Source organism: Delphinus delphis, chromosome 15 (genome assembly GCF_949987515.2).
Source record: "Delphinus delphis chromosome 15, mDelDel1.2, whole genome shotgun sequence".
Taxonomy (NCBI): domain Eukaryota; kingdom Metazoa; phylum Chordata; class Mammalia; order Artiodactyla; family Delphinidae; genus Delphinus; species Delphinus delphis.
The window spans coordinates 36,353,715-36,642,072 of NC_082697.1; the positions used below are offsets into that span (position 1 = coordinate 36,353,715).

The 288,358-nt window shown below is 40.5% G+C and overlaps 2 protein-coding genes across 4 annotated transcripts; one reads left to right on the forward strand and one right to left on the reverse strand.

Annotated features, from left to right (window-relative positions):
* Nucleotides 1-13,972: 13,972 nt before the first annotated feature.
* On the forward strand, nucleotides 13,973-32,304 carry LAMP5 (lysosomal associated membrane protein family member 5). Of its 3 annotated transcripts, none has more exons than XM_060032890.2 (7): nucleotides 13,973-14,130; nucleotides 19,359-19,496; nucleotides 20,029-20,201; nucleotides 20,572-20,703; nucleotides 20,827-20,932; nucleotides 22,302-22,490; nucleotides 31,294-32,304. In XM_060032890.2, exons 2-7 carry the CDS (start codon nucleotides 19,433-19,435, stop codon nucleotides 31,470-31,472), a joined length of 843 nt encoding a protein of 280 aa, XP_059888873.1. In that variant the 5' UTR covers nucleotides 13,973-14,130; nucleotides 19,359-19,432; the 3' UTR covers nucleotides 31,473-32,304. The 3 variants fall into 3 exon arrangements, with proteins under 3 accessions (XP_059888873.1, XP_059888872.1, XP_059888874.1); XM_060032889.1 differs by having other exon boundaries at nucleotides 14,012-14,130; nucleotides 19,348-19,496; XM_060032891.1 differs by having other exon boundaries at nucleotides 14,023-14,130; nucleotides 19,399-19,496.
* A 5,994-nt stretch (nucleotides 32,305-38,298) lies between these two features.
* PAK5 (p21 (RAC1) activated kinase 5) lies at nucleotides 38,299-137,126 on the reverse strand. The gene is made up of 8 exons (XM_060032892.1): nucleotides 136,923-137,126; nucleotides 84,465-85,250; nucleotides 63,748-64,239; nucleotides 62,411-62,544; nucleotides 57,661-57,787; nucleotides 45,335-45,460; nucleotides 42,678-42,812; nucleotides 38,299-40,584 (listed from the first exon to the last, which is right to left on the reverse strand). The coding sequence occupies exons 1-8, from the start codon at nucleotides 137,124-137,126 to the stop codon at nucleotides 40,429-40,431; spliced, it is 2,160 nt and encodes a 719-aa protein (XP_059888875.1). The 3' UTR covers nucleotides 38,299-40,428.
* Nucleotides 137,127-288,358: the final 151,232 nt, after the last annotated feature.

Sequence of the window (288,358 nt, forward strand, 5' to 3'; positions counted from 1 at the left end):
AGGCTTCATGGAAAAGAAAGCAGATTGACAAGATAGGGAAACCCATCGGGAAGTACCATATTTCATCAAATCCAAGACATCATTGATTAGAACATGCCCATTACTATTTTATATTCCACAAAGAATGAAAGCATGCTGCCAGTTAAACTATGACACACCATCCAGGGATTATAAGACACATCTCAATTTCAGGGATGTTAAAATGTAGAAAATATGTGAAGCTTGGAATCCATGAAATATATAGTATTTCAAAAAATACTATGCAAGCTACTCAAATCCCAAGTCTTAATGGGGGTGGGGGGGACTTAGTTTTAAAGATAGAGCACAAGAGAAACCTTATATCAGAAAACCTAAACTAAAGGACACTTACACGATTGGGTTTGAAATTTAGCAGTGAGCTTCCTGGAAAGCATTTCAAAAGCAGAAAGAAATCTATTTCTCACCATCAATTCAAAGAATGTTCTTTATGTGTATTTTCCTTAGCTGTTTCATTCAGTCACATGCCTTCAATTTCTACTTCTCTGAACATAATTCTTACTTCTCCTAAGCTCTGGTTCTTCCTCTTAGCTTTTCGGTTAAACAAGTGGCCCACATGCACATTGTATGTAATTAATCAAAAAAAGAGACCCTCCCTCCATCTGTCCTCCCTGTCTAACAGTCCATAACAGGCGCTAAACCTTGTGTGCTTCCACACTCAATCTGTTTATAAAACCCATGAATTCTACCCTGTCTTGGAAGTTGCCTTCTCCCTTACAACTTTTCTCATTCTTCAACACCCAAAATTGAATTTCTTTGCCCCTCAAATCTCTTCTACACCTAGGTTAATTTTCCCAAACAGCAGCTCTGATCATATTACTATCTGGCTGGTAAAGCCTGAGTTCCAATCCACTACCTAAAGAATAGTGTTGAGATTACTGATATCAGCATTCAGCTTGGGCCCCAGACTGCACCCTCACTTAGCCAATCTGGATTATCACTATTCTCTGTTCACACATGTAGCACACATCTTTCCTAGCCATGTCACATGATGATGTTCTATCAATTCTTAAAAGCAACCTCCCAAAATGCCACCTCCAAAACTTCCCTCATTCCCCCAAGCAAGAAATCATCTGCCCTTCTGAATGTATCCATTTATACTTTAAAAGTTGTTTAAGCATAGACTTTTCCACCAGCCCAGACTAATTTCTTTTCAGGCTTTGTTTATTTGCTTTGCAAAGAACAGGTAGTCAGTAACTACCCAATGACCATTTGTTTTCTATGAATGAAGGGTTTGTAACTATCTGTTTGGCCCCTTGTGCAATGTCCTTCAATGAAAGACTAACGTAAGTTTCCTTCCCAATTTCAAGAAAAAAATTTTCCTCAGTTCATATTGTTAGCATCCTTTCAAAGCAGTAGGACTCTTACAATAGTTAACAGGCAATGTGGCTCCACCAACACTAAGTGTGATTATGGAGAGTGAAGAGGGAACACCCTGCATTATTTCAGTGCTGAGGTTGTCTTAGAGATGCCTCATTCCAAGCCCTCAACAGCTTCTCTTTATCATCACATGTGAAAGTTTAGCAGAAGACCACTCTTCTCTACAACTTTCCCTTGATGCTTGCCATTTCACAGAATCCCAAGCACAACTTTAATGTCATAATAAATCCTGGCTAGTGCCTCTGGGATGAATGTTTATGAGCCATCTTCTTTAATAATATATCATGAAAAGCGTTCTGCTCCATAGGTTAGAATAATGCAAAAATATTAGGAAGGGAGCAGGGAGATGATTCAAAATAGCAGTGTCATTGCTTTTACATTAAAAGAAAAAAATAGGTGGCAGCACTTTACTCGATTAATGAAGCAATGCCTCTTCCTCTCCTGTCCTCATGATACTTCCTTGGAAATTTGGGGCAAGGGACAGTCCCCAAGCTACTTCATCCTGGACATTTTTGAGACCCCTTAAAGTCTCCACCAAGATAAAATTTGGAAAACTTTTCCAAAGGAGGCCAGTTTAATATTGTATACCTAATCACCCACACCATGACCCAATAGCTTTAGGTGAGTCGAATGTATTTAAAACATAACAAGAGAGATAAAAGAATTTGACCCTTGATTGTTTCTAAACTTATATAACTTGAATGCGGAAATGTTATACTTGTCGCTCAAAATACTTATTGCTTACCCTTTTCAAGCAATATATTTGCTTAATTTTCTCACACACAGCTTTGTTTTTTTTTTTTTTTTTTTTTTTGCGGTACGTGGGCCTCTCACTGTTGTGGCCTTTCCCGTTGCGGAGCACAGGCTCTGGACGCGCAGGCTCAGCGGCCATGGCTCACGGGCCCGGCCACTCCACGGCATGTGGGATCTTCCCGAACCGGGACACGAACCCGTGTCCCCTGCATCGGCAGGTGGACTCTCAACCACTGTGCCACCAGGGAAGCCCTCACACACAGCTTTTAAACTTTATCTCTTTCTTCTCTGTAGAAAGTACTTGGTGTTTGTGTTAGAGAGTGGTGCTCATAATGCAGCATGTTGAACCCTATAGACTATAAGACTGAATTATGAATTCATATATACCTTGACTGACACACGAATGGTTGTAGTGAACACATTCTCAGCATTGAACTAACTTTATTCATCGATCAAATATTTATTAGGAGCCCACTGTAGTCCTCTATACGTTCAAATATTGGATTGGCCAAAAAGTTCGTTCAGGTTTTCCGTAAGATGTTGCAGAAAACCCTGAATGATATTTTTGGCCAATCCAATAGTTTTTAACTAGTAATATACTACTTTTTAAATTATCTGTCATTATAGTTTTAGGCCATGCCAGTATGACAGATGGGTTGCATTAATGGCCCCAATTTGTCATGCCTTCCTCTATCCCTGCCCTTTGGTAACACCCTGCTGCACTGACTTTGGGCTTGGTCATGTAATTTGCTTCCACCACTGGGATGGCAGCAAACTTGTCCAAGCAGAGGTGCAGTTTTGTTTCTTCCCTTGGATCTCTGCCACTGCCATGAGAATGCGTGCAGGCTGGCCTGCTGGTAGTGGGGGAGACTCACAGAGAGTTGAGTCATCTTGTCCACCGTACTAGCTGACAGCTGATGCGTGAGCTTGCATCTAAGACCAGCCAAGCTTTTCCCAAACCAGTAGAACCACCCAGCCAGCCTACAAACTCATGAGAAACAGTAAACAGATGTTATTTGGGGTTGGTCTGTTATGTGGCAATAGTTAATACATCCAAGTCTTGGGAATATGAAGATGATTAACGTGTCATCTCAGAATTCCAGAAACTGCGCATAAATAAAGCCACTGGAATCACTGATGTGAGTGGGACATAGTTTTCTCTTCCACTGAACCATGCCAACTACTAAGCTGCCATGTTTGGTGTCTCTTGCATCTCATTGTGTCTGGATCTATTTCCTTTTGGAACCTTCTGAGGGTCTGTTGTTCACTTCTTCTAACTTGGACTGCTGATGCTTTCAACCTTGTCATTTGACATACACCTCTTTCTTCTTCTTTTAATTCCCCCTCCTTCTTTTCTTATTTTTTGTTGTTTGTTCTTAAACTTCTTTTTCCTTCCTTTGGGCTCCTCAGTCAATAAAATTATATCATGTGAACAACCCTAGCTACTAATATTCATTAGTTGTTTTTAGATATTTTGTCTGAGTTATGAATCCTTAAGTTTCCAGAAAAATGGAAGACATTCAGGTAAATAGGTAAATGGGGGATTACTTTACTACATAACCTTGTCCAATCACATAAAATGAAACAGTTTTTTCTTTTTATTTAATAGTCTAGCAATGGAATTGTATAGTATTGGGAAATAACATAGATTTTTAAAGCAACATTTTAAAAGAAAGATATATATTATATATTAATAGGAAAATTATGAAATAATTTATGTTAAATGATATATACTGAAATAAAATTCAACAAATAAAAATATTTTCTGTGGCTTGGAAATCTATTAAGCTAAACATCCATCGGCTCATCTTATGTTTCAGCAATTCTGCTCCAAGAGAAATGAGTGCATGTGTTCACCAAAAAATATGTTCTTCACTCATAATAGTAAAAAACTAGAAACAATTCAAATGTGCACCAATAGGAGAATGGATCAATAAAATCTGGTATATCTGATGCACGGTGAAATGCACAAAAGTGCTTACATTGTGATTCCATGTATATGAAACTCGAGGTAATCCCAATCCTGAAGGCCAGGATAGTGGTTCCTGTGGGAACCTTCTGCAATGATGGGAATAGTCTCTAGAACTAGTTCTTAAAGTGTGCATCAGGGACCTCTTTGTGGACCAGTGTGTCCCCAAGAGCCCTTCAGAGGGTCTGCCAGGTCATCTTGTATCAAACCCATCTCTGTGGGAAACCAAATTTTCTTCATATACTTCAATGAAAACAGCAAATCACAACAGACTAAGTGAAGAAAAAGACACAAGAACTCAGATTACTTCTGTGAAGCCCGACATTAAAGAGATTTGCAACAGCGTAAAACAATGTCACCCTTCCCACCAATATTTAGAAAACATAGTTGTTTTTATTGAAATATGCTATTTTAATAATACATTGGTTATATCTTAACATATGATGGGTTTATTATTTTGACTTTTCTCTGTTTCCCTTTCTAACATAGTAATATTGACTTTTTTTTTTTTTTTTGCGTTACGCGGGCCTCTCACTGTTGTGGCCTCTCCTGTTGTGAAGCACAGGCTCCGGACGCGCAGGCTTAGCGGCCATGGCTCACGGGCCCAGCCACTCCACGGCATGTGGGATCTTCCCAGACCAGGATACGAACCCGTGTCCCCTGCATCGGTAGGCGGACTCTCAACCACTGCGCCACCAGAGAAGCCCAGTACTATTGACATTTAATTCACATAAATAAAAATCCTTTGAGTTTCTTAAAAATTTAAAGGGGTCTGAGACCAAATGGTAACTTTAAATCTTACATGTTTATAGCATTTAACAATCTTTCTCATTTAATCACCATGTTACAGGCAAATCAAGAACATTATCATCGTTGCACAGATGGAGAAATTATTGAATCCAAGGTCATAAAGCCACATAATGGGAAATTAAGGAATAAAATACATTTATTCTCCAGCTTCTAAATTCCTCTTGCCTACAGAATCACCACCCTGAAACAGAGATCATCATATCTTATACCTGAAAAGCATGATCACAATACCACCTGACATTTTACAATTACAATTAACAAAGTGTTGCCACAGACACAATGTCATTTAATTGTCATGGCAACCTATTAGTGTGGGTTTTATCATCTTTTCTTCAAATGAGAAAATGATTGAGTGAGTCCCACAGCACAGTGTATAGCACAATAAAGAACAAATAATAAGCTCTCTGCTCTGATGCTATTGTAAATTAATTTATGTATACAACCACAAGGAGTGCTCTGGGGAAAATGCAAAGGATATTTCCCTGACCTAGAAGGGTTTATTTGTTGATCATACATCAAAACTTGATAAATCCAATGCATTCCTAACCTTAATTAGATTCAAATAATACCAATCAAAAAGGAGCTTAGCTGCATAAAAAAAATCTAAACAGGATTTTTCTTTGAAAGTCTAGCCTACAAGTCAGCAAACTATGTCCCACTGGCCAAATCCAGTCTGCTACCTGATTTTGGATGATCTATGAGCTAAGAATGCTTTTACATTTCTAAGTGGTTGGGGGAAAAAATTAAAGAAAACTATTTTTGACTTGCAAAAATTATATGAAATGAAAATTTCTGGGTCCATAACTAAAGTTGTATTGGAATACAGCCACACTTGTCAACTTATGTATGACTTATGGCTGCTCTCATGCTACATACAACAGCAGGGTTAAACAGAGACTGCATAGTCCACAAAGTCTACAATAGTTACCATCTTCTCCTTTACAGAGAAAATTTGCCAGCCCTTGATCTAGCCCACTGGAGCTGAGTAAACAAGAGGGAAGGGGATTGAAGTACCCCAGAGTTGAGGAGCAGAGTGGTGAAAACACAGCTCTCTAGCTTTTGGAGAAGAGAAGCAATAAAGGGGCCTTGGAGCGCCCAAAGAATAGGCTTTTTGAAACCCAGGGTCTGGGCAGTGGCAGAACCTCAGATGGGAAGGCTACCTGACTGCTTTGCCAGCCTTTATAGAAGAAAGTGAGATAACAAGAAAGATGGCTGCATTGGACATGTAGCCCAGTCCATGTTGGCTGGGACAAGGAACAATGGCAGCAGTGCCCTCTGGGACTGAGGAGTGGGTGCCTCCCCCACTCCTCAGGACTTCCCAGTGTCATTGTATTGTCCAAAAGAAGGGGAAGAAGGCAATTAGGTGATGCTGGATGTCTCAACTTGTGATCTCCAAAAAGCAGGCCCTCAGACAAGAATTTGGGTACAAGTATTCTATTTTGGAGGTCATCTCAGGAAACATAATAAGAGGGTGGAGTGGGGGGGGATAGAACACTAGCGGCATAATAATGGTCACTGTTACTGCTGTGGGCAACTGGGGCTCCATCCCGCTGGGGACTCTGTGATGGAGAGAGTGTAGCACTCCCTCAGGATTGTCCCACCAGGGGTGAAGACAAGGCTATTCGTCCTCTAACTTTCTCATCTTGTTGGGTGAGAGTTGTTCTTGAGGGTAGTAACTCCTCACACTTCCAGGCTGCCCCTTGTGGGCTGAGCAAGTTCCAGGGGCCAGAGAGAGCCCTCAGGAAAAAGCCACGGGTTCTTGAGGCAGGAGGCACAAACACCACCATGTCCTTAAGCTGCCAGGGGCCACAGGGAAATAAATGGGCACCAAGAGTATCTGCTGCACTGGACTTCCCCTCAACCTTGGAAAGTTTATGGGATTGGGGGAGGACATTCAGATTAGAATTGTTTTGATTTAAAAAAATAAAGAAATGGTACTTTCAGCTGCCAGAGTGTGCCAGATGTCCATGTATGTGTCTTAACTTTACTATGAGGCAGCAAAGTCCTCAACGTCATGCAAAAGATGAGTCTTGACCTTTGCTTAATGGATTAGTCAATCAAGAAAAAATATTAAGAAGGTTTTGCTTTGACTTTTCTCTTTCACTGCCTGTATTCTGGTATGGAGGTGACTGTTGAGAAATGTAAACAACAATAATAACAATGAAAGTCATGAATAGCCTGCAATATGTTATTCTTAAATGATCAACGTTGATCACCAAAACTGGTGAGAACTAATCAGCACTGGATCTAATCTCGAATGTTTTAACAAATAAGACAAAAAACATGACAGGTACACAGATGCTATCATATGCACTATATTTTAGTAGCAACAAATCTCTAGAGATATGAGTGGGTGGGTCGTGAGGGGTATTTTTTGTTTTGTTTTGTTTCATCTTATGATTTAAAAATAAATACAAAAGATGACAGTGTGTCCAGTTGGAATGGAATCCAGCCAGCCTTCCAGATTTCAAAGGGTTTATAATGGAAGCAATAGCCCATAAGTGGGTCACGAACAGTCTCGTCCATTAATCATCCCAGGTCCGCGGCATGTGCATGCCAGGTGCCAAGGAAACCACGAGACTGTCTCAAAGACAATGTGCTTTTCTAAATTTACTTTTCAGTGTGAAAGACTACTATTTGGGTTCACTAATATTTTGAATTTGTACGAGAAGGAGGACCCTGCACAAAAGGGCGGGGCAAAGCAACACAGCCCTCTCTTGAAGTAACAAAAATGATCCCTAGTAATCAGACTCACAAGTTTATATGTCCGGCAGTTCCTCCTCATTGATCCCCACATAAACCTGCCATTGGGTATATAATAGGCATTTCAAAGTTAGCTCATTCAAAACAGAATTCCTGTTGTTGTTGTTGTTTTTAACTGAAAACCCACTTTTCAATTACTAATGATATTTCCACCTTCCCGGGCTCAGGTTAAAATTCTAAGAATAATTTTTGATTATCTATTTTTTCATTCCCCTGGTCTAATCAATAAGTATTATTGGCTCTTTCTCCAAGCTATTTCTGGAATGGAACTACTTCTCAACACTACTGGGAAAACCACCCTGGTTTTAGCCTCCGTCACCCCTCACTTTGACAACTGTCACAGCCTCCTGGTTTCATTTCCATTCACTCTTGAGCCCCTACAGCCCTTTCTCCACACATGAGCAGAGTGAGCCTCTTGAAGTGTAAATCAGATCGTGTAACTCATCTGCTTAAAATCCTCTAATTCTTCCCTCTGCATTAAAAATAAAAGCCATGATTCTTTCCTGAGCCTATATACCTTCCCATGATCTGACCCCTGCTACTTCATTTATCTATGGTTGCATAACAAACCATCCCAAAACAATGCTTGAAGCAACAACTGTGTACTATTCCTTATGATGTTCAGCAGAACAGCTGGCCAGTTCTGCTCCATTTGGTATTGGCTGGGGTCACTTGTATGGCTGCGTTTGGTTGGGAACCCAGCTGAGACTGAAATGTCTAATATGCTTTACTCACATGTCTGGTGCCTCAGCCAGGATGGCTACCTGGGACTCTCCCTCTCCCCATGGTCTCTCAGCATTTAGTGGTCAAGTTCAATTCTTCTTTTCCTGGAAGCTGAATCTCCAGAGGACATCAGAGGAAGTTGCCAGTATTCTTAAAGCCTAAGCCAAAACACACAACATCACTTTCAGCACATTCTATTGATCAAAGCAAGTCACAAGGATAGTCCAGACTCAAGGGAGAAGAAGATAGACCTGCCTCTTGATCAGAGGGATATAAATGTTCAACAATGAGAGGAATTTGAGGCAACCATCTTTAGAAATAATCTTCCACACCTTCCTATCTCTCCAGACTACCACTCTGCACTTTTTTCAGTCTACCCAAGCCACACTGGACATCTTTGTCTTTGGAATAGATGCTGAGATAGAGACTGTTTGCATTCTTTCTGCCCATCTTCTTCAGAAATAGAACTTATGAATTTGAGCAAGGTGCATGACTTCCCAGAATAAATATTGCATTTCCCAGGTTCCTTTGAAGCAAGGTAGGGCCACGTGATTACATCCTGGGCAATGGAATGTCAGGAGCCCAGGGGAAGCTTTAGTGCATCTTCTTAAAAGACAACAGTTGTCTCTCCTTTGACCTTGACCCATTTTCTTCCTGTGTCTTTTGCTCCTTACTGGTTGGACTATGAGGAGTCATTGAGAATGAAGACCTTTGCAGGTTGGAGAAGTCTGAATCTCTGAGACCATGAAACAGCCTACCAACCCTGGAGCAATGGCTCCTGGACTTTTCTTTGAGAAAAATATACTGCTATCTTGTTTAAGTCACTGTTATTTTGGGTTTTCCATTCTTCACAGCCAAATGTAATCCTTAATTAGCTCCCAGCAGAGGGATCAGCTAGAGCAAATGGCCTGAGGCAGCAGCATGTCCAGAATGTCGGCAGAGTGAAGCGGGTAAGAGATTGTAGAAGATGTAACAGTCGCCACAACATAGACAGACTTCCAGGCTTGGTTTTTTCATCTGAATGAAAGAGGAAACCACTGTAGAGTTTGGAGGAAGGAGTGACTGACATGGTTTTATCTACACTGTGGAATCACTCTTTTTTTTTGCGGTACGCGGGCCTCTCACTGTTGTGGCCTCTCCCGTTGCGGAGCACAGGTTCCGGACGCACAGGCTTAGCAGTCATGGCTCACAGGCCCAGCTGCTCCGTGGCATGTGGGATCTTCCCGGACCGGGGCACGAACCCGTGTCCCCTGCATAGGCAGGCGGACTCTCAACCACTTCGCCACCAGGGAAGCCTGGAATCACTCTTGACTGCATGTGAAGAAAAGGCCACAAGAGGGCCAAGGAAGAAACAGAAGACTAACTAGGAAGTTTTTTAACTAGATAAGAGGAGCAAAAACCAGGGTGAGATCAATAAGGATGATGAGAAGTTGTCAGATCATGGATCTGGTTTAAAGGGAAAGATGGCAGGATTTTCTGATGAGTTAGATGTGGGGCGTGAGGGAATGGGAGAAGTCAGTGGTGGTTTAGAAGCTCTTGGTCTGAACAACTGGAATTTCTGCTAACTGTAACAGCTGAAAAGAAGCAGGGTTTTGGGAGGTGGAGGCAAGGGATAAATGAGAAGTTTGGTTTTGGACATTGTATTAATCAAGGTTATCCAGAGAAACAGAACCAATAGAATGTGTGCAGAGAGAAATTTATTTTAAGGAACTGGTTCATGTGATTATGGATGCTGGCAAGTCTGCATTCTGCAGAGCAGCCTGGCAGGTGGGACATCCAAGAAAGAGTTGATTTTGCTGCTCAAGTCTGAAGGCAGTCTGAAGGCAGACTCCTTCCTTCCTTGGAGGACCTCAGTCTTTTCTCTTAAGGGCCTCAACTGATTGGATGAGGATCACCCACATTATGAAGGGTAACCTATTTATTCAAAGTCTACTGATTTAAAAGTTGATCACATTTTGTTTGTTTGTTTCTTTTTGCGGTACACGGGCCTCTTACTGTTGTGGCCTCTCCCGTTGCGGAGCACAGGCTCCGGACATTCAGGCTCAGCGGCCGTGGCTTACGGGCCCAGCCGCTCCGCGGCATGTGGGATCTTCCCAGACCGGGGCACAAACCCGTGTCCCCTGCATCGGCAGGCGGACTCTCAACCACTGCGCCACCAGGGAAACCCAGTTGATCACATTTTAAAAATACCTCCACAGCAACATCTAACCTGGTTTTGACCAAACATCTGGGCGCCACAGCCTAGCCAAATTGATGCATAAAATTAACAATCATGGACTTGTTAAGTTGGAAATATCTTTATATATCCCAGTGGAGATACTAAGCAGTTGATTTATTTGAGGTGAGAATTTGGGATAATCAACATATGCAGTTCATTTAAAGAAACAAGACTGAATGATTTAATCAAGTGCAGGAAGAGAAGGGAAGAGGTTTGAGAACTGGGCACTCTAACTTGAAGTGGGCAGTGGCTAAACTGAGGTTCTATAATTTAGGCTTCTCCAGCTTAGATGTTCATAAGTCCCCTAGACTCCCTTTTTCAATGGAGCTTCTGATGCAGGAGGCCTGGGTGGGGCCTGAGATTCTGCAGTAGCCAGGTGAGGGTGATGCTACTGGCCCATGGACCACACTTCAATCTCTGGGCAGTGCACTGTCTAGATGCCCTGACCCTTGTGATGCTTTCCTGGCTCCCTAGAGAGTGGCCACTTTCCCAGAAGGCAGTTGGGGAGTGGGTGGGCTACTTTGCCCAGGTGCACACCCGGCTGGGGACTCCTTGAGATCACAGGCCTGATCCTCTCAGGCCTCTCCAAGGCCCAGCCTAGGATGAATGCTTCCAAGTAGAGTCAGAGTTCAAGTTCCCAGAGACCTGGAGGAAGATTCTGGATTCCTGGAAGCTGAAAAAGAAAACCCCACACTTATGGCCTAGAAACAGGAACCCCAGTGTCTGACCCTTCTTTGGTTCAGCTGTCCTCTCATCTGAGCTCAGCCTCTGGCTCCCTCCTGGGTTTCTCTCCTTCCTTCCAGCTCCTTCCTGAGTTGAGGGTGAGGTGCTGAGACAGGGACCAGCAACCTTGCCCTCCCCAGGGGCACACACGGCTTTGTTGTGCTCGCTGGAGTGTCCAACGGCCCCGGAAGCGAGCGTTCCAATGTGCATTTTCCCACCCACCTTTCTACAACATTCCTCACCGCCGCCTGACTCTCAAGGCCAGTCCCCTGTCTCCCTCCAAGTTTCCCAGAGAGGTGGACCTTAGATGGACCCAGAATGGAGGCTTCCCCACCCCCTCCACACTGTGGCTTTCATGACCTGTTCCCCCACCCACAGCCCTTTTGGGGGACTGGACTGGAGGCCAAGTCCTGCTCTCCTCAGCCTCCCGCGGAAAATGATGCCGCCAGCACGGTGTGAGCGGATGCCTGGAGCTCTGACAACCACCACTGCACTCACAACCGGGGACAAGGCGCTTGTGTCCAGAACAGAAAACCGGAGGAGGGATAACTTCGCGTTGGGAGAGGGAGGGTATTGGGGGTCTTTCTCTAAGATACATATCACACACACACACACACACACACACACACACACACACAGAGGTCTATGCACCCGTGCGGCTGGCTGGGTCCCTACGCCACCCCGCTCCCCCCGGCCACCGGCCAGCCCAGGTTCCGGCCCATCAAGTCAGGAAATGAGACGATCCATCAGCTGGCCCTGAGTGCCGGCCCGAGGCGTTCCCCATCTGTGCGCCTCTCCACAAATTCACCGGCAATGATGCGGTAGCAGCTGCGGTACCCAGGCTCCTGACCTCCGGGTGACAGGGGTTGGGGCGCGTTGCTCGTGGTGGCTTCAGTGCCCTAAGCTCGAACGCTCTCGAACGCCCGTTTGACTTGGGTTGTGACTCCAGAGACTGGGCGGGGCGGGGACAACCACCTCTACAGACCCTGCTGTTTTGCTGACAAGAAAAAAAAAGGGGGGTGTGGGGGGAGAATTAGAAACACAAAGAACCTCCTGGGGCGGGGATGGGGGCTGGGCCTAGACTGCACGTGCAGGTGCCACCGGGGCTGCTGAGCCGGGGACATCTCTGGCAGACAGACCTGGGGCAGCAGAGGCCTGCACCCACAAATTTGCTTTTGAGTTAAAAAGTAACCATGGAGCCGCCATGGATTAAAATCCCGAGCGTTAGTGGGGTTTTTTTAGTGTTAGAATGCGAGATTTAGTGTTATTTGAATCTTGGATTTAATGTTATTTTTATTTCAAAGGGAATATCGGGAGGGTCCCCACAGTGTTTCTCAGGGGTGGGGCCTCCCAGAGTCCTTATCTGGTCTTGTCACCGGAGAAGAGCAGAGCCGCAGGTCCGGGCTCCGCGTCCTGCCAGCTGCGTGGCACCGCACCCCCGGGGGCGCGGGATCAGTCTCGGGAACTGGGACTTTCCGCAGAGAGGCGGCCCCTGCTTTGTCCCTGGACTCTTTCTCTCATTTGCGACCTAGAGTACAGAATAACCTCCGCTCCCGCCCCCAGCCCCAGATTGGAAAACAAAAACAAACACAACTCTAACCCTAACCTCACAGGCCTGGGCCTCCAGCAGCCCGGGGCGCCCCGAGGGGGTAGAAGACTCGTGCGTGGGAGGAGGAGAGTGTTTCGGTCCCACTTCTCCACCAGGTCAGAAGCCTCACTTAGCGATCAGGGACCCTAGCAGAAGGCCCCAGTGAGTCAGTCCACCCTGTCACCGTCCTGTCCCCGGGCCGGGACCCGCCCGGTTCCCAGGCCGCCAGCCCCGCAGGCAGAGCCGTTTCCCTCTGAGGGCGCGCCCTCTGAGCCTCTTCGGGCACCTCAGCCTCGATCTCCTCTCGGCAGAGTCTCAAAACCTTGCCCACGTCTCAGAGTGGTCCAAGGACCGCGCGCCGCGAGGATGCCTGAGCGCTCCTGGCCCTGCGGCGCAGCATCCTCCCGACTTCTGCCCTGGAAGCTGGATCTCTGGGGCCCATCGGGGTCATTTCCCTCCGATGCGGATGCCACCCTGGCGGGTTAGAAAGGAAAAGAAAAAAGAAGAGAAAAGAAGAGACGCGAAGCCTCTGCAACCTGGCCCCTTCCCCCTCCTCTGTGTAACACCCCACCCCGCTCAAGCCTCCCCGGCTTTCCTCTGGGCGGGGGAGGGACCCGAGAGGCGCGAGGCAGGCAGAGAGCCTGGGTCTCACCGCCCACCCTCCCCGCCCCAGCGTGGGGTTTGCCAACGCTTCCCGGCCTTGGAAGCGCCAAAGAAAGTCGTGGGGAGCCAGAGAACACTCTGCCAGGAACTTACTTCCTCCCTTTCTAGTCCTAATTCCCCTCGACACCAGAACACAAAAGAGCCCGGAGCTTCTGTACAGCAGACAAGGCCCGAACTCGCCCAACTCCAGCAACCTCGGAATTGATTCTTCTTACCCGGCTTTGGAGCCGGCTTGGACCACACCTCTGCAAGGTTCCTCTTTCACCTCCACACCGGGAGCAGCTTCGCGAACGTGCGGTGAAGTCCAACCCGGGTGCCTGGCGCCGACGTCTTTCCCCTGCTGAGGTCGCCGCGAACTCGGCGTTCGGGCCGCTGGGCGCACCGCCGCAACGCGCATCTCTTGTCTCTCGGGCAGAAGCAGACAGGTCTGGAGTCCGCGGCCCCAGCCCCACCAAGCTCCAGACCTCGAGCAACCGGGCCCATGTGACTCGGTGTCACCCAAAGGTAACGCCGAGGGCCGCAATCCGTGAGTCTAGATCTGTGCAGGCTTCTTGCGCGTTGGGGTAGAAAGCTTTAGTAATGGAAATCCTCAGCGGGTTTTTTTTTTGTTTGTTTGTTTTGGTTTTTCGATTTTGCTTTTCTCTTTCCCCTAGAAAGAATTGCTCAGATCACTTCCTAACTAAGGTCACCCATAGAAGCGGGGCATGCAGTCCTGGAAGGATCCTGTAGGAAAGGCATGTTGAAGACCAGAGAGGTGAAACCATTCCTCCCAGAAGTTTTTGTTAGTGGAGTAATAAAGCTAACATATTGCTTCCTAGATTCCCATGCCAGTCGTCTTTCCAATACACTGAAGACTCTTTCCTCTTTCCCTTTCTTGGTTACCAGAGCAAACGTCTTGCAATGGTTTCAAATAAACAGCCATAGAAACATCCCAAACTTACAACATCAGAACACCCCAGGGCAACTCTGGGGCTCCAGGTCCGCACCAGCAAAGCTTCCTTCCAAGCTCAGCTGACTGGCCGCCCCACTCTCACCCTCCCCACCCCATAGCAATTAATACAAATTTTCCTTAGTTCCAACACATCTTCAGGTGAATATGCAGAAATAGAGAACTTAAAGAGTAGGTAACTGGGAATAAGGAACCCCTGTGATACACGATAAAAGAAATTTTAAAGAAGTGCATTATCTCAGAACGCAGATAGCAAGCTGCTGTAAATGAGCCACAGCTTGTCTAACCTTAAGCCTACTGGGATGACTGTTAGTATTTCTTGGAGAAAAAAACTTCTTAAAGGACTTTTTAAAATTCTCAGTTGACTCTTGTCTTTTACAGAAAAGTCCCGGGTCCCCCCCGTGTTAAGATTTTCCTCACTGCCAGGAAAGCCAAGAGGACTGATTGTACTCAGTAGCCTAAAATTTTACACATTGAAGCTAGCGGTAGCTATCATAAACTGTTTTAAAAACAGTTAACTAATTACTGGCTCAAGAGATAAAAATAATTCCTGTGCTCTTGAACCTTTCAGGAATGATCACCTGGCCTCACCATCTGCTTATTCAGGTAGTTTTTTTAGAGACACTTTGTCCCCTGCATTCCCTCCTATGTGAAGGCATTTATCCTAAATGAGTTCATAAAAGGACATTTTCTAAGAACTTAGCATGAAGATACATTGCCAATGAAAGGGCTATTATTCTGGTGCCTTGTCTTCTCCGCTGGTTACCCTCATTGCAGAAATAGCTTGGTTTCTTTAAACTAGCTGCAGGAGAGACCAATGACAGGAAGGATGAGGGAAATTTCATCAAGGTCATGCAAGCTGAGTGCATCAGAGGGCCAAACTTAATTTTCTGATTCTTTCCACACATTCTAGGGTTTGCCAATATATGCACAAAATATTTTTATGTATACTTATTTTTCAATTCCTATCCCAAAAGGATTTCAAAGGTTTTCAAAGGCAGTGATTAAGTTAAATGAAATAATTGTCCAGTGATTAAGTTGAGCACAGAAAATGTTTTGGTAACTAGTAATTTGGGTGTAAGGGCTGTGTGCATCTTGTCCAGTTCAGTTATCCCTCCTTCCTTTATCCATGTGTGCTTCCTTATCTGTGTGTGTGTGTGTGTGTGTGTGTGTGCTGGGTCAGGGGAGAGCATTAGTGGTGGTGGGAACAGCAGCACCAGAGTACATTTTTACATTTCACTGTAAAGTGGATTCAAACATCAACAAGCCAAATTTCAGCTGCAACAAAGCTTAGCTTTCCACTTTTGATTCTACAGGTACAAGTCAGTTGCTTGTGCAACCAAGTATAAAGAGATACACCTAATAAGTTGAATATTTAATTTTATTTAGAATGTTTTGCATACGCCATTCTTTTGCATATACCATATATGGGTAAATTACCAAATAAAGAAGTTAAATAAAGGTTATGTATAAGACACTGTGGATTTGGGAGTCTAATTTCTTCTTTATTGCAAATTGATAAATATGGAGCAATGAAGAATTACATCTTTGCACTGACTCTCCTACTTAATATATTTTTCTTCCATCTGCATTGCCCTTCTTTATCCTTTACCTTAGATCAATTTGTCCACTTCTTTAAGATCTCCTTCTCCAAGAGGCCTCCTTGGTCAATTCCACCCCACCCCGGGGTGGCTATCTTACTTTTTCTTTCCTTAAACATCTGTGCACACATTGTGCCAGGCAACCATACATCTTCATGATTCTTCTCATTTTCTTTCATCCAAACTAAAAGTTCTATACATACAGTGGGTCTTTTCTTCCACATCCATGAAACAGTAACCACTCAATGACATGCATGAGATTCATAAAGACTAATTCAATAAGTAAATACCAGAATTGAAGAGAATCCTTTGAAGGACTTAGAGGATTGAGAAGAGATTCAAAAGCCAGTGCACTTGGGTGACATTTGTATTGACTGCCGGCAGCATTGATGAAAATTGACACAGCTATCATCCACATGAGTGTACATGCTTATGGCATTTTTTCTCCTACTTTCTCTCCCACTTAAGAAATGAAGAATGGAATGGATCCTGGAAAACTTTGTTACTATGATTTAATGGTACATTTTTCTCCTTTATTATCTCTTTAGTAATTTTAAAGAACTGAAGTTTTTTTAAGGATGATTAGAAAGTATTTAATTAATGTTCGTGAAAGTTGTAGGTATAATGACCTGACTCCTATTGGCAATGTAAGAATCATTACAGATAGACAAATAAGTTAATGGGTGTTTGTAAAGCTATGTTTAAGATTAAATACCCAAAGGGATTTTAAATTAATTATGCTTTGAAGATGATTCTCTGAAGAAAAGGAGTTAAAATTGCTTCCTTTTTTTTTCTTTTGACTCATTCAATTGCTGGTCAACAAGGAGATCATTTATGTCAGGTATGGAAAGAAACCATTTTCCAAAGGAACCACTATTTGATTTGTAAATCAACTACAACAACTTAAGATTCATGACCAATGCTATGTCCCATCTAATATTTTATTATTAAAGCAGCTAATCATCAATTAATTCAGTTGCTTTTTTAACAACTTATAATTTAAGATATCTGCAATAATGTGTCACAAGAGAAAGTGTCCTAACTGTTACAGATATCTCTTCTACTTTATAATGGTATTTGTTTATCTTTGGGTTTCCAGATTACCAAACATAGTGCAAGTAGTGGGTACTCAGTTAATGCTTATGGTCTAAATTAATTTGTCTTTTTTTTTTAATGCTTTTATAATCATTGGCTCACTTGGCCTAACCAGATATCCCCTGAGCTATTATCCCAGTTTCTTAGGTGAGGAACACTAAAATCTGTACAAGGTCATAAAAAATAAATAGTGACTCCTGGACTGAAATCCATTCATTTCTTTCCTCATTTACTAAAGGGAGAGAGGGAAAGAGAATATATAAATGTTCCATTACCTATATCTCATTGCTTTCTAATTTTTACAGTGCTACAGGAAAATAAGTGTTTACCAACAATTGCTAACATGACAAATCATTAGGCATATATAATTTTTACAAATTCCACTGTCAACTGATAATAATTGCCTTTGTATCAATCACAATTTTGCCTCAGTGCTTCTATATATATTCAGTTATATAAAGTTATTGAGAAATGTTTGGATGAAATATCAAAATACAGAGATAAAAATAAAGATGTAAAAATATAGTATTGATTTAAACATTACTTCATAATTTGAACTGCTATTAATCTCATTATTGATATAGGAACAGGTTTGAAAAAATAATTGTATAAACACTTTGTGGCAAGCATAATGTCAGAATATTATTATACTTAAAACAGCACTCTATACATTTCAGGAATGTGAGCTAGAGATCTTAGGTGTTAGCTTGTTATTTGGTCACTGAATAAAGATTTTTTAATGGAAATCAACGTATGGTATATTTTAGAGTCAAAGTATTATATAAGGAAAAATGAAAATGATCCCTATGAAGTTAAATAATGTGATTTTTCTATTTTAATTTTACTGACCATGTGACATTGAGGAAGGTCATTTAATTTCTCTGAGCCTCAATTTTGGGGTATGTACAACCACAATAAGGTATATCTTCCCTTGCCTACCTTCTAAGGTTGTAGGGAGGATCAAATTTGACAATGAACATGAAAATACTTTGCAATTTGCCCCTTATTATGACATTGTTTTATGACATTATATTGTTGATTTTTCATATAATGAAATCACCACTAAGAAGTAAAATATTTGGACATCACTACAATTGATTAGGACAGTATGCCTATTGCTGAAAGTGCTGTATTCTGATTTATGGAGCAAAATATTTAAAAATCAAGCAAGCTACTAAAAAGTGTAAATATAGGAATTAGCCCCGTAGTATTTGTTTTTTCTGTCCCACTAGATGCTGTAGAGTATTATATGTGTGCATGCGTGTGTGTGTGTGTGTGTGTGTGTATATAACTAGGGCTGTCCTAAAAGATGCTACATAACCCTCACAAACTTTGGGTTCACTTACATTCCTCTTAGCAGAGTAGTCACAATATAATGAGCGAGGGTAGGTGACCCCAGAGTTCAAAGTCCTCGTGCAATCAGAGAACAGAACTCACAAAAAACAAGCCCAAATAGACATACTGCATTGACTAACGGCCTCACTTGATGAGGCATCAGTTTAACTTTAAACCCTGAGCTCGTGAGAGCAGGGGAGAGAAGGCGATGTCTCCAAATGCAGGAAGCTGTTGCCATAGCATTTTCCTTCCCTATTCCTGCCTACGCCTCCTCCCCCAAAGCAGCAACAATTTGTGCTCCACCGTTTTCCTTCAGGAGCTAGAAGCATTTTCAGAAGCCAGGACTCCAGTGGTGTGATGTCTTCACCACCTAATCACTGTACTGGTAGGGATATTGAATAAGTCGGAGGGTGCTATTAAGTTTCTCAGGATAGAATCATCTTTGCGGATGCAATTGCAGCGCAGGAAACAGACTCAGGGAGAATTTTAGCCTTCCCAAATTTCATTGGAGCTCTGCACAAGCCCAGCCACAATCACTCCAGCAATACAACCGAATCCTTTCAGCCCTCGCAGCCGTGGACAGCCCCCTCGCCACGCGGTCCTTTCCTCTGCAGTGAGCACATTAGCGTTCACCCTGCCCGGGTCGGTGCGGTACTCCATCCACACCAAGTCCGCCAGTGCGTACGGAACGCGTGCTCCCTCCCTCCTCCCTCTCGGTGCCCCCGCCCCTCGCTCACTCAGGCTCACTCCAGCGGCGACTTTGAGGGATTCCCTCTCGGGCGGCCTCTGCAGCAGCACCACTGGCCTTATTCGCTGCTCCGCGAGGATGGATCTCCGAGGAAGAGCCGTTCTCGGCATGAATAGACTTCGAGTTCTTCTGATGCTCTTCCGTGAGTAGCGTTTCGGCAACCGCCAGAGCAGGGTGCACTCTTTGCAGAGAATAGAACTGGCACAGTAAAGCCATTAGCTTAAGGTCAAAACGTGGCCCTAATGTTTGGCGGGTTTGTTCTTTTTTGGGGGGAGGAGGGGAGGACCTTCCCATCAGTGGCAGGGAATTCCCCAGAGAGCCACACACTTGTACGCCAATCCCAGACACGATGCTGCACAGGCCTGCTTCGTGGGCTCAGAGCACTGGCGAGAAAGCTTTGGTTTAAAAGCCTAAGATGAAGAAAAAGGCCAGTCGGATTACAAATTAATAAGGCTTTAAATGTTTTTTAATTTTATTTTTATTATAAATTAACAGCAACGAAGTCGAATTTGTTGGCGCTAGGTCAGCGAAACAGCTCTCAGAGCGCCCTGCAGCCGGCAAGGAACTTGGGCAGCCCAAAGCCCGCAGACCTCCTTGTCTCTCCACCCCTGTGCCCGAGACGCGTGGGCTCGCTGAGCCCCTAACCGATAGGATGTTTTGTTTGTTTTCTGCAGATACAATGGCTCGAATCATGGCAGAACAAGAAGTGGAGAATCTCTCAGGCCTCTCCACTAACCCTGAAAAAGATATATTTGTGGTGCGGGAAAATGGGACGACGTGTCTCATGGCAGAGTTTGCAGCCAAATTTATTGTCCCTTATGATGTGTGGGCCAGCAATTATGTAGATGTAAGGCACTTTTTCCCTCGCAGCTTGCTCCTAGGGCTCCAGGGACGAAGGGCACCTTCCCTCAAGACCCTGTGAAGACCTGGGTCACCCGCCTTCCCCCCTACACCCTGCAGGCTGCTCCCAAATGCTGCATGGGGGTTCCGGCTTGTAATGCCTTCTGCTCGCCCCGCCTGCTTTGAAAGTAAATCCCTCTCTCTGCTTCCTTAACGGCCGGGTCTGCACGCAAAGCATCTAACCGCATGTTCCTGGACCTGGGAGTGCGCGCGCAAAGGAGTGCCCAGGCGTGCGACCCGGAGTTTGGACGCGCTGCCCTTTACAGCCCCCACTGGGGCTCGCGCGCTGAGGGGGTGCGGGGCGTCTGTGTTCCCAGCTAATCACGGAACAGGCTGATATCTCACTGACCCGGGGAGCTGAGGTGAAGGGCCACTGTGGCCACAACGAGTCGGAGCTGCAGGTGTTCTGGGTGGATCGCGCATACGCGCTCAAAATGTTGTTTGTAAAGGTAAGTGCTAGTGGGGCGCTCAGAGGGGTTGCAGACTCCGGGTGGGTGTGGGTAGGGGCCGCCCCTCCGTTTCCCCACCCAGATCTGCTCGGGCGGTTAATGCGCGCCTGCCCCGCTCGGCAGGAAAGTCACAACACATCCAAGGGACCCGAGGCGACATGGAGGCTGAGCAAGGTCCAGTTTGTCTATGACTCCTCGGAGAAGACCCATTTTAAAGACGCGGTCAGTGGTGAGTAGAGACCAGCAGGGCTGGGAAAGGAGCCCGGGCAAGCGCAGACACTGCAGGGATCTCAGGCTTGGAGGTCGAATTCCTCAGGGTCAGGGCCTTGCGCTCCCAGGCCAAGGTAGCCCTGGACTTGCTCTCCAAGGTGGAGGAAGCAAGCGGGAGCGCTGGTGGGTCCTCTGGCCTTCAGGCCCTGTAGATGCGCAAGAAACCCAGGGCCTGAGGCCCAGCCTGTCACCCATCACCTGATCCTGGATGAGATGTCTCTTGAGGAACTGTCTTCCTGTGGCTGCTTCAGGATGGCTTTCTTATGATTTGTCCTTTAAAGAAGCATGGAGAAGGACAAAGCTGTATTTTTATTTTCTTCTGCACCCTGGTTTTTATTCTTATGCGCTAAAACTTCAAGGGGGACAGTATGACTTTCATTCTGGGTCAGAATCTGATGTCCTTCAGATCTTTTGGCGCATTGCTCAGGCCTCACCGCAATCTTCAGTCATCCACTGCGGCCACCCCAGAGTGGACTCTAAACCATCCTTATTTATTAGCTTTTCATGCCCATCACTACAACAACTACCCAGATCCTCCAAAAATATTGTGGCAAGGGATAGCTAGGCTCCAAATAACAATGCTGGGATCTGCAGGCACCATCAAAGACCACATTTAAATTTATGTATTTTTTTATTTTGTAAATTATCTGATCTACTCATAATGAAGCCTTTCATCACCCGGGCACCTGAGTTGGGAAAAGATTTTTACTGAACATGTATAAGAATACATATGTCATCTTTTCCGTTTCACCCCTTATCATCGCAGTAAAAAGGGCAATTTTGTCTCTTCATCAAAATTCATATTCAAACGTTTCACACAGTTAAATTAGACCAAAAAAAAGGAAAAAAAAAAAAAAAAAAAAACCTTAATCCAGAAAAGGAGGAAAAGGGGTGAGGCAGGCTTCCAAAGAATATGTATGCGTACAAGGGCATCTGCTCAGAGTACTAGCAGCAGCCATGCTTTGCTGAGGAAGATATTTTATTTTCTGCAGGCCAGTGCAAGATGTAGGATACCAAGTCACTGTTTATTGTGGATCTTTGGAATCTCTGTTGTGAGGTCTTATATAGTAGAAAGGGTTGGGGTTTTAGGTATCACTTTATTCTTCCAAAAGGAAATTCCAAATTAATATTTAAGAAATCCATGCTCATGAAAGAATGGATGCATTCACATTTGCATAGCCCCAGCCGGGCAAGGCAACAGGGCATGTCAGCAGAGGATCAGAGGTGGGGTCTGGGCTAAGAGGCAAAGGTCAACTATCTGGATCACCATAATGAGAGTTCTGCCAGCCCTCTAGGGGCCTAACCATTGCTCTGGGCCTTCCCTGCAGCCGGGAAGCACACAGCCAACTCGCATCATCTATCTGCCTTGGTCACCCCAGCTGGAAAGTCCTATGAATGTCAAGCTCAGCAGACCATTTCACTAGCCTCCAGTGATCCGCAGAAGACAGTCACCATGATCCTGTCTGCGGTCCACATCCAGCCCTTTGACATCATCTCTGATTTTGTCTTCAGTGAAGGTAGGTCGGTGGGGAGGCAGAAGGAGAGGGAGAGGAAGGAAGCAAAGGCTGACCTCAAGATGGATGTGGAAGGCAACCTGCCAGGGTACCAGGCTGTTACCACGTGGACTTTCTCTAGGATATCATGGCACTGCCTCCCTCTATAATATTTTTCAAAGACTAAAGGCAACAAACTGAATTGTATCAACTACAATGACTTTCTCTTTCATCTTCCCTCTCTCTCTTCCTCCTTCACTTCCTTCTTTTCTTCTCTCTTTCTCTCCCTTCTTTTTCTCTGTTTTCTTCCTTCCTCCCTCCCTTCCTTTTTTCCCTTATTTTTTCATCTTTCCTTTCCTCCCCTCCTTTGCCAAAAAAGGAAAGTGGATAGGAAGAAAGATAAGAAAGTCAGCTGAAAAAAATATATAATTTTGATGCAAGTTTCCCAAGGAAAAGGCAGCTAAAAATCCCAAGCATCTATTGAGAGAGCCATGGATTGGAGAAGGGCTTTTGCTTATGTGGGCCTCAGTTTCACCATGGCCTCTAGACACTTCCAGCCCTAGGTTCTACCACTGTGAGTCTAAGTTTTTGTGTGACCAGAATGCAATAGGTGTGTGTGTGTGTGTGTGTGTGTGTGTGTGTGTGTGTGTGTACAGGTTACAGAGAGAGACTCATGGAGACCTGCCTCTGTACAGCTCTCACCTTTGTGTGGAGGGACACCCATGAGGTTCCAAGGAGGCAAGGCCCCTGATCTGCTCCCTCTGGGGCATGCAAGAAGGCTTCTTCGCAGTCTATGCAAGCCCTGGAAGGGGGTCAGGCAGGATCCAGCTGGAGCAGGTTCAGGGCGTCCATATCTTCCTGGTTCTCTGCATCCCAGAAGAAGGGCAGGAGAGAAGCTCACATTCTGCAATTTGTCCAAATCTAGCAACAATTTACTCTGGGCAAGTGGAGTAAGTGAATTCTCCCATTCATTTTTTTTCTCTCTCTCTCTGTTGTCTGGAGGAGGTTGTTAAAGGCAGTTTGATATTCTCATTTATTCCTTGTGGTTAAGAAATGGGGAGAGATTCTGACTGCTTTATTGATGCCTACCTTTGGGCTGGCATTCCCCAGGTGAATACAACCATTCGAATGTGTAGGATATTAGGGAATGCCCACCTGGGTCACACACAAATCATTAAATCAGTCCCAAGGAGTCCAGCTTTCATTAAATGCCCCGCCCATTCAAAGTATACGGAATAGAATCCCTCCCCCCATGATTTATTCAGAAGGCATTAAGGAATTCCTAAGTTAAACTGTCCTAAAGAGAAAGGCCTCCTTCTTATTCATCTTTATATTTTTAGCAACAAGTACAGTGCTTGGCACATTGCAGATGCCCTGTTAACTTTGGCTGAATTGATATTCCGAAGCTGTGGGCTCAATTAATAGAGACTTGCAAATGCTTCAAAGCCAGGCAAATCAGAATTTAATACATTTAGTACAGCAGTGCCATGCCTACCTGTTATGGCTCTTACCTGTATGGGCTATTCCATCTTAATGTGTTTTCTACAAAATTGAAACTAAACTAAACGCCAAGATCTTAATACTAAAAAATACTGTGGATTATGAAAGTATTTATAAAATGTAAGTGTCTTTCTTAAACTGAAAATATTAAATGTAATTAAAAGTAAGTGGACTTATGATTATGGATGGCCCAGAATTCATTTTGAAAATATTGGATCACATACTTCTGAGTTCGTATAGGTACTTTCAGTAGTCTCTAGTTACTCTTTGTGTTTCTCTGGTCAATGGTTTTTAGACACTTCTTCATTTCTTGGTACTACTGGTGCTATAATTGCTGCTTTTACTAGTTCCTTATCACAATCTCACCCTAACCCTCTCTGGGTTATTTCTAAGTTGCTGCTTATAGTCATTTATGAATGGAGAAATCAGATCTCATAGATGTCAGAATTGTGTACAAAATAAGAGTAAATGAGTACTGAATAAGGACCAGAGCTGTTTTCCTAAAAATCAGTGATATTCTTGGCATAGATTTAATGACGTTTTTGTATAAAAAGCAGTTCTTATCCACTTCCAGGGCTTAAATAGATAGATTTAAACAGTTTGTAAGCATGTATAACTTCCTAAATGCAGATATATTAAGCACAAGCAAATTGCACTTGTCTCACCCAGGCTTTTCTGGGGAATAATTAGGGTGTTGCCTCCTGTATGGTGCCCTGGGGCTCAAGCCTGGGAGGAGGCAAGCCTTATTCAGGATCTCTCACTGAATCAATGTGCCTTTGTGTGGCAGGGCTCCTTTTGTTCCTGGTTTCTCCTGTCTGTGCCTCTCAGCACCTGTCCCCAGTGTGTTTCGTAAGAGATCATTTTATTTGATTTGGTGGAATCTGAACTATTCCTTTTGGAGTGCCTTTTCGGAACCTGGCACTTGGACCCCACTCCCCAGAATAGAAGGAGGCTCTGATGTGTTGCTAATGCCTGTGTGGGTGAGTGAAGCCTGCCTGCGTGGCGGTGGGGAGGGCACCTGGTCATATGTCTGACGCCCACTGCAGGACTGTGTGCATGCGTTCTGTCGTGTGCAAGCAGGACATGCAGCATAAGGGCTTCCAATGAAGAGCCTATTCCCTGTGTAAGGGGGTCATGCCTGGCAGTCTGCAGTCTCCCACCTGCCTCCTTCATAGATTCTGAGAAAAGCAAGGAAGGGTCAGTGAAATGAGTTAGTGGACACTCATAGAGGCTGAGAGCAGCCCAGATGGGGATGACATCTTTATCACACAAATCCCTTTAGACCGTTGAGCTTGGCTACTATGCTGATCCCCAATGAAAGGAGCTCAGAGGCTCCAGATCACTGAGCACAGCTCTGGTGATCTTGTTAACATGCCAAGTCAAGTCTGGTTCCGTAGTTCTGGGGGTGGGGCCCAAGAGACTCCATTCCTAGCAAGCTCCTTGCTGATACTGCTGGCCATGGCAAACTGTCGGTAGGGGGATTTGAGGGATTTTGAGCTGATCAAGGAATATGATATGACCATGAGAGGCAGAAACACACAAGCTTCATTGGGTGGCACTTGGGCAGGTTGTGTAAGGAAAGCCCCTCACAGCATGGGACCGTCCAGAAGAAGGCTTACAGCACCCTGGGGACCACTATCCCAAAGGAAAGGAGGATAAGGGATGTCCTGGCAGGGAGAGGGGTGTCAGGAGGGGGCTATGGATCTAGGTGATGTCACTTAGCAGCACGGGGAGGAGTCTTTGGGTCAGAGAGCTCGGGGGGCAGCAGAAGCTTAGGGCCTTATCTATCCTATCAGTGGGTAACAGCTGTTGGGTGAGATTTGTATGCAAAGCAGACAGGCCCTAAATGGCTAAATGTGTCTGTTTGGGCTTTTTTTTTTTTTAAATAATTGGATGTGGGTCTCAGCCTGCAGTGAAAATATAAACCACCGAGGGGCCAATCCACGGAGGCCAGCTTATTTCTATAACAGGTACACTTGGTGTGGCAACTCTCAGCCTGCAGTTCAAGGCAGCCCATGTGTCTCAGCTGGTGTTGGGTAACTTGTCCTTCCACAATTCATTCCTGGTAGTGAGTCCCTTTGAGGCCCCAGGAGAACTCTGACTGTGCTAGCATGGAGGATGAATCACTGGGAGGGAACAGATCAGCCTGAGTATTTTAATGGCTTGAATTAAAGGCGACTCTCACGCATAAAGACAGAAGAAACGTAATAGAACACGAAGGTGCTTCTGTGCCCCTTTGTTAAACACTCAGGTTTAATGGGCATTTAAGTCGCCACATATAGACTGGGCCCGTCTTAATTCTCAAGGGGGGAAACAAACAAATAAAGAGACCTGTGAAGAAGGTACTGAGATCCCTGTTTACAGTGGAGAAACTGAGGCTTAGGGGTAAAGTTACTGGCCAAGACTGCGCTCCTTGTGGCTGCCAGGGCTGGGACAGGAACCTGTCTTTGGGTATCAGATCCTGTGCTCTTAGCCTCTCCAAGCCTCAGCTGCTGCAGCTGAGCAACTGTACCAGACATGTGAATGCGAGGGGCCATCTTCAGAAAGGTTGTCGGGTGCTCTGAATTCATGAGCTTATCATTGTTTCTAACAGTGTGTTTGGGAGATACCACCTGATCTGTATTTTACCCAGATCTATAGACAAATGACTGTGCTTTAGTGGAAATGAATGTACATCACCCCCAACTGAGCGCCCCAAGACTGGCTGCCATGCTGCAAACCAGGGCATGGTGTGCCGATGCTGATCCAGAGTGCTGTGTGCACCTGTGGTTTGCGTGGCACCTCTCAGCGAAGAAACATGCCACCTGAGCAGGTGCTCCTTCTCAGAGCCTCCTGGGGAAGCATCCAGAGGGAGACAATCCTGTTATTAACACCACAGAGAACTGTGTCGAGGGCTGGAACACAGAGGCCTAGCGCGGGGCCACATAGCCAGCCAGTCGTAGCGTTCTGTGTTCTTGCTACTGCTCTGGAGCCTAGTGTTTTAGGTTGGGTTCCCCAAGAAGCACATCCTCTATAAGTATGTAAGGGCAAGTAATTTATTTAGGTGGTTCTAGAAGGCACTGCTAGTGGAGTGGGGAAGTGAGGTGGGAAGGCAAGGAAGCTAGTACAGGTGCATAAGTGAGCAGGTTACCACTGTGGGCACTGGGGCTCACACTGCTGGAACTTCTGGGAAAGAGTATGGTACCCACCTGAGTTACCCTCCAACTCCCATCTGCCACTGATGGCTGCTGGGGTGGGGAAGGGGGGCGTTGGCTCTCCAGGATGTCTAACCTGCCTTGTAGTCAAAGCCTATTGGAATGGGTGGGAATGGTGTATACCAAGGTCATAGGACCCTGTTGGTGTCTGTACACCTGTACACCCAGTACTGGGATATAGAAACTTTCCCTGCCCTGGTGGAGCTTACAGGCTAGTGGGAAAGAGTTTATACAGCTCTTCCTTGTGCACAGGGATGTTTCTGGCACACACTGGCATCAATCAGTAATTGTTTTCTTATTTACTGTTGTGCTTACATCTTGGTGAGAGTATCTGCTTGTCTCCAGCCAAAGATCTCCAAAGCTCACTCATCTTAACATCTTCTCAGTACACAAAATACATTTTGCTGAGGTTACAGGAGTCCCAAGCCAGTCCAGAGAAGATATGGAAAGAGGGGCAAACCCCTCCCTCCAGTTGCCCTATCAGACAGCAGAGGGAAGCACGGCCAGCAAAAGGCTTGCCCACCTTCTCCAACAAGAAAAGTCTGTGGCGCTAGCAGAGCTGGAGAAAGCAATCAGCTTGCCTCCTGGTCCGTGGCCCATCTCAATGCTGTTCATCTGGAGCTGCTTTTCATTAAGAGCTTTTACAGTTTGTTTGCCTCAGGGAGTAAATACAACTTTAAAATGCTGTGGTCATCAAACAAAACAAAATAAAACACACGTCTAGAAAACAGAACCTAAGATGATTCAGGATTGAATTGGGCACACCAGGTTTATGGTTGAGGGGACTTGAACTGGCAGCTGGCAGTTACACAATTTTGTCTGATCTGTCTTCATCTGGTTCTTTGCAATGACTGGGATGGTTGTTGCTTTTTCCAATCATGGGCCATCCACCCTGGGCCTCTGTTTTGTGTTCTCTAGAACTGTAAGTCCAGCCAGGGCAGAGGTGTGAGGAACCCCAAGACCTGTGGAGATGAACAGGGAGTCAGGGATCTCCGAGCACGCAAAGCCAGACTCTGAGCTGGGCTCAAGGGATGCTCTTCTCCCAGACAGAAATCGAGGCCAACTGTCCTTGCTCTATAATCTGTGGGCTGTATAATCAGTTCATTGCACAGGATCATAATCCTGGAGTGCATAGTGTTTGTGTATAGAATTCAAGGGGTCTGTACATTTCAATAGGAAACATCTACATCTTTATTTTCTTTAATTTCTAATTAATGTTTAACATTTCCTTCAATTATAAAGGTAACAACCCACAGTAGTATTAATCATACCTATGACTTTGTCACCAATATAAATTATAGTCTTGTTCTTCCCACATGTTTGTGCAGATCTTGCAAAGTAACGGTTATGCTTCTCCCTACTTTGCAATCACAGCCAGTATACCTGTGTACTAATAAAAATATATATAACTGTCCCTCATATTATTTTAAAATATTTTAATATATGAACTTCAGTGTAGTTTGTTTTCTTTGTAATCTTATGTGTTTTATTTTTATGCAATCATAAGTATTCTGAGAAGGGGTATAGTTTCATCACACTGACACTAAAAAGATTATAACCTCTGCTTTAGTGGGTCATGACCAGCACTGTTTTAAATGAAAGAGAATAGTACAGAGGATAAATTATTAGCGGCACAAAGTAAGGAAAACCATTGTTTTATAACACTTTGGTTTTAGTTATGTATGTATACATATGTTCTGGGTTGTGATGTAAAATACTGTTTTTCCTGGGGGTCAAAGGCAGAGTTTGAAGACAGTGGCTTAAGCCTGAGAGGGGAATGCGTGGCTTTTTTTTATGGGTTCACAATCTCTCACCTAAAACCCTTGGGGCTAGATGTTTTTCAGAATTCAGAATAATTTTGGACTTTAGGAAGATAATACAGTGCATTGTCCATATATTATATAAGACCCAGAAGACTCAGGGAAGCTCCTGTAATCAAACAGATTAATGAATCTGTTTCCTGCAGTGAAACACATGAATCTTCATGCTAAGGAGGAGAAATGAGAATCAGAGCAGCCAGCTTTTGCTGCCACATGAATGATACAAAGTACTTGTGGTTTCTAGAGCTTTGTGGATTTTGGAATGGTGGGTAAGGGAAAGAGAACTCAGGAATTCCCCTTTCTTTGACCACTTAATGAATGGGGATGGGTGGGGAAGGGGATTCAGTATTTTTCATGATAATTTTTGACATCCCCTTATTTTCCCATAATTACTTTTGACTTCTCGTCCATAGTTTAATACTCCCTTTATATTCTTCTCCGGTGATGTGTTTAATTCAGGTTTTCTCCTAAGGCAACAAAACAATTTTTAAAGAAATAAACTCCACAATGGGAGAGGCCACAACAGTGAGAGGCCCATGTACCACAAAATTAAAAAAAAAAAAGAAATAAACTATAATAATATTGTGACCATAATTTTTTTGCCAAAATACACCATGCTTTTCTCCTCTATCTTCTTTAAAGGATGGTGTATTAGATGATTTTCCCCATAACTATACCAAAGTTATTATCCATTTAAAGCTAATACTTTTGGCACCACAATTCTGATACCAGTTCTGATGTGTGTGGTGTAAATCCATCAAACTCTACACTTTCTTTTTTTTTTTTTTTTTTTTTTTTTTTTTTTTTTTTTGCGGTACGCGGGCCTCTCACCGCTGCGGCCTCTCCCGTTACGAAGCACAGGCTCCAGACCCGCAGGCCCAGCGGCCCTGGCCCACGGGCCCAGCCGCTCCGCGGCATGTGGGATCTTCCCGGACCGGGGCACGAATCCGTGTCCCCTGCATCAGCAGGCGGACTCTCAACCACTGCACCACCAGGGAAGCCCTAGATTTTTAACTTATTTTAGAACATGGATTTTGTTTTTTGTTTTTTGTTTTTTTTTTGTACGCGGGCCTCTCACTGTTGTGGCCTCTCCCGTTGCGAAGCACAGGCTCCGGACGCGCAGGCTCAGCGGCCATGGCTCACGGGCCCAGCCGCTCCGCGGCATGTGGGATCTTCCCGGACCGGGGCACGAACCTGTGTCCCCTGCATTGGCAGGCGGACTCTCAACCACTGCACCACCAGGGAAGCCCTACACTTTCTTTTTTAAATGGTGGTATAATTTACATATATCAAAATGCACAAATCTGAAGTGTTAACTCAGTGTGTTTTCACCTATACTTGCAGTCACATAACCCTCACCTAAATCAACATTCAGAACATTTCCAACACACCTGAAGTCCTCTTGTGTCCTGTTCTGCAAGACACACTGTTCCCTACTTCTCTGACTTCAATCACCATAGACTTAGTTTTGCCTGCCCTTGAACTTCATGTAAATGGAGTCATACAACATGTACTCTTCTGTGTCTGACAGTTTTCACTCAACATAATATTTCTGAGATGCATCCATTTTGTTACGTGGAGCCATAGTTCATTCCTTTGTATTGTTGATTAATAGTCCATTGTATGAATATACCCCAGTTTATTTATCCATTCTACTCTGATGGACATTTTGGTTGTTTCTGGTTTTAAGCTATTATGAATAAAGCTCCTATGAACATTTATGTTCAAGTCTTTTTGTGTCCATATGTTTTCATTGTTCTTGGGTAAATTCCTAGGAGTGGAATGCTGGGTTATAAGGTAGGTGTATATTTATCCTTACCTTACTACAGAGTGATTGTACCATTTCCCACCAATGGTGGACAAGAGCTCCAGTTGTTCTGTATCATTGACAACAACTGGTAATTTCAGATTTTCTAAAAGGTGTATTTTGTCTGCGATTCTATGTACATTATACACAAGTAAAAAGTTTAAAAAATTAAATAAACAATAAAAATGATGGTGGTTGTGCCTAATGCCCAAACTCTGAAAATTTACATAAATCATTTGGAAGCTTTATTGACATTGGCCTGGAATCCAATAACCTGAATATTGCCCTATTTAACTGATGTATTTTTATTTTACACTATGCAGAAATTTTAAGGAATTGGGCCTTAAGTTTGGTTGGGAAGTATTATTTCTGAAAAAGAAAATATCTCTGAAGTTTCCTTGAGAAACCTTCTCACCTCTATCTGCCTTTTAGTTTTCTTCAGCAGACTTATGATTCAGAATATTTTGGCAGGAGCTCATCGCTTTTCTTCTTCTTTCCCATTTCAGAGCATAAATGCCCAGTGGATGAGCGGGAGCAGTTGGAGGAAACCTTGCCCCTGATTTTGGGGCTCATCTTGGGCCTCGTCATTGTGGTAACGCTGGTGATTTACCATCTCCACCACAAAATGACTGCCAACCAGGTCCAGATCCCTAGGGACCGATCCCAATATAAGCACATGGGCTAGAAACTATTAGGCAGACAGACCCCAGCCCTCCTCCACTGGCTGGATCAGGTAGAAAAACAAAAGCACTTTCCACCTGTACATGGGATATACCAACATAGCTTCAATCAAACAGACGTGGGTGTTCAAGGCTTGCTTGGCCTGCATCCATGCTTAAATCGCAGGATGGGGGGATTCTTTCGGATTCATGGGGTGAAGGACAGTTGCTGGGGAGTGGAAGGAAGGGGTCAGCCAGCTTTTACACTCATCGTGGCTTGGCCTTGACTCTCCAAGCAGCAACTCATAAAACTCGGAAAGGTATCTGACTCTGAAGTTTAGGGATTGAAACCACACTTCATTTGGAAAGACACCCCTTAAAGTTCAAGAGGAATATTGGAGGCTTTGCTCCCTTGAACACAGATGGCTTACCCTATACCGTTGTCAACGTACACCAAATACAGCCTCATGCTTCCTGCAGCAAGACCCCTGAAAGTGACCCATTGCTTCTGGCTGGCGTTCTGCATGTCTAGTGATTGTCTTGGGAATGTTTCACTGCTACCTGCACCCAGTGAATTCACAGCACAAGAACCTGTTTAATGTAACTATGCAGAGTTGTTTGGACTTCATAGTGTGTCAGGTCCAAGTAAGGGGACCTGAAGAATCAATCCATGTGAGTTTGTTTTTCAAAATGAATTAAAACACACTACTGTCTAACATTTGAATGCTTTCTTGAAACAAGAAAACAGACTAAAATGGTTTCTGGGGCACCCAGAGGAGAGAGGGGAATGATGAAGACGGGATTTCATTTCTGCAAGAGGAAAAGCAAAGAAAGAGCAAGGAAATAATGGGGGAGAGGGAGGGAGTTGGCTTTTCCAGGTGAAAACACGTGGATTTATTTTGGCAAATATAAGTAGCTTTAATAATGGCGCCTCTTGAACGAATATAGCTTCTGGTGCTTCTTGGTCTTGAGTCTGGCATTTCTCTTTGAATTAAAAAGCTGGACTGAACATAGTAGCTTAGGTTGGGTTTTATTTGTGATAAAATGTAATTTACTGAAATTCCCTAGAGAAATGTACATAGTTTGGATTTCACTCACTTTCTGCATAATCATTTTTCAGAAGATCTGAGCAAGGGTAGGGGAAATCCTTTTCTTTGGTGTTAGGGTGGGAATCCCCCTACCCCTGTAAAATCATCACCACATGAGAGCAAGCGCATGAGTTATCTCCCCAGGTCTTCAATTGTTGGCAGTAGCACATCCTTAGAAGTTCATTATACCAGCAAATCTTGATAACTATCAGCCAGTTGCTCTCCTATTATCCATTTGTTTGCTGCTCCAGCAACCTCAGTCTTTCCCTGCATGACTTCTTCTCAGTGCCTGCCTGGCCAGTGAGGAACAAGCCCTGATTCCTCATGAAAGTTGCCTGTTGCACAAGAAAAAAGAGACGTTTTTCTTGTTTGTTTGTTTTTTTAGCGGTACGCAGGCCTCTCACTGCTGTGGCCTCTCCCGTTGCGGGTCACAGGCTCCGGACGCGCAGGCTCAGCGGCCATGGCTCACGGGCCCAGCCGCTCCGCGGCATGTGGGATCTTCCCAGACCGGGGCATGAACCCGTGGCCCTTGCATCGGCAGGCGGACCCTCAACCACTGCGCCACCAGGGAAGCCCAAGAGACACCTTTGGTGCCAGCGGAGGCAAACAACCCCCACCCCACCCACGTGTCCTCCACCCTTCGTCATCTGTGATCATCTCACCCCCACGACCCAAACATGACAAGCCCTTTCCCTTTTAGCATCTCATGTATTTTTAGGAAACTTCCTACTTATCTGGAACCATCCAAGGATCTGGGGAGAAACAGACACTTAGGTGTATCCACTTTAGAAAACATTTTTAGGCTTTCTGAGTCGTACTTCTGAAAACTCCATCTTTACTTAATTTAATCTACTTTTACAAAAGTAAATTTGTATTTTTTAAAAATTTTGCTTTCACAAGACAGGGCTCATTACTATTTTTGGAATTGTCATTCATTCATTCAACAGTTTTTGAGCACCTACTGCGTGCAGGCTCAGTGCTGGGTGTACAGTAGTAAACGACAACTGGGAGTCTATAGGGGGAGAACAGATAAGAAAACACACACGCATACATGCGTCTACACACACACACACACACACACACACACACACACACACACACGTCATTCTAAACAGAACAAAGTGCCCTAGCGCTTTACAAAGTGTTGCCATATGGCTACGTCCCTGTGTCTAAGCTAATTAAATCTTTCTAGAATCCAAATTTCTTAATTCTCAAAATTAAGAGTGATTTTTTTTCCACCTGTGATAGGCAGTACATATAAAACGCCTTATTACTATGTCTGTTATTGTTACTATTAATCACGGCATCTTTATTTAGCAGTCCTAAAATTAGGTCTCAAGTTCAGCCTAATTTCTATGAACCTCGCCTTATTTTTCTTAGCCCTTTTTAATCTTCATCATCAACTAAGCAGAATAAAAGAGGGCCTCCTGGTGAGGGCAGGGCCAGTGGTCTATGGGTGGACAAAGCAAGGTGTCCAGAGGGATGACTCATGTTCATTGCCATTGTCCTGCATTTCAGAGGCTCCTGCAGCAGGAACAAGCTGTGGGGTGGCTCGTCTATTTGCATTGTTTCCTGAGCTCAGAGACGGGAAAGAAAACAAACAGATAATCCACAGATGCTCAATTACCCCTTTAACTGTCATTTTTCTTTTTTACTGGAGTTTTAAACACAAACGCCTCTGGGCACAAAAGAATGTTGTGTCTGGTTGCTGCTCTGCTGGCCTGGAAAAGCCAGGCTGGAAGAACCATGTGCATGTTTCTTTCGGGGAAGGAGGAGTTTGATTTCAATTCTGAGAGTGGTTCTTTGCAGGGTTCCCCCATTTTCGGCAAATAGCTCCCAGTGAAGCTGCCTCAGAGAACAGGGAAGACTGTTCTCCACCCCAAGAAAGCCCTCTAAACTATAACCACTCTTTTCTCACCAATTCTGTTTCCATTAACAAAGACTTGTCAAAGCCGCATGGATGGGGGAGACAACAGAGATATGAGAATGGAGAAGTGGGAGGAAGATGGAAGGAATGACCTGCAGCATCTGGTGGAGGTAGCAGGCAGTGCGTGCACTGGGGTTGTTTACAGGGGAGGGTAGTCCAAACCAGCACTGGGCACAAACACCTCCCTGGAACAAACACCCAAGCAACCTGAACCAGACAGACACAACTTTCAATGTGTGTCTCAAAGTGCAGTTTGCAAGCAGCCTGTATCAGAATCATCTCAGGGGGGTCGTTGAAAAATGTCAGTTCTAGGGCATCAACCCAGTGATTGAGAATCTCTATGGTGAGACCCTAGAATTGGTATTCTGACTACTTGCTCTCTTCAGATAATTCTGATTTAGAAGTATGACAACTTCTGGTTAAAAAAGCCTTTGCTATCAGCCTACCTGCAACATTAGCCAAATTACTGGGCTTCTCTGTGCTCATTTTCTCATCTGAAAATGGAGTTCACTGTCCTCTCCTTGCAAAGTTATTTGAGGATGCATGACAGTACATTTAAGTCCCTAGCACAGCACCTGGCACACTGGAAATGCTCCATAAGAGGTATTACTAGTGATATTTTTCTAGCATCCTTATTAAAATGTGTGTTCAAATTTTACCTGCCATACATGTACATGAAAGACCCCAAAAGACTAATGCAGGTTTTTTTTTTTTTTTCAATCTGGCATCCAGTTTTCTGTGTCAGTTTATTTTGAATTCAGAGTATGTTTCTATGCAAGGATTCTCTCCATCCCCAGCCCAGTGAACTGCTCAGGAGGTTGTCAGTTTGGGGGTGTCGGGGAGACGGTTGGAGTCCATGAATTTGGATGAGAAAAAACTACACCTTCAGGTTTACTAACCTCAAATGAAAGGTAGCAGTTCCTTCAATTATGAACATAGGCACCAAACCACTGTAGTATAAGCAGGACCTAGGTATAGGTCATCGGCAGAAATGACCACATTATACTTGTTGCAGATACCTCCAAAAATCATTTATATTCCTTATTGGAAATTACGGCAGTTATTAGACCCATCACAGATCTTGTTATTTAATGCATTATAACCATAACATTAAAATATATATTTTGATAACTATGCTTTAATTGGTTTCCTTTGTAAGCCTATGTATTTTACTTTATGCATTTTAAAACATTTTTCTGAGGACTCCATAGGCGTCAGACAGCCAAGAGGGTCCAGGGTGCAAAATTAGGCTAAGAACTCCAGGGCCGATGGCTACTTCAGTTGTCATTTAAACTGACGGAACCTGTCAGGTTGTCTTCTGGGGAAGGTCACAAAGGCTTATGTGACAAATGAGATAAGTATTTGTTAGCACCGATCTTGTGTTTTATAGACCCTGGTCTCGTGCTGGGGACACATCAGTGAATGAAATAGGTAAGAATCCCTGCCCTCATGAAACAGAACTTTCTCTCTCTCTCTCTCTCTCTCTCTCTCTCTCTCTCTCTCTCTCTCTGTGTGTGTGTGTGTGTGTGTGTGTGTGTGTGTGTGTGTGTGGTGTATTCAGGTATCATGATTCATGTGCTGTTATTGAACAAGTTGTTGGGGACTTGGTTAGGCTCAGTTAAGGTGGACCATATGTGACCTTGAAGTCCTTTCTAGCTTTAATGTTTTTTCAAAATGCTGCCAGTGATGATGAGGCATAATTATCAAAGCAGTTGCTATGTGGGCAAACCTTTCAGGATAAGGAATCCCTTTGCTTTTAAAACAGTATATTTTGAATCAGAAATCAGGAACCCTCAGACTTTGTCAAGTCCCCTTTTTATCCTTCATCAGATCTATTTATGTAGGAGACATTGCTGGGGTCCCACCCATGTTCCCTCGGTCTTTCCTGGAGCTCGTTTGCTGACAGTTTCTGTACCTGCCCACAGCTCCCCATGTCTCCCTCCCTCTTAGTTGGAGGGAACAAACTTTGCCCACCTACAGGGCAAGATGGACGTTCTGCGGGATGATGCCCTAGATGGAGCAACTCTCAACAAACCAGGGATAGGAGATGGTGGATAAATACCCCAGCCAGTTCACTGCTAGAAGGACAATTCTGGAGCATCTCTCCCAGAAGGTCTGCAGTGGGACTGAGCCCCAGGCACCCATAGTGGTGACCCATTCATTAATACACACCTTTTTTTCAAATTTCTGTCCCTCTTGGTCTCATGTATCTACTCTGCCATGTTGAATGAGCTTCCTGGGATCATCTTCCAGGAAGGACTTGTGTGTCTGTCTTAGGTTCTCCTTTTGGCAGAACCCACACTAAGGTCATCTATTCACTTAACTCAAAATACACACATTTCAAGACTTACATTGATGGGTTTGCTGCACAATTTGGATTTGTACTATATCATGTGACTTTCACAGAACTGCTCCTGCCTGTACATTTTGTAGCTGCTTCAGACCAAATCAGTCGTTTCTCTGCCTCGAATCTCATTACCGTTTCTTTGATGACACGGGGACATTCACTCGATCGGTTTGCCCAACGAGTCTGAACTCATTGAGTTGATAACTTCATGGAATGATTTTATTTTTCTAGTAATTGCTACTGAGTGTGTTCGTCCCAGTGGGTAATGGGGACACAACCATAACTCAGACTGATTCCATCTGTCTAATCCATTAAAAAAAAATCAATCTCATTCAAAATCAAAATAACTCCCCTCCCCTTTGCTTGAGCTAAACTTGTATCAGAGAGAAAGAAGTAGAGTGGATAGGCAGTGGCAGGGGACAAGGTGTGCTTTCTTATCCTCCCTTTCTTTCTTCTGAGTCCCTCCTTCAAATCATGGAGTTTCAGACTAACTCATGGCTCAAACCTATGGGGAGCTGTGGGGAAGGGAGATTCCAGTAACCCAGCTGGCTGCAGTCAGCTGCCTTGGATATTCTGTTGAAGAAGAGGAGATGTCTGAGTTTCATTTGTGTCCACCTGAAGACTACAGCCTCTGCTTTTAGAGTGGTCGTGGTGTAGATGATATATGTGGTTTTTAGAGTAAGGTTCAGCTCCTCCCCGACCCTGTCCACTGTAGAAAAGCAGCCATATTTCCCTTTGTTTCCCCCCATGGTGCATACCTCCAATGTACTCTTCAAGTTGGGTATCACCCCATTACTTAGTTAAGTGGTTGCCGTGTTCCCTGCTCTCTCTCTATGCACCATCATAAGCAGAAGAAATTGGTGTATTCTTCTGTGCCTTCCAGTGGCTTCAGGGACCTGCCTGGGGAAGGTTGCCTTCATCTTTCTCTTCCCTGGTACACAATATACTACTATTAGGAGGTCTCATCCTGCTATCTCAGGTTATTTCCTGAGGGTTTTCACTTTCTGAAATTTCCAGGTGAGAAATGAACTCTTTATTTACCAGTATCACTCTCAACTTCATGGGATAAATGTTAATGTCTTCCTTGTCACCCAAACAGGAGGAGGGGGCCCAACACTTTCTTCCAGTCTACCAGAGAGCTTCTCTAATCCAGAACATCTCCTTTTTTACATCTTTCGTGGGTAAAAGCAATCAGATCAATTCACCATCTTTGGAACAGCAGAGTAGGAACCTTCAGCCATGAATCTGGCTTTCCTTGAATTTGGCCTTCCAGAATTTAATTTTTTTTTCAATAGTGGTATCTACATCATAGTGTTACACTGCTTATAACCTGTGGGGATGGGAATATTTATCTTTGCTTCGTGTCAACATGATATTACATATAACTTTATAGCAACTTATTTGCATTCCTCAAGATCATAAAGACACCATTCTTGTTATTTAAGAAGCAAATTCAGGAAATTACCAGAGTTTCCAATAACACGATGGGAAAAAGGCAAACATTTATTTTTATTTGCAAGTGCAGTTTCTGCCAATAGTTAGTGCTCACACAACCTTTTAAGCTACAGTAACTTTTGGTAAATTCAATGAAGACTTTAAAAAAGAGGCAGTGATAAGAAAATTACAGAAAAATTTCTATTACACTGTCGAAAATGTTTGGAATCCAAAATCCACTATTTTCTGCAATGGTTTTTAATATTTTCTCTGGTTAAGATAAGATTTTTTTCTTTCCTTTCTATTTCTACATAGTCCTGGTTAAATGAATACAGTCTGTTCCATGAACTTTTAGGACTTCCATTTTCTGGATTTAGATTATTTTAATTCGTACATACTTATATTAATATTTTACATAAAACATTGATTTGTTGTGTTTTATGAAACAAAATTATAGATCCTATTTATAATGAGGCATTTCCAGTTTAGGGAAAAACTGAAAATCTAATCAGTAGAAGGTCATTTTATGTCTTTTTTTTCCTTTTTAACTTTAATAAGTAATTAGCAACCTATTAATTACAAACATTCTTAATTAGGCTTAGAGCAACCAGAGCATTTTCACAATTTTAAATTCATATTTGTTACAGTATGTGAAATTAAGAAAAGCCTCTGGTTTTCCAGTTTGGTAAAAAATGGCTTTCATTGGATGCAGAAGTAATAGAAACTAATGATGACTATGTAGCTTTTCCAGAGTCTTAAAGGCAAATCTATATTGGCCTACAGTTAACATGCAAATTCATCCAACAAGCAACACAAAATGTATTGTAGTAGTCATTCGTGTTTATCAACATTCAAGAAGATCTAGTCAGCAGCACAACTCTCCTATGTCGGAAACACAGAACATGGTCACAACTGAATTCGAGTCACACCCGGGAAAATCCCCGCTCCCTAATTCATTCTCTAGAATCCAGACTTCCAGTATGATACAGAAACAATAGCGACGAAGGTAAATTACAGACAAGAGTTTGGTGTGCTAGCACACAGAGTTTTAAAAACAGTAACAAACAAAACCAAACATCTTGCCCACTTCTCTCTTTTTTCCCTTTGTGAGACTGGAATTCTCACAGCCTTCTTGAAACATTCAGTTTGGGGAATGGAGTCCAAATGATCCTAGCACTGGGTTGTTGGATCAAGATGGCGGAGGGGTAGGACGTGGAGCTCACAGCCTCCTACAAGTACATCAAATGATCCTAGCACTAAAATTGTTCCTTGGAGGGGAAATTTGGCCCCAAGGGGACATCATACCCCTTTAAGAGAGGGTACTAGGGGAAACATCCTGCTGTGCAAAAGATGGTTTGCTACTAACAGGCTTGAAGGAAAATGTGATTTTTCAGAATATTTAGCTTTCTCCCAAGGAGTACTTTTGGTGGTATACTGTGGCTCACATTTTATTGTACTGTATTATTTTGGGCTGGATAAATGGAATGTGCACCCCCATCACCATCACTCTTAAGTCTTCTTCCATTACATAAGACACTTGTTAAGATAAGAAAGATATTCTACTAAAGCTGACGGTGATTGAGAGTCATTCAGTATTCAAAGTTCCTAAAGAATTGTTGGTTTTCTGAAAGGGATAAAAAAGTAGGAAAGACTTTGTTCAAACTCTTGCTAGTAAACAAGTATTACTTCAACCGATACAATGGCTACGTGACATCAAAGTACTATAAATTATCAAAACTATTGTACAGAAAAATTACAAATTCATTGCAAAATACATTACACTGCTACCATTAAGAAAAAGTGCTTTTTGTTATCCTTTCTATTTTTTGCCAGAAAAGTATTCTTTCAATATAGAAAATCCTGTGCGTTACCCTGCATGTGGCTAGGATATATCATAACGGAGTTTGTACTGAGTCATTCTGATTTGCTGGATGAAAGGCTGAAAAATATAATAATGACTTATTAAAGCCGTGTTCCAAATGACCACACCAGCTGTTAGTGGAGAGATGCCTGTTTAAGACACAAGAAGATGCCCTGGTCTGCCAAACCCTGCCAGTCAACACACTGTCTCATCAATCAGCTGGTCTGGAATATACAGGTCTGTTACATGTTCTCTGGTTTCCTTGTGTTCTCCTGAATTATTCTCATGTTCTCATCTAGCTTTGTCACCTCTATGAATCCTCTGCTCAGTGATGCCTGTATTGTCTCATGAGGGGAACAATGCAAGATGGCGGACCTGCCAATTTCAAGAATGGATGTCCGAGGAGTTCCTGGGCTGTGGCTCTTTGAGAGGGTTCCCTCACCAACATCAGGTCTAGGAATCCCCGAAGCACTGAAGAAACCTGTGAAAACGCAAGATATCATCTTGAGGACTAACACAGACACCCAACCCACTTCCCCTAAAATGGGTTCCCAGAGAATTCCCAGGAAAGTCATTCTATCAACAACTTCAAATTCCAGAATGTCAGGTTGAGGAGAAAGAGGTTATGGAAGCAAAAGCAGGAATTGCCTTTCTTAACATATTCTGTTTTCCTTACCTTCTTCAAGTCTGAAATAATAGGAGTAAATGATGGTATGACAAAGAATATTTACTAAATAAAATAATAGTGGTATAATAGCGACAGTAGCAGCTATTATGAAGTGCCTACTGTGTATAGGTGCTGGCCACACATGTTTGATGAACAGTGGTGTAAACATGGAATGAGTTTTCTGTGTAACCACTGAAACCATCTAGGCTTTGTGGAATCCCTTTCTTGAAGAGAAACAAACTTCTGTTAAGGATATCTGACACAGACAGCATTTTTCCTTTAATTTCGTGTAATTTACTTTTTGAGGTATAGCTTACATACATTCGAGCGTATAAAAAGTTTATATTCTACAGTAGTTTTTTTTAAACACATATTTACACCTATATATTCCCCACCCCTATCAAAATATGGAACATCTCTCCCTTCAGCCCCCTTCCAATAAATATCTGTCTCCCTGCAAAGGGTCACCACTATGCTGACTTCTGATAAGATAAATTTTTACCTGATTTTGTCCTTTATAGAAATGGAGTCATTGGCTGTCAACCCTTCTCTCTCTAGCTGCTTTCACTCGACATCGTGTCTGTGAGATGTATCCGTGATGTGGGTGGCAAAAGCTGTATCCTTTGCATTGCTGTGTAGTATTCACTGCTGAATCACCCCACATATCACTTATCCCTTTGGGAAACAACCTTGGAAGGTTTCCAGTGTTTAACCATTAGGATGAAAGCTGCTCTTGTCTGTGACTTTGAAGAACATCACACTCCTTCGTACTGGGTGTGGGATTATTTGATACCATACTATTTTAGCCACTGTTTATTATTTAAACCCAGTCCAATGCAGTACAAATTTCAATCTCCTGTTCAATTCAAGCAGTCTCCCATCTTTTTGGCAGATCCACACAACCTCTATGAGTGATTCTATTGGGGCTCTTCCATAAGGTTTAGGGGTGAGGGAAGAGGAGAAGCAACCATTACAAACTATCCCCTCACCTAAGGCAGCCTCACTCCCTCTCTTATTGTCAGGAGGCGGATGGGAGGGGTCAGCATTTATAGAGTTGATCTGTGGAGACAGCACCTCTCAGCAAGCTCTGCCCCCACTGGTGGCCCCCACAGTGGCAGTTCTTTGACTTAGTATCATATGTTCTGAGCTTGGCCCTACTTGACAATCTTGGGAAAACAGGAAAGGCCCTACTTGGTCCCTTAAACATGTTGCTCTTTGCCCTGCACAATCTAGCCCCTGCCTACCCTCTGACATGCCTCACCCTTTCCCCATGCCCACTTTGCTCTGGCTGAGGGTCTTCACACTGCTCCTCCCTCTGCCTGGGACATTTTTCTCCCAGATCTTTTTGCATAACTTACTCCTTCTTTCCAATCAGGCTCTAGTCCCCTGAAAGGGCCTCACCCCTCAGCCAGAACTAGCTTCCAGCCCCCTCTCCGACCCCTTCCATCACATCACAGTGTTCTATTCACTTCATAGCAGGTACCACTCTCTGAAATTATTTTATTCATCCATCTGTGTGTGGTTATTAACTGCTTCCCCAACTAGAATGCAACCTCTATGAGAGTCAGGAAATGTGGGGTTTTGAGCTGCTATATCCCGGCCATTAGAACAGTCCCCAGCATGCAATAGATTCTCAAGGAGGGAGTGCAGAGTAGAGCCAACCCCATGAAAGAGGAGCAGCTGTACCCCATTTTACAGATGAGCTTCAGAGATGGAGTGGCTGACTCACTTGCCCAAGCGAGTGAACAAGAATAGCAGAGCTCTGAATGCAAACAACTCGAATTCCAAAGTCCATGCCCATAAACCAGGATCTACTCCTGGATGCGATATGCCAGTCTTTAAAACTACAGAGAGACGGAAAAATCGAAGAATGATGTTGAACTTCAGCAACGGTTGCTGCTTCTCACCTTGTGCAGGTCCTTCACTCTTGGAGGTAAACTGTCCCGGATCCGCCGCATGGCCTGGAGGGGAGGCTCATTGAAGTAGGGGGGCTCGCCGTCAATCATCTCTATCACCATGATCCCGAGAGACCAGATGTCCACCTGTTAGGCACAGCACACTGATTATCTCAGGCAAAGAGAACCTTTTGAAAGGTTGGATGTGTCAGGGACCCCAATAGATTCATACTCATTCATAAATTAACATGGGATTTGTAACCTCTCAAAATATACAATTCATATATATAGGCTGAATTGTTGAGTGACCAAGTGTTTGCTAATGGTCTTTGTCTGCTTTTAAAATACAACTTCAATGAAGATTCTGACAATTAGATACACGTGAATGTCTTAACACTGAAGTTTAGAACTTTCTTCTAATCCTTTTAACTTGGGTGGTTCATGGTCTACAGGGCAGATGTGAAAACCATCCAAAGTTTTATGTTATGAACAGAGAGGAAAGTTGCATTTAAACCATAAGAAAATAAGAAAAGTTTTTGGCATATTCATAACAAACTCCAAAGAGCTACATTGCACAGCACAATATATACTGATTCTTCTATTAATTTGATTTTTAAAAATAGTGTTTTGCCGCCGTATTATTTTTCTTTGTTTTCTTTTTAATTTTTATTTTTTTAGCGGTACGCGGGCCTCTCACTGCTGTGGCCTCTCCCGCTCCGGAGCACAGGCTCCGGACGCGCAGGCTCAGAGGCCATGGCTCACGGGCCCAGCCGCTCCACAGCATGTGGGATCCTCCTGGACCGGGGCACGAACCTGTGTCCCCTGCATCAGCAGGCGGACTCTCAACCACTGCGCCACCAGGGAAACCCATTCCTTTGTGTTTTATCACTTTGAAGCAGTGTGCACAAAACCATGATCTATAAAACCATGTTCAGGGAATGGAGGGAAAGAAAGGGAGAGACAGCAGCAATCCTTTCTGGGTAAAGAATGGGAAGTCAGGATAAGGAGGAGCCACAGCCGTGCTATAAATTCCCAGGCACTGTCGCCTCCCCCTCCCAGCCTCATTACACCTCTTATCAGTTATTCATACTCCTGCTCTCACCCGCACAGTGACCTTCACTGAGAATTGATGCTCTTGGGACCAGAGTTATTCATCCAAGGGCAAGTAAACTGGGGAAGGAGAGCAGAGTCCGCCTGAACTTCTGCCACTCTCCTTTGCTCACTGGTCTGTGCCACCACCTGCAGGCTTCTCCTCTCTTAGGATCACCGTCTGCACCATGATGTGTGGAAACACTGTGTGCCCAGGCGAAACGAGCTCCTTGCCTCTGTGTGTATGTGTGTGTAGTGTGTGTGTGTCTCAGAGCTTCTACTCACACTATCATCCCCCTAGAAGGTCCTCCTCCACTTCTGGCCCCTCGTTTTATGTATCCAAACCTTGTCCCTTAATAGATTATGAGCAGGTATGGAAGCAATCTAAGTGTCCATCAACAGATGAATGGATAAAGAAGATGTGGTATATATACAATGGAATACTACTCAGCCGTAAAAAAGAATGAAATTTTGCCATTTGCAGCAACATGGATGGACTTGGAGGGCATTATGCTAAGGGAAACAAATCAGACAGAGAAAGACAAATACTGTATGATATCACTTATCTGTGGAATCTAAAAACTACAACAAACTAGTGAATAAAGCAAAAAGGAAGCAGACTCATGGAGACAGAGAACAAACTAGCGGTTACCAGTGGAGAGAGGGAAAGGAGGAAGGGCAGTACAGGGATAGAGAATTTTTTAAAAAAGCGAAGTTTATTATAGAATTATATGAAATCATGTGTGTGAATTTTTTTTTTTTTTTTTTTTTTTTTTTTTTTTTTTTTTTTTTTTGCGGTACGCGGGCCTCTCACTGTTGTGGCCTCTCCCGTTGTGGAGCACAGGCTCTGGACACGCAGGCTCAGCGGCACGTGGGATCTTCCCAGACTGGGGCACGAACCCGTGTCCCCTGCATCGGCAGGCGGATTCTCAACCACTGCTCCACCAGGGAAGCCCATGTGTGTGAAACTTTAAAAAATTATAAAGCACTGTAGAATTTAAAGAATCTTTCATTCAATAAAAAAAGATCAAACATTTTTTTGATTAAAAAAACAAAAACCAATTAAAAGATAGATTATGAGTGATTATTTCCTTTTCCGAGGAAACAAACATTTTGCCATATTTTAAAATATGTTGCAATATTCGTATATGATTTTTCCTATAGCAAAACATTATTTCTTTTCCAAATATTAACCCCAATCCTGTGGAGCTTTCTCTGACGTTCTATCCTTTGAATCATCACACCTACTCATCTGTGTGTCTCCGGCCACTTTTCAGGTTGCATTTTCTCGCTTTGTGCACTCTTGGCCCTGAGGGTAAGATATTAGTTTGAGTGACTCTCTCCCACTGTCAACTTGGGACCTAAATATGCTCCTGGATCAATGTTGTGGCAATATCCCAGGGATGGCCAGTCTCCCTTCTTCTACAACCTACTTTGTGACAAGCCTAGTGAATGGGGATCAAATGTGGAGTTAAAAGTCATTATCCTGATCTCCTGTGGTCATTAACGATCTCAGAACCCCTACATCCAGAGCCTAACCAGACCCTGCCACTCCCCAACAATGACCATCACTCCCTTACCTCTGTCCCATAAGGCAGCCTAGAAATCACCTCAGGTGCCATCCAGTAGGGTGTGCCAACCAGTGATTTCCTCTTTGGCACCTCTTTGGAAACTTGAGCACAGAAACCAAAGTCAGACAACTTTATCTGAAAAGGAAAGGAATGCAACAAACTAACAATATAAAAATACTGGCTCTGACATTTGCAGCAACATGGACAGACCTACAGATTATCATACTAAGTGAAGAAAGTCAGAAAGAGAAGGACAGATACCATACAATATCACTTATGCGTGGAATCTAAACTATGACACAAATGAACTTATCTTCGAAACAGAAACAGACTCACAGACATAGGAAACAGACTCACAGACATAGGGAACAGACTGGTGGTTGCCAAGTGGGAGTGGAGGGGGGGTGGGAGAGAGATGGACTGGGAGTTTGGGATTAGCAGATGCAAACTCTTATATATATGTATAACTGAATCACTTTGCTGTACACCAGAAACTAACACAACATTGCAAATCAACTATGTTTCAATAAATTTAAAAAAATACTGGCTTCGAGATATAGAAATATAGAAAGAGTTTCAAATTCAAAACAAAACCACCATCTCTTGTTAACAGGCCCTGAAAATACCAGAGAAGGGGCTATCAGACCCTTTTATTGGAAATGTACAATCCATTTTAGTGAAAAAACCTCTTATGGCTCCAGCAGGATTGATTTGCAAATGTTTAACTCCTGCTGCTGCTATCTTTTATAAAATTATGAAACCCCAAAATTTATAATACACCCGAAACAAATTCATTAAAATTCAAACCTACTACTTTCATTTAATGTAAGAGATGATGCTTTAGTGTAAGTAAACTGCTATTCTCAACACGAGTTTTGTACAAACTACTGCAATTTAGGGGTTTTTTTTACACCGAAGACATTTAGATTTCTAAGTACCATGAGATGATTCAAATAACCAACCTCATTTCTATGTTTGAATTATTGCAAGACCCCATTTATAAAGGATGCTGAGATATCACTTTAAGTACTGGCTCCCCTTTTCTTTTGGTTTTCCTCCTTTTCTCAGGACAATTGAAGTTGCCAATGTGAATATCAATGCAAGTGGAAATGAGGGCATAGAAACTGGGTGTGAACAATTAGTTACCAGGGGTACAAGGTGGTCATCTTAATTACCCAATATACATATATGTTATTTATGTTAGAGGTCATCAAAAAGAAAAACACGCTGAAATTTCTTGCCCGAAGCCTTTAAGAATACTCTTGAGAACATACTGCACCCTCAGGCACCCTGCCAGTTTATATATTCTAGGTGACCAGGATTCAGTTTATTTCTGGGAGGCTTGATTCTGTTCATGGTGACCTGGTCTGAACTTCAGATAGCCTCATTGAAAAGGATTGCCACTTAGGATTATTGGTGATGACAGAATACATTAAATGAAAACAAAACAAAACAAAACAAAACAAAATCAATGATTCAGGCATTGTTTGGCAATGGTTCAGAATGGTCATTTGAAGTTAAAATTTCCATAGATCAAAGGTATAGTCTCTAAGGCACAAATTCTCCCTTGATTCTCTTGATACCTCTCTGAACTTTTTTCAACCTTTTTTTCTGGCTCTATCTCTGCTGCCCACAACTTAAATACTGGGGCTTCCAGGAGTTTGGGTCCCAACTCTCACCTCTTCTCTTTTTAGGCGCTCTTGCTAGATACTCTTTTTAACTCCACATGGAGTTAATTTTTGTGAAGGGTATACAGTCTGTGTCTAGATTCATTTTTTTGGCATGTGGATGTCCAGTTATTCCAATACCACTTGTTGAAAAGACCATCTTTCCTCCATTTTACTGCCTTTTCTCCCTTGTCAAAGATCGGTTGACTCTATTTATGTGGGTCTACTTCTGGGCTCTCTATTCTGTTTCATTGGTCTATTTGTCAAATCTTTGCTAATACCACACTGTCTCAAAAAGTCCCAAAGTTAGGTAGTGTCAGTCTTGCACTTTGTTCTTCTTCTTCTTCAATATGTGTTGACGATTATGTTTGTCTTTTGCCTCTCCATATAAACTTTAGAATCAATTTGTCAATATCTACAAAATAACTCACTGAGATTTTGACTGAGATTGCATTAAATCTATAGATCAAGTTGGGAAGAAGTAACATCTTGACAATACTGAGTTCTTCCTATCCAATGTAATACCTCTCCATTTATTTAGGTTTTTTTAATTTTATTCATCTGAGTTTCGTAGTTTTTCTCATATAGATGTAGTACATATTTTGCTTGATTTATACCTAAGTATCTAGTTTTGGAGGGTGATAATGTAAATGGCATTGTGTTTTTAATTTCAAATTCCACTTGTATTGCTGGTACATAGAAAAGTGATTGACTTTTGTATATTAACTAGATATCCTACAACCGTGTTATAATCACTTATTAGCTCTAGATTTTCTTGTTCATTCTTTCAGATTTTCTGAATAGATGATCATGTCACCTGTAACCAAAGATAGTTTTATTTCTTATTTCCCAGTATGTATACCTTTTATTCCTTCTCTTGTTTTATTGCATTAGCTAGTACTTCTAGTATGATGTTGCAAAGGAGTCGTAAGAGGGGATATCTTTGCCTTTTTCCTAATCTTAGTTGGGAAGCATATTCAATTCTTAAGGATAGTTCAAGGCCCTGATCACTTCTCACTTCCTCCAGAATTTTTCTCAGGAGGCTATACTGATCTCTCCCCTCACCAAATTTGAGAGAATTTAGCATTCATTTAATCTTGAACTGTTTTCTGATGCTGAGTTTTTCCCTCAGCTAGAAATGACATTGCTCAGGGGCAATAGCTCTGCCTTTTAATTATGAAGCCTCGCTGTGCTCCTTAAAAGCTGAGAAAACAGCAGATAATCAAAAAACTCATGCTACTAGATTGATATTATCTGATATTGACATATATATACATACATACATGGGACAACAGATCACGTGATAGAAAACACATTGGTGCTCCTTCTGAAGCCATCATTGACTTACTGAAGACAACTGTTTCTAGAATCAAAGTTGTAACACAGATGAAATGGAGGTAATGTTTTGGAAATTATTATTTTTTCTTTTTCCATTTCCTTGTTCATGATCTGCTCTCTAATCAGGCCAAGACTAGTGGGGTGTGGTTTGGGATGGGACTCCTTCAATTTGGCTTGCACCAGATGGAATGCTAGAGAAAGATGGTTTAACAGAGATATGATTTTTCTCAATTGCTTTGGCATAGCAAGAATCAAGCCCAGATGTGTCAGATCACAGAATTTCCATGTGGTATAAAGAAGACTGCCCTGGGAATTCCCTGGCAGTCCAGTGGTTAGGATTTGGCTCCTTCACTCCTCGGGCCCGGGTTCAATCCCTGGCTGGGGAACTAAGATCCCACAAGCTGCAAGACACAGCCAAAAAAAGAAAAGAATAATCCATTAAAAAAGAAAGAAGAGTGCCCTATGGCCATGGTAGCTGGTCCATAATCCTTGCTGCCCTATTGCAAAAGGCTTCTACAATTCTGAGAAGTGAAAGCCCTACAGTCCATCACTTTTAGCCAAGGATTATTTGCAGAAGAGGACAAAGAGCAGTAACTTATGTCAGGCCCCAACTCTTTATTATACACCATTTCCTACCACCCCGAGCAGATGGTGGTGTGCTTCAGAAATATCTGAGTAGCATACATCCCCACACAAACAAGGGAGAGGAGCCACATGCATCTGTGTTCAGAGGTAATATTAAAAATATTTAATAACCAGATTCATCTAGACCAGTCAGAATCTAGACATAAAGTTGAGCTTTGTTCTGGAGTTATCCTGTGGGCAGTACCATCCTTAATGAGGCAAGGGGCATCCTGGTAAAGGGCTGGGGTCATGGGGGATAATACTCCAATGACTGGAAACAGTGGCTATTAACCAACAAGCATGAGAATATTGCAACATTTTAACAATGGGTGCAGATACACTGGTGAATATCAGCTGCACATCAGCTTTGGCTATGCCCAACATGGCCTCCATGGAGAGATGGCACGACAGAGTGGGTGGAAATGAACTTGAGGCAATGCTACTGGCTTCCATGGCCTTTGTGTGGTATGCAGGGCTCCCAAAGCTCCTCCAAATCTCAGTGAAGGAACAGGGCCAGGCACAAGCCTATGGTTGACATGAGAGGCAGTCTCAAGGATAGCTTTCAAGACTTGAGGAAAGAGGCTGGAGTAAAATACTGCAGAGAAGCCTCTTCCTGAAAAGACCAGCAGCTGATGGGACCAGCTAATGCTCACTGGTCACGAGTCCAGGTAGCAGAAGAGGCTGTCACGCCAAGGCAGGGACCAGCGAGGAACAAGAAGATGGATCATATCTCCTTCACCCAGAGGTCCCATAACCCACATTTGTCTGCATCCTGAGGAAGATGGGGGTAGGAGGTGGAAAGAAAGAGCAGGTGGCAGCCAAACCTGAAAGACTGAGGGTTTAAAGGTATCAGTTTAACCTTACAATAATGTGACTGAATTCTGATAGACAATGTTTAAATTATTTAAGCAGACTAAATTTAATAGACTGAATTAAAATAGAGTTTAAAAAAAATTCTAGTCAGTGGGGCTTTGTGAAGAAGTTGAGGTTATGTGTGTGTGTGTGTGTGTGTGTGTGTGTGTGTGTGTGTGTGTGTGTGGTTATTTCCAAAGTTCAAGCCTGAGTAAGTTTGCAACCCTATGACACAGATAGTAAAGGAGGAACAATTTTGCCAATATATTTTGTTTACCTGTAAAATGAAGAAACCTGAATGATTCAGGAGGTGACTGTATCAGCATTTTGGTATTGGCAGTTTTAATTTCAACTGGCTTTAATTTTAAAGCCTCTAGTGTGGCTCTCTTTTTCCAGACATTAAAAAAAAGATACCAAACCTGACAGACTAATAATTATCTCCCTGACAAAATATAAGATGAGAAATTGAAACTCAACACTTGGAAGCCAGGCCTGTTCTTCTGTTGTAGGAGTATAAGTGCTTCTGCATGATTTTTTTACTCATTCAAGTACATAAAAGAGACAATTTTCTAAAAGAACATAATTGCACACAACATTCGTCCAAATATATCTGCAAGTAAATAATAAGAACTCAGGTAATGAGTATAATAAAGCATTGTAGGCAGTTATTAAAAGCAAATCACACACACACACACACACACACACACACACACACACAAAAGCAAGTCACATAGACTTTAAGCTGAGCCTTATTTTAGATAGGATTGTACAACGTGGGTACTTAGGAAACCATCTTTGTCTCACTAATGCAGTTAGGCTAAGAGAACTGAAGCAAGCACGTTGCCCACCCCCTAAGAGGAGATGTAGCTGGTCCACAGGGGCCAGACAAGGAACTAGAGCTCAGAGGTCAGACAAAGCTGCTACTTAAACCTGAGATCTTACCCATCTCAATGCATCCTGGCTAGGAGTAAGGGGCCCCACAAAAATTTGCAAGAGGAGGAGCAAAAGAGAATCTACCCACAAGATAGCTACAGGTTTAAAATAAAATATAAAACCCTCGTTTTGTAAATTGCGTATGCTCTAAAGAATTCTTGCATCTGCTCCAGATTTTTGCTAAGGCAGAAAGATGGCTGCTTTTGTGCCTGGTTCCTGGGTTCTTCCTATAAGGCAATGGTACTCAAGTGTGTATCATCAGCTGGGAATTGCTCAGAGATACATCCAGCCTGACTGAATCAGAATCTCTGAGAGAACGGCCCAGGAATCTGTTTTTTGCCAAGGTCTCCAGGGGTTGTGATGCTCACTAAAATCTGAGAACTTGTTTTAAGAAGAGCAATGACCCAGGGACAAAGGAACCGAGGTAATAGAAGGGGTCAGAATGATGATGGTGCCTCCAGCTGAAGACCCACTTCTTCAGCAGCCAAACCCGAGAGGAGAGGGAAGACATCATAGTGGCTGAGCTGGAATGGCTTAGAGGCCTCAGCCAGCCCCTCTGCCACTTGGCACAGCACGGAGAGTGGTAGGAACTTGCCCAAGACTATGTGACAGTTTTAGCAGTGAACTCAACCCTGGGGTCTCCTGACTTTTCATGCTGTGTTCCCTGCATTAGAAAATAACTTCTGTGGAGGGAGTGTTTGGGTGTATCTCAGAGACTACTGGAAAGGAATGAATTTAAGCAAGCTATTTAATATGCCCAAGTCTCTATTTAAGAAGAGCTTCTGGGAGATAATCTTCAGGTCTTCCTCTAATTGTAAAATTCTAGCAATTTGAGAGACAACAAAATTCAAATGGCTAAAGGAGCCAGGAAAATATTGGGTTGGCCAAAATTCTGCTCAGGTTTTCCCGTAACATCTAATGGAAAAACCCGAATGAACTTTTTGGCCAGCCCAACAATACCAATGAATGAGCCAGTGGAGACAATGGAAAACTAGGGACACACGCCCCTGATAAGGAGACACTAACTTCCAGCTGATTGTTAGGGGCCCAGTAGAGAAGGTGTGGAACAGTCATAGGCTCTGGTTGCCCGTCTATGGCCCCTTATTTGTCCTTTAACCCTCCCTTCAAATCCTGTGGGAGAAAGGGCACAAATATATTTCTTATTTCTGGGTGCTATGTTAGTTTGGGCCCCCCTCTCCCAGAAGAAAATGCTGAGACAAGGATTCAGTGTAAGTCATTTATTGGGGAGATACAGGAAACACTAGCAGTGAAATGGGCAGTATAACAGGGAAGGGAAGGCAGTCAGTCAAGGGTTAATCAGCAAGGAAGTTACCACCATGGGAACTAGAGCTTAATCCTGCTGAGGACATCTGGGAGACTGTGTAGAATATGTGCCTCAGAGCTATTCCATCCAAGGGCGAGAGAGCTGGGGTATTTATATACCAACTCCCATCATTTTTTCAGGGCTGCTCCTGGGAAGCATGAATGTTAATTTCCTGGAATTTCTAGGCTGCTTTGTTCTGCAAAAGCAGACTACAGTAGCCAGAGAAGTCCCCAGGCAAAGAGATGCAGGTGGTGGCATTTGGAGGTGGAGTTAGCGAGCACTGAAATGGGAAGATAAGGGTGGGGCACCAGCAACATTTGCACCCTCATCACACCACCTCCATTACTGCCATGTGTGAAGTCAGGCACAGTGTTGCCAGACACTTTGATTTTTTTCAAGGGAGACAGGAATCTGAAATTTTATGTGAAATCTCCTAATTCTTAAAATGTGGCAACCAATTTATAGTAAAAAGAAAAACCATAAAGATTACTTGTAAATGCCTCTTTTTAATAGATGCATTGGGCTTAAGAGGTCATGGGTTTGAATTCTATTTCAGCCAATGAATTTGATAAAAGTTAGTCACTCACTGCCTAGTGGCCCCTAAGTATCATCTCCTAAATGCAAGCCCCAGGCCAAGGAAAAATCGTGGAGGAATTTACTCAACCCTTAATTGCAAGGGCAGGGGGATTGCCTTCATTCTGAGCATCTACCGTGTACCTGGTTTACCTCTTATGGTTTTATACTAATTACTTCATGTAATTCTTGAAACCACTCTATGACATGTTATTTATTTTCCCTTTCAAACCCCAAACACCACTCCTTAAACACCTCTGCTTAATACAAATTAGTGACTCACTAGATATTATTTCTATCATGGACAAAGAGTGAACGATTTCTTTTCAGTTGATATCAAAAAAATTCCCTTGTAGTCTTTGAAGAGGCCAGAAAGGACTTATCCTTTTAAACCTGAGCAATTCACTGTTTTAAAAAATATATATTTTATTTTGAAATACTATATATAGGCTCATAGGAGGTTACAAAGAAATGTGCACCCAGTCCTCCCGATACGTTAGCATCTTATGCACTGTAGCTCAATGTCAACACCAAGAAATTGATGTTGGTACAGTCCATAGAGCTCACTCAGATTTCAGCAGTTATACATGAACTCATTTGTGTATGTAGTGTGTATGTGTGTATATGTGTGTGTACTCTACAATTTTATCACATTGTAGTCTTGCACAACCACTGTCACAAATAAAGATACGCGACTGTACCATCACCATAAGGTGATGGTGCTACCCCTTTATAGCCACACAATTCCAATCCCTAACCCCTGGCAACCACTAATATGCTGTACATCTCTATAATTATGTTATTTCATAAATGTTACATAAATGGAATTATGCAGTGTGTATCCTTTTGAGGTTGACTTTTTTTTTCACTCAGCATAATTTCCTTGATGTTCATCCAAGCTCTTGCATGTGTCACTCATTCTTTTTTTTTTTTTTTGTCTGGGTAGTATTCCCTGGTATATATACACCATAGTTTATTTAATCATTTACCCTCTGGAGGACATTTAGGTATTTTCTAGTTTGGGGCTATGATGAATAAAACTGCCATAAACATTTGTGTGCAAGTTTATGTGTGGAAATAAGTTTCCATTGCTCTGGAATATATGCCTAAGAGTGAGAATGCTCGTCACATGGTAAGTCCATTTTCAGTTTTGAAAGGAAGTGCCTAACCATTTTTCAAGAGTGGCTCTACATTTTACATTCACACCAGCATTGGATGAATTAGTGGTGTTATTACTATTTTTCATTTTAGCCATTCTTATAGGTGTGTAACGATATCTCATAGTTTCAATTTGCATTTCTCTAAGGGCTGATGATGTTGAACGTCTCCCAACAGCACACCTTGTGTGACAGACAATATTTCCAAAAATGCCAACAACAATACTGTCCAGCCCCTGAGATCTTCTTGACATATGGTTCAATTCTCCTCCCACTCAGGAGAGTTTCGTGTTCCTTCCCACTGGATCTGGAAGGTCTGTGATCATGGTAAAAGTGACACTATGTGACTTTGAGGTCATAAAAATGCCATACTTCTACCCTGTTTTCTTGAGACACTCACTCATGGAATCCAGCCTCCATGCTGTAAGGAAGGCCACATGGTAGGTGTTCTGGTGGAAAGTCCCAGCTCAACATCCAGCCGACAGTCAGCACTACATTCCTGACATATGCCTGAGGAAGATTTCTAGATGCACCATCTAGCGAGTCAGAGCAGCACTGACTGGCTGAGCCCAGCCACCTCTCAGTCATGTGAGAATGCGAAAATAACTTTTGACTTAAGACCTAAGGGGATTTGTTATGATAATAAATGAATATGTCTTCTGCACTATAGAATGCTATAAAAGCTCCAATAGATTAGTATAAATTGTACTCTCAGCCTTTTCCTGGAGTAGTCACACTCCACCTCTGTTCTCTTTTTAAGGAAAAAAGTTTCCTTTCTCTATAGAAACTGGAGTCAATATGGCACCTTGTTCTTAAACCTGGATGAGCTCACCCTGGCCAACGTGGCTGAGAGTCAGGCTCCTCTCCACATGCTGTGTTCCTTCTTCCTGGAACACTGTCATCCCTGAAGGCCACAGGCCCCGCCCCTCACGTGTCTCTGCTGTCACCACCCCACTGCGGAGGGGCCTTCTCTGACCGGTCTCTACAGACCCTCTACTCTCCACCCTCCACCTTCTTTAGTCTACTTAAGTTAATTAATCATACAAAATTTAGAATGTATCACCCTGCAATCTGGTGGTGATTTTATTTGTATGTTTATCAATTTGTTGATTATCACACTCCCATTCTCCAAATAAACTGAATGAAATTAGTGATTTTGCTTTATTCATCCTTAGGACCTAGCACTGACCTGGCACAGAATGACGTTAAGCTCATATTTATTGAATGAGTGAGTGAACAAACCATTCAGACTGAAAGCACTGAGGATGTGCCAGTCCCTGTGAGCTCTGCTGGATGCGTGGAAACTAAAGAAATGTTTGAAACGGAGATTCTGCCCTCAGGAGTGACACTGAATGATCTAGCCTTTCATATATTGTGGGGAGGGGAGATCTTTAAGTAAGCTAATTAAATAATAAACTGTCTTTGTCTCACATCTGATTTTGACATCTGACAGGTACTCAACAACAAGGGTGAGCCTACACCCTCAATCTCTAAAAACAAGGAAAGAAAGCCTGGCAGGAACTGTCCTGATTTTTTTGTCCTGTAAGCTCCAGTCCCCAGAGCCAATGTGTGGACCAGTTCAATGCTCAGCAATGCTCAGTTCTGAGGCCATGGGACCTTGCCCTGGTGCTTTTCTGAGTCAGGCCAGGAGAGAGTTCTAGCCCTTTTCCTATAGCTCCCCTGCTCTATGGGAGATGCTGCAAAATGGCCACATGGTCTTCCCCTCTCTGTATCCACATGCCTTTGGATGCAACTTTGCATCTTCTCCCATCAAAAGGCAGTGGTGCTTATGGTGTTATTTCCCCACCCCTTGCATCTAGGCCCAGCTACCTCCACTACCACTGCTGAGATCCGGCCAACCACCAGGCTAATTAGTAAGGCTGTCAACCCCAAACTGACCACAAATGCAAGAGTGAGCTCAGCTGATGTCACGTGGAGCACAGGTAAGCTGTCCCAGCTGAGGTCAGTGCAAAAGTCGACTCACAGAATTGTGAGCAAATAAATGGTTCTGGGTTTAAGCCACTAAGTATTGAGTGGTTTGTTGTGTAGCAAAAACTGACTGATACATACTCCTGTACGCTCTTAAAAAAAGTTCAGCCAGAGTAATGCAGAAAGCAGGACTTAAAACTGCCCATTAATCATAATACTAAGTTGGTAAATTATGTGTGTGTGTATGTTCATATATATATATATATATATATATATATATATATTATATATATATATATTTAGGAAATGAGATTATGGGTGATTTTTTTTTAAGGGCTTCAAATGCTTGGCTTATTTATTTATTTATTTATTTATTTATTTATGGCCGTGTTGGATCTTTGTTTCTGTGCGAGGGCTTTCTCTAGTTGTGGCGAGCGGGGGCCACTCCTCATCGCGGTGCACGGGCCTCTCACTCTCGCGGCTTCTCTTGTTGTTGCGGAGCACAGGCTCCAGACACGCATGCTTAGTAGTTGTGGCTCATGGGCCTAGTTGCTCCGCACCATGTGGGATCCTCCCAGACCAGGGCTCGAACCTGTGTCCCCTGAATTAGCAGGCAGACTCTCAACCACTGTGCCACCAGGGAAGCCCCATGGGTGATTTTTATTTTATTCTTTATACTTTTCTGAATTTGCTGAAGTTTCCACAATAAAATTGACAATCTTTTTAAAATAAAAGAAGAAAAGCCAAAGTTCTTGGGTAGTTTCTTCTGGTTGCCCTCTGATCATTCCTGGGCAAATTCTGATGTGACGTGAACGTTTTCCACGTGACTGAGGATGCTAGGTGGTAAAAGACAGGTGCATTAAAGGGACAGCTGGCTCCACTCATCACAAGGCTATTACATCTGCTGGGAGTTTCAGGAAGATTAAAAGCGTCTAAATAGGCGGGAAAAAAATCTATGCTTCAAAACTCTTCCATCTAACTAAGCCTTCCTGGCAATGTCAACTCATGCATTCCTTGGCTGTTGTATTCTATCTGGTGTGGCTGATGAGTTTCAAGTGAATCCCCTGAGCAGGCTGCAATGATGGGAAATGCAGATATCTGGGCCTGGGGATACACTAGTGTGATGGATATCTTCTGTTTGTCCTTTCAGATCTGGGAGCCCTGAGCCCTGGGAGGCCAACCTGTATTGACCATTGATGGCTTCTGATTGGACTCAGTCAATGGGGAGCACCAGTAGGAGACTGGAAGGAAGGAGCAGAGTGAGGTTCGGGTACTTAATTGGCCCAGTTCCCATCCAGCAGGTTCACTATGGTCTGGTTTCCACTAAAGATCAGAGCTCCTGCCAGGTAGCCCTCTTCACACAACAATCTCTATTTCAAGATTCCAGTAACTAGTTCTGCACCTCACCTCTTCAGTCATGGGGTAATAAGAGGAGTGGTGTTCCATTCTAGACACCTATGCTGGTCCTCATGACAGTTCCTTTTGGCTTTTCTACATCTCATCTGCCCACACCTTTATTAAACTCTCCTCAAAGCACTGGAATTTGTCATCTGTTTCCTGCAGGGACTCTGAGAGATACTGCAGACATGCGTAGTCACACGAACAGAGTGGACACAGTCCTAGAAAAGTCATTTTCTCTCCACCAATGAAAATAAGAATGTGGCAGAAAAATAAAAGAAATTTCTATAGTTTCTATTACTTCCTGCACTTACTGTTAAGGCAGAAAATTATCTGTCAAATTCAGCTCACAGATAGTTCTAAATGACAGGATGACACAGAGGATGGTAATTTCTTCTTCAAAAGCCTCCTGGGAAGGGGAGTGGGTGACTTGCGACTAAGGAAAATTAGAATTCCGAGAAAGTGTTCTTAGGAATATAATATCTGTGACAGGTGAAATGACAAGGTAAACCAGGGAGGGACCCAACATGAAAATCTTACCCGGCCATCACTTGTCAGCAGGATGGAGTCACTCTTTATGTCCCTGTGAATCACTCCTTGGTTGTGCAGGTAGGAAAGAGCCCTTAGAACCGACAGACAGACGGTAGCTATTTGTTCTTCATTCATTCTAGAAAGGAAATCACATTGAAGGAGAAAGGTCAGGCTTAAGACCATCTTTGAAATGATCAAGAGAGGTGGCTCCCTTGTGTTCTAGAGAACCAGTCCATGCTCTCCAGCCCATGTCTCAAAAATCTATGGGAAAGGAAAAGGAAGTCTTTGGGACCTGATTCCCAGAACCTAAGGCCTGGCATTGAGGATGATAGCGGCTCAGTATAAGCTAAAGTAAAGAGACCCCCATTGGCTGGCTTTTGGGTCATCAGTGCAAATGCACTTCCTTGGACTCTTATAGGTAATTCCCCAGGTACTGACAAACCTCCAGGGTCCTACAGAGAGTGCACACTGAATGACGCCAAAGTTCCAGGAGGGGCTGCTAGATGACCTTGAGGAAGTCCTTTAACTTCCTCGGGTTTCTTTTTCCTCATCTTGGAAGTGGGCAAGGCCATGGTTCTCTTCAAGGTTGGACTCAGGCAAAGTGATCTTTAGATCTCTAAGATCCCCCTCTGGGACTTGCCCTGCCTCTCACCAGCCCTTCCTCTCCCTCCTCCAGGAGCTGGAAGCTTCTGTTACTCCAGGTCCCTCTGCCAAGAAGGAAATTGGGCCTAGTTAGTTACTAATAACCAACTGTGAATGCGTGATACCCTAATAAATAGACCATGGGAATGAGAAAGGCAAGCACAACACTAGATATGCTTCCCCATTTCATGGCTGCACCCTCCGAAGAAGGTATTTCTGGTTTCAGAGGAGACTGAGGTCAGGTTACCTGCCCAAGGTTATATAGCTCAGAAGGTAACCAGATCATGATTCAAACCCCACCTTCTATGAGTTCAAAACCCATGCTTTTCCACTTTCCCCACTGTATCATGCAGCAATTGTAACCCAAAAGAATGGATTTTCAGCCACTGAAGAACCCAGGTGGGAAGAATGATGTGGAGAATGGAGTCCCTCAGTGCCCTCAAAATGACCCATTTAGGCATCTGCCTAACTCATCTAGGCATGAAACTTCCTCCCTCTCACGGAGATATTGAGAGGCCCAAATTAACAAAGGTAGAGGTAGCAAATGTGAAAGACCTCCTAAAACAAACTATCAGGCAAACAGAGGAGGCTATCAGGAGACACACTTCGTAACTGACCAGAGTCCAAATTTAAGAATTGACTTGGGAAATAATCCCAGGTAACTTTTAGCTCAGCAGGACAAGTAAATAGATGGCCTTGAATCTGCGTTTCAGTCTTGTTGATGCCAACAAACCCCAGCTGAGTAAAACTAGGGTTCAAAATAAAATCCAAGGAGATAACCAATCAGGAGAATGTCAAAGGTACAAAGTGGATGAGTATGAAGAAACATGCCCTTCTCTTTGAAGAGGATTCCTACCACCGCAATGAATTGGCCTCATAGGAAGGCAGGTGTCTGAAACAGAGTGGAAACCTACAACTTCTGTGTTCTTGGTTTTGTGGTAAGTGGGCTGGTCATTATGCTGGATTGTTTTCAGATGACAATTTTCACATCTGCCCAAAGCACACTCCTGAGAAGTTTAGAGCATCAGCCACAGGGACAAGTCCAACTACATCTTAAAATTAATTCAGGACCAAGAATTATCATCTTTAATAAAATAAAATCTATTTTTCTTGGATTCAATGAGATTTGAGTTATTTGGAGCAGGCATAAAGATTTTTCACAGGTCAAAGGTAACAAAAATTAATTGACTCTGAGCCCCCAATCACAAACTGAAAAATCTCCTGGAGTTTATAACAAATGCTACTGACTCTTAATTCAATGACTTTGAAATGGACATGGCCCACTGTAGAAAGCCTGGTGCTTTCCTACTTCAACAGGGAGGAAGTCAGGTGGGGATAAAAACACCTCAGTTTTGGAGTCAACTCCAAATTCAAATCCTGGCTCTGCCAATTATTAAATACGTGATCTTGAGAAAGATACTTTTTGCCTCTATGAGTCATAGCCTCATCCTCTAACAGACAGGCACATCAACACCTACCTTATAGAGATGTGTGAAGGTTACATGAGTTAATCAAGAACCTGACAGAGCTTGGTACTTTCCTTTCCCTTCTAGAACTGTTTCCTTGATATAAGTAGGATATGATTTAACAAGATGCTAGATAGGGCTAAAACTTTAGTATGTATAAGAAACTCCTGAGGGGACTTCCCTGGTAGTGCAGTGGTTAAGAATCCACCTGCCAATGCAGGGGACATACGTTCGCTCCCTGGTCCGGGAAGATCCCACATGCCGTGGAGCAACTAAGCCCATGCACCACAACTACTGAGCCTGTGCTCTAGAGCCCATGTGCCACAACTACTGAGGCTACCTGCCACAACTACTGAAGCCCGTGTGCCTAGAGCCCATGCTCTGCAACAAGGGAAGCCACCACAATGAGAAGCATGGGCACCGCAATGAAGAGTAGCCCCCGCTCGCCACAACTAGAGAAAGCCCGTGCACAGCAACAAAAACTCAACACAGCAAAAAATAAATAAATAAAATAAATAAATTTAAAAAAAAAAGAAACTCCTGAGCATCTGGCTAGATCATGGATTCTTTTAGTCCATCTGGGTAGAGCCTGAGATGCTGTATTTCTAACAAGCTCTTAGGGGATGTTGATGCTGCTGGTCCCCAGACCACACTTTGAGTGGCAAGCAGTTAAATGTTTTATCAACCAATCAATCAATCATTCAATGAAGTACTTATTGAATAGCTACTATAGGAAACTCTCTGAACTACCAGCTTAAGGGTTTCAAATTCTAAATATCCATGGTATTCCTTGACACACTATTGCTTCTTGCTCTCTGGAGCTACTCTGCCTTCAAGGGGAAATCCATCGACAAAACTAGATGGAGAGAATTAGAAAACACAATGGATTCTAGAGAGGCTGGCTCTTCAGTGAATCCCACGGATACAAAATAAGAACTTGACAAAGTGAGAGCTGTAGTTTTCTGATGCTCTCTGAGGCAAGAAAAAAGCCCCTCCCTTGGACATATTTTTATTAATTGTTTTATATGTAAGTCACATTTGTCTTATTCGTAGTATAAGTATACTTATAAGTATACTTGTTGCTACAATTTAAGCTACAATACAATAAGTACAATACAATAAGTATAATAAGTATTGCTACAATACAATAAGTATACTTGTTGCTACAATTTAAGATGATTAGATAGATAGATAGATAGACAGATAGATAGATAGATAGATATGGTGGTTGTATGGCTATACCAATAGGAATCTGCCAGCTGAAATGTTGGTGATAAACATTTGGTGTCTTCCCTTATGTCCTTTTGTTTTTAGATGGTCTACCGCAGACTCAGAGCTATACGGAGTCATGATTGAAACACTGCCTCATTTTAGTGGAGAAAAAGCAGCACCTTTGATCTCTTACGGGTTTCTGAACACTTTCTTGCTACCTTGCTTTCCACCTATTGTCGCTCAACTGGATTCACTTATGATTTGGATGCCATTTCAGTGACATCAGCTAATACCCAATGTAGCTCCTTCATGACAATCTTCTCAAATCTTTGGTATTTTATTTACCAGCAGAGCAAACTTAAAGTTTCCCAAATGTAACATGATTTTTTTACACGTCTGTTCCTTTGAACCTTGCTTTTCCAGCGTGGTCCATGAACTAACAGCATTAACATCGCCTGGGGGTTCCTTAGAATGCAGAGTATTATGCCTCCCCCCCATTGAATCAGGATCTGCATTTTAATAAGAACCACAGGTAATTTGTATGCATATTAAAATTTTAGAAGCACTGTCTTAGCACATACTCTTTCATTTGCCTTCAATGCCCTTTTCTTCCCACTTGCCTTCTTAGTAAACTCTGATGCATCTCTCAAAACCCATCCTGGACACCACCATATATTGGAAATCCTTCTTGACTCTCTTATAGAGATATTCAGGTATTCTTCTATGCTACTTATATAATTCTAATTCTGCACAGGTGTTATAATGTATTTATGTCTAATCTGAGACTTCCTTGGAAGGGTGTATCTGAGCCTTATTCATTTGTATCTTTTGTAGCCCCAGCACTTAGGAAAGAGCCTGGCGCATAAAAAGTGATTAATAAATACTTGATGAAATGACCACAACTGACACATCAGAGAAGCAAGTAGCTGAGGCAACAGTGGCAAGCAACCATTGTTACTTGCAAGATGATTTAAAAACAGATTTGAAGAATCTCTCTCTCTCTTATGTAGTTTGTTATTATGACATAAAATTTTGATCTTTCACCTGCCCCTGCCTTCCCCAGGTACCCTTGGTGGTATCAACACATAGCAATGGTATAGCAACTTAGGAGAATGAAACTCAGTTTTAGAAATCTATGTAGGGATGGGAAATTCTATTATTTGTCACCGAAACTCCATTCTCAGCAGCTTGCTGATTTAAAATCAGTGAGTACGAATGAATTTCTGGAGGGCAGGGAGAATGTGAATTGAGTGAATGAACTATACATACATGATATTGTGATAGGCACCTGGGAATACAGAGAAAAAGGGCAGTCGTTTCTCTACCTTCAAAGTGCTTAACTACTTATGAAGAGTTCATAAATATAGTTACTGAGGCCTTACCCTGGAAAAGAATAATAAGCACCTTGAACTACTTGCCTGGATAGTAAAGAAACTTACCTGGTATGAGTAACGATGTCTGTCAAGGCACCACCTTCTAGAAATTCCATGACAACCCAGAGCTCATCATTGACAAGGTAGCTGTTGTACATGTCAACCACGTTGTCATGGTGATAATCCCGCATTATCACAACCTGGGCAAAATGGAAAGACACTGTTTGACTTCGGACTGTGAAATTTGACTTTTTGTTTTCTCATGACTACATTTGGGCTGTGAGTTCAACTGATGGGGAGTACTGATTGTGTGTGTGTGGGGGGGTATTCAGAAGTCTATTACAGACAAAGGGACAGCACTGAGAGCAGCTGGGAGGAATAGAGGGGATCAAGTTAGCAAATTCAGAGAAAATGGCAGGTCAACAAGACACTGGGTTGGGGGAGAATACGGGGTAAAAACAGGCAGAACCATGGCAGAGTTTGCATTCACAAGAGGGAATTTAGTTGAATGTTTGGGGGGATGTGATCAGATATCCCATAGGTTACTTTTAAAACACATTGTCCACACTCTGCTATTGGGCAAAAGGGTCACCAACTCAAGGTAAGTGAGTCTCAGAAGTGACTGAAGTAAACAGTTATTAGGGCTGGGGCCACATGACACCAATCTAACTTCTTGGGAGGTCTAGGCCGAGCCTGAAAGAGTTTGTGCTGAATACAAAGGATAAGTCTTTAAGGTAAAAACATTATGACTTAGGCATTAAAAGGCCAACTTGTGTCTGCTTGCTGGAGAGAGCATCCAGGAATTGCCATCCTGTGGCCGCTTCTGGTGATATTTTCAGTGAGTGCTAAATAATAAATTATACAGTTGTTTAAGTTATATTTTCCCTGTCTGTTCTGGCATTGTGGTTTGGAAATAAGTTCCAGAAATCAGGAGCTGTGGACTGGGAAGAAACTGAATCCCACTCACCCCATGCTCTCTGTGAGGTTTGGAGCGTGGAAAAGAAACGAACACCTATGGGAGTTGGAGCTGGGTGGAGCCTTCACATAAGCCATCACGGAAGAGGGTCCAAAGTCACAGCTGATTGCATTGTTACAGCTGTATGAACCTACTGACCCCGGTTAGTAACATAATCTGATGCTAGGTTTCCTTATTGCTAAATGGAGATAACATTTTTCTGTCTATGCCTATTGTGAGAATCAAACCAGACCAATGCTTAGCACAGTGGCTGATCCACAGGAAGTACTTCATAAAGAGGCAGCCATACAGGCATAGAAAAAGGGATGCTATTTTTGTATTTATATTTTCTGTGTTTTCTAATGTCCTAAAATGTATATGTGTTATTTCTGAAATGGGAAAGAAATGTTACATAGGACAGAAAGGATGATCCGAACACACCACCTACCTCATTAAAAAGCAGCTCTCGTCTCTGTTGTTTTCGGAGGTCCATTTTCTTCACGGCAACTTGCTTCCCCGTGTGTTTCTCAGTGGCGATGCACACAATGCCGGTTGACCCTTCCCCGATTTTGATAAAGTTGTCCAAATATTCTCTGGGGTCTCCTGGGCTGACCACCAGCTGCAGGGCTGCCCGGAACTGTTCGTGGGACACCCTGGAGGGCTGCTGGTCTGAGGAGGAGCCCCAGCTGGGTGGGGGGTAGGTGCTAGATGAGATGCTGAGAGAGCTCAGGTAAGAAGCTGTGGAGATGTACTGCGAACTGGTCTGGAGGGAGGGGTGGTGGTACAGGGTGGCTGTGTGGTACCCAGATGGGTATTGGTGGCTGCTTGAGGAATAGTTTGCTTTGCTTTGACTTTGAGGTAGTTTGGCAGGGCCCCTGGGGTAGGTGTCGGACCCTGACAGTGGAGGGCTGAGGACCACCTGTGCTCGATCATAATCCACCTGGGAAGACAGACACAGATGGAGAAATTCACATGCTACATCTGAATACCATAGCCATCACACAGCTGGTCCAAATGATGAGCACTACTACACAACCCACTCGTGGGTGAGGCTTACCTCGTGGGGTCCCAGGATGCATCGCTTCCACCCTTTATCTGCCCTCCGACCTCTCCATCCTGCCTATTTCTTCCTCCTTCCCTAATAAAATCCCCAGAAGTAGACTCTGAGACCTGGATGCAAGTAGTAGGAGGTGATCCCAGGAGTTATGAAGGGGAAAACGCCAATACAGTAAGTCCCCTACATACGAATGAGTTCCATTCCGAGATCGTGTTCATAAGTCCAATTTGTTTGTAAGTCCAACAAAGTTAGCCTAGGTACTCAACTAACACAATCGGCTATATAGTACTGTACTGTAATAGGTTTATAATACTTTTTACACAAATAATACATAAAAACAAACAAAAAATAAACATTTTTAATCTTACAGTACAGTACCTTGAAATGTACAATAGTACAGTACAATAGCTTGCACACAGGGGCTGATCAAGTGAACAGGCAAGAAGAGTTACTGACTGGAGGAGGGAGAGGAGGTGGGAGATGGTAGAGCTGAAGGATCGTCAGCAATAGGAGATGGAGGGCAAGCTGCAATTTCACTCACGCCTGATGTGGATGACACGGGTTCTGGTTCCTTGCTGGATTCAATTCTACCTACCGTCTTGAAAAAAAAACGATCCAGTGATGTCTGGGTAGTAGCTCTTTTTTCTCATCTTAGATGATGCGGTAGCACTGGATTGCATTCTGAGCGGCTGCTGCAACTTTGATGTACCATTCTATGTTCGGGTCCTGTGTCTCAAAAACTAACAGTGCCTCCTCAGATTAAGAAAATCCCCTTGCCATTTCCTGCAGCATGAAACTCTTCGGTTCTTCAGTTACTTCTTCCTCTTGTCTCTCTTTGTCCTTTCTCTGGGCCTCCAATTCCATAAGATCTTCATTAGTAAGCCCCTCATGTTGCACAGCAAGAAGTTCAATGAAGTTGTCCTCTTGCAGATCTAGCTCCAGCTTCTCACTGAGGGTCACTAAGTTGCTGAAAACCTCTTTGGACTCCTCATCCACATTCTCAAATCCATGAAAATCGTGAACAAACTGTGGGCAAAGGCTCTTCCAAACTCCATTCATGGTGACGGCTGTAACCTCACGCCAAGCAAAGTTAATGTTTTTTATGGCCTTGTAGATGTTAAAGCCCTTCCAAAATTGTTGCAAGGTTGTTCCTGATTCATCACTCGCCTTAACTGCCTGACAAAAAGTGTGACATACATATTTCTTGAAAATCACAATAACTCCCTGGTCCATGGGTTGGATGAGCGACATAGAATTTGGTGGCAGATGCACTACTTTGATGTTGGGGTGAAAGCCGTCCATGAATGGGGGGCAGCCTGGAGCACTGTTGAGAAGCAAAAGAATGTTGAATGGGACATCTTGCTCCAAGCAAGATTTCTCTACCTCCGGGATAAAGTGGTGGAAAAATCAGTCCTGGAAAATGGCGTGTGTAACCCAGGATTTGGGGTTACTCCTCCACACAACAGGAAGGGAGCCCTGGGCTATGTTTTTAAGGGCTCTTGGGTTCTCTGAATGATAAACTAAGACAGGCTTCAGCTTCATATTGCCGAAAGCATTGCCACCAAACAACAGAGTTAGCCAGTCCTTTGCTGCCTTATAGCCTGGCATCAACTTTTCTTTCTTATTGATGTAACTTTGGTCTGGCGTCCTTCTCCAGTACAGTACTGTCTCATCCACATTAAAAATCTGCTAGGGGAAATACGCTCCTTCATCAATAATTTCTCAAAGTGTTTTGGGAAATTCCCAGGCAGCTACCATATCTGCACTTGCTGCCTCGCCACTTGCCTTTACGTTGTGAAGGTTGGCTCTAGCCTTGAACCAATGAAACCAGACATGGCTGGCATTAAAAGATGCGCCCTCTGATTCTTCACTGTGTTTCTTCTTCAAGTCTTCATAAAGGCTTTTGGCTTTCTCTTGAAACAGCACTAAGCTGAGCAGGACTCGACACTGATGTGATCCTGCATCCGCACACTGAGAAGTTTCTCCATCTCCTCCGCCACTTTTCCACACTTCTTCGATATTACTGGCGACATCATCAACACAGCAGACTTCACATGTTCCATGACCTTGTCCTCGTTCTTCAGAATCATGCCAATGGTTAAACAATTCATGTTATAAGAACTAGCGGTGTCTACCATCTTATTTTGCCTCGCTTCACTCTCTCAATTATTTTCACTTTTGTTTCCATCGTCATTGCTTGGTGCTTCTTAGCAGTACCAGCTATATCACTGCTGCTTTTACACTTGCTTCTGGACATCCTGGGCTTGAAATAAAGATACTGTACAGTACAGTACACAAAAGTACAACCACTTGTAGAGGATGTATGCATGTGACAATGTACACCAGACATGTGAACTAACTTACGTGACTGGACATACGGATGCACGTTCAAGTTTGAAAGTTCACAACTTGAAGGTTCATATGTAGGGGACTCACCGAATACATAAAAGGAACAACCTAACTCCCTGTGCAAAGCAGCTTTTTGGACAATAAGATAAACACATACAAATCAGTATAAATGTATAATGTTCGAGAAAATCCAAAATCTGCAGGGCTGTGTGTATGAAAGAGAAATCTGCTCAGCCCTCAAAAGGATTCAAGGCAAGAACATTCTACTCTGATTGTGAAGAGTGGATTGAGGGAACTTAGTGGATAGGATGGGGAGGACACACAGGGCAGGGGTGGGGGAAGCCAGTGAGGGGCTGCCATGACACTAGGTGTAAGTTCCAGCAATCACTCTCTGGAAAAGTCAAGAAGGAGTTCTGGTCACCCCTGGAATGACTGAAGTCAGGGATGGTGAATATACCACATCATACCATCCTTGCCTCCTTGCCCAAAGCAGAAAGTGCTAATAGATGAATACACTCTTTTGTGTAAGATCCTGATGATAACGAGAGTGTTGGATACATAGAAGGTGTTTGAAAAAGATTCGTTGATTGGACCTCCAGCTCCTTCTTAACACAGAGTCCCAGGAAGTCTCTTCCACTCTACCAGGATGTACATGGAATGACATTTACATGCCCACTCCAAGGATCCAGATTTGCTCTAAAATGATGGTTGCTGGCTACATGTGGCTATTTAATTAAAATCAATAGAAATTAAAAGTTAAAATAAAAAATTCCATTCCTCACTCATATTAGTCACATGTTAGGCATTTAAGAGTCACCACATTGGAAAAGATATAGGATATTTATAGAACATATAGAATATTTCCACCATTGCAGAATGTTCTATCAGGTGGCACTGTTCTAGTTGAATTCATTGCTCCCACGTGGTCCATTCATTCATTTGTTTAGTGCACAGATTAATATCTAAGCAACTATTATGTGCTAGGCACCATTTCAGGTGCTGTGGGAAGGTCCAGCAATAATCATAATGGATGGTATTTCTGTTGTCCTGGAGTTGACATTCTAGAGAAGGAGACGGATGATAAACAAGAAAATTAATAAATATACAGTATGTGGTCCAGTAGTAATAGGTGATATGAAGAAAAATAAAGCAGAACAAGGGGATTGAGAATAACAAGGTGCCACCTTGCATGGGATGGCCAAGGAAGGCCTTTCTGAGAGGTGTAACATGAGCAGAAACCTGGCTGAAGTGAGGGAGCAAGCCCTGTGACTGCGGGGGGCAGGGGTAGTCCAGGCAGAGGGCACAGCACACGCAGGATTCTGAGGCACACACAGGCTTGAGGAACAGCCTGGAGGCTCTCCTGGTGCAGAGAGGAGGCAGTTTGGAAAGACAGAGAGAGAAGTGGTGAGGGGGCAGATCATACAGACCATGGCAAGGATGCTGGCTGCTGCTGAGGGAAGTGGGAGCCACTGGAGGTTGATAAGCAGAGGACAGTGACATGAACTTGACTCTCTGGATGCTGGAGAAGAGGCTTTGGTGGCAAGGGTGGAAACAGGGTTGCCAGTTAGCTTACTGCAGTCAACATGGGCAGAGATGAGGGTGGGTGCTGTAGATGGGGTGAGAAATGGGATCCAGAGTAGAGTCTGAAGATGGAGCTGATCCAATTTTCTGATGGATTGAATATGAAGGAGAAGAATCAAAGATGACTCCCAGGATATTATCCTGAGGAGCAAGCCACTTAATAATATGAGGAGCATAGGGGCAGGAACAGGCTTCTCAGCTGTGAATCAGCCTCCAGGATGGCTCCCAGTGATTCCTGCCTCCTGACATGATTGTGTAGTCTCCTCCCCCTTTGTATCAGGTTGATCTGTGAGCAAAAGAATATGGCGGAAGTAATAGTAAGTGTCCTCTGAGGCCAAAAAAAGATATTGTGGCTTCTCTGTCTTCTCTCTTGGATTGCTTGCTCTGGTTTTCTCCAGTTGCCATGTCACGAGGACACCCCAAACCCTATAGAGAGGTCCTCCTGCCAAGAGCCAGCTAGAAACTGAAGCCTGCCACCAACAGCCATGTGCGCCATCTTGGATGTGATCCTCTGGCCCCAGTCAAGCCTTCAGATGATTGCAGCCCTGCTGACCTCTTGACTGCAACCTCATGACAGACTCAATGTCAGAATCACCTAGTTAAGCTAGCCATGGAAACCCACAGAAACTGTTTGAGGTAATAAATGTTCATTGTTGTTTTAAGCCATTAAGTTTGGGGATGATTTGTTACACAGCAATAGATAACTAAAACATGGGGTGAAACCCAGAGTTCCATCATGGCCACATTAAGTTTGAGAGAGCTATTAAGCATCCAAGCAGAGATGCCACTTAGGTGACTTAGACATGACTCCAGTCCACGGGAAAGTTGACATTAAAGACATGAATCTGAGAGTCATCAGTATTTAGCTGGTGTTAAAAGCCATGGTGTTGAATGTGTAAGAGAAAATCCAAGGACTACAACATCTAGAGACTAAAAAGAGGAGAAGGAACTTGCAAAAAGGAGCAGAGAAGGAGTGGCCTGTGATGTAGGAAAGAAACTAAGGGACTAGGATGTCCTGGAGCCCAGGAAGGAAAGTATTTCAAGAAGGAAGGAGTGATGAACCACATCAAATGCCACGGAGAAGTGAAGTTGGATGTGGCATGTTGCTCGTTGCATCTGGCAACATGGTGGTCATCTGGCAGAAGGAAGGTGTCTGAACCTCTGGTCCCTTGCACAGCATGGACAGATGCCTCTTCAACAAGTCAGGGAGCAAGATCTGCACACAGCAGCCTCCTGAAAATTGCCATGGTACCATTCTCAGTTATGCACTGTCCATTGGCTCCCAGATCACACTGCTGGCCTCCTGTACTGCTGCACTCAGCAGTCTAGCATCAGCCAGCAGGGGCCCGGGTCCTGCTAAGCCAGGGCCCTGGCCTGATTGCAGAGCAGAGAGAACATATTTGAAGGACATATTGAGGGCTGAATATTGATTCTAATGACTTGAGTAAAATCATTTAGCCTCTCTCAACCTCAGTTTTGTCATCTGTACAATGAGGGTCATCACACCTCCCTCATGGGGTTTTTATGAGGCTTACCTGGGGGAATCCTAGAGCAGCCTGGTGTTTAAGAAAAGACTTTGGACTGGAAAACTTCTTCTGCCATTTACAAGTTGTACGACATTGGGCAAGTTATTTCAACTCCTGTGCTTCAGTTTTCTCACTGGTAAAATGAGAGCAATAATAATAATACCTACCAAATGATAATAATACCTATCTCCTTAGGTCACTGTGAACTCTAAAGAATTGAATACAAATCAAAGGGTTTGAACAGTGACTGTTCCATACAGTCTGCTAATTCATTCTGGGTAGTGTTGTTATTATATAAAGTGCTTAGCACAGTAGCAGGAATATAAAAGAAAATAATAAATAGTAACTACAGTGGTAATAAGACTAGTGAGCATTTACTGAATATGTACAATGTACTGGTAGCATATATACTCCCATACATTAACCTTCTAAAACAATCAAAGTGTCCCTAATTATAATATATACAGCACTGTATTATAATTAAAATGCTATATTTGACATCCAGCTGATTTTTGTCTAAGGCCCTGGATTTGTGCCATACACAAGGAAAACTGGCACGTGTATGTGCTGGGTTGGTGGGGAGACGAATGTCAGTGTAAATTAAATAATTCAATTCTTCCTTTAAATTAAGCCAGATTAGCCAAGCCCAGTCTAGTCACAAGGCCAGTGTGTGAGGGCAAGCGGGGTCTGTGACTTTTACTTTTGAAAGTGTGTCCTGGGAGCCGCCACATGCCATCATCTCCTAGTGTCCTCCTGGGAGGATCTCCTCCTGTAGTTTAAGTGAAACTGAATTCATTCCCCACAAGCATGTATAATTGGTCTCTGAAGAAATGTCAGAAATAAAAGGCTGTTTCCTGTAGGAATCACATCCGGACACTGCTCTTCCTTATCAGAGTCTACTCTTCACGGCTGGCATGATGCATCAAGAAAAGGATGCTGGGGCTTCCCTGCTGGCGCAGTGGTTGAGAGTCTGCCTGCCGATGCAGGGGACGCGGGTTCGTGCTCTGGTCTGGGAAGATCCCACATGCCGCAGAGGGGCTGGGTCCGTGAGCCATGGCCGCTGAGCCTGCGCGTCCGGAGCCTGTGCTCCGCAATGGGAGAGGCCACAACAGTGAGAGGCCCGCGTACCGCCAAAAAAAAAAGAAAAAAAGAAAAGGATGCTTGTACCCGGCCTTACATTTAGGTCTTTAATCCATTTGGAGTTTATCTTTGTGTATGGTGTTAGAGAATGTTCTAATTTCACTCTTTTACATGTAGCTGTCCAGTTTTCCCAGCACCACTTATTGAAGAGACCGTCTTTTCTCCATTGTCTATTCTTTTGCCTCCTTTGTCTTGCAAATCAACCATACTCCAATATAAAATAAAATAAAAATTAAATTAAAATATAATTAATTTAAAAAAAAAAAGAAAAAGAAAGCAAAGGACGCTTGTCTGCACAAATGGGACAATTTCCAGTCAGACAGAATGCAGAGATGTTCAGTGCTAGCTAAACGTCTTTGAAACTAGGTCTTGGAGATAAAACGGTGCCATTGTCTTTCATGGCTGCTGGGAAGAGGTGCAGACTCTTAAAAAAGCAATGGGTGAGGAGCAAACACTATCACAGGAGACAGTTTTTGGAACCAGACTCAAGGGATACCAGTCAAAGGACAATGGACTTTTGGCTCCAGTGAGAGAATGCATGGTCCTCCTTCCAGACTCCATCCCCTCAAAGAGATGATGGTGGACAAACAGCTGGCTTTGGGAAGGAGAAATTCATAGGTGACTTTGTTCTGGCCACCATCTTGCAGAACCATGGCTCTCAGTTGGGTTTTGATGACCCAAGGGTTCCATGATGGTGACTATCGCTGGCCCACACGTTGGTGGCTGGCCTCATGATTTTTCACTCTAAGAGTCAAGCAGAAGGCAGTTAATCCCACTGTATTGATAAAGCTGAGGCTCTGGGAGGTGAAACTGTTCCCAAGCAATCCAAGGCCAACTGCCCCAAACCTCCAAGAAGATTACACAACCCGATTCTTCGGCTCCGGTCAGGCCTTCACCTCCAGTGGGAGGGTATCCATATCCCAGCTGCTGGACACACTGGCACCACAGGCCTGCTTTCTTGCCTGCCTTGGCATTTCTTCCACTAGTTGTCACCTCCCTGGACCTCCCTGCCTCCCTGGACATTCTCTCTGATAAAAAGTAGGGGTGTTTTACTGGGAGCAAAGTCGGGGCCCCTTCCATTAACCAACTGCTCTGTTAGAAGCTTGCCTCACAGGAGTAACTCACACTGATGTTAATAATGATACTTGACATTTGCTGAGTGCTTCCCACGTGCCAGGGACTGTTCCAAGCATTTCATGTACATGGCTACATTTAAATCCCAAGTTACACAGTGAGATAAAGTCCTGTAATTGTTCCATTTTACAGAAAAGGAAACTGAGGCACCGCGGGTTTAAGTAGTCATGCAAAGGTCTCAAAGCTCCTCAGAAGTCGAGCTGGGGTTCAAATCCAGACAGTGTCACTTTAGAACATGGGCCCATGATATCTTCTCAGAGCTATCTTTCAATGATGAAAAGGTAGACAGGGTCAGGACAGAGGTGGGCACAGTGTAGAGTGACTGCTACGGAGCTAAAGCCTGATTAGGGTGTTTCACTGGGGCCCCAGATGTCTGAGCAGCCTGAGGCCAAATGCAAGAACTGGGCCAGAAAATGATGGATGATAATGCCTGGGGGAGGGGGGTGAAAAGAAAAATTAAGTGTGTGTGTGTGTGTGGGCTTGGCTTGGCTTATAGAAATCAGCTCAAAATGCACAAAAAAAAGGAATAATCATCACAGCAAAATGAGTTGCTCATATATACATAATTCACTGCTTTCATTTTTACTTTGGCCAGAGCAGAATTTTGTGTTCAGCTGCAATGTCCAAACTTTCTTCTGTGTGTTTGTTCAAGAAAGAAAGCCCAAGCTTTCTTCTATAACAGGGACTCCTGGCCCTTTTCCATGGCTCTTAAACTCTTATAATTATTTAATTGTTCTACTCTAAATCATCTTTCCCATGATATCTTATAATTATAAATGGGTGAAACAAAAATGATGAATTTGTCCATACATACTGTTTTGTACATATATACATGTTTGTGTCTGTAAGAGAGACTTGCAGAAGAGTGAAGCTTGAACTGGGCTACCTTTTCTACAACCTGATTTACAAATATATTCTAGAACAAAAGGAGTACATTTGGAGTCCACGTGGGCAGGACTGTAGCATCTCAAGAGGGATGTAGGATTTTATAATCTAGTGAAACCACAATGTGGTGAAATCAGACCAGGGAAAGGTATAGATATTTAGTAAGTGAGTCCGATGTGCCTCCCACCATCCGTGCCCCAAACCATTTCCAAAAGATCTATGCATATAGTTTACCTTCTAAGACCTTATTGTAAGGGCATAGGGAGCAGGGGTGGAAAGCCACAAGGCAGGCGAGAAAACAATAAAGAGACACCAGAAAGCCTTCCCCCACTCCTCTAAAGAGAACAGTCCTGTGATTTTGTGGAAAAGTATCAATAGTTTCATACAAGTGAGACCATGGCCTGCATACTTTTAAGGGTGATCTCCATATGGCAAGATGTAATAAGAGTAGAACAGATTTATTTGTAAATTATTACCCAGGCTGATAACACCAGACTGCCAAACTGCTTAGTTGATGTCACAGGACCACTAACTGTCATTGGAAATCAGATACATTCTCAGGAGGAATTCTAGCTACAGGAATCTTTAAAAATACTGAAAAGACATAGAAACAGTCTTAGTTTCCTTCCTCTAAAATGGTTAATAACATATATTCATTTTTTAGTTTCCCAATGCCTTTTAGAATTCAATATAAATTAAATCTTAAAGAAATGGGCTTTTTCATGTCTCTATTCAAACCCAATAAAAAAATAAGAAGGACCAAAAAAAAAAAAAAGCAGTATTATATGGGAATAAATAATCCTCAGTTAACAACTCAGCCAGATTCCCCTTCCACAATGAGCACATCTCCAAGGATAGGACCAGTCACAGGCTTGTGATGTATCAAAATTATAAATAATTATAGCAATGAATTCATTTAATCAATCAATTTCACCAGTGGTGTGCTGGGGTGGACAGGGCATAAAACTCCACACAGCTATCAATTACTCTGATTAAAGCTGGCTGTCAGCCAGAATTCCCCTGATCCATGTTAGTTAAATGCACATTAATCTGAATTTGGCAGTGTAATCAAGGACCTAACTGAACTGTGAAATTGAATTCTGCAGTAGAACATCATTTGACCATTTTATGCCAAGGCTAGAAAAAAAGGCTTGGTGGGGGGAGGGAGAGAGAAAGAAAAGAAGGAAAAAAACCCTGCGGCAGCATCTATTTGTCACCGTGGCCTTCCATGCTGGTGACAGGGAGGCTGCGGCTGGATTGTGCTGGATGTGTGTGTGTGCACGGGCAGGCGTGTGGTAAGTCTGCGTCCACAGAATGGGGACTGCAGAGGTTTCCATGAAGGATGGTGTCTCTCTATCCACTCCTTGCAGTTATAGGGGATGGGAAGGCAGCTGGTTCCAGTGCCTGAGTGTGATGCTCCAATACACCTTTCAAAACACAATGAAGCAGACACTGCTCATCCCCAAAGTGAAAAAAAGCCAGACTGCAGGCTGCTTGCTCTCCACAAATCAAATGCAGGATAAAAGTGAATCATAAGGCTCTGAGCAAGAAAAGGACATCTTAAATTGTCCTTAGTTGACCCAGAGGGAAAGGTAACAAGACCAGGCTTGGCTTGGGGAAAGAAAAACGTCTGCTTGTAAGGATTCGGGAGAGAATCAGTACCTAGCTTTCTCTGTAGGGACATTTTAGAGATTGATAAGTAGGGGAAGGGGATTCATTAAACCCTGTGACCTGCATCCCTCCTGTTATGCTCTGCAATCCCACAGCAGGGACGCCACTGATGGCGGCCAGTCCCCACCTGCCTGGCCTGTGGCGGATGGGCTCCTGTGTCTCCATCCATGACTTTCCAGCCTCCACTTCTTCCGCTGAAGTGACTGCTGACACAAGAGCTCCAATTACAGGATGGTAGGGAGTTGTTCCACCTCCAATGGCATCTTAATAAACAATAGCTACTGTCCCCACTTGAGGCAAAACCATGCTCATTTTCCTCCGAATTACTTATGTTCATTTACAAAATGCAGTGGCCCTGTTTCAGAGCCTATTATATTGGCCGGATGACAAAGAGACACAGCACACACTTTGAGCTGGCACTCAATTTCAGTGAATGAGGCACACATATCTCAGCAGGCAGCAGCAGTCAAGAGCAGGGCCCAGTAGAACCTCAGGGATCAAGGTGTCTCCTTAAGGTGCTGGTGCAAGGAACTTGGGAAGGAGGTTCAGTTCTGGATGATCAGACACTTGCTGGGTTTCCAAACTGCATGTAGCAGAAAGCCATTCACCATATTTAGCATTTTTGCAGGAAAATCTCCCACACCGTGAGGCTGGATTCCTATTTAGGCATGTAGGAATTTATACCTTATGACACGAAGTTTGAAGAGTCGTGTACTTCCCTGCCTTACATAACGGATGGCAAATGCACACGGAGAGCTCTGACAAGTGGCTCATGACCCCTACAAAGAGGCAAACCCTAGTTATTTGAAGAAATGAATCAATCTCCCATCAGCAGGCTCAAGGGGACAGGGTATTTCGGGCTCTTCCTCCACCTCCGAATCAGTATATCCAATTAACCCCCCACCATTGCTACTCCAAACTAAGGATGCATCCTCTGTTCAAGAGCAGATTACTCTGCACCGAGCTGATCTCCCTGTGCTATGCGGCTGCTTCCCACTAGCTATCTATTTTACGTTTGGTAGTATATATATGTCCATGCCGCTTTGTGACCACCTAGAGAGGTGGGACAGGGAGTGGGGGAGGGAGGGAAACGCAAGAGGGAAGAGATATGGGAACATATGTATATGTATAACTGATTCCCTTTGTTATAAAGCAGAAACTAACACACCATTGTAAAGCAATTACACTCCAATAAAGATGTTAAAAAAAAAAAAGGTAATATGGAATGGAGTGAAACAGGTGGGGGTATACAAAAAACATGACAGCCATCAGTTGGTAAACATTAAAGCTGGATGAGTTCATGGGTATACAAGGAACACTCACAGCATTTTGTATACTTTTGTATATGTTTAAAATTTGTGATAATTGTTTAAAAACAAGACGACACTGTAGAAAACGGTTTGGCAGTTTCTCAAAGGTAAAACGTAGAGCTACCTTATGATCCAACAACTCTGCTACTACCTACACTGCACATCTAAAAGAACTGAAAGCAGGGATTTGAGCAAATATTTGTACACCAATGATCACAGCAGCATGATTCACAATACCTACAAGGTGGAAACAACCCAAGTGTCAATCAACCGATGAATAACAAAATATGGTCTATACACACAGTGGGATTCATTAAGCCAAAAAAGGAATGGCATTTTGTTGCATGCTATAACACGGATGAACCTTGAAAACACTAGGTTTAGTGAAATAAGCCAGACATAGAAGGATAAATATTGTAGATTCCACTTACACGAGGTACCTAGAATAGGCAAATTCATAGAGACACAAAACAGAATAGAGGTTACTAAGGGCTGGTGGGAGGGAAAATGGGGTTGTTACTGTTTGATGGTTACAGAGTTTTTGTTGAGGATGATGAAAAAGTTCTGGTTATTGACAGTGATGATGGTTACACAACAATGTGACTGTATTTAATGCCACTGAACTGCATATTTATAAATGGTTAAAATAAATATGATTTATGTATATTTTACCACAATAAAAAAAAAAAAGAGCAGATTACTCTGACCCGTGATCTGTCACCGCCTGCAGGGACATGGTGGGGGGAAGGGGGCTGCACCTTTAGGGATTAGTTCACTGCTGTAGAATATGGTTCAAATGTGTCAGGGCCTCTAAGAGCACTGGGACAGACAATGCCAGGTTAGATTCATTTCGTTTTTAATTTGGTAATGGGAAAACCCGCTTATAATGACCAAAATACAATTTACTTTGAAACACAAGAACGTTCATGGGAAGAGGAGCTCATTCATAGGAAAATGATGCCTCAAGTCTCCATGAGAAGGGACAGATGTTAGAGATGTTGCTCTGAATCACCTCTTTGATGTTTTATGAGCCTTAATGAACATCTTGCAGGAGCCCATGTGTAAAGGAAGAAAAATCTATAGGCGATACTATCCATTGTTATATTAAGCACTTTTCTCTCTACCCCTACCCCCCTCTCAGATTTTGGACGCAGCCCATCAGATTTCAACAGCCTCATCATTTCACTGCCCATCAGGCCCTGAAGTGTCTCTGAAAAGTGTTCTGCTGGGATCCTTAGTAGATTAGGAGCTACAGTTTTGTTCCTGGAGCCTTGGTTGAATCTGGGTGTGACAAGTACCACAAAGAATGGTGAGACATTAAACTATTGATTCAGGAAGGCTGAGCACACTGGTTCAATTGCTTTTTCCTTCTAGGGAAAACAAAGTGAAGCTAAGCGGTGAAAAAATCAATCCACTGGTGACTCCAGAAGGAAAGTCTAGGGAACCATGCCACTGTTTTTCTTGCACCCTCTCTCTTCACTCAGAACCCCTTAATATGCTAGCAATTTGGGATGACCTGGGCCCAGCTTTGGTCACTTTGCTGCTCTGTGCAGTGGAGATGAAGAGGGTAAGGTAGAGGGATTGGTTGGCAGGAACCATCACAACTATGCATATATAGAGATGATGGCTCTTCCCTTAATGCTGCTAAATTTCTGTTCTCTCTTAGCAGCTGTCTTTCATAAGAAGTCTGAGAAGGTCATTTCCATTCTGGAGAGTAGAAAAAGCACTGGGGTGGCAGGATTGGGGTCCTCAGGCCAGTTCAGTCACTAAGGCTCTGCATGACCTTGAGGAAGTCACACGGCTACCCTGGCCTTCCGTGACCCATATCTCTAAAGAGACGACAGTAGTAATTATGAGCGGCCGTGAGGGCAGAGTCAGATAGAACCTGTCCCCATATTTTGAAAATATGTAAAAGATTATACCGACAGGATGCTCCTGTGACTGGCGAGAGCAGATATGGTGACATGTTTTCCAACCAGAAATATTCCTGAGACTAAGGGCTGACACTGAGGGCTTGCCATGTGCTAACTCCTTTACATTTATTAACCTTTTTTTTATCCTCAGGACAAGTTCGAAGTAGGTATTGAGACACACTATTTACAGATGAATGAACTGAGGCACAGACAAGATCACACAGATAGAAAGTGCTGGAATCTTGGGGATCTGCTTCTAGAACTTGTGCTCTTCAATGCCTTCTGTGAGAAGGTGAGAAAATCTGGTCTGTCTTTTATAAAATCAAATGAGACCATCACTCAAGGTACAGTGAGTGCATAGGAGAGACTCAGGGATCACTACTCTTAATGCTTCCTTTGCAGCCCATGGTCCCAGCTTTACCCACAAATCACAGTCCGCTGATGTTAAGGAGCTTCTTAGAGGATTCCAGCCTACAAAGAACAGAAAATAAAGTGCATTCCCATGCACCTCAAATCCACCTGTGAATCAGTACCCATTCTTTGTCAGCAAGGTGAGGGCTGCCTGCAGTGTGTGCATCTGGGCCCCAAGGCCTCATATCCATCTCTCTGCTCCTTGGTTTTCTTGGTGGAAATGGGAATGTTCTGGAATAGGTAGGCTTTAGAGTGAGACGGACCTAATTTTGGATCCTGGCTCAGCTGTTTGTCTTCATATCCTCGGGACGTCCGGAAAGATATAGTCTCTTTGAGTCTCAGCTTCTTCACTGTAAAAGGGAGATGATCTTGAATTCTTCCAGAGTTGTTGCGAGGACAAAATTGGGTCATGCTTGTAAAATGCCTAGCACAGTGCCTGGCACACAGTAACCTCCAGAGTCACATCACAGCTGTCATCCATCTACACACTATACACACAGACTGATGTATACAGAGGATGCATATTAATAATTAGGCTACTGTAATTACCAACTTATTTAACCTCACTCAACATCATAAGGCAGGGGCAGTCTTTATTCCCATTTCATAAAGAAGTAAGGGCACAGTTAAGCAGTTTATTCACCCAACTTTAGTGGCAATATCAAGAATCAAACCCAGGGAGTTTATCTGCAGAACCTATAGCCTTGACTGCCAGAAAGCATTTGGGAAATGACAGCTAGAGAACAGTGCTTCTCAGCTGGAGTTGCTTCTGCTCCCCCTGCCCCATATGACATTGGGCGGTGTCTAGAGATATTCTGTTTGTTACAAGTGAGGGAGGGGTGCTACTGGCATTTGGTGAGTAGAGGTCAGGGATGCTGTTAAATATCCTACAGTGCATGGGATGCCCCACAACAATTACCAGGCCCAAAATGTCAATAGTGTCAAGGTTGAGAAATCCAGCTCTAGAATGGAACAGGATGACACAAACCAAGGGGACTTTATTGCTGCAGGTGTTAGAAGGGGCTTGTAAGGAGCCAGGTTAAGGCGTGGCACCGCAGAAGCTATTCCTGTGCCATTGGGGATGTAGCCAATGTCCGGCTGAAGGGGTTGAGCCCAGAAAGCTGGGTCCCAGCTCTGCTCTGAGCAGACTGACTGGGCTGTTTCCTGAGCCTCTCAAAGCTCCGGTGTCCTCATCTGTTCAAAGGGGGCAAGAATTTACAGGACTGTGAGGCTCAACAAGGCAACACACGGATCCGGCAACCAGCCAGTGTTTAGTGAACTGGCAGATCTGGGATGACGCTGGGGGCTTCTTGGCAGCTGGAGCCAGAGCAAGGGATGGATGTGCCGGGCCAGCACCAGACACCCAAGCCAACAGCCGCCTCATCCCTGGAAAGCATTGGCATGAGCAAAAGCAAATGCACTGGAACAGGGTCTCCAGCCAGCTTCCCTCCCTATAAGGCAGCCTTGTCTGCAGAGGAGAGTGGAAGCAGTCTCTCTCCATATCCGTTTTGGTAGTTCTGTGATCTGAATGGTGCTATATGGATATGGTTTGGGCTTTATCTTTCCCCCAAGGTTTCATCTGCTCAGCCCCAGCAAAACAACATTTAAAAGTAGAGATGGATGCCAATATCTACAGATTTCATAACATCCTTTATTCCTGTCACACTAATGGGAAAGGTAGGTAGATAACATTGGAGGAGTTTTTTACTGTGGCTTAACATTTGTGAATTTTTTTTTTAATTTAAGCCAAAATGTAAAGCTGGTGTCACACACACACACACACACACACACCTCCTCATTTTTGCTCTATCTGGAAACTTACTCAAGTTTCATGCTTTCTCTTATTATTGGAGATGTGAACATTACCCACCAGTTTGTAGAATTTTCCATGAGCCAAAGCCAAATTATCTGAGTCATGATTGCTATTTCTTCTCTCAGCAGGAAATCCATATGTGATTGGTAGATTTTTAAGAGTCTAGTTCTAAGGACACAGGCACCTAAGTCTTTTTAGAGAGATGTTATATTTTTAATCAAGTAAATGTTTTAATTACTAACAGGCCTCCTACCTCCTACTCTCCCACAAGACCTGCTCAGGAATTTCTCACGGGTCTCCTATGAAACATGGAGCAGCAGCTTACTCCTTTGGAGTTCTGATTATAAGGACTGAAAAACACTTGGTAGGAACTGTTATATATATATATATTTTCTGAGCCACAATAGTAGCCAAATAGCCAAATATAAAGCAGATCTGCTTTGCCTTATAGTTGGAAGTCTGCAAGAAGAGGGAATCAGTGAAGAATTAAGCAATCTATCCCCTCCCTCCCTCATTCCTCCCATCCTCTTCCTATTCCTCCACTTAACCTAAAGTTTTGGTGGCCACTGGGACCTCTCATGGGTTTTATTGGCAAATGCAGTTGAACCCCTAAAACTACATATGCCAATATAGGGAAAAATACTGAACTGGGAGAAACTGCAGACCTAGATTCTTGTTCTTCTTTTGCAACCAACCAGCTGTGAAACCTTAAGTGTGACATATGACTTTCTGGACCTCACTTTCCCCTTCTGTGAAATGAGTAGGCAAGGGATGCTGGTGGTTATATTAAATCTCAAATGCCTCTAGGGATTAGGCTAATGGGAAAAAATAATGAAGTGGGCTGGGCAGAGCCTGTCCCTTGTAATGGGGCAGCTTTTACCTCTAGCCAATTCTATTTCCAATGCTATGTGAAAATGTGGGCCCAGGGATAACAGGTTGTCCCGTTTTTCATAAGAGAAATCTGAGACCCAAAAGCTGAGAATTCTAAGTGAAATATCTTGATTTTTCGGATGTTGAAAATGACTATTGGGTGACTAAACATGTCAATGGGCCAAATACAGCTCCATGACTGAAAGGTTAAAGCCTCTGGACACAATTTTCTCGACGACCATGATCTAAAACAGCTCCCAACAATAAGCATTCAAATATGCCATACACACAAAAGCATATTGACCCTGAATAGCCAAAGCAATCCTGAGAAAAAAAGAACAAAACTGGAGGCATCTCATTTCCTGATTGCAAACTATATTACAAAGTTATAGTAATCAAAACAGTATAGTTTTGGCACAAAAACACACTTAGATCAGTGGAACAGAATAGAAAGCCCAGAAATAAACCACACATATATGGTCAATTAATTTTTGACAGAGGAGACAAGAATATACAATGGGGAAAGGATAGTCTCTTCAATAAATAGTTCTGGGAAAACTGAATAGCCATGTGTAAAAGAATGAAACTGGACCCCTATCTTAAACCATACACAAAAATCAACTCAAATGGATTAAAGACTTGAATATAAGACCTGAAACCATAAAGTTCCTAGAAGAAAACATAGGAGTAAGCTGTTTGACATTGCTCTTGGCAATGGTCTGTTTTTTAGACTTGGCATTAAAAGCAAAGGTAAAAAAAAGCAAAAATAAACAAATAGGATTAAATTAAACTAAAAAAACTTCTGCTCAGCAAAGAAAACCACCAACAAAATGAAAAGGCAACTTACAGAACAGGAGAAAATACTTGCAAATCACACATTTGACAAGGAGTTAATATCCAAAGTATACTGGGAAATAATAGTGAGGAATTCAGTAGTAAAAAAAATGTCATATTATCTAATTTAAAAATGAGCAAAGGACCTGAATAGACATTTTTCTGAAGAAAACATACAAATGGCCAACAGGTAGATAAAAAGGTACTCAACATCACTAATCATCAGGAAAATGCAAACCAAAACCACAGTGAGATACCACCTCACACCTGTTAGGATAGCTATTATTAAATAAGTAAGAGATAACAAATTCTGGTAAAGATGTGGAGAAAAGAGAACCCTTGTACACTGTTGATGGGAATGTACACTGGTACAGCCACAATGGAAAACAGTAAGGAAGTTTCTCAAGAAGTTAAAAATAGAATTACTACATGATCTGGCAATCCCAATTCTGGGTATATATCCAAAGGAAACAAAATCATTATCTGAAAGAGATATCTGTACTCCCATGCCCATTGCAGCATTATTAGCATAGATATGGTATGGAAACAGCCTATGTGTCCATCAATGAATGAATGGATAAGAAAATGTGAATCAAAGAAAAAAATATATATATATATACACAAAGGAATATTACTCAGCCTTAAAAGAGAATGAAATCCTGTCATTTGCAATAACATGGAAGAAGCTGAAGGGCTTCATGCTAAGTGAAATAAGCTAGATAGAGAATGACAAATACTATAAATGGCATCATTTGTATGTGGAATCTTAAAAAAACAAAGGAAGAAGTCAAACTCATAGAAACAGAGTAGAAAAGTGGTTGCCAGGGTCTAGGAGATGGGGAAAAGGAAGAAGTTGGTTAAAGGTTACAAACTTTCAGCTATAAGGTCTGAGGATCGAATGTATAACATGGTGACTATAGTTGATAACACTATATTGTAGAAATCTGCTGAGCAAGTAGAACCTAAATGTTCTCACACATAAACAAAAAAGGTAAACATGTGAGGTGATGAATGTCTTAACTCAGCGAGGGAAATCCTTTCACAATGTATATCAGTTCATCATCTTGTACACTTTAAATATCTTATAATTTTGTCAATTATACCTCAGTTAAGCTGAAAAAAATCACATTCTTTATTCCTAAAGTAACCACTGATATTCAAAAACCAGAGAATATAACTAGATTCAGCTACAGAATGTATTAATTTGCTTAGCTCACTCTAGAACTATTAAGAGGTTCCTTTGGTTGAGTGATGTGCACAGTAAATTGAATAAATGATCTCATGCATCATGACACATGCATATGGCTTCTTATAACTTTGTCTTTTGGTTAGTTAGACAGACTTATTTCCAACCATTGCCCCAGCAAGAACATAGGGAGAAAAGGCAGCCATGATACCCTGATCATGGGGATTCAAATAAATAACACAGTGAGATGGAAAACATTCTCAATATTTAAATTTTAACTGGCAGTACATATTTCAGGTCTTTATTTCCTCAAGATTTATTTTTAAGTTTATATATTGGGAACTAAAGTGATAACCTTTTGCTTTTTCTAAAGTATGGCTTAGTATGACTAAGTATGGCTTAGTCACTCCCAGCATGTACCTAAAAGACTTCAACATCTTAGATTGGGTTTATGAGAAATAATGAGCAAAGGAAAAATACTGGGTGTTGACAATCAATCAAACAGATGATGCAGGCAGGCTTGCCTTCCAGGGTTTGCTATGCAGCCCATCAAGCAGTTGAAGGGACAGTATTCGGTGAAAGGTCCACGATCACGCTTCAAGAAGTCAAGTCTCCCTCAACTGGTCTGAGACCTCTGAAATCTAGAGCCCACTGCCAGACATCCCATTTTCACTTTGCTGTACAGGGGAGGCAGCAAAAACATTTCTAATTTACTCCGAGAAAATAACCCCCTGGCACAGTTTCCAAGGCATTTTTGCAAAGTCAGTAACTCCTCCAACAGCCGTTCCCAAACCCTGGGATATCACGGACCAGCCACGTTTCAAAGCAAATTTGCTGCAGCTAACATTAGAAAGAAAAATTATCAAGAGAGGAATTACAATAAGACAAAAAAAAAAAAATAGAAAGCACACCAAAGAAGGCCCAGCAACCAGATTCCATCTATTATCCCAAAGTTTCATACGAATAAACAATGACATTTGAATACTAAACTAGTAGAAAGAACATACTCTCAAAATGCAGGACCATCTCTTGAGTTGAACACAATTAACTTTATTAAAAACTTACCACGTTATCCTGACCTTTTTCCCCCTGTCCACAGTTCCACATAACCATTACCGGAATGCACGAACCACTGTTATTCTACCTAATGGTCTACAACAGTATACTCCTTAACACAGGACTTAGTGCCATGTGAGCACATAATATTTAACATTAGTATATCAGAATATCTTTCAAATACATAATTTTTTTGGCTTTTAACCAGAAACCTTGTAGGAGCTCCTAAAAGGCTTTGATTTTAATGAATAAATGTACCTTGCCCTAAATTCTCTGCCCTTGGGGCTCGTGAGTGGAAATCAGGTAGAATTTTGATAGAGATTCTCAGTTATAGACAAATCAGCACTCTAGAATCTGTATAAGAAGGTCATGGGAGCACACCTTTGTGGAGACCCCACACACCAGAAGGAAGGAGGTGGTGGACGTTACCTTTGGAATGCACATTGTGGGCTCGGACAAGCGAGGGTAGGTGTAGGAGCTGTAGGAGTGTCCTTGAGGGTGGGATTTAAATGCACTTGCTCCGAAGGGCATCATGGGTTCCTGGAGCCCGGAGCCTGACCGTGACCTCTGCCGCATGGCGGGCTGAGGGCTTGTCTGACTCACGTATGATGACTTTGGTCTCCTGTCATAGTCATCCAGGCTGGGTCCCCACTCACTTTCGCTGTACGCCAGGCTCTCCTTGGAGCACCCACTGGTCCCTGCAGTTCTAGAAGGCGTGAATTGGAATGGATAATCCAGAGGGGAGCTGCTTGAGGCTCGCTGGTACCCCCACTTGAGGTCACTGTACTCACTGGGTTTGCTCAGTGAGTCCAAGTGTGTGTGATAATCAACAGGAAACCTGGCTCTGTTGGATTGCAAAGGCTTCATCTCAGAGTAGTAGGCTTCCCCATGTTGCATTTTCATTACGTGCCCATTTTGCTTGGCCGAGTGGCTGCCTTTATAAAACGGATCCAAATCATCTCCATAGAGACTCTTTTCTTTGTACTTTTCCGTCGCATAGTCAGCAGTGGTATCAGATTCGCTGGAATACTGTGAGAAGGTGAGGAATCCATTTTCTTCCCGATGGCCTTGACCATGGCTGGAGGCTCCCTGGTCTGGGGTGGGCGGGCTTTCCTTCCTTAGGGAGTTGGAGCGGGTCACAGAGATGTTGTCGAAATCCTCCAGAAGGCCATTGATGGAGGTTTCCTTGCAGGGTTTGTTTCCTCTAACGATTGTCTGGGAATAAGAAAGGGAACACTGTTTAAAGAAAACATTTAATGCTTTCAAATTGATGGAAGAATCCCACCCCGAATCCATCCAATTTAAACCACAGAGGAAAATAGGCCCCAGGAACATTTCATTAAAAAAGATAAAAGAAAAAAAAGTCTGTTGGTTGATTTGACTGGTGAAATAAATCAAATATAAACAATAATCTCAAACTGCAAATTCTTCCTTACCTATCTCAATAGAGAGATCAAACATCAAAAAACCATTTAGAAGACTATATATAGGACATCATTGTCTTATTTGCCAGTTCATTGTTCCTCCACTTAATAATAAACCCTAGCTATCCAACAATAAACCGATGACTATAATTTTAAGTCTATGACTCTTTTGTTATAAAAGGTATATTTTTTTAATTTATATTTTACATTCGTCTTCCAGATTATTTGCAAAATCAAAAACCTTGGTACTCGAATAGTAACATACTCAGAAGGAGGTGCACATTTTTATACCTTTTTATGGAAGACACATAGTAATTGAAGTTATCAGATTTTATAGAAGAGGAAGAAACTTTCTGAGCTGTAAATAGGGAACCGCATGAAGATTACTTGCATGATTTAATTTGTGATCAAATGTGATGTTCTTATTAAGTATATAAATATAATGCTTTCTTGGCCACACGTCTGCGTATCATCAGTATCATCACTGCCGAATTTTGGATAGCTTGGTAATGATGTGATTGTACCCGAATCTTAGTGACAAATTGCCAAGCCCAAATGTTCCCTTTAATGAGCCTAAATAACACTGGAATGAATAACAGGAACAGAAAGAAATCAGAAACTACTTACAAAACCAGTCAGCTGCACCTTGACAATAACAAGGTTTGCAATAAAATATGACGGGGGGGGGGGTGGATAAAAGAACAAAGTGTGACTGCAGACTTTGGGATTTCAAGAGAAAAACACCTTTGAGAAAGTAGCAAGGAGTTCAAAGCTATCTCAGTTAGAACAATAGATTTCAAACTGGAAGAAAAAGTCAAAGTTGTCCTAGAGCATATGTTTTTACAGATCAGTGCTTCTCCAACTATCTATAGTGAAAGACAGGTTTGGTCTTTCTTCCCCCAATCAGTCCTGGACTAAAGCCTTTGGTCTCCACCCTTTTCTTGTAAATAAACGTTTAAGTATGGAGTACTTTCAGATTAACAGAGAATCTGCAAAGAGAGTTTTCATATATCCCTCACCTAGTTCCCTGATTGTTAACATCTTGCATTACTATTAACTAAACTCCACAGTTTTGTAGATTTCATTAGTTTTTTTCCTAGTGTTCCAGGGTCCCATCCAGGATACCTCATACCTCATTACCTTTATTTGTCATGTCTCCTTAGACCTGAGACAGTTTCTCAGACTTTCCTTGTTTTTGATGACCTTGACAATTTTACCGGTCAGGCATTCTGCAGAATGTCCCTCAACTGGGTGTGTCTGAAGTTTTTCTTATGGTTAAATTGGGGTTATTGGTTTGTGAGGAGGAAGATCACAGAGTAATATACCAATTTCATTACATCATATCCAGGGTACACATGGCTCATCACTGATGATGTTGCCCTTGATCACCTGGCCAAGGTAATGGTTGCCTGGTTTCCACACTGTAAAGTTACATTCCCCTCCCTTCCCTCCCGCTTTCCACATTTCACTCTTTGGAAGCAAGTCACTAAGTGCAGCCCATACTCAAGGGGTGTCAAGTCAATATCTACCTTTCTGAGAGGGTATATCTACATAAAGTACTTGGAATTCTTCTCCACAGGAGACTAGGCAAGTCTCCCTATTTATTTATTCAATCATTTATTTGAATCAGTAGGGATGGAATCATGGATATTTACTTGTTTTATACTCTGGGTTATAATTCAATACAGGCATACTTCATTTTATTGTGCTTCACTTTATTGCTCTTTAAAGATAATCTTTTGTCTTTTGCTTTTTTTTTTTTTTTTAACAAATTGAAGGTCTGTGACAACCCTGCCTCAAGAAAATCTATTGGCACCGTTTTTCTAACAGCATTTGCTCATTTCTTGCCTTTGTGTAACATCCTGGTAATTCTCAAAATATTTCAAACCCTCCACCAGTAAAAAAAAGTTTACAACTCGCTGAAGCCTCAGATGATGGCTATCATTTTTCAGCAATAAAGTGTTTTAAAATTAAGGTATGTACATTTTTTTAGACATAATGCTACTGTACACTTAACAGACTACAGTATAGCATAAACATAATTTTATATGTACTGGGAAACCAACAAATGTGTGTGTGTCTCAATTTATTGGGGTATTTGCTTTACTGCAGTGATCTGAAGTTGAACTCGCAATATATCTGAGGTTTGCCTGTACTATGTTGTTTTGTTGCTCAAACTGTTCCAGCTTTGGTTATTAAGAGTTCTTTCAGATTGGTTGCTGTGTCCCTATGACAAGACTCCACTCTTATTTTTTGAGCATTTGCTTACTTTCTGGCACTATAAGGTGCTCCAGGCTCATCTTGTATTTTCACTGTCCTTGCCCTAAAATCGGCCATTTCTCCAAGGAGCCTTGGTTCCATTTACTGGAGAATGATATTAGAAACCAATATCTGGGTGCTGGGTATGCACATTGCTACTGGGGTGTCATTGTTCCCAAGCCTCTCTCAGTAAACAGAGCTATGAAATATGCATATGTAAAGTCACCCATGTACACACACATCTATAATTCTATAAATCCAGCTCGATCTATATTAAACTAAACCTGAATTCAGACGGATATCTCTGAATCTAATCTAGTACCACATGGTTCATTCTAGCTTTCCCCCTTACTTGTCTGTAATCCCCACTCTCCCAACAGTGAAAAACCTGGATTCCATCATCTGCTGTTCATTTACCTATTCAATCCCCATAGATATGCATAGCAGTTTCAGAATTATGAACCCACACCACTATGGGAAACAACTTTGCCAACTAGAGTATAGTGTTTATGTGCAGGGTTTTGTTTTTTTTTTACTTTAGTCTTACAGTTTCCATTCAAATCACTGTTTTTAAAAGTTACTTAGGTTGGTGTCTTTTTTCCTCACACCCCCTTCAAGGAGGTTATGTCATACACGTGTAATAATAGATTCTTTTGTCACACTCTGCATTCCGTCTTGGGATGCTCTGATCTCCTGGTTGACATTTTTTTTTAATTGCATATATTAGTTCACTTTTGGTGCTGGAAAGTTCAATGGGAATTGACAAATGCAAAGCATCATGTATTCACCACTGGCAGTACCATACAGACTAGTTCTACCCTCTCTCTCCTCAAATCTCCTGACCTTCTCCTAGTCAGACACTACCCCTCCCCAAACCCTGTTTTTCATCCTTACAGTTTTGCCTTTTCCAGGATATCACGTGAACAGAGCCACACATTCTGAAGTGTGGTGAAGACTTTAACAGATCTCACCATTTTGGAACATCTTCTATAGCATCGTGATCTTACCATGAAACTCCAAGGCTTGGAGTTATTGATGAATAAAAGCTGAGTACCATGGAAATTAAGGTATGGTTGCAGACATTTGAAAAGAAGAAAATTTTATCTATAGTGAAAACAAACAAACAAAACTCCAAGAACCGAAAGCACAGTCTTTTAGCATTTTCAAATGCTAAAAAGGAGCTCCAAAAAAAATGCATTTGAAAATGTTTACTGAAGGTGTACATGAATCCCTCTTCAAGGAAACTTTTCTCTCTTTCAATGAAAACTATTAAATCAGTGTTAACAAGAAGGGGCTTACAAAATGTCAACCTTAAAAATAAATTGTTGACCCACCCTCCAAAAAGTTTTTAAAAAGAAGGGTATAATAACTTTATGTAATCAGAAAAAACAGTTAAACTAGAATCGAGGCAATATGTGTTTCCGTGACACAGGTTTCACTTTAAGGAATCCTAAGAGGCAAAGTGATGATAATGAAATCCAAACATACAGAATTCTAAAACACGGTTTAATCAGGCTTCAAAAGGTAAGAACCGCTATTTATTACTGTCAGGATGTGATGTTTATTAAAGCAAGATTGTGCAGTTTTGTAGAGATCAATAATATAATAATTGCAAGAGTACCAGTAAATTTCACACAGAAGAACAGCCGGGCATTAAAAATCAATGCAACCCAATCTACTTGAGTTTAGTGCTGTGGTTCTCATTGTCTCTGCTCTGTGCCTCGACCAGCTCAGCACTGGCCCTGGCTCCTGGTGACAGAGGCCATATTTCATGGTGCTCCTTCCTCAGGCTGCTGGCCGGTGATAAGCTATAATGGATATGTGCCTAAGAACAGCTGTCTCCCCTTGTTCCCGGGAAGAGATGAAAAAGTGCCTCTGCTCTCACAAACTGTATTAACCTTGACGATAATAAAGTGTGTAATTAACAGCTTTGCCCTAATAAAACCTTGCATTTCTTTTCCAAAACAATGTCTTCTATCCTCCTCAAGAATGTGTTTCATTTTGTCTTTCTGGTAAACACTTCTCTGGAGGTCAATAAGCCAAAGAGTCCCCTGACTCAAGAATAAGCCAGGACCTCTCAGAAAATAATCGACTTTTAAGCACTCCATCTAAATTCTTACCCTCTTTGTAGAGAACCAATTCCCTGTTTTTATTAAGGAATGTGGCTAGAAACACCTGAGTACATAATCACAACAAAAAGACCTGATACGCTTGGATTTATATGGGAAGAAATGTTGCTTTTTTTAACATCAAAAGAACTCAGACCTTCTATTTTCTTTCAGTTTTCTACATACACTTTTTTGTTGTTGTTGTCTTTTTCTTTTTTCATTTTTTTAAATCTCTTAAAAAAAATTTTTAACATCTTTATTGGAGTATAATTGCTCCTTTGGTAACCACAGGGGGTGGGGCTAATTGAGTGAGTAGTTGAGAATCACATATTCCTGCAAAACATGAGAATTATGGGCAGGGTATCTCAGGGCAGAGGGGGTGGTGAGGGTTTCTAACCATGAAAACCCTTTAAAATAAATTATGCAATAATCTTAATCACGTGTGGAATCCAAATAAGCCAATTCCTTTGCTAAAAATATTATTATGTTCTGCACAAATTATTAAAAAAAGTAGAATGCATCTAAGGAAGGTTCTGTGAATTTTGTGGAGATCAAGATTTCCTCATTAAGGTAATTGGAAAATGTTCTATTGTTGGCCATTTTCTCTGCCTTTGAAAGCACAATGAATCTGACACATTTACTCATCAGTTCCATACAAGGATAACCCCTGAAGGTGACTATTTATTGTTAACTTGGATAAGCAAATGTGTTGTTTATAGCTCTGGTTCTTGCTGCTTGCAATGTGGGGTAGCTGGGCTGTAGTCAACTGAAGTCAGTTTGCCCAGAGTTAATAGTCAGAAGGGCTTTATGTTTGTATTTAAAGTCAATCTGAGACTATGAGTACCATAATTGGGAATTTAACTGTTACCTGCTTGCCGTTTTTTGCTTCTGGTGTCTAGGTAGCAATGAAGTTTATGGAGGTATCTCTGCTCAGTAATTTATCCATTTAATTAAACCAAAAATCGTTTCTAGGTGCAGGGAGCACTCTGAGATGAATGAGACAATATTCCGCTCTCCATGTGCTATATTCGTATCTTAGCCTGGCTTCCTCAAAAGCAGAGCTGAGACAATGGCTTGCATGTGAATAGTTTATTTTGGAAAGTGAGGTCAAGGAACAGCGGGAAACAGGGAAGGGGGGAAGGAAATTCGGGGGCACATTATCAAGCTGGTTGTCTGTGGACAATTAGGGGTCAATTCTCAGTCTCAGAACTGAAGATTCAAGGGAATGAAGATGCAAATATTCATCTGGTGCGACCGAGGTGACAGCAGGCTGCCTCAGCAACGGCTGGAGGAAAAAAGCTTGACCTAAAAGATGTGCAATGGGACACAAGAAGTATCCAGTACACCTGTTTTAGACATATATTTCACAATAAAAAATTTAAAATGAAGTAAGGCAGGGTCCCCTGCTCACAAACCAATGGGTGTGAATATTGGTATTCTCAGTTAATGTGGTAGATATGCACCAAAGATGTGCGCTCCCTTTCCATAGGGCAACCTTATTGCTGTCAAGCTGTTCTCAGCCAGGGACCATGTTTCCCAGCACCCTTTTCATCTAAATGGACCATCAGACCAACTCTCACCCAAGGACCATGAGTAGGTTGTGATGTGTGTCCTTCCAGGCCAGTTACAAAGAAATGTCTTTTCTTCTCTTTATTCTCTTGTCTACCAGCTGGATGGAGAAGATCTAGCAGGATACTCTCAGAAATTGCTAGGAGCTGCTGGAGCCATGTGATGGAATCTGCATTGCTCGATGACCATGTGCAATGCCGTGCTCTGGACAGGAACATCCACATTGGATACTGAGTAAGAAATAAACTATTTTGTTGAGCTTATTTACTGAGGTGCATGGGTTAATACGTTATAGCAGCTGGAAGGAATTACCTTAACTCACGAATCATACTGATGACTATAGTGAGTCTGGAATTATAAAGCATTCCTGGAATAAAAGAGAGTACGGAGAGACAGAATTTCACTGGTTTCTCTATCAAGTGTGTCCAGGCTACATAGAGAATAGACTTGGGGGTGCCAGGCGGACGGGGTGGGGAGGTGGAGGGAAGGATGTATTGGGAGTTTAGGGTTAACAGATGCAACTTATTATATGTAGAATAGATAAACAAAAGGTCCTACTGCATGGCACAGGGAACTATATTCAACGTCCTGTGATAAAAAATAATGGAAAAGAATATAAAAAAGAATGTATATTTATGTATAACTGAATCACTTTGCTGTACAGCAGACATTAACACAACACTGCAAATCAACTATACTTCAGAAAAAAAAAAATGTGTCCAGGCTAATCCTCCATCAATGGCCATGGAGCCAAGGTCACCCACACCAGCTCCAGGGATGCCAACTCTGAGTTATGAACCAGACATGCACTGATAATGAACTGCAGCACCTGGAGCCCAAGATGGAGCACTGAGAGCTGTGACTGGAACTACTTATCTTAGCTTGTTGCTTGGGTACCAAGAAGAGCTGACCACACATGAAGAAGTGTTTCATTTTTCAGTATTTCAGGATGAGATACAAACTCACACGGATAGCGAAAGAAGGCATCTTCATTAGAGTGTATCACACAAGGGTCAATCGTATAGTTTGATATTAGTCCCTGTGATAGATTGCTTGCAAAATGGGCACCACAATCCCCTCCCGATGCGATGTGACATTGTAGTTCTTCACATTGGGAGGTGGTGAAGTCTACGTCCCCACCCTTGAATTTGGGATGGCCATATGGCTTGCTGAGACAAAAGAGGGTGGCAGAAGTGACATGATACTAATTCTTAGTCTGGGCTGCAGGAAGCCCTGCTCTCTCTGTTCCCTGCCTTTCCCAGATGAACCAGCTTGGACTGGCCGTCTAGAGGATCAGAGATGAGCCATCCCTGCTGAGGCCATCCTAGACCAGCCAGCCCCAATTCATCGATGTGCCCCTTTCCTCCACACTGGCCAGAGTAGGGAGATGCAGAAGAAAGGAGGCACAAAAGCTGGGAGCTGGGCCCATTTATGCTAGGGCAGGTGGACCAGACTGCAGAAGGGGGAAAGGCCTGCGTGCCTGTGGGTAGGGAATGCTAACCCTTGATGTGGCTACAGAAAGGGGCATTTATATGAGTGGAAACTCACTAGAGATGAGTCTGGGAAAACTGGTTTCTCTTAAATGGTGCTACTCATGAAGCCCCCATCGTCTGCTTTTGCCCACAAAGGATGAGTTGGCATGGAGTCCAAACAGGGGTGTGGTCAAAGCTTATCTTTGAGTGGGTTTTAGGTTTTTTTTATGGCAAAATTATTTGAAATTGACATAACCTTATGGTTATAATTTTGGTTCCATTTATATGGACTCTAAAAAAACAGGCAAAATGGGCCTTTTAATATTTATGCAGAGTTTCCTATTATCACTTAAGATTTCTTAAGGAAGTCATTAGATATCAGGTTGCTTCAACAAATTTAGGGTACTTGTGAGGTAAGGCATCTATCCCTTTCTACTCTAAGATTTTTTTTTATTCCATATTTTAAAAGTCCTGAAAGATTGAGATGTTTAAATATATCAAGAAATTTTCAAATGCGGTGACTGGGAAATGTAAAATTAAGTATGTGTTTTGCATTATATTTTGATTGGACAGCATTGAGGTAAAACGGGGGTTGGCACACAATGACCCACGGGCTAAATCTAGCCTGTCTTTGTAAACAACATCTTACTGGCACACAGCCACAGCCATCTGTGTAGCTACAGTATGTGGCTGCTTTTGCACCACAACTGGCAGAGTTAAGTAGTTGCAACAGAGACCACATGGCCCTCAAAATGTAAAATATTTACTAACAAGCCCTTTACATAAAATGTTTGCATAAAATCTACAGTATCACTAGTTGGACGGGAACATTTTGGGGGGAAAACTGTTCTAGTATTTGATTCATGTGCCACAACAAAAAAGAAGAAAGACTCCCAGTAAGTTGGGTGTGTGGTTTCAGAGGGATGTGGTCACTTGGCACCAAAGGACCACTCTCAGCTTATGGACAATCTGTGGTTCTGTGGCAGAAGGGACAGGAAGCACAGGTCTCCCCACTCCTGAAGCAATTCAGTTTGTGGGCCAAGTCAATCCACTAGAATAAGAAACCACACCCTGTTCTCGAAGGAATTTTCAAGCGACAGTAGAGAAGCAAGTTGGCTGAGTTTTGCTGGGTGTTGAGCTCAACCTTAGGCATCGCAGATGAGATGGGCATATGCAAGAGTTGAGCACTCCACTCCCCCATATAGGATGTGAGCTTTAAATAATTTGTGAAATGATTGAAATGCCTGCCATCATTCCATGCACTTGTTTAAAAGAGCTTCCAGTCACTAACATTGACTTAAACAGTCACTGTGTGCCAAGACAATTAGAAGTGTTTTTCCCATATTTAATCCTTACAACAAGACTCTGAGATAGGGGCTTTATTACCCCTTTGTACAAGGGAAGGAAATAAGACTCAGAGAGGCCAAGTCACTTGCCCGATGTCACTCAGCTGGTAGGTGCAGGGTTTGAAAGGAAGGCCCACTCTTAACTATTACAAATACTGCTTCTCAATATATATGGAAATCACAGCACCTCTGTCAGCACAGGCAACTCTACCCTCTGAAGGGGTAGAAAAGACAGCAAAAGCAGCAGGACAAGCTGTATCACTTTGTGATACAATGAAGGGAATGTAAGCAAACACCATGGCAGCAAAAATAAAATATTTCCAGAAACAAAACTTTCCTAAGAAAGGATGTTTAAAACTCAGAATTATGGGAACTGGGGAAAAACAAGTTGATTGCTCTTTGGAGTAATTAGCCCTTGCAGCAACTTCAAAATTCTGTCACTGTAACAAAAGAAGTATCTTGTTACATCGCATTTGCTCAAGATTCTGACATTTAAAAATTTAATAACTAACGAAATGTGTAGTATATGCATTGATTACCACTCTCCCCCTGTAAAGACAAACCAACTGAGTCTTGAAATATTGCTAATATGCAATGCTAAATGTCAACATTTTTTGCTTTCTCTGATAGGCTATATAAGGAAGCACAAGGTATGTTTATTTTAAATTTGGTCAACAGAATTTTACCTTTGAGTGTCCAAAATTTTGTTATTTTTTTAACCCGACATTTTAAGCAATCTTAACAAACATAAAAATGATTTCTTCAAGGCATAATAAATGTTAAGAAACTTGTTAATCTGTAAATAAAACTGCTAGGTGGTTAAATGACATTTAAAGTATAAAGTTAGTATTAAAATAATGTACTTAATATTTCAGAAATGGACTGGTCTTAGATGCCAAACAAAAAATATGCCCCTGTGGGGAAAAAGTGGAGAAAGCTGGGCTCCACGTTTTCCAAATATTTCAGAAATATACAAAGTATTCCTAGTTATTAGGAATAATTAATTATTTATTAAATAATAATATTGTTATTAATAGTTATTAACCCATTTCTTTTTGGTGATCAAAGTCAGAATAATCATTACCTCCAGGGGAAGGATGTTCATTGGCAAGAAGCCCAAGGGAACAAGGGAACTTTCTGGGTGATGAAAAGTTTCTATATTTTGATCTGGGTTGTGGTCACACTAGTATATATATGTAAATATTCAGGGCTTCCCTGGTGGTGCAGTGGTTGAGAGTCTGCCTGCCAATGCAGGGGATACGGGTTCGTGCCCCGGTCCGGGAAGATCCCACATGCCGCGGAGCGGCTGGGCCCACGAGCCATGGCCACTGAGCCTGAGCGTCCGGAGCCTGTGCTCCGCAACGGGATAGGCCACAACAGTGAGAGGCCCGTGTACCACAAAAAAGAAACAGCCATCCAAAGCAGAAAAGGGAAAATGATTGATTCATAGCACAAAGGGAAGCTCTGGGGTATTATGTTCCTAGAACATGTTCTGTGACTTAATGCTGGAGCACGTTTATCCTATTATGACTGTTCAAACATCCCAGAGGGCAAGTTTATGGCTGGAATGAAGGAGTCCAAAAAGAGTTTACTGGATAATCTTGTTCACACACTCAGGGATACTAACAGAACAGCAAGAGCCCTTGCACCAGCACCGAGAGAAAACCCACTACTCTCCCTTTAGGCAGATGGCAGCTTCCTGGCCAAATTTAAAGAGGGGGTGATTTTACAACTCCCCTTCCCTAAGTTATATCTTAGATTAAGCTGGATACACACAACACCCACACATGAACCCCAGAAGAGACTCAAACAATATTTTCTTTCCTTTTTCCAAAGCCATATTCCATCAATTGTGTTTCATGTGATGACAACAGATTTAACAAAAAGACACTACAAGAAACAGATGAAATCCAGTCCTGCTTTTGCCTTAGGAACTTTCTCCAAGACATGGTTCATAATGTCATTGTGTCCTCACTGAAAGACCTCATGAAACACTTATTTACAAACTGGAGTTAGCAAGCTTGGCTTTCCTGTAGGAAAGACTGTTTCTCTCATTTCCTGTCTCTGTTGCAAAAAAACAATTTTGCAACTCTTTTAACTCGACTCCCAGGAGGCTGGGGAAAAAAATCAAATTTATACACTATTGATTACGTTCATGTGTGAGGTTTTCACATTTGTGTCTTTTATTATTCTTTTTTCTCTTCCATGATTTATATTTTTCAGTCCTCAATCTTGTATTTATAATTTGACAAACATTTCTTATGGGGGATTTCATTGTACATAAGTGCCAATCCTTTTGGGGAACAAAATAGGTTTAAAAAATTCCCTTCAATACCAGTTCCAGTATTTAAACTTCTTCCCTTGTAAGGACATTTAAATAATTCTCAGCAATTTATAAATCCCTTAATCCTACATCCAACACAGGACACTGGAGTAAAGTCATCAGTTAGGGTCTTTTGAAGGTTGGGTGTACTTATTAAGAAAATACTAGCTCATTGCATGGAGGGAAAACCTAATCAAAAACTGCTAACAGCTTTAGCACATTAGAGACAGACTACAGATATAATAGGGAAGAACAAATCTGACTTCATATTGGATCTGTTTCTCTAACTTTAACCTTTGTATCCTGTCTCTTTTGCTACAAATTAAGAATGTTGTCAATAGCCTGAAATACACAGGATAGCCCATTCTCAAGGCTCTGACCTTTAAAGATATAACACTTTTCCAGTCACATAGAGATAAAAATGTTGCGGAACAGAGAATATCATTTGTCTTGTTGGGGGTTTACAGGAATATTATGACCTGACCTACCTTGACAGCTGCAAGAACAAAGGATTCAGACACCAAGAAGTTTGCACCAACCAATCATACCCCGTTCTGCTTTAATATAAAAGAAACCTGAATTCTAACTTGGATAAAATGGTGCTTTGGGACACTAGTCCACTATCTTCTCAGTCTACTGCCTTTCCGAATAAAGTCACTATTCCTTGCTCTGACCACTTGTCTCTCGATTAGCCTGTGTGCAGTGCAGCAGTATGAGGTTGGACTCAATAACAGAGAAGTGGTGGCTTGAGAAGCTTTTAAAAATCCTTATTCCCAGATTGCACCCAAGAACAAAGAAATAAGGATCTCTGGGGTAGAGCCCTGGCATCAGTATTTCTAAACTTCTCCCAGTGATTCCAGTGAGTAGCCAAGGTTGAAAACCAGTGTCCCAATGCAATACATCTCAAGCTCTACCCTATACACAAATGCCCAGGGCATCCTGTAAGTTTGCAGGCTCTAGTTCAGCAGGTCTGATGTGGGGCATGAATTTCTGAGTTTCTAACAAGCTCTTGGGTGAGGCTGATGGTCTGAAGGACAACTTTAAGTTGCAAAGCCCTAAAGAACAGATCAAGTTCCTTGAATAACTGAGCTGGGGTCTGTATAGTCTAAGGAAAATGAGATCGCCACTGTGTCCTAGAGAGAGCACAGGATTATGAGTTCAGCAATCTGGGTTCTAGTCCAAGTTTGGTCATTGGTAACTACGAAGCCTTTGTCAAACTGCTTTAACTTACTGGGTCTGTGGTTCCCGTTTGTGCTGAGATCTGCCTGGCTCCCTTCCAGCTCCAAAATTCTGTTGTTTTGAAGACTCTCCACATTCCAGCTGCTCCAAGGAGTTACAGCTCCTACAAAGTGCCAAGTTTGCAAAGGAGCTGGCTTGACTGAAAAATAATCTGACAGGTGCTTAATGCCTGGGAGAGAAAATTATGTGCGCTAACTGGAGTTTGTATATACTTTCCTACACTTTTAAATTCCTAGAACAGACACTGACCTTCTATTGTAAACAGCTCCTAAGTTAGATACATGAGCCCATCCTGCCTCAAACCATTTGGTGTCTCGACATGTTCTGTATTAACAATATCAAACTGTGGTAGGTTGATGCAAAAATGGTGCCAATTTTCCTCTCCTGTCTGTATCCAGGTCCATTCCAATGTGACTCTGCAGCTCCTCCTATCAGAAGATGGTGTCTGTTTCTCTTCCCCTTTGGCCACATGACTTTCTCTGGTCAATAGAATGCAGTCAAAGTGATGTCATACCTATCCAAGCCTACATCTCTAGAGGCTGTGCAGCTTTGGACCCTGCCCACTTGCCATGAGAAAAAGCCTAAGTTAGCCTGATGAACAATGAGGGACTCATAGAGCAAAGATGGGTGAGCCCAGCTGAGGCCATCCTAGACCAGCCAGCCTCCAACCCACTCAGCAGCTGACTCTAGATGCCTGACTGAGCCCAGATGAGACCAGAAGTCCTGCCAGCTGAGCATACCTCAAACTGCCAACTTGCAGAATTGTGAAGAACAACAAATGCTTATTGTTTTCAGCTCTTAAAGTCATAGTAAAATACAAAATTTACCATTTTAACCATATTTAAGTGTATAATTCAGTGGCATTAGTTACATTCATGTTGTTGGGCAACCATCGCCACTATGCATTTCCAGAACTTTTTCATCATCCCAAATAGAAACTGTGCCCATTAAAAAAATAACTCCCCATCTGCCTCCCCTGAGGCTCTGGTAACCTCAAATCTACTTTCTTTCTCCACAAATTTTGCCTATTCTTTGTGTCTCACATGAGTGGAATCATACAGTATTTGTGTCTGGCTTATTTCACTTGGCATAATGATTTCAAGGCTCATGTTGCAGCATGTATTTGAATTTCATTCCTTTTTAAGGCTGAATAATATCCTATTATATGTATATACCACATTTTGTTTATCCATCTATCTATTGATGGATCAATTTTTGGCTTTTGACTAATGCTGTTATGAACATCAGTGTACAAATATCTGAGCCCCTACTTTGAATTCTTTGGGGCTATGTAACAATAAGAATTGCCGTTTCATATGGTAAGTCTATGTTTAACTATTGGGGAACCACCAAACTGTTTTCCACAGCAGCTACATCATTTTACATTCTCACTAGCAATGCATGAGGGTTCCAATTTCTCCACATCCTTGGAACTTTTTACTTTCCATTTTTATTTATTAGAAAAAAAATTATAATAACCATCCTAATGAATGTGAAGTGGTATTTCATTGTGGTTTTGATTTGCATTTTCCCCAGTGATGACCAGTGATGTTGAACATTTTTTCATGCACCATTTGTATATCTTCTTTGTAGAATGCCTATTCAAGTCCTTTGCCCATTTTTAAATGGTTTTGTTGTTGTTGAGTTGGAGCTCTTTTTATATTCTGGATATTAATTCCTTAGTAGGCAAATGCTTTGAAAATATTTTCTCACATTTGTGTCTTGTGTTTTCACTCTCTTGATAGTGTCTTTTGACGTACAGGGTTTTGAAGAAATCCAGTTTATTGACTTTTTGCTTTTGGTGCCTGTGCTTTTGGTGTCATATCCAAGGAATCACTGCCAAACACAAAGTCATAAAGCTTTTCCACTATGCTTTCTCCTAAGTGTTTTATAGTTTTAGCTCTTATGTTTATGTCATTGATTCATTTTGAGTTAATTTCTGTATATGGTATAAGGTAAGCCTCCAACTTCATTCTTTTGCATGTGGATACCCAGTTTTCTCAGTACCATTTGTTAAAAAGATTGCTCTTTCCCCATCCAATGGTCTTGACACCCTTATCAAAAATCATTTGACCAAAAATGTGAGGGTTGTTTCTGGGTTCTATATTCTCTTCCACTGGTTTAGATGTGTATTCTCATGCCAGCACCATACTTTGGTTTTTATTATCGTAATAGTTTTCTTATTGTTTTGTAAGTTTTGAAATCACTAAGTGTGAGTTCCCCAACTTTGTTCTTTAAGAATGTTTGGTTATTTGGGGGTCCCTTGAGATTCCATATGAGTTTCAGGATGGGTTTTTCTATTTCTGCAAGAAACGCTGCTGAGGTTTATATAGGGATTGCACTGATCTGTAGATCACTTTGTGTAGTACTGTCATCTTAACAATATTAAGTCTTCTAATCCATTAACACAGGATGTCTTTCCATTTATTTATGTCTTCTTTAATTTCTTTCAGGAATACTTTGTAGTTTTCAGCGTGTTTTAAGCTCTTTGGTTTTGGAGTGCTTTGTTACACAACCTTATTTGTGATAATAGATGACTTTATTGAGAAAGCTCCCAGCAAGAGATTAGCCTTACTCATTTGTAAAACAGGTTGTCAGGGAAACTGCATATCCCCTGTCCTCATGTTTCCATGACAGGTCTTCCACTGAAATAATGCTTTTATTCTCTTGCCTCAGCTACTCACTTGTCTGCATGTGACAGGGAGTGTGGCTTATCTGATGGAGGGGAAAGGAGAAGGGTTAGGGCATGTGCATGGCTTGAGGACCCTTCTCTTTATTTTTCTGGACAGTCTTCCTGTCTGCATGGCTTGGGTATTCTTCTACTTCCATGTGTCAAGGACCCAGAACTTCTTGTCCAGAGGTCAGCAATCCCATTCTGATGCCATAATGGTAGGTGATGAGTGTATGTTGAAGTGATCTTCCCTCACCTGGGTCAATATCAGCTTTGCAGAGCGCTTTCTTATACTTAAACTGGAGGGTGTGGTAGAGGTGTGTATTATATGAGGCCTCATTAGTAAGTGGGGCTTCACAATCATAAAGCTGATATCTGGATTTCAATCTCTTTCCCACAGCATAAACACCAAGATGTCCCCATTGCCCTAACCTCATGTGCAATTATAATTATTTGAATTGGTCCTGGAAATGAGAAGAGGCCACAAAGGAGAATTCAGGAATTGAAGGAGGAAAGTGCTGCTGGTGGGATGGTGGAGAGAAGAGATCAGGAGAGAAAAAGAGTCCAAAGGGAAAGGGCAGATCTGTTACAATCAAGGTACCCTTTATTAATCACTCACTATGTGCTATCCTCCATCTATTGTTTTTAATCTTCCCAGCAGCTCTAGGAGGCAAGTATTACTATGCCTCATGTTACAAATGACCAAAGAGAAGTTATCAAGGTTTGAAGCTTGTTAATGGTTGTAATAGATGAAATATTGTTTTAATTCTTCACCCCCCTCCCCATAATGATTATAAATTCAACCCTTTGTACATGACTTTTTAGTGCCTCTCAGCAGAGTATGTGGAATATATATATCCCCGACCCATTGACTTTGAGCTTAGCCATGGGTCTTGCTTTGGCCATTGAAGTGTTAGTGAATAGACACAAGCAGAGGCTTTCATGTGCTTCCATGGTTTGGCTTGGTTCCTTGAGTTCTTGACATCTTCCCTGAAAAGAACCTGACTTGGGCACTTGCTCATCCAAGAATATACCAAGAGGCATCCAAAACAGACTTGAACCTGACCTAAACCCTGAAGCCAACTTCAGCTGTCCTGAAGCAGAGTGACCCTACCAACCTGCAGACCCAAGAGTAAGAAAAATAAGTGTCTGTACTTATAAGCCATTACATTTTGGGGGTTGTTTGTTAGGCAGCATTTTTGAAACCATAGTTGACTAATACAGTGGTGAAGTCACGATTAAATTCCAGGACTGTCTGAATTCAAAGCCTTTGCTCCGAACCTCCCTAATATACAACCTAGCGAATCACGTTGCCCATGGCTAGCCCCATTATATGCAGGTGGAGCAGAGCCCCTTGGTGTCTGGGATGTGCTTAGTACAGATGCTCACATGCCAAGGATTAACCATCCTTATAGATAAAGCTTCAGGCTGATTTGTCAGTCAGTTCCTCAGAATCTAAAGATTTCTTTTGCACTTCTTTAATCATTTTGCCCTGCAGGACTTTTCCATGCTACACTGTAAGCTAGTAAAAAGCTTGGTTTACACGCAACATTTGACAGAGCTGAGATTTCAGAGCTGCTCCAGATCAAACATGACCACAGCATCTGAGCAAAATTACCGAAAGGACCCACTTTATCCACCAAAGTTTGTTTTCCTCTCAGGGAATAATTTGAACTTAATCCAAGGAATTCCTCACCTTGCATGAATTGATACGTAATACAGCTTTTGCAGGCAAAAATAGCCATGTACTTAATCTAGTCTTTAACCAGAAAACAATACACCAAAATAAAAAACAAAAAGCAAGCAAGCAAATGAACAAAAGAAAAATAACATGTACAATCAGTCATGCACTTTAGTTCCTATTCCTCTAAATCACAGATGGTTGAGACAGAGGAGTCTTTAATGGGAAAGCCAAGTTGATTTATTTTAACCCATTTGGTCTTGGCACAGAACCCAGGAAGCTGGATGGGACCACTTTCAACATAGAAGCATCACAAAACATAGCAGGCTGGTAGGTATAGTTGCCTGGAGAGGAAAGATCACAGTTGCCTCTAGATACAAAAATAGCCAAAATCCCTACTAGCTACCTGGCCAATGACATGACGGCTTTCTGGGTAGATGGAACACTTAGGGAGGGATGCCCTCTGGCCTCTCCCAGAAGTGCCTCTAGGTGGGGAGGGAGGACAGGTAAGCAGCAGCCTGCTTTATGTGGTGGTGAGAGGCGGCCATCCATTTCTCCATTTCTATCCACTCCTTCTCCTCTGTTCTTCCTCCCGTTTCTGCAAATCCCTTCCCCTTATGCCACTTCATTCCCCAAAGGCTTCAAGTTCTGCCCTACTTTAATCAGAGAATCAGTACCTCCTGGTACTTGAGGGTTTCTGTCTCCCCCTAGCTGGTCTCCAATTCACACAGGGCTTCTGCCCCAGAGGAAAATTCAGGAGTGTCTTTCCACATTGTTCACTGTGAGTAGCCAATGTCTCTTCTGCATATTAGTCGGCTCACACCCTCTGGAGCCACAGGCCATGACCGTCCTCCAAGACCCTGTCTCTAAACAGCTTCTGGATTCCAGTTTTTCTAGATTTTCTAGTGATTTTAATGTGTTACACACTGTTTAAAGTTTTCTCTCTCTCTCCCTCCCTCCACCTCTCTCTGTTCCTCTCCCTATTTAATCTTCATAACAACTCTATGAGTTCTGTACTACTATTATCGCCACTTTACAGATGACAGAACTGAGGCCTGACCCAGTAAGTAGGAAAGCTGTGTACTTGAACCCAGGCCTTCCAGCCAGCACATCCACATGGCTAAAAAAAAATGATTATCTTTTGGGATTTATGTTAAGGGCTTTACATATATTTTCAAATTTAATCCACTCAACAACCCTGTAAGATTGGCAGAATTATTATCATCCTATGACATGAGAAAAGAGGGGTATGGAGGTTAGCTGACTCAGTCATGGTCACACAGCCTGTTTAAGTGGAGGAATCAAGGTTTGAAGCTAGGTTGCTTTAGATCCAAAAGCTTTTGCTCTTAAAGAGTTTTAAATGCCTATTCAAAATGGTTGCCTCCAAACTTGGGAAACTGCCCCTTTGTCACCCACACACCAACACCAGCCTTTCTCCTCTCTCCTTATACTCCGGAGGGAAGAGAAAGATACCTGATTGTCTTGACACTATTTTCTTCCCTCAGTGGGGCCACTGAATGCTGAAACCAAGCATCCTGTGGGAGGGAGGGAAAAACCCAGGGCTTGTATAAGCAACCATGGGTGTTACCTGGGATGTTACCCTATTCAGAGGCATTTGGTACCCCATCAGGGAACTGCAGAGAGAACAGGTATCTTAATCTGGGTTCTTCTGAAAGCAGACCCTAACAAAGGTCTTTAGTTCTTTATATGGGAGAAGATTCCAGGAATCCATGGAGAGACTGAGGAAAGCGCAAAGGAAATGAGAGAAATCCGAAATGGGTGCATGAACGAGCTGCTTACCGCTGTGGGTGACGGGCTCAGTCCTGTAGTGGCCCCTGTAGGGATGCGTGCAGAATGCATGTCAGAATGATCCCCCTAAGTGACAGGGCAGCAAAGTGTGTCTACCAGGGCCAGTCTCTACCTAATGTTCTGGATGTTCTCTAGGTGTTTGGGGGAACAAATGAAGGAATAAGAGACCCCCAATCTGGACGGTGACCTGGGGGGGACAGTAATGACAACTGTATAGGATGGCACAGATGAGAGTAAATCTCATAATGTTGAGTGAAGGAAGTTAGGCACGTTATCAAATGTCTACAAATAATAAATGCTGGAGAGGGTGTGGAGAAGAGGGAACCCTCCTACACTGTTGGTGGGAATGTAAGCTGGTGCAGCCACTGTGGAGAACAGTATGGAGGTTCCTTAAACAACTAAAAACAGAGCTACCATACGATCCAGCAATCCCACGCCTGGGCATATTTCCACTGACAGATGAATGGATAAAGAAGATGTGGTATATATATACACATACACACACATATATATAATGGACCACTACTCAGCCATAAAAAGAGTGAAACCATGCCATTTACAGCAACATGGATGGACCTAAGATTATCACACTAAGTGAAATAAATAAGACAGAGAAAAATGAAGATCATATGCTATCATTTATATGTGGAATCTAAAAATATGATACAAATGAACTTATTTACAAAACAGAAATAGACTCACATAGTAAACAAACTTACGGTTACCAAAGGCGAAAGGCGGGGGCCGGGCGGATAAATTGGAAATTTGGGATTAACAGATACACACTACTATATATAAAACAGATAAATAACAAGGGCCTACTGTATAGCACAGGGAACCATATTCTATATCTTGTAATAACCTATAATGGAAAAAAACCTGAAAAAGAATATATATATATATATATATATATATATACACGCACACCTATATATAAAACCGAATCACTTTGCTGTACACCTGAAACACCATACTTCAATTTAAAAATAAGTCCAAAAAAATTAGGCACAAGAGAGAAGATCCTGTACAATTCCATTAAAGTCAAGTCCCCAAACTGGCAAAATCTTTGGTGGTCAGTGGTTACCTTTGGGTGAGACTGAGAATGGAAGGGGGCACAGGGTTGGCATCTGTTGGGGTAGGGGGTAGGTGCTAGAATATGGTGATTCTAGTGTGTCCCTTTGTTAAAATGTGTTGGGCTGTTCATTTGTAATTTGTGCACTTTTCTGAATAAATGTTAAACATCAAGACTTTTTTTTAAAAAGTGGAAGTGGGCGAGTGTAGGCTTGGCTTTTAAGCATTTCTAGGGCTTGCGTCCTCACCAAATGAGAAATACAGAGACACCCAGAGTTAATTTCCCTCTATGTGTATTGCAAAAAATACTTAAGAAAGCCAAGCATTTTTAGAAAAGCAACTAACATTTAGGATCAAAAAACCTTTTGATGATGGCTGTTTTAAAAATGAAGGACCATATTTCATCTTCCCAAATGACCTCTCCCTCCAATACTTACTACTAATTACAAAGGAGAAAAGAGTAACCTTACAGTGGAGAACCCTGGCACACCCCACCTTCGTCTAGTGAGTCCCACCAGCAACGGGACACATTGAAATTGACCAGATGCAACAGGAAGACCCAGGATCACTTCTCTGATAGGGTTGCAAAGGTATATCACCTGAATCCCATTACGAGGAAGTGGCAGACAAAACCAAATCAAGGGACATTCTATAAAATTAGTTGCCTAGGTCACGAAGAAGTGTCAAGGTCAAGAAAGATAAAGTAAGGTTGAGGACCTAGTCTAGACTCAATGAGACTAAAGAGATGTGACAACTAAATGCAACATTTCATCATGTCATTTTCTCTTTTTTTTTTTTTTTTTTGTTTGGCCACAATGTGGGGCTTGTGGAATCTTAGCTCCCCTGACCAGGGATTGAACCCGGGCCTCGGCAGTGAAAGTGTTAAGTCCTAACCACTGGACGGCCAGGGAATTCCCCACAACAGGTGATTTTCAACTAGATCCTTTTGCTATAAAGGCTGTTGCTGGGACACTGGAGAACCTTAGTGGGGCCTGAGGATTAAATGGCTGTAAAGTCTCGGTGTTAATGTCCTGATGTAGATGGCGGCATGTGGCTATTTAGAAGATGCTCTTTTTCAGTAGCAAAAACACACTATGGGATTTGGAGGTGGCGGAGCACTGGGTTGACAACTTACTCTCAACAGATTCGGGACAGAGTTCTTTACATGGTGCTTACGACCTCTGTATAAATTTGAGACTATTTGAAATGAAAGTGAAAAGTAAAGGAATTTCCATGAATGCTTTAGCCAAGAGGATTCCCGATCTCAGAGGACAGCCACGCAGTCCAAGAACACGAGGTGCAAGCGCTCCTTCCTGGAGTGGATTTAAGGTGATCAGCGAGCCTCAGTTCTTTCTATGCCAGACAAGGTGATCAGACACCCTTGATCCCGTGTAATGTCTTCTTATTTGATTTTCAATCTTGTTTTCAAAACCAGAGGGAAATATTTTAAATATCAAATATCTTCTCTGCAAAATCTGACAGGGTATTTTTTTTAAAGAAAAATTCCTGTGTAATGTGCACATATTCTCATATTTAAATAAAATTAATAGGAAGACTCTAAAATGAATTAATTTAAAATGAATTAATTTATAGGAAGCTGCTGAAACACGATTTGAATCATTTAGATTAAATCTGCTTTTCTGGACGGGTCCACTTCCACCTTGTTCTATTATCAGTGTAGATTGGCCTTGACAACCCTAATAAATTAAACTGTCCAGCTGCTGCTCCATCATCGGATGCCACTGGTAACAGAAGAGTAAAGCAAAGCATCTCCCAAATGAGCAAATTAATGATGCCTCTTCACCAAGTGATGGTCTTTATCTGGAAGGTATGAATTCAACCCCCCTCCCAGGACCAGAGAAGGGCTTCCCTTTATAGCCAGACACCGGGCTTCGGGTAACAGGGAACTGATGACCTGCTGATGTGTGTGTGTGTGTGTGTGTGTGTGTGTGTGTGTGTGTGTGTATGTGTGTGTAGAGCATTCTCAACGTGGTCTCTTTTTTTTAAAACAGAGAACAGGAGTATTTATTTATTATAAAATTTATTTATTTATTAATTTATTTTGGGCTGTGTTGGGTCTTCGTTTCTGTGCAAGGGCTTTCTCTAGTTGCAGCAAGCGGGGTCCGCTCTTCATCGCGGTGCGCGGGCCTCTTACTGTCTCGGCCTCCCTTGTTGCGGAGCACAGGCTCCACACGCGCAGGTTCAGTAGTTGTGGCTCACGGGCCTAGTTGCTCTGTGGCATGTGGGATCCTCCCAGACCAGGGCTCGAACCCGTGTCCCCTGCATTAGCAGGCAGATTCAACGTGGTCTCTTTAGCAAGAAAGACAGTCTTGCCTTCCTTTCCCCAGGCCCAGGCCAGCAGCTCTCACCTGCCAGCTGACTAGGTGGTCATCAGGCAGAGTCTGAGCCATAGCGTGAGTCACACGAGGAGGTCACCTGCCGTTGGAGCCCATATGTGCTGCCCTAAGCAACCGAGCGAGTGCCACCACCTTCCAGACTGACGAGAATCAGACGCATCACAGCTTTACCCTGCACAGCTGCCCACATATCCCAGCTGAGGGCAAAGACACAAAAAGGGGCTAAGCAGGCACAGATGCAACCCTTCCTTTCCCTCTGCGAGGCTGACGTTTATGATGAGGGAATCACACCAGGCAAATGAGCCCATGGCCCTGGAGCTCGGAAGCCAACCCTCTGCGACCAGCCGTCAAGGCCATCAGAGGCACGGACGTCAGGGCCTGTCTGCATTTGGCCACTGGGCATGCTCTACTGAAAGATTTTACACTAGCAAAGCAAGAACACACTAAAAAATGATTAACTTTGGCAAACTTTCTATTCTAGGAATTTGGAAATTGTGGCCCTATATTAGCTGGTCGGTCTTCAACACTGATAACATACTCTTCCATTTAAAACAAGAGGATTCTCAAAAATTGTCCCAAATGGAGTAGCAAAAACAGACAAGACAGATGGATTGCAACACTTCTAAATCTAGTCCACAGAAGGCTTGTAACCAGCCCATGAAACTAAAAGAAGTAAAATGTCGGATGGTAATTTCCTTGGAGGTAGCCAAGCGTAGTGGGTTTTGTTTTTTGTTTTATTTTCTTTTAAAATTACACTCAGCTATTGTTTTCTAAGGACATACATCAGATTTCAGAGTCAAGTCTGCCCCCTGGTGTTGAAAATGGTAAAAGCAACTGCGGCTACTTAAGGTGCTCAAAAGGCATCTAAGTACCTTGCGGATAAGGCTGAAATCACCCTACTATACACAAACCCAACGGTGTACGGTGGGCTAATAAAGTCCACGATAGTTTTTACATTGAATGTATTCAAAACCAGATTAGCCACTAAGGAGGATGTCAAAGGTATGCGCTGTGTCCTCCAGACTATCATTAAACACCTCCCATTTTGCTTCCCCAAGTAGAGTCTGAATGTGGCTTCACACACAGGGCCGGTGCTATCAGTTAACTCTGCTGGACTTTATGACTTTCTGAAACAACATTGCTGGGTGTGGGCTGGCATCCCCCAACTGGAGAACCAGCCTGCACAGTGTGCTTGCCCCATCCTTACCCAGAATCATATAGTTAGTAGAGTTAACTGAATCGAATATAGGAGATGTGCCTGATATTTGAATTACAAATGGGCAAATATAAGGTGCAGACATATTTACAAGATCCTAAGGTATTTCCTCTTTCTTCTTCTAATTTCTCCTCCAGTCTTCGTGGCAGACACTGCTGATAACCTGCTTGGATCTGCTGGGTCTCTCTTACTGTACCTGTGTGTCCCTCCCCTGGACTCCGTGTGCTTTGCTTCTAATGACTTGCTCTTGTAACTCATCTTCCAAGGACTGCCCTTGGGGTCACTCTGCCTGCATAGACAGATAGCAGTAGTGCTTGGGAATCTACGGTTCCCCGGACCTGGAGGGGCCCTCAGCCAGCCTGCCTGTGGTGGGAATGTGAGAGTAGCTCCTTGCCTCAACAGGGAATAAACTCAGAGGAGTCATATATGCTCCAGGGCTCCCCAGGGCTCAGGCTGAGACTGGGAATTCGCCTGAAACTGCCCTACTGCTGAGCTTCTTTCTTCCTTCTCTCTGCCTGTTTCCCTTGCTCTCTGACCAGTTTTTCCTGGGATCACGACCTTCATAAATCCTTTGCACATGAATCTTTGCCTTAAGGTCTCCTCCAGGGAACCCATCCTGAGACAGCTCTGTTCTCTTCTTAAAAAAAATTTTAAACAGGTATGAACAATGTTATTCAGCTCCGTTATGGAAACCCAAGGTGCCTGGTCCATTGTGGAAAACACCTCAGTGGTTCATGTTAATCAAACTCTGAAGCAGAATGGATGGTGAACGTCCAAATCCAAAGTTCTCACTGAGGTCTGACCTCAGGGGCCCGAGGTCCCCCTGCCCTCCAGGCTGCTGTTCCTCCCAGCTTACTTCACCTTGACACTGGTTGTCATCCTGTCTTCTCTGCCTGGAGAGCACATTTCCCAGACTTGCTCCCTCACCCCATTCCCACCGTTCTGAAATACCACCAGCTCTTCCCATACCACCCTGTCTATTCCCTTCCCTCTCGCGTTTTGTCCCCTTTATTTTTCCTCCTGGCACTTATCATCACCTGATATTTATTAGCTTTTATTTTATCTCTCCCTCATTAGAATATAAACTCCACAAAAAACAGAAACTTTATTTTACATATCATTAGACCCCTATCACCTAGAACAGGGAATAACACAATTTTTCTGTAAATGCCCAAATAGTAAGTCTTTTTGGCTTTGTGGGCCAAATGGTCTCTGTGGCAATGACTCAACTCTGCCACTGTAGCACTAAAGCAGCCAGAAACAATATGAAAATGAATGAGTGTGGTTATGTTCCAATAAAACTTTATTTACAAAAACCAGACTTCCGGTTTCTGGTCCAGCATGTAAGGAGCTTAGAAGTTGCCACTCCATCCTAACAACAAGTAACATGCTGAACAAACTGAAAAAATCAATCGTTCTTCTTAGCTCCATCAGAGCAGTGAGGTCACAGGGCAAATTTTGCCTCCCCAAATTGGAGAGATGGGTGAATACAGAGAATCACAACTTCACAGAGCAGAAACCTCCATGGGAACTAGTGCCACAATAGGAAATCTTGGACTCTAACTGACAAATTGCTGGAGGCTCAGTGCGGACAAGTCTGAGAGTTAAAAACTTCAGGGGGATCCAGTCATGGTGTGGGGGGGAGGGTTCCCACACTTTTGTGAGTTTTACCTCTAGGAGCTCAACCAAGTTCTCACAGTAAATATCAGAGAAAAATCCACCCCTGATTCCCACAGCAGGAGGAGAAAAGAAACCATATTGAAAAATGCCCGAGCATTCTGTTCTTAACAAGGCCTGCCCTCAAGAGAAACTATTTTACCAGAGCTAAAGTACTGTTTTTTTTTTTTTCCAGAGCCTAATAATTAAGGAAGAAATCATACCAATTCTCTATAATCTTTTCCAGAAAATAGAAGCAGAGGGAATATTTTCTAACTCATTCTCTGAGGCCAGCATTACTCTCATACCAAAACTAGACAAAGATATCACAAGAAAAGAAAACCACAGATCAATCTCTCTCATGAACAGAGATGCAAAAATCCTCAATAAAAAACATTAACAAATTGAATCCAGCAATGCATAAAAAGAATTATACATCATGACCACAGATTTATCCCAGGTCTGCAAGGCTGGTTCAACATTCAAAAATCAATTAATGTAATCTACCACATCAACAGAAGAAGAATCACATGATCATATCAATAGATGCAGAAAAAGCATTTGACAAAATCCATCACTAACTCATGATTAAAAACTCTCAGAAAACTAGGATTAGGAGAAACTTCCTCAACTTGATAAAGAACATCTACAGGAAAGCTATAACCAACACCATACTTAACGGTGAGAAACCAGAAGCTTTACTGCTAAGATCAGAAACAATGCAAGGATGTCCCTTCTTACCACTCCTTTTTTAATATTGTACTGGAAGTTCCAGCTAATGCAATAAGATAAATAAAGGAAATGAAAGGTATCCTGATTGGTAAGGAAGGAATTAAACTGTTTGTTTGCATATGACATGATTGTCTATGCAGAAAATCTGAAAGAACTGACAGAAAACCTCCTGGAACTAAAAAGCAATTATAGCCAGGTTATAGGATAAAAGGTTAATATAAAAAGTCAATCACTTTCCCATATACCAGTAATGAACAAGAGAAATCTGATATTAAAAACATAATACCATTTACATTTGTGTGCTTTAAAATGAAATACTTAGGTAGAAATCTAACAAAATATGTACTAGATCTATATGAGGAAAATTACAAAGCTCTGATGAAAGAAACCAAAGATGAACAAACACATGGAGAGATAGTCTATGTTCATAGATAGGAAGACTCAATATTGTCAAGATGTCAGTTCTTTCCAACTTGATCTATAAATTCAATGCAATCCCAATCAAAATCCCGGCAAGTTATTTTGTGGATACTGACAAAATGATCCTCAAGTTTATATGAGAGGCAAAGATCCAGAATAGCCAACACAAACTTGAAGGAGAAGAACCAAGTCAGAGGACTGACGCTACCTGACTTCATGACTTATTAGAGAGCTATAGTAATCAAGACAGTGTGATATTGGTGAAAGAACAGAGAAATAGACCAATGGGACAGAATAGAGTGTATAAAAACAGACCTGTATAAATATAGTCATCTGATCTTTGACAAAAGAGTAAATATAATACAATGGAGCAAAGATAATCTCTTAAGAAATGGTGATGGAAAAACTGGACATCCACATGCAAAAAAAAAAAAAAAATTAATCTAGACACAGATTTTATACCCTTCACAAAAATTAACTCAAAGTGGATCATAGACATAAATGTAAAATGCAAAACTATAAAATTCCAGAAGATAATTTAGATAGATGACGTTGGGCGTGGCAATGACTTTTTATTTATTTATTTTTTTGGCGGTACGCGGGCCTCTCACTGCTGTGGCCTCTCCCGTTGCGGAGCACAGGCTCCGGACGTGCAGGCCCAGCGGCCATGGCTCACGGGCACAGCCGCTCCGCGGTATGTGGGACCCTCCCGGACCGGGGCACGAACCCATGTCCCCTGCATCAGCAGGCGGACTCTCAACCTCTGCGCCACCAGGGAAGCCCGGCAATGACTTTTTAGATACAACACCAAAGGCATGACCCATTAAAGAAAGACTCAATAAATTGGACTTTATTAAAAACTTCTGCTCTGTGAAAGACACTGTCAAGAGAAGACAAGACACAGACTTGGAGAAAATATTTGCAAAACACACATCTGACAAAAGATGGTTATCCAAAACATACCAAAAACTGTTGAACTCAACAATAAGAAAATGAACAATCTAATTTAAAAATGGGCAAAAGACCTGACAGAAACTTCACCAAAGATGGCAATTAACTGTATGAAAAGATGCTCAACAACCTATGTCACTAGAGAATTGCAAAATAAAACAATGGGATACTACTACACACCTTTAGAATGACTTAAAGTCAAAACACTGACAACACCAAATGCTGGTGAGGATGTGGAGAAACAGGAACACTCATTCATTGCTGGTAGGAATGCAAAATGGTACAGCTACTTTGGAAGACACTTTGGTATTTTCTTACAAAACTATGCAGATTCCTACTATATGATCCAGCAATTGTGCTCCTTGGTATTTATGGAAATGATTTGAAAATTTGTGTCTACACAAAAACCTGCACACAAATATTAATAGTGGCTTTATTTATAATTGCCAAAACTTGGAAACAACTAAGATGTCCTTCAGTAGGTGAATGGATAAATAAACTGTGGTCCATCCAGACAGTGGAATATTATTCAGCACTAAAAACAAGTCAGCTATCAAGACATGAAAAGACATGGAGGAACCTCAAGTGCACATTACTAAGTGAAAGAGCCAATCTGAAAAGGCTACACACTATATGATTCCAACTATGCGGCATTCTGGAAAAAGCAAAACTATGGAGACAGTGAAAGGATCAGTGGTTGCCAAGGGGTTAGGGAAGAGGGAGGAATGAATAGGCAGAGCACGAGGATTTGTAGGGCAGTGAAACTATTCTGTGGGATATAATAATAATGGATACATGTGAAAATCCATAGAATGTACAACGCCAAGGGTGAACTGTGACATAAACTATGGATTTTGGGTGGTAATGATGTGTCAGTGCAGGTTCATCCATTGTAACTGATGTACCACTTTGATGTGAGATGTTGATAGTGGGGGAGACTGCGTATGTGGGGCAATGGGGTGTAGGAGAAGTCTCCCTACTTTCTGCTCAGTTGTGCTGTGAACCTAAAACTGCTCTAAAAAATAATGTCTGTTAACAACAACAACTCCAAATCAGATGGCAGGCTAGGTTTGGCCAGTAGGTTTAGTTTGTTGACTCCTGACTTAGGTCTCTTGTTGAAGAAATAAATGAAAGAATCCCAAAGCCACATAATGAATGATCCCCAAACAACTGGTATTTTGCTCATAATTGTGTGGGTCAGGCACTTGGGAAGGGCGTCGGCTGGGCAGTTGTCTGTAACTGCAGTCAGGTGCTGTCTGGGGTGGCAGGCACAGGGACTGGACGTCCAAGATGCTCACTCACATGGCAGCTGGTGGCAACTCCTTCCTGGGAGCTCAGACAGGCTGTCCGAGCAGCTACATGATGCCTGTCCAGGGTGGCAGTTTCTTACACCGTGCCGGGCTCCTCCCAGAGCTTGCATCACGGGAGAACCAGGTGGAAGCTGCAGGGCCTATCCTCATCCAGCCCCGAGTGTCCTGCGGTAGCACTTCCCACACATTCTCCTGGGTACCAGGGAGTCAGAGCCCAGCCTGATTCAAGGGGAGGGAAAGTAGACACCACCTCTGCTAGGAAAAGTATCAAAGAACAAAACCATGTTGCAACTATACTCAACTACATTTTCACCTGGAGTGGGGGTGGGTGGGTAGAGAAGGAACAGATACTCATAAAGGGTAGACTATGAGGCAGGCATTAGGCCAGGTGCTTTATATACGTTAGCCTGCAACTCCCCGAAGTAGGTATCACAGCCCCCGTATTACAGCCAGGAATTGGAGGCAGAGAGCGATGAAGGAGCTGCCCAGACCACAGCGGTGGTCAGGGGCAGATTCTGATGCCAGAGCCAGATCTGCCTGATACGCATCCTTTTAGACTAGTCGATGCTCCTGGGGATGCAGCAAAAGGAAGCAGCACATTGGGAGGCAAATCAGAGTTCTCTGGCTAAAACCTCTGTGTTCTCTATGACGGTGCTTCTTAAACTTTACCATGCACGTGCATCACCTGGGCATCTGGTTGAGATGCAGATTCTGATTCAGCAGGTCTGGGGTGAGCCTGAGGTTCTGCATCTAAGAAGCTCCCAGGGGTTGCTGAAGCTGGCCTGTGGCCTGCACCTTGGGAAGCGAGGCTCTGTGGTACAAAAGGGGTTTGTTGCCCAGACAGGGCCCGTGACCCAAGAAAAGCATGTCTCCTTCCCGAGGGGCCTGATAAACTTAGCTCTCTGTGGGCAGTTAGACCCTAAGGATAGAAGTCTGGGGTGGGTGGCAGGGGGTGGAGGAAAGCTGTTGGATTCCTTGGCAGTCTGCCGCTTCCCACCAGTAGGAATGGGGAGGAGTGAGAAATTGCCATTTTCCTCTGCAAGTCTTTCATTCCATCACTTTGGTCTTCCTGGAGTTGTGTGTAAAAATATAGATAATTGCAAAACGCTGGACCACTGCAATTGTGTGTGATTCTGGCACAATAAGGCTGAGAGGCATAACTGAGTTCAGAAAAAAGACTAAGTCATAAATCGAAAGGGAAAGCAAACCAATTATTCCAAGTGACTCAATGGGATAACACTGACTTATCTCACAACAGCCTCGGCTTAACTAATTAACTGCAAATACTATTGCATTTATAACTGGAAAAGCTGACAAATTAAAGCTTCAGTATGTCCTTATTGGATGTAGCAACATGAAATTGCAGGTGCCGCCACTGCTACATCCATTCAGCTAATTCTCAGCGTGAGGCTGTACAAGTTGTTCAGGACCTCTAGGCGGCGCTGCAGCATCTTTATTTACAAAACCAGAATTTAAAACTGGAATCAACCGAAAGAAACCTGTTAGTTCAGTGGTTCTCAAAGACACTGAATCGAATTCCGGAGGCTGGACCCTGGGAATTAGTATTTTAAGTAACTCTTCCCAGATGATTTTTCTACACTGCCCGTTGATGTGCTGGCATGAGCTGGCATTAAAAACAGCAAACGATTTAAACCCATTACTGAAAAATAAGGAAACTGAGGCTGAGATTTATTCAGTTTGCAGGGACCAGACAAGGAGCCAGGAATCCCGCCGCTTGTTTCAACGGCTTTGCTACCAAATCACGGAAAACAAAAAGTGAGAGAATTTTAAACACGTTTAATTGTCAAAGCATCAAAGGATTGTTAAACCTCTAAAGTGTGTCCCGAAATCGAAGATACACCATGGAAGAAAAGGTAAGGGCTATCAAAAGAAATTATGCAACTTTTAACCTTCAATTGAGCTAATATTAATATAATGGAAAATAAGCCTTTTGTTAAGTATACAAAAATGGGTAGGCTTGTAATGTGGCCCCAGCACCAGTAGATGGCAGCATACCCTTAGGAATGCACAATGCTTGGACCCATCTAGAGTAAAGCTGTATGTAATACAGTAAATACAACTTTTAACAGATGAGCTAAATGCCTAACGTGTAAAGTTTAAAGTTACGTTATGTATACGGATAAAAAAAATCAGGAACTTCCCAAATTTTATTAGTCTACTACATTATAATCTGAAGAAACAGCTCTACCCCATGTGGCTGCAGTACTTTCTATGTTAAGATCTCCTGCCAGGTGTTATTGCTGGGGCATATGTTAATACATATGACAAACTATTATGAGCTGGAACGTATTAATTCAATCATCAAATATTTATTGAGCACCTGCCCGGTGACAGGCACAGTTCTATAAGTAGAATGTACAAGCAAATTAAAGAAAGCCTAGATGAATATTTCATAACATAGCATATGTTTCAGGACTAAGGTTTTGAGAGGAGGTAAGGAAGGTACACTCTATTCTTAATTGTTTTACTCTTGGTGGACCAGAAAGGAAAAGAAAAGAAAAAAAATTGGAAAAAAAAAAAAAAGCATGGCTATATCCAATCTTAGGGAACTTAGATGTCCTCCAGGATTTGTAAAGATATAATTGAAAAGCAATTCCATTCTTTCCTGACTTCTCCTTGAACAAAGGGCACACTTCTCAAACCTCCTACCCACTCCCTTTCCACTCCTCCCAATACCCTTCCCCCTCCTGGGTGTCCTCAGCCTCTCGGACACCAAGTTTCCCAACAAATGTCTCTATTCCAGTCCTTCCTGGCCTTTACTGCTGCCCCATCTGCTGTGTCCAGCTCCCTCCTATGTGTGTAGTTGGGCCAATACTTTCCAAGGTAGCCCCATCCACTGCCAGAGAACACACACTGCTTCCAAAACCTGCTCTACTCAGGGTGCAGCTCTGAGGCCTCTCTGTGCTCGCTCTACTTTGCTCTGCCTGTGTTTCCTTCCAGGGGATTCCTAGAGGATCCTGAATTCCCCTCCTGTGGGGCAGCCACTCAGTGATTGAAGAGAGCCATCCTGCACCTTCCTCCCCAGAGTCTTTGACCAGGGATTACCAGTGTTCTCAACCATCTGCCAAACTGCCTCTGTCCTAGACTCCCCATCATCTTGGCCACCTTTGTTTGTATGCACTGGTTAAACACTGTCCAAAGATGAAATGGAATGAATAGGACACCTTTAGAGTGAACCTAACAGGGCAGGAGGTTTGTCGTGACAACTAGGTGGGCATGGAGAGCAGAAGTGTGAGAAGGACACACTGCCGTTCCATCACAGCCCTCCAGAGTTCTATCTCTGGACCACATCTGTCATTATTTACCCTCTGGAGTAAACATTCCTGGAAGGACTCTTGCCTGAGTTATCCACTGCTGCATTCCCAGCATGCAGCATGGGGCAGGCATTTGCTGAAACAAAGTAACCTGAAATGGAAGAATGGAGATTTGCATTCAGGTCTCTTTGGAAGGAACACAGAAGGCAGAAAGGAGGAGGATTCTGGAACCACAATGACCCAAACATCGCTCCCTCCCTCTCCATGTTCAATTCCAGTCTGTCTACTTCTCTCCACCAAATGGCTTCCGAGGCCAATGGGCAGCTGGACATTAGCAAGGCCTGGGTACTGAGGAGGTCTCAACAGAGGAACTGGTAGGCTGGATAGAAATGTAAAATAATTTCATCAAAATTTAAAAGTTTGGGAGGTGTTTGAGAAATAAATGCATCCGTATTGAGTGGATAATGGGAAGGAGGGGAGCAGAAGAAAGTTTTCTAAACATCTTATGAGAACACAGGGTAGGGAGGAAATATAGTATCTTTTGAGGGGACACAGTGCATCTCATTGAGGGCATTAGTTGGGGTTTTGTTTACAAAATATAGTAAGGAAGGAGGAATCTGATCCCAAGAGCAGAGAAAGGGGAGAGATATCCATTGATGGAATGGAAAAGTGGAGCCTCCAAGTTAATGAATGAAAAGCAATGAAGAAAATTAGCAAAAAAATAAGGAAAAGAATAAAATAATAATATACATTAAATGAAACACTAATATGGCAGAAATAAAATCAAGCATATGGGTCATGATACTGAAATATAAATGTACTGAATTCTTCTAATAAATGACAGACGGAGTGAAGATAAAATGTCATAAAACCAAATACCTAAATGCTATGTGCAAAAAAATGTTAACACACACAAAAATACAGTATTAGTTAAGGATATATCAGATAAGCATAAACAAAAGGAAATCAGGTTTGGAAATGTACATATCAGACAGGGGGGCATTTAAAATTAAATGCACTGAACTAACTTACTAATGAAAAAGGTTTTGCAACACAACTGAGAAGACTGGAAAACCAGTAGGAAAATTGGCAAACGATCTGAAAGAAGGCAGTTCACAGAATGAGTGGTCCAACAGTTAACAGTGATATGAAGAGATAATCAAACATATTAGCAATTAGAGAGAGGAAATGAAAACCACAATGACACTTTCCTTAGAGCTGAAAATATTAGAAAGGTTTATCACTGTCATGCTAAGGCATGGTGAGGGTGTAAGGAGATGAGCACTCCTGTGCTTTACTGGCTGGGGTGCAGTGGTGTCACTGTTCTGGATCGCCATCTGGTGGTGCCACTAAATTTAAGTGTACATATGCCCATGACCAGCAATCCCACTCCAGAGTGACAGTATGCCCCGTAGTCAAGAAAAAGTTTAACTCAACGCTGCATCTGAAGTCTAGCATCAGAGAATAAAATGTTACAAGAAAAGTATATTAAAAGTCACAATCCTAGAGAGAGACTTAAATATACCTCTCTCGGAATTTGGCAGAAATAGAGAATTTTGCTATAAAAAGAAATAAGGCAAAGGAGAATTGTGTCGGGAAATTCAAATCTGGTCCGATTCTATGAACATTTTAGCCTCTGCTAGTTATCTCACATCTCAGCAAGCACTGCACCATGCCCAGCTTGATGAACAAACGAAATGCTGAAAACCTACCAAAGGTATCTATGCAGTGAACAAATCAGAAATCAAGAGATCCTGAATGCTTGGAAGGTGCTTACAGGAAGGTTTTTCATGCAATGCCCAGGATTGGGCTAAACTTCATCATTGCTTTTCATTCATTAACTTGGAGGTCCCACTTTTCCATTCCAACAATGGATTCTCTCTCCCCTTTCTCTGCTCTTGGGATCAGATTTCTCCTTCCTTACTATATTTTGAAAACAAAATCCCAACTAATTCCCCCAATGAGATGCAGTGTGTCCCCCCAAAAGTTGCTATATTTCCCCCCTACCCTGTGCTCTCATAAGACATGTAGAAAACTTTCATCTTTTCCCCTTCTTCCCCTTATCCGCTTACAGAGATAATGCAAGCAGAGTTTCTTCCAACTCATCTGTGCTCGTGATAATTGAGGTTTCTGGTTTCTCTGCACAGCCCCACCTTGTAATATGCTATTAATGCCGCTATACCCTCAGCAACTACCATCTGTCTTAAACACAGTTTTCGAGTTCCAGCTCTACCATGTGATGGTTGTGTGGCCTGTGCGAAGCGCCTGTGTGCTCTGAGCCCAGATTTCCCATCTGTAAAATAAGGTTGACATACCGACCCTCACTTAGTAGGGCTCAGATGAGGTCATATCTATCTATTCAAATGTGTTAGTACAATTAACCCCAGCCCTGCTCCCCAGAGGGAGTTCACATCCCTCCCAGAGAAAACCACGTTGAGAATCTGTTACCAGCAGATTTGGAAGCAAGAAACACAAGTACCCAATATTCACACTGGTTTGCAGACACTGAACTTTATATAACTGGGCACAAAAGAGCTGTGCACTTTTTCCATCTACAGGAAGCCTTTCATGAAGGTTTAAAAAAGTATTATTACTACTGTCCCCACGCCCATCCCCACCTCCATCAACCACCTCCATTATTATGCCCACCATCACCACCTTTATTCTTTTTCTTTCTTTCTTCTTCGACTTGACTCACATAATAACCTTAAAAGGCAGGAAGATGTAGTTTGGAGCTGAGGGAATGTTAACCGAGCACAGGGCAGGGATCCATCCTTAACTGAAGACGTAACTCCCACCCTGAACTGTTGTCTATAAAACTGTGCCAAGGAGAGAAGCGAAAAGCTGAGTAGCAAATCGATGTCTTTCCTTGTTGAGCCAAGCACACCAACGGGGTAGGAATAGTGCTGAGCCCAAGTTTTTGGTGTAAAGCTACCAAAAATCAGAGTTTTGGGAATTTGACCATTTTTTTTAAACTTGCCTACACTGTTTTCTGTGTTCTAGGTTAATTTCTCTCCAGCTGTTGCTAATTTACAAAGTCTTGTCAACTCCTTGGCTTTATTTTTAGTCATTAACTTGGAAATGTGAAGCATGGCCCATGGGTTACAAAATCGCTTCCTGTTTTAGGCTTATTGCTCCTAAAGCCAAATCACTGACAAAACCACGAGGATCATAGGATCTAGAAGACGGAAAATCATAGCATTCACGATTGCAGGTGCTACCAGCTAATTAGGCTAACTGGGCTCTGAAACTGCAAGGTGAGAATGTAAACAAGCCAAATAACTATAGTAGGTAGTAACTGTGCCCTCAAATATTCCACTTTTTTATCAAAGAACAGAACTTCTTACCTTTTTGAAGATAATGAACTTATCAATAAAAAATAAACTAGTAATCAACATAAATTTTCAACAATACAAGGGTTTTCAAATCTTGACACATTTGTCCTAATGTGGCCACTAAAAATAATATTGCAGAAAATATAACAATACGTTAGGTTCATGGTTCCCAAACTGTATATGCAAGTGCCCCAGAGGACTACTGTGAACTCTCATGAGTGTGGTAGGATATTTTAAATTTTTGAAGGAGACAGCAATGTCTAACCTTTTTAAAAAACAATTCTGAAGTTGACAAGAATTTTTATTATAATATTTCTTATTTGTGCATGATTCTATCAACAAATATATTTTTCACCCTTCATCTAAATACTGTATATATGACATGACACCTTGTAAATTACCAGCTCAAGGTAGTTCAAGGTTCTACACTCAATTGCACTACATGCCTGTTGATGACATCACTGAATGTAAAGATGTGCGTTTGGCAGTTGTCACGATAAAAAAAAAGCAGGCTTTGTGAAAATCAGTGGAACAGGAAACGAGTGTGAGGTATTGAGGGATCCAACCTGCTTCCAAGGCTGAAGAAGAAGTGCAGTGCTCGGCAGATGTGCACATTTTCATCAGTGTTTCTTTCAGAATGACATAAAATATCTTAATTTTGTGTACTATTTGTTAGGACATAAATACTTAAGTTGTTTGGATTGAACTATGTATTTATCAATAATAAATAAAATGATTAACTATTTCTTTTTGCCTAGGGGGTGCTGTGAAAAAATTACTGAGACACCAGATTCACTGGCGCTGTGAACTGAGAAAGTCTGGGAATTGCTGCATTAGGTAAAAAAGATGAAATAAAAACTGCATCAACATTGTAATCAATCTTGCTTTTCCCGAGTGTGTGTGTTTGTGTGTGTGTGTGTGTGTGTGTGTGTGTTTTCAACCAATGGAAGAAAATACATCAAAATTCAACAGTGGAGATGCGGCAGGTCTTTCTTCTCCATAGTTTTCTATATTTACTAACCTGCTTGTGATGAATAAGTGTTATATGCTAAAAACAATGAAAGGTTATTAAAAGTGACTCCCTATGGGAGCATATTTGCTCCTCTGAATAAAAATAGCTGCTAAACATAACAGAGAGTTTCATTTTTGAAGAAGATTTTATTGCACTCTGCTAACTTCTCCAGCTTCCTGCTCCAAAAATGCGGGATCTGGCTTTAGGACACTGAGGTTTTGAAGAAACCTGTTTCTATGTGTACCTCTTCTTTTGTGCTTTTTTTGTTTGTTTGTTTAAAAAAAAAAACACCCATTTCCCACCCCTGCAGCCCTCAGATAGTGAACATGGCTTGGAGTTTCCAGTGGTTGGGGCTTCTCACCCCAACGGCTGGCAGATCTAAGAAGATGCTGCAACTGACAGGGCAGAGAGGCGGGGCCTGCTGATGTCACAGATGCTCTGTGGGGACCGTCATTTCTCTGGCTCCTGCTTCATGGTGGAAGGAATGGCCTGCAGCATCCTGCAGGTCTGAGGTGGAAGATGTCACTGGGAGTCTGCCCTGAGGAAATTCACATGTGAAAGTACTCCTGAGTGAAAGAGGTCTAGGGTGTTTTGCTGTTAAAATTGATGAACTCCTGAGAACTCACATTTTATAAAACTACGGGGTTATCTATACCACAGAGACATATGCATGTGGTCTTTGATTTATTGATTGTGGGAGGAAACAAAGTCAAAATATTTTTCTCCTACAAACTTATGGTTACCAAAGAGGAAAGGTAGGGGTGAGGGATAAATTAGGAGTTTGAGGTTAACATATACACACTACTATATATAAAATAGATCATCAACAAGGACCTACTGTATAGCACAGGGAACTCTACTCAGTATTCTGTAATAACCTACATGGGAAAAGAATCTGAAAAAGAATGGATATATGTATATACCTGAATCACTTTGCTGTACACCTGAAACTAACACAACTTTGTAAATCAATTATAGTCCAATGTAAAATAAAAGTTAAAAATTAAAGAAAATACAAATTTTCTCTTAAAAAGGCAATTTCCATTACACTTTGTACTTGAGATATTTGGGTTTGTTTCCTTTTTAAATTTATTGACCACTAATATTTTAAATGTATTTGACTGTTCAGCCCTTACACCAGACCTATGAGGCAGTACTGCTATATCTGCTTTTAACAGATTAGGAAACTGAGGCACACAGAGGGCGAGTAACTTGCACAAGATCAAACATCTAGAATGAGCAGGACCAAGATTTGGGGCTTATCTTGGATAGTCTGGCTCTAGAGGGCTCTTAAGCAAGATGTTACTGCCTCTTTGTAAATTTATGTTCTTATCTAAGGGGTATCCTTTCATTAGGAATGAGTAGAAGACTACACTCTTTCAAAATCCAAAGATCACACCTTCCCTGCATTTTCTAGGAATTCATTCCACTCTCAAAGTTTTCATAACAAAGTGTTTGTATAATCGATTGTTATATATTCTATTAAGTGTTAGATATTCTATTTTGTCTTTATATTGATAAATCTATCTCCCCCACTAGACTGTGTGCCTGTAGAGGGGGGACCACGCATTGTCTTACTCCAGAGCTTCACTGCTGAGAACACAGTAGGTCCACAAAACACATTTGCTGAAGATGTGAAAGCCGGTGTTATACTGATAGCAGCTGCACCGGTGCTGTGCCTTTAAGTCCTCAGCCCACTTAGGAGGCCACCTGCAGCCATTTCCTGTCCCTGCTGCGGGCTACCCAAGTCTCTTTACCTGAAGGCGTCCTCTGGCGCATGCTTGGCCAAATATGGGGAGGCTGGATTTTGCCAGGAATTAGCTCCCAGGAGCAGTCTACAACCAGGGAGGGACTGGAGTTGGTGGACAGATGGCCCAGTTTCCTCGCTTCGTGCAGGGACAGTTCTGAGCTGTGTCCTGCAAAGTCACATCCTCAGCGGGACTGAGACCCAGTTGCACAGCAGCGACCTGCTCACTAACACACCTCCTCTTGGCTTCTCTTCCTTTCTGGTCTCAGTACTCTCTTCCCTCAAAGCCACAAGGCAATGGATTCTGCCAACAGCCTAGATGGACTCTGAAGCGATTCTTCCTGACTTGAGCCCCTGGATAGGAAAGCAGTTGGGAGGGCCGCTCACTGCGCACCCTGATCTCTGCCTTGTGAGATCCTGAGCAGAGGATCCAGGTAATAAGCTGTGCCCAACTCCTGACCAACAGTGAGGATAGTAATATATATGAACTGTTGGAAGCTATTAAGTTTATGATAACGTACTACAATAGAAAGTACAATACAGTAGTAGCAATAGAAAACTAATACAGATTTTGGTGCCTGGAAGTGGGGTGCTGCTGTAACAAATACCTACAAACCTGAGTATTTAGTTTGCTAGGGCTGTCATAACAAAGTACCACAGACTGGTACTGGTACATTTCTTAGCCAACAGAAATTCATTTCCCACAGTTCTGGATGCTGGAAGTCTGAGGTCAAGGTATCTGCAGGGATGCTTCTCCTAAGGCTGCTTTCCTTGGCTTGCAGACAGCCTTGTCTCTGTGTTCCTGTGCATCCCTGGCACCTCTTCCCTCTTCTTATAAGGACACCAGTTGTACTGGATTAGGGCCCCATCCTTATGACCTCATTCAACCTTAATTACCTCCCTTATAGACCCTATTACCACGTAAAATCACATGTGGCTTTTGGTGGGGATTCAATACATAACAACACAGGGGTTCTGCAACCAGAACTGGGTGGAGGCTAGAGGGATGTTGAGGAACAAGGTAGAGAGAGTCTAACTTGCCATGAACAGCCTCTTACTAGAAATCTGGACTTTGAGGATGCAGATGGTGAGGGCACAAAAACAAATGAGGAACATGTTACTGGAAACCGGAGGAAGGGGGATCCTTGCTATGTACCAGCAGAAAGTTTAGAAAAATTGCCTTCTGGAGTTATGTGGAAAGCAGATGCTGTAAGTGATAAATTTCGTGACATATCTACAGAGGTTTCCAAGAAAAGCGTGGTCACTGCTTCCTGGTTTCTTCTTTCTGTTTGCAGTAAAATGTAAGAGGAAAGAGATTCATTGAAGGAAGAACTTTTTTTAAAAAAAGGGAACCAGAATCTCATGACTTAAAAAATTCTGAGTCTCTCTACATGGCAAAGGTGAGAAAATGAAGAGATGCACTCAGGAAAGCTTGCTTGAGAATAAAGGCTGAGGGTGTGACAGTACAAGCAACTCTCAGTTAAAAATTCAAGAAAGGGACTTCCCTCGTGGTCCAGTGGTTAAGACTTCATCTTCCAATGCAGGGGATGCAGTTTCGATCCCTGGTTGGGGAGCTAAGATCCCACATGCCTCGTGGCCAAAAAACCAAAAACAGAAGCAATATTGTAACAAATTCAATAAAGACTTTAAAAATGGTCCACATCAAAAAAACAAAAACAAAAACCCCAAGAAAGACCCAAGGTCAGGGTATGCAGTCACATAAAAGACCTTTTGAAGAAATTAAGGGTGTGCCCCACAGACCTTCTCAATCAAACCAGAAAACTAGGAAGCTTAAAGGCACTGCCCCTCAGCCATCTCAGGTGAGGCCGAGGTTCGGAAGGGTTCATCTTAACAACGTCTGTGGATATTGAGCCGTTGCCTCATGGAGGGGACCACAGTGATAACCACACAATGTCTACGAAGTTCTTGAGAAATTGTTTCAATACAAGTACTGCCAACTTGGACAGCGAGGGACCAAGATATTACGTCAGGAGGCTTTCAGAGCCCCCCTTCCCCAATTCCACCGGCAATTGGAAAGCAGGCTGATAAAACTACTTGGCTGCAAGCACAGGCTACTTTTCATGGGAAAGAAGGGCAGAAACAGTACCCTGAGAGCAGGGCCTGAGCCACAGAGGATCGTCCTCAAGTTTGAAACCTAACCAGTGAACTCCCAACATTTCCCAGGCTGGATTTCACAGCAGCTTTGGACTGGTGACTCCTTTTTACCTTCCGTTTCTCCTGTTTTGAACCAGAATGTCTACAGTGATTATCCGATGCCTGCCCCACCATCGTGTGTTGGGAGGGCTGGGGGTTCACAGTTCCACAGATGGAGGGCAATGGTGCCCCAGCAGTTCTGTCCACACCTGACCCCCACTGAACTTGAGGTGATGCTCTAACAAGATGAGATGGGAAACTTGGGCTGGCATAAATACATTTTGCATGTGGGAGGGACAGTGAGAACCAGAGTGGACAGGCCCTAGGGTGGCTCCTCAATGATTCCGGTCTCCTGGTGCTCGTGTCTTTGTGTGATCCCCTCTCCATGAGCCTGGGTAGGACCTGTGCCTTGCTTCTAACCAATAGAACATGGCAGAGGTGGTAAGATGCCACATCCACACTTGTGGGCTATGTTATATGGCAAAGGTCATGGGATGTCACCTGCCCCATGGTTATGTTACATGATATGACAACAGTGATGGGACATCACTTCATGATTATTTTATGACATATACGTAAAACTCCAAGCAGGTAGCTCTTGCTCTCCTGCTGGCTGTGAAGAAGCAAAGTGCCATCAGTTCTCCAAAGCAAGGAGGCGAGTTCTGCCAACATCCTAAATGAGCTTGGAAGTGGATTCTTCCCCAGTCAAGCCTCCGGATGGCAATGAAGTCCAGCTGACCCCTGACCGCAGCCTTGCGAGAGCTTGAGCAGAGAACCCAGACTCCACACTCACAGAAACTGAGATAATAAATGTGTGCTCCTGTAAGCCATGTCGTGCGTGGTCATTTATTATGCAGCAATAGAAAATGAATACAAAGATTCTCAACAGGCAATGGATTGTGTGAGTACAGCAAACTCTTAGATGACTGCCATCTTGGGTACAGCTTTTGCATTGCAATTTTCACCTTATAGGTAATAATAGTAGCATCCAGTCAGTTGGATGGTGATGTGCAGCTTGGAAATGATCAAAGCATTGATGAAGTTCTTTATTACTAGTTTAGAGTCGATGATTTAATGCTTATATTTAAAATTATATGACAAAACGATTAAAAACTATAGGATTTGACAGTGCCCCCCAAGAAGCCTACAGCTGCCATCTTAGTGCCCCAATTTCTTTGAGATGCTAAATAAAAGATAAAATTAAACCTTTCAAGTTTCAAGCATGTATGGGAGCCACAGGGAGCCACATTCTTTTGCCTTTGGATTTAGAAGGACTATTTTCAGTTAGGTCACCCCTGCCAGGAGAGAACAGCTGGGGCAAATAATGCATCCCTGAGAACATCATCTCTGTATATAGAATTTCCCAGTTATCAAAGCACAATCATCCTCACTGGAGGAGTTCAGCTGTCAGAAGTTCAGAGCAGGCCACTCAACGGGAAACCAACACGAGTCTGGAGCAATGCCTGTGATCTGAGGTTCGTGTTTGACCTCAGATATGATCGGCTCAGGGAGTAGCGAGGCCACCATGGACAGAAAGGGAGCAGCAGGCATGTGAATGCTTACTCGTTTGCATCTTGGTGCCTGTATTCTGTCGCTGTGTGGGATCTGTCCATCTCCTCCCTGGAGCTACAGTCAGAGACCACAGTCACCGCAGGAATGCTGGGCCAGGGATTTTAGGCTGAGAGGAGGCACTCGGAAACAGACCTAACCATCAATTAGTCATAAATTACTTTCCAATACAACTGATGATTGACAATTGCTTTAAAATGGTACATTCTATTTATGTTTACCTTTAGGGCTAGGCAGATACCAAACTCTTGAGAGGAGGTGGCTAAGAGCATTTGTTCATGGGGCCTTAGTGGTCCACTTTTCATTGAAAACCTAGGATCTTCCACATTGTAGGATCATGGAACATGAAAGTCTAGCTGTTTTCTACTTGTCCCATGAGCTGCAGGTGTGAGATACAGTCATTTGTGAGTATAGAAATGTCACATGGGTGCCGGGATGAGCCAGCTGAGAGCCCAGATGAGGTGTGTGGTTAGTATCCTGCTCTCTTCAAAATGGAAGAAGGGGTGAGTACCTGCAGGGGTCACTCTCCTGTGATGATTCCTTCTGCCCTGAAAACATCAGCCTTTGTTTTTTGGAGTAACAACTAGGCTATATGAGCTTAAGGCTGCTCCAACTGAAAGGAAGTAGCTTAAGTGAAACACTGCAGCAAAAGAAGAAAGATGGTACATATAAGCTGTGGATGTCAATTTTTACTTTCTTTTTTTTTTTTAATTTTGGAGGTGGCTGTGTGTGGGAGGGTGGAGTGGAGGTGGGGGGCATGGTGGGCATGGGGCACACCAAATACTAACCCCATTTATACAATGGAAAATGGTTTTCAGAAGTTTCCAGATTTGGTTGGATCATAGAAATGAAGATAGATAATAAATCTAGCTTTGGGTTTGGCCTTATCCACTCCTTTGGGACAAAGCTTACCTTGTCCAAATCTTCTGAATTTAGGCAAATGAGAGAATATTTGGGGTCAGTGTAATGTTTTTCTTCCACAGTCTCTGTGGCAGTGGGAAGGTTGAGAAGGCATATTGAAAACAGAAGAAGAGGTTTCAGAAAGTAATGGGCACCAAGAGAGTGTGAGAGGCCAAGTCTGTTGTCCTCACTGGTTTAATAGTGCAGAAATATTAGAACTTTAGCAAAGGTTAATCACCTGTCCTCTCAGTGAGCACTTTGGTTCCAGTCAACTTAACAGACACTGCTGTAGGTGTTTCCAAGTGGTGTTTTTGTTGAGAGGTTTTAGAATAGAGGTAACCTGCCCCCAAAGTTTCATTTCATAATTACCTTTTCTTTTTTAAAAAAATTAACAATCTTTGCAACACGTATTATTTCTTCTGTAAAAGGTCTGTGTTTTTCTTAAATGTCTTTTGACAGTCATAGAGTCGGAAGGACTCCCCAAGTCTCAACTATTCATACCCATTTAATTAATATGCCCCTAAAACCTGCAGGATTGCATATCAAATCAGTATCACTGGCACACTTAAAAATTGGATCTGACCTTTAAATGAATCGATTTATTTTGTAATAGAACAATTTCTTGATCTGAGACCTGTGTCCTTCACGGATGAGGGTTTAACCAATAGCACCCCCGACCATGGTTTACAAAGCCCCACACCATCCAGTCCCTTTCCCTTGTGTCTGAACACATCCCCCACCTCCTCTCCCCGCCCACTCTGCTACAGCCACAAAGGCTAACTCGCCACGCTTGTTCCCACCCTAAGGTCTTTAAATTAGTTCTTCCTTCCTTCCACCTGTGAATTTCTACCCTTCCTGGGCCTTCTCCTTCTTGGTTCCCTCATCCCCTTCATGGAAGGACAATCCTTAAGGACTACAAATGGCTGCACCCTTAGTTACTTTATAGTATGATGATATTTTCTTTTCTTCGTCACATTTATTGCTACTGTAGCTGTGTTGTTTGCTTATTTAAATGATCACTGTCCGTCTTCCCATGAGAATTCCAGCTCCCCAGGACAGAGACCTGGCATTTCCTGTTCACATGGACAACCCCTTCACCTAGCACAATGCCTGGCATGGAGTGAGCCTCCAATAAATATTAGTTGAATGCATGAGTGAAATTAATGTAAAATTTTCTGCATTCTGGGAGTTTTAAAGATACAGATCTCAGAAGTGGCTCTGAGTTAACAAGTTTTGGCAACCCTGGGTACATAGGAGGACATAAACTCTGAGAAAATAACAGTAACAATACCATCACTACCATCATTCCCAACAATGACAACAAAAACAACATTAGGTTCTATTTACTGAGTACCTAAAAGCTTGTCTGAGGTGGTATCTTTTATCTTTTAGGTTTGGTCAGACTTTTGTAAGCATAGGAAGGTTTAAAAATAAGTATTGCTGTATAACCTGAGAAATTACAAAATATATATTAAAATAATGAGGAAAGGAAGCAAAACCGCAATACCAATATTTTTGTAAGAGGTTAAGTGTTGGTATAACAACATATTTTACAGCCATTATGATGATGATTATGATATTTCATGTGTCTTTACTGTTTTTGTTTGCATGCATTTACTTTTTTGCATTTATGGTTGAAGCAGCCAAGAAAACTTGATATATTCCACCTATGATGTTCTTGAAATATTTAGGAGATTTTGACTAATGTTTAAATGGATAATTTGATCAATGGAATTAAGTTAATAGTAGGTACTGGTATTTTTCTGAAATATTACTTAATAGATCCATAATTTTATCACGTTATTAAACTAAGTACAAATAGTAGAACGTATTCTCCACACACCAAACCTCCTTATACAGTTAGGATCTGGCCATTCAAGCTTGCAAGAGAAATACCAGCACCCTCATTTTAGAGACAAGGAAACTTCTATTCAAAGTAGCAGGTAGATGACTCATCTAAAGCTACACAGTTTGTAACTGGCATCTTGGACTTAGATGTCAGTGTGCCGACTCCTTGGGCCTCCTCTTCCCATTTCTAAATGCTTAGATGGGTGAACATCAGGGCATTGAATTTAGTGCTGTAAGACGTTTCCACACTCAACATTATATTTTAGTGGAAACAGATCTAAAAGAAGGGGTAGATCAAACCACATGGACTTAAGAGGGTAAGAAGATCACTGGGGATCCATGAGCTTTAAGAGGGGACCCAGTGGACAATATCAGGATGAAAATAAGACAGAAGCCACTCAGCCCAGCTGAAGGTCAATGCGAGGCTCCTGTGTTACAAGTCACGAAACAGGGATGGGTGCCAGAAAAGTCATGATGAGGCAGCTCTCGGAATTGCTGGAAGTTTCATTCAGTTAAGAGCCTGACAACCATCTGATACACAGTTTGAACTCCTTGATGACAACTCTCAGAAGGTGGAGGTGGCCCTAAAAGAAATAGTCCCTCTAGACTGGATGCTGACCAACAAGGAGAAGCACATCAGTGATGTGGAAATGAGAAGGAACCTTGTGAGAAATTGTTACCTTGGGTCAAAGGGAGATCATGCCAGAAAATGTCAGAGAGTTGTCCTGTGTTTTAGGAAGGCAATTTTCAAAAAACATTCTAGGAGAGTGTGAATCCCATGGAGATAGGGCTAAGAAGGATGATGTGGCTCTGGAAACCTAAATCCTGAATGCAAAGTTGTGAATCATAAAAAGGAAGAAAAGATAGAGAATTACAGAGTAATTAAGATGGGTTCATTCTTCAATAAGACACTTCAACATAAACTATGACATGGGAGAAAACAAAACAATGGTACAAGTCTTCAAGAATGGGGAGGCTGGACCTGAGGATTTACCTCTCCTGATTTTACTTGTTTGTGTGAGTAGAGTGGTTTTTAATGCAATGGTCAGGAGCAGATGAGGATGAGGGAAGCTCAGCTTCAGAAGATTATGAACTACCAGAGACCACGGAGAGGACATAGACCCAGACAGAGCCAGTGTGCTTTGCTAGACTCTGTGACTCTTCAAACTTGAAAGGATAAAAAGAAGATTGTTAGAAAGGATTTGAAGGCTACATTAGAAAAGGGGATGGTAAGGATGGGGGCATTTTACTTTATTATTTTTAAAATAATTTAATTAATTTATTTTTTAATAAACAAAAAAGTTTATTTTTTACATATTTCAAGATTAAATCTGAACTTCATAAATTATCAATAAAAAATCTTAAAACTTCAGCTATTATTTTTAATCCAAAGAGTTTTTAAAAATTGGATCTGACCTTTAAATGAATCCACTTAGGTTTTTTTTTATTGGAGTATAGGTTGAAGTTATTTTTAAATCAGCTCCCAAACCTTTGGTACAGATACAGAATGTCTATTTCTAGGAAGAGTTCTTTGTTTTTTTTAAACATCTTTATTGGAGTATAGTTGCTTTACAATGTTGTGTTAGTTTCAAGTGTGCAGCAAAGTGATTCAGTTATACATACAGATATTCTTTTTCAGATTCTTTTCGCTTTATAGGTTATTACAAAATATTGAGTATAGTTGCCTGTGCTATACAGTAGGTCCTTGTTGTTTATTTTATAAACAGTAGTGTGTATATGTTAATCCCAAACTCTTAATTTATCCCTAACCCCCCTTTCCCCTTTGGTAACCACAAGTTTCTTTTCTAGGTCTATGGGTCTATTTCTGTTTTGTAAATAAGTTCACTTCTATCATTTTTTTTAGATTCCATATATGTGATGTCATATGATATTTGCCTTTCTCTGTATGACTTACTTCATTTAGTATGATAATCTCTAGGTCCATCTGTGTTGCTGAAAATGGCATTATTTCATTCTTTTTATGGCTGAGTAGTATTCCATTATATCTATGTACCATATCTTCTTTACCCATTAATCTGTCGATGAACATTTAGGTTGCTTCCATGTCTTGGCTATTGTAAATAGTGCTGCAATGAACACTGGGGTTCATGTATCTTTTTGAATTATGGTTTTCTCTGGATATATGCCCAGAAGTAGGATTATTATGGTAGCTCTATTTTTAGTTTTTTAAGGAATCTACATATTGGCTGTATTAATTTACATTCCCACCAACAGTATAGGACAGTTCGTTTTTCTAGGACGGAGGCATTTTAAATGACTTCAAAACCAGAGAAGTCATGTTCTTGGAGAAATTATATTCTATGACACTAAAAGGGATGAAATATTGCATTCAATAATCTGTGAGACGGCTGTTTATCCCAGAAGATCACTAGCCAGCTGGAGAAAACTACTCTCTATTTTCAATTAAAACAACAACAACAAAAAGAATAAGAAGAAAAGAAAACACCAAAAAACCCTGGGTAGTATGTGAGGAGCGAGTTGTAGAAGCCACAGATAATCAAATTTGACGTCAGCGCTAAGACAATGGTTCTCCAACTTTCTGGTCTCAAGAACCTCTTATAATTATTGAGGACCACAAAAGACTTTGGTTTATGTTTTATCTATCAATATTTACTGCATTTGAAACAAACTGAGAAACACAAGAATACAAAGCACAAGATCCATTAGGTACCAGACCAATGACATTAACACACGCCATGTAGATTTTAGGAAACTCTACTGTACACCTGGGAGAGAATGAGAATGAAAATGGCAAATGATGCTTTAGTATTATAATGAAAATAGTTTTTATCTTCCACTCCCTGAGATAGTCTGAGGGACCCTCAGGGGTTCTGGACCAAACTTTGAGAACTGCTGCAAAAAAATGTTTCACCATGTGCCCAAGGGGACAAGAACAAAGATATTCATGACAACATTATTTATAAACAGCACATATTTGGCAATATCCATTTACTGAGAAACGGAGAAGCTGTAAACAGCTATAATTTTTAAATAAATTCATATTGATTTGCAGAAAATGAGTTTATCTTAAAACAATGTTAAGTAAAAAGCAAGTTAGAGCATATTATATACACTATGGCATCATTTAATAAAATTGAAATATGCCAAATAATACTATTATTTCTATGGTTTTACTTGAAAATGAAAAACAAATCTGAAGCAATATTAAGATATGCTATTTGTTCACTTTAAAGAGAAGCTATAAAGACTTTTTTAAATGGCCATTTATTCTTTCTTTAATTTATTTTTTAAAATTAATTAATCAATTTACTTTTGGCAGGGGCTACTCTTCGTTGTGGTGCATGGGCTTCTCACTGCAGTGGCTTCTCTTGTTGCGGAGCACGGGCTCTAGGCGTGTGGGCTTCAGTAGTTATGGCACACAGGCTCAGTAGCTGTGGCTCGAAGGCTCTAGAGCACAGGCTCAGCAGTTGTGGCTCACGGGCTCTAGAGCACAGGCTCAGTAGTTGTGGCACATGGGCTTAGTTGCTCTACGGCATGTGGGATCTTCTCAGACCAGGGCTCAAACCCGTGTCCCCTGCATTGGCAGGCAGATTCTTAACCACTGTGCCAGGGTTAGTCCTGGCAGTACTTCACCAGGGAAGTCCCCGTTTATTCTTTTTATTTATTTTTTATTGGAGTATAGTTGATTTACAATGCTGTGATATAAAGGCTTTTTAACATTATCCTCGTTATAATTTTTTAGCATTTTTAAATGATTTCTAGGCTGTTACAAAGGGTGATCACTAAGCTCAAGCTTCAGTCCACCTAAAACAGTGGTTCTTAAAGTTGTCCTCCACCCATTAGTAGCGTCAGCACCATCTGAGAGCGTGTTAGACGTGTAAACCATGGGGCACACCCAGAACTACTGAAGCAGAATCTCTAGGGTGGGGCCCAGGAATCTTGGTTTTAATAAGCTCCTCAGGAGATTCTGCTGAAAGCCCAAGTTTGAGAACCACTGGGCAAGAACAAACATGACCATTCATCCTGTCCTTTACGTAAATGTATCTAATTCAGCAGGAATTTTGGTATTATTGCTTACGACATTCTTGTGGACAAAATGATGCTACATATAGAAAGGAGTTTCTCAAAGATATTTGCCAAACGTTTTATGTTTTAAAAAGCACTCCCCACCCCACCCTCACCTTGCCTACACACCTTTGGCTTGGGTACCTGAAGTTTAACTTTTGACACAAATTGGAGCTAACCTGTGGCTCCTGGTTTCTGAGATTATGGAAATGTTGGCCAGTGTAAACTGTATTGATACATTATGTGGATAAATTCTTTTGTAATTAGCTAAATCAAGGTTTTCAAAGCATGGTCCCCAGACCAGCAGCAACAGCATCACCTGGAAACTTATTAGAAGTGCAAATTCTTAGGCTCCATCCCAGCCCTGTTCAATCAGAGACTCTGGAAATGGGCCCAGCAATCTGTGTTTATCAAGCCTTCCAGGTGATTCTGTTGGACTATAGTTTGAGAGACACTGACTTAAATGAATCTACATAGAAGAGTATGTCCTGGTGATTGTGACATGTACTTTAAAGAAGGTTTGAACAGGAACAGCTCTTTAACCAATCAGAGAAGAGAGTACTGGTTGCAATGGTGAATTTCCATTCAGAACCAGCTAGCCTGACGCTTACTGACCAACCCTGAAGGACCAGCACTTTGCCACCACCTAAGGCACTGTACACCTCTTCCAATACTGCTTTTATGTCATGATCTGTTTTCTCGTTTTCCTTTGTCTGCTTCAAGGACAAACTGACCAAATTAGAATTGTCAATTCTACTTAACTTAAAAAAACTTTGCCAAAATGGCTTTAAATCTGCACAACTCTACCTATTCATTCCTTTCTATCAATTCATTCATGGCTTCGTATTTCAAAGACTGTTCCAACTTCTGCAATATATACTGCATGGTTTATAATTTGCCCTTCTCAAGTCACTTGCAAGATTTCTACAGAGAAGTCATTTCCAAAGAGTGAGATCATCCAAACCTCATGGCATACTTTGGCCCCTGCAACCTTTTATTTTCCTCATTCCAAGAGGCTGGTAGAGTCAGTAGGATTCTCTTGGACCCCGATTCAATATGTGCTGACAGCACCAACTGCATTCATGGGATTTGGAGAAAGAGAGTCTCCATCTAAAGGAGTTTGGTGAGAGTATGAAATATGGATTTCTTGCGGGTCCTTCAGTTAGAAAGTATTTAATTAGCTCCGCTCTTTCTGGGGAAAATTCAACCTAGCTGACTCTTGTTTTGTCACTCCTTGCCTGTTTTTATTTTTTCTTGCAGGTAAAACTGTGCCTGAAATTTTCGGAAATCCAGGACTGGATGCATACTCGAGATGTATTTTCCAGACATCTTTCTGTTAGCATTTAAGTGTCCAAAACAAACATTCACGTTTCATGCAGACTGGATACTCACACATTTGGCATCAGGGCTAGGAAGCCCATGACGTGAGTAAGAGAATCACTGGGCTCAGGAGCTCAGCAGTTAGGAAATCTTGCTCCAATCAGTGAGGCTCATAAATTAAGCCTGAGAAGATCATGAGCCAGCCCATCCAGGAGATGGAAGAAATGAGCTAGAAGGTTCTCTTAAGTCCTACATCCACTGACCATGGTGGATTATCACTGAGATGGGAGATTCCTACTTCACTGCCAGCCAGGACCTGCTAGGACCTGGACAAGTGAAAATCCATGGTGAAATAAATGGTACTCTGTCCTGACCCTGTAATAACCACACTCCCTGATATGAAAGCACATCGTGGGCCTTTAACTACTTTCTTCCAGAATGTTCCTCATCAAATGATTATACTCAAGGGTAAAAAAAATAGCCCTTGTTTCATTTGGGCAGTTTTCCTTTGTCATGTTGATCAATAGCCGATAACTTTTCTGGGCACACTGTGTCTTCTGTTTTCTGGGTTTTATAAAAACTTGGAATATGAGAAAAATAATGAAACTAAAAAGTAAATTCTTTCCAATCTCAGCTTCTTTTTAGATAAGGCTCAGCCTATTATTTAGTCATTAGTGAGGCATTAGTCTTTATTTTGGAAGAAAATCATGTTCAGTAGTAAGATACTGCCTAATATTAACCAGTTGAGTTGGTTAATTGGTCAGTTTCTATTAAATATCAATCAATACCTGCTTAGAATAAGAGGTTCCTTTTTGTCCCTAAAGTTTTATCTTCTCAAATATCTATCTCCTTAGTATTTTACATTTTAGCTGGCTTGAAAACTTTCAAAATCTTATCAGAACATCAAATTCACAAGATGCAGGATTAGAACACTCTGTATAGATCTTTGGGCAGAAGAGACCCACATGTTCAATACTAGAATAGAATGACCAAGACCACGCATAAATGATGGAATCACAATTCCAACTTACTTAACTCAGGTGGTCTCTTATAAAAATTTCTTGTAATTTACCAGATAGGTTCCTTCTTTACTCCCTTTAAAAATGCATCCACTGTTGTTTTACGTATCATTTAAACTCAGTGTATTCAATGTGCGTGTTAATACAGAATAAGGTGTTTATGCAGCTCAGATGCCTACTAATATAAATCTAATCTATTGGATAACATGATGATAAGCTTCAATGATGTTTAACTCCCATAGGGAGCTTTTGGTAAATGACCCAGGGAATTCTTATCATTCTGAGGTGCAGAAGGAAACTGCAAAGGCTGGACTTTCTTTGTAGTCTCTTGACATATCTGAAATGTACTGGGTCTGAGTTTGACTTTAATGCAATTATTTTGATGAACATTCCTTTTAAAAATCTACTAGCCATTTTTTAAGGTAAATTATAGCCTATTCTAGGACTCAAATGCTTCATCTTTTATTTGAAATAGCTCTTAGACTATGAAGACTATACACATATAATTTATATATATATACTTATAAATATATATTTGATTTTATATATAAAGTATATACACATATGCATGTATGTGTGTACATATATATAAATCATTTATTATTGTTAAAAACTGTTATTACTATTTATATAAAAGTTTAGACATTCTGAGGGCAAATGTAAAACAACACAAAGTTGCCTAACATAATGTCTACTCAGAGATTATTGCCAATATTTACCAGAGTGGGTGGATAATATTCTTTAGTAAAAAGAACAAACACCATTAAAATTAGAAATGAAAATTTCCTATTTTGTGACTGTATTGTATGAGTCTGATTAAAAAAAAACTCACATCTGAAAGCTGAGGTTCCTTTTTATGTGTTGCAATTTACATGAAAATTAAGTGGTGAACATTATACTCATTGAAGATGATTGTGGATAATCTGTGGATATTTAAAAACAAATACATGATTTACACATTTGATAGCTCGCCCGTAAAGATGGCTCACTGCATCAATGAGAGAGCATGCTTCTTAAGCCAACTTAAAGACAGAATCCTCGCCATACCTTCATGGGAGCCAGCTGGATGGGAGTGATGCACGAAGGGTCTACCATGGGCTTCGGCCTGTTGGCCGTGTCTGCTAACAGGCTGTGCCACTGCTGGGGAAGGCCGGTAAATTTCTGTTCTTGTGGATCAAACCCAGTATGAACCCTGTGTTCAAAGTTGGATGGGCCAGATATTTCAATCTTTTTCTTTTTCTTTCCAAACATGATGGAAAACCTGAGAAATGCAAACAGAAACAGGGAGCTGTTTATATGTCGCCAGCAAAAGACCATAGGAAAATTAGTAATTCATTCAGAGTTCTATCTTTTCAATTCTTCCTCTATATATCAGTAGCAAAAGATAGAATTTGTATTTTTAGGGTGTGTAGATTAGATAACTTCATTCAAAAGTTTGTGTTCTCTTCTTGCACTTGCCATATATAGTTTCCTGACCCACAGAGTTTGGATTTGGCCATGTGATTCTCTTTGACTAATGGACTGTGCGTGGAGGAGAACATCCTTCTCTTCAGGGTGGAGGTTTCTGAAGGTATTGTATGTTTCCACTTCCCTCTTATGCTCCTGCTATTTGGCATGAAGATCTCTCTAGTGGGCAATACACCCTCAGCCAAGATTCTGGAAGGAGAGATGCATGAAGCAGACACAAATCTGACCTCCAGTTTGGAGCCAAGCCCAACTGAGCCACAGCTGAGTTATAAGTATGATATAAATGTTTGTCATGAAGCCACTAAGATTTTGTACTTGTTTGTTACATGATATTACCAAAGCAAAAGCTGACTAGTACACAGGGAGAAGCATCTCAAAGTGTGGTGTGCACTTAAAATCTAAAACATTTGTGTGGAAAAATATGCATAAACATGAAAAATGGAGTTAATAATTCTATTTGCCACATAAAATTATTATCAGGATTAAACAAGTAAACATTTGTAAAACACTTTGAAAAGTACCTGGCACAAAGTCAGTGCTGCAAGTATTAAAAATACCTCTGGATTAATACACGAGAAACTTTACTGGCTTTGCCTGCAGAGAAGGGAGCCAGGGGGACAAGGCAGGGAAGAAGAGCCACTTTTCACGGAATATTTAGAATTTTGTACAATGTATTTTACTTATTTGAAACAATGTAGTTTACCTAGTTAAAACACCCTATGACAGGGATACCTCTAGAAAATAATGTAAAATGGTTACTTTATGCTTTACGTTTATTGAAAACATGTAAGGTAACCTGGGTTTGAATCCCACCTCTTCACCGTGATCTTGGGTAACTGATTTTCTCATTCCGAATTTTCTGTGAACATGACAATCATGATCATTTGGGGAATCCTGACACCCCTGCTGCAGGTTTTATAAAAGATGGTGCTTTGGCTTCAAGGTTGCTTTGTTGGGAAAGCCTTATCTCAGCCCTCAGACTTGAGTAGGTGGGTTATATATATACTTGTAAAGCTCTGTACATATTTTTCACTGCACTTATCCACTTGCTATCAATTAATTGGGTGTAATGGTATGCCCAGTGTCTGTCTTCCCTTCTAGAATATAAGATCCATGAGAGTAGGGATGCTGCCTCCTTGTTTATTACAGTTTGCCAATGCCTGGCATATGGTAGGACTCAAGAAATATTTGCTGACAGACTAAAATCACCCAGAACAAAACATTCAAGGAAGAGCACCTGGGGTCAGAACTCCATAGATGTTAACATCTTCCTTTCCTCTTTCCCTCCTTTCTCTCTCCCTCCCTCCCCTTCATCCTCAGTTAAAACTTCTGTTTTCTCTTTTAACCATTTATCCCTGCTTGGCCAGCAGGTGCTTCCTCCTTTCCTTCTAGTTTTCTAAAGCTCCTACTCCATCCTCTACTGATGCAAGTCTGAGCTGCTATAACAAAACACCAGAGACCAAGAGGTTTATAAACAACATAAGTTTATTTCTCACAGTTCTGGAGGCTGGAAGTCCAAGATCAAGGTGCTGGCATATTACCTGCCTGCTGAGAACCTGCTTTCTGGGTGGCTGCCTTTTTGCTGTAACTTCACAGGTTGGAAGGGACAAGGGAGCTCTTTCTGGTCTCTTCTTATGAGGGCACTAATCCCATTCACAGGATGGGATAAACTGATCATCTCCCAAAGGCCCCACTTTCTATTGCCATCACCTTGGGGATTAGTATTTCAACATATGAATTTTGGAGGGACACATTCAGACCACAGCACTGCAGATATATTCTCCTGACAGGGATGAGACTCTTCATAGCATTAACTTCTCAGAATTTATTAAAACCCATTTTCCCATCCATCCTGGTTGTTATTTCACACTAATTTAGAAAACTAACGTAGGGTGATAATGAAAAACTAATGAAGGATGATAAGGGCTCAAAAATACCTTGATGTGTGTTATCCCTCTTGGAAAAACTCTATGCCAATAAAATGGACAACCTGGAAGAAATGGACAAATTCTTAGAAATTCACAACCTGCCAAGACTGAGCCAGGAAGAAATAGAAAATATGAACAAACCAATCACAAGCACTTAAATTGAAACTGTGATTAAAAATCTTCCAACAAACAAAAACCCAGGACCAGATGGCTTCACAGGTGAAATCTATCAAACATTTAGAGAAGAGCTAACACCTATCCTTCTCAAACTCTTCCAAAATATAGCAGAGGGAGGAACACTCCCAAACTCATTCTACGTGGCCACCATCACCCTGATACCAAAACCAGACAAAGATGTCACAAAGAAAGAAAACTACAGGCCAATATCACTGGTGAACATAGATGCAAAAATCCTCAACAAAATACTAGCAAACAGAATCCAACAGCACATTAAAAGGATCATACACCATGATCAAGTGGGGTTTATTCCAGGAATGCAAGGATTTTTCAATATATACAAATCAATCAACGTGATACACCATATTAACAAATTGAAGAAGAAAAAACATATGATCACCTCAATGGATGCAGAGAAAGCTTTTGACAAAATTCAACACCCATTTATAATAAAAACCCTGCAGAAAGTAGGCATAGAGGGAACTTTCCTCAACATAATAAAGGCCATATATGACAAACCCACAGAAAACATCATCCTCAATGGTGAAAAATTGAAAGCATTTCCACTAAGATCAGGAACAAGACAAGGTTGCCCACTCTCACCACTATTATTCAACATAGTTTTGGAAGTTTTAGCCACAGCAATCAGAGAAGAAAAAGAAATAAAAGGAATCCAAATCAGAAAAGAAGAAGGAAAGCTGTCACTGTTTGCAGATGACATGATACTACACGTAGAGAATCCTAAAGATGCTACCAGAAAACTACTATAGCTAATCAATGAATTTGGTAAAGTAGCAGGATACAAAATTAATGCACAGAAATCTCTGGCATTCCTATACACTAATAATGAAAAATCTGAAAGTGAAATTAAGAAAACACTCTCATTTACCATTGCAACAAAAATAATAAAATACCTAGGAATAAACCTACCTAAGGAGACAAAAGACCTGTATACAGAAAATTATGACACACTGATGAAAGAAATTAAAGATGATACAAATAGATGGAGAGATATACCATGTTATTGGATTGGAAGAATCAACACTGTGAAAATGACTCTACTACCCAAAGCAATCTACAGATTCAATGCAATCCCTATCAAACTACTAATGGCATTTTTCACAGAACTAGAACAAAAATTTTCACAATTTGTATGGAAACACAAAAGACCTAGAATAGCCAAAGCAATCTTGAGAACGAAAAATGGAGCTGGAGGAATCAGGCTCCCTGACTTCAGACTATACTACAAAGCTACAGTAATCAAGACAGTATGGTACTGGCACAAAAACAGAAAGATAGATCAATGGAACAGGATAGAAAGCCCAGAGATAAACCCATGCACATATGGTCACCTTATCTTTGATAAAGGAGGCAAGAATATACAGTGGAGAAAAGACAGCCTCTTCAATAAGTGGTGCTGGGAAAACTGGACAGGTACATGTAAAAGTATGAGATTAGAACACTCCCTAACACCATACACAAAAATAAGGTCAAAATGGGTTAAAGACCTAAATGTAAGGCCAGAAGCTATCAAACTCTTAGAGGAAAATATAGGCAGAACACTCTATGACATAAATCACAGCAAGATTCTTTTTGACCCACCTCCTAGAGAAATGGAAATAAAAACAAAACTAAACAAATGGGACCTAATGAAACTTCAAAGTTTTTGCACAGCAAAGGAAACCATAAACAAGACCAAAAGACAACGCTCAGAATGGGAGAAAATATTTGCAAGTGAAGCAACTGACAAAGGATTAATCTCCAAAATTTACAAGCAGCTCATGCAGCTCAATAACAAAAAAACAAACAACCCAATCCAAAAATGGGCAGAAGACCTAAATAGACATCTGTCCAAAGAAGATATACAGATTGCCAACAAACACATGAAACAATGCTCAACATCACTAATCATAAGAGAAATGCAAATCAAAACTACAATGAGGGGCTTCCCTAGTGGTGCAGTGGTTGAGAGTCTGCCTGCCGATGCAGGGGACATGGTTTTGTGCCCCGGTCTGGGAAGATCCCACATGCCGTGGAGCAGCTGGGCCCGTGAGCCATTGCTGCTGAGCCTGCGCGTCCGGAGCCTGTGCTCCGCAACGGGAGAGGCCACAACAGTAAGAGGCCCATGTACCACAAAAAAAAAAAAAAAAAAAACACACACACACACACAAAACAATACAATGAGCTATTATCTCACACCAGTCAGAATGGCCATCATCAAAAAGTCTATAAATAGTAAATGCTGGAGAGGGTGTGGAGAAAAGGGAACACTCTTGCACTGCTGGTGGGAATGTAAATTGATACAGCCACTATGGAGAACAGTATGGAGGTTCCTTTAAAATCTACAAATAGAACTACCATATGACCCAGCAATCCTAGTACTGGGCATATACTCTGAGAAAACCATAATTCAAAAAGAGTCATGTACCAAAATGTTCATTGCAGCTCTATTTACAATAGCCAGGAGATGGAAGCAACCTAAGTGTCCATCATCGGATGAATGGATAAAGAAGATGTGGTACATATATACAATGGAATATTACTCAGCCATAAAAAGAAACAAAATTGAGTTATTTGTAGCGAGGTGGATGGACCTAGAGTCTGTCATACAGAGTGAAGTAAGTCAGAAAGAGAAAGTCAAATACCGTATGCTAACACATATATATGGAATTAAAAAAAAATGGTCATGAAGAACCTAGGGGTAAGACAGGAATAAAGACACAGACCTACTAGAGAATGGACTTGAGGATATGGGCAGGGGGAAGGGTAAGCTGTGATAAAGTGGGAGAGTGGCATGGACATATATACACTACCAAACGTAAAATAGATAGCTAGTGGGAAGCAGCCACATAGCACAGGGAGATCAGCTCGGTGCTTTGTGACCACCTAGAGGAGTGGGATAGGGAGGGTCGGAGGGAGGGAGATGCAACAGGGAAGAGATATGGGAACATGTGTATATGTATAACTGATTCACTTTGTTATAAAGTAGAAACTAACACACCACTGTAAAGCAATTATACTCCAATAAAGATGTCGAAAATAAATAAATAAATAAATAAATATGTCAATTGATTTTAAACATTTGAGAACATCTCAGCCAGAGTATAAAGAAGTAAAGGAGCCCAGCCGTAGTAGACTGCCACAGGAATGGCCCCTGGTGTTTCATGCCTCTCAGTGTCCAGCCCTCGGGTGGGTGTCTCCTGCACTGACGCTGGACCAGGATATGTAATCTACCAAGGGACAGTAAAAACCCTGACACAAGCACGAAATGTGCCTGCCCACTGGGGCTTGCCTCCACGCTGCTCTTGGAACCGGCAGCCAGCATGAGAACAAGGCCAGGCCATCTTGTTAGGGAATGACAGACCATGCAGCCCAGTCACTCATCAGCCTAGGCAACAACCAGCCCTGGAAATGGAGCTGCCTAGCTGACCAGCAGCTGTCCACTAGCGAGCCCAGTCAAAGCCAGCAGAAAAAAAAGCCCAGCTGAGCTGGACTCAAAGTGCCAACCTATAGAATCAGGACACAAATAAAATGGCTTTACCTTTTGGAGTAGATTGTTGCACAGAAAACGCTAACTATGATCATCCCATACCTTGCATCTTCAGATGCCCATCATTTTTCTCTATTTTAGCTGCTTCAAAGTCTCAAGTAACAATGCTCAATCTGGTTAACTATATTAAATGTTATACAATTGTGTCCACTCAGAGGAGTCTTCATTGTGATCTTGTTGTCTGGTTTGTCAAGGGCCTAGAAGGATTTCAGTGGACAGGCAATTATGCCAAATAAGTAAGTGACTCTATACACCATATCTCAGTATTATTTTATGAAAATAAAAAATATTTGAGGGATTTCCCTGGTGGTCCAGTGGCTAAGACTCTGTGCTTCCATTGCAGGGGGTGTGGGTTCAGTCCCTGGTCGGGGAACTAAGATCCCACATGTAGTGCAGAGCAGCCAAAAACATTTTTTTTGGAAAATATAATCTGGTCATGCATTGGCTGAGTCCACTTGACATTTTAATAAACTTTATGATCAATTTTTTAAAACAAGGGAGCAATTGTTTTTAAAAAAATCATTTGAGAAGAGTTCTTTTGCATGTATTCATACCTGAACAAGCACTGAGAATGTTGGATCAAATATTTTTAGAACCAGAATAGAAATGTCTTACTATTCCCTTCCTGACTGTGCATTTCTCAGTGGTTGCTATGCCATTCAAGTGAGAATATAAAAAAAGAAAATATCAATGAACTAATACCATTCTTGTTTTAAAGTAAGACAGTTGTGGAGAGGAAACCCACAGCTGAATTAATTTGCCTACATTTCATTGTGTGATACTACACAACTGTAATTTAAATGGTAATATATATACAGTTCTAGCTGTCTAATAAGTTTGAGTTAAAGAGGAAGCAACTTAAAAAGAAAATGAAGAAGTTCTAAACCCTAAAGTCATGTTCCTGTGAAGCTCACACTTGACAGAAAGCAGAGAGGGAATCTCCAAGATGTATAGTGATGTTCCACGAGTAATGGCCATTCCTCTGACAGCAATGAGGAATCTCACACTCAGGTGAAAGACACATGGGAGGGAACCCTCCTCAAATCCAGACCTGCCTTGGTAAATGGTTTCTTCTCTTTGATAAGCCCACGCTTAGTCTGTACCTGGCAAAGTGCTAAATGCTCGAGGTGCTTGATCTCACTTAAAACTCACAATAACCCAATGGTGGGGGTCCCCAAGACCACCCCTAGGTTTGATTTGTTAGGAGAACTCACAGGGCTCGGCATAGAGTTATACTCACGGCTCTGATTTATTATAGTAAAAGGATACAAAGCAAAATCAGCAAAGGGAAAAGGCACGAGGGCCAAGTCTAGAGGGACCCAGGGGTAAGCTTCCAGGGGTCCTCTCCCAGCGGATTCACAAAGGATGTGACTAATTCCTCTAGCACTGAATTGTGACAACATATGTGAAATGTTGTCTACCATGGAAGCTTGTGAAAGTCTCAGTGCCTGAGGATTTTATTCGGTACCTATCACATAGACACCACTGTCTGGTCTGTGCCAAAACTTCAGATTCCAGAAGGAAACATGGGTTCAGCTTAGACCATATTGTTTGAATAAACAGTTTAGTCACAGGGAGCCATTCTTACCAGGGAACAGTGGGAACCCTCCTAAAATCCAAGTTCCCAGATGCCAGCCAAGGGCTAAACTTGCAAATAGGTTTCTCTAAGAAACGCAGCCTCAGGCCTGCTATGTTAACTTCTTTGGCACAAGAGGTGTTATTATCATACCTCCATTTTACAGAAGGAAAAACAGGAGCTCAGAGGTAATAAACTGGCAAAGCTGGAGACTCAGAATCTCAAAGTACGTGCTTTCAATCACTGGGCAGATTGTATGATACAGCTAAATTCTATCTACCATAACAGAAAATAAAAGGATGGAGATGCCTAGTGTTGATAAAACTGCATACACATATTTGTTGTTAGAGGTAAAAAACTGAAAAAAAAAATTGCCAAAACCAAAGGAATGTCATGATGGCCTCTGGGGAAACAGAACTTGGAGTTATCATAGGGTGAATCAGGAAACCACTGGATTTTTAAACATTTTTTTGGTAAACCATGTGTGGTATATTTATTTTCTAAAATATTTTTAAATCAACTCAAAAGAAACACTTGTTAAGGAGAAGTTCCCTGGTGGCCTAGTGGTTAGGATTTCGGGCTTTCACTATTGTGGCCTGGGTTCAATCCCTGGTCGGGGAACTGAGATCCCGGAAGCCACGCAGTGCGGCCAACAAAAATAACAGTGGATTAAAAAAAATAACAAACTTGTTAAAGTTAGCATGTATCAGAATATACTGAAATAAAACTTTAAAAATTCATCCTTTGGGTTAACATTCAGAAGAAAAGATTGATTTACATGAATAGCAGAGTAAAAAGGGGGCTAGCAACCATCATTTTGAAATTATATCTAGAGTAGCCATTCACAAATGATTCAAGAAGCTGCTATCTCTTGGGAAACATATCAGATGACAACTTGATCTTCCCGATGGTGCCAGTCAGTTTAGATTCTCATCTTGCCTGAGAACTGGCAGTTCACACAGAATGAGTGTTCAGTAAGGTGCTGAATACTGAGTAGATTTCTAATCTTGGGCCCTTTTACCCTTATTTCTATTGCTCTACATCAAAGGTTTTGAATATTGGCAAAACCTACCTAATTCTTTGGTAGCCATGTCCACTGAAAGTGGCATGTAGCTTAGGAAAGAAATATTTCCTTTGATTGCTGAATTGCACATTTACAACTGGATGAGCAGGTAGAGACATTTCAAGCAACCACATATAACAGATAGACATAAACTAATGCCCCCATTTCTAGTCTCTCTAAAATGTCTCTTAGCTCATAGGTCCTCAGCTTATGAAATAAGCATTGTATTAGTCAGAATTCTCCTGAGAAACAGAACCAATAGGATTTATATATTATAGATGTATATAAGAGGGAATTTATTATAGGAATTGGCTAATGTGGTTATGTTGGCCAAGATGCCCCATGATCTGCTGTCTGCAAGCTGGTGAACCAGGAAAGCTATCAGTGTAATTCAGTTCATGTCCATGGCCTGGAGAATCAGGAGCTGGTCCCAGTCTGAGTCTGAAAACACAAGAACCAGGAGCGCCAAGGTCCAAGGGCAGGAGAAGATGGAAGCCTCAGCTCAAGCAGGAAGAGAGTAAACTCACCCTTCCTTTGTCTTTTTGCTCATTTGGGCCCTCAAGAAATTGCACGATGCTCGCCCACATTGGGGAGGGTCATCTGCCTTATTCAGTTCACCAATCTGAATGCTAATCTCTTCCAGAAACATACCCAGAAATAATATATACCAACTATCTGGACATCCCTTGGCCCAGTCAAACTGACACATAATATTAACCATCACAAGCATGTATGGGAGAGCTTACAAGAACATTCTTCTTGTTTATGCAGAAAATGAAGTAACATTCCAGGTAGATTTTAAAACTATACTTGACTGCAAGCATGCCTACTGGCCTAGGAAACACATGACTACAGGCCACTAACACTTTTTATTCTCCTGAATATTTTTGGCTCAAAAAGTCTGTTTCGGGGGACTTCCCTAGTGGTCCAGTGGTAAAGAATCTGCCTTACAATGCAGGGGACGCAGGTTCAATCCCTGGTCAGTGAACTAAGATCCCACATGCCGCAGAGCAACTAAGCCCACGTGCCACAACTACTGAGCTTGCAGGTCTCAACTAGAGAGCCCACGTGCAGCCAATTACAGAGCCCACACACCCTGGAGCCCGTGAGCCACAACTAGAGAGAGAAAACCCACATGCCACAACTAGAGAGAAGCCCGCGCACCACAACAAAGAGCCCGCACGCCGTGACAAAAGATCGCGCATGCCTCAACAAAGATCAGGCGTGCTGCAACTAAGACCCGGCGCAGCCAAAAATAAATTAAATAAATAAATAATAAATAAATCTGTTTTTAAAAAGTCTGTTTCAGGATTACAAATTCTATTTTCAACTTTCTTGCTCAAAGTATAATTTGTTATATATATATATATATATATATATATATATATATATATATATATACCTGGTAATTTTATATTTTTTTTACTACTTTCCCATTCTTTATTAATATGTACAGTTGGAATAATCAGTAAGAATAGTGCTATACTGATAGAATACCTCTAGTTTTCAAAATGTTGGCATGCTCATAAAGGGCTTTGAAGTTCGGGCCAGAGTATAAAAATTCACAAGGTAGTATTTTGCTATTGTATTCAAAATTATTAAAAAATATTTGAGACACAGGCAACAGTGTGGATGAACCTCAAAGATATTACACTAAGTGAAATAAGCCAGACGCAGAAGGACAAATATGGCCTGATTCTACTTATACGAGGCACCTAAAGTAGTCAAATTCATAGGGACATGGAGTAGAATGGTATTGCCAGGGGCTGGGAAGAGGGGAGAATGAGGATGTATTGTTTAATGGGTATAGAGTTTCAGTTTGGGAGGATGAAAAGGTTCTGAAGATGGATGGTGGTGATGGTTGCCCAACAGTGTGCACGGACTGAAGGCCACTGAACTGTACATTTAAGGATGGTTAAAATGGTCAATTTTATATTATGTATATTTTACAATAATAATAATAATAATAATAACTAATGGTATGGACATGTCCCAGGAGCTTTGGCCTGTACGGGGGAAAGTAGTTAGCAGAGAGGGAACACATTGAAGATGGGGTGTGGCAGAGAGGTGAGCTGAGCTGGGGCCAATCTATTAGATAATTTTTTTGCTCTTATCCTCTCTCCCCATCAAAACTGTATTGGTCTAACCTTTGGCACTGACGACTGCTTAGTCTGTGCTTGCAGGCCCTACAGCTGAAGTGAGGACTCAGTGTAACTACTAGACTATTAAGGTTTTCAGCTAGACAGACAGCTGGCTGCTTAGAGGAAGACCACAGAATTAAACGATGGCGCCTTTAACATACATCTCAGGGGTGATTCTTTTCTCGTTGACCCCCTCAGGAAAAGATTTTTCTTTTCTTAGTCTCAGATCCCTTTTGAGGAACTTGGTAAAAGCAGTAATGGATACTTAAGTACTTCTGAAATACCTACCTGTGTTCAGATAATTTAGGGTTAATGACCTGCCTATCATTGGTTGAAGAAAGATGGCTATTTGAGAAACTCCTCTGCAGAGAGAATGAGAGCAGCCACACCATGCGCTTGTCGAGATGCCATTGCTCAGATACGCATTTGGCACAGCCTCAGATTTGGGAACAAAGGATTCACCACAGGGCTTCCCTGGTGGCGCAGTGGTTGAGAGTCCACCTGCCGATGCAGGGGACACGGGTTCGTGCCCCGGTCCGGGAGGATCCCACATGCCGCGGAGCGGCTGGGCCCGTGAGCCATGGCCGCTGAGCCTGCGCGTCCGGAGCCTGTGCTCTGCAACGGGAGAGGCCACAACAGTGAGAAGCCCGTGTACCGCAAAAAAAAAAAAAAAAAAAAAAAAAAAAAAGGATTCACCAGGCTTTTAGTTAAGTTGCTTTTAAGTAAAATGTAACATGGATATAATTTGGGGTTCAGAGGAAAATATTAAAAACTTGGGATGGATCTATAATATCATCTAAAAATAAAGTTGTTTCCTAAGAAAAATTATTGTATCATGTCCAAAACGGTGTAAGTGATGTGGTTTCCTTTCCTCGGATTCTTTCACTGCAGTGTGTCTCCTGGACATCACCCACGAGTGGGCAGCCACTGTTCCACCGGGTGCTTGCCATTCCAGAAAAGCTGCTTCAAAGCATGTTGGGTCAACAGAAGGATTATTCTTTACTTGGTCCCCATTTGTATTTGTACAGACACTCGTGATCCAGATGCACCCTGCTCTGTGTGCTCTTCTGATTTGCTCCCTAGTCCAACTACACCTGCCTTCTCCACCTCCTTGGAAGCATCTGACTCTGGCTTCCAATTTTTATCCTTTGGATTTGAACTCAGCCTCCAAACCTGACTCCTTGCTTCTTCTTTGTCCTTCTCTACTATGGGAATCTCTTGTATACCTCCCACTGATAAAGTTGTTTGGATCTAATGTATTTGCTGGATTCTTTTCATCTAAGCTTTCTGATTCTGTCCTCATTCTGGAATCTGTGACTGCAGTTGGATTTATCATTTCCATTTATCCAACTCCACATTGTTTAGACCATCCACATTGCAAGATCACTCTAATCTAACTCAACTCTCCATTCTCGCTTCAATTCTTCTAACTCATATTTTCTGATACTCAACACCCAGGATGGACGAAAGGCATGCTTTGAGGAAAACATTTAAATTCTAAACATTTTCCACACTGTCCAGAGTGATAACATAATGTTAAAATAGGAGCAAGAAGAAAATTATGCTTTGTAGAATAGCATCAACAGAGCATACACTCCAAAAAAATGCAGAAAAAAATGTGTTAAATGTTATAGTCAAAAGCTATTATTTCACTATGGTCTCATCCTATGCCACATGTTTCTTCTTCCTTATGCCAATAATCACACATATAGAGATGTAGCCCAGACTCCTTTCCTAAGCTCCAGATTTATGCATCCAAATCTACTCTAGGATTCATCCCACTCTTGAAACCCAGCATCTCCAAAACGTAAGTCACAATCTTCCTACTTGTTCAACCTGTTCCTTCTCTAGATATCCCAATCCTAGTATATATTGAAGTACCATGTTGTATGGAATTGTTGAAGACAATTCTGGGAATCCATTTTGACCTTCCCTTCCTTGCCATCCTGCACATCCAATCACCACCAGTTCCTGTCCATTCTACTCCCCAAATGTCCACTACATCTGTACACCTCTCAGAATTCCCAATATTAGTTTTCTACCGCTACTGTAACAATTACCTCTAACTTAGGTAAATTCATTACCCTAGAATTCTGGAGGTCAAAAGTATGAAAAGGGTCTCACCAGGCGAAAATCAAGGTGTCAGGAGAGCTGTGTCCCTTTCTGGAGGCTCTAAGGGGGAAGCTATTTCCTTGCCTTTTCCAGCTTCTGGAGGCCACCTGTGTTCCTTGACTTTTAAAACCTTCCTCCATCTTCAAAGCCAGCAACAGTACATTTTTATCTGACTGTTCTTCCTCGTACATGGCTCTGCCCAACTCTCTCTTCTGCCTTGCTCTTCCACTTTTAAGGACACAATTGTGATTGCATTAGGCCCTTTTGAATAATCTCCCTATTTATTTACTTGCCCCCTTCCAAGCAGCCCTCCACCTTGCAGGCAGACCAAGTTTCTAAAATGTTAAATCTGATCGCCTCATGCTGTCTCTTTCCTAAGCCTTTTCTATGACTTCTCATTGGCCTTAAAAACAAAACAAAACTCACCAGGCTCCCTAGGTCTATCCCTTGCATAGCTCTCTAACTGCCTACATCCCTCTCCCCTTCATTAAGCCTTATTATCCTTAGTCACTGCCATTAACTTAAAGGCCCCCGACCTTCCAACATCTGCCTTCCCCTGCCCCAGCCCCCCACATCACTCTAAGTCTTCTTTCCTGCCATTCTTGAACCCCAGAATCCCTTTCTTCTTATGTTCTCCATAGCTCCTTATATAACTATTGTGCTTATTCCAAATTACAGAAGTAATGCATGAGTAATACACAACTTGGTGTGGACCATTCAAACAATAAAGAAGCATACGGAATAAAAGTTAAAAGTCAACTGGCATACACTTTCCCACCACAAAATCCCAAACACGGACCTTTTGTTGTTTGTTTCTGCCATCCCTGCATACAACCTGAATTTTCATACATAAACATGACCACACTATGCACACTGTTGTGGGATTTGCTTTTTTGTCATTTAACATAATTTGGCTGTTATGTTTAAAAAAAAAAAAAAAAGGAAACCTTGGCTATCTTTCCATAGTAGTACATATATCAGTACTTGTCTTTAAGACATCATAGCATTTTATAAAGTAGAATGTATTATAATTCATCTATTGATTCCTTTATTGATTAATATTTAAGAGGGTTTTTTTTTTTGGTTCTTAAAAACAACATTCTGGTGAGAATCCTGGTATATGTATCATTCTGCATAAATATGGGCAGTTCTGCAGCAAAGAACATCAGATATGGAAATGATGGGACTAAAGGCATATGTATCCGCTTGCTAGGGCTGCCATATAAAGTACCACAAACTGGGTGCCTTAAACAACAGGAATTTATTTTCTCACAGTTCTGAAGGGTGGATATCTGAGATCAAGGTATCTGTAGGGTTAGTTTCTTCTGAGGCCTTTCTCCTTGGCTTGTAGATAGCCGTCTTCTCCCTGTGTCTTCATGTGGTCTCCCTTCTGTACCCACCTGTGTCCTAATTTCCTCTTCTTATAAGGATGCCAGTCATATGGATTAAGTCCCACACTAATGATCTAATTTTAACTTAATTACCTTTATATAGACTACATCTTCAAACACAGTTACACAGGTATTGGCAGTTAGAACCTCAACATATGAATTTGGCATGTAGGAGGATGGGGGATACAGACAATTCAGCCTATAACAGCAGATTTCCATCTTATATGTGCCTGGGATATAGTAGGCGCTCAATAAATATTTGTTGAATGAGTGGTCACTGGGACAAAAATATTTACCTCTCTAAAGACAATTTGTAGTTTAACCACACTGGCAGCCCAGAGGGTGAGACTGGCTGTGTGTGACAGGCATGCATCTGAATCCCTGTCTCAGGTTCAGCTTCTAAGGAACCCAACTTAAACATTCAGCTGCCATTGGCAGAGTGGGAAAGAGAACCCAGGTCTCTCAAACTTTTTCCTCATAAGTTTTTATCACTCCTTCAAAAATATTTCTAATCATTTAACTATAGACAAAGCAGGAATGGGGAGGACAAGACCTTATGGAGTAGAGGTGAGAGATTTTCTAGTGGGAGAGAAAGACACAGGTATAGTGACATCTGGAGACTGAATCCTAGCTCTGACACTTATTGGGGCAAATTACTTAATCTCTTCATGCCTCAATTTTCTCATCAATAAATGCACCTAGTAGAGTGGCATGGACATATATACACTACCAAACGTAAAATAGATAGCTAGTGGGAAGCAGCTGCATAGCACAGGGAGATCAGCTCGCTGCTTTGTGACCACCTAGAGGGGTGGGATAGGGAGGGTGGGAGGGAGGAAGATGCAAGAGGGAAGAGATATGGGGACATATGTATATGTGTAACTGACTCACTTTGTTATAAAGCAGAAACTAACATACCATTGTAAAGCAATTATACTCTAATAAAGATGTTAAAAATAAAAATAAATGCACCTAGTAATTAATATCTATGTCAAAGTGTTGTTGTGGATATTTAATGAGTTAATGTCTGTCAAGCACATAAAACACTGCCTGGCACTGAATGGGCATTCAATAATTGTTAGGTATTATGATTACAAAGGAAAGAAATAAAACATGATAGGGTATAAAAAGTTCTATGAAATTAACAAAATAAGATCATGTGATACAGCTGTGCTATTTGATATAGTAATATATGACTACAGAGCCACAGAAATGGGGCTAGTCTAAACTGATTGAAGTATACATCACAACCCAAATTGTGAACACGTGGTATAAAGAAGAATGTAAAATATTTCATATACATATGTGTGTGTGTGTGTGTGTGTGTACTTTTTACTTTGAGATATTATAGATTTACAGGAGGTAGCATGTACACTTCCTCCAGTTTTTCCCCATACTTACATCTTACATGATCATAGTATGATATCAAAACCAGGAATTTGACATTGGTAGAGTGTGTGCATTTGGTACTACACCATTCTATCACATGTTTAGGTTCATGTAACCTCCAGCATAATCAAGATGCAAAACTGTTTCATCACCACAAAGAGCTCCCTCTTGTTACCCTTCCCACCTCCTCAGCTCTGGCAACCGCTAATCTGTTTTCTATTTCCATAAATTTGTAATTTTGAGACTGTTATATAAATGGCATCACAGGGGGTATGACCATTTGAGATTGGCTCTTTTTGCATGAAGCATAATGCCCTTGAGATCCACCAAGTTGTTTTGTGTACCAACAGCTTGCTCCTTTTTACTGCTGAGTAGTATTCCATGGTGTACCACAGTCTGTTTAACCATTTACCTACTGAGACATAGTTTGGTTGTTTCCAATTTTTGACTACTATAAATAAAGCTGGTATGAACAACAGTGTACAGGTCTTCTTCAGTCATGAGACTTACTAATTTTTTATATTAATTATGTATTAAAATGATAATATTCTGGATATTTTGAATTAAGTAAAATATATCATTTAAATTAATTTCACTTTTTAAATTTTAAAATATGGCTACTAAAATATTTAAAGTTAAATATGTACCTCATGTATTTCTATTAAATTATCACAGTGATAGAATAACTTTTGAGGAGAGTAGTTGTGTGGCTACTTGTGATATGGATATTGGTGAATAATGTTTAGAGTTCAGCCTTTATGAATAAGAAGGTGTAGGTCTTGAGAAGTTGAGACAGAACAATCCAAGCAGAAGGAACACTGAGGATAATGGCCCCAAGAGAGAAAAGGACTTGCCTTGTTCAAGAAACTGAAGAAGGCTGTGTGTCAGAAGCAATATGGGTTGAAGGGGGAATGGTGTGGCCCACCATCTTGAGATAGACATTACCTACATAGCTCCAGATTCTCTAGTTTTCTTTTTTATTCTACTCCATTGATACTAATGCCAAAATATCCTCAACTACTTTGAGAGTAATGGGTAGGAAAACTTAATACAGAAAGTACTTTCAAAGTGATTCTTTAAGTGGAGTAGAGATTCCCAAATAGACATTGGCTGATGTATTAATTCTGGCAATACTGCCATTTGTTTAAAACTTACTGTAAATTATAAGACTAGTGTATTAGTTAGCTTTTGATACATAACAAACAATCCCAATAATTAATGACTTCAAATGACAACCATTTATTTAGCTCACAATACTGTGGGCTGGCAATCTGTGCTAAGCTCAGGTAGGTGTTTCTTCTGGCCTTGCCCATGCTCGCTTCTGTGGTCTGTGGTCAGCTGTGGGTTGGCTGGAGACTGACTGGTCTAGGATGGCCACATGGTCTCTATTCTTTCAGCAGGATAGCACAGGCTTGTTATGGTGGTATCAGGGTTCCAAGAAAGTACAGAAGTGAGGCCTCTTGAGACCTAGGCTAGGAACAGGCACACCTCTGGTTCTGCTATAATCTATAAACAATGCAAGTCGTAAGTCCAGCCCAGGTTCAAGGTGTGAGAGATAAAGTCCATCTCCTAAAGGAAGAAGCTGCAAAGTCACATTACAAAGGGTGTGGCTACCAGGAAAGGTACTGAATTAGGACCATGTTTATAATCTACCACAGTTAGTCACAGTGGTATACTGGTAAATGGTTAATGATTTGCTCTGGCAAGGAGGTTAGAAAGGAGCAAACAGCCCTTACTGTAGTGTTTTTCAATTTCTGTGGTGCAAATATTCTCACTATGGCTGATGTCAAGCTACCATGTGACACTGCTGAACAAGGATACATGTAATTGGCTCTCAACAGCCCACATGAGCCAGCTCCAGCACAGCATTGACAGTGACCTCTAAATCCGGAAATTGGCAGTGGAATTCTCCAATTTTTGGCATTCACTATTCAGGATAGCACACTAAGACCCCTGCCCTCTCTTAAAAAGGCTATTGCAGGGAGCTACATTCCCCAGCAATAGGTACAAAGGCCTCCAAATACCCATATCGGTTATAAAGATTTTAGAGTCTTTGCAACAGAAACTATGAAATATATGGTAGATGTGTCATCATCTAATTCTCCAACTTCCCAGGTGACTGAAGATAGGATAATGCATGTGTGGTGGCAATCAAAACAGATCTCTTATAAATCATAATTGGAAACACTGTCAAGTTTAACAATATTAGAGACTTCTTTCTTTCCTTCAGTCAAGAAGATAAAAACTGATGCATCAGAATTTCAAAGGGAGCAAAAGAACCTTAAGTAACCTTAATTTTGCTTGTTTTAGATTGATCAGATGAGTTGCACAAACACTTGCCTAATATTGCTCTTACTCACTTGAGGTCAGATGCTAACACCACCTCCAGTGAGAACATGGGCTTCACCTGGGCAATGGCACCTGTTTTATTTCCAAAAATAAGTTCTTAGCTTTGCCGCCAGCTGTTTGAAAAAAACCTCACAGAATTGGGCATTTGCTGGAGGTTACTGGAAGAACTTGGCAAACTGTCTACTTCTAAAGTCTCTGACCATGTGTAGTTTTAGAGCATTGGGTGTAAGGAACTCTTCCCTGTTGAGGAATATTGGTCAAAACATAAAGAATGGATTTAGCTTCTATGGGTAAAGAAAGGAACCTCCTTGGTAGTTACTCCAAACTCAGTACAATTTCAGACAAAGAATCATTGGGTTTGTGGGGGTCGGGGGGGTCTTGTTTCTTTCTTTTTCTTTACTTTCTTTCTTTCTTTCTTTTTTTTTTTTTTTTTGTACATCTTCAAATCATCCAACATCCTAAATCAACAGAAGCCGTACTCCTACTGATGTGTCAGCTTCAAACTGAAGTTTCCATGTGTAGAAACTCCTGCCTTGGGACATAATGTTCACCATCTGGTTCTCCTCCTCATGCTTGCTCCTCCATGACATGAAAGGGGAAGAATCAGGATGGGTTAGTTCATGCAGCCCAAGTCAGATCAGCTGAGGGGCCCAATAATGCCACCACCATCAACAATAACCCACCTCTGATTCCATAACTCCCTTCCAAACCTTAAGGTGCCCACTTCCACTGTAAGACTGTCCAGAGCAGCTCATTGAATGCCTGTCACCCACCCAAGGCCCTCAAACCCCAGAAGACCCTGAGGATGATGCTGGCAGCAGGAGGATAAAGGTGACCAGTGCACTAAAGGCTTTCAAGATCACACAAGGAAGCAGAGGCACTGCAAGCAAACTGGCTGTGTGCTCAGGAGATATGATGTGATGTGCATTCCAGGTGGACCAAATCTGTGGTTGAATAAGATTATTTTAAATTACCTCTCCAGTCTGTCTTCCTTCATCCTCCCTGTACCTTTTCTTCAACGAGTATTTTATTGAGCACATACTAAATGGCAGGCACTGTTCTGGGTGCTGAAGATTTAATAGAGAAATAGACAAAGATCACTGCAACACTGTGGGACTCATATTCAGAGAGGAGAGAAAAATAATAACAAACTAATAAGTAAATTACTTAGTACATTAGAAGGCGGTAAGGCCTAGGAGGACACACACACACACAGGAAAGGCAGGGGAGAGGGACAGGGAGTCTGGGTGGGGAGGAGATATATTAAATTGTGGGTCAGGGAAGAGAAGATGTTCCTAAGAAGGTAACATTTGGGCAAAGAACTGAAGGCAGTAAGAGTGGAAACCATGAGAACATTTGGGCAAAGGGTTCTAGTCCGAGGCAAAGGCCTGGAAACGTGGACATGCCCAGTGAGCTCATGAAAGGGGGCTTGAAAGCTGGAGAAGGGTGAGCCAGGGGACAGAGACATGTGAGGACAGAGATGAAGGAGGACAGAGTTCAAGTGTGGCCCCAGACCAGCAGCATCAGCATCACTAGGCAGCTTTTTAAAAATGCAAATGTGGAGGTTCCACCCCAGACCTAATGAATCAGCAAATCTTAGGGCTGGGTCCCAGAAATCTGTGTTTTACCAAGCTCTCCAGATGATTCTGATTCACACTGTAGTTTGAGAAGCCAAGATTTAGGGCATCATCTGTCACTGCAGGACTTTCTTTTTTTTAATCTGAGTGGAATAAGAGGTGATTTGAATGTTTGGTGATTTGATTTGAAACCATATCTGATTTCAGTTAAGATGTGATTATCTGGTTGGCTGTATTCCATATACATTCATTTTCCTAGACCACAGGGTAGAATGGTGGAGAGATGGTTATGTAGGGTCCGCCTCCTTAGCATGGCCTCCTTGGGGCTCTCTTCAGCCTCTCTGGACAGTGGCTGGTCCTAGAAGAAAGGATGCCCATGTGATACTAACACCCTGCAAAGGACGCCTGGGTTTAGCTGCAGATCTCTCTCACCGTGACTCTCAAATACCTGCAACACAGAAATTTTTCTATATATGGTGGTTTAAGATTTAGCCTAATTTGGGGGATCCCCTACCTGATGGGGATCCATTTGTTAACTCAGCAAAATGCTGTTAGTGGTGTACACGCTGCATTGGGTGTTATCAGCAACTGTATTTCTTACTGTGATGACTCCTTGGTCATCTTTTCTAAGATAACATGATGATGTTCCATTTGACTATGGGATGCTGGAGCAGAATGGTGATGCTATAGAGAAGAGTACCTAAAATGTTAATAGCAACAACATCAAAATGATTCACAATGTATATGGATTTCACATGTTCCCCCTTCTGTAATGTGGAGCTCACCCTAGGCGGTGGGTGCCCAGCCTACCAGACTACATACACCCCCAGCTCCCTTTGTATCCAAGTATTGCCATGTGATTTGTCCTGGCCAACAGAATGCGTGCAGAAGTGAAGTCAGTCAATTCCAAATAAGAGCTTTCATGTTGGCTGGATGCAGAGAAAGACGATGTGCATGGAGGTGGTAACATTTCAAGGCAGAAGGAGCCTGGGTCCCTGAGCTGTTGCCTGGAGGCGACCCACCTGCTGACCAGGAGCTCCTGCATTGGACTTCATGCAAGAGAGAAATCAAATTCTCCTGGGTAAGCGAATGAAATTCCAGGGGTTAGCTTTTATAACCATGAACAATACCCTAATATGCATGTCACTTTTTTCTGCTGTTGACACTACCCTGTCAGCAAATAGCTTTAACCTCATATCAAAGAGGAAAAAACTGAATATTAGCATGAAATCATTTGCCTAAGGTCACTTGGCTAGCTGGTGGCAGACATAGGACCCATGTCAAACTCTTCTGGCTTTTAATGTAAAGGTTTTACATTATATTTAGTGAGCCAAAGAATGACACACAAATATGCAGTAGCAGCAACAGTGAGTATTAGCCACTCTGCAAATTTTCAGCATTTATACCCTAAGGAAGACTGCTAATGAAGTTGTTGACAAAATTATTGCATACTTTGGAAGATGGATTCTACTGTGATGTGCAGATAAAGATTTGCTCCTTTAAATATATAAATTAATAAACGAAAATCATTGCAATGGTAAAATCTGCAGTGGTTTGGGGCAGTGTTTTGTTTTTACCAAATCTTGGTTTTAGTCTAGAAGTTGTGTGTTCCTATGAAGTTATCCCACTATGTGGTGACTGGTCAGCCTAGTAAGATAACCTTGAGGAAGGAAATACTGACAGAAAAGTAATTCCTCATTTCTGCATCTTGAAACTGCGTCTAAAATGTATGGAAGTTTCTAGAGAGGGTTATTTAAATAGCACTGTCATTTCCCTCTCTCTGTTATGCATAATAATAACCCTTTGAAATTCAAATCTTTGAAAAAATGTCAAAATGCATTTTCCTCTCCAACTTACTACGGTTTAATTTGGGTATGTCTGTTGGAGAACAGGGGGATTTCTGGCTCTTTTAAAAGGAAAGATGGGCTTACTGTCTCTACTCTCTATAATGTCAGAATTATGAAACATATACACTCAGCAAAGACTGCCCCTCCTGTTGAACATGTGAGTCCAGGCTGTACCTTGGAGGTCATAACCAGCAGGCTTTCTCTGAGCTCTCAGGTAAATATAGGGAACTTACATTACCACTAAGAGGGTCAGTTTTAAAATCCACTCCCCCTCAGTAGAAGAGAAGAACTTTTTGAAAGAAAAGAGCATTTAAAATGATTGTTTTCCACGTCTACTTTTCTACTTTTCATTGTCTACTTGCTCAAGAATCCCAAACTATCTTTCTCTGTCTGACTTACTTCACTTAGTATGATAATCTCTAGGTCCATCCATGATAACACTTATATGTGGAATCTAAAAAAAAAAAAAAAGTACAAATGAACTTATCTACAAAACAGAAATAGAGTTACAGATGTAGAAAACAAACATAAGGTGACCAAAGGGGAAAGGTGGGGGGGAGGGATAAATTAGGAGTTTGGGATTAACATGTACACACTACTATAAATAAAATAGATAATCAACGAGGACCTACTGTATAGCACAGGGAACATTACTCAATACTCTGAATTAACCTATATATTCTCTGGAACTCAATTATCTCATCTCAGCAAAACTTGAAAGAGAGAACCTGTAGATCCTAACCAAGCCTGCAAAGTTTAATCCAAACTGAATGATTTCCCCTTCTCTCTCCAAACAGGTCAATGGATTGACACCCTCTTTTGTCTGAGAGCAAATTGATCACAAGAGATTCTTCCACCTCCAATGGTTTCCTACAGTAAATCAGACCCCCAGTGACCCCATCCAGCTCTAAAATTCTATGATTCTTTGATGCTGTAGGAATTGGGACTTTGAAAGTTAACAAGATGTATAGTTTAAATGGTTGAAAAACTGCATATTACTGTATAATTTATCCAGACACAAATATTTTGGTTAGACAATGGAACTTTACGACATCCTTTAAATCTCATGGAATATCATTTCATTTTTCTGAAGAACCAAGAATGTATTCGCTGCTGCTGTTGTTTGAAATGATTTCTCTCACTTTCTTCTATAGTTATCCTGTATCCTTGGCAGTGCCAAAGGCAATTGTCATGCATGGATGATAGTTATTGTTTTAAAAATAAATGGCTCATAGCTGCAAGCTTCACGCTACGTATCATAGCCTCATAAATACAAAGCTAAAGGACATTTAAAATCAGAAAACTATTCGCAGATACACAGCCCTGACCCATAAATGTCAAATTATTTTATTAAAGAAGAGACTCTCAAAAAATGGGCATGGGGAGGCATATTTTGGCAGTGCGACTTCTGGGATGTGGAGGAACAATTAGATAGTTGCCATTGTGTGTCAGTTATACAAAAGTTGAGTTGTTTTATAGAGCAGCAAATGTGGCATACAATTAACTGTGTGCACTACCAACCCCCACCCCACCCCGCCCCTGCCTCAACCCACCCTCAAATCCCTCCTACTTGGCCACATGAATGCCTGGCTAGAAACTACAATTTCCAGAGTCCCTTACTGTTACCTGTGATCATGTGACTAAATTCTTGCCATCGAGATAAATGAAAATTATGTGTGCAACTTCTAGGTCATCTTCTTAAAGATGTAGAAAGCTTGCCCTGGACTTGGTCCCTATTTCCTCCCTGCTGCTTGGAAATGATGGCAATAAGAAGAATATTGGAAACCACATCCTGAGGATGGCAGAGCCTCTCAGAATGGATCCCTGAATTATGTTGTGGAGCAGAGCTTTCTTCCATACCCTAGACTATTAAGAAAGAGAGAGAAATAAACATCTATCTTGTGGGGCACCATGTATGTTTGAGACTCTTTGTTACAGCATCTTAACCTTTACCTTGACTTACTTAAGAAAGAATGCACTTAAGAAAGTGCCTTGTGTTTACTTGTAAATGAGCTGAAAAAGAAGACAGGAAGGAGGAAGAGAAAGATAGAGCTTGGCACCATTTCTTAGCTTCTCTCTGAGAAAGAATCCAATATAATTTTAACAAAGACATTTCTACACATGTGACCCTTTAGAGGGAATAATTTGAGTTACATCACTGAAATTTGCCATCCACTATATTGAAACAAGTATGATACAACATCCTTACTGTCCACAGGAAGCAACTAATGGCAAACACAAGTCCCGTAGGAGTAACAGGAAGGAATGAGAGGGCATGCTTCATTCTTCAATATGACAGGCATTCTGAGAAAACATCTTCAATAAAAGCAAAACCAAGTGGGAAATAGTAAATTTTGAGTTACAGCATTATGTTGCCTGACCAGTGATACCTTCCTATTTTCGTTTTCTAAGAGGCCTGCTTACTCCTGGCTACAATGTCCTCTTCCCCCACCCCCTTTATAGTTCAGATGAACTACAAAAAACTACAAATAACAGCAAGAACTTGAGTATTTTGCATGTATATTTGTATCTGTGTATCTGTGTAGGCTGTGTTGCTTATCACATAGACTTATAGTACAACACCATGAGATATGGATAGGTATTATCACTATTCTTTTTTTTTAGATGAGAACATGAGAAAGTGAAAGCTTCACATCTAATCAGTTATAGAACTACTCTTCCACATTCTTAAGCACAATACTGTATCTCTCCCTGTTAGCCAGGGCACAGAGTGTGACAGATTAAACATGGCTGCAAATTTGGTGTCACTCCTCCCATTGGAATGTAGAGGATAACTTCTCTCCCCTTAAATCTGGGCTGCTTACAGGGACTGTTGCACAAGTTATGCTATACCAGGAGTTCTGGGCTCAGGCCTTAAGAGTCTGGCAGCTTCCATTTCCTGTTTCCTGAAATGCTACTCTTTCCTGGAATGCTTGCTCTTAGAGTACCAAGTCCAACTACCCTGAGACCATCATACTGGGTTGACCATGTGCAGGTACTCCAGTCAACAGCACCAGCTGAGCCCAACCTCCAGCCAGCCCTACCAAGGTCCAGACATGGAGGTGAAGCTGTCTTGGATTCCCCAGATTAGTCCATCTGCTGGTTGCATACTACTGAGAAATCTTCATCAATACCATGTGAGATAAAAGTATCACCTAGCCAAGTGTGGACTAAATTCATGCCTCACAAAATCATGAGATATAAAGCTGTCTTTTTTTTTTTAATCACTAAGTTTTGGGATAGTTTGTTACAAAGCAATAGATCACCAGAACACAGAATTTCCTAATTTAAAGCCCATGATGTATACATGCAGATTTATATATATATGTGTATATGTGTGTGTGTGTGTGTGTATTCTCTTATATTCACATATTTGAAAATGAATTGTTGCATCCTGTTAATATATTTCCAAAATACTTCCTTCTTAAAATGTTTAACAGCATTTCGAATCACTTAAGAAATAATAACTTGTTAGTATTAAGAACATTCTATTTTGAATGTATAGTTTACAAGTGTATCAAATAGATTAGAATAGAAACTAAGACATGGAAATTTGAGCAGAATTTTCTTCATCTTTCTTAGATAATCATTTGAGTCATTATAACCTCCATTCAGGAAGAGAGAAAGAACTTTTTTTATTTTAGAACTGCTTTTGTATGATTTCTGCCTTATGAGAACAGTAGTCAAGTACTGGAATATCTCTATTAGATATTCTCTATTCTCTATTAGAATATAAAATACACAGCTCTCCCATACAACCTAAAAGAGGACATGCACTCCTAAACTCATACTGAAAGCAAATAAGACCATTCCAAAGGGTGACAGAAACCCAAACATAAAACAGTATAAAATGGCTCTCTATGTCTCTGTACTTTTCAGGGGAAATCTTGGACCCTACACTTTCATTCTTTTTCCTTTGTGATTTATTGCCTGCACAGTGGATAGAAGGCAGTCAATTCCTGCCTGGATGTAAATCCTCCATGGCTGGAAGAATAACATAGTATTGTATTCACTTACAAAGATGATATTGACATACCTTCAGCAGGATGGCACTTCAGAAGAGCTGTTCACTCTTTCTCCCCGGCCCTTTCTCATTACCAAAAAAATGGCCAGGATTAGGCAGGCAGTCGATGGATAGATCAACAAAAAGGTAACTGGCCACTTGGAAAGGAAACACATGGACTTTATCAGAGCATAACACTGAGGGCGAGAACCATATTTTGCACACTGGCATTAGTGTCATGCTCTAACCAACAAACAAAAGCATCTTTAAAAGCTGCATGTGCTGTTTTTGGACACCACTGAACCACTGACTTGATGATGTAATAACCTCTGTCCTGTTGAGAAAATTTGTTGAGCCATTATCAATTTTGCTAATCTGATTGGGGGATGCTGCATCTAAGACACAGTTACCTAAATGCAGAAACAAAAGGGTATGTGCATTTATACACTGGACACTCTACTGGGGAGAGGAGGATGGAGCCCTCCTGCAGACCAGCACAGACTCCTCAAGGGGCCCGTCAGTGCCCACCAGCCACAGCATATTCAAGAGGGTTCCTTTCCTTGAGTGCACAGTATCACAAGTGACATTTTTAAAAAGTGAAGTATAGTTGATTTACAAAGTTGTGTTAATTTCTGCTGTACAGCAAAGTGATTCAGTTATACACATTCTTTTTTTTTATTCTTTTCCATTATGGTTTGTCACAGGATATTGAATATAGTTCTCTGTGCTATACAGTAGGACCTTATTGTTTATCCATGCTATATATAATAGTTTGCATCTGCTAATCCCTAACTCCCAATCCATCCCTCCCCCACACCCCCTCCCCCTTGGCAACCACAAGTCTGTTCTCTATGTCTCTGTGTGAGTCTGTTTCTGTTTCTTAGATAAGTTCATTTGTGTCATATTTTAGATTCACATATAAGTGATATCATATGGTATTTGCCTTTCTATAAGAGACACTTTTTAATGTAACACGGACTACGAAATCCAACCTTGCGTTAATTGCAGAAGTCAGTGAAAAATTTTATAACAAAAGGCATTTGACATAAATATGGTTGTAATTGTAATTACACATGTTGTAACATGCCTTTTAAAACAACAAAATTCAAATGGCAGGCCATATTCACTTTTTGGAGGTAAAAAGTGATTTGGTTATTATTTTACATTTAGTAAAGTGTATCTAGGATAGTTTCTCTGGAACTCAGATTACTATTATATTTACACGCCATTTTAAATTGCTTATATATTTATCTATATACCTGGTATTGTTAAATATTTAACTAGTGTCCTTTCAGAAGTACCTCAGAGAAACTGTTTTCTTTTGCTTACTACCATTTTTAAGTGATTATCTTATTTTTAATAAGCTTTGTAAGAAGGTATGTCAAAACAGGATTTTGTTTTTTCTCAAAGAAAAGGACTGTATGTATCACCATCCAAAGAACATCCAAGTTGGGGCATCTCTGCCATGGTTTGGGACAAGAATTGGCCACACAGCTGTTTCCAACTTGGCTTTTTGATTTACCCTTTTGAGGAGAAAGCCAGGCAAGCATTAGTGCTTGTAAAGGTAGCCTTGAGTTTAAAACAGACCCTGCTCCTGTCATAGAACTCTTAATCCTTCCATGAATCAGCCACATCCTGCAGAAAGCCAGATTAGAGAGAGCTCTGTCCTTAGTCTTTGAATGTAGAATTTGTTGAAGGAAAGACAAAAAGGAGAGAATCAGAGAAGGAGGAAGAAAAACTGTCTTATAGAAGTAGTGCTAGAAATGGTGGTACACTGTGAGTTACTTTGGCTTGTGAAGGCAGCCTAAGAACTAATGCATCACTTTAAACAATGGTTTCCATGGACATGTTTTACTCCAAATCATACTTACCAAATGTCCTTGGAAATGCAACCCATTTATACACATAACATTTATCAAATGCCTACATCGGTGCTTATGGTTACTGGATTTAATATATGTGAAATCCTGGCACAGACCAGACACTCAATAAATTCTAAAAAGCAAAAATTACAAATGAGTATCTTCTCAATCCCCAAATTAGAACAGTGAGTTTTCATTCCTTTTTAAAAATTCTGTCCACATACACAGGTAGGAGGTATCAATACAAACTGATGGCTCTTAAAACACAGTCTACATTTGGTAACTCTTGAGTAGAAATAACTTCACCCTGTAAAGGATGCAGCAAACACAGTCACCACATTAGATGGGGATGGTATATAGAAGACATGTGAGGTTCCTTCTGATGCTAAGGTGTAGAGACTCAAAGAATAATGTTCACCTCTTCTTCTTTCTACCCGTTCGTCTCTGTGCAAAACCATTCCCCATACAAAAGAAAGAACTGCATGGGCAAGAAAGAAATCTTAACAGGAACGGACAGGCACAGAATGTGTTTAGTGTGTTTGACATCTTATTGCATTTAAAATAACTACAAAATACCAGTTGTCCTTCCTGTTATAACAGATGGAAGGAATCTGGCACCTTGTCCTTAGTGTGTTTCCAGGAAAGAGACTCAAGATGTGTTTATTACCGTGTTTATTGGAAAAGAGAAAAAAGAACTCAAAAGAAATGAACCTCTCAAATCTCCTCCTTTAACAATAACAAGCTTTTAAAAGGCTGTTCAGCAGAACTTTCTACAATGCTCTATATGTTGGGCATGTGAGCTGTCTGTGAAGCGGCCAGGAGCCACATGTGGCCTTTGAGCACCTGAGATGTGTTGGTGCAAGTGAGGAACTGAATTTTTTATTGTATTTAATATTATTTTTTTTAAACTTCAATAGCCACATGTGGCTTGTGGCTACCATACTGGACATCTCTAAAGGCTAGGACTTCATAGGTTATCTGAAGGGAAATCAATAGTAGAAATGATTCCCCTACAATTTATCTGATTGAGTTAATGATACTTCATCTGCCTCCCAAATGGCCGAATATCTATTCTTAAAATAATCAAGTCAAAAACTCCTTTCTAGCTCATAGTTGTCCACTGGTATACCGTGACAGATTTTATGAGACATTTCTGCCCATAGACACCCTCTGGGCAATTCACTATCACTCACAGTCCTACCGAATGGGAACCTAATTGCTGTGAGCTGTACGACCACCCCCCACCTACCCCCAGCACTCCTGGAAGGGCTACTGACCCCAGTGCAGTCTATTCATAGGCTGGCCAATTAGCATCTTAAAACCCGGTGATTAAAGTTAAACTGGGCTGGGCTTCCCTGGTGGCACAGTGGTTGACAGTCCGTCTGCCGATGCAGGGGACACGGGTTCGTGCCCCGGTCCGGGGAGATCCCACATGCCGCGGAGCGGCTGGGCCTGTGAGCCATGGCCGCTGAGCCTGAGAGTCCGGAGCCTGTGCTCCGCAACGGGAGAGGCCACAACAATGAGAGGCCCGCGTACCGCAAAAAAAAAAAAAAAAGTTAAACTGGGCTAATGGGAGACATGGATTTAGAATCAGAAATCTGGGAGATTCTGCTAGTTAGCATGCAAATGGGACCAAAGTAATACAGAATGACTTACTGTGCTACAGAGGGATGTGCACAGCATAATGGCCTTGAGTATACTGGAAAAGGGAAGAAAAGCCCCAAGGAAGCCAGGAAGTCTTGCAGCAGAAATAGGAGGAGAATGGCACAGCCTTGCTGAAGGAAATACATAATTGCCTCAACTCCTGACAAGCAAGACTAGCTCCAAAATGTATTTTCACTATGATCACTATGTTTTAGATATTCCTCAGATCCACAGTTCTGTGACTCCTCACCCTTTTTTTCTGAGCTAATCTGAACCTAAGAAAGTCTCTGTTCACTAAGATACATAGATTTAACATACATATGTAGAACTAAACCATCCCTTACCACCAAAGGAAAAAGAAAAAAAACTTGAGACCCCATGGGTCCTAAAGTTGATGAACCTGGGGATCAATCCTAAAGGAAGAAGATAACGTGCTTTATAGGGTGGATTGCTTTTTCTTACATGTCTCTCTTTGAGGGTCTTCACTTGCTAGGTATTGCTGCTGAGTAATCCTTGCCACTGGAATATGTTTTTTTAATGTTGGAAAGAATCTTCATAGTTTTTGTTTGTACTTTTTTTTTTTAGGTTTTTATAGGAATTAATTCTTATACAGTACATCTTAGACTATACTGTCTGCAGGCAGATGCTCCATTTACTTCAAGAGATACAAAACAACTGGAGCCAGTAAGACAGTTAAGTGATTAGACACAATGCTAGATACATGGACCCAGAAAATCATAGAGGATCTAATAAACTGTTTTAAAACCCGTTTGCGATTGGCATCTTAACTGACTCTGTTATTTGAATATGAGGAAGGTCACGTGGAAAAGGTTAGGATTTTCTAGTCTGGCAGACAGAGGGTAGAAAAACCTGGCATGATTCTTGCTGTCTTTGGTTGGGTTCCAGCAGAGCCTGAAGCAGGGACTTGGGTACATATGACTTACTGAGGAAGTGCTCTCAGGGGACCAGGGTAGGCAGGGTGAAGAGCTGAGCAACGATGAGTCTGCTCTCAGCCTGATCTCAGAGGGAGCTCTGGAGCGTTATTTGCCTCACAGGCAAGGGGATTAACATTCTGTACTCCTGGGTCAGTCACTGCCTGTGAATGTAGCATCTTGGATGGAGAGTCTTCCATTGGCTGAAGGCAACTCCCCAGAGAAGGGGCCGGCTGTGGCAGCCAGCACTCCCCACAGCTCAGGGATGGTACACAGGCCCAGTAACAGGATCTGGGGAACTGGGTGGGGTATTTACAAAATCTACCACACACCTCTTCCTAAACAGGAACTCCAGTCCCCAGGAGAAAATGTACATTTAAAAATTGTAAGTATTGAATTGAGCAAAGGGGATTCTTCAGACTAAGAATGGTCAAAGACATGGAGATCTTGTGAACTTTTTAAGGAGACAGAACTGAATACAGGTGATGAACAATGAAATACAGAGAGGGCAGGAATCAAAACAGGCCAGCTGAACACCCACAGAAGCACAGAGAAAACCTTTCCCTAATGCAAGGATGACAAAATGAGGGGTTCTAATACTTGGCAGTGACAAAAGATTCAATTTGGATTGAAAGAGCAGATAGGACCAATGGTGCTTAGCACAAGGCATGGCACATAGTAGAGGCTTTAAATATTTGCTTGACATTTGAATGTAATAATGAATAAATGAATGGATAAAACCCTAAACAGGTCAATAATTAATTCATCATTCCCAACATGCACTTCTTCCTCATTCTGTTTACATTATTCAGTTCACATTTTTTAAGTTAAAATTTACCAGAGTAAAGAATGTTTTTAAAGAAGAAAAACTATACAGCCATCCAAAATATTTATGGAAAATAAACAAATTAGTCAACTAATACCATGTGTCTTACTGCTTATTTTGGTAGTCACCAGGCTATTTGGTGACAACTTGCTATGAGGAATGTTTAATTTCCAACTCTATAGTACTTCTTTGCAACATCACCGTAAATTAGTAAAACAAGACAATGAAACAAATAACTACTCTAAGCAATGTATGAATTATTGCAATTGCGTCAATCCAAATCTTTTATATGAATACATAAAATATCACACACACAATAATTTTTAAATTTCATAATTTATTATTTTTGAAGGACCTAATAAACTGATTACTGTCTCCCTAGAAAGGGAAATAGAAGAGTATTCAGTGAACATTATTGATGCCATTTTTAAACAAACAAGAAAGAAGAGGGGGTGGTTTCCATTTCAGTTTTGCTGAAAAACATGGTGGAGAAGGAGAGGTAAAGGGAGAAAAGGACTTTTTCAGAATTCTCACCTTTTGTTTCAATATGAAAAATCTTTCAAAAGCAACAAATAAAAGAAAATTTAGGAGAATACTGAAAGGGTATATCAGTATAACCACAGACATATAAATACATATGTATGTATGAAACACAATCTTGTCTTTGATATAAAATCATCCTGACTGTGACAATTCATTTCCCAGGGGGCAAAAGAAACTATGTCCATCAACCCTCATAATTCTGCACACAGTTTTGTATATTTGGTGATTTTCAAAATGTTTACAATCATCCCTTAGTATTTGCATGGGATTCATTCCAGGACCCCCTGCAAATACCAAAATCCATGGATGTTCAAGTCCTTTATGACACTGTATTTGTACATAACCTATGCACATCTTCCCATATACTTTATATCATCTTTAGATTACTTATAATACTGATACAATGTAAATGCTATGTAAATAGTTTCTGGTAAGCAACAAAGTCAAGTTTTGTGTTTTGGAACTTTGTGGAATTATTTTTTGCATTTAAAAATATTTTTAAATTTTACATTAGAGTACAGTTGATTTAATTTTTCACATATTTTTTTTTAAATTTTTCACATATTTTTGATCTGTGGTTGGCTGAATGCACAGATGCAGAACCCATGGAAATGGAGGGCCAACTGTACATATTATATATATAATTTTTATAATTTATTTGCTGCATCTGTATTTACTTCAGGTGTTGCATTTTATGTATTAAGTGCATATCTGATATTCTAACAATAAAATACTGGTTTTATTATAACCACTTATAAAAAGAGACTCTATTTATTTACCTATTTACAATAAAATATAGTGGGTCCAAATGGTTGTCTAGTATTTCAGGGACTCTTGACACTTTACCACTGATGAATATCTAAAGACAGAGGAAAACAGATAGATGTTGCTCAAGGAACTGAGAGCCATATTGTTAGGGGCACAAAATGGTATTCTGTGTATGTGTGTGAGGAGAGGAAGGGCACCTTCTCTTTTACCTCAAAGGACGAATATTACCTTTCACTTTGTAATATTTTCTGCCTTAATATGAAGCTCAGGTTTTCCTCCGCACAACTCTAACATCCTTTGGCATTCTAATAAGATGCATCACATTCATACCCTGGTTTCTGCACTCCAGCCCCAGCCCAGCGCTCCGTACTTACTGGGAGGAGTAGAAAAGTGCCAGGGCTGAGAGGCTCAGGCTGGTAGAGCCCAGAGGCATTTACCTCCTCCTTCCTAGTTTCAACCTGAATGTTTGGGAGGTTGGGCTGGCACCCAGGCTGTGGTGGGCAGCCTTAGACACGAGTGTATCTGGCCACACTTATGCTTTTAAAATGATGCTGGTTGCTGCAATCCCTCCCTTGACAACATTCACTGGCTCCCACATGCTTGCAGATAAAATGTCTAAACTCTTGAACACTAGCCAATTTCTCACCCATGGCTTCTTTACCTAATCCTGAAGGGCTGGAGCTTGGATGGGCAAAATTAAACATTTATCTTTATTAACCATTAATAGAAACCGATTATTTCCTTCAATGATGCATGGAGCAACAGACCATAAAAGGAACAGAGTCACTTGTGACACTTTCACTTATGGGAATCACAGATATTTTCATATCACAAGTTTTTTTCAATGTTCTGGTAACTGCAGTTCAAAAAAAATGAAATGATTCTGAGACGGGCCTACAGCGTTCACCAGATCGCCACCCTTCGCATAAACCAAGGTTAAAACCCTATTCCAGCCTGTTTCTACTACTGATTCCCTCTACCTACTCCATGGTTCTCCTATAACTAGGTGCTGTTCTTCCAAAAGCATTCCTTCGCCTTTCGTGACCTCATGTCTTGATCTCATAGCTCTTTTCTTGGGATCTTCATCCCTGTTGGAAAATGTGCCCTTTAAGAATGTTCTGGGAAGAACAAGCTTGATGAGGTTTCCCCTGATGTTTAAATATATCTCCTCTGTGCTTTTAAAACTGTTGGTGCATTCCCCATCTTCAGTCTTTAGCAGATTCTAGTTTGAGTCTGTGTGTCTGTCTGTACCATCACGCCTATGTCTCTAGATGATAAAGGTCGCTTTTTTCATCTCCCAATTCCTGGTATAGTAATTTGTTACATTGCAGACACTCAAAAAATGTTTAAGGAATAAAGGAAAGGCTATTTTCCCAGGAGTAATAGATTAATAAAGCATTTTCAATAGTCAGGGCACAACAGCAGAGTGGCACAGTGATGTGGCAGGACCTACTTGCTTTCAATGACAATTTCTGAGTATAGGATGGTGCTTCCATTTCCAAACAGAGTTTCCCTAAAAATCAAATTACTGATTGATCGCAAATAAAATTCCAAGTCAACACAGCATCTCTTCATGTTATAAGCAAGGCTGACTCCAGGCAAAATGTGATAAGCAAAACCTGTCTCAGGAACCCTCACATTCTGTCTCATCAGCCTTGTCCTTCTTCCACAAAAGCTCTGAGTGCATCTGCCAGGCAGGCCCTGAGGGCTCTTTTGACATCTTGGCATGTCTAGGGATACTTCCTGCAGCACGTAATCCAGGCCTGTCCTTCTAGGAGTTCACACTTGTCTCCACTCTCTCCTTTTTAAAACCTTGCCTGTGTGATCTGTTCAGGCAGCCTTGTCCTGAGAGAGCTAATGATGGCTTTCAAAACAAGCCTCATTCATCGATTTGACAACTGCTATTGGGTATTCACTGAGCACTTCTTATGTGCCAGGTGCCATGATCTAGGATGCAGAGATAAAAGTAGAGTCGCTGCCCTCAAAGAGTTCCCTATTAAGAGGCAATGGGCAGTTGTAACTTACCTGGTTAAAGCTATGTTAGGGAGCACAGATAGAGGCACTGTCTTAGTTTGGGTTCTCAGAAGCAGACCTGTGCACAAGAGTTTCCGTGTGAGCCTTTTATTTGGGAGGTGATCTTAGGATGCATGGAGAGAATATGAGGTAGTTAGACTGAAAGGATAAAAGCAGTTAATACAGGGTATGTTTTCAAGCAGGTTATGCCATGAGCGATTGGGGTTTAGTCCTTATAAGCACCTCTGGGTGATGTAGAATGTACCCCAGCATTGTCCTACCTGAGAGGTCACAATTTATTCAGCAATTCCCATTGTTCACTGGTTGGAAACTCTACCTGGCATGTTAACTCTGGAGTTTCCAGCTTGAAATGTGTGTGGCCTAAGCAAGGTCCTATGAGGAGGCAAAGTCCTCAGGAGAGCATCCCAGGTGCTTGCAGAAAGAAGCTAAAGGCATGTGGGAAAATGATGAGTGCTAAGGAACACTGACAGGGTCTGCTCAGACCAGAGTGGGGGCACTGCCAAGGAAGGTTTCCCAGAGGACAGGATGCCTGAGAAGTGCTTTGAGAGATGAAGACCACTAACCTAGCACATGATCACACTAGCAAACATTTCACGTCTACTTAGCAATTGAAGGATGTTTACTCTTCAATTGCTAAGTGCAGTGTCTTATATGTCGATTAGTTCAAGTTTACAAATTATTTTGTCCGAATCTATAACTTACTCTTTTTGTTCAAGAGTTACCAAGACTTGTGGATTTGTCTCTCTTTTTAGTTTTATCAAATTTTGCTTACTGAATTGACCCTTGAACAACACAGGTTTTAACTGTGTGGGTCCACTTCTACACAGATAATTTTCAGTAGTAAATACTACAGTGCTACATGGTCTGTGGTTGGTTGAATCTATGGATGTGGAGGAACCATGGTACAAAGGGCTGAGTATAAATTACAGGCAAATTAATCCCCAAGTTGTTCAAGGGTCAGCTGTGTGTGTGTGTGTGTGTGCGTGTGTGTGTGTGTGTGTAAGCGAGAGTGTACACAGACATTAAAAATTGTTGTATCTTTTGGCACACAGACATTAAAAATTGTTGTATCTTTCTGGTGGAATCACCCTTTAATTTTATAAAGTATGATATATATTTCCTTCTAAAAATGCTTCTTGTCTTAAAATCCACTATAGTTTTATAAACATATCTATACTTGCTTTTTGTTTTAAATTTTGCACCATCTATTTTATTAGCATTATTCCTTCAACATTTGTATACCATTATATTTAAGATTGTCTCCTATAAGCAGTATATAACAGTTATTTCTTTTTTACTTAATCCAATCTTAAAGTTTTAGATATTTTTTAACATCTTTATTGTAGTATAATTGCTTTACAATGGTGTGTTAGTTTCTGCTTTATAACAAAATTTATCAGTTATACATATACATATGTCCCCATATATCTTCCCACTTGCATGTCCCTCCCTCCCACCCTCCCTATCCCAAACCTCTAAATGGTCACAAAGCACTGAGCAGATCTCCCGGTGCTATGCAGCTGCTTCCCACTAGCTATCTACTTAAAGTTTGGTACTGAATATATGTCCATGCTACTTTCTTGCTTTGTCCCAACTTACCCTTCCCTCTCCCCTTATCCTCAAGTCCATTCTCTAGTAGATCTGGGTCTTTATTCCCGTCTTGCCCCCAGGTACTTCATGACCATTTTTTTTTTTTTTGGATTCTATATATATGTTAGCATATGGTATTTGTTTTTCTCTTTCTGACTTACTTCACTCCATATGACAGACTCTAGGTCTATTCACCTCACTACAAATAACTCAATTTTGTTTCTTTTTATGGCTGATTAATATTTCATTGTATATACGTGCCACATCTTCTTTATCCATTCATCTGATGATGGACACTTAGGTTGCTTCCATGTCCTGCCTACTTTAAATAGAGCAGCAATGAACATTCTGGTACATGACTCTTTTTGAATTATGGTTTTCTCAGGGTATATGTCCAGTAGTGGGATTGCTGGGCTGTATGGTAGATCTATTTTTAGTTTTTTAAGGAACCTCCATATTGCTCTCCACAGTGGCTGTATCGATTTACATTCCCACCTACAGTGCAAGAGGGTTTCCTTTTTTCCACACCCTCTCCAGCATTTACTGTTTGTAGAATTTTTTGGTGATGGCCATTCTGACCAGTGTGAGATGATATCTCATTGTAGTTTTGATTTGCATTTCTCTAATGATTAATGATGTTGAGCATTCTTTCATGTGTTTGTTGGCAGTCTGTATATCTTCTTTGGAGAAATGTCTATTTAGGTCTTCTGCCCATTTTTGGATTGGGTTGTTTGTTTTTTGATATTGCGCTGCATGAGCTGCTTGTAAATTTTGGAGATTAATCCTTTGTCAGTTGCTTCATTTGCAAATATTTTCTCCCATTCTGAGGGTTGTCTTTTCATCTTGTTTATGGTTTCCTTGCTGTGCAAAAGCTTTAAAGTTTCATTCGGTACCATTTGTTTATTTTTATTTCCATTTCTCTAGGAGGTGGGTCAAAAAGGATATTGCTGTGATTTACATCATAGAGTGTTCTGCCTATGTTTTTCTCTAAGAGTTTGTTAATGGCCTTACATTTAGGTCTTTAATCCATTTTGGATTAGGTCTTTAATCCATTTCTGGCCTTACATTTAGGTCTTTAATCCATTTTGAATTTATTTTTGTGTATGGTGTCAGAGAGTGTTCTAATTTCATTCTTTTACATGTAGCTGTCGAGCTTTCCCAGCACCACTTATTGAAGATGCTGTCTTTTCTCCACTGTATATTTTTGCCTCCTTTATCAAAGATAAGGTGACCATATATGCATGGGTATATCTCTGGGCTTTCTATCCTGTTCCATTGATCTATCTTTCTGTTTTTGTGTCAGTACCATACTGTCTTGATTACTGTAGCTTTGTAGTATAGTCTGAAGTCAGGGAGCCTGATTCCTCCAGCTCCATTTTTCATTCTCAAGATTGCTTTGGCTATTCAGGGTCTTTTGTTTCCATACAAATTGTGAAATTTTTTGTTCTAGTTATGTGAAAAATGGCAGTGGTAGTTTGATAGGGAAGTAACTGAACTTGGAGATTGCTTTGGGTAGTAGAGTCATTTTCACAATGTTGATTCTTCCAATCCAAGAACATGGTATATCTCTCCATCTATTTGTATCATCTTTAATTTCTTTCATCAGTGTGTCATAATTTTCTGCATACAGGTCTTTTGTCTCCTTAGGTAAGTTTATTCCTAGATATTTTATTCTTTTTGTTGCAATGGTAAATGGGAGTGTTTTCTTAATTTCACTTTCAGATTTTTCATCATTATTGTATAGGAATGCAAGAGATTTCTGTGCATTAATTTTGTATCCTGCTACTTTACCAAATTCATTGATCAGCTCTAGTAGTTTGCTGGTAGCATCTTTAGGATTCTCTATGTATAGTATTATGTCATCTGCAAACAGTGACAGCTTTATTTCTTCTCTTCCGATTTGGATTCCTTTTATTTCTTTTTCTTCTCTGATTGCTGTGGCTAAAACTTCCAAAACTATGTTGATTAAGAGTGGTGAGAATGGGCAGCCTTGTCGTGTTCCTGATCGTAGTGGAAATGGTTTCAGTTTTTCACCATTGAGGACGATGTTGGCTGTGTGTTTGTAATATATGGCCTTTATTATGTTGAGAAAAGTTCCCTCTATGCCTACTTTCTGCAGGGTTTTTATCATAAATGGGTGTTGAATTTTGTTGAAAGCTTTCTCTGCATCTATTGAGATGATCATATGTTTTTTCTCCTTCAATCTGTTAATATGTGTATCACATTGATTGATTTATGTATATTGAATCCTTGCATTCGTGGGATAAACCCCACTTGATCATGGTGTATGATCCTTTTCATGTGCTGTTGGATTCTGTTTGCTAGTATTTTGTTGAGGATTTTTGCATCTATATTCATCAGTGATATTGGCCTATAGTTTTCTTTCTTTGTGACATCTTTGTCTGGTTTTGGTATCTGGGTGATGTTGCCCTCATAGAATGAGTTTGGGAGTGTTCCTGCCTCTGCTATACTTTGGAAGAGTTTGAGATGAAAAGGTGTGAGCTCTTCTCTAAATGTTTGATAGATTTCACCTGTGAAGCCATCTGGTCCTGGGCTTTTGTTTGTTGGAAGATTTTTAATCACAGTTTCAATTTCATTACTTGTGATTGGTCTGTTCATATTTTCTATTTCTTCCTGTTTCAGTCTCAGAAGGTTGTGCATTTCTAAGAATTTGTCCATTTCTTCCAGGTTGTCTATTTTATTGGCATAGAGTTGTTTGAGGTAATCTCTCATGATTCTTTGTATTTTTGCAGTGTCAGTTGTTACTTCTCCTTTTTCATTTCTAATTCTATTGATTTGAGTTTTCTCCCATTTTTTTTTTTTTTGATGAGTCTGGCTAATGGTTTATCAATTTTGTTCATCTCCTCAAGGAACCAGCTTTTAGTTTTATTGATCCTCACTATCGTTTCCTTCATTTCTTTTTCATTTATTTCTGATCTGATCTTTATGATTTCTTTCCTTCTGCTAACTTTGGGGGATTTTTGTTCTTCTTTCTCTAATTGCTTTAGGTTTAAGATTAGGGTGTTTGAGATATTTCTTGTTTCTTAAGGTAGGATTGTATTGCTAAAAACTTCCCTCTTAGAACTGTTTTTCCTGCATCCCATAGGTTTTGGGTCATCCTGTTTTTATTGTCATTTTTTTCTAGGTATTTTTTGATTTCTTCAGTGATCTCCTGGTTATTAAGTAGTGTATTGTTTAGCCTCCATGTGTTTGTATATTTTACAGATTTTTTCCTGTAATTGATATCTAGTCTCATAGCGTTGTGGTAGGAAAGATACTTGATACGATTTCAATTTTCTTACATTTACCAAGGCATGATTTATGACCCAACATATGATCTATCCTGGAGAATGTTCCATGAGCACTTGCGAATAATGTGTATTCTGTTGTTTTGTGATGGAATGCCCTATAAATATCAATTAAGTCCATCTTGTTTAATGTATCATTTAAAGATTCTGTTTCCTGATTTATTTTCACTTTGGATGATCTGTCCATTGGTGAAAGTGGGGTGTTAAACTCCCCTACTATGTGTTACTGTCGATTTCCCCTTTTATGGCTGTTAGCATTGCCTTATATATTGAGGTGTTCCCATGTTGGGTGCATAAATATTTACAATTGTTATATCTTCTTCTTGGATTGATCACTTGATCATTATGTAGTATCCTTCTTTGTCTCTTGTAATAGTCTTTGTTTTAAAGCCTATTTTGTCTGACATGAAAATTGTTACTCCAGCTTTCTTTTGATTTCCATTTGCATGGAATATCTTTTTCCATCCCCTCACTTTCAGTCTGTATGTGTCCCTATGTCTGAATGGGTCTCTTGGAGACAGCATATATATGGCTCTTGTTTTTCTATCCATTCAGCCAGTCTATGTCTTTTTGTTGGAGCATTTAATCCATTTACATTTAAGGTAATTATCAATATGTCTGTTCCTATTCCCTTTTTCGTAATGGTTTTGGGTTTGTTATTGTAGGTCCTTCTCTTGTGTTTCCTGCCTAGAGAAGTTCCTTTAGCATTTGTTGTAAAGCTGGTTTAGTGATGCTGAATTCTCTTAGCTTTTGCTTGACTGTAATTTGCATTTCTCTGTCAAATCTAAACGAGATCCTTGCTGGGTAATCTAAACGAGATCAAATCTAAACGAGATCCTTGCTGGGTAATCTTGGTTGTAGGTTTTTCTCCTTCATCACTTTAAATATGTCCTGCCACTCCCTTCTGTCTTGCAGAGTTTCTGCTGAAAGAGCAGCAGTTAACCTTATGGGGATTCCCTTGTATGTTATTTTTCCCTTGCTGCTTTTAATATTTTTTCTTTGTATTTAAATTTTTGATAGTTTAATTAATATGTGTCTGAGCATGTTTCTCCTTGGATTTATCCTGTATTGGACTCTCTGTGCTTTCTGGACTTGATTAACCCTTTCCTTTCCCATATTAGGGAAGTTTTCATCTATAATCTTTACAATATTTTCTCAGTCCCTTTCTTTTTCTCTTCTTCTTCTGGGACCCCTATAATTTGTATGATGGTGCATTTAATGTTGTCCCAGAGGTTTCTGAGACTGTCCTCAATTCTTTTATTTCTTTTTTCTTTATTCTGCTCTGCAGTAGTTATTTCCACTATTTTATCTTCCAGGTCACTTATCCATTCTTCTGCCTCAGGTTTTCTACTATTGATCCCTTCTAGAAAATTTTAAATTGCATTTATTGTGTTTTTCATCATTGTTTGCTCTTTAGTTCTTCTAGGTCCTTGTTAAATGTTTCCTGTATTTCTCCATTCTATTTCCAAGATTTTGGATCATCTTTACTATCGTTATTCTGAATTCTTTTTCAGGTAGACTGCTTATTTCCTCTTCATTTGTTAGGTCTGGTGGGTTTTTGCCTTGCTGCTTCATCTGTTGTGTGTTTCTCTGTCTTCTCATTTTGCTTCACTTACTTTGTTTAGGGTATCATTTTCACAGGATGCAGGTTCATAGTTCCTGTTGTTTTTGGTGTATGCCCCCAGTGGCTAAGGTTGGTTCAGTGGGTTGTGTAGGCTTCCTGGTGGAGCAGACTGGTGACTGTGTTCTGGTGGATGAGGCTGGATGTTGTCTTTTTGGTGGGAAGGTCCACGTCTGGTGGTGTGTTTTGGGGTGTCTGTGACCTTATTACAATTTTAGGCAGCCTCTCTGCTAATGGATGAGGTTGTGTTCCTGTCTTGCTAGTTGTTTGGCATAGTGTGTCCAGCACTGTATTTTGTTGGTCGTTGAGTTGAGCTGGGTCTTGTCATTGAGATGGAGATCTCTGCGAGATTTTTGCCATTTGATATTACGTGGAGCTGGGAGGTCTCTTGTGGACCAGTGTCCTGAACTTGGCTCTCCTACCTCAGAGGCACAGCCCTGATGCCTGGCTGGAGCACCAAGAGCGTGTCATGCACATGGCTCAGAATAAAAGGGAACAAAAAAAGAAAGAAAGAAAGAATAAAGATAAAATAAAGTAAAATAAAATAAAGTTATTTAAAAATAATTTTTAAAAAATTTTAAGTAATAAAAAATAAAAGAAAGAAGAGAGCAACCAAACCAAAAAACAAATCCACCATTGATAACAAGTGCTAAAAACTATACTAAAAAAAAAAAAAAAAAAAAAAAAGGACAGACAGAACCCTAGGACAAATGGTAAAAGCCAAGCTATACAGACAAAATCACACACAGAAGTATTCATATACACATTCACAAAAAGAGAAAAAGGGGGAAAAAAATATATCCTTGCTCCAAAGACCACCTCCTCAATTTGGGATGATTTGTTGTCTATTCAGGTATTCCGTAGATGCAGGGAACATCATGTTGATTGTGGAGATTTAATCTGCTGCTCCTGAGGCTGCTGAGAGAAATTTCTTTCTGTTCTTTGTTCGCACAGCTCCTGGGGTTCAGCTTTGGATTTGGACCCACCTCTGCATGTAGGTCACCTGAGTGCATCTGTTTTTCACTCAGACAGGACGGGGTTAAAGGAGCAGCTGATTCGGGGGCTCTGGCTCACTCAGGCTGGGGGGAGGGAGGGGTACCAAACGTGGGGCGAGCCTGCTGTGGCAGAGGCAGGCCCTGTGTTATTCTGGGGAAGTTGTCCCTGGATCACAGGACCCTGGCAGTGGCGAGCTGCACAGGCTCCCAGGAGGGGAGATGTGGATAGTGACCTTTGCTTGCTCACAGGCTTCTTGGTGGCAGCAGCAGCAGCCTTAGTGTCTCATGCCCGTCTCTGGGGTCCACGCTGATAGCTGCAGCTCACACCCGTCTCTGGAGTTCCTTTAAGTGGCACTCTTAATCCCCTCTCCTCACACACCAGGAAACAAAGAGGCAAGAAAAAGTCTCTTGCCTCTTCTGCAGTTCCAGACTTTTTCCCAGACTCCCTCCTGTCTAGCTGTGGTGCACTAGCCCCCTTCAGGCTGTGTTTAAGCAGCCAACCCCAGTCCTCTCCCTGGGATCTGACCTCCGAAGCCCAAGCCTCAGCTCCCAGCCCCCAGCTGTCCTGGCGGGTGAGCAGACAAGCCTCTCCGCCTGGTGAGTTCTGGTCGGCACCCATCCTCTGTGACAGAATCCCTCCGCTTTGCCCTCCGCACCCCTGTTGCTGCGCTCTCCTCCATGGCTTGGAAGCTTCCCCCCTCTGCCACTTGCAGTCTCCACCCACGAAGGGGCTTCCTAGTGTGTGGAAACCTTTCCTCCTTCACAGCTCCCTCCCAGAGATCTGTTCCTATTCTTTGTTCTCTGCTTTTTGTTTTATCTTTTGCCCTACCCAGGTACGTGAGGGAGTTTCTTGCCTTTTGGGAGGTCTGAGGTCTTCTGCCAGCGTTCAGTAGATGTTCTGTAGGAGCTGTCCCACATGTAGATGTATTTGTGATGTATTTGTGGGGAGGAAGGTGATTTCCACATCTTACTCTTCCACCATCTTGAAGCTAGCTCATTTTTTTTTATTTTTAATTGAAGTGTTTAGTCCCTTTACACTTAATATAATAGAGCTGGGTTTAAATCAACGACCTTGCTTTAAAAAAAAATTTCCCCCCACTTGTCCTATGTTCCTGTTTCTCTGCTTTATGGGCTTCTTTTGGATTAATCAAGTATTTATCATTCATTCATTCTGCCCCTCCCCACCACCATTAGCTGGTTAATTCTATATTGTTTTGCTCTTTTTTGAATAGTTTCCCTAGAGATAACATGAATCGTTTTCTTTTTGGAATAATTATAATGTAATTATATGTGAGTAATTTTACTATTACCTATTCAATGTAAGAACTTTAGAATGCTTTCACTCCATTTACTTCATATTATCTTTGGTAATTCTGTACAAATTTAAAAACGCTTTGAGACATCATTATTATCTTATATGGTAAATATTCATTTGCAGTTACTTTTTATCTTGCTCTTCTTTCCTTTCTGCATGTCCATGTTTCCCTCTTAGGTCATTTTCTCTCCACTAAAATTCTCTTTGTAGTGCAGGTCTGCTGGTAACATTTTTTTTCAGTTTTGTTATTCTGTAAACATCTTTATCTTCCCTTAATATTTGAAGGTTTCTTCACCAAACGGATAATCTACAGTTTCCTTTCAGAACTATAAAGATATCATTCTACTGTTTACTGTTTTTCACCATTTCTGTCAAAAATTCAGTTGTCAGTATTATTGCGGTTCTCTTGAAAGTAGCATGTCTTTTTTCTTTGATTGTTAGGATTTGCTTATTGTCTTTAGTTTTAAGCAGTTTCATTATAATGTGCCTACATGTAGATTTTTTTGAATTATCTTGCTTGGGATTCTTAATCCTTCTTAAATCTCTGAACTTTCATCTTTTCAAACAATTTTGGCTATTATTTCTTAAACTATTACTTCTGTATTATTTCTTCTCCCTTTCAGACTTCAATTATGTTAAACTTTCCATGGGGTTATGTATGTCTTTTGCATTCTTTTCTATGTGTTTCAACTGTTTTCCTCTCTGTATTTCAGTCTGGACATTTCCTTTTGACCTATGTTCCAGTTCACTAGTCCTATCTTCTCTTGTATTTAATCTGTTTTAAACCCATTTATTGAGTCATTCATTTCTGTCATTATATTTTCAGCTATACAATTTCCAGTTGAATCTTGTAATAGACTTCAGTTCTCTGAAGAATTCTCCAGTTTATTATCTGTATTCTTAAACATACTAAGCAAACTATGCAAAAGTCCCTACAAGACAGCACTAATAACTGTGGGTCTGTTTCTATTATCCATTTTGTTTCTCTTGTTTTTTAATCATTTGATCCTACTTTCAGCATTTCTGGTAAATTCTTATTAAATGCTTGACATTGCATAAGAAGAACTGTGATAATAACTGAAGCTATGGCTGACATTATCTTCTTAGACTGGAGTACAGCTGACTCTTGAACAACATGAGGGTTAGGGTTGCCAACCCCTGTGTAGTTGAAAAACCATGTACAACTTCACCGTTGGTCCTCCATGTCCATGGTTCTGCACCTGCAGATTCAACTAACATGGACTGTGTAGTACTGTAGTTTGTATTTATTTTTAAAAACCCATGTATAAGGGGACCTGCACAGTTCAAATCCATATTGTTAAAGAGTCAACCATATTACTTTTTTAATGGCAGCAGTTATAAATAGGGGTAGATAAACTTAATTCTGTCTGGCATTGAGGTTGGTCTCAACTGGTTTCAATGTGTGTGTGTGTGTGTGTGTGTGTGTGTGTGTGTGTGTGTGTTTAATGGCTAGTCTATAGCTAGTTTACCTTATTCCTAGGCTGGTGTCCTTCTGTTTACAGAGCCCCTTTTTCATGGTGTACCCTGAACTCCTATTTGCATCTGTCAGGCCCCAAGAAACTGAGCCTGATGAAAGCTCCTGTTGGCTTTCTAGCCTCTTAGATGAAGCTTTCTCTTTGGTTTCTTAGCTTCTCAGTCTTAAGCCACTATTTTAACTGCTTTGAGAGAGAAAAGTTGGTAAGGGAAAATGAACCTAACATTTGTTGCACAACTACAATGATCCAGGCACATTTTAAAATTAGATCATTTGAGCCTCATTCATATCCTATGACACACATAGCATTATCCCTATGTTCCAGATGAAAAGTCTGAAGCACAGAGAAATGAACAGGACAAGTTACATAGCTGGTAAATTAGTAGAGTGGAGACTCCACTCCACTCTTTGTTACCAAAGCCTTATGGTTAGAAATGACAGATTTAAAAATTAACAAGATTTCTGAGATGAAAGAAAGATGGTGTTTAATTTTCACAACCAATATGCATATTGTATTGTGCCAGGCATACTAATGGCATTTAATAAATATTTTAAAATAAATCATACAGCACCTGTCTATACCATGGCTTTTTTTTTTTTTGGTTTGGTTTATAGAGTTTATTACATGCCATTATTTTAAGGTTACACAAGCAAATTTGTGTCAGGGTGGCTGGGTAGATAAATAGAATTACTGCCCACTGATACAGTGTGATTTGAAATTTTCAAGTAAGTTTCTTTTATCATAAGCATTTTACCACTGACCTTTTCCTTTGGCTAGAATGCTGAAACCATGCACCTCAGATGGGACTTGAACACACGTACCAGGACTCAAACCCAGCCTAAATCCAGATTGGGACTAGAACCCACATGCTGGGACTCAAGCCAGCCAGAACCCACTGTCTTTCAATTGAGATCACACACCTTGTCTCAGGACTTAATGAAGTTCAGGTTCTTTACATCTCATTGCAGAAAGAATTCAGTGAGAGACAAAAAGTGATAGGTAAGAAGTGGATTTACACCAGTCAGAATGGCCATCTTAAAACATATCTACAAACAATACACGCTGGAGAGGGTGTGGAGAAAAGGGAACCCTCTTGCACTGTTGGTGGGAATGTAAATTGATACAGCCACTATGGAGAACAGTATGGAGGTTTCTTAAAAAACTGAAAATAGAACTACCATATGACCCAGCTATCCCACTACTCAGCATATAGCCTGAGAAAACCATAATTTAAAAAGAGTCATGTACCACAATGTTCATTGCAGCACTATTTACAACAGCCAGCACATGGAAGCAACCTAAATGTCCATCGACAGATGAATGGATAAAGAATATATGGCACATATATAAAATGGAATATTACTCAGCCATAAAAATAAACAAAAATGAGTTATTTGTAGTGAGGTGGATGGACCTAGAGTCTGTCATACAGAGTGAAGTAAGTCAGAAAAACAAATACCATATGCTAACACATACATATGGGATATGAAAAAAAATGGTTCTCACAAACGTAGGGGCAGGACAGGAATAAAGATGCAGACTTAGAGAATGGACTTGAGGACACGGGGAGGGGGAAGGGTAAGCTGGGATGAAGTGAGAGAGTAACATTGACATATATACAGTACCAAATGTAAAATAGATAGTTAGTGGGAAGCAGCTGCATAGCACAGGGAGATCAGCTCAGTGCTTTGTGACCACCTAGAGGGGTGGGATATAGAGAGTGGGAGGGAGATGCAAGAGGGAGGGGATATAGGGATATACATATGCATAGAGCTGATTCACTTTGTTATACAGCAGAAACTAACACAACATTGTAAAGCAATTATACTCCAATAAAGATGTTTAAAAAAAAAAAAGGAAGTGGATTTATTTAGAGAGAAACACATTCTACAGACAGAGTGTATGTCATCTCAGAAGGCAAGAGGCCCCAAAATATGGGATGGTTAGTTTCTATGGGCTGGGTAATTTCATAGGCTAACAAGTGGGAGGATTATTCCAACTACTGGGTTGGCCAAAATGTTCATTCGAGTTTTTCCATAAGATATTACAGAAAAACTCAAACAAACGTTTTGCCCAATCCAATATTTTGGAGAAGGGGTGGAGATTTCCATGAATTAGGCTACCGCTCACTTTTTGGCCTTTTATGGTTGGCCTCAGAATTGTCATGGCACTGGTGGGTATGTCATTTAGCATGCTAATGCATTACAATGATCATACAATGAGGCTCAAAGTCTACCGGAAGTCGAATCTTCCACCATCTTGGATCTAGTTGGTTCTAACCAGTTATTGTCATGTCCTATGGTTACTATTATTCTTTTAAAGGTTGTGCCCTGCCCCCTTCCCTCCTGTTTAAATTCCACTATTCAAATATACCTTTTTAAAAATTGTTTTCGGGCTTCCCTGGTGGCGCAGTGGTTGAGGGTCCGCCTGCCGATGCAAGGGGCATGGGTTCGTGCCCCAGTCTGGGAGGATCCCACGTGCCGTGAAGCGGCTGGGCCCGTGAGCCATGGCCGCTGAGCCTGCGCGTCCGGAGCCTGTGCTCCGCAATGGGAGAGGCCACAACAGTGAGAGGCCCGCATACCGCAAAAAAAAAAAAAACAAACTGTTTTCATTTCTGAAAAGGGTAGAGTACAAACCCTTCCACCTAAAAAAACTAGAAAAGCTTGACAGTTTATTTTGAAATCATGTTCACAGGCACTAGAAAGCCACTAAGGTAGCCAGAACTTGACAGATCAGGATGTTGGAGAAAAGGGAAGCACATAAGGTGAGAGTCTAAGCTTCATTTCCTTTCAAGGCATTTACTGACTCAAGGACTTCAGATCTCGAAACTCAAAAGCATGTACAAAGCAGTGGCCAAAAGGGAGAGATTTCAGCAGTCTAATTAGTCTGGTGAATTTAAACGTTAATACTAGGGCTACAGAAAAAAAAGTTGAGTTCCCAAGGTCCTGAAGAAATGGGAAACACTTTGAGGTGAGCCTAACAATTTCTGCCACCTTATGTTCTTGAGGTTCTTTATGTTCTTAGACAAATCTAAGGAGGGATGCCTATCCCTACGTCTTCCCTTTGTTGGTCAAAGGAAGCAAGAAGTGGTTGCCATCTTGCACACTGGAATGCTAACATGCTATGTATGGAAGGATCCGTAGGTCAAGTAAAAATTCCTAATTGTGTTCAAGCTCCAGGAAGTAAGTTTATGGATTCTGTGAAAGCAGCCACAGGGTTGGCATTTACTATAACTCCATTCCAGAAATTACGGTGCTAAGATTTAAAACTTCATACTTAAGTAAACTACAATCTCAGAACACTTGATACTAAGAGGTAAGCTGACAGTCTTCCTTTTTGGGACTGATGCAATCCTACTGTAACTGAGCAGGAGCCTACAGGGCCTTCCTGGGACAAACCCCTCCCCCATATCCTCTGCTTTAGTTCCTCTCTGAGGTACATAGATAAGTAACTATTGCACATTTCCCGGGTTGTTTTACGGTTGCTAAAACCCCCACCAAATGGAAGAAATTAACTACTTCATGACCATGAAGATGTATCCCCCAGTCCTACTGATGCCTAAGGATTGATAATGTTAAACCCTGTGAAACTGCTCTGCTACTTCACCACCAACCCAAGAATTGTGCATGAGCTGATCACATACCCTGTGACTCCCCTCCTTCACTTTACCTTTAAAAATGCTTTCTTGAAACCCAACAAGGAGTTCCGGTGTTTTGAGTACTAGCTGCCTGGACTCCTTGCTTGGTTTGCTGCAATAAATGCCACACTTTCCTTCACCACAACCTGGTGTCAGTAGACTGGTTTTACTGTGCGCAGGTGAGCAGACCCAAGTTTGGTTCTGCAACACTACATTGTTCATTAGAAACCTCCAGAGGAGGTTTTACAAACCTACTGAGGAATTCTGTTCAAATATTCACATACTCTCTCTCAAACTTCTAGTTAACCAAAAATATCTCATGCTACAATTTAGGCTCCTGCCTCTGGTTCTGTTCTCAGAAGGAATGGAAATATACACGTCCCACACTCTGTGAATAATTATATTCTTACATAGAGTGGTACCTCAATTAGCCATTCTCTTGGGAATGAAGTTCCTATAAACGAACTCATTCATGTTGAAGATAATTGGTATTTCTCAGAAATTTCAGAAAGCAAAGCTATGTTTGCAGAGCTGCCATATACTTTCTATTAATGCAGGAACAAACGAAGGTAAGAAAGATTCCTTAGGAGATATTGTGAAATCTGGAGGAATCTAATTCTGCCTCTTTCTTTCTTCTTTTTTTCCCACATGGATTGGTGTGAGATGTGAAGTTGTACCAGAAACCATTTCTCTTTTTCTCCATTAGATTATACTTCCCAGCCAGCCTTGCAGTTAGGTATGGTCATGTGATTAAGTTTAGACCCATGAAATGCAGATGATAGTTGATTTACCCCTTCTAAGCATGGCCCATAAAATTCCCAAAGTGATCCCCAGCTTTTTTTTTTCTCATATGCCAGGTAACAGGGAGGAGAGGCAGAAGCAGCGTGGGTTTCTGACAGAGCACGTGAAGGGCTGCCAACCAGAACCACTCATACTGGATAGTGAAGTGAATGAGAGATACACCTTTATTTTGCCAGGTCATTGGGAATTTGGATTTTATTACAGAGATAAGCCAGCTATCATTACAGAGAGACTGGAACCAGGATCCACAGATTGTTAAGCACATATTTAACTCTCTGGAAATAGACTGCCCATGTTCAGATCATGGTTCTGCCACTTGTACTAGTTATGTGACTCTAGGAAACTCCCTGAGGATTCTGCTTCCTGAAGGAAGGCTGCTGGACCAGAACTCCTGCACTGGACTGGGAAATGAAGGAGAAATAAAAACCTATTGTGTTAAGCCACAGAGTTTTGAAGTTGTTTGCTACACTGATTTGCATACTCTGATGAAATCAAAAGGCACTGAAGATTGGAAAGTCATCAAGGCATGGAAGGCTTCAAGAAAGGGCAGCATTAAAGGCTTGGGAATGTGCAGAGAGGAAGCTGTTGATAATTTGCCAGTTTCCTTTATCATGAATAATTTGGGAACATTGGTTTGCTAAGGCAATTGGTTTGCTAAGGTGACACTCTGACAATCTTTTCCCTGCCCTTTCTCCTCCTGGGGATGTTCACACTGCATCCGAATGGCCTCTGTTGCTTTTCTAAAAATAATCTCTGTTCTCTACCCCCATCTAAAAACTAATGACCTAATTGATTAAACTCATTCATGCAGGTGTTTCTTCAATCAGGCATTAGTATTCTTAAGCCTTTTAGGTTAACGTATGGAGTTCCCCCCTCCCTTTTCCAGTAAATGGGAAAAAGGGCCCTCGGCCCCAGAGCTGCACAAATTGGCAGCTGGGAGAAAAGGGAAAAGCTCAGTGTATATGGGTGGCACTCGGAGACCAGCTCCCGCACACATCAAGTCTACGCACCTCTCATTTTAGGCATGCTGCCGAGATTCTCCTTTTAGGGAGGCTTTAGTCACATCATCCCTCCTGGATATAATGCAGTGACATTTTTGCCTGCAGTATATCATTTTCCATCTCACTTGCAAATTGTTTCTCCTCCCTAATCAGGGTTCCTTGGTCTTTTCTTTACTGGATTTTATCCTGACACTTTCAATTTTACTGTATCATTCTGAGTCCTGATTTCCTCTGTTGCACACTGAAGAGATGACTTGACACCATTCTCATCATCCAGGGGCTACTCTGGATAAGAATCAGAACAAGGATTCTTCAGGTTTCATGTTTTGCAAAGACACGGGGCTAGACATATAAATATACGGTGATTAATTTCAAATGTTTCAAACAGTGGTTCCAAATGTGGTCAAACACATTTTTTGGGTCATTAAGGTAGGTCACTTTTTCACTCAATTAGCATTTATGCTGCGTCTACCATGAATGGGACACTGAGAATATACTGACGCATATAAAAAGGTCTTTGTCCTCATGAGTAGTCAGACAAATAGAAATAGAGTATGATGAGTGTTTGCATGAAGAAAAGCCTGGGGAGGTGTATGTATGTGTGTGTGTGTGTGCGTGTGTGTGTGTGTGTGAGAGAGAGAGAGAGAGAGAGAGATTATCTAATTGAGGGTGGGATCAATGACATCTCTGAGATGGCGAGAGGCAGGGGCCAGGATAAGGATGTTCCAAATATGTAAGCAGACACCCAGGTGAGAGAGAAACTGGTGCCTTCTGGTTACCAGTGGTAACCAGTGGTTACTCAAAAAAGAGAAAAATAGGGCTTCCCTGGTGGCGCAGTGGTTGAGAGTCCACCTGCCGATGCAGGGGACATGGGTTTGTGCCCCGGTCCAGGAAGATCCCACATGCCGTGGAGCAGCTGGGCCCATGAGCCATGGCCGCTGAGCCTGCGCGTCTGGAGCCTGTGCTCCGCAATGCGAGAGGCCACAACAGTGAGAGGCCCGCATACCGCAAAAAAAAAAAAAAAACCCGAAAATATGGAACTACAATATGACCCAGCAATTCCACTCCTGGGTATATATTAAAAAAAAAACACAAAAAAACACTAATGCAAAAAGATACATGTACCCCAATATTCAGTGCTTCATTGTTTACAATTGCCAAGATATGGAAGCAACCTAAGTGTCCATCAACAGATGAATGGATAAAGAAGATGTGGTGTGTGTGTGTGTGTGTGTGTGTGTGTGTGTGTGTGTGTATATATATATATAAATAAATACACACAATGGAATACTATTCAGCCATAATAAAGGACATTTTGCCATTTGCAGCAACGTGGGTGGACTTGGAGGGCGGTACCTAAAACTGGCTGGAGCATAGCCTTAGCAGAAACCGAGGGCAAGGGATGGGTTGAGACGCAGAGCAGCAGAGGGCAGACTTTGCTGCCTTCCTTCTTCCAAACATGACTTCCTCTGTGAGCCCCATGAAGAGCCAGCGTGCAATGTTTTGCTTCACACAAATTCTGCTTTTTTCCCATGTGCACCTTGTATCATTTAAGAGATGATAGAGCATTGCCCTTGAACTTGAACATCTTCCTCAAAGGGGAGATGAATCTATTCCAAGGAAGAGAGGGAAGACACCTGTGTGTTCACTCGATTGGTAACGAATCCTGACTCAGGGCATCCCTGCTTCTCCCCATCTGTTCTGCACGGGCATGGAGCTCTCCTGGTTGGGGCCTCTTCCCTGGCTGACAGCACCCTCATCTGCCCAGTGATGGCCCCTTCCTCATTCTCCCAGCATAGCCAGGTACAGGCAGATTCTGGGAAACCTTGGTAATTCCTCCCAGCACACTGAGAGGTAGGAGCCCACAGAGCTTGTGCACAGGATAGGAACGAGCAGTGACTCAGGGGCACTTAAAACATTTCCATCTTGGTGGCAAGGCTGTGGAGAAAAGGGAATCCTTATACACTGTTGGTAGGAATGTAAATTGGTGCAGCCACTGTGCAAAAGAGTACGGAGGTTACTCAAAAAAGAAAAAATAGAGCTACAATATGACCCAGTAATTCCACTCCTGGGTATATATTCAGAAAAAACACAAAAACACTAATGCAAAAAGATACATGTACCCCAATATTCAGTGCTGCATTATTTACAATTGCCAAGATATGGAAGCAACCTAAGTGTCCACCAACAGATGAATGGATAAAGAATATGTGGTGTGTGTGTGTGTGTGTGTATATATATACACACACACAATGGAATACTATTCAGCCATAAGAAAGCACATTTTGCCATGGATTTGGAGGGTATTATGCTAAGTGAGATAAGTCAGACAGAGAAAGACAAATACCATATATCATATATATGTGGAATATAAAAAATATAACAAACTAGTGAATATAATAAAAAAGAAGCAGACTCACAGATATAGAGAACAAACTAGTGGTTACCAGTGGGGAGAGAGGGTGGAGGGGCAACATAGGTGTAGGGGAATAAGAGGTACAAACTATTAGGTATAAAATAAGCTATAAGGATATATTGTACAAAATGGGGGATACAGCCAGTATTATATAATAACTATAAATGGAGTATAGCCTTTAAAAATTGTGAATCACTACACTGTATACCTGTAACTTACATTATATTGTACATCAACTATACTTCAATAAAAAAAGATCAACCTTGGATCTCCTTGTCTCAGTGTCCCCATCAACACAAAACCATCCAGGGTTGTCATTAAATGTGGTATCACTGAAAATAATTTGCCTGGCAAAAATGACTGCTATCATAATTTTGACTAGTCATTTTTCTAGCCAGCCCTACAAAGTGACGACAACCAAGTGATGAGAGCCTCGGTCGGCTATAAAGTACAGTTGCATCCATGCAGACACAGTCCCATCACTGGAAGTGCAGGGACAATGTGGACTCAGTCCCATCTTTGTAGATGTACGTTTGGAATCCTTAGAAAATAGTTCCCTCAGACCAACAGCTTCATTTACATCAAAGTAATACTCCAAACTGTTCTCAAAGAACCGTGAGACTTCACTATCTTTGTTTCATATCATTAAGGTCTGTAGTCGAATATTTCTCTCCTCAGGTACTGCCTCATTTGTTTTCTGAGTCAGGAGTCATCACTGCTCTGTAAACACCCTCCCTCTGCAGAAGCCAGTGGGAGGGTCTGTCTGCCACATCCCAGTCCTCCAACTCAGCTTCAGAAAGGAGGAAATCAGGATGCAGGATAAATTCACCCATAATTTGCTTCCTTTCATTCTGTGGCCAGCCTAATTATCTACTCAGCCAAATACCAATTACCTGTAATCAGTGTTACAATGAAGTTCAATAGCAGATGGACACTCAATTGATTTCAAACAGACTCTTAATTGTTTCTCCTCCTTTAACTCTCTTCTTTCTTTGTGTCTATATCCAGCAGTTCTGTCTCTCTCTTGAGTTCCCTAACCTCCCTAGCAACTCCACCAAACGAACAAGTACTCCTTCCCCCACCCTTCCCACTTCAAGCATTTAGTGATTTGGAACCTAGCTATGAAACTTCCAATAAACAAGAGACATCCTGCAAATTGGTCTGGAGAAAGCTATCTTTGGTAACTTGAACCAGATAAATGGATTATTCAGACGCTAAGTCTTTATCTAAAATGACTTTTTGATCCCATGTATCCCATAATTGTTACTTTGAGGTTGGAAATACATTGGAACTTAGAGTGAGAAGAATAGTTTAACAGCCAAAGCTCTCTCGGGTGCCTCTGTGGATTCATCTGTAGACATATTATGTACATATTTATAGTCATGTGTAACCAGAACACACCTGACCTTCTTGGGCATTTCTATGGTTATATGATGACCACACTGACCAGCAGGCAGTAGGAATTTACAGGAACCTTACAGGGCACCTTCATATGCAGATGCCCACAGATAAAATTCTTATTTGACGGCAAGATGCTTTACTCTAGATCTTTGACAAAGCATACCCAATTCTACCCTCAAAATACAGTCCCCTTTGCCCAATGAGTCAACCAAAAGTATCATATAAATACATGGCTATTTATAAGTAACTCACTTAGGTCAGTTGATAGAAAAACTGTCAGTAGCTCTGCCTCTGGTCAGAAAACCAAAGGAGAGCTGTGGTCATGGGATGAGAAATCAAGATGGCAGCCAGAGTCCTGCAGAGGGCAGGCTAACAATGACACAACATCTAACACCCCTGCCGGGAGTTTGCAGTGGCTACTCAATAGTGTGGATGGCTAATTCCCAAAGAGAACTGCCTTCTGACCAAACACCATGTAGGTATGGCATATCACGTCATTTTTGAAAGAAGTATGTTGTCTCAGGTGGGGTTGTCCCAGGACACAGACTCTGGGACAAGGATCTGAGTGCAAGTAGTTTATCTGCAAAGTGATCCTGGGAAGCAATGGTGGGAAGGAATGATTCAGGGAAAGAAAGGCTGCCAATGGAAGCTGAGTTAATGAACAAGTTACTGCTGTGAGCAAATGGGTCTCAGTCCTGCTGGAGAACCTCTGGAAGACAGTGTAAAGGTGCCTCAGAGCTGTCACCTCCTTGGTACCCTACATCCCACCAGGGAGTTAGGAAGTTTCAGTATTTATACATGGGCTACTAATCATCATATGCTGAGAGATGCTCCCAGAGTATGAGTTCTTCACCACTTCTGTCTGCCCCCCCACAGAGAGGCTGGGAAGCCAGAGAAAGCCAAGGGGAGACAGGCAGGGCAATAATAGCATCTGTGTGAATTACAGCTGCCTCACAGAAACGTATGCTCAGACATGCCTGGGAGGAGATGCCCTTGGATGTGTTTCAAATGCAGGGGTCCCTGGGTACCAAGAGAAAACCTAGACTTGCAGTAAACTGGATAACATCTGTGCCAAAAGATGAATGCACTTGGTTACTGAGGACACAGTGGGAGATGGTGGTGGGGGAGGGTGAGAGGGTTAGAGAGGTTGGCGGGGGGCAGTGTGATGAAGAAAAAACACTGTTCCTGGAGTTAAAAGCACTCTAAAGGCCTTAGGCACCTCTGCCACCCAAATCACAGACTCTGTGGAAAGAAGAGGATCTACAACCATCTTCTCAAACACCCATCCCATCGCTAACATGTTCACTGAATGGCCCAAGTTTTGTAGGGTTTAAATGGGAAACCACCTCATTTTTTTTCTATCCTTTTCTTGGAGCTCCTTTCGTTGATATGAACAAAAAATGGGGGAAGACACTGTAGATTACTGGTCACTCTCAGTTATAAGAATCATCTAATTTTAATAATTAAGATTCATAAGTTAAGTCACAAATCTTATTCTATTATTTATAAGGAAAAGAAAATGAAATCACAAGTATATGACTGTAAGGAACCTTCTTATGTTCTTCATATCCAAGGAATGTGACCCATTACCTCATTACAGAAAAGCACTTATTTCCTCTCAAGAATACCCCATACTCAGTGTGAAATTTAAGATACTTTATTTTGATAAACACTTTTATTTGGGGTCATTTATTTTGACCTTTGATTTAAAAAGAATGACTTGTTTTCCAAACATCTGACAGCTGATCACAAATCTCAATTGTGCCTTACCTTGAAATGGGGCTGCTAGGCCCTCACTGTACAGGCCTCTAGGATTGTTAAGCCTACCTTGCGATGCAGAATCAAGTTTAAATCCATGTGCAAAGAGATCACGGAACCTGTCCAGGTCCACACAACACTCGTTCAAACTTTGCTTATCATACATTCTCCCTTCCAGAGAATGAACACTTAGTGATCGCTCATTCTAATAGAGTTCCTGAGATTTAAAAGAAATTGCATGTACAGACATCAGGACCTGTTTCACCAGCACTGCTTCTAACTTGACATTACTGTCAAGAAATTCTAAAGCCACATTCATTGTGCGAAAGCAACGAGAAGGTTAAAGATCATTGTTGCAGTCCTCCTTTTAAATTACTAGCTTGTATTATATCTTGTATTATATCTTTTATATATACTAAAATGCAAATAAACTCCTGGAGCAGGCAGGAATCAGGCCTGTAAGTACCCATCTTTGCCACTGTATGTATAGGGCTTTATATCTGTGGACCCTAGTAAGGGTCAATCATAATTTTACTTCATTTGGCAGTTAGGCTAACTTTTATTCCATGGATAAACTTCCATATAACATGATTTAAATTGAGGTATTTGATAATGAAGGAACTCCGACCCTCAGCGATTTTTTATAGTAGGTGATTCAACTTCATTCCGCTACTTTAGAAGGAAAAGAAAAAGCACTGGGAAGTAATCATAACCCCAGTTCTTAAGCACTCATGATGCCTTTTTACATAGTTGTAAAATATACATTAATACTTTGGAAATGTGCAATTACAGCATTAAAAAAAAATTAGGTGGGGTAATCTGGGTGTTATCCTGGAAAGAGTGTGAGTTTTACATGGGTCAATACCAGCTTAGCAGCTGTGTGAACCTGGCAGACATGTACTGTGTTAGTTATTTATTCAAAAAACCCACAAAGAAACACACAAACAAAACCCTCTGCCTCCTCTCTCTCAACACGCAAACTTACAAAACAAAAAGTTCACCTCATAGGTTTTAGTAAGAGAAGCAATGGTAGTTCCTCCCTTACCAGCAAATCACGGATCAATATTATAATGTATTTCCACTTTATTCTATGTACCATGCAATTTGAATGAATTAACATCTGGTCCCATGAATGACAAGTCCTCTATGATGAGAGAATGTAACTGAACACTTGTGAAGGTAACTGATATTCCTTTTTCAGAAAAGGGATAAAAAGCCTCTTTCTTTGTAAATTTGACATTATCCTTGATAACCTAACTGTGGGATAAGATCTTCATTTAAAGTGATGCTCTGAAACACTATGGCAAAGAGAAATTGATTTGACTTTTTAATTCCACCAAATGAAGGAATCAACGAAGAAATGAGTCTGATTAATTATAGCATGTGTTTCTCTCCCTCTTCCTCTTTACCTCCATTCTTTCTCTATCTTTCCTTTACCCCTCCATTTCTATCTTTCCCTCCCTCCCTCCCTCCCTATGCCTCTCTCTCTCTCTCACGCATAGCCCCCAAAATATGCAATCTTAATAAAGCTAAAGAACAGTAATTATAGTTATTTCTAACTCAGAGGCATATAACACATTAGATTAGCTGGTAATGTGTCAGTAATATAACATTTCAAAGCAGTTATGCATAGATATTACATGCTACTATACTGCAATCATACATTCTATACCTAAACCAAAAGTTTGAGCAAATCAGTTTTGAGTCATATAATTTTTAGTTCATTAGTGCTTTAGAAAAATATACATTAAGACCAACTTCCTACTGGCGAAGAATACATCAGTATACTCATGAAGGCTTTTGAATAAGCGGTGTTGAACAAATTGTTTTCTAAAATAATTCCTCTATATAATTTATCACCTCCACCTAATGTAAATAACTGGATGAGAGTTGTATAAATTTATGACTGTCAAAAATCTTTTAAATCATATAAGACTTTTCAAATCCTGTGACCTATAGAACATGCCTCCTATCAAGGTTCTTTATTTTTTTTACGTTTTTGGGGACAGTTTGAATAATATAAGATCTCTATTAACTACATGATATCTAATTGAATACAGAATCCATTAAAGTTCTATAATTTAATGGCTATTATATTTTTTTATTTTCAATGCTATGTGTTTAGTAAGGAATTTAACTAATTAAATAAACTGATAGTTCCAATATCCTCATGATGTTAAACAACTTCAATAAGTCAATTGCAACCTATACTTTTACTTATTTTTTGTTTATTTTTGCAATCTAGAGTTATAAGTTATGGGATACAGCTACGGTTAGTGTGTGTGTGTGTGTGTGTGTGTGTGTGTGTGTGTGTGTGTGTGTATGTGTATTTTAAGGAGGTAAGTTACTTTGGGGGGCAGTCATGAAGGTTTGACTTTGTGTTTCCTGTTTTTTTGTCAAGTAAACATTTTATTGAAGTACAGTACACATACAGAAAAACACACAAATCATAAGCATACAGCTTAATGAATTTTCACGAAGGGAACATATTCCTGAAACCACAGTAAAAACCAAAGAGAAAAGTGCCAGAAGCCTCCCTCAAGCTGTACTAGAATCATCATCTTCCACCAAAGATAAGTCATCATTCTGACTTCCCCGACCAGAGATTCATTCTGTTTGATTGTGAACTTTATATACATAGAATCACACAGCAAGTATTTTTTTAGGTCAAGTGTCTATGATTCAACAGCTGTGAGATTTATCCATGTTGCTGAATGCCACACTCCTCCTTGCTGTCTAGTGTTTCACTGTGTGGTGATACCACAATTTATAAGTTCACTTTCACGTTGATGGAAATGTGGGTGGTGTCCAGTCTGGGGCTATCAGAAATAATGCTGCTACGAATGTTCTAGTACTTGTCTTTAGGTGAATACAATGCATGATGAATCACTGGTGGGTGTATACATATACCCACCATTATATGTATAGGATTGGAATTGTTGGGTCAAGGTTATGTGTATATTTGGCTTCAGTATATATTTCCAATCAGCCTTCCAAGGTAGCTACAAACTTTACACTCCTACCAGCAGTTCATGAGTTGCTTACATCCTCATCCACACTTTCTACTGTCAATCTTTTTCATTATAGCCATTCTAGTGAGTGGGTAGTGGCACTTTTTTGTGGTTTTATTTTGTATTTTTCTAGTGACTAATGAGTCTGAACACTGTTCACATGCATTGGCCATTTGGATATTCTAGTTTGTAAAATATTTGTTCAAGTCTTTTGCCCATATTCCCATTGGATTCTCTCCCTTTTTCTTATTCATTTGATGGAGTTCTTTATAAATTCTTGATGAAAGTCCGTTGTTGAACACATGCATTTAAATGTTTTCTTATACTCTATGATCTTCTTACTCTTAATAATGCTTTTTTTTTAAACTTGAAGTATAGTTGCTGTGCAGTATTATATGAGTTACAGGTTACTATATAGTGATTCTGCTGAAAGCACTTCCTCTAAGATGAGGAACAAGACAAAGATGCCCACTCTCGCCACTTTTATTCAACATAGTTTTGAAGTCCTAGCCACAGCAATAAGAGAAGAAAAATAAATATTATAAAAGGAATACAAAATGGAAAGGAAGAAGTAAAACTGTCTCTGTCTGCAGATGACATGATACTATACATGGAAAATCCTAAAGATGCCACCAGAAAACCACTAGAGCTCATCAATAAATTTGGCAAAGTTGCAGGAGACAAAATTAATATACAGAAATCTGCTGCATTTATATACACTAACAACAAACTATCAGAAAGAGAAATTAAGGAAATAATCTCATTTACCATCATATAAAAAAGAATAAAATACCTAGGAATAAACCTACCTAAGGAGGTAAAAGACCACCACTTGGAAAACTATAAAACGCTGATGAAAGAAACTGAAAATGACACAAACAGATGGAAAGATATACCATTTTCTTGGACTTGGAAGAATTACTACTGTTAAAATGACCATACTATCCAAGGCAATCTACTGTCTTAATAATGCTTTGGGGGCTTGTCTGGTGGCCCAGTGGTTAAGACTTCATGTTTCCACTGCAGGGGGAGCAGGTTTGATCCCCGGTTGGGGAAATAAGATCCTGCATACTGTGCGGCACAGCCAAAAAAAAAAATAAAATAACGCTTTTGATAAACACATGTAATTTAATTAGTCCAATTTAGATATCTTTTTATTGTTTCTATTATATTTTGTGTCCTGTTTTAAAAGTCTTTGCTTCCACCAAGATCGTGAATATATTTCTCCTAAGCTTAGGTTTACAATCCATCTGTAACTGATTTATGTGTATTGAAAAAGGGGTTCAAATGGATTCAAAGGGAAGTTCAGTGGTCTTAATAGCCTTTGCTTCTGAAGAGCATTTCTTGGCAACTCCAAGGAACAAAGAAAACTCAGGAGAAACTGATCCAACAGCTACATTAAGGCATGGAGATGGTCAAGCACCTACTGAAAAAATCTCCTGGTGAATATTATCTTGTGAATTGTTATTCAAAACAAAATGAATAAAAAGGGTATTCCTGAAAAGTACAACACTTATCTACAAAAAAAGTATAATACCATCTTTTCCTCTGCTAGTAACGCTTTAAATTCTGAAAATATTCCAAATTCTAAAAATCTGCAGCATTCACATTTAGAAAAGCTTTACAGACCAGTTTTGCCCATTAGAAATATAATGCAAGCCACATGTCTTAATTTAAAATTTCCTAGTAGTCAAATTAAAAATTTAAAAATCAGGGGACTTCCCTGGTGGCACACTGGTTAAGAATCCACTTGCCAATGCAGGTAGATGGGTTCGAGCCCTGGTCCAGGAAGATCCCACATGCCATGGAGCAACTGGTCCCATGCACCACAACTACTGAGCCTGCACTCTAGAGCCCATAAGCCACAACTACAGAGCCTGCGTGCCACAACTACTGAAGCCCAAGCATCCTAGAGCCCATGTTCCGCAACAAGAGGAGCCACCACAATGAGAAACCTGCACACTTCAACAAAGAGTAGCCCCCACTCTCCACAACTAGAGAAAAGAAAGCCCATGCACAACAAGGAAGACCCAACGCAGCCAAAAATAAATAAATAAATTTATTAAAAAAAATTTTAAATCAGGTCAAATTATTTTTAATAATATATTTTACTTAACATAAGAGATCCAACACATCTTCATTTCCACGTGTGGCAATAGCCACACTTCAAAAGCTCAATAGCCACACTTGCCTATGATACTGGGCAACCCAGCCATAGATAGTTACAAGAATACAATGGCCTCCTTCATAAACATTACAGTTTATATATTTACAGATCAACTAATTTTATATTCATATTATAGCCACATATTTAAAGTAGAACAAGGTGGTTCTCAACATGTAGTCTCTGAATGATCAGCACAGGCATCATCTGGGATTGTTAGAAATGCAAATTCTCAGCCCCAATCCAGACTTTCTGAATCAGAATCTCTAAGGGTAGGCCAACCAATCTATGTTTCTTTGATTTTGATGTGTGCTCCAGAGCTGTGGGAATAACAGGGTTATTTCTGTTTTATATAATGATATTAACTTTGTATTACAACATTATAAATATACTGCCTTATCTGCAGCAGAAGCCTTTTGGGGTGTGGGGAACCTCACAGTCAGGTTACCATCTCACATATTCCAAATGAGACCTCTTGTAGCATGACAAATGGTCCACTACTCTCTGCAACAGACATGTGGGAGAAAGTTTCTTTTTTGTTGGCGAATGATTCCCAATTGCCACAGGCATCTATTAAACTCGCAGAAGCGAAGACTTGGGGTCACACAGTAGTAATCAGAGCAAGGAAACTGTATTATAGAGAAAACCAAATAACTGTGTTCCCCTTATTAGCTCTGTATGAATAAAGTGAATACATAAAGAGATGCTTGAAGCACTTTTATTTTTTTTTTAATATTCATCTCTTTGGCTTGGGATATATGATCTTGAACGGACAAATCTTATTAATGTCTCCTCAAATGTAGGGCGCTTTCCCCAGGTTTCACATTACTGTATCCCCAGCCCATGGCCCAGTCCCAGGCACCTAGGAGTGTCTCTACAAATGTTGAGTTAAGGGATGGATGCTTGATAAAACCCACTCCATGTCTCAAATTCTGGTTTAGAAAGATTAGTTAGCTCAGTTGCTGGGGTTCCCTTATTATTTTAACACAAAATGAGCTGAATCATTGTTTCTTCTTTTCTAGTAGCAGTCCCCTTCTTTCCAAAATACTTCTTGCCACCTAAAAATTGGAGGAGGAGTATCATGGAGATACAGATCTTAAGGAAAGTTCTTTAAATGTATTCAAATGTAAATTCTATACTGATAAGGTTTTTGTTGTTCACTGCTATATCCCTGGCCTTTAGAAATCAATGTTCAGGGACTTCCCTGGTGGTGCAATGGTTAAGACTCCAAGCTCCCAATGCAGGGGGCCTCCGTTGGATCTCTAGTCAGGGAACTAGATCCCACATGCATGCCACAAGAGTTCATATGTCAAAACTAAGGAGCCCACGTGCCGCAACTAAGGAGCCTGCCTGCCACAATTAGACAGCGCAACCAAATAAATAAATATTTTAAAAAATAATCAATGCTCAATAAATATTTGTTGAAAGACTAAATTTTATCCTTTTAAAATTCCTTTACAGCCTTCTTTTTACATGCAGCCAGAGAAACCCATCCATTTTTATGTTGATCCAGGTGCTCTACTTCCCTAGAAGGCCTCCCACTATGCTTTCTCCATATCTACTGAGATCCCAACCAGTCTTTTCCACCCAGTTAAAGCTTCCCCTCCTAGAAAGGCACCCCAGAAACTCAAAGTTGTCTAAGTGTCCAAACTTCCACCATATTCAATCCAACATTTACGAACATGATGCCTTTCAGTTATTCTTTTTGCATCGTCGTCTTTCATAAGCTGTCTCTTGCCATATAGGCTCTGGCTTCCTGAATGCTAGAACCACAGCATTTACTTAGTTTTGTTTTTTTTTAAAAATCTTTCCCACATCTAGATTAATGCATAGAGCATATTAAACAAAATTATGACTTGATTTAAAAGGGAAGCTTTTAAATAATATTATTTTCGGGCCAGAACAGTCCTAGTTTACTACTGTTGTCCTAGCATCATTAACAGCTCTCCTTTTTACTCTCAAACCAGCCCTCATTTGGACAATAAATTATTAAATGTCTTCCCAACTTATGGTCAACACTAAGACAGTAAAACATTGGCCACAAAGTGCCTCCAAGTTCTTGCCAACAGCCCATGATGTGAGAACCGTTTGACCATCACAATGAATCTGACACATGCAATGCCTTTGCTAGTTACTGTATTTATTGGGATTTGTAAGAGAAGAAAACATTCAGATGGTGTGGTAAGTGGGATAGATGGCTTGATTAATCTTCTCAGAACCCTCAACATATTGCTTAGAAACCTTTCTGAGAAGAGAACAGAAAAGTGGTATAAACCCTCAGCTGTACACTCTCTTATTTTGTACTTTTGAATCCTTTTTACACGTATGATTTCCTTTGATATTTACAACACTCTTCTTAAGTAGATCAGGGTAGCAGATACTGGTATTCCTATTTTAGAAATTAGAAAAACAATTCCATGGAGTTAATATCATTTGGCCAGTCAGAATGAGACAGGAGCTAGAATAATACCCAATATTTTCTGTTATAATTGTACATCTCCGTTTTCCCTATTAAAATACATGCTCTTTACTTACCCTTCCATACCAAAAGACACTCATTTCGCCTTCCAATAAAAATGAAACATTAGTTCATCCACGGAATGTTTACAGACATGACATTTGGTATACTTTCTAAGCCATAGGGGTAATAATGATCATACCTTCCATTCACCTTACGTTTTACACTTTCCTAGGTGCCTTTCATTTTCTTTCACACTGAACTTCGGGAACAGACACTCTTAAGTGTTTTAACTTTGCTTCCCTCAGTGCTCAGAGAGGTTAAGAAGTCAGCTTAAGGCTGCATTGCAGCCTGTAAGGGATGCAGCTAAAAACGACTGAGGGCACCTGACTCCCAAGTCAGGTATCTTTGGTTTTGCCAAATGAAAATTCCACGGAATAGATGCCAAATTTCCCATGAAGTTTACTGTAATGAGATTTAGCTTGCCTTTAAAAAAATAATAATAGTGATAATTGGAAGTTAAGACTAAGACCATTTTCCAATTTTTCCTATCTTTCTCACATTACAGAGAAGCAGGTTAAGTGCTTTAAAGAGATTCTGAGTTGTTTGATGCTTTTGAGTATCGTGTGTGGGTAACTGAAACTTTCAACTAGGAACAAAGCCCTTAGGGATGCAGGTGAGAACACCAGCTGTAGGCTGTGAATGACACAGCATCCTTCTCTGTATCCCCTACACTTTTGACCAGATCTCAAGCTCCTTCCTGCATTTCATGTCATATAAGCAATGAGCTGCAATAAACAACTACTACCTACACATGCATTTGGAATCCAGTCTTAATTATGTCATCAGAAGCCCTTCCTGGTTAAGGGCTCAGTGTATGTTCCCTCTTCTTCAGTTATTCCTTTGGTTTTTATTGCAGACTCTTTCTCCTTGGCCCACTTTCTGCCTTAAAGAGGAGATGCCAAAGAAAATATGCTGGGCTCTTTTAGGTCCCTTCCAATAGCTTCCTGTTGGGACCTCACTTACCAGTCCCTGAGGCAGGAGAGACAATCTGTATGGTGACTCAGATGTCCAGTAGCAGAGAAATAGGGGTGCATATTTTCTTCCCCTGAGTGTATTCCTTAGGAAACTTTAAATAAATATTAAGCTTGTGAGTGAGGGGAGAAGGTTACTCTGCTATGTATTTTTTTTTTATGTGCAGAGACTAGGGTGCTGCAGGGTAAGATAGGGCCTCACTGTTCACAAGGAATGCCCCTCAAAGTGCTACTTCCTCAAGCTTTGTAGGTTTTATAGAAAACTCTAAATGTCTATGATGGCTAAAGGAAGTCGTATCTCATAGGTGGGGAACCTGGAGGACTTGGAAAAACTGGACTGTCATCAACATGGGGATGCAGATGGCCTTCACCTCTACACACATGTATTTGCCATGCCGACATCTCGTGTGGGAAAGCAATGGGAAGAATCGGCCTTCAAGCTCCAGCCCTCTCATGCCTGTGAAAACAGGGATCCATGGAAACCTCCTTCAAATTACTCAGAGGTTATCCTTGAGCTGCAAAACCATAAAGTTAACTCAATTACCAACCATTGCTGCCCATTTAGTTACTTATTTACTTTTTATTGCACACAGAATGCAGAAATCTTAACTGTTTACAGCTATACAACCACTCCCTGGGTCATGAGATAGACCGTTACTAATGCCCTAGAAGGCTCCTGTGTGCCCTCCAAAGTTCTATCACCATAAACTAATGGTTGAGTTCTATTGCTGTTGATTCATTGTGCCTGTTCTTGAACTCCATGTAAATGAAATCACACATCACCCTTTGTTGTGTCTGGCTCCTTTTGTTCAACATAGTGTCTGTAAGATTCATCCATGTTATTGTGTGGATCAATAGTGTGATCTTTGCATGGTTGCACAGTATTCCATTGCATGAACAAACCAAGTTTTTTCTTTTAATCATTTTCTTGTTGAACATTTGGCTTATTTCCAGTTAGTGAGGCTTTGTTGAGATTCTGAGTTGTTTCCATGTTTCTCTCTCTCCCTCTCCCTCTCTCTCTCCCTCACACTCACTCCCCCCCTCTCTCTCTCTCTCATACACAAGATCTTTGCATGTGTGCAGCTTTAGTTGATAGAGCATCCACTAGGCTTTTAAATTTTACTAGGGGGAAAAATCCCAAGCAGGAAATCAAGCAAAGCAAAAATAAATTAGACAAAAAGTAGTTATTTTCCTTGATACAAAATAATCAAATTGCCACGCAGATAGGATTTACATTTTGAAAGTTTTTGAAAGTTATCTCAATCTACATGCTGTCAATTTGAACTTGTCTGCAGAAGAAATTCAGTTTGTCAGTTGCTACAAATGTGTTTTGTTTCCCTGCACAATCGGGTTCATTGTGGTTTGCATATTTGCATTTGTTTTTAATAAACCAATGTATAAAAACTGGGAGAGCTCGTATCAGAAAACTCCAGTTCTCAAACTTCTCTTAAAAAATTGGAACATCTGGGGACTTCTCTGGTGGTCCAGTGGTTAAGACTCGCACTTCCAATGCAGGGGGTGCAGGTTCGATCCCTGGACCGGGAACTAAGATCCCACATGCTGCACAGAGCAGCAAAAAAAAAAAAAAAAAAAAAAGAAAAATTGGAACATCTGGTAGACTTGGACCCATTCCCAAAGAGCAGCGACAGACAGGAATTAAGTGTGGGTCCCTGCAATCAGACAGGCACACATCCCCCTGTTTACAAAGGGCCAACACCACCTACTGCTTGTTAACTGCCTGGTCTGTGTAAACATAAGAACCCTGTTCCACCCTATGACCTGTCAGTCAAATTCATTCACGCTTCTCTCCCTTCGAGTACATGGATTTGGCAATTGCCTGTTGATGAGAGTGTTTTGGACAATTAAAAATTTGTTTTTACATGTGTCCAAAGATCTTTCTAAAAGTATTATATACCAACCTAGTTCCAAAAATAATGGCTGAAATAAGAGGAATAGCTCAGAATACATTGAATCTGTGTATTAAATGTAGAAGATGAAATGGGTAGAGAGGAGAGACAGCTGTCCTTGTTTCTTCTGCGCACAGAAACTTCACTCAGGATGTCCACCCACAGGCCAGTCTTCCATCAACATCTGTTAGCCATGTGGGAGGATATCTGACAACCAATGAGAAAAACAGCCCCTCTGATCCATTCAATTAAATACTTCCTGGACCAGGGCTTCCCTGGTGGTGCAGTGGTTAAGAATCCGCCTGCCAGTGCAGGGGACATGGGTTCGAGCCCTGGTTCGGGAAGATCCCACATGCTGTGGAGCAACTAAACCCCTGCGCCACAGCTACTGAGCCTGCACTCTAGAGCCCGCGAGCCACAACTACTGAAGCCCATGTGCCTAGAGCCTGTGCTCCACAACAAGAGAAGCCACCGCAATGAGAAGCCTGTGCACGGTAACAAAGAGTAGCTCCCGCTCACCGCTACTAGAGAAAGTCGAGTGCAGCAACAAAGACCCAATGCAACCAAAAATAAATAAATAAATAAAATACAATAGAAAATAAATACTTCCTGGACCAAAACCAATTCATCATGATTGGTGCACGGGGCAGTTGCTAACTGCATTTAGTCATTTTCATGATGTCAATGATGTTAGTGGGAGCCAGAGTGATTTCCTTTTGCAATCTAGATAAATCTGAAGGCTCCTTGTGCTAAAATACAGATGTCTCCTGGATACATTTTAAAAATGACAAAATGTTGCTAGGCTCACTAGACAGTAAAGGAAATATCTGAGCACCCCCTGCCCACCCACCCCCCAAAGAAGTGACAGAAATGAAATCTGAGAATCTATATAGAGAATAAACTAATGCAAAAGACAGGATAGCCCTAAGCAATCATGATAACACGGATCTGGAGACCAAGCCTTAGGCCCTTTGAACAGGAAAGGCAGGGCAGTTAAGCCTGCGAGACAGAAACCTAGAATGGCACTTTGGAAGAAGCTAAAGTTGTTCCTGCCTTAGTAGAAGCAAAGCAACACTCCCCCTAGGAAAACATCCTGATTTAGGCCCAGAGGATTCCTATATACGAACATTGATAATCAACTATTACTTAACCACACAAGGAGAAATATCACCAAAAATAACAGTTGACAAAAGAACAAGCTGGCTTCCAGCACCCTTGTACTTCATGTTTTAGAATCAGCGGATAAATACAAAATAGCTATGCATAAAATGTGAAAACAATTAAAAATGGAACAAAGATGAGCTTGAGTTAGTTGACTGTCATAATTTCTTTGCCATCTGAGAACTGAATTAGAGGTGGAAACTTGGTAAGGGACCATGATATTCCATGGGTCATATTTTCTTGAACTTTTTTCTGATTTTCCAAATTGTGCAGCATCCCAGTCAGCTGTCCAATGATTTTGTCCCAAAGATTTCCAGGCTCTCTTAGCCACTGTCATATACCTGTAGTTCAAGGTACCCTAGAACTTTAATTTGCTGCCCAGAATGGTAGTTAAGTCCACCTTGCCACTTACAGTAAGTGCTGCTACAAACACTCTGTTATTCTGGGTCCCATCATCCATCATCAGTGATATTAGGAAGCTTAACTCCTAGACAGTTTCCCAGCACATCAACCTAGAAGCCAGGCTTAGATGACAGCCTCCACAGAGCTTCTGGAAGATGCCAGCACCCTTCTGCAGAGAATACTTATTGTCTTTGTAAAGGGAGTATCCTCTGGGCTCTCTCAGTCGGTAAGAAAAATAGTCAAGTGATAGGTTCTCAGATGGTACCTAAAACCATCTTTGCATCCATTCTAACTTCCCTCTTCCCTAAGCTATCTGACTCTTTATGAAGACAGGGTCAAACTACCATATGATCCTACAATCCCACTCCTGGGCATATACCCGAAGAAAACCATAATTCAAAAAGATACGTGAACCACAATGTTCACTGCAGCACTATTTACAATAGCCAAGACATGGAAGCAACCTAAATGTCCATCGACAGAGGAATGGATAAAGAAGATGTGGTACATATATATTAATACAATCGTTACTCAGCCATAAAAGAAATAATGCCATTTGCAGCAACACAGATGGACCTAGAGATTATCATACGAAGTGAAGTAAGACAGAAAGACAAATATCATATGATATCACTTATGTGTGGAATCTAAAAAAATTACACAAATGAACTTATTTACAAACAGAAACAGACTCACAGACTTAGAAATCAAACTTATGGTTACCAAAGGGGAAAGGGTGGGGGGAGGGAGGGAAAAATTAGGAGTTAGGGATTAACATACACGGTACTATATATAAAATAATCAACAAGGACCTACTGTAGAGCACAGGGAACTCTACTCAATATTCTGTAATAGCCTATATGGAAAATGAATGAATATATGTATATGTATAACTAAATCACTTTGCTGTATACCTGAAACTAACACAACATTGTAAATCAACTATACTACAATATAAAATAAAAATTAAATTAAAATTTTAAAATAAAATAAAATGTGAGGGGAAAAAAAAGACAGGGTCAAAGAAGTTGTGGACTTTTCTCCTCATTTGATATAGGCCCTCAGAGCAAACAGCCTTCAAAGAACCATTGTAGAAAGCCATTAGGACCAGCTTCAAGAATCCTTGACATTCAGGGGGGTGCTGGGAAGATGGCGGAAGAGTAAGACTCAGAGATCACCTTCCTCCCCACAGATACACCAGAAATACATCTACACGTGGAACAACTCCTACAGAGCACCTACTGAATGCTGGCAGAAGACCTCAGACCTCCCCAAAGGCAAGAAACTTCCCACGTACCTGGGTAGGGCAAAAGAAAAAACAGAGACAAAAGAATAGGGACGGCACCTGCACCAGTGGGAGGAAGCTGTGAAGGAGGAAAGGTTTCCACACACTAGGAAGCCCCTTGACGGGCAGAGACTGTGGGAGGCGGAGGGGGGAGCTTCGGAGCCACGGAGGAGAGCACAGCAACAGGGGTGCGGAGGGCAAAGCGGGGAGATTCCCGCACAGAGGATCGGTGCCGACCGGCACTCACCAGCCCGAGAGACTTGTCTGCTCACCCGCCGGGGCGGGCGGGGCTGCGAGCTGAGGCTCGGGCTTCGGCCGGATCCCAGGGAGAGGACTGGGGTTGGCGGCTTGAACACAGCCTGAAGGGGTCAGTGCACCACGGCTAGCCGGGAGGGAGTCCAGGCAAAAGTCTGCACCTGCCAAAGAGGCAAGAGACTTTTTCTTCCCTCTTTGTTTCCTGCTGCGCGAGGAGAGGGGTTTAAGAGTGCTGCTTAAAGGAACTCCAGAGACGGGCGCGAGCCGCGGCTAAAAGCGTGGACCCCAGAGACGGGCGCGAGCCACGGCTAAAAGCACGGACCCCAGAGACGGGCGGGAGACGCTAAGGCTGCTGCTGCCGCCACCAAGGGGCCTGTGTACGAGCACAGGTCACTATCCACACCCCTCTTCCGGGGAGCCTGTGCAGCCCGCCACTGCCAGGTTCCCGGGATCCAGGGACAACTTCCCCGGGAGAATGCACGGCGGGCCTCAGGCTGGTGCAATGTCACGCCGGCCTCTGCCGCCGCAGGCCCACCCCGCACGCCGTGCCCCTCCCTCCCCCCCCACCCCCGGGCCTGAGTGAGCCAGAGCCCCTGAATCAGCGGCTCCTTTAACCCCGTCCTGTCTGAGCAAAAAACAGATGCCCTCCAGTGACCTACACGCAGAGGCAGGGCCAAATCCAAAGATGAGCCACTGTGAGCTGTGAGAACAAAGAAGAGAAAGGGAAATCTCTCCCAGCAGCCTCAGAAGCAGCGGATTAAAGCTCCACAATCAACTTGATGTACACTGCATCTGTGGAATACATGAATAGACAACGAATCATCCCAAATTGAGGAGGTGGGCTTCGAGAGCAAGATCTATGATTTTTTCCCCTTTTCCTCTTTTTGTGAACATGTATGTGTATACTTCTGTGTGAGATCTTGTCTGTATAGCTTTGCTTCCACCATTTGTCCTAGGGTTCTATCCGTCCATTGTTTTTTTTTTAATTTTTTTCTTAATAATTTATTTAATTAACTTTATTATACTTTACCTTCTTTCTTTCTTTCTTTCTTTCTTTCTTTCTTTCTTTCTTTCTTTCTTTCTTTCCTTTCTTTCTTTCCTTCCTTCCTTCCTTCCCTCCTTTAGACAACGAATCATCCCAAATTGAGGAGGTGGACTTTGAGAGCAAGATTTATGATTTTTTCCCCTTTACCTCTTTTTGTGAGGGTGTATGAGTATGCTTCTGTGTAAGATTTTGTCTGTATAGCTTTGCTTCCACCATTTGTTCTAAGGTTCTATCTGTCCTTTTTTTTTCCTAAATAATTATTTTTTAATTCGATAACTTTATTATACTTTATTTTATTTTACTGTATCTTCTTTCTGTCTTTTTTCCTTCCTTCCTCCCTCCCTCCCTCCTTTATTTCCTTCTTTCCTTCTTTTCTTCTTTCTTTCTTTCTTTCATTCTTTCTTTCTTCCTTCCTTCCTTCCCTCCTTTCTTTCTTTCTTTCTTTCTTTCTTCCTACTTCTACTAATTCTCTCTACTTTTTCTCCCTTTCATTCTGAGCCATGTGGATGAAAGGCTCTTGGTGCTCCAGCCAGCAGTCAGGGCTCTGCCTCTGAGGTGGGAGAGCCAACTTCAGGACACTGGTCAACAAGAGACCTCCCAGCTCCACATAATATCAAATGGCGAAAATCTCCCAGAGACCTCTATCTTAACACCAGCACCCAGCTTCACTCAACGACCAGCAAGCTACAGTGCTGGACAACCTTTGCCAAACAACTAGCAAAACAGGAACACAACCACAGCCATTAACAGAGAGGCTGCCTAAAATCATAATAAGTCCACAGACACCCCAAAACACACCACCAGATGTGGACCTGCCAACTAGAGAGACAAGATCCAGCCTCATCCACCACAACACAGGCACTACTCCCCTCCACCAGGAAGCCTACACAACCCACTGAACCAACCTTAGACACTGGAGACAGACATCAAAAACAACGGGAACGAGGAACCTGCAGCCTGCAAAAAGGAGACCCCCAAACACAGTAAGATAAGCAAAATGAGAAGACAGAAAAACACACAGCAGATGAAGGAGCAAGATAAAAATGCACCAGACTTAACAAATGAAGAGGAAATAGGCAGTCTACCTGAAAAATAATTCAGAATAATGATAGTAAAGATGATCCAAAATCTTGGAAATAGAATGGACAAAATGCAAGAAACGTTTAACAAGGACCTAGAAGAAATAAAGATGAAACAAGCAAAGATGAACAACACAATAAATGAAATTAAAAATACTCTAGATGGGATCAATAGCAGAATAACTGAGGCAGAAGAACGGATAAGTGACCTGGAAGATAAAATAGTGGAAATAACTACTGCAGAGCAGAATAAAGAAAAAAGAATGAAAAGAACTGAGGACAGTCTCAGAGACCTCTGGGACAACATTAAACGCACCGACATTTGAATTATAGGGGTTCCAGAAGAAGAAGAGAAAAAGAAAGGGATGGAGAAAATATTTGAAGAGATTATAGTTGAAAACTTCCCTAATATGGGAAAGGAAATAGTTACTCAAGTCCAGAAAGCACAGAGAGTCCCATACAGGATAAATACAATGAGAAATACGCCAAGACACATATTAATCAAACTGTCAAAAATTAAATACAAAAAAAGCATATTAAAAGCAGCAAGGGAAAAACAACAAATAACACACAAGGGAATCCCCATAAGGTTAACAGCTGATCTCTCAGCAGTAACTCTGCAAGCCAGAAGGGAGTGGTAGGACATACTGAAAGTGATGAAGGAGAAAAACCTGCAACCAGGATTACTCTGCCTAGCAAGGATCTCATTCAGATTTGATGGAGAAATTAAAACCTTTACAGACAAGCAAAAGCTGAGAGAGTTCAGCACCACCAAACCAGCTTTACAACAAATGTTAAAGGAACTTCTCTAGACAAGAAACACAAGAGAAGGAAAAGACCTATAATAACGAACCCAAAACAATTTAGAAAATGGGAATAGGAACATACATATCGATAATGACCTTAAATGTAAATGGACTAAATGCTCCCACCAAAAGACACAGATTGGCTGAATGGATACAAAAACAAGACCCACATATATGCTGTCTACAAGAGACCCACTTCAGACATAGAGACACATACAGACTGAAAGTAAGGGGATGGAAAAAGATATTCCATGCAAATGGAAACTAGAAGAAAGCTGGAGTGGCAATTCTCATATCAGACAAAATAGACTTTAAAATAAAGACTATTAGAAGAGACAAAGAAGGACACTACATAATGATCAAGGGATCGATCCAAGAAGAAGATATAACAATTGTAAATATTTATGCACCCAACATAGAAGCACCTCAATACATAAGGCAAAAACTAACAGCCATAAAAGGGGAAATCAACAGTAACACATTCATAGTAGGGGACTTTAACACCGCACTTTCACCAATGGACAGATCATCCAAAATGAAAATAAATAAGGAAACACAAGCTTTAAATGATACATTAAACGAGTTGGACTTAATTGATATTTATAGGACACTCCATCCAAAAACAACAGAATACACATTTTTCTCAAGTGCTCATGGAACATTCTCCAGGATAGACCATATCTTGGGTCACAAATCAAACCTTGGTAAATTTAAGAAAATTGAAATTGTATCAAGTATCTTTTCTGACCACAACACCATGAGACTAGATATCAATTACAGGAAAAGATCTGTAAAAAATACAAACACATGGAGGCTAAACAATACACTACTTAATAACGAAGTGATCACTGAAGAAATCAAAGAGGAAATTAAAAAACACCTAGAAACAAATGACAATGGAGACACAACGACCCAAAACCTATGGGATGCAGCAAAAGCAGTTCTAAGAGGGAAGCTTATAGCAATACAAGCCCACCTTAAGAAGCAGGAAACATCTCGAATAAACAACCTAACCTTGCACCTCAAGCAATTAGAGGAAGAAGAACAAAAAACCCCAAAGTTAGCAGAAGGAAAGAAATCATAAAAATCAGATCAGAAATAAATGAAAAAGAAATGAAGTAAACAATAGCAAAGATCAATAAAACTAAAAGCTGGTTCTTTGAGAAAATAAACAAAATAGATAAACCACTAGCCAGACTCATCAAGAAAAAAAGGGAGAAGACTCAAATCAATAGAATTAGAAATGAAAAAGGAGAAGTAACAACTGACACTGCAGAAATAAAAAAGATCATGAGAGATTACTACAAGTAACTCTATGCAAATAAAATGGACAACCTGGAAGAAATGGACAAATTCTTAGAAATGCACAACCTGCCAAAACTGAATCAGGAAGAAATAGAAAATATGAACAGACCAATCACAAGCACTGAAATTGAAACTGTGATTAAAAATCTTCCAACAAACAAAAGCCCAGGACCAGATGGCTTCATAGGCAAATTCTATCAAACATTTAGAGAAGAGCTAACACCTATCCTTCTCAAACTCTTCCAAAATACAGCAGAGGGAGGAACACTCCCAAATTCCTTCTATGAGGCCACCATCACCTTGATACCAAAACCAGACAAGGATGTCACAAAGAAAGAAAACTACAGGCCAATATCCCTGATGAACATAGATGCAAAAATCCTCAACAAAATACTAGCAAACAGAATCCAACAGCACATTAAAAGGATCATACACCATGATCAAGTGGGGTTTATTCCAGGAATGCAAGGATTCTTCAATATATGCAAATCTATCAATGTGACAAACCATATTAACAAATTGAAGGAGAAAAATCATATGATCATCTGAATAGATGCAGAGAAAGCTTTTGACAAAATTCAACACCCATTTATGATAAAAACCCTGCAGAAAGTAGGCATAGAGGGAACTTTCCTCAACATAATAAAGGCCATATATGACAAGCCCACAGCCAACATCATCCTCAATGGTGAAAAACTGAAAGCATTTCCACTATGATCAGGAACAAGACAAGGTTGCCCACTCTCACCACTCTTATTCTACATAGTTTTGGAAGTTTTAGCCACAGCAATCAGAGAAGAAAAGGAAATAAAAGGAATCCAAATCGGAAAAGAAGAAGTAAAGCTGTCACTGTTTGCAGATGACATGATACTATACATAGAGAATCCTAAAGATGCTACCAGAAAACTACTATAGCTAATCAATGAATTTGGTAAAGTAGCAGGATACAAAATTAATTCACAGAAATCTCTGGCATTCCTACATACTAATGACGAAAAATCTGAAAGTGAAATCAAGAAAACACTCCCATTTACCATTGCAACAAAAAGAATAAAATATCTAGGAATAAACCTACCTAAGGAGACAAAAGACCTGAATGCAAAAAATTATAAGACACTGATGAAAGAAATTAAAGATGATACAAATAGATGGAGAGATATACCATGTTCTTTGATTGGAAGAATCAACATTGTGAAAATGACTCTACTACCCAAAGCAATCTATAGATTCAATGCAATCCCTATCAAAGTACCACTGGCATTTTTTACAGAACTAGAACAAAAAATTTCACAATTTGTATGGAAACACAAAAGACCCCGAATAGCCAAAGCAATCTTGAGAACGAAAAATGGAGCTGGAGGAATCAGGCTCCCTGACTTCAGACTATACTACAAACCTACAGTAATCAAGACAGTATGGTACTGGCACAAAAACAGAAAGATAGATCAATGGAACAGGATAGAAAGCCCAGAGATATATCCATGCATATGGACACCTTATCTTTGATAAAGGTGGCAGGAATGTACAGTGGAGAAAGGACAGCCTCTTCAATAAGTGGTGCTGGGAAAACTGGACAAGTACATGTAAAAGTATGAGATTAGATCACTCCCTAACACCATACACAAAAATAAGCTCAAAATGGATTAAAGACCTAAATGTAAGGCCAGAAACTATCAAACTCTTAGAGGAAAACAGGCAGAACACTCTATGACATAAATCACAGCAAGATCCTTTTTGACCCACCTCCTAGATAAATGGAAATAAAAACAAAAATAAACAAATGGGACCTAATGAAACTTCAAAGCTTTTCCACAGCAAAGGAAACCATAAATAAGAGCAAAAGACAACCCTCAGAATGGGAGAAAATATTTGTAAATGAAGCAACTGACAAAGGATTAATCTCCAAAATTTACAAGCAGCTCATGCAGCTCAATAACAAAAAAACAAACAACCCAATCCAATAATGGGCAGGAGACCTAAATAGACATTTCTCCAAAGAAGATATACAGACTGCCAACAAACACATGAAAGAATGCTCAACATCATTAATCATTAGAGAAATGCAAATCAAAACTACAATGAGATATCATCTCACACCAGTCAGAATGGCCATCATCAAAAAATCTAGAAACAATAAATGCTGGAGAGGGTGTGGAGAAAAGGGAACACTCTTGCACTGCTGGTGAGAATGTGAATTGGTTCAGCCACTATGGAGAACAGTATGGAGGTTCCTTAAAAAACTACAAATAGAACTACCATATGACCCAGCAATCCCACTACTGGGCATATACCCTGAGAAAACCATAATTCAAAAAGAGCCATGTACCAAAATGTTCATTGCAGCTCTATTTACAATAGCCAGGAGATGGAAACAACCTAAGTGTCCATCATTGGATGAATGGATAAAGAAGATGTGGCACATATATACAATGGAATATTACTCAGCCAGAAAAAGAAACGAAATTGAGCTATTTGTAATGAGGTGGATGGACCTAGAGTCTGTCATACAGAGTGAAGTCAGAAAGAGAAAGACAAATACCGTATGCTAACAAATATATATGGAATTTAAGGGAAAAAAATGTCATGAAGAACCTAGGGGTAAGACGGGAATAAAGACATAGACCTACTAGAGAATGGACTTGAGGATATGGGGAGGGGGAAGGGTAAGCTCTGACAAAGCGAGAGAGTGGCATGGACATATACACACTAACAAACGTAAGGTAGCTAGCTAGTGGGAAGCAGCCGCATGGCACAGGGATATCGGCTCGGTGCTTTGTGACCGCCTGGAGGGGTGGGATAGGGAGGGTGGGAGGGAGGGAGACTCAAGAGGGAAGAGATATGGGAACATATGTATATGTATAACTGATTCACTTTGTTATAAAGCAGAAACTAACACACCATTGTAAAGCAATTATACCCCAATAAAGATGTTAAAAAAAAAAAAAAAAAGAATCCTTGACAAAAGATTGAATCTTGAGTTAGTGAGTGCCCCTATATCAATAAATCCTCCCTGTTCCAGCTCCATGTGGGTTTCACCCTCCCCACCATACACTCAAAGTTTGCTTTTGTGTGGGTTTCCTTGGTTCTGAGAGTGCATATCAGTTAGGTACTTCAATTTTTCAGTGGGTATGCTACTTCTTCCTGCAGAAAGGCTGGTACTTCTCTGCTGAGACTATACTCTAGTTATCAGCTTGGAGGCAATGAGGAGTGGCAGAGAAAGATCTGAAGAAGAATGAGAATCATCTTAGGAGGCTTCAGGGGATGTCCCTGTACAGCCATTTGGTGGGAAAGGTTGTTCTCCGTCAAGGGAGAATGGACTGCTCCTGTCTTACAAAATGGTTTAGGGATATTCAGGAGTTCAAGGTTCTCAAGCTCATCCACCCAAATGAACTCATCCCAGGTCTCAGAATCCTTGCCAGGGCCCTGAGTGTGGAATAGGAGACTTTACAAAGCTGTCTATTTAGTCTCCTTTACAGCTCTGCTGACTTAATAGTCAGATCCTGGGTCTGAATTTCATCACAATGGCCAAAGATAAGCCTTCTTGAAAGCTCCCATAGATGCCTTCTGGCTTCAGTATGTTCCTTAAGTTGGCAAGTTGGCAATTAACTAACAATTAGCCTAACACTTTTTTGGCAAGTAAAAAGTAGTCACCTTATTCCACAATCTGTGTAATTATCATTGCATGCTGTAGCTATTAGATATCTCAACACTTGACCACTACCTAAGTCTTGTCTCAATTTACTACAGGTGAAAGCTTAAATAATCGTGATGCTGCTGTATACCAGGGTTAATTTTCACTCCAATTACTACACAAAAATGTGGTCCCTGTTGCTTTCAGACAGGTTAGTGATCCAATTCCAAAATCCTATCCACAGGGTATCCTTTCTACAACCACTTGTTTTAGTTCAGTTTCCTAGAGACAAGCACTAATACCTTGATCAGAAGATGGAATCCCAAGGTAGGAGAGAAAGGAGAAAAGAAATGAGGCAGGGAAGGATAAGAAGTAAGACAAAGTCCTATGTTACTGTCCTGGCCACCACATAAACCATGAAGAAACACAGTCAGGAGCTCAGCAAATGCATCTGCTAAGGGACATGAGAAATCTCTAAACATGCTGTACAGGGACATATGCCATGGAATAGGCCACCAGAGAGACACATGGAGAGGGAATTTATCTGCCTTGCTACTTCTCTCTCCCCCAGGAGCAAGCTACTAAGGATATAGGTCAGTGCTTTTCAGCCAGGTACAATTTTGTCCCCCAGGGTTACATTTGACTAGAGATATTTTATGTCTAGAGATATTTTTGTTATCGTCACAAATGGGAGAACCTATTGGCATCTTGTGAGTAGAGGCCAAGGATAACCTTAAACATACTACAATGCACAGGACAGTCCCCCACCAACAAGAATTATTCAGCCCAAAACATCATTAATGCTACTGTGACAAACCCTGTTCCAGGTGGTGGTAAACCCAAGAGAATATGCAGAGGTGCCTAAGGTGTGGCTGACAAAACAACCAACAGGAAAAAGATGTGGAAGACATTTCATAGAAGAGAAAACACAAATGGAGAGCAAAACATGAAAAGATCTGAAGCTCATTAGTAAACAGGGACCTCAAATCGTGGTAGACACCATTTGCCACTCAACTGAGTGGCAAAAATTAATATCTTGAGAACACCAAGCATGGGGAGATTGGGTCTCCAGGGGAATTCTCATTTACTGCTGTGCTGGTCAGGAGTGTAAATTGCTACCATCTCTTTGGGAAAGAGTTTAGTATCATGTTGCAAATTTGAACACATACATATTTAAGGTGGCCACTCATGCCAATCCTGGTTTTACCGCTGTAAAGCCTGCATCTTAGGAAACTCCACAGTTCCAGGCAAACTGGGATGACTGGTCACCAGTATATCTCACATCCTAGCCACCTATTCCTATGTATATAACGCTAAACAGCTCTTGCACAAGCACCAGGAGATATATAAAAATGATCACAATATCATTTTCATAATAGCAGAAAATGGAAATAATAGCAGTGTCAATCTACAAGAGAATAAATTGTAACATTTGCACAATGTAATGTTTTTTAGCTGTGAAAATGAACTACAGCTACATGTAACAATATGAATGAATCTTAGAAACAACCATTAGATAAACTGAGCAAATCTGTAGACTATATGACTATAAGACTATTATAAAGCTCAAAAGGAAGCAAAAATACAACATTTCATAGAGATATATTCATGTTTGGTCCAGTTTCTTCTTAAGCAAGAAAATGGTGAATGGTAGACAAATTTAGCATAGTGGTTACCTCTGGAGGGGGGATGAGGAAATGGAATGGGAGGCTCCCTTCTCCCCAAAGAAAAATAATCAGTTATTACATCCCCAGAGAGTGTTCACTGGATTTTGTATCTTTGTTGTCAGCTTTAATGGTGTTATTTATTTCCTTTTTGGCTATGTTATTTTCTGTTTATTTTACCTCTTTTTAAAAATTCATCTTTACCTCACTTTTTTAGAAATAGAGAACAAAGGATTAACAACAGTATCTGGGAGAGAAGAATGAATGTAATACATTTCCCAAACCAATGAGGGTGGGTGGGCATTTTGGCCCCGGGCTCTCAATTCATGGGTCTTGCCAGCATGTATTTCTGCAGTCAAATTCCCATTCTGCCTCCAAGGAGCTGGGGATGCTAATGTCAGCCTGTTAAGCCTCACCTACTATTGGCTGCACCTGGTCACTTGGGAGAGCACTACACTTAAAACACAGGTCCAGGAGAACAATAGAAGCTTAGGGAACACTGCAGAATCGGGCTGCTGTTTAATTTACACCATCTAGTCTCAGAGTGAAGAAATCCATGAACTGAAAATTACCATTTCACACACACATCCCAGTGGAAACACACATGCACAGATCTCTCTATAAAAACGTTCCTAACCTGCCCCAGAAACTTGACCCTGGGAGAGTCTAGAGCCTTGGAATTTCAGTTTGGGACCATAATCCAAAAATCCTCTATTAGTTTCCACTAAAACCCACTCACTTTGCTTAGGAAGAAGATGCTTACAGAAGGTGCATCACAGGAAGAGATTCTATCACGTAATCTGCATCATTGCATTACCTCCCTGAAGCCACAAACACAGTTATACACTGAAATTTTCTTACATTCAGGCCCACTCTGAATCTCACCTTTTTCTCCAATCACCAAAGTACTTCCTTCCTTTTTCCTTTCTCCCTCCCTCTCTGTCTTTGAAATAAATACAACTCCTATTATTCTGCCTGCAAGTTAACTTTCATCTTCCTGAATTCTGGTACATTTTACGTATTTCTAGTCTTTAATCTTGCTCCCTTCTGTGTGCAATTCTTGGCCCTTCTCTTGCCCTCACCCCTGTATGCCTTCACTTCCAAATTACCTGACAGCATCATGGGATATCTTTTTGTGTGTCTTTAAGCACATACTACAATCTTTTTCCTAAATTTGCTTCCTTCTTTATTTTGGCTGAGGAACACCTACTTGCCTTGTATGTTTCAATCTAGATGCTTCTGCTCTTGGTAAATTGCAATCTCCCTTCCTGTATGTGACTTTGAAGATCTTCTCACCAAGAGGTGGGATCTATTTCCACACCCCTTAAATGTGGGCTGGCTTTGTGATTTGCTTTGGTCTATATAATGAAGCAGAAGTGACTGTTCTGAGCCTAGACCTCAAGAAACCTTGCACACTTTCATTCATTCTCTTAAACCTTCCTCAGCCCACATGACCGAGCCTGGGCTAGCCTGCTGGAGAACTGAGTTGCCTCAGCTACTACCGATCAATTATCAGAAATGCGAGTGAAGCCATCTCAGACTATCCAACCCCTAGCCAACCAGTCAGCTAATTGCAGACAAGTGAGAAAATCTAGCTGAGATCAGTCAAACCTAGCCCAGGTCAGAACTCCTCAAGTCAACCATAGACTGGTGAACAATAATACTGCTTATTGTCTTAAGCTACTGAGTTATGGAGTTATTTGTTATGTGGCAACATCGTATATTCTTTCTTGATCCTATTTAATAGCTGCAACATACTTACATCAAAGCCCCTTATATCACTACATAGTTTCTTGTGTTTCTCTTCCACAAATGTTCCAGCTCTTTGAAAACAGAAGCAATTTTTATTTTGTATCCCCAAACCTAATAGCACCTGCCAACTTTTCAATAAATGTGTGTCAGAAAAACATCAATGATTAATTAATTAATTAAGGATTATAATGACGGTCAAGGGATTGTTTTGGAGGCAGACAAACCAGAATTTGAATCCCAACTCTGTTTCCTATGTGTTACTCCAGAGATTTTGGTTAACCTCACTCAACTTTATCTGCCCATGTATAAACTGAAAGCTAGAATAATGTATATGCTGCAGGATTGTGGTGATAAGATATATATTCCCTCTGCCCCCAACCTGGCACAGTGTGAGTGTTCAACAAATAAGAATTAAATGATAAAATGTTCATAAAGCATTGAGTATATAGTACATGGCTTAGAGTTACTCAGCAAATATGATTAACTAATATGATCTATGATCTGTTAATAGGATCATGATCGTCATCACTGTTGTCACGTCTTGCAGGAGAAACTGTAGATGCTCCATCCATAACCCCTTGGCATCATCATTTCTATGCATGCTGATCTGATAGTGGCTTCCAATGGAAACACCTGGAACTCTTTGCCTGAGGGCTTCCTTGGTCCACATACATTGCAGGCCACAAATGCCAGGGAGTTAACACCCCTCACTCCCACCAGAGGAGCAGCCCTCAACCATGGAAGATGGAGGAAGGTGGCTATGTATCCCAATTTTCTTGCCCTTGGTTAGGATAAATCCAAGGTAGGTTCTATACTATATCCCAGAATTACCTAGTGAGATTGTGTGCCTTGGTCACAGCAGTGATAAAGCACCTTTTATTTCTTCTCTTCCCCATCTCACATCCCTACTCCTCTACAAAGGTATACTAGCATCACCCCCGAACACACACCAGTATCCAAATTTAGAATCACCGTCTGATTCTAGGGAAATCAACTTAAAACAATATTACTCTTAGTTTTATTTTACCCTTATTGCTTCAGAATCTAACCACTTCTTCCAGGAATTCTGAATTCCACTTGAAAGCCTAGCCTTTTGATGATCTCTCCAGCTAATCAAAGAGTTGTATCCAGCCCAGTGATGACAAAAGCAAGCACAGAATTTGGTGTGCCATCTTTAGTCTTCTTGGATGTTTTCATCATAGCTCAATTCTCTGAGTATATGAGGACAGAGTTAACTTGTAGTTAATCTTGGGTAACTCTGTGCTCATCTTGAAGGGCACCTGAAACCATGATATTGATGCTTGGCCAAGACAGAGGTGAAATGCATTAGCTAGTGATTTATAATGTGCTGTTAAAAGTTGAAACCCACCCCAGGCATCCTGTACCAGCTTGTCTATACTGTTTCTTGAAACTGTACGGATTGATGGTTTGCACCTGGTTACCTGTTTGCAAAGTCTGCTTTTGGCTACCTGAGTTGTGGAATATAAAATACCCCTCAGTGAGTTTGAGCCTTGGCTCTTCTGAGACACATGTATCTTGGTGGTTCATGATCAGAAGACAAAGTACACCCTGTGTGATGGAGTGGGGGCTGTACCTGGAAGTCTCAGTCCTCTCAGGTGTTTGCTGAGCTTGCTTTCTCCTGCTGGCCCCTATTCTTTGCTTTTATGTGTATACTTTGTGGCATCTCAAGAGTCTTTACAATTATCTGACACTATATAACTGCTGCACTGAGGCTCTTTTCTGACAACTAAAGATTTTTGATAGGGGTTTGGAGTGAAGGAAGGAAGGGTCTATAGCACACAAATTTAGAACTGTTTCCAAAAGTTATGATTCTTGGAAAGCTGGACTCAGTACTTTGCTGAGCTCTTAAAGCGCCATTCGGCTGGGTTTCCATTTCATGAAAACCCTTCCAAACACAGATTTGAAGTCGGTCCATGCTCCAACAGTAGCTGTGGGCTTGAAATCTTGGACCCACCTGCCAAGGTCACTGCATAATTCCTTTTCCTCCCACCAAGCCCCTGTGAGCTTTGCTCAACGGTCACACACTCCAACACATGAAGCCCCGTCTGTGGGGAGCATTAGTTTCTCTGGCAAACATTGCTTGAATCCACATATTCCTATCTTTTTTTTTTAAAACTGAAGTATAGTTGATTTACAATGTTTCAGGTGTACAGCAAAATGATTCAGTTATACATACATGCATATATGTGTGTATATTATATATATATTCTTTTTCAGATTCTTTTCCATTATAGGTTATTACAAGATATTGAATATAGTTGCCTGTGTTATATAGTAGGTCCTTGCTGTTTAATCTATTTTATATATAGTAGTATGTATCTGTTAATCCCAAACTCCTAATTTATCCCTCTCCCCCTCCTTCCCCCTTTGGTAAACCATAAGTTTGTTTTCTGTCTGTGAGTCTATTTCTATTTTGTAAATAAGTTCACTTCTATTATTTTTTTAGATTCCATATATAAGTGATATCATATGATATTTGCCTTTCTCTGACTTACTTCACTTAGTATGATAATCTTTAGGTCCATCCATGTTGCTGCCAATGGAATTATTTCTTTCTTTTATGGCTGAGTAATATCCATTGTATATATATATCACATCTTCTTTACCCATTAATCTGTCGATGGACATTTAGGTTGTTTCCATGTCTTGGCTATTGTAAATAGTGCTGCAATGAATATTGTGTTGCATGTATCTTTTTGAATTATGGTTTTCTCCGGATATATGCCCAGGAGTGGAATTTCAGGATCATATGGTAGTTCTATTTTTAGTTTTTTAAGGAACCTCCATACTGTTTTCCATAGTGGCTGTATCAATTTACATTCCTGCCAGCAGTGTAGGAGGGTTCCCTTTTCTCCACACCCTCTCCAGCATTTACTATTTATAGACTTTTTGATGATGGCCATTCTGACTGGTATGAGGTGGTACCTCATTGTAGTTTTGATTTGCATTTCTCTAATAATTAACGATGTTGAGCATCTTTTCATGTGCCTGTTGGCCATCTGTATGTCTTCTACAGAGAAATGTCTGTTTAGGTCTTCTGCCCGTTTTTTAATTGGGTTGTTTGTTATTTTGATATTGAACTGTAGGAGCTGTTTGTATATTTTGGAAATTAATCCCTTACATATTCTTGTCTTCTTAAAACACCAATTTTAAGTAGTATTTTCATTTTTCCTTTAGTGTTCCACCTAGGAATAATCCAGTATGAAAGTTTTAGTCTTCGAGTTATGCTTGACTAACCTAAGCTACTAGTCCTTTAAAAACTCATTATCCAGAAGGGTACCCTTCACATGAGCTACCTCTCTGTGGCTCATGTAACACTGTTCTCAGAAGTCAGAAACCATGCAGCAAGGAAGAGAGTTGTTGCAAAAACGTCTGGAAGGCTCAAGTCTCAAAGTGTTGCAAGATAACCTGCCTTGATCATGAGATTTCAGGGCAGAATTTTATGTCTTTTCACAGTGTGACATCAACCCCCTCTCAGTTTCAGAAGCTGCAAATATATACATCATAAGCTGTTCTTTGAAACAGCAAAAAAATTACCAGTTGACTATTGTACATTAAAACACAAATGACAGCATACCTTACATATGACAATTAGAATTATGTTTGGGGATTCATAAAGAGCATTGCTGATTATCTAGTTTCATCTGGTTGAAGGAGATCCAAAATCTATTTTAAATCCATCTATCCCCCATGCCAGGTCCCTAAGCCGACTCATCATCATTTCTCGCCTAGGTGACGGCACCCTGTTTTCCACTATTACTGAGCCCCCTACCCTTAGCTAAATAAAGCAGGATGGCCTTTTAAAAATATAATATAAATTCACTTCTCTAATAACTCTCCAATGGCTTCTATCTTCGTTGGAGTACAATCAAGATACTTTTCCATGTCTAAAGCCTCTCCGACTTCTCTACATCATGCTTCTCCAAATACCCTCTCAAAGCAATAGAGGCCTCCCTTCCGATCGAGCCTTGAACATATCTGTTTGGATCCTGATTCACAGCACATGCAAGGTCCTATCTTCAAACTTTTACCATGCTGGCTCTTTTCCATCATTCAACTAAAAATTCTCTGAGTGTTCTGCTCTGACACTCAAACGGAAGTGGCCCTTTATTCATTCTCTACCTCATTAACATGTTTATCATGTTTATAAACATTATAAATGGCTGCCAGTTTCCTTTGCATTGATTTACAATCATCCCTTGGTGTCCGGGGTGATTAGTTCCAGGACCCCTGTGGATACCAAAATCCACGGATGCTCAAGTCCCTTATATAAAATGGCACAGTAAAGTTGGCCCTCTGTATCCTGGGTTCCCCATCCAAAGATTCAATGAGGATGCAGAACCCGAGAATACAGAGGGCCTATTCTACTTACTTTCCTCCTCCCACTAGAATGTCAGCTCCTTCAAAGCCATACCCCTGTCTTTTTTGTTCACTATTGTATCCCTAATTGCTTAGAACAATATGCAAGCATGTAGAAGTCATCCAATAAGTATATGTTGAATAAAAAAGGTACTTTTTTGTCTTCTCACCATTGTATCAGTTAAAATAAAAATTTAAAGGGAAAAAAACGTAATGTAATTTATTCCCCAACCTTTTTTTATGATGGCTGTGGATGAATCAGACTCCAGAGGACTGTGGCTATTTCTGGTCTGCAGCTTTTCGTTGGCGTTCTTCACCGTTCTTCATTTTTCCTCAGTGTTCATTTTGGCAAGAGGTCGAAGCATTTTGCCACAGTGTATTTCTGCAACAACATGGTACCAACATGAGTCAGAATCCCACCAACTTATGCTCTGTTTAAAAATAAACATAAAACCTCATTTACTTCACGTCTCTCCATGCTGTATGTCTTTTCTTTTCTGTTTCAACCCTTTTCTCGGACATGCAGCTACTGATCTGTGTGCTATTACCTGGACAGCTCCAGGCAAAGTCAAGTTCCCCTTAGCACTGCCTGCATCTGTCACAGCACTTTCTCTAATCATTCCACTGTGAGTCCATCTCTCCCATCGATGGTGAGCCCTCTGGGGACAGGAACTGTGCCTATGGCCTGCAAATCTCTAGGGCCTCATCCACTAACTAGTTATTAAACAGGTTTAATACAGTTGATTCTCATTATTTGTAGTAGTTATGTTCTATATAGTTGCCACCAACACTAAATTAGTGATGCTGAACCATTGTTCTAAGAGGAAATACAAGATTAGGTTTCTGCTAGTTTCTGGCCCCAACACTTGCACCAATCAATCAATACACAACCTTACTGTATGGTTCTATGTGTGTTTCCATTTAAAGACACCTCATTTAGTATACATTGTTCATTTGTTAACATTCAACCCACAGCCAAGAGCACTGTAACTCATGCCTGAACGAAGCTTCCCCAAGACATGCATTTTCTCTGTAAAGTACATCACAGCCTTCTTACACTTAGGAACACTAGGCAGTACTTGAGTACTACACTGGGGAGCCATTTCCAAAAGCAAAATCACCAACAAAAAGCACAGAAATGCAAAAAGCATAAGAAGGTGAGCTTGCAAATACAAAATCCATGAATAAGGAGGACGGACTCAATACACATTGCTGAATTATATGCACTGCCATTTAAATGAGTAAAAAATAAATACTACTGACAGGGTAGAAAGGGACTAATACAGATTTCATATGCTTCATGAAAGATCCAGAAACTGAAAACAGTTATTCTCTCCTATCCTTTGAAAAGGACAAATTCCAGAGCCTAGTTCTTTTCGTCTGCCCAATATTACTCACTGTTCATCCCATGTTCAGACAAGTCCAAAGAAAATTTCTTTGAAGATAATTATAGGTTAATAGTCTACCTTATCCATGATGGCACAACCCAAACTTCTCCCAGAAGATGGTTCCATTTTTCTCCTGGGATTATAAGAAGAAATACCTGCTTTTATTTCATTATACTCATCAGTTAACTGTAAGTACACAATGTACACACTGTAGAGACTTGTATCTTCTGTAAAAATGCCAGTACTCTGTGACATAAACAGCGCAGGTATCATATGTTAAGTATCTACTTTCTAATGCACTTGAAGGACATTTAAGACTTCCTTAGGAGGAGAGGAACCAAGATGGCGGTGTAAAAGGACATGCTCTCACTCCCTCTTGTGAGAACACCAGAATCACAACTAGCTGCTGGACAATCAACAACAGGAAGAAACTGGAACTCACCAAAAAAGATACCCCACATTCAAAGACAAAGGAGAAGCCACAATGAGATGGTAGGAGGGGTGCAATCACAGTAAAATCAAATCCTATAACTGGTGGGTGGGTAACTCACAGACTGGAGAACACTTATACCACAGAAGTCCACCCACCAGAGTGAAGGTTCTGAGCCCCACATCAGGCTTCCCAACCTGGGGGTCTGGCAATGGGAGGAGGAATTCCTAGAGAATCAGACCTTGAAGCTTAGTGAGAATTGATTGCAAGACTTTGACAGGACCAGGAAAAACAGAGACTCCACTCTTGGAGGGCAAACACAAAGTAGTGTGTGCATCGGGACCCAGGGGAAGGAGCAGTGACCCCAGGGGAGACTGAACCAGACCTACCTGCTAGTGTTGGAGGGTTTCCTGCAGAGGCCGGGGGCGGGGGTGGTTGTGGCTCACCATGGTGACAAGGACACTGGAAGCAGAAGTTCTGGGAAGTACTCCTTGGCATGAGACCTCCCAGAGTCCCTCAGTAGCCCCACCAAAGAGCCCAGCTAGGCTCCAGTGCTGGGTTGCCTCAGGCCAAACAACCAACAGGGAGGGAACCTAGCCCCACCCATCAACAGTCAAGTGGATTAAAGTTTTACTGAGCTCTGCTCACCAGAGCAACACTCAGCTCTACCCACCACCACTCCCTCCCATCAAGCCTCTTAGATAGCCTCATCCACCAGACAGCAGACAGCAGAAGCAAGAAGAACTACAATCCTGTAGCCTGTGGAACAAAAACCACATTCACAGAAAGACAGACAAGATGAAAAGGCAGAGGGCTATGTACCAGATGAAGGAACAAGATAAAACTCCAGAAAAACAACTAAATGAAGTGGAGATAGGCAACCCTCCAGAAAAAGAATTCAGAATAATGATAGTGAAGATGATCCAGGACCTTGGAAAAAGGATGGAGGCAGAGATCAAGAAGATGCAAGAAATGTTTAAAAAATACCTAGAAAAATTAAAGAACAAACAAACAGAGATGAACAATAACTGAAATGAAAATGACACTAGAAGGAATCAATAACAGAATAACTGAGGCAGAAGAACGGATAAGTGACCTGGAAAACAGAATGGTGGAATTCACTGCTGTGGAACAGAATAAAGAAAAAAGAATGAAAAGAAATGAAGACAGCCTAAGAGACCTCTGGGACAACATTACATGCAACAACATTCACATTTTAGGGGTCCCAGAAGGAGATGAGAGAGAGAAAGGACCAGAGAAAATATTTGAAGGGATTATAGTCAAAAACTTCCCTAACATGGGAAAGAAAATAGCCACCCAAGTCCAGGAAGCACAGCGAGTCCCGTACAGGATAAACCCAAGGAGAAACATGCCGAGACACATAGTAATCAAATTGGCAAAAATTAAAGACAAAGAAAAATTATTGAAAGCAGCAAGGGAAAAACGACAAATAACATACAATGGAACTCCTATAAGGTTAACAGCTGATTTCTCAACAGAAAATCTACAAGCCAGAAGGGAGTGGCATGATATACTTAAAGTGATGCAAGGGAAGAAACTATAACCAAGATATCTCTACCCGGCAAGGATCTCATTCAGATTCAATGGAGAAATCAAAAGCTTTACAGACAAGCAAAAGCTAAGAGAATTCAGCACCAGCAAACCAGCTCTACAACAAATGCTAAAGGAACATCACTAAGTGGGAAACACAAGAGAAGAAAAGAACCTACAAATACAAACCCAAAACAATTAAGAAAATGGTAATAGGAACATACATATCTATAATTACGTTAAATGTGAGTGGATTAAATGCTCCAACCAAAAGACACAGACTTGCTGAATGGATACAAAAACAAGACCCATATATATGCTGTCTACAAGAGACCCACTTCAGACCTAGGGACACATACAGACTGAAAGTGAGGAGATGGAAAAAGATATTCCATGCAAATGGAAATCAAAAGAAAGCTGGAGTAGCAATACTCATATCAGATAAAATAGACTTTAAAATAAACAATGTTACAAGAGACAAGGAAGGACACTACATAATGATCAAGGGATCAATCCAAGAAGAAGATATAACAATTATAAATATATATGCACCCAACATAGGAGCACCACAATACATAAGGCAACTGCTAACAGCTATAAAAGAGGAAATAGACAGTAACACAATAATAGTGGGGGACTTTAACACCTCACTTACACCAATGGACAGATCATCCAAAATTAAAATAAATAAGGAAACAGAAGCTTTAAATGACACAATAGGCCAGATAGATTTAATTGATATTTATAGGACGTTCCATCCGAAAACAGCAGATTACACTTTCTTCTCAAATGCGCAAGGAACGCAAGGATCTTCTCCAGGATAGATCACATCATGGGTCACAAATCAAGCATCAGTAAATTTAAGAAAATTGAAATCATATCAAGCATCTTTTCTGACCACAAAGCTATGAGATTAGAAATGAATTACAGGGAAAAAAACGTAAAAAAAAAAAAAAACAAACACATGGAGCTAAACAATACATTACTAAATAACCAAGAGATCACTGAAGAAATCAAAGAGGAAATCAAAAAATACCTAGAGACGAATGACAATGAAAACACGATGACCCAAAACCTATGGGATGCAGCAAAAGCAGTTCTAAGAGGGAAGTTTATAGCTATGCAAGTCTATCTCAAGAAACAAGAAAAATCTCAAATAAACAATCTAACCTTACAACTACAGGAACTAGAGAAAGAAGAACAAACAAAACCCAAAGTTAGCAGAAGGAAAGAAATCATAAAGATCAGAGCAGAAATAAATGAAATAGAAACAAAGAAAACAATAGCAAAGATCAATAAAACTAAAAGCTGGTTCTTTGAGAAGATAAACAAAATTGATAAACCACTAGCCAGACTCATCAAGAAAAAGAGGGAGAGGACTCAAATCAGTAAACTTAGAAATGAAAAAGGAGAAGTTACAGCAGATACCACAGAAATACAAAGCATCCTAAGAGACTACTACAAGCAACTCTATGTCAATAAAATGGACAACCTGGAAGAAATGGACAAATTCTTAGAAAGGTTTAACCTTCCAAGACTAAACCAGGAAGAAACAGAAAATATGAACAAACCAATCACAAGTAATTAAATTGAAACTGTGATTAAAAATCTTCCAACAAACAAAAGTCCAGGACCAGATGGCTTCACAGGTGAATTCTATCAAACATTTAGAGAAGAGCTAACACCCCTCCTTCTCAAACTCTTCCAAGACACTGCAGAGGAAGGAAAACTCCCAAACTCATTCTATGAGGCCACCATCACCCTGATACCAAAACCAGACAAAGATACTACAAAAAAAGAAAATTACAGACCAATATCACTGATGAATATAGATGCAAAAATCCTCAACAAAATACTTGCAAACAGAATCCAACACATTAAAAGGATCATACACCATGATCAAGTGGGATTTATCCCAGGGATGCAAGAATTCTTCAATATATGCAAATCAATCAATGTGATACACCATATTAATAAACTGAAACATAAAAGCCATATGATCATCTCAATAGATGCAGAAAAAGCTTTTGACAAAATTCAACACCCATTTATGATAAAAACTCTCCAGAAAGTGGCATAGAGGGAACCTGCCTCAACATAATAAAGGCAATATACAACAAACGCACAGCAAACATCATTCTCAATGGTGAAAAACTGATAGCATTTCCTCTAAGATCAGGAATGAGACAAGGATGTCCACTCTCACCACCATTATTCAACATAGTTTTGGAAGTGCTAGCCATGGCAATCAGAGAAGAAAAAAAAAATAAAAGAAATACAAATTGGAAAAGAAGAAGTAAAACTGTCACTGTTTGCTGATGACATAATACTATACATACAGCATCCTAAAAATGCCACCAGAAAACTACTAGAGCTAATCAATAAATTTGGTAAAGTTGCAGGATACAAAATTAATGCACAGAAGTCTCTTGCATTCCTATACACTAATGATGAAAAATCTGAAAGGGAATTTATGGAAACACTCCCATTTACCATTGAAACAAAAGAAATACAATACCTAAGAATAAACCTACCTAGGGAGACAAAAGACCTGTATGTAGAAAACTATAAGACACTGATGAAAGAAATTAAAGATGATACCAACAGATGGAGAGATATACCATGTTCTTGGATTGGAAGAATCAATATTGTGAAAATGACTATACTGCCCAAAGCAATCTACAGATTCAATGCAATCCCTATCAAATTACCAATGGCATTTTTTTACGGAACTAGAACAAATCATCTTAAAATTTGTATGGAGACCAAAAAGACCCCAAATAGACAAAGCAGTCTTGAGAGAAAACAATGGAGCTGGATGAATCAGACTCCCTGACTTCAGTCTATACTACAAAGCTACATTAATCAAGACAATAGGGCTTCCCTGGTGGCGCAGTGGTTGAGAGTCCACCTGCCAGTGCAGGGGACGCGGGTTCATGCCCAGGTCTGGGAAGATCCCACATGCCGCGGAGCGGCTGGGCTCGTGAGCCATGGCCGCTGAGCCTGCAAGTCCGGAGCCTGTGCTCCACAACGGGAGAGGCCACAACATTGAGAGGCCCGCACCACAAAATAAAATAAAATATGGCATTGTTTCTCATCATCAAAAAAAAAAAAAGACAATATGGTACTGGCACAAAAAACAGAAACATAGATCAATGGAACAAGATAGAAAGCCCAGAGATAAACCCACGCACCTATGGTCAACTAATCTATGACAAATGAGGCAAAGATATACAATGGAAAAAGACAGTCTCTTCAATAAGTGGTGCTGGGAAAATTGGACAGCTACAGGTAAAAGAATGAAATTAGATCCCTCCCTAACACTATACACAAAAATAAGCTCAAAATGGATTAGAGAACTAAATGTAAGACCAGGCACTATAAAACTCTTAGAGGAAAACATAGGAAGAACACTCTTTGACATAAATCACAGCAAGATCTTTTTGGATCCACCTCCTAGAGTAATGGAAATAAAACAAAAATAAACAAATGGGACCTAATGAAACTGCAAAGCTTTTGCACAGCAAAGGAAACCATAAACAAGACGAGAAGACAACCCTCAGAATGTGAGAAAATATTTGCAAATGAATCAAAGGACAAAGGATTAATCTCCAAAATATAAACAGCTCATGCAGCTCAATATTAAAGAAACAAACAACCCAATCCAAAAATGGGCAGAAGACCTAAATAGACATTTCTCCCAAGCAGACATACAGATGGCCAAGAAGCACATGAAAAGCTGCTCGACATCACTAATTATTAGAGAAATGCAAATCAAAACTACAATGAGGTATCACCTCGCACCAGTTAGAATGGGCATCATCAGAAAATCTACAAACAACATGCTAGCGAGGGTGTGGAGGAAAGGGAACCCTCTTGCACTGTTGGTGGGAATGTAAATTGATACAGCCACTTTGGAGAATAGTATGGAGGTTCCTTAAAAAAACTAAAAATTTAATTACCATATGATCCAGCAATCCCATTACTGGGCATATACCCAGAGAAAACCATAATTCAAAAAGACACATGCACCCCAGTGTTCATTGCAGCACTATTTACAATAGCCAGGTCATGGAAGCAACCTAAATGCCCATTGAAAGACGAATGGATAAAGACGTTGTGGTACATATATACGATGGAATATTACTCAGCCATAAAAAGGAAGAAAATTGAGTCATTTGTTGAGACGTCGATGGACCTAGGGACTGTTATACAGAGTGAAGTAAGTCAGAAAGAGAAAAACAAATATCGTATATTAATGCATGTATGTGGATCCTAGAAAAATGGTACAGATGAACTGGTTTGCAGGGCAGAAGTCGAGACACAGATGTAGAGAACAAATGTATGCACAGCAAGAGGGAAAACTGCGGTGGGGTGGGGATGGTGCTGTGCTGAATTGGGCAATTGGGATTGACATGTACACACTGATGTGTATAAAACTGATGACTAATAAGAACCTGCAGTATAAAAAAATAAACAAAAAACAATATTAAACTTTCTTTGGGTTATTTGTATGGAAATATGTTAATATAAATGTTTCAGACATTACATGAAATTTCTGAAAATCGTATATGTTCTGGTATAATGTTATAAGTCATAATTCCAGTTATTACTTTAAAATGTATATCTCAGAAATAACTAAATTTCCTTGTCAATTGCATTATTATGAACTTTCATCAAATCTTTAACCTGGTCATTTTTAAGTCTTTTGTCATTTACAGACAGTTCTGGGTGTACTCTGATGCTTTTGCAAAAATGTTCCTATAAAAGGGTTTCATCTTCAAGGAATTCATGGAAAAGACTCTGACAAGTACAGGTTTCTGGTAACTAACTATACTGCTGAACTGAATGAATAAGCATTTTCAGAACTCTAATGGAAAACTGATGAATTCATAAAAGTGCTAACAAAAGATCAAGATAAAAATTAATTACATGAGACTGAGTGAACTGATGAGGATGATTATAATTTTTGTAACTTTCTGTTTGAATAAAAAAAGAAAAATCCCACAAGGACTCAGAGGCAAAAAATATACAAATCAATTTTCAGTGCAAAGTAAAAGAGCTGTTACAGTGGAGGATTACTGGACTGAATGTCAACATTATGACATAGTATGAGTGTGTTTCGTGTTTGGTAATTGCAATCATTGTTGCTTTTGTTGTGGTCATCCATTTACAATGCTTGGTGTCAGTTTATTTCTCTCTTGTAAAAAATAAAATACAGTGTGTGTATGTGTGCGTGTGTGTGGTGGGGGGAAGACTTCCTTAGGAATACAGATTTATGTTTTAAAGCTGCTACAAAATTTTTCCAATTAAGTTTACTTCTCAGAATTTTAAACTGTTTAAATTTAACCTTGATTTAGTTGTAGTTCATGGAAAGTAATTTGTTGGTAAAATCACCTCTGCAAAAGCACGACCTATGTTTTAAACTACTATTGCTGGGATCAGTAGGATTTGCCGAAGGCAATGTTTTGCGTACGTGACACGAAATAGAAGGATGATTCTGAAAGCTCACTTCTTATGTGTTCAAAATCATCTAAAATGGACTTCCCTGGTGGCACAGTGGTTAAGAATCCACCTGCCAATGCAGGGTACACGGGTTCGATCCCTGGTCCAGGAAGATCCCACATGCCGCACAGCAAGCCCATGCGCCACAACTACTGAAGCCCACGTGCCCTAGAGCCTACCCACCACAACTACTGAGCTCATTCACTGAAACTACTGAAACTCTGTGCTCTCTAGGGCCCACGTGTTGCAACTACTGAGCCTGCATGATGCAACTACTGAAGCCCGCACGCCTAGAGCCCGTGCTCCACCAACAAGAGAAGCCACCACAATGAGAAGCCTGTGCACTGCAACGAAGAGTAGTGCTCACTCACCGCAATTAGAGAAAGCCCGCACTCTAGCAACGAAGACCTAACGCAGCCAAAAAATAAAAATTTTTAATAAGTCAGCTAAAATATAAGTAGACACAATTTCCTTTTAAAGTTTTGTGAGATTCTCTTCATATATTTCAGAGTATCAGAAGATAAGTCACCTTGTCAGGAAATAGGATTTCAGGACTGATAAAACCATATGGGTCTATTGCATAACAATAAGATAAATCAACATATTTTACAAAAGTAATACCTTGATGCAGAAAAATAAAATGAATGAAATGCATCTTACTTTATACTTTATTAGTACCGTTATATTACATTTTCCATATAATTAACCAATATTTGCTTTGAGTTTATTTTGTAAAATTTAGCATTTCTTTTCATTTTCTATTTATTCTGCAAAACACTAAGAAAAACAGATACCATTAACTTACTTTAATATGTGCCTAGATCATCACTAACACTCTCAAATTTCTTTCTCTTTAAACAACCCACTAAGAAACCTTTATTTATATGTCTCTGATAAAGCCATATCACCACTACTGACCTAAAAAAAGCAATGTGAATGTTCAGGTAACAGCTATCCCATTCTGAACCTGATGATAATGTGCATCTTAATATGAGGTACAGGTGCAAATTAAATTTCATATTTCCATTTCTAACCTTCAAGAGGAAGGGGTTGGCTTTGAAATTTACAGCCATGGTTCCACCTTGTACTAACTGCATGATTTGGGCCAATTCACTATTGCCCAAATTTATTTATTCATCTGAAAAGTGAAGATGGACACTATTTTCTGTAACCTAGAGTGGTCCTCATGATAAAGTGGAAATGGCCTGTGTAAAGTACCCGGCCAACAGTGAATGGTAAAAAAACTTAGTTCTTGTTTTTATTAAGTACAATACCAACACAAGCAGCACTGTAGACAACTGAATTTAGCTCTTAAAGCCAAAATATAGTGACCTGTTACCTGTGGGTAATTTGAAAAAAAAAGTTATAGTTCACCCACATTTTGACTTACCATCAAAACAAGAATGTCTATGGCTGTGATATGTATGTGTTATAATATATAACTTAAAATCTCTAAGAGTCTATTTTATGTAAAACAGAACAAAGATTGACCATCAGCTATATTAGAACAAACAGCTCTGTTCCTGCACATTTTTTTCTCCTCTCATTCAAAGATGAAAGTACTTAAGCCGATGAATTTTAAGGTCGTTTAGACCAGGATGAAATGGGTCCCAGCAGCCCTGTAACCTTAGAATGTTTGTTGCATCATTCACGCTTTCATCCACTTCTCCTAGTAACAAGAAACGCAAATTCGTGAGTGGTAGGTTTAATATGTGGTCTGGGGCTTCCCTGGTGGCGCAGTGGTTGAGAGTTCGCCTGCTGATGCAGGGGACACGGGTTCGTGCCCCGGTCCGGGAAGATCCCACATGCCGCAGAGCGGCTGGGCCCGTGAGCCATGGCCGCTGAGCCTGCGCGTCCGGAGCCTGTGCTCCGCAACGGGAGAGGCCACAACAGTGAGAGGCCCGCGTACCACAAAAAAAAAGAAAAAATGTTGTCTGTGTTATTATGTTAGCAAAACAGGACTTTTTTTTCCTCTATGAGAATAGGCTATGACTTTGGCCTCATTAATATTGAGTTCTGGCCAAAGGAACTCCAATAGGTTATGAAATCATGAAAGCTGCTAAATCCCATCAGGCTAAATCTTCCAACAATTCCAAGGCATTGAGGTAAGAGTAGGAAAAAATGGACTGTATGGAGAAAACCTAAGGCACAATTTTTTAACCTGTTTTTTTAAAACTAGAATAGAACCTTTCCACAAGGAACTAATATGGATCATACTTCTTGAAAAATATTGTCTTTACCACTGTGATATTTTTAAATAGTTTTTGTGTATATTTTTAAAATTTCAATTTTATTTTATTTTTTAATTGAAGTATAGCTGATTTGCAATGTTGTGTTAGTTTCAGGTGTGCAGCAAAGTGACTCAGTTACATATATATTGTTTTTCAAATTTGTTTCCCTTATAGGTTATTACAAAATAATGAATATCGTTCTCTGTGCTATACAGTAGGTCCTTGTTTGTTGTCTATTTTATATACAGGAGTGTGTACATGTTAATCCCAAACTCCTAATTGATCCCTGCCCTCTTTGTATATACTTTAGAATGGAGATAATTCTATACTTTCAGCTAGATGCTGTGCTCCTCATCTAATAGGTAAACTCTAGGTGCACAAAGGGTTTTATTACCAGGCTTGACATGTAAAAGCCAAGCAGAAAACAAGCTGGCAGAGATGGCTTAATATAAGCTTCCTCTGAGGAGTTGAAAACATCATCACATTTTGTTTCCTGCTATTCATCTGCCCCTCTGTGATCTTTGTCTCTCTATATAATAAAATATTTATAGCCAGAACCCCGCATCCCTTCCTCCTTCTTAACTGTTGGAATAAGGTGTGTTCTGCTTCCACGGGAGAAAGCAGCCAATATAATAGAAACACTAAAATTTGAATAAATGACTTTGGGGAGGAGTAGAAAACCTAATCCTCTCAAAAAGGGATTTTCTTTCCTTCGAAGCAAGATAACCGTGATGTATGGGACTGCACGTTTGCAGTAATTATTTCCGCCCTTGTTCAACTGCATTGAACTCTCTCGAGAGAAACTTCTTGGGAACCTACAGAACTATTTCCTTTCTTTGGATGTCCTCAGATATACATTGAGCGCTATTTTATTTTTCTTTTCAGGTATTAATAAAATGATTTTTTAAAACAATCTCACCTTTTCCTATAGGAAAATATCCTGTTTGAATGTCTGGCCTCTATCTATGAGACATTTCCCCTGAGCCAGTGGAAGGACTGAGTTTTTCAGAACTATGAACTATAGGTAATATTCTCATGTTAATGCTCATTTCATCTGGAAGAGCAGCTTGTAATGTATTGGCTTTTATTTTAGGAGTAACTGTACCTTGTGCTGAAAAACCAAGTGAACAATTAAATTTGGATATGTTGCTTTTCTGTTCCAACCAGAAAAAGCACTTAAAGTTTTTATTTGCTAGATACCCCAAGTTCTAGACACACTGGTGCATACTTGCTTTTTGAACTTGATTGACTAAATCATTCTGTGTCTGGGCCTCTTTGTCTTGAACCCATGGTAATGACAGCTTGGACTCAGACAAGAGCAGGTACTCACAATTTTCAGAGGATTAAATGAGGTGATGCATGTGTAAGAACTTCAGATAGTCTGAAGCACTATGCAACATTAGATTTAGAAAAGTTATTTTAATTCCTGAGTTATACAAAATTTTACTTAATCTAATACAGAAAACAAAGATAACAGCTCAAAACCTAGTGACGATGTCTCTGCAATATGAGGACCGTCTAATCTCCACTTCGATGTAGTGCATGGCCTTCTCATTGTGGTGGCTTCTCTTGTTGCAGAGCATGGGCTCTAGGCACACGGGATTCAGTAGTTGTGGCACGCAGGCTCAGCAGTTGTGGTTCATGGGCTCTAGACTGCAGGCTCAGTAGATGTGGTACACAGGCTTAGTTGCTCCATTCCATGTGGGATCTTCCCAGACCAGGGCTCGAACCCACATCCCCTGCATTGGCAGGTGGTTTCTTAACCACTGGGCCACCAGGGAAGCCCTACTTAATGTTTTGATAACTCAATGTCAGCATACTTGGCTTCCTTTATAACCCTAGGTATTTTACTTTATGCCTTTTAAAGCATTATTTTGCCACTGTGGTTACCCAGCAATTCCACTCCTAAGTATATACCCAAAAGAACTGCAAATAGGTACTCAAACAAATATTGGTACAGGATTGTTTGTAGTAGTGTTATTCACAATAGCAAAAAAAAAAAAAAAAAGGAAACAACCTAAACGTCCATCAACAGATGGATGGATAAATGTGGTATATCCATACAATGGAATATTATTCAGGCATAAAAGAGAATGAATACTAATACATGCCACAATGTGAATGAACCTCAAAAACATTATACTAAATGAAAGAAGCCAGGCACCAAAGGTCACATATTATATGATTCCATTTATATGAAATATCTAGAATAGGAAAACCTATGGAAAGGGAAAGCAGATTGGTGGTTACCAAGGGCGTGGAGGACAAGGGAATAAACAGAACTGCTTAATGGCTACAGTATTTTATTTTGGATTGACGGAAACGTTTTGAAACTAGATAGAGGTGGCAGTTGCACAACTTTATGAATGTACTAAATACCAGTGAGTTGTTCACTTTAAAATGATTCATTTTATGTCTTGTGAATTTCATCTCACTAAATAAACAAAACACCATGTTAAAAATTGGGTCCTGGTCTTCCTGAGACGGCCAAAGAAGTCCATGGCACAGCAAAAGGATAAAAATCCTGATTTAAAGCTTCCCACAATGACATGAGCTCTTCTGCTTTGGTCCAGTTGAAGAAGCTGGGCTCAATCAAGTTTTCCAAATTTTCCTAGCATGCCAGAGCACCCTGTGTGGCCTGAGTTTAAAGTCAGGAGGAAGCAAGAGTGTAGCTGATGAGCACTTAGCTTGCTGTTAAACAACTCATATTTGTCTATATATTTCTAATATACACTTGGAGATATATTCCAGAAAATGGAGGATGACTAGAAACACAACAAACTTTACATTCTAAATGACCAGAAATGGTAGACACTACTTTTTCAATGGTAAGATTTTTCTGTGCTGTCAGTTCTCCCAGATACCATGACTTACTTTGGGAATATCTTCATGCTAGTTGTAATGCTCCTAGAACCTTATTCCACTTCCTTTAGGTTATTTTTTTTTTCATTCAACAAGTGCACATTATACAGGCAAACCTCTTTCTACTGTGCTTTTACTTTGTTATGCTTCACAGATACTGCGTTTTTTACATGTTGAAAGTTTCTGGCAACCCTGGATTGCCAGATAATGGATAGTATTTTTTTAGCAACAAAGTATTAAGGTATTAAGGTATGTACATTGTTTTTTTTTTAAACATAATGCTATTGCACACTTAAGAGACTACAGTATAGAATAAACATAACTTTTATATGGGAAACCAAAAACTTCCTGTGACTTGCTTTATTGTGGTATTTGCTTTACTGCAGCGGTCTGGAAGTGAACCCACAATATCCTTGAGGTATGCCTGTAATATCCAGGAGAAACATGTGCTATGAAGAAAAAAAAGTTGGGCAGCAATGAGAATGACAGAAAGTTACTAGAAAAAGAGATCAAATAAGAGACTCCTAAGAGGTAGCATTTGAGGAGGAACCTGAATGAAGTAAATAAATGAGCATTATAGACAGTGGGGTCAACAGTACTTCAGGCTACGGAGACAGCATGTGCAAATGTCCTGAGGTCATGAATGTTCAGAGAACAACACTGAAAGCCCATGTGGCTATAATAGAGTCCATAAGAAAAGAACAGTATAAATATAAGATAGAACAAGCAGCCAGTGACCAGAATGTGAATGGTCTAACAGGCTATGGTGAACATTTTGGATTTTATTATAAATCTGATGGGAGAACCATTGGAGAGCTTTGAATAGAAGGTGACATTTTGATTTATACTTTAAAACTGTCCCTAGGTGGAGTGGAAACATTGCAGGAGGTTAAGAGTGAAAGCAAGAATATTAGATGAGGCTAGTTAGGGAGCACAGGTGAAGGATGATAGCAGCTCGCACTTAGGGTGGCAGTGGTCAGGACAGTGAAAAGTGGTGTGACTCTAGATATACTTACAAAGTATAGATGACTCTTTGATGGGTTGGCTATGGTGCAAGAGAAGGTATTTCCACCTGAGCAGTAGGGTGGACAGCGATGCCACCTATTGAGCTGGGAGACAGCTGGAGAGGAACAGAGTTAAATGTTGCCTTTGTCCCTTTGGGCTGCTATAACAAAATATCACAGACTGGGTAGCTTGTAAGCCACAGAAATGTATTTCTCACAGTTCTGGAGGCTGGAAGTCTGAGATCAGGATGGCAACAGCGTAACTGGGTGAAGGCTCTCCTCCAGGCTGCATCCTCATATGGTGGGAGGAGCTAGGGAGCTCAGTGAGATCTCTCCCATAAGTACACTAACTCCATTCATGAGGCCTCCACCTTCATGACCTAGTCACCACCTCAAAGCCCAACCTACTAACACCATCATCTTTGGAGGTTATAATGTCAACACATGCTTTTCGTAGAAGACCAACATTCAGACCATAGCAAGTATTGGGTTGGCCAAAAAGTTCGTCTGGGTTTTTCCGATATGTTGGTTCAAGAAAATCAAGGGTTCAGTTTTAGACACCGGGATAGACTGGTTTAAAAAATTTGCCCAAATTCCTCATCTTTCACTGCATTCATGCTTTTCATCAAATAACTTTTTAGGCCACTTCCTCTCTGACTCTAGCTTTGGTTACATGGCTTGATTTAGCCAATGGGACACAGAAGCTTCCCTATATTTTCAAGTGCTTGTGCTCTTTTGATTTTTCTTGCATTTCTGCCATTATCATGAAAACATGTCCAGGCTAGCTGATGCAGAAGAGAGACACAAGGAGACAAACAGCATGGTCCTGGTAGTAAGAAATTCATAACAGAAACTGAATCATAAATAAATGAATGAACCACAAAATCCAGGCTCCCTCTTGGATCATTTCAAGAAAAGCTCAGCCTGGTTGACTGTGGAAAAAAAAAATTTTTTAATTTATACTTTAAGAAAGTTTATTAACGTTTTTGGTACTAGAGAATTATATTTTCAAAGATTATTGTCATATTTGAGAAACTTCTCTCAAGTGCAAGATTTAAGGGAATTTCAGGATTTCTTTGAATTGACAACACTCACTCAACACCACTAGTTCATCATCAATGTCTTCACTGCCTTTGCTTTCTGATACTTCCTTGCAAGGTAAGGAACAGAGATAAATGTATCATGAAGCCAATAAAACTAAAGGCTCAAGGCCACTCACTTGTTCATGAACATCAAGGCCCTGGGAAGGAGCCTAGCAATATGTTCACATGATCATATATTTTTGCAAATTATGCAAAAGTAAGATATTTTAACAGCAACTGGTTACGAGAGCTCTTTGCATTCCAACTTCCTACATTGCACTTCTCTATATGCTGCATGGAGTTGCGGTGGCTAGAGCTATTTGGGGGCTCTAGCTAAGGGGGAACTTGAGTTGGAAATGCTTTTGGTTTGTAATAGTGGGATATATTTATGTGTTTTGCAATCAATTTCCATTACAGTTCAGTTTTTTCTAGTCGTCCCAAGTACAGCAAGGGCATCCAGGAAATCTCCAACACCTCCACATACTGAGTGACCCAGCATCATAGTACAAAGATACAGGACCTGAAAGCATATTACAATGTAAGTGTGCCTGCAGCTCTTGGTATATATGCATGGCGGAAGTCTGCCTATTATAAAGCTTCTTAAGCCTTAACACATGGGCACAACAATGCATTAAGTATGCAGAAATGTACTTTCAAAGATTCATAAAACTTTCGTATAGAAAGTTGATATAGTTTGAACATACCATTTAAACAGCATATGGAAAGTTGTTTTGAAGGTACCATTAAAACAAGTGAGAAATTAAACCTCTTTACTTCGATCATATAAGAATTATACCTTTTATATCATTTCTATTTAAGAATGGCAGAAAAACTTTAAAAAATTGAATAGGAAACAAACATTTGATTAAATCAACAGAAATTATTCTGACATTGAAGAAGCCTTTTGTACCAAAATAATTTTCAGACCACATCCAAAGCATGCATTAGGAGGAAAATGGTGAATAGCAGTAAAGGATTGGTTCTTGTTTGATAATTCAATTGATAAAAATGAGTGGATCACATGAACACAAGGAAATGTTTCCATTCTTTGACACAAAAGAAGATTATGAAGATAACATACAATTCATCACAGTCAAACAAGGAAGACAATGACAAGTCACTGATAATGTGGTTCATCAATTTAAAGAGTATTAAGATTAGTCATTGTACAAGCAAACTTCAAATGCACTGAAATCTTAGGACTCACACATTTAAGAAATGTGGTAGAGGTGTTCCAAAATTTGATAATTCTAAAAAAGTTTACATGCCGCTACTGATAACAACATGTGATGCCCAAATAAACTTTTCTAGATGTCAGTAAAAATAAATTTCAATCAGACATCTTAACGGGAAAGCTGTATTATGTTTCTATTTTCTCTACAGAAGGATGTTTCAAAATAATTTTTATATTTAACAGTAAAGAGATAATGAAAGCATTTTGCACCAAAATGTATAGGGGTCAAGATATTAGAAAGGTGGGGTGGCAATCTACTAGTAAAAATATACTGCTTTTCTGATTTTGTGATGTTTGCATTGTTAGCTTGTTAACTTCGTACTGAATACTTTGCTATGATTTATTACCTCATTCTAAATATTCACATTCCTACCTAATTTTGTATCCACAGGCACACCTTCTAAAATCATGGATCTTTAGGTTTATGGATCTTGTTTACTGGGCCATTGGTTACTTTTCCCCAGTATGATTGCTCAGAAGTTTACATTTAAGAAGTCAATTAAAATGTATATATGAAGCACAACTACAGTTCAATCGAAGTAGAAATGTCAGAGTGAAAACGCAGCAGCCTCAGCAACCCTGTCTCCCTTTGTGATGGCTACACAGCAATTTCACTTTTGGAATTCATCTTCAACTGGGTGGTTTGTTTCAATAAATTGAAATCCTGATAAGGGTGAGTCTAAGTGAAACCGATGTTAACCAAATGCATGACAAAATGGAGCACAGGAATTATTCTAAGCAAAGAAATATAAATAAAACTTTGATTATATGGCTGAAAAGGAAAGCATATGGATTTTTATCAAGTACTTAAAGTGTTAGTGCCCATAGCAGAACAATCCGCTATATACGTTAGAAACCAAAGAGATATACCCCAGAACATGTTCAATTAATTCAACAGAATAGTAAAAGTATAAGTTATGAGTTTTAAATGACAGACCCAAAGATGTAACCATTTAGAGTCTTCTTGAATTTTTTTAATCTACTATAGTTACTAAAGATGTATGGTCTTTGTTTTCTTTCTAGAAATTCTACCAACCCTAGGTTTTGAATTCAGTGAATACCAAACATATATACACTTCATTTAGCCTACTGTGACTGAGTCGTACTTTAACTTTTTTCTAATTAAGAAGAAAATACAGTGTTTGCTTTTCTTTTCTTTTCTCTTTTTTATTTTTTTGGCCACACTGAGTGGCACGTAGGATCTTAGTTCCCCAACCAGGAATTGAACCCATGTCCCCTGCAGTGGAAGTGTGGAGTCCTAACCACTGGACTACCAGGGAATTCCCCAGAAAATACAGTGTTTTCTAAGAGGAAAGAAAACATAATTTAATTAATTAATTAATTTATTTATTTAAGCAATGACAAAGCAGTGGCCAATCAAGTATTGTCAGTGGTACACTCTATGGCAGAGGCTGCAAACTGAGGACATAAAGCCAAAATCTCACTGCTTAACCAAATTGATATTTAAAATGTTTGAAAGAGGGGGTACAGAATGTTGATATATCTTACTACTGGTGATGTTAAGCTTGATCATTCAGTTAAGGTGTATCTGCCACATAGTGAAATGTAACTATCATCTCCCCTTTGTAATTAGTAAATATCTTGGGGGTGATACTTTGAGATTATGAAAATATCCTGTTCTCCACGAACTTTAGCCTATTAGTTTTAGCATCCATCAGTGGATTGTGTCTGCAACAACTATCACAGTGGTATTTGCCTAATGGTAATTTTCTACCTCTTTTATCCTTTCACTGGAATGTATTTAATTCCATTTACTAATTGGAATTCTTCCATATAAGAGACTATCCCTTCACCCCATTTATTTATACATTTATTTATATATGTATACATGTATGTATGTATGTATTTATTTATATGAGCAAGGACTCAGGGGTACTTACTTTATTCCAGGAGTTATAATCCAAAACTCTCATTGTATATCTGGCTGCTCACAATGTCCCAGTTTTGGCCATTTGGAACTCCTCCTGGTTCATGTGTCCTTTTGACATGCTCTTGTCCTTTATTGAGTGCTACCTTACTTTTTGACAACACAAATATTTCAGGCAATTCCCATACTTTCCCTGCCCCAGCCATGGAATCAACTACTTCTCCAAAGAGCTCTAGATCCTTTTGTTGGAAAATGGTGTTTAAAAATCAAGGATCTGGATGCTAGGTATGCTCTTTGATACCAGGGTGTCACTGAGCTTAGGCTTTCTCAGTGGACATAGTTAGGAAACATATGTATGTATAACAACCCATGCATATACTCACATAACCTCAGTCTAATCACAGGAGGCCATCAGACAATTCCAAGACATTCTACAAAATGACTGACTAGCAAACTTCAAAAGTGTGAAGTTCAGGAAAGATAAGGAAAGAATGACTAACTGTTAAACTGGGGGAGATTAAGTAGACAACTAAATGTGATTTGGGGGCTTGGATTGAACAGAAAAAACATTAATGGGGCAACAAAAACGACATTCACAGAAAGATAGACAAAATGAAAAGGCAGAGGACTATGTACCAGATGAAGGAACAAGATAAAACCCCAGAAAAACAACTAAATGAAGTGGAGATAGGCAACTTTCCAGAAAAAGAATTCAGAATAATGATAGTGAAGATGATCCAGGACCTCAGAAAAAGAATGGAGGCAAAGATCAGGAAGATGCAAGAAATGTTTAACAAAGCCCTAGAAGAATGAAAGAACAAACAAATAGAAAAATTAAAGAGAAAACAAACAAATGAACAATATAATAACTGAAATGAATACCTCAAGAAACAAGAAAAATCTCAAATAAACAATCTAGCCTTACACCTAAAGGAACTAGAGAAAGAAGAACAACAACAACAAAAAAAACAAAGTTAGTAGAAGGAAAGAAACCATAAAGACCAGAGCAGAAATAAATGAAATAGAAACAAAGAAAACAATAGCAAAGATCAATTAAACTAAAAGCTGGGTCTTTCAGAGCAACAAAATTGATAAACCTTTAGCCAGACTCATCAAGAAAAAGAGGGAGAGGACTCAAATCAATAAAGTTAGAAATGAAAAAGGAGAAGTTACAATGGACACTGCAGAAATACAAAGCATTGTAAGAGACTACTACAAGCAACTCCATGCCAATAAAATGGACAACCATGAAGAAATGGACAAATTCTTAGACAGGTATAACCTTCCAAGACTCAACCAGGAAGAAATAGAAAGTATGAACAGACCAATCACAAGTAACGAAATTGAAACTGTGATGAAAATTCTTCCAACAAACAAAACTCCAGGACCAGATGCCTTCACAGGCGAATTCTATCAAACATTTAGTGAAGAGATAACAGCCATCTTTCTCAAACTCTTCCAAAAATTTGTGGAGGAAGGAACACTCCAAAACTCATTCTACGAGGCCAACATCACCCTGACACCAAAACCAGACAAAGATACTACAAAAAAAGAAAATTACAGACCACTATCATTGATGAATATAGATGCAAAATACCTCAACAAAATACTAGCAAACAGAATCCAACAACACATTAAAAGGATCATGAACCATGATCAAGTGGGATTTATCCCAGGGATGCAAGGATTCTTCAAAATACTCAAATTAATCCATGTGATATACCATATTAACAAATTGAAACATAAAAACCATATGATCATCTCAATAGATGCAGAAAAAGCTTTTGACAAAATTCAACACCCATTTATGATAAAAACTCTCCAGAAAGTGGGCTTAGAGGGAAACTACCTCAACATAAGAAAGGCCATATACAACAAACCCACAGCAAACATCATTCTCAATGGTGGAAAACTGAAAGCATTTCCTCTAAGATCAGGAACAAAACAAGGATGACCACTCTTGCCACTATTATTCAACAAAGTTTTGGAAGTCCTAGCTACGGCAATCAAAGAAGGAAGAGAAACAACAGGAATCCAAATTGGAAAAGAAGAAGTAAAACTGTCACTGTGTGTAGATAACATGATACTATACATAGAGAATCCTAAAGATGCCACCAGAAAACTACCAGAGCTAATCAATGAATTTGGTGAAGTTGCAGGATACAAAATTAATGCACAGAAATCTCTTGCATTCCTATACACTAACAATGAAAGATAGAAAGAGAAATTAAGCAAACAATCCCATTCACCACTGCAACAAAAAGAATAAAATACATAGGAATAAACCTGCCTAAGAAGATAAAAGACCTATACTCAGAAAACTATAAGATAACTGCTAAAAGAAATCAAAGATGACACAAACAGGTGGAGAGATATAGCATGTTCTTGGATTGGAAGAATCAATATTGTGAAAATGACTATACTACCCAAAGCAATCTACAGATTCAATGCAATCCCTATCAAATTACCAATGGCATTTTTTTACAGAACTAGAACAAAAAATCTTAAAATTTGTATGGAAACACAAAAGACCCCGAATAGCCAAAACAATCTTGAGAAAGAAAAATGGAGCTGGAGGAATCAGGCTCCCTGGGTTCAGACTATACTGCAAAGTGACAGTAATCAGCACAATATGGTACTGGCACAAAAATGGAAATATAGATCAATGGAACAGGATAGAAAGTCCAGAGATAAACCCACCCACCTATGGTCACCTTATCTTTGATAAAGGAGGCAAGAATATAAAATGGAGAAAAGACAGTCTCTTCAATAAGTGTTGCTGGGAAAACTAGACAGCTACATGTAAAAGAATGAAATCGGAACACTTCCTAACACCATATACAAAAGTAAACTCAAAGTGGATTAAAGACCTAATGTAAGACCAGACACTATAAGTCTCTTAGAGGAAAACATAGGCAAAACACTCTTTGACATAAATTACAGCAATATCTTTTTTGACCCATCTCCTAGAGTAATGGAAATAAAACCAAACCAAAACAAAAAACATTAGTGGGAAAACTGATGAAATCAAATATGGTCTGTACCTTAGTTTATAGCAAGTGTTGGCAAACTACACAGCCCATGGGCCAAATCTGGTCTGCCACTTGTTTTTGAAATAAAGTTTGATGGGATACACTCTCAATTTCTACACATTGTCTATGATTATTTTTGTGATACAATAGCAGAGTTACAGAGTAGTGGCAAATACCTAAAATAGTTACTATCTGGCTTTTTACAGAAAAAGCTTGTCAACTCCCAGTTTATAGTCTTGTACCAATTTTAAGCCCTATTTTTGGTAATTGTACTATGGTTATGTAAAATTAGGTGTCAACATATAAAATACAGGAAATTTTACAGAAATTTTCTGTATTTGTGGGGTTTTTTCTTAAAGTCAGGATGTTTGATTACACTGCCCATCAATCAAAACAAAATGAAAATTGGTACTTATGGATAGTACGTCTGATACTTCTGGTTATTGACTTGATATTGGCTTTGATGGTATCATGACCCTGATTTTGTTTGGCATGAAATATCGGTTAAAAAAACACATTTCTTAGTCTTTCTTTTAGCCAGGGATACTTAATGATGTATAAACACACTGTTTTGGTGAGATTTTAAGGAAAGCTCATTAGAAAGGGTCAGAAGTCTAGCATGAGTCCTATTTACCCTTCCCTCTTTCTACTGCTTCCTGCGCAGACAATCAATATGATGGTTAGAGTTTCAGCAGTTATCTTAGACCACGAGGTGAAGACAGGAGTCATGCATGCATCCTCACTTCAAGTAGGTTTCAAAGATAGAAGAAGTTTATGATAGACTTATTGTGGCCTAATTTTTCATGCATCCTCATATTCACGCTCTTTGTAACATCTCCCATCAAAAGGTGGAACCTGTTTCCCAAGCTGTCTAATCTTGGTTGGCCTTATGACTTGATTTGGCCAAGAGAATGTGGTAGAAGTTCATGAGTATCAGTTCTGAACCTAGACCTCAACAGGCCCTGAGTAGTTCTACTTTCTCTCTTGGAAACCTTCCACAGATATGTGAAATATCCCATGCTAGAGAATGATGAGAAGTCATATGAACTGGGACCCATTAGTCCTAGTTGAGGACATCCTAAAGCTAGGCCTCCAAATAAAATAGAGAACCCAATCAAAATGAAAAGAGCTACTTACTCAATACAATGCTGACTGCAGGTGCAGGTGAAACACCAATCAAGACCAGAAAACTCTCCTAGCTGATCTGTAGACTTACCAGTAATGGTTGTTCTTCTTGTTTTATGATACAGAGAGTTGGGGTGGTCTGCTATTCAGTGGTAGTGGCCTGATCTAGGACCTGCATCTCTGATGACCGTGGAGTCACTGCTGTGGCCTGAGACCTCTTTCCTGAGGTCCTCTTTTATAAGAAAGAAAGAAAAGTCATCTTGCCTAAACCACTCTGATTTTCAGTCTGTCTTACTTGCCACCAAGTAGAATTCCTAAGTGATACATAAAGGGCATGAGCTGTCTACTTTTCTACAATCCCCACTCATCATGTGTCACCCATTTATGTCACATTTATGTCATCTGTCTTGCCCTTGTAGCACTTGAATGTGTGACCTGCTCTACAAGCCACGTTTTTGAAAGAGGAAGAAAGATGATCTTTCAATCTCACTTTGTATTTTTAGATTCATTTAACTTAGTGGATTTTGTGTAAAGGGAGCACATTAGAGGACAATTGTATATTTTGCTTTGTAAACTCATACCATACCCAAACCACCTGAGCTGGAGGCCTGTGGCTCAGGACAGCAGTGGAAATATCCATGGGAAACCAAGGAAATAACTGAAATAATGGATTTTTTTAGAGCATTTTAAAGATAATTAAGTTTATGCCAGCCTCCCTTATTGTCAAGTGCTGCTGAAAGTTCAATGAAATCCCTTTAGGGATGAAACATTTCCCTTAAAAATGAGCAGTATAAATCTAGCTTCAAACTTTATTAGAAAAAAGAGCAAAAATCCATGTTACCGTTTCTTTTAATATATATGCATATGGCTGTATATCTAGAGAATTTGAAGTTTCAGACTACTGCTAATCACATTATTCTAAAAATAGTTATAATAATGTACATATAAAATAATTAGTTACAGATATATCATAATAGCAGACTTAAAATTATTAATAAATATGGTAAATATTAATATACAAATAACAACCTATCAATTAAAATACACAACAGCAATTAATAGTTTATATCACCAATAAAAAAAGTAGTATAAGTCAATTTGATCTTTTTATATTTACTACTTTAAAGCTAAATGGCAGCTTTAATCAATAAAATTACCATGAAGGAAGATACTTCAATTTATAACTGGTACTCTACTGTTATGTTTTCAGAAAAAAATTTTAAAAAGAGACACTTCTTTTATGGAGACTTCTACTTTTAAACAATACCTCCATTACATAAGAAACAAGAATTTCAAGTCCATGTTTTAAATTTTGGTATTTATCATTTCATTCTGCATCACAAACCTTTAACAAAAAGTAAAAATATGTGCGTGCTTACGAGTGTCATAGGCTCTGAAGATTCTTTGTTAAAGGTAAAAGCTCTTAACAAAAATCTAGAGAAAATATTATGTGGATGTGTTCTGACCCAGGATGCTGACTCCCATGGAATGAATACACGTGCACATGCATACCCAGCAGGCACTGTTAGCCCAAGAAAGTGATTGTCTATTTCATTAAGCTCTTCATTGCTGAGTTCAAATTCTTGCCAGCTGATTTTCTGTGCTAACCCTTGATCTATTAGATCGGGACTCAGCCTCATCCAATGAAAAATGCTGGGATTCATGTGTGTCAATGGATGATAGGAAATGTTTCTCAGAAACAAAACTCGAAGGCCAGAACAGGGGAAATTCCTGCACAATATATAGCAAGAAGCAACTCAGTGAGGTCCAGTGGACACTGATATAATAGTAGAAGCTTGGGTGGATACTACTTTGTAAAATCTCAACGTTGTTTACAAAAACTGGGGGCTTCATTCACCAAAACATTTTTGGTAGAACGTGTCTCCTTGGTGAAGAAGCAAGTACTAAAGTAGCACTGCCCAAGAGAAATATAATATGAACCACAAATGTGAGTCACAAATGTAAGTTTAAATTTTATAATAGTTGCATTAAAAAGGTAAAAGAAACATAAAATTTTAATAATGCACTTTTAAACCAACATAGTCAAAATATTATTTCAACAGTTATCAACAAGATATCTTCATTTACGTTTTCATAATAGATCTTTGAAATCCATTGTACACTTTATGCTTACAGCACATCTCAATTGGGGTTAGCCACATTTCGAGTTCTCAACAGCCAGAGGTTGTTAGTGGCTCCCACATTGGGCTTTACAAATCTAGAGTACTCAATGACTTATGGTGATAACTTAAAGATCTTAAGAGTAACAGTAACAAGAGAAGAAAAGGATGAGATTTTAACTATAATGGATTAATGAATTTTCCAAGAAGAATCTGAGAGAAATTATATTAGCAATACAAAACTTCATACCAACTAGTTGGGTTTTGTTTTAGTTTTTAAATATGCTAGTTTTAAAGCAGATACTTGGCAGTGTAGAGCAGGGGTCCCCAACCCCTGGGCCACAGACTGGTACTCATCTGTGGCCTGTTAGGAACCGGGCCTCACAGCAGGAGGTGAGCGGTGGGCGAGTGAGTGAGTGAACTCCCCATTGCTCCTATTACCGTCTGAACCATCCCCACCCCCACCATCCCTCCGTGGAAAAACTGAAAAACTGTCTTCCACAAAACCAGTCCCTGGTGCCAAAAAGGTTGGGGACCACTGGTGTAGAGGAAGTATATCATTGGAAATTGTCTCACTTATAACTCAAATATTTTGGAGATAGAGAAATTATTGGGACATAAAAGTATGCCAAAATAAAACCTAGTAAGCTTTAGTTAAACATCCCAAGCATATAATGAAACATATATTGACATCCTGCAACACTGGATAATAAAACATAATATAGGAAGTCTGCAGTGAATATAAAATGTCAAAATTAATAGCACAATTTTATAATCAGCTTCGAAAGCAGTTATTAGTCTTTAGGGCAGGATTCAGTTACATTAAGAATTGACATGCGAGGATTTTCTCCAGGGTCAAATGAGTTCATTAAAAAAAAAATAAATCTATAAATTAGGTCAAATAGAAGGTATAGAGATCGGGTTGCATGTTAATAAGCCATAAAACACTGACGCAAAAATTAAAGCTGTACAGAAAATTAAATATTTTTCTGAAAGCATTTTTAGAAAAATATTTTTAAACAGCTTATATACTTTAACATCAATAAAATGTTTGAAGCCTTAAGGCTGTCAAATACCTGATAACTCAGTAATACTTAGAGTGTGTGCTTCTTATGGGAGATTTTAATTTGTATTCCATGAGATTGTAAAACATATAATTTGCACCAAATGTAAATGGCAAAAGTTACACATTTAAAAAACTGGTTATATATTGTTCTGGTGTTCATTGTAGAGAAACTGGAAAAAACATAAAAGCATCGATACAAAGCAGGAAAAAAAGTCAATCAGAATCCCAGGACCGAAGACATTGTTGACATTTTAGTCTACCTCCTTCCACGCTAATACTAGCATAATTACTACTGCCAGATATTGGTGATATAATAAACTCATATGGGCCCATTGTAGATCAGATTCTCGCAATAGATCTGCTAATCCCACTTGGTATATATATACCCACGTTTCCCCTCTCCTACACAGCCAGCTTCCCAAAGGTTGTAGAGAGTTCAGGGGCACTTTACCCTGGAGCTGATCTGTTGGCAACTTCTATCATGTGCTCCTCCCACCACACCATCCCCCTCAATCAAACCACCAACACCCACATAATAAGACCTCTGTCTAAACACTCTTTCAGTTAGCTCAAAGCTTTGTAATCCTCTTATTTAAGAAAAAAAAAAGTCGCTTGCATAGAGACACAAATTACCAGCTTTGCTTATTTACGACCTTAGAACGGTAGAAAAATCTGGAAGAAATATCATCTTTTACCTCGTACTCACTAATAACGTTGGTACTGGCTGCAAACATAACCCTTTGGTTCTATTTTACTGAGCTTTACTTTGTGCCTGGAAGAACATACTTTCTCAGAACTAGATTCAACGATACATATTTATCAAGGGCTTAACAGGGCAGACTTTGGGTTCAGGACAGGATAGTGAATTGCACATGAATCAGATATGGTCCTTTGGCCTCACAAAAGTAATGGTTTAATAGGGAAGATAGTCTGCAATTCAAATTATACTAATGAATACATATTTACACACTAGGATCAATGTGATGAAGGCAATAGACATTGATGCTGAGATGGAGAACACAACATTGTCAATCTTAGTTACTGACCTGATGACCTGTTTCAAAGGCTGACAAGAATTCAGGAAGCTTCCCACCCACTACATCAAAACTGAGCCTTCTGCTCAGAAGTATAGCACTATGGTAAAGGAGGCCAGGACAGAAAGACCTGCAGCAAGAGTTCCTACACAGGTTTTATTTTTTTATTATTTTTTTATTGAAGTATAGCTGATTTACAATGTTGTGTTAGTTTCTGGTATACAGCAAAGTATACCAGATTTTTCATATTCTTTTCTATTATAGTTTATTACAAAATACTGAACATAGTTCCCTGTGCTATACAGTAGAACCTTCTTGTTTATCTATTTTATATATAGTAGTTTGTACTTGCTGATCCCAAACTCCTAATTTATCCCTCCCTCACTCTCTTTCCCCTTTGGTAACCATATGTTTGTTTTCTATGTCTGTGAGTCTGTTTCTGTTTTTTAAATAAGTTCATTTTTATCATTACCTACACTGGTTTAAACAAACCAACTCTGAACGCTTTACTAAGGTAGAGTCATTTATGTGGGGATGGTTCTCTTTTTAACAAATATGGAAATGCATCCAAACACCACCATGGAGGAAAAAAAAAGTGTCCTAAGGAATCTTCTATTGGATTTCCTATTGAAATAAGGGAATGTCACCCGTTAAGGCTACTGTAGGCACCCTACCTATGAAGTTGATCTCAGATATGCTAAAAGAAATGCTGACTGCAAAGCTTTTGACAGTGCTTTGTATTAGGAAGGATGGAAACCTAGAGAAAATTTTGGATCTTAGTTGAACAGAAGCACCATACTGAATGTCTTTTGTGCAAACTTTAGGCCAAAGGTGTAAAGTTTGGGATAAGACAGAGAGCTGGTCTGGCCTCCATGGAAGAGTAAAAGGAATTTGGAAACAGCAAGTAGGCAACTGAAGAAATTAGAGAGAGAACAATGAGAGAAGGGAGACAAACAGAGAGAGACACACAGACTAACAGAGTGAGGGTGGGAGACAGGAGAGACAAAAGAGAAAGATATAAACAGATACAAAGAAAAAGCAAGGGGACAGACCTATAGACATATGGGCAGTGGGGGTGAGGGGTAGTGGGAGAGAAATGCCAGGACACAGCAAAATCGATGTTAACAACGTAGGCACACAGCCAGTGAGAATTTCGCTGTGGCTAAACCGTCTGTTGCACCTAGAGATATTAATAACTAACAGTGAATTCAAAGTTCTCTCTCATTGTCTGCTATAATTTCTCTCTGTGAATCTTTAGGAAAGTCTGCTAGCAAATACTTCCCTTAGCATTCAAAGTATTTTGTAGAAATGAAGGAAGAGTAGAGGTAATCAGCCTCTACTCACATGCAAGCTGGCGAGAGAGGATGATATAGGACCCAAGAGTCATGGGACAATGAACGGAAGAAATGGGCTTCCCCACGGGGTGACTCAGGAGTGGTAAGTGAACTGCCATTTCGCAAAACTTTAGTCTTTTCTCAGTATCACAGGGGACTGGTTCCAGGATCTTGCAGATACCAAAATCCATGGATGCTCAAGTCCCAACTATAAAATGGGATAGTATTTGCATATAACTTAGGCCCATCCTCCTGTACACAGGCATACCTTGGAGATCCTGAGGGTTCAGTCCTGGACTATGGCAACAAAGAAAATTATCACAATAAAGTGAGACACATGAAATTTTTGGTTTCCCAAAAACTGTTTTTGCGAGGGAGGGAAGGAGAGAGGGGAGAGAGAGGGAGGGGAGGGGGAGTACACAGAGTAAGAAGAGAGGGGGGAAGGGAGGGGAAGAAGGATTGGGAGAAAGAGAAAGAGGGAGAACTCAGAGATCTGTAGAACATCCCTCTCATGTATTCAGCTGAGTACTCTTCAGTGTAAGCATGTGAAGAAACTACTTGAGGCTAGGGAAAGATTCACCCAAAATATTTAGATTTTGGCCAGCCTTCACACAGGACTAGCACTAGTTCCTGTTTCTATCAGCCAGACTAGAAAGCCTGAAGATTCATGAGACATTGACTGGATAAACTACTCCAGAAGTACTTGCCCCAGTAGTCAGTAATAATTAGCCAAAGATTGAGCACTGCTGAAGTTGCCCCTAATAAATATTAAAGACACCCCCAAAATTAAACTGTTTCCAAATAGTTGTATGCCACAGGATATTTATAGGAATACTAAAATATCAAGCACCCCCCAAAAAGATAAAGCATAATAATGGTATTCAATCCACAATTACCAGGAATGCAAAGAAACAGAAAAATATGACCAATAAGATGAAAATAAATCCTTTCATCAAAACCAATGCACAACTGACACATATTAGGATTAGCAGACAAGAATTTTAAAACAGTGATTATACTACATTCCATATGTTTGAAAAAGACCCAAATCAATCATCTACAGATAAAGAATACAATGTGTGGGATGAAAAACACAATTGATGGGATTATCATCATATTAAATATTACAGAATGAAAGATTAATGAACTTTGGGACACAGCAGTAGAAACTATTAAAAATGAAACACATGGGCTTCCTTGGTGGCACAGTGGTTAAGAATCATGGGTCCAAACCCACGAACATGGGTTCAAGCCCTGGTCTGGGAAGATCCCACATACTGCGGAGCGACTAAGCCCGTGTGCCACAACTACTGACCTGTGCTCTAGAGCCTGAGGGCTACAACTACTGAACCCCGCATGCCAAGAGCCTGTGCTCCACAACAGGAGAAGCCACCGCAATGAGAAGCATGAGCACCACAATGAAGAGTAGCCCCCACTTGCTGCAACTAGAGAAAGCCTGTGTGCAGCAATGAAGACCCAATAAGGAAGGAAAGAAGGAAAGGAAGAAAGGAAGAAAGGAAGGAAGGAAGGAAGGAAGGAAGGAAGGAAGATATTTGTTTTAAAACTATGAAACACATAGAGAAAGGATACCAAATAAATTAACAACAACATACCAGTGACTTGTGGAACAATTTCCTAAAATAAGTGTATGTGGATTCACCAATGGAAAGGATGTAGAATAAAGGACAGAAAAAATATCTGAATGTATAATGACTGAACATTTTCCAAGCTCAATGAAAACTATATCCACAGATTTGGCAAGCTCAATGAAGCCCAAACACAAAAAATTTAAAATTACACCAAGATATATCATAATGATATTGCTGAAAAATAGTGATAAAGAGAAATTTTAGCAAAAGCCTGTGGGAAGAAAAGACACAGTATTTATGGAGAGGCAAAGATGAGGATGACATTGTATCTATTATCAGAAAGAATGCAAACAAGAACACAGTGGAGTAAAATCTTTAAAGCAGTTAAAGGAAAAAAGAACTACCAATTTAGAATTCTCCATCCAAAAGAATATATTACAAAATTGAAGGTGAAATAAAGGTATTTTGAGACAGCCCCCTCCAAAAAGAAAAAGAAAAAAGAACACTCTGCAGCAGGAAATATATAAAAAATAGCAAGAGATGACAGGCTTAAACCTAACCACATTAAATGTAAATGGCCTAAATACCCATTAAAAGACAGAGATGTCATACTGGATAAAAAAGCAACACCCAACTATATGCTGCCTATAAGAAATACATTTTATAGGTAAATACACAAATAAATTGAAAGTAAAGAATGGAAGATATGCTGAACCTAATTGAAAGAAAGCTAAAGTGTTATATTAATACCAAACAAAGTAGACTTCAGAGCAAATAATATTACCAAGAATGAAACTGTAGTTTCATAACAATAAAAGGGAACACTCAACAAGACTTAACAGTACTAAATGTTTATACATCTAAAAAGAGTTTCAAACTATATCAAGCAAACACTAACAGAACTGAAAAAATATACAAATCTTTTATTAATCCACAACCTATAATTATTGTAGAAAGACAATGCTATCTCAGTAAGTAATAGAATAAGTAGACAGAAAATCAGTAAAGATATAGAAGACTTGAACAACACTAATAACCAGTTTGACTTAATTAACGTTTATAGAATACTTTAACCAGAAACGGCAGAATAAATATTCTTGTCAAGAAAACACAGAATGCTTACCAAATAAGGCTATATTCTGAGTCATAAAACAAGTCTCAATTATTTTAAAAGGATTCAGTCATGCAAAGTATGTTATCTAACTGTAATGAAATTAAGTTAGAAAACAATAACAAAAATCTCTGGGAAGTCCCTAAGTATTTGGAGACTAAATAACATACTTCTAAATAAACCATGAGTTAAAGAAGAAATCAAAAGGGAAATCAGAAAATACTCAGAAGTAAATAAAAATGTTTTAAAAAGCACACAAAAATTTGTGGGATGCCACTACAATAGTACCTAGGAGGCTTCTTTATAGGTAAATTATTAATAAAATAACATAATAAAGGTATCAAAACAATGACCTCACCTTCTACCTTAACAAAACTAGGGAAAGGAGAGCAATAAAACTCAAAGTGGAAGACAGTAAATAATAAATATCACTGTGGAAGTCAATACATAGAAAGCATAAAAACAATGGAGAAAAATGAATAAAATAAAAATCTGGTTCTTTGAAACTGAGTTATTTGCATTGAGGTGGATGGACCTAGAGTTTGTCATACAGAGTGAAGTACATTAGAAAGATAAAAACAAATACCGTACGCTAACTCACATATATGTAATCTAAAAAAATGGTACTGATGAACCTAGTGGCAGGGCAGGAATAAAGACACAGACATAGAGAATGGACTTGAGGATACGGCGGGGAAGGAGAAGCTGGGACGAAGTGAGGGAGTAGCACTGACACATATACACTACCAAATGTAAAATGGATGGCTAGTGGGAAGCTGCTGCATAGCACAGGGAGATCAGCTCTATGCTTTGTGATGATCTAGAGGGGTGGGATAGGGAGGGAGACTCAAGAAGGGGGGGATATGGGGATATATGTATAATATAACTGATTCACTTTGTTGTACAGCAGAAACTAACACAACATTGTAAAGCAATTATACTCCAATAAAGATATATTAAAAAAAATCTTGTTCTTAATAAGATTGACACAATTGATAACAGACAGCAAGAGTGATCAGGACAAAAAGATATGACACAATTTACCAATCATGATTTTTGATTTACCAATATAAAAATGACAGAGGAGGTATCACTACAAATTTTAAAATTGTAAAAAGATAATAAAAATGTTATGAACAATTTTCTGACAATGAATTTGTGAACTTGGATGAAATGGTAAATTCTTTGAAAGACACAAACTACCAAAGCCCACTCAATAACAGCACTATATCTATAAGAGAAATCAAAATTTGTAATTTAAAACTTTCCAACAAAGAAAACTCTAGGTGTAGATAACTTTACTGGTGAACTTTTTCAGTCACTTAAAATAAGAACCAATATCAATTCTATACAAACTCTTTCAGAAAAATGGAAATAAAGGAATCCTTTCCAACTCGTATTAAGCAAACATCACTGTTACCAAAACCCAGTAGAGATACTACACAGCAACGATCATCATTAACACAGATGTACAAATTTTAATGAAAATTTTACCAAATGAATCCAACAGTATATTGGAATGATGATACATCATGGTCAAACAGGATTTATTTCAGAAAAGCAAGGTTGGTTTACATTTGAAAAAAATCAATGTAATTCATCTTATTAATAAGCCAAAAACTTATATTCTCAATAGATGCATAAAGAGCATTAACAAAATCTAAGATCTATTCCTGATGAAAAATCTCAGCAAACTTGGAATAAAAGAGAACTGCCTAACTTGATGATGGGCATTTATGAAAAATATAGAGCTAACACCATATTTAAAAATAAAGGAATTTATTGTTTTTTCCTCTAAGATGAAGAACAAGACAAGGATGTATTCTCTCACCACATCTATTCAACATCATTCTAGAGAGTCCAGTTAGAGCAATGAGGCAAGAAAACAAAATAAGAAGATTAATCATATCAGGTCTTGTTAAGGATGTGGAAGGACTGGGACTCTCATATATTCCTGGGGGAATGTAAAATGGTATAAGTGCTTTAGAAGACAGTCTGGCAGTTTCTTAAAATGTTAAACATATGCTTGCTATACGATCCAGTGATTTCCTCTGAGTATTCACTCACGAGAGAAGTCAAAGCATATGTCCACACAAAGGCTTATGCATGCCTATTCACAGCAGCTTCATTGGTAATAGCCAAAAAACTGGAAACAATACAAATGTCCATCAACATCTAAATGTATAAACCACCTGTTGTTGTATCCATACTACAGATTACTGCTTAACAATAAAATGGAATGAGCTCTTGATACATGCTGCAACTTGGATGAACCTGAATAATGATGCTGAGTGAAAGAAACCAGACCAACAAAGTATACATACTGTTATGGTTTCACGTATATAAAACTGTAGGTAATGCAACCTAATATATGGTGACAGAAATAAGATCAGAGGTTTCCTGGGGACAGAGGTAGGGGTGGAAAGGGAGGGGAATGAGTGAGAAAGTGAGATTAAAAAAGGCCACAAGAAAACTTTTGAGGGTGGAAATGTTCACTGTCTTGATTGATGTTGATGGTTTCATAGTTGTACATGTATGTCAACATGTATCAAATTATACACTTTAAATGTGGGGAGTATTAATATGTCAGTTATACCTCAATAAACCTTTTTTTTTAAGATTATTCATTTCTTCATCTGTACTAGCTACATGGAGAAGCTCATTAACCTTATAGGGCTAATGCTATTGTATTGTCAGCACAGATATAAAACATCCTCATCAAAGCAGGAAGCTCTATTAGACAGCACTGCTCTAACTCCTATAATTGCAATTAAGAAGTGAATGATAACTTTTAAAAGTTATCATTAGGGATTAATCTTCCTCTCACAAACACTCAAGTACTTTTATCCATTATTTGCAATACTCTTGTAATATATGCGAAGTCCCTCAAATACCACGATGCCACATCTCGCCAAAAATTTCTTCTTTCTGCAATTGCATCAACCCAAGCCTTTTTTGTTTTTTGTTTTTGTTTTTTTTAATCACAGCTTGCAACCATTTTCTAAGTGCTCACTGCCTTCCCTACTTAGCTAGAATCATACAAAGAACCAAATATTCCAGCTGGGTAAAATGATCACCATATTTGACCTTTTCTGAAATACAGTGATAAAAGGAAACATGTACACATTTGGGGCACAATTTATGCTTGTGAAATACAGTATTAAGCTGCAATTGATAAAACTTCTACCACCACCCTTGGCATATTTTATGGAAGTTGAATTTAGAATCCCCAGAAATTCAGAAACAGTTGAACTAAATTATCTGCCCAAGAGAGTGCTATTTTAATTTATCCTACCCTTTCTCTTGATTTTTAAACAGTCTTTTTCCAAAAGCTACCTGACAGTGTTTAATATGAACCTGTACCTCTGCCTCAACTTGTTAGCAGGGTTCGGATAATGACCTTTGTGATTGAGACTGAATAATCAACATTTTATGAATACAGGCATACCTCATTTTCTTGTGCTTCACTTTACTGCACTTCACAGATAAATTGCATTTTTTACAAATTGAAGGTTCATGGCACCCCTGCATTAAGTCTATCAGAGCCATTTTTCCAACAGCATTATTTTCTAAAGGTATATACGTTGTTTTTATAGACATAATGCTATTATACACTTAATCGACTGTAGTAAAGCATAAACATATCTTTTATATGCACTGGGAAACTGAAAAATTCATATGATTTGCTTTATTGCAATAGCTTGGAACCACACCCACAATACTTCCGAGGTACAACTGTAATCAGTAATTTTCCAAGCCTAATTTGAGGGAACCCCAGATTGGGTGACTGATGGCAGGGAAGGATGTTTTGTCTTCAAAGGGGTCTGGTTATAAGAAAATGCTCAAGATAGAAGCATATATTGTCACCACGACTCTCAACCTTGAATCAGTGAAGAAACGGGAATCACTAAGGCCTGTCCACGATTGGGCATTTACGCCTGAAAACACAGGTCCAAGGTAAGTGAAGCAGTGATGGATGGTCTTTACTGTTGTTAGCTTTTGCTAAGTTCAGTATCTCATACCAACCAGAAGTTCTATTTGGCAGTTGTACATGTTTCATATTTTTAAAGAGACAAGTAATGAAGAACTCTTACAAATTACAAAACAATTTCCAAATATTGAGTCTAGAGGGAAATTATTAATGTTCTTTGTTGGTAAGAACATAAGGCTCTAAATACCCGGGGCTTATTTGTGGGGAGGGGCATGTCTAAGACAAATTGAGATTCTCTGGAAATTATATGAAAGCCATTAATTTGGGAGTGGGGCAAGAGACCTGTTTCTATCTTATTTCTTTTCCTAACCTGTTAGAAACTGTGATTGATAAATTTAGTAATACTGCCATTAGCTAGTAATTACCCTCCTCTTACCCATATCTTTTGCCATGTGACTTTGGAGTTGCTCCCTAAGGTGAGGTATATTTCTTCACCCCAGGTGCCTTGCTTTGTCCAACAGAGTAACAGCTTACGATTCCAAGGCTAGGTCTTGAGAGACCTCGTCTGTTTCCCCTTGGACTCTTGCACTTGACCCTCACCTTGGGAACATGCCTCAGCTAGCCTGCTGGGAAATGAGACAAGAGGAGCAGCACTGAGCTGCCAACGCTCCCATCTGAGGCCAGCCAAGATCAGCCAACAGCCAGCCAAAATCATCAGAGTTGCTGAGCAGACCCCTGGATGATCCAAGACCCATAAGCAATAAACATTTACTGCAGCCTGACACTGAGGTTTTGTGTCTGTTATGCAGTATTGTGGTAGTAGATAACTGCTAGAACCCACACCCTCTGAAATGCTTGAAAATGAGAATTTAAGTATCAACAGATGGTCTCTCAGGTGCCATACAGCTCAGCCTCTGCAACTGAACCAACATAAGGTCTTGGGCAGACCCATCAAAATCTTTTCCCTGTCACTTCGGACATATCTATCACAGACTATACTGCCAAAGAGTACCACCAATCAGCCTCTAGTTAACCTTATTCATGCAAGATCCCCTGCCGGATAACCATCGTTTTACAAATTTATGTACTTCAAACTGTCTACAAAGTTCAAAGACAGGAGTGACAAATGTATGATTCCATGAGACCCAGAAGGCTCCAGTATTTCTGACAGAGAACAGAGGGAGGGAGGGAGGAAGGAAAAGGGAAAGAAGGGAGAGACAGACAAGAAAACACCCTGTAGAACTGCGCACCCTCATTTAGATCACCCTTGAGACCACCATTCTTTTTCATACCCCACCAAACTTCACTTACTTATGTTATCCACAAGGTCCCTGAGGGAATTTCAATATGCTTGTAATGGTTAACACAGGTACCCCCGCTTTTTAAATTTTTTTGAAAGTTTGTCCTACGCCACTTTGCTTTAAGAAAGACCTCTGTTAGTAACTGTTATCTCTAGTCAAAAGAAATCTGAAGAGGATTTTCACTTTTACAAAAAAAGCCAAAGATGAAAATAGCATTCAGCATCTGTTTCGCAGGGGAATTGTTATAGAAGCAGCTGTCCACCCCACAAGCAGGGCACCCAAGCTCCTTCCCCAGGAACTGTACTCAGCATCTCAGCACCCAGCTACCAGAGCTCTGAACTGTGTCTGTGAGCATGTGTGCTTTATCTTGATTTATTCTGTGCATTTGTTAGCCAGATGTGTCCTGAGGTAGCTGCTTCTTTGCTTTATGCCATTTTGGTTTGTGAAAGTTTTCACAGGAATGCTCTACTTTCTCATAGTGGGGGAAACTTGTAAGACTTTTGGATTAAGCTCTCAAAGTAATGAGCAACCTCCACTCTGTTGATTAAGAATGGATAAGGAAGATGTGGTATACATATATATAATAGAATACTACTCAGCCTTAAAAAAATGGAATTTCGCCATTTGCAACAACATGGATGGACTTGGAGGGTATTATGCTAAGTGCAATAAGTCAGACAGAAAGACAAACACTGTATGATATCAATTATATGTGAAATCTAAACAATACAACAAACTAGTGAACATAACAAAAAAGAAACAGACTCACAGAAATGGAGAACAAACTAGTGGTTACCACTGGGGAGAGGGAAGGAGGAAGGGGCCAGATAGGGGTAGGGGATTAAGAAGTACAAACCATCATATAGAAAATAAGCCACAAGGACATATTGTACAACATGGGGAATATAGCCAATATTGCAAAATACCTGTAATGGAGTATAACCTTTAAAAATTGTGGATCACTGTATTGTATACCTGTAACTTGTATAATATTGTACATCAGCCATACTTCAATTAAAAAAAAAAACTTCTAAAAAATATCTGTTACCAATGGGAAAAAAGAAGAATGACATGACTCTGGGCAAGTTGCCTGACCTGTCTTAGCTTCAATTTTCTCATCTATAAATTGAAGATTCATACCTGTCCAAATGACTTCAGAGGATTATTCCAAGAGCAAATGTGATAATGTCTATACAATTGCTTTTAAAACCCTAAGGTGCTCTACAAAATGCCAGGCTCCATCATGAGCACAGCTGCTAAGGGCAAAGGTCTTTGTTGAAGGGGATGATAAGGCAACCAGTTAAGACCTGGAGGTCTCTGGAAATCTTGCACGGCATCTTCGATATGTCCACCTCTTCAAGCAGCACTAAGTAGGATCCCAATGATCCAGCAGAGAAAAAAATCCTCCCTCTTTCTTTTCCCGAAAGCAATACTTAGAAAAATGTTAGGTCAACATTGGAAGTAGCTACTCAGATCCTGCCCTTTTGTCCTCACTTTAAATCCTACCTTCAAAGATATGAAGCCAAGTTGGAGGCCAGCAGGGGTCTTATGATGAGCAGGTGTCCTTAAGGCACAGAGCAAGGAGAGCTGAATAAAGCAATGTGTTAGCCAACCCTTACCACCCAAGGGCATTCAGATGCCACACAGAGTTGACCTTCTTAGAAAGGATTCTAATAACGATTTCCTCTCCACACACCCACACGTTACTGTGAATCTGTTCACAGCAAGGAAACCAGCAGACAGATGGTAAATACTAGGTGCCAAGTATACACTCTTTCTTCTGTGCAAAAGCCAAATAAACAGTGAAAGAGAATCATCTTACTTGTACTATTGTCTCCATAACAAAGGGAACTGTGAAACTAAAGCAGACCTGCCCAGAAATAAAAATAGGAGTCCCATTATTTGATCCAAGTCAATTCTCTCATTCATCAGATAGAAGTAGGTTTTTAATTGTTTTTAATCTCATGCAATAAAGGCATCTAAATATCTCATAAATAAATCACACACACTGATGATCATTCTCTTAGCTGAAGTCTCTGAGGCATCTTTAGTATAAGCAAATATACCAGGTTCTGTTCAAACAGCAGACATTATGCCCACAACCCTTGCTCTTACATGGTTGACTTTCATTTTTGCTGTTTGCTCTACACTCCTGTTATAGAGAACAGACATACACCAGCAATCGTTTCAGGATGGACCTAAGAAAATAATTTGATTCTCTGATTTATTTACATACTTGACCTCCAGATGATAAAGTTTCAAAAGTGAATATTCTATAAATCTAAAACATAACACATGTGTGGGGAAAAGAGAATTAACTGTAGGTCTATCACTTCTAGCTCCCTCCCTCCTTAGGACTTCGCCAAGGAGGTGCTGGCCTTCACAAAACCAGACCTTCTTGTAAATACTGTGAAGGGATTTACTAGCAGGAAGATAACCCAGGATCTAAGGTTTTAGCAGGTTATTCCTGGTCTGCCTTGAGTGCTTCATACAAGTAACCTGGAATTCATGTGGTGATGGGATACAGGCTGCTGGAGTAGATATTAGTCATGCAGGCTCTCTACCTCTGTGACTAATCAAATATAAAAAACTGAGACACCTTAAATCTAAATGGCTTCACCCGAACTAACTTGTATCACACTTTCAGGTAGCATTTGTCAGTTACTCCAAAACCAAAATGCGGAGTTTTAGGAAGCTGCATCCGAGGTTCAAGGCCCTTTCAGAAACAGATGCAGGGATGCCGAGAAGGTACTTTTGTTTTGCTCATATTTTTCACTAATTATAAGTAATACTTGATGTTGGCTGAGGTCCATGAGCCTTCGTGGAACAACAATATGCTAGACACAATATCTGTTCTCTAAGAATAAACAACATTTTAAAGGTAAATGCTCTAATTCCTTGGAGTCTTCAGGAGGCTGAGAAATGACCCCCCAGAAAGATATCCACATTCTAAATCCTGTTACCTGTGAATGTTAACTGACATGGCAAAGATTTTGCAGATGTGATTAAGTTAAGGATATTGAGATGCGGAGATTATCCTGATTTAGCCAGATGGGCTTTAAATACCACCATGTGTGTCCTTCTAAGAGGGAGGAAGAGGGAGATTAGACCCACAGAGAAGAAGGCCATGTGGAGAGATTTGAAGATGCTGGCCTTGAAGACTGGAGTGATGCAGACACAAGTCAAGGAGTGCTGGCAGCAACCAGAAGCTGGAAAAGGCAGGGAACAAATCCTCCCCTAGGAGCTCAGGAGGGAGTGTGCCACTGGTGAGACCTTAATTTCAGCCCATGGACACTGATTTTCAGACTTCTGGCCTTCAGAATGGGGAGAGAACAGATTTCTACTGCTGTTAGCACACAAGTTTGTGGTGACTGGTTATAGTGGTCACAGGAAATTAATACATACTCTAAAGACTCCCTGAAACATTAGTTCATTACCTAGAAGCAAGAAAGCAATATGGCTTCTTTTAGAATAATTTACACTATTAGCTCACTCAACTGGAAAAACCGAGCTGTGCTCTTAATGTAAGAACTAGACAGTGTAAGCTTATGAAAAGCGAGAACTTCTCTGATTACATTAGCATCTCCAGTACACAGTCCTTCATGGACATTTAACCTATGCCCAAAGAATGGAGAGTAGAACTAAACTATTAACAAATTAAAGTGTTTGGGAAAAAAAACATCAGGTTCATGCTGGGTGATTAAATGGATAGATGGGTGGATTATGCATTGAATAGATTATTGGCAGACCATTCTGACTATCTCCCTGATGACAGGCAACATCACAGCAGAACTCTTTCACACTTGTGAGATGTGCATGATGGAGCGGCCATCTTGAATCATATTCCATATAAGCTCAATGTTATCTCCATTGTGACTTGACTGGTCTACTCTTGCCCTTGGGTTAACCGTTGGCATGCCCCAGGCGTTCAGCATTGGTTCTTTTTTTGTTTCTAAGTTGCTCTCAATATCAAGTTTTGCTTTCCATGCTTCTGTGATTTGAGCAAAATCAGCTCCTTCTGGCCATACTGAGAGGCCTCTTGGGGAATGTGCAATCTATTTGCCTATGATGTGAGCTAAAGCGGTTCCAACAGCAGGTGAATGGCGATAGAGAGGAAACTAGACAGACCCTTTGTTCCTCCCAAGTCAGGTTTCCCAAGTACGTCCTCAGTATCTGATTTGAAATAAAGTCATTCCAAGTCAAAAGTAAGCAAAGCATACGTTATAAAGCTAACTATAAGTAATATTGATTATCTAACATTTGGGGTTATTCATTCTTTTTCTTCTTTCAATTTCAGAGATTAATTGAAAGCTGTCAGTACCAAGTCATTACTTATTAAATTATCATCATTTAGTCAAAGGCTTAAAATGGTGCACTTATCCTTTTATAGGTCATATTTCACTCTGAGTGACGTTACATCAAAAAGCAATTTTCACTTTTAGCATATAAAATGCATTTGTCCTCTCACACGCCTGTTATAAGAAGATGGACTGCAACATTGGTGACTCAGTTTCTCTGTGAAATGAGAAATCCCACAAGAAGGAAACAACCCTTTACAGCTGTTACATTTAGCTGACAGTAGATGGTCAATTTAATATCTAAAATGCAGTTTGGCTAATGGGCTACAAAATGATCAACCTAATTCATGAATGCAGTTATGAAATATTCTGGGTGATATATATAAAGATTTGTCCGGATATATGCCCAGGAGTGAGACTGCTGGATCATATGGTAATTCTACTTTTAGTTTTCTGAGGAACCTCCATACTGTTTTCCATAGTGGCTGCACCAACTTAAATTCCCACCAACGTAGGAGGGTTCCTTTTTCTCCATACGCTCTCCAGTATTTGTTATTTGTAGACTTTTTAATGATGGCCATTCTGACTTGTGTGAGATGGTACCTCATTGTAGTTTTGATTTGCATTTCTCTAATAATTAGTGATGCTGAGCATCTTTTCATGTAAAGTGCACAAATCTTAAGTGTACAACTCAATGACTACTGACAAATTTGTACACCCAAGTAACAAGCCAGACCAAGACTGAACACAACACTATCCAACAGGACTTTCTACAAGGATGGAAAATTTCCATGACAAAATAATTATACACTGTCCAATTCATTAGCCACAGAGCACATCAAATGTAGCTAGTGCAACCGAGGAAGTTAAATTTTAATTGTAGTTATTTTAATTAATTTACTTATTTTTTTTAATTGGGATGGAGGATGTTCCCTGTGGCTGGAAATATTCATGGGCAATCTACCTGCCAAGGGTATTACATATGTAATTTCTGCTCTATTTATTTATTTCTGTTTAATTTTTGAATTTTATTTTATTTATTTTTTTATACAGCAGGTTTTATTAGTCATCAATTTTATACACATCATTGTATACATGTCAATCCCAATTGCCCAATTCATCACAACACCTCCAACCCCTCATCACTTTACCCCCTTGGTGTCCATACGTTTGTTCTCTACATCTGTGTCTCAACTTCTGCCCTGCAAACCAGTTCATCTGTACCATTTTTCTAGGTTCCACATATACGCATTAATATACAATATCTGTTTTTCTCCTTCTGACTTACTTCACTCTGTATGACAGTCTCTAGATCCATCCACGTCTCAACAAATGACCCAATTTCATTCCTTTTTATGGCTGAGTAATATTCCATTGTATATATGTACCACATCTTCTTTATCCATGTCGGGACCCAGCTCTGAATGTACCAAGAGGTCTGTGCAAAGCCAAGGCTGACAGTACTGAGCAAAGCTAGTACTGGAAGGTACAAAATGGGAAAGCAAAGCTTCCCGAGAGGTGGTTCCCCTCAAGATTTCCCCAAGCAATTCCCTGGTTGTAAAATGATGCTCTTTGGGGTATTTTTGCTATGCAACATATTATGTTGTAATGCAGGATTTAAATTTAGACCACAGTATAGAGTAAAATGGAAACATTTGGTTTTGGTATAGGGGAAGATTTTTTGTAGATTGGGTGTATAAGAAATTATATTGGGTTATGTGGGAAATAGCTAGAATTAAAATGATCATGGGATATGTAAAATTTAAAGATGCAGATAAAGCTATGCAAAGAAATAGATATAAAGCTTATTGCAGATATTTTAAGAATAGGTTAGGTTTTGCAGTACGGTGTTTTCCAAGATGGCCAACAATAGGAAGAGATACGATCTGGAAGTGGAACGGCAAGCCTGTGAAGGTAGAACATAAAGTACCCGGTGGGACTTGGACTGTTTGGTACTGACCTATAAAGAAAATAGCTTACGTGAGCTAAAAAAATCACCAAGGTGTGAAAAGCCGAAGAGATTGTGCCTGATTTCGTCAACAGGAGCTGTGATCAGGATATGCTCCACCGCAGGAGACTGTGTGAGGGAAACATTAATGAGATCATTGTGTGAACCACTTATGTAAACGGATGTTTTTTGTTAAAGTGGTTAATGTGTTATTGTTTGTGTAAGATTTTTGGCTCAAGAACAGAAAGGTTGTGAAAGATTAAAAGATGATATGAAAAATAAGAATAAGGAACTGTAGAATTATAAATGTTGCAGCTTTTTGCTAATAAAATGTCAGATCCTTGCATCCAAGAAGAGGTGTCTTGAGTTCTGTCCTCGCCGACGCCGTCCTCCCCTCTGGCAACCCTGAACCGCTGGGGCTGGTCCTCGGCATATCCATTCATCTGTCGATGGGCATTTAGGTTGCTTCCATGACCTGGCTATTGTAAATAATGCTGCAGTGAACATTGGGGTGCATGTGTCTTTTTGAATTATGGTTCTCTCTGGGTATATGCCCAGTAGTGGGATTGCTGAATCATATGGTAATTCAATCTTTAGTTTTTTAAGGAACCTCCATACTGTTCTCCAAAGTGGCTGTATCAATTTACATTCCCACCAACAGTGCAAGAGGGTTCCCTTTCCTCCACACCCTCTCTAGCATGTTGTTTGTAGATTTTCTGATGATGCCCATTCTAACTGGTGTGAGGTGATACCTCATTGTAGTTTTGATTTGCATTTCTCTAATAATTAGTGATGTTGAGCAGCTTTTCATGTGCTTCTTGGCCATCTGTATGTCTGCTTTGGAGAAATGTCTATTTAGGTCTTCTGCCCATTTTTGGATTGGGTTGCTTCTTTCTTTAATATTGAGCTCGATGAGCAGTTTATATATTTTGGAGATTAATCCTTTGTCCTTTGATTCATTTGTAAATATTTTCTCCCATTCTGAGGGCTGTCTCTTCGTCTTATTTATGGTTTCCTTTGCTGTGCAAAAGCTTTGAAGTTTCATTAGGTCCCATTTGTTTATTTTTGTTTTATTTCCATTACTCTGGGAGGTGGATCAAAAAAGACCTTGCTGTGATTTATGTCAAAGAGTGTTCTTCCTATATTTTCCTCTAAGAGTTTTATAGTGTCTGGTCTTACATTTACGTCTCGAATCCATTTTCAGTTTAATTTTGTGTATGGTGTTAGGGAGTGTTCTAATTTAATTCTTTTACATGTAGCTGTCCAGTTTTCCCAGAACCACTTATTGCAGAGACTGTCTTTTCTCCACTGTATATACTTGTCTCCTTTGTCATAGATTAGTTGACCACAGGTGCATGCGTTTATCTCTGGGCTTTCTATCTTGTTCCACTGATCTATGTTTCTGTTTGTGTGCCAGTACCATATTGTCTTGATTACTGTAGCTTTATACTATAGTCTGAAGTCAGGGAGTCTGATTCCTCCAGCTCCATTTTTTTCACTCAGGACCGCTTGGCTATTCAGGGTGTTTTCTGTGCCAAACAAATTTTAAGATATTTTGCTCTAGTTCTGTAAAAAATGTCATTGGTAATTTGATAGGGATTGCATTGAATCTGTAGATGGCTTTGGGTAGTATAGTCATTTTCACAATACTGATTCTTCCAATCCAAGAACATGCTATATCTCTCCATCTGTTGGTATCATCTTTAATTTCTTTCATCAGTGTCTTATACTTTTCTGCATACAGGTCTTATGTCTCCCTAGGTAGGTTTATTCCTAAGTATTTTATTCTTTTTGTTGCAAAGGTAAATGGGAGTGTTTCCTTAATTTCACTTTCAGATTTTTCATCATTAGTGTATAGGAATGCAAGAGATGTCTGTGCATTAATTTTGTATCCTGCAACTTTACCAAATTCATTGATTAGCTCTAGTAGTTTTCTGATGGCATCTTTAGGATTCTCTATGTATAGTATCATGTCATCTGCAAACAGTGACAGTTTTACTTCTTCTTTTCCAATTTATATTCCTTTATTTCTTTTTCTTCTCTGATTGCCGTAGCTAGGACTTCCAAAACTATGTTGAATAATAGTGGCGAGAGTGGACATCCTTGTCTTGTTCCTGACCTTAGAGGAAATGCTTTCAGTTTTTCACCATTGAGAATGATGTTTGCTGTGGGTTTGTCATATATTGCCTTTATTATGTTGAGGCAGGTTCCCTCTGCCCACTTTCTGAAGAGTTTTTATCATAAATGGGTGTTGAATTTTGTCAAAAGCCTTTTCTGCATCTATTGAGATGATCATATGGTTTTTATTCTTCAGTTTGTTAATATGCTGTATCACATTGATTGATTTGCATATATTGAAGAATCCTTGCATCCCTGGGATGAATCCCACTTGCTCATGGTGTATGATCTTTTTAATGTGTTGTTGGATTCTGTTTGCAAGTATTTTGTTGAGGATTTTTGCATCTATATTCATCAGTGATATTGGTCTGTAATTTTCTTTTTTTGTAGTATCTTGGTCTGCTTTTGGTATCAGGGTGTTGGTGGCCTCATAGAATGAGAATGGGAGTGTTCCTTCCTTTGCAATTTTTTTTTTTTTTGCGGTACGCGGGCCTCCCACTGCTGTGGCCTCTCCCGCTGCAGAGCACAGGCTCCAGACGTGCAGGCCCAGCGGCCATGGCCCACGGGCCCAGCCGCTCCGCGGCACATGGGATCCCCCCGGACTGGGCACGAACCCACATCCCCTGCATCGGCAGGTGGACTCTCAACCACTGTGCCACCAGGGAAGCCCCCTTTGCAATTTTTTGGAAGAGTTTGAGAAGGATGGGTGTTAGCTCTTCTCTAAATGTTTGATAGAATTTGCCTGTGAAGCCATCTGGTCCTGGACTTTTGTTTGTTGGAAGATTTTTAATCACAGTTTCAATTTCATTGCTTGTGATTGGTCTGTTCATACTTTCTATTTCTTCCTGGTTCAGTCTTGGAAAGTTACACCTTTCTAGGAATTCGTCCATTTCTTCCAGGTTGTCCATTTTATTGGCATGGAGTTGCTTGTAGTAGTCTCTTACCATGCTGTGTATTTCTGCAGTGTCTGTTGTAACTTCTCCTTTTACATTTCTAACTTTATTGATTTGAGTCCTCTCCCTCTTTTTCTTGATGAGTCTAGCTAATGGTTTATCAGTTTTATTTATCTTCTCAAAGAACCAGCTTTTAGTTTTATTGATCTTTGCTATTGTTTTCTTTATTTCTATTTCATTTACTTCTGCTCTGATCTTTATGATTTCTTTCCTTCTGTTAACTTTGGGTTTTGTTTGTTCTTCTTTCTCTAGTTCCTGTAGTTGTAAGGTTAGATTGTTTATTTGAGATTTTTCTTGCTTCTTGAGGTAGGCTGTTATAAAATTCCCTCATAGAACTGTTTTTGCTGCATCCCATAGGTTTTGGATCGTCATGTTTTCATTGTCATTTGTCTCTAGGTATTTTTTGGATTTCCTCTTTTATTTCTTCAGTGATCTGTTGGTTATTTAGCAACATATTGTTTAGCCTCCATGTGTTTGTGTTTTTTACATTTTTTTTCCTGTAATTCATTTCTAATCTCATAGCATTTTGGTCAGAAAAGATGCTTGATATGATTTCAATTTTCTTAAATTTACTGAGTGTTGCTTTGTGACCCAAGATGTGATTTATCCTGGAGAATATTCTGTGCACACTTGAGAAAAAAGTGTAATCTGCTGTTTTCGGATGGAACGTCCTATAAATATCAATTAAATCTATCTGGCCTATTGTGTCATTTAAAGCTTCTGTTTCCTTATTTATTTTCATTTTGGATGATCTGTCCATTGGTGTAAGTGAGGTATTTAAGTCTCCCACTATTATTTGGTTACTGTCAATTCCCTCTTTTATAGCTGTTAGCAGCTGCCCTATGTATTGATGTGCTCCTATGCTGGGTCCATATGTATTTATAATTGTTATATCTTCTTCTTGGATTGATCCCTTGATCATTATGTAGTGTCCTTCCAGGTCTCTTGTAACATTCTTTATTTTAAAGTCTATTTTATCTGATATGAGTATTGCTACTCCTGCTTTCTTTTGATTTCCATTTGCATGGAATACCTTTTACCATCCCTTCACTTTCAGTCTGACTGTGTCCCTAGGTCTGAAGTGGGTCTCTTTTAGACATCATATATATAGGTCTTGTTTTTGTATCCATTCAGCAAGCCTGTGTCTTTTGGTTGGAGCATTTAATCCATTCACGTTTAGGGTAATTATTGATATGTATGTTCCTATGGCCATTTTCTTAATGGTTTTGGGTTTGTTTTTGTAGGTCCTTTGCTTCTCTTGTGTTTCCCACATAGAGAAGTTCCTTTAGCATTTGTTGTAGACCTGGTGTGGTGGTGCTGAATTCTCTTAGCTTTTGTTTATCTGTAAAGCTTCTGATTTCTCCATCAAATCTGAATGAGATCCTTGCTGGGAGAGTAATCTTGGTTGTAGGTTCTTCCCCTTCATCACCTTAAGTATATCATGACACTGCCTTCTGGCTTGTAGAGTTTCTGTTGAGAAATCAGCTGTTAACCTTGTGGGAGTTCCCCTGTATGTTATTTGTTGTTTCTCCCTTGCTGCTTTCAATAATTTTTCTTTGTCTTTAAATTTTGCCAATTTGATTATCATGTGTCTTGGTGTGTTTCTCCTTGGGTTTATCCTGTATGGGCCTCTTTGCACTTCCTGGACTTGGGTGGCTTTTTCCTTTCCCATGTTAGGGAAGTTTTTGACTACAATTTCTTCAAATATTTTCTCGGGTCCTTTCTGTCTCTCTTCTCCTTCTTGGACCCCTATAATGTGAATGTTGTTGCATTTAATGTTGTCCCAGAGCTCTCTTAGGCTGTATTCATTTCTTTTCATTCTTTGTTCTTTATTCCGTTCTGCAGCAGTGAGTTACCCCATTCTGTCTTCCAGGTCACTTATCCATTCTTCTGCCTCAGTTATTCTCTACTGATTCCTTCTAGTGTATTTTTCATTTCAGTTATTGTATTGTTCATCTCTGTTTGTTTGTTCTTTAATGCTTCTAGATCTGTTTTAAACATTTCTTGCATCTTCTCGATCTTTGCCTCCATTCTTTTTCTGAGGTCCTGGATCATCTTCACTATCACTATTCTGAATTCTTTTTCTGGAAGGTTGCCTATCTCTACTTCATTCAGTTGTTTTTCTGGGGCTTTATCCTGTTCCTTCATCTGGTACATAGCCCTCTGCCTTTTCATCTTGTCTGTCTTTCTATGAATGTGGTTTTTGTCCCACAGGCTGCAGGACTGTAGTTCTTCTTGCTTCTGCTCTCTGTCCTTTAATTAATTTACATTTAAATAGCCATAGAGGCTAGTGGCTGCCATTTTGCATAGCACAGGCCTAGAACTTTTCCAGCACCTCAGAAGTTTCTCTCGTGCTTTGTCCATGCCAGTATCCTCTAAACATAAGCCCTCTTCTGGCCTCTAATACCATAGGTTAGTTTTGGCTATCTCTAGTTTAACTGTGATCCAAAACATATTTTTAGTTTTTAGATCTGTTGCTTTATTTGAATGAATGATGGGAAAATATTAGGAAATAACCCCTTAGCTCTGCACAAAAAAGCTAATGTCACCTTTATTATTATTATTTACCTTTATTATTATAATTATTTTTGTAATATAATAAAATTCTCTTAATTCTCTCTTGATCGGGGAAAATAGTTTAAAAATATACTGAGAGCTACTAACTCCCATATATAAAACTAAGAAAAATTAAAAGTCACCTTATCCAATATTCATTTAAAATACTGTATGGACAGAGCTTTCTAAAATGCTATAATTCTTATTAAAAACATGACAGATCATTCACCATATCTGGTGTTCGAATACAATTGTTTTTATGTCTTTTCCCACTTGGGAGGTTTAAAAATCTTGATGTCCAAGGTTATCTCAGATATTTTTGTAAATCTGACAAAATCCAGCGAATTATTTTGTACATGGCACCTGTGCAAGGTTCACTTATGGAAAGAAGATAATGAGGGTCCTATAATAAGTACTAATTTAAATGTTTGTTTTGAAACGAATGTTAATATGAGGTCATACTTTGCTGTTCCATGGATTGATAAAATCACCTGTCATTTCCTGTCTTTTATATTTATGATCCACTGAATTACTGCTACTCAAAATAACCAATCCACAAAACTGTTATGATCCACGACAAGATAATTTACATCTTTGGGCAAGTTCTTAAGTCACTAACTTTCAAAGCCTTTTATCTAGAGAAACATGAGCTAGACTAAACAGTGTGCGGAATGATTTACATTCTGATACAAGTTCTTTAATCCATTGTTTTCCAGTAACAGTTGTGGCTGGCACAGGTCTGTTGGACCATACTTCGAGTACCATTGCCCTAGACTATCAGCTCCTGAGAGCTGTTTCCTAAAGAAGAATTACCCAAACATCATTCAGTTCTAACTCTCCAGTGTCCTATAATTCCTGGCTTTAGCTAGTATCCAATAAAACATTTTAAATAAACAAACAGTTGTTGAGCCACCTAGACTTTTAACTATGTAATACATTAACCTTTATCAGGTTCTGCCCAAACTTTCTTCCAGAGGGAATTACTCTCTTGATGGAGGCAGCAAATGTTTGGCTTCCTTATACTTCCTAAAACATACAATGAGAATGATCAGACTCAACAGAAAATTGTTAAATAGACTAAATCTATTTAATGAAACTCTAAGAAAAAAGCTACATCTTTATAAACAGAGTGAAGCATAGCACTGACTAAAGAGGTTCTAATTTTTAAATTACAGTTACAATTTTTTTATTAGTAAAAAAAGAATTGGGAAACCAATGTAAACAAACATATAAGTTCTCCTAAATACAATTCTCATTATTTGCGTGGTACTGGGTAACATTAACACATGACTGTGTTAATCATAAAAGGGACTATATATTTGATGAAATATCACTACTAACTACTGCATGGTTAGCATCTTTTATTGAAGTGAGCTAGTTGTGGTGCTTATGTGTAAGCAACAAAAAGTTACCTGCTTTATTAAAAAGTAAAAGAATCTTTTGGTAGCTCACAGCACTGCTGGCAAGCCTGAGGAAAGAATCAGGAAGAGCCAAAGGAGGCTATGATGGACCATGACTAGAATTCCACCCAAGCTACCCAATGAGGACATACATGTGTTGTCACACATACTGCAATGCCACCTCCATCTGCACTAGTTCCTACCGGCCCTGTGGCCCCAATTGCCACTAACTCTACCTGTGCCCTGGCTGCAAAGAAGGCTGGGAGACTGAGTGTCTAGCTTCGCTGGCTTCTAAAGACTCAGGAAGGAAGGAATTCTCCCAGGTAGAAAAAGGAGGCAGCTATTTGGCAGCCCTCCCAAATTACAAATGTACATTGTAAGGTCTTTCCAAACTATTGATTTTAAGAGATGACAAACAGTTACTAATGTATACATGCAAATCATTACTAATATCTAGAGGATCTATATGTATAAAGGTCCTCTAGCATCTTCAAAATGCCAGATGTCTCTTGTTCAAAATGCAGTTCTTATGACTCAAAACATTTTAGCATAAACACTTTTAGATGTTCTGGACCCAGGGAGAGGCTTTGCAATACATGACTGTCTCCTCCATTTCTCCCTCTCACAGTGTATTTCCCAAGGCCATCATCTAATTAACAATCACAAAACTTCCTACAATACAACTGCCTATGAAACGGCCAGCTTCTTTATTAGCTTGCTTCTCTCTCCTCATCTCTTCCGATTAGCAGCTGATAAAAGGAAATCAAAAGCACCTGATACCCATTTTCCATGATGGAGAGATTTCATTTCTCTCTGAAGCATGAATATAATTCAGTTTCAGAGAGCTCTCTTCTCCATTTGGAAAATGAGACTCTGAATACTGAGGCCGTTATCTGGTAAAGACCCCTTTCTGAAAATGTTTACTTGCATTGTATTAAGCAACGCACTAATACGTTGCTTTTGAAAATGTCATCACTATACATGCAGCGCCAGATGCACCCACTTTTAATTCTTTGGACCATCCCAGTTCCATTTCCATAATAAAAGATCATTCATCATGATCAATATTTCCGATGTGCAACTGAGTATATTGCCATGAAAATATAGAAAAAAAATTTAAATATTTTAAAAGGAAGGTTACAAATATTCCTCAGTTTTGTTATTTAGTAAAAATTGTATGTAAGAGTCTGCTCTGTAGGAGATCAACATTTATTAAGCAACTAGTATACGCAATGATGTGAATAATCAGATACTGTCTTTGACTTTATACAGCACACATTTTGGTGGAAGAAATAGGAAATAAACATGTAAATGGACAAACTAAACAGTATTAAGGAAATGCGCAAAGCAATACAATGGAAGGTAATCAGGGGAGTCTTACTTGCCGTGGTTGGTTAAGGAAGTACCCAGGAGATGTGGTTGTATGAGAAGAAATGTCGTATGAAAAACTTGGAGAAGGAACATACCAGGAAGAGGGTCCAGCAATTTTAAAGTCCCTGAGACAGACTGGGCTTGATATGCTCCAGGACTCCATAGGAGGCAGGTCAGGCAGGAGCTGGGCAGAAGTCAGATCACTGTGGGACATTCTTATCTGCTTCTTCTAATGCTATCACTTCATGAAAGGTGATACTTTGAAAAGAAAAAGGATTTTTTTCATTGGGATTTCTCTTTTCAAAATATCACTTTTCATGAAGTGATAGCGTTAGAAGAAGCAGGTAATGAGTGTGTGTGCAGGTAAAATAAGAAGTCTGTTAATTGATAGAATTTTTTTAAAAGCCACTTTTCTGTAAAACTTGATAACATGTAAACTCTTGCATTCTTGGCATTCTTAGTTAAGGTGAAGTGTAAAGAACAGGAATTTATCATATATTTCCTGGTCTGTCATATATCTTAATATAGACCCACCCTCCAGTGACACATGACAGTATATGCTTGAGTTGTGTGACTTTTCTCTGATTATAATAAATATTACCTTAGGGCTATCCATAGAATAAGAAAAAAAGTAAACTCCTGAAGAGCATAGCACATTGTTTATTTTCCAAGGCCTCTTGAAAACATGGTCTCAAATCGATGCTGACCTACAGACTGTTGTAGAAGAGGGAACATGGGAGGAGGACCACAGAGATGAACACTGGGGCCATAATGTGTCCTGGGACAAATCACTTCATCTGTCTGTACTACAATTTACTCATCTACAAAAAGGGAATATGGGGTTGATGAGAATCCCAACTCTGACCCTGTATAAATAAGAAAGGAGGACTCAGTTTCCTAGGTTCCCCCATTACAGTCCCCCTAGCATCATGCCTAGAAAACAGATACATTCACGGTCCTGGATCTTTGCTATCCATCATCAATTCATGTAGGATGCTACGTAAAGCCACTCAGGAAAATTCCAAAGTTAAATCTCAGAATCTCAGAATATTTTCTCAGTTTAATCCCACCAGAGATTCAAGTAACATGAAAAGAAAGGCACTGAGGAACAGTTAGGTTCTTACGAACTTTCCTGAAAGCAGAAAAAGTGGACGTGGTGAAAAAGGAGACATGTCATAATACTAAGGTGTGCAGGATGGGAGGGGGCACTGAACTGTCACCTGGTGGGGAAGTAAGCACATAAAAGTCACACCGTCCTTCGAATACTTTTCTCTGCAGGACTCAAGTTCTAGCCTAAGATGTTTCAATTACGTGCTTGACAATGCTTTCTCTAACATCTTCATTTTTGTGTTAACAACTTTCATATCACCAATATGTTACCTTAAGTTGTTTTTTTTTCCTTAAATACCACATTTGGGTATGTGCTCAGAGGGAGTAACTGTTGCCCTGCTCTCCACCTACATAATCTGAACCACCATAGAAAAGGAAAGGGAAAATTTTAAGTCTGTAATGAAGACATAACCAAGAGCAAAAATCAAAGAAGGGAGGACAGCAATTATGGAACTAGTGTGGAGGTTCAGGAAAGTTTCAGATGGCTGACATCATTGAGTAGTGTGCCCTTTTGGAGTACTGAGTTTTCTGTAAACATGAGAGTTTTCCCATCAAATACCACTACTTCCTCACTTAAACCACGAATTCTGAGAAGTACTGAGCAGGGAAAGCCTCCTCCCACTAAAACCTGAAACTCTCTTCCATGAATTACCTGTCTCCTGCCTGGATCAGAGCTGATCTGAGCCAAGTTGGAAGCAGCTGCCCACCCTCTTGTTCGGGGCTCTTCTAGTGGAATTTCATATTCTTGGGTTGTTGCTCTATTGTCAGAGCTGGTTTTCTTCCTAAGGAGATGTGATCCTCACCTTCAGCCTGATAGTTCTACAAGACTGATTTCTGGATAGCTCAGGTTTCACTGTAGGGAATAAAGGGACAAAGCAGGGAAAAGAACTGACCGAGGTCTGTATCACACACAACACAGTTGATGGGGAATGTTATTACTATATAAGAAAGTAGTCTGGTATAAAGATCTCAGCCCCTGATGTCAAACAGAAAAGTCTCAACTTATGTCATTCCTCAGTCAAGGTGTTTGCTGATTTTTGCCTCAGTTTCCCTAAATGTGAAATGGAAATAAGAATATATCTCCCCTAGGATATTCTGAAATTAAGCAACATAAAATATCAAATAACTGAACTCCCAAATACAAGTAGAATAGTAGTAATAAGAGTATTTAAAGTCTAATGTAACAGTGACACCAAAAATAGGTGGTTTCAGTGCAATGTTAGAGTTACAGTCAGCTTTTCTGTGATTTTCTTGCCTTTCCTCTCATTACCATAACATGGCAACCACAGCTCCAAGTATCAAGTTCTGGCCTAACTTCATTCAAAGCAGGAAGAAGAAAAGGTGTTGGAGTTTCCCTTTATGAATGTCTCTCTCTTTATAAGGGAGGTAAATCTTTCCCAGAAGGTTTACTTCCCAAAAGGCCTCCCCTCAGAACCCACTGGTCAGAATTGGGTCATGTGCCCATGTCCTATGTGCAAATGATGCTGGGAAAGTCAAAATCCAGCATTTTTTAGCTTCTTTAGTGACAGTCGGACTCTGCCATCAAGGAGGAAGTTTGGGAGAAAGGCTAGTGAGGAGGCCACAATTTCTGCCACAGTATTTTGAGTAACAAAAATAGTTGTTGGCAAATAGATATTGGCTTTAAATAAAAAATAATAAATGTTTGTTTTCTTTTGTCATATTCTGCCAACTTCTACTCCACATGTGGTACATTTTCATCACTGATGCTATGCAGCCTCCACTTACCATCAGTAAGAGTTTTCAGCCTCCTTTTTGGGGGGAACCACCCCCCCCCCGACAATTTTGAATGGTCTTGGAGGGAATTAGTGCTTCCCTTCTACTACTGAAGCACGGTGGGCTAAATCTTTCCTCATACTTTCCTGGTACAACCAGAGGGAGTATGTGCCTTAGGCAGGACTAGTTCATACTTTCTTCAAGGACTTTGCATTTTTGAGCACATGCAATGGCAGTTAGGGGGCAACTAAAGAGGCAGCAGCAGCAGTAGGAGCCTGCCACTGAGCAGACTTTCCTCTTCCTGCTGTGTGATGCTCACCAAGTGCCCTATATCATGTCAGCCTCTGGTAGAGGTTCCCAGAGCTTTCATGGGTGGATACACCTCTCCCCAGCTGCTGTGAGTGTTGGCTGTTAACAGTTTACAGTTGTCCCTTCCTCCCAAGAACCAAGCTCAGAGGACAGGAACCCCTGGCCCCCGTTCAGGAGATGCCTAAGAACAGTGATTTCCTAGAACCAGCTCATACTAGCTCATAAGAGTTTAATGTGCACATTTTTTTTCCAGCTCCACACTCAGTAATTTCACCTTGGTAGCTTGAAAAAGGCCATGGGGGGAGTATTTACACCATGGAAATTGGCAAATGCTATAAATCTGGTTCCCCACTGCTCCAGAGAGCCACTTTACCAGGACATCACTACCTGGGAGGCTATGCTCCAACTAGAGGTGAAAGCAGCTCTTTTGTCCCTTTTCTGTTTGCTCATTTCTGTTCCCTGCTAACCTTAAAAGAACCTAATTACAGGAATGAGATCACTAGGCAATTTAACCTAACTCCTGACTTATGCTCTCCTGAATGTACACCATGCCTTGTCTAACCTGTTTATTCTTTACCTAGATAAAAAGAACTAAGGATGAAGAATTAGGTAATTAAAGAATGATTATTTCCCTACCCCCAACAGCCCCCTAAGGAATCCTGCAGGCAGATCACGTGGGCAAGAGAACATCTGAAGAGACAGTCAGCCAGTCCACATGCATGGAGAATGATGCAGAATCCAAACTCCTGCCTCGATGATTCACTGTGATTCTTCCCCTATTTTTTCCTTTATAAACTGTCTTAGCTGAGCAGAATCTTTGGAGTTGGTCTCTGGACATGAGTCCACCATCTCCCCAGATTGCCGGCTTTTCTGATTAAAGCACCTTTCCTTTTGACTGACACTTGCCTCTCGAATTACTGGCTTTTGAGTAGCAATCAGCCACACCTGAGTTTGGTAACAGATGCAGTCCACAGCCCCTGACTGACTGATACAGGCCTTGCCCTTTGTCTCAAAGTGGAACAATTCTCTGATGATATTTGAGCATCAGAGCCCTGTGAAACCAAGCTGAGGCTAGACCTTCACCTGAGACCTCATTTTTTGCTTAAATCCTTCTCCTGCCCTATCCCATTTCCCTCACTCCCTTACAGCCTTCTCCAGCGAACATTCCCTCAGTAAGTCATTTGCACAAGACTCTCCCTCTCGTGCTCTGCTTCTAGGGACCCCAACCTAAGCCACCCCTAGTATGCCCTTGGCTCCTGTTTGCAAAGCTCAAGGCTAAAGACTTCTGTCAATTCTTAATCCCACGGTCTTTCCAAGAAGTTTCTTTTTGCTTAAGATAGCCAGTGTCAGCCTCTATTTTGCTTGCAACCATCAAAAAATTAGGAAGTAAGACATACAGGAAGGAACACAAGAGCCACCTTTGTCTACTGAGAAATGGCTTAAGTTTCAGGAAGCAATCTAATCCAGAAAATTAACTCGGTGAAAACAAAACATATGATATTAAGTACTGAATCAACTGACACAATTTGATGTGTTAAAGATGTTTAAAAAGTAAATGTAATCTTTTCAATTACAGTTACATTAAAATGATTCCAATAGCCACGTGAAATACCCACACCCATTAGAGGCAATTATTATGTAATAAAACACTCTATTTTACTCAGCCAGTTAAATCTTACTGAAAGAACATTCCTAGCCTTAATATATTATAAATCCAGAAATATCCTGCATATGCAGTTACTGCAGTACGACCTTTGCAAGTGCCACTGCTTCAAGTTAACATCTTTTTCTTTTGCATCTCAACCCTCAAGTCAATTATGCTTTGAAAACACCAAGTCTTTAAATAATTAAATGCTTTCACATTTCACCCAATGAATAAAACAACCTTAATTCATAGAGAACTCATAGCCTTGCTCACATTAGCAGCTCAAATAAATACCTCCTAGGGTTCAACTGGAAATATGGAAATGTAAAGTCTTTGACCTGACCTGCTGGCTACTACTCTTCAAAGATCTATAAAGTTCATGCCAAAAAGATGGCAAAAGCAGTGACTCAGCCATGCATCTGACAGCCCATGCAGAAGTAGGATGTTTGAACTGCCCATAAATTAGACATCCAAGGATGCAAAATACAGCAGTGTAACTATATCCTCCTAAGCAGACTTTGTGCAACTTCTTTTACAGTACAGGTAAATCCCTAGAAGTCCCCTGTAAATTAATTCAAAGAAAGAATCTATCAAGCCTCCCTCTAATTAAAGGAACCCTGAGGTAAAAAGTTCTGAAAAATGCAAAATCCTCTTTTAAGAGGATTTTAAATAACCACTAACCAACTTATTTATTTTTACCTATGATATCTGACTTTTATATATGGCATCTGATTAAAGTAAGATAAAGCCTAGTAACAAGCTGCAAAAACCACTTGCTAAGAACCTGTTCTTCCTAATGTAAACTATGAACTTTGGGTGATTGTGATGTGTCAGTGTAGGCTCATCAGTTGTAACAGAGGTACCACTCTGGTGGGGATGTTGATAATGGGGAGACTGTACATGTGTGGGGGTAGGGGACATGGGAAATCTCTGTACCTTTCTCTTAAGCGTGAACCTAAAACTGCTCTAAAAAATAAAGTTTTATTTTTTTAAAGAACCTGTTCTTCATTGTTAATCAGCTATACTCCAATATAAAATAAAAAGTTAAAAAAAACAATATTGTTGCAATCACAAGTTCTCCAAGAAATGCATATCTTTTAAAGAATGAATTCCAAGATTGTTTTACTGAAATGTCTTTGTAGACATATTGAATAAATTTAGAATAATTACAATTCTTAAGATGTCTACGTACCTATGAACCCAGAAACATTTGTTTTATGCCATAATTAAGCAATAAAAGCTAAACTTTAACTATTTAAGTTCAAAGGTTAAAAAAAAATAAAGAACCTGTTCTTTGTGGCACTTATTATTTATATGGTATTCTGTTTACCATTGCCTTCCTCAGCAAAATATTAAGCCGAGTTTCTGTCTCTTCACTGAAGGGTCCCAGGGCCTATAACTGTGCCTGACCCAAGACAGGTGTTCAATAAAGATTTGGTGGGCAGAGGGAGAAAACAGGATAAATGAGGACCTAATTTTTACTAGTAAAACCCTATACTGATCTATTAACAAAAATAACAGCAATGCATTTGCAAAGACATTAAAAATGTTCAAGTTTTCAAAATCTCACTAATCAACATAATTCTGTAGAATAAGCAGAAGACAGTATTTCCCAGCTTTTCTATCTTGAGAAATCAAAGGAACATAATCTAGTTGAGAAAGTAAAGCACCAGTTGGGCCCAAAACTGAAAGTACGTGTTTGATTCCTTTTTTTTTTTTTTTTTTTTTGCGGTACGCAGGCCTCTCACCGTTGTGGCCTCTCCCGTTGCAGAGCACAGGCTCCGGACACGCAGGCTCAACAGCCATGGCTCACGGGCCTAGCTGCTCCACGGTATGTGGGATCTTCCCAGACCGGGGCACGAACCCGTGCTCCCGGCATTGGCAGGCAGACTCTCAACCACTGCGCCACCAGGGAAGCCCTGGTTCCTTGACTTACTGGGTGGAATTGACTTGGGGAGTTACAGTAATTGACACATTTTCCCAGCACCGCCAGATACAGTAGACACTAGCCCCATGTGACTACTGAGCACTTGAAAAGTGGCTAATTTGAATTGAGATGCGAGAAGTGCTGTTAAATGTAAAATGCACACCAAATTTCAAAGATTTGGGCAAAAAAGATTCAATCATTTTTATATTTTCTACATGTTGACATGATAATATCTTGCATGTACTATCTTAAAAACAGGTATTACGATTAATTTCACCTGTGTCTTTTTACTTCTGAAAGTGGCTCCTGGAAAATTTTAAGTGACACAGGTACCTCACAACAGTGGCTCAGAATAAACGTTTTGGACAGTGCTGCACTAAGGAATGTCCCCACTCTACAGAGTGAAGGCTCCTTACTGCAAACACCTGTACTTTCTACCCAGGGGGCTCCTATCAGGCTGTGGGAACTCACTGAGCCCGTTTTGCAGGACAAGGTGGTCCTGTCAAATCCTTAAGGACCCTGGAAGCAGCACGGAACCAGTGGTAGAAAGTGAGCTGAATAAATTCACCAGCTTTCTTGACTTTCCTTTGGGACAGTTCAGAGGTGCATTCTATAATGTTTCATGGAGTTCCCCAGCAGGACTGAGCCACCATTACCCACAAGGCCAGCTCCCTCAGTAACATTCCTCATTGAATTCTTTCCCTTCCCCATCTCACCTCCCCTCACCCAGTTGTTTCCTGAAATTATTTCCCCAAGAAATTATACTCGCATTAGAATCTTTTCTCAAGGTCTGCATCGGGGAGAACCCAAATGAAGACAACAGAGAAGACAAAATAAAACAGAGAAAAACCTACCAGACACGCTCCATACCTGTAAAGGCAGTTTATGAAGAGTTGAAATAAAACTAACAACCCCTTAAAGCTAAAGTAAAGTAACAGCTTTCGTGACCATCACACCTATTGTTCTTGCTTTATCAAAGACAGAATAAAAATAAAACATGTGAATATAGAAAGAAAACATATGTTCAATTCCACCAAATCTAAATGTAGGTTTTTTTTTTCCTCCTAGATCTTTTATTGGATTGCACTCAACTCAGTTTTTAGGAAAATTTTTATAGCTCTGTTCTCTTCTCCGGTTCTGTCTGGCAAAATTTGACTTTTTAAAAAAAAACACCAGAGTTCAGAGATTCTGAGATTGAATGGAGGGTTTTGTCATCCTTCAACATGGATTTGAATCCTTAGGCCAGATGCCCCATCATTTTCTCCTGTGTGAAATGGCCTGATTTCAAGAACAGTGCAAATTTACTAAAAATAAACCTTCAACATTCTATGTCTTCCAAGAGTATCTTCATGCTGGTCTGTTTTTAAACTTTTATTTGAATTCCTTTCCTCTTCTCTCCAAATACTCTGGTAGTAATAAATAAGTCAGTTCCCCAGATAAAATACACCCCCTCTTTATTACCTTAGAGTACATAACCCATCATCACAGCATTTTAGGCTCTAAGCCCTATGGCGACAAGAATAATCAAACATTGAACTCAGGTACCAACAAAAGTAAACATGGAGATTGGCTGCACTTGGTCTATAAATAACAGGATTCTTTGAGGAGGAGGAGTTTGTTTCAGAAGCTCTGCCCCGGGAGCTTCTTCATAGTCTTACTTGGATACAGCCTCTTTTATACTTTTCTATGAGAGCAAATGCATGCAACAGCTTTCTGGGACAAGGAAGTGTGTCCATGCATGCCTTTTCCTCCGGGGGCAGGCTTAGGTGGGAAAAAGGGTGTTGTTGAGTATTTATCCAACAGCCTGAGATGTGATGTCCTTCCTATCCTCTTGCTTTGTGGTGAACTCATCATGCTATTAACAGAAACATAGAACCCAGCATCTTATAGCTTCCCAACACTGTGGCCAACTTAGCATGGAAAGGCAGAGGCTCGAACACATGAATATTTTCTCATCTACTGAAGATCACTAGATCTGTCTTGCTCCACACACACCAAGCCTGGGCATCCGTGATTCCTCCCTGCTATTGAGGTCCACCAAGGGCAAGCTCAATTCCCATCCTCTGCAGTCTCATGAGAGTGCTGGGAAGGGAGCCTTTGAGCAGGGGTGTGCTGAGGCCAGCTGGCACAGGACAGTGACAGCCTGTGGTCCCAGCTCCACTCCAGTGACATCACCCTGACAGTTGGAAACTGGCCCTGTGGTGGGAGTATTTACATCACAAACATCAACCTAAGTTATAATTCAGGGCCTCCTGGCCTGGAGCGTACCTTGCTAAACATTTACCAGCACACCCCTGAATTGGGGGAACTAAAATGAACAAAGCTTATCAAAATCAAATGTGTCCTATCCACGCAGGATAAAATCATGCCCTAATAAGGACAAGACATGCCCCGGTCAGGTCCACAGGCTCCCTTCTCTATGAAGTGGTTTGTCTTTTGCCTGGAGTCCACGTCTAAGGAAAAGAAAAGGCAGCAAAGCTTTGCCCAACCAAGAAATAGGTCCCAGCACTCACTGAGTTTGGGTCTAGGTCTGCTTTCCAAAAGGGACCAAACCCTTTGTGACTCCCTCCAGTCACAATAAAGTCCCTTGAGGACCTACACACTAATGTCATCTTTGCTTAGAGCCTAAGAATTTTTAATGAGAAAGCAGGCGAGCAACCATTATAGGAAATAATTCAAATGAGGAAGATTTCACTTAATACTGTGTCTTATAACAGGGAAACCTAGGGAGTGGAGGGGGGAATCTAAAGACTATGGGAGTTACAAAAGCAGACTCTAGCTTTGCCTCTTTATTTTACTGTCTTTTCACTGCTAAACATCTGATAATACTGTGCTTTAAGGAAATTACTCTGTAGCACATTTAGGTTTGTAAGAACCTATTTCCAATCACAGTTTATAGATAAGTATTCATCCATTTGCATTTCAGGAAACAACTTCTATTCGGCAGGGTAAACAGATTATCATGATTACCTTTGGAGAGGCAGTCAGCTATAAGGCTGATTGTGGCCTCACACCTATTGGAAATCTAAGGTTGTTAGACTTCACAGAATTACCTGGAGAACTTGTTAAAACACACATTTCTGAGCCCCACCCCAGGGATTCTGAGTCAGTAAGTGGGGCCCATGAATTAGCATCTCTAACAAGCTCCCAGGTGAAAGCGATGCTACTGGTCACAGACGTCACTCTGAGTAGCCGTGCTCTACACAACGCTACACCTTGAATAAGGAGAGATGATGTCCGTGGTACAAGGTCCAGAAAAGAGGCACTCCTGGTCCCATACAGGGGTCTTCTGTTAAACCCATAAGTAGTGCTGTTACAATGTTTACCCAAACACAGCTGGGAGTGACTCCTGGAGACAAGAAGATTAGTTCCCTGGTGACGGAATGTTGGGTCAAGGAGATCATCTTATAGGACACCAGGAGACTCTTTTAAGTTCTACACCCAAGGTTACATTCAGGTCATAATATATACCAACCATTTCATTCTCTATTTAATATCCACCTATGAACCATTTAGTCAAATAAAACTTTTAGGTAAGTACACAGCTTCATATTGTAATAAGTTGCTCCCCTACTGGGAAGTGTCCCTCTGCCCCCATTTTTTTCCCAGGGCTTGTATTGAAAGGTATTTAAATATTTGTAATTAAATCAAACAGTGTACTTGCCCTTTCCACGTGGTTTTATGGACTATCTGTGGCAGCCAGAGTGTTCCAGCCACATGAGGCATATTCACTGCAAATAATGATGGCTTTTCTTATGTTTCAAAAAGTAGAACACCCCCCAATTCAAAAAAAAAAAGAAAGAAAGAAAAGAAACAGGAAAAAAAAAAAGAGAGAGAAGCTTCAATAGCTCATTCCAGACTTTTAGGGCAATGACAAAATAATAAAAACGTCTTAAAACATTATCATTTATTTATCCATGCTATACACCAGAAGTCCCAGTATTGAGGGTTGAATGATAAGTTTGATCAACAGTCCATTCTGGGAACAACCAAAAAAATGGCTCTTGTTTTCAATTCTGAGCAAAACTATCCCACACAGATCTGCTGTTCTCCCATTCGAACTTGGAGTCAAAAGCCATGTGAACAGTCAATACTGCTTCAACAATCCATCAACCAACTCTGACAGAATGGCCAGAAAGTGTCCCAGAATTTCAAGTTTTTGATGGTTTAGAGAAAATGCGTATTTATCGGAGTTCAGCTTCTTTTTAAAGTTCATCATCCGTATCAACTCATTTGACATTGATACTCTTCCCTCGAAATTACAGGGCCTGTTCTAAAAAGACAGCTCATTCATTTAGCACTGCAGATTATGTTAAGTAGTTTTCCTTACAGCATGAGCATATGAAGTATCACTAGTGTCACTAAAGAATTAGACAAAGATTTCTCCCCCCAATTGTGGGTAATAATATAGGCTGATACGAACTGACAGAAATGATAAAGGGGGAAGTTGTCTTCAGCTTTACTCTTCCTAATGTCACTGTTTATTGTAGGAAAACCAACATCATCTTCCAGGCATGATGCCATATTAATCCAAACACACACAAGGTCTTCTCCGCTTCTGTGCGGCTCTTTCCCTTGATCCAGGCATCTCTTCAAGGCAGGGTGGTGATTGCTAAGAATCCCTCTTCTTGAAGTTAAATTCCTACCTGATTTCTAGGCAAATATAGATTAAACAATACAGTGAAGTTGATCCCAAGAAGATTGACATTTTGCCAAAATTTTACAGAATAAATGGAGGCATGAGACTACAGAAGAAATGGAATGCATGGTATTTTCTCATCTTTCTAATTTTGAAACATTTCAGAACCATAGAAAACTTGCCAAAGTAGAAGATTCATACCCATATAACCTTCACCTGCCTTCAAAGGTTAACATTTTGCCACATTTGCTTTCTCTGCCTCTTTCTGTATGTGTACTCTATATGTATACATAATTACACACATACTTACACGCATGCACACATACAAACATATGCATATACATTTTGGGGAATCATTTGAAAGTTACTTGCCAAAATGACACTTCACTCACAAGTATTTAGCAGATCTCTCATAAGGCTAAAGCCAGTCTCCCACATGACCACAGTATACTGACTGCATCTGAGAAATTTAACATTGATACAATATAATCTAATATACAGTCCATAGTCAAAATCTCCAAATTCTCCCAATAATGTTCTTTATAGCTTCATTTTCCCAGTATCCAATCCACTACCACACACTACATTTATACATAAGGAGTCGAAACTCCTTTAATCTGGGATAGTGTGTTGGCATTCATGACAGTGACATTTTAAGCATATTCTAAATAGACATTTCTCCAAAGAAGACATAAATATGACCAAAAAGTACATGAAAAGCAGCTCAACATCACTAATTATTGGAGAAATGCAAATCAAAACTACAGTGAGGTATCACCTCACACCAGTCAAAATGGCCACCATAAAAAAGTCTATAAACAATAAATGCTGGAGAGGGTGTGGAGAAAAGGGAACCCTCCTACACTGTTGTTGGGAATGTAAATTGGTGCGGCCACTATGGAGAACAGTATGGAGGTTCCTTAAGAAACTGAAAATAGAGCTATCATATGATCCAGCAATCCCACTCCTGGCCATATAGCTGGAGAAAACCATAGTTTGAAAAGATACACGCACCCCATGTTCACTGCAGCACTATTTACAATAGCCAAGACATGAAGCAACCTAAATGTCCATCGACAGAGGAATGGATAAAGAAGTTGTGGTACACATATATAATGGAATATTACTCAGCCATAAAAAAGAATGAAACAATGTCATTTGCAGCAACATAGACAGACCTAGAGATTATCATACTAAGTGAATATCATACTAAGTGAAATAAGGTCAGACAGAGAAAGACAAATATCATATGATATCATTTATATGTGGAATCTAGAAAGATGATACAAATGAACTTATTTACAAAACAAATAGAGGCTCACAGACTGTTGAAATGAGGATACAAATGAACTTATTTACAAAACAAATAGAGGCTCACAGACTGTTGAAATGAGGAGTCAGAACAATAGAAGCAGCCCAGGTTGCTAAATCATTGCATTGGAAACAGTTGCCCTGAAGAGTTGCCTGACCTACAGCAGACTTGGCATGAGTGGGAAATAAACCCCTATGTGCTGAGCTGCTGTGATTTGGGGTTGTTTATTACCACAGCATAGTCTAGTCTATCCTAATATCTCTAAAAGCCAATTTTTGTCAATAGTCAGAATTTCACAGAACCACCTTAGTATTAGAATGGTGGTTTATTAATTTATCCATGGTAATAACGCAATTGATGCAAAAACACTGGTTATCTACAGAACAACCTTCCCTACTCTTCCCCCCTCCCCTTTTTCTCTGACAGCCAAACTTCAGTATAACAGATGACACTGAGAGTTAGTGGTATCCTGGAGCTGTTTTAGGAGAGCTGTTTTGCAAGCTGGTTGATGTAACATTGTTACCTTGAAATTGGCCATGAAGAGAGTATTACACCCAAAAAAGTGGCAAAATGGTACACATTGGCCCCATTTCCCTCACCCTCATGCAGAGAGCTGGTTTTTGAACATTTAAACAGCACATAACTGACTATTTTCTTTTCCAGGTTCTTCTACAAATAGGAGATGGGCCTATGACCCAATATTCAACAATAAGACTTGAGGGAAAATTGGATATGGAACTTCAAGAAAGACTTCTCTCTCTATTAAAAATGAAACTGTATATATATCCAAAAGAAATGCATGCACATGATCACTAAAAGATATGTACTAGCATGTTCATTATAACACTCTTCACTGTAACCCAAAACTAGTTACCGTTCAAATGCTCATCAACAGAACAGACAACAAAATACTATAAGGCAATGATAATAACTTGCAACTGCACACAAAAAATGGCTGGGAATGTCACAAACATAATTAGTAAAAGAAGCCAGCACAAGACATATTAGATGAGATTCCATTTAGATGAAAGTTCAAAACAGGAAAAATTAATCTGTGGTGTTAGAAATTTAAAATTATACAACTAGTTACACTTGGAGAAGGTAGTTATGGAAAAGAAACCTATGAGAGACTTCTTGGGTCTATTTATATTGTGTTTCTTGATCTGGGTGATGGTTCCCAGATGCATTCAGTTTGTGAGAATATATCAAATGTATGTATACTTAAAATATGTACATTTTTCTGTATGTATAATATACTTCTATAAAATATATTTTTTTTAATAAAGAAAGATAAGAGAAAGAAGAGACGAAAGAAAAGAGAAGAGGCTGACTTTGCTTCTCCTTCCTACATTAAGACATGTCTATGTGAGACCTGGATACCTAGACCCACGGCAGCCATCTCAACCAACACAGAGGGGAGCAGAGCTGGATCCCTGAGGACAAAGTTGAACCGCTGCACCAATCTTGTAAGTCCTCTGGATCTCTTGTTTTGGAAATAATAAATATCATTTTTGTTTGGCCTACGGTAGTCATGTCATCAAAATTATTCATTCTGATTTTGGATGGAGGCAGCCTTTGGTATTAAATGAAGAAAACAATCTGAATGTCAGGCTTGCAAAGCAGAATGATTAACCTATTCAATAGTTTTCAATACTGCATCAGATAATCAACAAGGTTGTCTTACTCCATCGGAACTGCTATAACAGAATACCGCAGACTGGGTGGCTTATCAATGACAGGATTTTGTTGCTCACAGTTCTGGAGGCTGGGAAGCCCAAGAATAAGGTGCCCTCATGGGTGCCTTTTTTGTGAGAATCCTCTTCCCGTTCATAAGCCAGCACCTTCTTGCAGTGTCCTCACATGGAGAAGGGGCTAGGGATCTCTATGGAGGCTCTCTTATAAAGGCAGTAACTCCGTTCAGGAGGGCTCCACCCTCATGATTAAAACACCTGCCAAAGGCCCCACCTAGGATTTCAACATATGAAGTTTGGGGGGATACAAACATTCAGACTGTAGCAAAGGTTACCTTGGTCATTCTATTTATCAAATCAGGTCCCACAAGGACTCACCTATCTGCTCAAATGTCACCTCCTCAATAACAAAACTATTTACCTTTATTACTTATATATAAATATTATTTATATTTATTCTGTAATAACAGCATTTCTTCACTCCTGTCGCCTAGTTCTTCCTCTTGCCCTACTTTATTGTCATGAGCACACCTATATCTCTGGAATTAAATTCTCTGACTCTATGTTTCTCTTCTCGGACATGAGCTGTACATCAAAACAAACAGTAGAGAGACATTTTCCACCTCATTCAATGTGGACTCTATAGTGTCTAAAATTGAGTCTGGCAGAGTGTGGACAATCAATAAATGTTTTTTAAATAAATTAATAAAGAAGGAATGCAGATCTCCAGGCAATATTTAAGCTTTCCACCAAGTACCTATTGGCTCGTTTTGGGTTTCCTTGTTCTCCTTTGTGTC

Bases quoted from the DNA above. Each gene is read 5' to 3' on its own strand.
- LAMP5 (XM_060032890.2), top strand. From the start codon at position 19,433: ATGGATCTCCGAGGAAGAGCCGTTCTCGGCATGAATAGACTTCGAGTT. The intron at 20,202-20,571 runs GTAAGGCACTTT...CTGTGTTCCCAG, and splicing joins GGGCCAGCAATTATGTAGAT to CTAATCACGGAACAGGCTGA. The intron at 20,704-20,826 runs GTAAGTGCTAGT...CCCGCTCGGCAG, and splicing joins TCAAAATGTTGTTTGTAAAG to GAAAGTCACAACACATCCAA.
- PAK5 (XM_060032892.1), bottom strand. From the start codon at position 137,126: ATGTTTGGAAAGAAAAAGAAAAAGATTGAAATATCTGGCCCATCCAAC. The intron at 62,545-63,747 runs GTAGGTGGTGTG...CATTTTGCCCAG, and splicing joins GAGAGCTGCTTTTTAATGAG to GTTGTGATAATGCGGGATTA. The intron at 42,813-45,334 runs GTAAGGGAGTGA...TGTGCCTAACAG, and splicing joins GGCTGCCTTATGGGACAGAG to GTGGACATCTGGTCTCTCGG.